Raw genomic sequence first — 288,358 nt, forward strand, 5'->3', positions numbered from 1 at the left:
TTGGAATGTAACGAAAAACACTATTTTAGGCGGTGGGCCAAGGCAGTTTATCTTGTATTTCCATTGGCACCTTTTTTCAGTGGCAATTTCTGCAGTGATTTAAACTGATTTTGGCATGGAGAATTCAAAACTGAAGAGTTGCCGGAGCTGCCATTCCCACTTCTATGAAAAATTTGATAAAAACTATACTTTAGGACTTATCTTCCCTGTGAATAAGATTTCTTCCATAAAAGCATCAGATTTGCAACTTTTTATCATAATTATTTTGCAGTGATTTAGGATGTCAGTGGTTAAGTCAAAATTTATTTTCTATTTATTTTTTAACATTCCATATCCTACGATCGTTGCACGTACATGTAAACTATATACATGTATATATACATGTATATATATATATATATATATATATATATATATATATATATAACTATATCTATATATATAACTATATATATATACATAACTATATATATATAACTATATATATATAACTATATATATATATAACTATATATATATATAACTATATATATACTGTATATAACTATATATATAACTATATATATATAACTATATATATATAACTATATATATATAACTATATATATATAACTATATATATATAACTATATATATATATATATACATGTGTATATAATTGTATGGTTTAATAGCTTAATTTTACAAAAAAAATTCAAAACACTAACTATGCTGTATAACCTGACACTGATGAATCATATAAACTAATAATTGGTGATTATTATTAGCATTATTATTAGTAGTAGTATTAGTAGCTAATATCAAGTCTTACAAAATGAGCTGGGATATTTCAATATATCACATATCCTAACTATTTGTTCAATATGTAGAGTTCTTAGTAATTGTCCTCACCATCGGCATCCTCTTCTACTCTTGCTTCAGTTTTGTCTTTGGGCACGCATGTGCAAAACTCTGTGTTAGGCAGCTTTGCACATGATACTGGCGCATCAGTTTCCTCGGCACCTTCATTTTTGACACTCCCATAAAACTGCTTGTAAAATATCAGGTGGGGTGATGATTCTGGTACGACACTTTACTGCATACTCATCGTTTTTCTTACCCAGTATCCACCCATGTCAAGATGGAAATGGTGCAGTGGCAAGTTGTGTTGTTGCGTCTTTCCATATGCATGTAAGTAGATGCTACATAATTGACACAATGCACATGTTTTTTCAGATTGAAGGGAGGGACTGACTAGCCTAGACCTAGACACAAAAAGCCTGCTCCTTAGTCAGTTGCCATTTTCCTGGGTGCTATCTTATAGTCTGCATGTGTAAGTCTTACAGAAATAATAAAGTTGCCCCGAAACTTAAATGATTCTCAGAGCTCTTTCGTGGCCTGTTGAAAGTTGACTTCTGTTCTGATGGGTTTCCTATGACTCTTTTTTCCTTAGCCTGCGAAGGATGAAACTGCATCACAGCTAGAGAAACCGTGCAAATCTATGAGATTTTCACATTGGAAGTTTATCTCCGAGCATAGTAGCCTTAGTAGCTATATTCTTGCAATATCCACAAAATCCACACAAGCAGCCTTGTACTTCTTAGCATGAGCCATAAGCACATCAAGAATGGTATCAGCAAGTTGACGGAACGTTGAAGGATGGCACTGGCAGGCAGGGCTTGGATAAGCCGCTCGGCATCCACAAGGATAGCCCCACATCCTCAATAGCTTGGAGTCACTGCATTTATGATAGTTTGATCATGTCTGCCATAGATATGAACTAGTCCTTTGAGAAGATTTCTAACTCAGTTGCCTTCTGGGAATCTGGGCTGTAATATCCACAAACTGCAGTTAGAAGCACAGCTCTCTGCTTGTCGTCTTACATAAAAAGTTCCAAGACACCATAGGTAAAGTAGTGAATCTTAATTGATTCTGTTGAGGCAAGAATGATCAGCAATTTCATCACTGACACAGTTGTGTATCGAGCATTACGCAGATATACTCGTCATAACACTTGTTATGAGAGGCCATCTCTAAAGCAACCACATCTTGATCAAAGTTCTACAAAGTACACGTTCTTCCTGTTTGATAGTAATAGCATTCTCCAATCCATCTGCATATGTAGATAGGTGCATCGCTCACAAAATTAGCAAGTTGTTCACTCGAAACCACGCTTGAAGATGTCAATAGGAGTTTAAATCTGTTGTGAGGGCCATAGTTGTTTGTAGGGCGATATGATGCCAATCATTGGTAACATACCATTACAAGTTGGTCTGCAAAACATTACAGGGCACTGCTTATCAATTACTTATCAATTACCTAATCATAGTCAAAAGCAACTGAAGAAATCGTATTTTAAGTTAATTTACAGGATAGATGGACATACCAACAGACACAGTTTTGGCCACATGAAGGACAGCTTTGCAAGTAGTTGATTTGTGGGAGTAGTACTGCACCTTCTTTTCACAAAGCATGCATGCATGTTTAAATGTAGGTTTTGATGTGTATAAGTGGACAGCAGAATTGAATCTTGTGATTTTCTTTGGTGGCTCATCTTCATCTTGACAAGTTGTATCATGAGTAGCAGGTTTCCGACTCTCTTCATGTGGCTAAATGAATGCCAGGACAACATTGACTGAAGAAAGCACCATCACTTAGTTAACTTAGACCAATAAACTAAAGTGAATACATGCATGATTTGTCCATTAGATAAACAAGGGCAAGACTAATGTTTAATGCCTGGCTGAATGAAAATTTAGTTATTTTTCAAACTGAATGCAAGCATCTTGATCAGTAGCCACCACTACTGGTTTGTACACATTACCGTGTCAGGATTTCTTTCATCTTAATAATAATTATTAATTATGCAATTAAATTACATAATAATTATTTTATAGAACAATCATAAGTCCCTTTATCTCAATTTAAATTTTTGAGCAGTAAAGTATATCAAGTCATAAAAATATTCACTCTCCTCACTGTGTTTCTCCTAGCAAGCTCAATTTTGCTGTTGTTAGTCAGACTTTGATAGCATGTTCTGTGAATCTGGGAGCCCTTGCAGACAACTGAAGGCATACATCATTAGAAACAGACCTTTTAGGCTTTTTAAAGTGTTTTTTTCCAGCTTTCTAGACAATGACTAAGTACTTGAACTGTGTGATTAGTCAATGTTGATCAAATTAATTTCTTGAGAGCCCTGTGTGTGGGCTTCACAAGTCATGTCAAAGCTCACACCATGAATGCACTTATCTTGTATCTTATTATTTTCTATAATTCATCAGTGTCAGGTTATGAAACATAATCGTAACGTTTTGAATTTTTTTTTGTAAAATAAAGCTATTAAGCCATACAATTATATACACATGTACATATATGTAGATACATGTATATAGTTTACATGTGCATGTAACAATCGTAGGATATGGAATTTTCACCACTGACATCCTAAATCACTGCAAAATAACTATGAAAGAAAGTTGCAAATCTGATGCTTCTATATGAAGAACTTATTTACAAGGGAGATAAATCCTAAAATATAATTTTTTTTAAATTTTTCATAGAAGTGGGAATGGCAGCTGCGTCAACTTTTCAGTTTTGAATTTTCTATACCAAAATTAGTCTAAATCACTGCAAAAACAAAATGGAAATGATGGTTCTGGAAGGACTGGAAGGGGAAGGAAGGGACTGGAAGGGGGTGCCAATGAAACATCATTTGTAGAGCTCTTTTGCCTGCTCGGCCCATAGCCTATTTTGTTGATGAATACTAATGCCACGATAACATTTATGAATTTAATGGTTACCGTCCTTAAAACTATTAGAGAAACCAGGATCGGCGTTAACTATCTGTAGTGTGCAGTTGTATGTAACAGCTGTAACACCTGCCTCATCTCGTGTAACATCTCTTGCCATGATAGATGTTTGTTTTTTATTGTACCGAATACTTCACCTACATGTATGACTTCCATCAAATTTCTTAAGTCTTGTGTCTTTCCCAGTGAAATAGCAAACATACCTCGCTTTTATCCTAGTTTAATGCAACATCAGTAGTAATATAAAAAATTTGAAAACATTAAACCAGTACGATCAACTTTGATGGTAAGAATACCACCCCAAATTTAATTGAAGAAAAAGCGTATTTAAAAAATCAAACACATGCAACAATCTTTTAAACCAAAACAACAATCATACCTAAAGTAACTATAATAAATTTCTGTTATATCTTAATATGGACCAGCTTAATATGGATCAACTTAATACGGATTCACTTAATACGGACTCACTTAATATGAACAAACTTAATATGAATGAACTTAATACGGACCAACTTAATACGGACCAACTTAATACAGACCAACTTAATACGGACCAACTGAATATGGACCAACTTAATAAGGATGAACTTAATACGGACCAACTCAATATGGACCAACTTAATACGGACCAACTTAATACAGACCAACTTAATACGGACCAACTTAATACGGACCAACTTAATGAGGATGAACTTAATACGGACCAACTCAATATGGATCAACTTAATACGGACCAACTCAATATGGACCAACTCAATATGGACCAACTTAATATGGACCAACTTAATACAAATGAACTTAATACGGACCAACTTAATGAGGATGAACTTAATACGGACCAACTCAATATGGACCAACTTAATACGGACCAACTTAATGATGAACTTAATACGGACCAACTCAATACGGACCAACTTAATATGGACCAACTTAAAGATGTAGTTGCGTCAAAAATGAAATTAGGACCCATAAAAGGCTAAAACATCAGCTACAATTTGATGCCATTTTTGTCTTTGTAGACCAACCCTGTCCAGAGATATATGCGTTTGAATGAGGCCCTCTTTTAAAAAGCTCACGTTCCAGCGAGTGCCTATTTCGTGACGTCACAAGCAAGGTATCTGAAACGAAACCACGAGCAATAAATATGAGGTCGATTCGTTAGCCAATCATGCGTGCGAAATTTTTATATAGGCCGTAATAAATGTTATCACTCGTAAAACGCGTTGTCTGTGATCTCGAAGATTCTCATCGTTAGAGAATTCATTCTCATCATTACTGATTCAACGCGTTTCAACAATTACTAAGTTATACATAGTTTTAAAATGGCTTCAAGTTCGAGCGACCGCTACTCAGAGTTATCTGAGCAACTTTTAGTAAAAGATTAGAGTAGACAGCCTATGGCCAAAGCTGACAGGCGTCAGCAGCGTTTTGCTGCAGAAGAAGACAGAATGGAGGTAAATTAACTTAGAGTCTTCTATACTTTAGTAAATGTAATATTTTTATAGTCATAAATACATATACTAATTAATAAAATGATAATTCTTTGCTATCTCCAATCATCATTTCATAGCTTATCTGCCGTTTTACCTAGCTATAATATTTTTTTCGAATTTTCTTTGGTAAATTAGAGTCATGATTACAAACTATTTTCACTCGTAGGAAGTGGGTAAAATCGATTGATCATTGCAAATTTTTAATTTCCAGAACCAAAGCTTCGAATCGTTGGCTTGGCGTACTTGTGCCTTTGTTAAATGTTTATTCGTTTTTAAAATTACACTCGCAATCTATTTAACTCCCAATTTGGAAGCTGTCAATAGATACGCTTTAGAATGACATATCTATGAATGACATATTTATTGCATCTACTTTGTTTACATTTACTTGTTTTACTGATTACAGAATGTTTATGTCGTCCCACCAGCCGAAGAAGCTTTGCCAGTGTGGAAACTGCTATAAAGGAGAAAGCAAGACTTGAATGCGTGCTGGATGATGTTTTGTTTGAGTTTGTTGCAGTAGATGAATTTGTCTTATTGTATCAGCTAATACTATGTGAGTGGCCACGACTTGATGAATATTTTTAATAAAAGCTTTATGCCGAGATGAAAATATTTTTGCTTGTAAAAATTATATAATAAAATAATATTGTTGAAGATAATGCAAAACATGATTTGCAGAATATTGTAGTGAATCGGATATGGTATATGGGTGTCCGCAGAACTGGAGAATGTGAGTTCAAATCCAGTTTGCAGCAGACTTCTCATCCTTAAAACTCTATCCCTGTCTATATTCTTTTCAAAGAGGTGGCTTGCTTATTTCAATTACTTAGCATTCGGTAAGAAACTAGTACGTAGGCAATAGGTAATAGGCGACATAATGTGGGCGGGGCTTATGGGAGGCTGTATATCGTTTATATGGGTAGCTGCAGAACTGTGCTGATACAAAGACCGCGTTCTACATAAAGTGACTAGACAGAATTACCGTAGACCGGTAGAATTGGTAGTCGGTACCCAAATGTTTACACAACATTTGGAGAAAGTGAGTAGAACAAACTTTCAATTTTCATTATTTGAGGCCTTTTAAACATTCATAATAATGCATCTGTAGCAGGATTTAAAATTTTATTCTAGCCAACACGAGCAAATACAAAATAAGATATATGCCAATAGAGCCGCGTAAGACTAGACTTTTATCGCAAATACCCGATGTGAATACGAGAGATAGAGACAGGTTGCCAAACGCGTGACATCATTTTGGGCAAGTCTGGGCACGTTTTGGTGGCCTGAGCCACCAAAACGGTTTTAATCTTCAAATATCTTGGCAATGCGATCGCGTAACACAACAAACAACATATCAACTGATAGAGAAAAAAAAAATGCTTTCTTTTAAGATCAACTTAAATTTGACGCAACTACATCTTTAATATGGACCAACTCAATATGGGCCAGCTTAATAATAACTAATTTTATATGGATTTTAGAAAAAAACTTATATGTAAATTCAATAAAATTTCAGAGTGTACTGTTAATAAAAACCATGGAAAGTGTCTTGTCTACATTTGCGTAAATCTCTTGCTAAACACCGAGTACCCTATTTCAGACAGCTCTTGTTAGGGTCACAGACTAAGAGAAGATAAAACAAAAATGGAATATGTAATACAGTGGCACCACCAGCAAATCCTATCTAATCCCACACTCTAATCTGTCTGAAAATAGTAATCCAGTCATAATCCAGAGCATCTCAAACAAATGTCAGCTTTTTAAAATTAAAATAAATTTGAGAAGCTGTAAAAGACCTGAAATATAGGTTGCAAAGGAAGCTATAAGACTAGCTTGAGGTGGCTGAAAATATTTTAAACATTGTATTACAAAATGCGATGATGTCTGATAAAATGATACATAATATCTGAACTCTTATTATACTCTATAGAGATGACATAAAACAATCTGTAGTTTGTTTTTATTTGATTTTGGTAATTGTGGGTAAAAATATTTCTTGGTAACCCCTTTTTTATCCGAACTTAAGATTACTATGAAGACTTAAAATTTCAGATTCACTCATTAAAGAGAGACACTCCATCATCCTTTCTAACTATTTGCAATTTTGGTAAAAATATAAATATGTAATTATTTGGATAAATTACAATCTTCACTAACTACTAATTTTTTAGAATAGGGAATGAATCACATGGCTGCTGAATAATAGAGAAGCTATTTGAGAAATCTAACATGGAGGTAATGACATTATACCTAGAGGAAGGTACATACATCAATATCAATGTAATTGGTTAATCTACTCACCCAGCACCTTCATATAGGGTGCTCTGTGAGGCCTGACTATTAGAGATGTCTACGGTGTGTGGTTTTGTGTGGTGGTGTATGGTGGTGTGTAGTGATGTATGGTGATGTGTAGCGATGTATGGTGGTGTATGGTGATGTATGGTGATGTATGGTGATGTATGGTGATGTATGGTGATGTATGGTGATGTATGGTGATGTATGGTGATGTATGGTGATGTGTAGCCATGGTTTCAGAGATGTATTTTATTATACGTATAATGTATAAATATTTTTCCCTGAAATGAGCACGCCTTTTAAAAATATGGTGGTAGATGAAGAATGGGCAATAGAGAGCTAGTTTATATTCGACAGTGCTTGGTAAGTTGGAATGCTGCTTTGGCTTTATGATTGCTCTCAACTCAGTTGAAAACAGCTGGCAGACCTTACATGGAAATCATATGATTTGGAGTCATTTTCTAACATAAGCTAGTAAAATCTTGATTTACAAAATAATTTCTCATAATTTTCTATTTTACAACAAAATGTATTCCAGGGATTTTTGCGTCAATGTTTTGCCTCCAGCAGGCTTCATATAGTGGACTCTACAAAGCCTGCGATAATGCCTCTAGAGTACTTTGAACGCGGTCTGTGTTAGGTTGGTCTCCTAACTACCCCTACTTATGTGCTAGAACACTTTCAAAAACAGGCTAGCATTCCTCACAAAGCCTGCTGCCTGATATGAGATTGCTGACAGTGCATTGCCAGCAAGGCAAAAGCAAAAACAGACTTTCAAACTCTCCTTGTATACATTGAAATTACATAAAGCGCATGTGATTATAAAATGCATATAATCATTGTTATTGATATGTTGAAAGTATTTGTGAGTTGATTGCAGAATACATCTTATAGGATGTACGTCTCCATCTTGTAGAGTTGAACAGAGTTTTGGCGTATGCATATAGATAATATGCTGTAATAATATACAATTATATCCACTATGCTTAAACTGATCTGACTGACAGGATATTCCAAGATATCGATAAATTTTGGTCATGGTTAAATCGCTCAAAAAAAATTGTGTGAAGTGATATTACTAATTATTGTCGCGTTAGTTAATATCGGCTATTGCGTTCAAATTGCTGTGTTATGCGTCTCTTTTCTGTCAATCTTTTTGCAACTATAGACCCCATAGTCTCCCTTTTGCTTGACGCTTTAACCACAATCAAGCTTTGTCAATTGTAATCTTAAAACATCCTGACAGTCAGATCACCTCAAACATAAAAAACAATCGCAAGTGATAGAAAAATACTGACAATTTCTGATGAAGTGTACTAAAGTTATGAGTTACTTATAGCAGACAATCAAGCGTGCTAATAAATCACAGAGATTAAGTATGTGCACAAATAATCCATTATTAGTGCAGGTGGTAGTGTGTTGGGCAGATAATCAAGATGGTGAGAGTTCAAATCTTGTAAAAGACAATTGTTTTTCCCAACCTACAAAGTAGCTCTGGCCAGACGGACGTGTTTCTTATTATAGTAAAGATTTGTTTTTAATCCATTCTAAACTAATTTCAGAAATCATATAAGTCGTTTTTGAAAAGCTCCAACCGTAGGTTTGGTTATGGCAATATTAGCGCAAAAGAATACCAGCTCTCGTGACATATATGTGTACTACATTATCATCATATATGATGATTAATGATCATATATATGGAATAAAGGAGAACTCGTGAAATCATTGCAAATTGGTTTAATATGGTGACAGATTTCACGAGTTACAGTAATACTTCAACTTACGAGTGCTCCAACGTATGAGAAACTTGAGATACGAGCCAGCTTTCAAGCAAGTTTTAGCACTAACATACGAGCCATGTTTGAGATACGAGCACTTGAGTCAGTTGCCAAGTATGCCGGAGGTGTTTTATGAGAACAGCATCACTCTGTATTTTCCAACTGCTCAGGTTATACTGTAGTCAGTGTTTTTTGTGCACGATTTTCTGTGCAGAATTATGTGAATTAAACGTACTGTGCGTAGACCGAAAGTTTGCCAGTAAAATGAAAGATAATACAAAGAAAAAGCAAATGATAACAATTGATATTAAACGGAAAAATATGCGAAATGTGTATGCGTGATTGAGCTAGCTCGGCAATATGACAGAAATACATTCATAATTATCAAACAGAAGGATTATATTCAGGGCATTTAGTTCGCAAAAGGACTAACCAGTTTCTAAGCGGTGCAGTGATCTTCACGACCGCTGGTGGCATTGGACAAACAATTGGCCGGTGACAGCGGGACTGAAACGATGCTATGTGAAAAGGCTGGCGCTATCTATCCAAACTGTTTAATAGACATTCGGACAAGCTGGCTGATGGTCATGCATTAACCATTTGTGACGACACCTGTGTTCGTCCTAATCGCAACATGTTGCAAGGGCGACAAAGGCAAACGCCCTTAGATAGGTTTATCTTAAAATGGCTGGCTAGTCGTGAAAGCGAAAAAAAGGAAAAATTTCTCGCTAACCAGCGAGAAACTTCAAACTATGAACGCCGAAGAAATTTTAATTACGTTTAGTTGAAAATGAAAGTTTGCTTTTAGGTTTGCTTCTAAGTTTGTCTTTTAACACTTTGATAAAATCCAAATTCATCAAAGTCAAATGTTGTAACGAAGGATAACTTATATCTCCCTCCCTGGCAAATGCGAGTGTTAACTGCTATTGTATGTATTTAATTTTACATTTTAATTTAACACATTTCCTTGCATTATTTTTTATTTGTTGCTTTTTGAAAGCAAGTGGTAAGTTAGGACAATAACCAACATGTTCTTTCCGTTACACTATCTTGTTTTGAGTGTTTTATTTGCATTTTACAGAGTATGGAAACCAATAAATATATATTTAATTGTTCTATATATAAATAAATTGCACCAACATGCGAGTAAATTGACATACGAGCTCAGTCTCGGAACGCATTAAGCTCGTAAGTTGAAGTACGACTGTACTTTGTTTGGGATTCCAATAAAAAGAATGTACAACTATTTTGATTTTGTGAAATTGTGATAAAACAAATATTTTTTTGACACCACAATTATATTTTTATATATTGCAACTGTAGGTAAAAATATAACATGTACAGTGAAGAATCTCTTGAAGCACTTTTCTATTCAGTATCTCAATTCAGAGATCATTGTTGCTACAAGAAAGAAGCAGCACCAATGTATCTGGTCGGAATAACTAGCTGTGCCAGTTTCAGCTCTATGTACAGTAAGTAAACTACTATTACTAACAATAAGATTGTAAATGTCATCACAGAGAGATAAGAAGTGCTGCTGGATGTGACCACAGAGTACCAGCAGCAGGTAATCAAGGTACTCCCTGGCTATAGTCAGTTTTGGTGCTGACTACCAGGGAGTACCATAATAGTTAACTTTGACATCTCATGTCAATTTAACGCATACCACAATCAATGCGCTAACGCATTCACTGTGAGAGCAAGTGACCTTTTTAAATCGTACCTTATGCTTGTTATTAGCGAATAGAGACGGATTTTATGAAAAGGTTACATTAAAACTACACAAACATAGATGAAAAACATAATTAATCCCACATTTGCAATCGTCCAATTCAGTTGACATGGCCTGCCCCGGTAAATGATTGAGGTCTATTAAGGTGACTAGAATAGCTGAGAAGGTCATGAGAAGGTTATGACCACTCGTACCCATATTGATTATCCCAGTCTTCAAAGTCCAAATCATCCCTTAGCTCATCCGAGTCAGATTCATCTTCATCCCAATAATCTATAAATTTAATTCAGTCAATAAGCTACTAGATGACAAAATTGAAAAGCTGTACAAACACAAGCCTAGTATAATATATCAGGCTTGCCATAATATTTGCTACATTATAGCAAACAAATGCTTCTATTGCTATTCATATATTCAATATGAATAACTGGAGACATGCTCAGTTGCAGAGGGAAATCTAAGGTAGGATGTCATTCCTTTTCTTGGCAACTGAAAAGGACCCATAGGTCCCTTTCAGTCCTTTTAAACCCTTTTATGTAGACCTATGGGTCCTTGCGTGACCCATAGGTCATGACTGCTCTTTCAAAAGGACGAATCAGATGAAAGCCAGTAAAATTCTTCTTACGCCGTCATTAGGTAAAACTACAGTATCACCGAGAAAAAAGCTGGAAAAGGCTTTAAAACAGTCGCGAACAAAACACTTCGATTGTGGCTCTAGAATAAAAAGGGTTGGAAAAAATATTTGTCAAATGTTAACAGTAAAAGACAACTCCTCTGCAAGAGAAGGTTAGTGAAAATCCTGAAGGAAGAGGTTAAAGCACTGGGTGTGACGGATAAAATGCCACAGACAGTATAATACAAAGGTCAAGCTTTTTTGACGTGATAACTCCAGCTTTTAGTAAAGACAGAGAGTCTTAGAGGATTGATTACAGATTTCTACTTCATGATCAAATTATATACTTTATAAATGTGACTGTAGGCTGAATTCTGAACTGAAATGAGTATTTGAATACGGGATTACTTTAACAAGCCCTATTTATCATAATAAAAAAGATGACTTGATGGCTAATCCTCTAACAACACTAAGCAAGATGTTTCTTTTGATATGCTATGGCTTGCTGAATAGTTTGACGTTTAAGTCACTTCTTTGGCCTTTAATATTTCTTAAATAAGAATGTATCAATTCTGTGCCACGCTTCACTAAGCACCAGATGCAGGCACTTTGCTGCGAATAACTAAACACTGCAAGTGTATTGCATGAAGACTTCTAAAACGCTACAAGAATTTTCCTTTACTTGGTTGAAAGATAGTTAGTCCGGCAGTGTTACTCTTGAAATCTCCTTGAATTCTTTATAAAAACAATAAACAATAGCAAATTATAATTTTCACCAAGGGATAAATACAAAGCTATTAATGATTGGTTGATTGTTTGTTGAGGCAGCCATAACATTGACAGCATTACCTTTTCCCAGAAAATAGCTATAAAAACATAAATAAGGTCCTTGTTTATAAAAATGTCAATTAGAAACAGTACTTAAAAGGTTTTGTCTGATCAATTTCGCAATGCCTGACAAGTGAACAAACCTGAGTAAGTTGATATGGAATGTAACTATGAGGAACTCCGATGTTTGAATTATCAGCAATGCATTTTCCTCAAAAGTGTAATGAGAAAGAATGAATTCTCTATCAAGACTAAAGACTCTTAAAGCTTTACAAGGTTGATACCACTAGTTAATGTAAACTTAATGAAGTTATTTGAATTGACCAATTGCATCCATGAGAAACAATGACACAAGCTTGATGACCTTGAATCGAATGAAAGGCTTTCACAACTGATAAGAAGGCTAATTCCTACCCCTATTAAAATGCTGAACCTCTTCACTAGTATACAAAGGCATGAGACACACAATGGATGAATTTACATAAAAAAGTGATATTAAACGAATCTTAGGGTAGTGATAAAACGCAGACTGAACTATAGACCAATGCTTTGCGGATAGGCACCTGGTGTCCGTACATAAACCCTCGTACTGTCTGTATATAGAACCTGGTACTGTATGTACGTGGAACCTGGTGCTGTTTGTACATGGAACCTGGTGCTGTTTATACATGGAACTTGGTGCTGTTTGTACATGGAACTTGGTGCTGTTTGTACATCGAACCTGCTGCTGCTTGTACATGGAACCTGGTACTGTATGTACATGGAACCTGGTACTGTATGTACGTGAAACCTAGTACTGTTTGTACATGGAACTTGGTGCTGTTTGTACATGGAACTTGGTGCTGTTTGTACATGGAACCTGCTGCTGCTTGTACATGGAACCTGGTACTGTATGTACATGGAACCTGGTACTGTATGTACATGAAACCTGGTACTGTCAGTACATGGAACCTGGCACTGCCTGTACATGGAACCTGGTACTGTTTACCTGGTGCTGTTTGTTTAACAAACCTGATGCTATTTGCATGTAAAACCTGGTGCTGAAGTCATCATCCATCGTCTGCAGAAACTTCTGGATGATGACATCACCACCAGATTTGAATGTATAGGTCTATTACCACAGGTTTGTAACCCTGGCTGTTGTAGATAGTTGAGTTAAGCTGAACAGTAGCCACAGTTGATTAATTGTTAAAATACTATAGGAGCTTTGGACTCGACCTTTGGTTGCTATGTGGCTTATATACCTTGATATACCTTGAAAAGACATAAAATACCAAACAAAGCAAACGTACAGTTTGATTTTTCATAAATTTTCATCAATTCAAACAAATACAGCCTATAGAACCGAGAGTCTCATATGCTAATCACCATAAAGATATACAACATATTCAAGCAAGGTAGAGCCATTAAACAAGCAAGAGAGTGCATCAAAAAATCTTGCTTTCAAAAAACAACTTTAGTTTTTAAAACATTAAACTTATAATTAAAATATTACGATTAAATTAAAATATTGTTTATGACCAACAGTCTTCCGCTACTTCTCTTTGGAACAGATACATTTGTAAACACTAAGAAAAACTGGCAGCTACTCCATATGTAGCTTTACTTGTATGCTGCCTTTAGCTGTTATTGCCCATCCACATTGTAACTCAAATATAAATTGACAGTGTAGGTAGCACCGTACCAACCAAAAGTGAATACAAATAGAGTGAACTACTAATAATACCCAATAAAAGTACACAAGACTGGAGTGAACTGCTAATAATACCCACTAAAAGTACACAGGACTGGAATGAACTACTAATAATACCCACTAAAAGTACACAAGACTGGAATGAACTACTAATAATACCCACTAATAGTACACAGAACTGGAGTGAACTACTAATAATACCCACTAAAAGTACACAAGACTGGAATGAACTACTAATAATACCCACTAATAGTACACAAGACTCGAGTGAACTACTAATAATACCTACTAAAAGTACACAAGACCGGAGTGAACTACAAATAATACCTACTAAAAGTACACAAGACTGGAGTGAACTACTAATAATACCCACTAAAAGTACACAAGACTCGAGTGAACTACTAATAATACCTACTAAAAGTACACAAGAATCAACTGAACTACTAATAATACCTACTAAAAGTACACAAGACTCGAGTGAACTAGTAATATTACCTACTAAAAGTACACAAGACTGAGTGAACTACTAATAATACCCACTAATAGTACACAGGACTGGAGTAAACTACTAATAATACCCACTAAAAGCACACAAGACCGGAGTGAACTACTAATAATACCTACTAAAAGTACACAAGACTCGAGTGAACTACTAATAATACCTACTAAAAGTACACAAGACTGGAGTGAACTACTAATAATACCTACTAAAAGTACACAAGACTCGAGTGAACTACTAATAATACCTACTAAAAGTACAAGACTGGAGTGAACTACTAATAATACCCACTAAAAGTACACAAGACTCGAGTGAACTACTAATAATACCTACTAAAAGTACACAAGACTCAACTGAACTACTAATAATACCTACTAAAAGTACACAAGACTCGAGTGAACTAGTAATATTACCTACTAAAAGTACACAAGACTGAGTGAACTACTAATAATACCCACTAAAAGTACACAAGACTCAAGTGAACTACTAATAATATCCACTAAAGGTACACGAGACTGGAGTGAACTACTAATAATATCCATTAAAGGTACACGAGACTGGAGTGAACTACTAATAATACCCACTAAAAGTACACAAGACCAGAGTGAACTACTAACCAAAATCAAGAGGCTGACGGAGAGTCCTTTGATAGGGCAGCTTGAGAGTCTCTCTGCTGTTGTCTGCACTGTCTATCACCACTCGAGCTTTTTGAGCCACTTCATCCAGGCAAGTCAGGCAACAGCCTAAAATGGAGAAATATTGAAGTGACTCATTATGAAAAATGCCAAGTTCCAAAAATGAGCATTTTAATGTAGAACTTATTCATCTGTAGAATAGAGAGGGTGCTTATAGCAACCCAGATTGTTATGCATATTTAACCTCGATTCATGTCAATACAGAGACCTTGAGTACAAGCAAACTGTCATGTAAAAAGTTGTCTTCCACAAAGCAGGTGTGACCTCCACAAAGTAGGTGTGGGCTACTCAACTGCTGACGACTCCGAGTTTCACTAAGCACACGCTAATCAGAGCATCCAAGTAAAACATTGGGTTGTTCGTACCTACACTTGGCGCATATCAAAATTGAAGATTTTGTAAAAAACTGTTATTATAACATTTAAACTGAGTGAATAAAGATTTAACAAATATTAGGCGCTTGATTTTAAATTATTAGAATAGCGATATAATATAGCTTTTATTGATACACAAAATACTTCAAGTCTCAGCTAAGGGTATCCAAATTATTATGTACGCTGAGAACACACCTATAATTACACATGTTTATGGTGAGACCTGTTTTAGTCATGAATATTATGCCACCTTTAAATGTTATTTGTGTTAAGCTCCGGACAACAAAGTACAATTTAATAATAATAATGCATCATTGGAGTAGTACAATCTCCATTAGTGAAATTGAGTGACAGTAGTACAACTATAATAATGATCAGACCGTGTTTGTCATTGGACTCTGATACTACTGAGTGTGTCAAATGATTATAAATTGCTTCATGAGAAAATAACTCTAAACTATTAAGACAAAATGCATAGGCTTTACTGTTGTCATGCTTGGTTCAACGCCAATTCAATACCATACACAGTTTTACCTCAGTTTAAAAAGTGAATAGTTTGAACTACGAAATTTTTTATTTACATTATTACAAATAATGTAAACAATTTTAATCCATTCCAAAATAACCTTGTTTCCACACATTTTAGTTTAAACTAAGAAATAGCTTATGAACCTTATTCTAATGGTAGATAGAAGTAAAATAACACATTATTACACAATGTAAAACACAAAATTATATTGGTCAGTGTATGTTGTAAACTGCAATGAACATATCAGTATGCAACAGTCAAATAACAACTGAGAGAGAGAAAAAAGAGCAAGAAAGAGAGAATGACAAAAAAGGCGAAGCAAGCGAGAGCATTAGGTCAATTGAGCTGCATTTTTAGGTGTCTGCGGGTGATCTCTGATAATCCAAATTTTTGTTTGACATCTAAAGAAAAACCTTGTTCAAATTTTTGCTCAAAAGCCAATTTGTTCAAGATATGAGACATTCCAGCTTGAACTGAATTTTAATTTTTCATCAAGCAAGCTAATTGAAAAAGCTATTTCATACAAATCATTAATGAAGGCTGCAAGCGCATAATAACTTTGCTAATCGAGGTGCAGAGCCAATAGAAAATCAAGATTGGTCTGTATACATAGTAAAATGCAGCGGTAAGATTTCATATCAGTAGAATTTAAAGCCATCGAAGTCTACTAACAACTGGTGCTATAAGCATTCATTTAGTCAGCCACTATTTGATTGGCCACTCAATCACTTGTGCTGTCGATTTCCCAACTCACCACCAACTACAAGGGTTAGAGGAGGTCGGTCACATGACTCTGAGAAGTTTCGTAGCAATGTTTCCTGAAGTTTAGTTGAGTCATCCAACTCTACTCCACTAACATCCAGGTATTTCAGTTGCTGCATGTCTTCAATCAAATATCCTAACGCTAAAATGGAACACGAAAGAGTTGTTACAAAACTTTATACATTTCAGAGAATAGAGAGATTCTATCTAAAACTATAATGCGAAAAAATTGTATTCACAAAGCAACTACTGTAAAACCTCTATTTGAATGCCACCTTTAATTAAACGTCATCTCTATTTGCCCGTCACTCTGATTTTCTTGGATTTTTGCGAACCCATAATAAAGTGATCAGTAGAAAAGTGTCCACAAAATGGTACTAATAATGACTGGTTACTCCAATAACAATGAATTCTTTCGTTGTTGCTGTAGTGGTTGCTATGGTTATAGTGACAGTGTACCTGAAAAAACGGACCATCACAATCATCAGAACTACACTCTATTCAAAGTCACTAAGGTCTAAATCCTATCCACTGTTTTTAGATTCCTCCATAATGTGGTTCACAATCCTAAGTGATGACTTTAAAGCGTTTAGATAAACGATGAAAATAGTCTTCAGCAACACCGTATGACATAATAGCAGCCATTGTTATGGTGTATTCTAACCGTAAATTTATAAAAACCTTTAAAACCTTGAAAACATTAGGTCGATATTCTAAACCCAAGCTTTATGGTTTGTTCCTTAAAACCTTGAAAGTGACACCATCGAAATAATTAATCACAGTATCCTTCTGATATTTTAAAATCAAAGTAGTTGGTTGTTTAACCCGGTCTGATACTTCGACGTATATTAAAAACAGTTTAGCAAAAATTCTGAGGCCAATGGTATTAATGTCACTCGATCCAAAAAAGAGTGCAAAATAAAGGCGACATTAGCATCGCTTCTGCCACGGTAAATAGGCAAAGCGATGCTAATTACTTCGCTTGTGGTATGTTTGGAAAAATAGCTAGAAAGGGTGTCTGTCTATCTATCTACCTTCTCCAGTGAAGAAGGGCTCAGAGCCACAGAGCGACAACTTCTCAAGGCTGGGAAGCTTTGTCAGCTGGTCAAGCCCTCCGTTATAAAACTAAAATTATTAAGTAGAGAGCGATGAAATAAACACATGTAACCCAGTAGAGTGCAGGGCATGAGAAGACAACTGCTTATGAGAGCTATAGCTTCAGGGCTGACACAAAAATAAAAGTCAGCCTCAGGCTTTCGTAAACTATTTATGTGGGTCTAAATTATAATTTAATTAGCATATAACGATTGTAAGCTAATTACATTTGCAGAACCAAACGATCCAAAGGAAGCAAACAACTAACAAACCAAACAAAAATTACAAACAATACCTTGGACAAGGCAATGTGAGAGCAAAAATTGTTTCATTTCTTATTTAGCATGTCGAGTGAAGTGTTTACTAACCTCAGGATGTCATAAACCACTAAGAAATAAATGAATTTATAACTTAAAATGCACGCTTTGAAACAAACAATAATTTTTTACTAATAAAAATAATTTTTTGTTGCGAAAGTAGAGTTCAACTGAAAGTGAGCTAGCAATAATCGCCCATTCTAACACTATAGTTCATTTTACAATTACATGCACCAGCAATGGCTGATGAATAAGCCACTCAGCCTCTATGGTAATATAATCGTCTTATTACGCTCAATTGAGGCTTTTTAGCAAGTTTTGTTGGAATAGGCATGCAATTATTATGGTTCCTTCAGATTTTGCTTAATTAATTGGTCTACTCATGCCTCTTAATCATCACCCCTTACCAACAAGCAGGCTGCCGCTGAGCCTCTGGACTACAGCTGCCTCTTCAAACCAATTGCCACAAAATTCAAATGAGGCTTTGTACAAGTGCGAGAAACCCCTGGTAGTCAGATATGACTATTATTCTAGTGACACACAGCTCAATGTCTTACAGCAACTGGTGTTAGGGTATTGTATGTCCGTATTCTTCGTTAGTAAAAACCCATTCAGATAAGTAACAGTAGTGTGCGCACACTGCCCTCCAATGAAAAGACTCCAGGCTATTTATATGTTTCAAAAGCAACCTAACTATCGATAAGGCTCTGGTATAAGTTTAACCTGGTGCAAGCATAGAGTTATCACCAAAGCCAACAAGCTAGAACATCTGATAAAGGCATAGAGTTATCACCAAAGCCAACAAACTAGAACATCTGATGTAGGCATAGAGTTATCACCAAAGTCAACAAGCTAGAAGATCTGATGCAGGCATAGAGTTATCACCAAAGTCAACAAGCTAGAAGATCTGATGCAGGCATAGAGTTATTACCAAAGCCAACAAGCTAGAACATCTGATGTAGGCATAGAGTTATCACCAAAGCCAACAAGCTAGAAGATCTGATGTAGGCATAGAGTTATCACCAAAATCAACGAGCTAAAAGAAATGTAAATGAGCTAGCATATAGGTGTAAACAAAATAAAAATAAGAGAAAAATGTGAACATATTTCATGGCTGTCTGTGAATATTCACTTTAGCACATCTATTGTCAGTTCAGTTATATAATACTTATATTGATTGACACTCGGAGGCTCAAAATTTTGTGACTCAAATAATGAGCAAAGAAAAGTAGGAGAGAAAGCAGAGTTGGCTGTAGATAACTTACCAAGTCGCTGTAGCTTAGATCAAGTTCTCTAAGTTCTGTCAAATGCTTCAGACGGTTCATGAAGAGACCGATTCCACTATCATCATATGGTTCAATGGCTCCATTCCTAGACAAATCAATTTTCCTAAAAAAGTTATAACATGCTATGTACAACAAACATCCGCTTAACGTATCATCTATTGAAGGAGTTTAGACATCTTCAGTACTTGTAGGAGGAGGTTTCACAGCCTGGCACGCACTTACTATGATCAACTACTCTGAATGAAAACAGGTAGGTCTTGTTACAGAACAAGTAAATGTTGTTTGAGAACAGGTATGTGTTGTCTGTGTACAAGTAAGTGTTGTCTACGAGCAGGTGGGTGTTACCATTGAAACTTATATAACAAAGCATGTTCACTATGGTAACTCTGGCACTTTAACAAGTTCATTACCTAAAGATTTTTTATTAGAGATAAATTTACTTAAAAGATAAATTTATATGATAGCATATAATTTTATTTAGCTTTCATGATATTTATAGGTGTTTCGGAATTTAAGCCTGCACTCTATAAACAATGAGAGCTGGCCTTCTATGGGTGCCCTAAATGAACTTCACCAAAGATCACATTCTATAAATATGCAGTTTTATTCCTGTCAATTTATTTTTTGCAACAAAATATTTCAATGATACTGTTCTTATACAATCCTATTAAGGATATAATTTACACAATTGTTTTAACTAACTGAAATGGTAATTTAAATGCAGTCATGAACAATGCTTTAGAATGAGCCACCCAACAGAGTACGATATTACAGACAGGCCACTCGATATAACCAAATCATCAACTTAGTACTGCATTTATAGATGACAACTCCATATAGTTTGCTGTCCAATGCAGTAGGGCCCTATTGACAGTAGGGCCCTACTAGTAATAGAGGGAAACTCTATTTAATAAGGTGCTCAAATACAGTTAGAATCCTATTCATTATAGGCAACTCCACATAATGAGATGCCCAATGCGGTGGAACCTATTCAGAGTAGACCATTCTGTGGGAAGAGCTCCCCAATGCAGTTAGGACCCTATCAATAGCAAACACCACCATATAATAAATCACCCAATGTAGTAATACTCTGCTTATATTCCACAACTTCGAATAATAATCATAATAACAACAAATTTATAAAATGATTACCAAAGGAAAGCAAACCCAAAATTAACAACCAAAGGTAGCAGACAACTATCTAATTTAGAAGCAATTTAAGACAAACACTGCATGTATCACTAGCAGTAGTCATATGCATGCCTATAGAGAGTAGCCTTAAAAGGAGAACCGAATGAATCTACAAAGATTGCCTAGAGTAGACAACTCCAGGTAACAAACAAACAATGTATACAGTAAACAAACCGGTAACAAGAAACAAATAACAAGCAGACACAAGGATATACAACTTTCATGTGAGAATATGAAAACTTCCCAAAGTGCCAGCTGCAGATACCAAAAGACTGAACATTGTGGAAGCTTTCAAGTCTTAGACGAGGTGATACAAACTCGTACCATTAACTTCCAATAGTAAGGAAATATTCTAATAAAAAATTCTACTGTCAGTTGCCCTGTTTATCAAATAAACAGGGCAACAGAACGACACTTAGATTATACCGTATATACTAACCTCAGCATCGGACAGTTGTTCAGCAAACTCTCAATATTCTGAGGCAAAATGATGAAACCTCCTGATGATACAGCTTTGAGGTGAGTCTGTAGACACCAATAATAACAATTACCAAAAGAGATCACTAAATTCAGCACAGAGATAGGCAACATCTAAAGATTCACAAGGTAACCGTGAGAAGGTAGAGTTTGATAGGCTTGTCTATCCATATCCACTTACAATCTAGGGAGAGTCTATGACCTAGTCTCATCTAGTCATTAAGGGACAGTCTAATCCATACCCATACTTTCTCATCATTAAAGGACAGTCTAATCTATACCCGTACTTTCTCATCATTAAGTGACAGTCTAATCCATACCCATACTTTCTCATCATTAAGTGACAGTCTAATCCATACCCATACTTTCTCATCATTAAGGGACAGTCTAATCCATACCCATACTTTCTCATCATTAAGGGACAGTCTAATCCATACCCATACTTTCTCATCATTAAGGGACAGTCTAATCCATACCCATACTTTCTCATCATTAAGGGACAGTCTAATCCATACCCATACTTTCTCATCATTAAGTGACAGTCTAATCCATACCCATACTTTCTCATCATTAAGGGACAGTCTAATCCATACCCATACTTTCTCATCATTAAGTGACAGTCTAATCCATACCCATACTTTCTCATCATTAAGGGACAGTCTAATCCATACCCATACTTTCTCATCATTAAGGGACAGTCTAATCCATACCCATACTTTCTCATCATTAAGGGACAGTCTAATCCATACCCATACTTTCTCATCATTAAGGGACAGTCTAATCCATACCCATACTTTCTCATCATTAAGGGACAGTCTAATCCATACCCATACTTTCTCATCATTAAGGGACAGTCTAATCCATACCCATACTTTCTCACACTTTGGTCAGAAACAGCCTAGGGGAGTATTCAGATTTATGCTTGAAAGTGTTGAACAATAAATAATTTTGTATGTACTATTATGACTATACACTTTGTATGTACTATTATGGCTATACACTTTGTGTGTACTATTATGACTATACACTTTGTATGTACTATTATGACTATACACTTTGTATGTACTATTATGACTATACACTTTGTATGCACTATTATGACTATACACTTTGTATGTACTATTATGACTATACACTTTGTATGCACTATTATGACTATACACTTTGTATGTAATATTATGACTATACACTTTGTATGTACTATTATGACTATACACTTTGTATGCACTATTATGACTATACACTTTGTATGTACTACTATTATGACTATACACTTTGTATGCACTATTATGACTATACACTTTGTATGTAATAATATGACTATACACTTTGTATGTACTATTATGACTATACACTTCGTATGTACTATTATGACTATACACTTTGTATGTACTATTATGACTATACACTTTGTATGTAATATTATGACTATACACTTTGTATGTACTATTGTGTGTACTATTATGACGACCTTTTTCACACAACTTGGCAGTAAAGGCACTCCAAACTTTTTCAACCATTCAAGCAATGAGATAATAGAAAAGTTGCATGCAATGGTTCCTGTACAAAGGGCTAGGATGACCAAAATGGAACTGAACGATTTCAAATATTCCAGATGTTTAAAACAGTGAATTGTTTGCAAGACAACAATAACCTTTTAACCCTTTTTCAACATTTAGAAGATTGTAAATTGAGACTAGACAACACCCCAAGGGTAAATAGCACTGATGAGAGCCTACCAAAAAGCCTGTTATACGAAAAATTTAAAACGAAAAATAAAACCATATCAAATCATAAAGTCGATGAGCAAACCTAAAAATAGCAAATCGCATATGACTGAGATCTATGTGAGTTTACTACGGTGATGTAATGCGTGGCTATACAGAAATAATAATACATGTTTACTTTCAACTCATGCTAGTTCTCTTTTAGTTAGTTAACCTTCAATCTATATTCTATCTATATATATTTCTCAAAGTCGGTATGCGTGTCATATAGCATAATCTATAAACATGACAATTTAAATGAATGTCAAAATTTACAGTAAAATGAGGAACAAGCAAGAGTCAGTAGGTTTGTTTTTAGCTAAGCCTGCCACAGTTATGATTACTATTTAGTATGATAATTCAGCAGCCTAAAGACTTATCTTTCTTCACAAAGCTTTAAGTGCAATCCAGCATTTCAAAAATTGAGGCAAATGCTGCAAAAATAGATTACAGCACAGACTTGATAACGGCGCTTTAAAAGAAAAGGCATTTTGTCCAATACATATGTTAGCTTGGGCTCAAAAACATTTCATTATACAGAAGGAATAGCTCATAACAACTGAGGTATAATAGGTAATTAAATGCAAATGTTGAAAAATTATTGGATAAATTTTTAAAAGCTAGAAATATGGTACAATGCCCGATAATTATCAGCAAACGTACAGTTTGACTTTTCATAAATTTTCATCAATTCAAACAAATGCACCCTATAGGATCGAGAGTGTTATACGCTGATTATCGCAGATCTCATTTTCTGAAGACTCGTCTGCCTACGGTAGCTCAAAAAGGATAACTTTAAATAACTCTAGGCAAAGATACAAAAGTGGTGCGAGCTACGATCTTCTTGTACGGTAAATGAGAGACCAGAGCCTTTTATCTTGACAAATTATGAGATTAAGAGTTACACGGAGCTGCTACACTCAAATCTAATTTAAACATGTACCCTCCACCATGCTGACTGATACATGGCTTCTTTTTGGAATAGTGACGAAATGATAATTAACTGCTTTATCAAAATATTAAACAGATAATTTTATTATCTACTATATCTTAATCTTAAAACTACCGCACTGCGGAACAAACATAAGTAATTATAGTAATTATAGTGCTTCATAAAAGGTTGCATCGTGAGAGTCTCAAACTCGGGACCTTCAGCTTGGTAGACGAGCATTTTAACACTGGGCCACACAACCGCATTTAAAAGTTAAAGATTACTCTTTGGTATCATTAGAGCGATGTTCCGTGATGTTAACAAATTCTCACGTAACTGAAGAATTATAGAATTATAGATTCAGACTCACTATGACTTATTTACTGTGTAAAATCAGGTCCACTTGAAGCGGTGTAACGCTGAATCAGCAATCTTGAAACTTATTTTCCGTATAAATGTGCCACGATATATCTGATATATTTGATTAGAAACTCAGGGTTTCATTGTTTTCATTCAAGAGTACTGTATGTCATCACGTGCATTAAGGATATATTCCCTCAATGAATGTGCTCGTGTTTTTGTCAACAGACATTTTGCAATGAAAAGGAAAAAATCCTGAATATGGCCAGATTTAATGAGAGCTTAATGTAAGTATATTATAAATGTTTCCTTGTGATATTAAGTGGAAACATAAATGAAAGCCTTCAAATAAAAACCCGAGCTAAAAACCATCAAACCAAAAAGTAGTCGGTTTTAGCTGACCAGATGCACCGGTGTATAATTGTCTGGTTTCACAATTCTAAACCGCTCATAATCTATTAACCAAATAGAACATTCTGGCATACGATATAAAAAATATATTTTTCTGCAGTGTTAACACATGAAAAACACCAGAAAGAGAAGAGATATTCATCTAGCTAAATAACATTGTGTATGTTAGCGGAGTAAGGAGACTGTATTTACAACACATAATGAGTTCAATGGGCCAGACTCGACTGCAGAAAAAAACCTCATGTAAACAACCATGCCATGCCAGCTTCATGACACCTTGCAATAAACTTACCAAATTTGTGGCTCCAGAGAAATCGATTTTCACACCAGTCGGCTGCATCCAGTGGACTAAAGTGGAAAAATCATTGTGAAAAATGAACGCTACTTGGGACAGGTATAGCGTGGTACAACACCCCGTGAAGGCCTTCTTAGGACAAGTATATCGTGGTGCAACACCCGGTGAAGGCCTTCTTAGGATAGGTATAGCATGGTACAACACCCTGTGAAGGCCTTCTTGGAAAGGTATAGCGTATAGCAACACCCTGTGAAGGCCTTCTTAGGATAGGTATAGCATGGTACAACACCTTGTGAAGGCCTTCTTGGGACAGGTAAAGCGTGGTGCAACACCCTGTGAAGCCCTTCTTGGGACAAGTATAGCATAGTACAACACCCAGTGAAGGCCTTCTTAGGATAGGTATAGCATGGTACAACACCCTGTGAAGGCCTTCTTGGGACAGGTATAGCGTGGTACAACACCCTGTAAAGGCCTTCTTGGGACAGGTATAGCGTGGTACAACACCCTGTGAAGCCCTTCTTGGGACAGGTATAGCGTGGTACAACACGCTGTTCTGCTTCACATGTTTGCACTTACGCTGCCATTAAAGACCACAGGCAGCATATGCATGTACATGTTTGCACTTACGCTGCCATTAAAGACCACAGGCAGCATATGTATGTACATGTTTGCACTTACGCTGCCATTAAAGACCACAGGCAGCATATGTATGTACATGTTTGCACTTACGCTGCCATTAAAGACCACAGGCAGCATATGTATGTACATCAATGTTTTTGTAAAATGAAAAAATTTGCAATGGTGTGTGAAATAAACTGAATCCCTGGATTTCGGAAATATATATAAATGAATCTAAAAATCTTAATTCATGTCATATACATGCATAAGACTTGAGATGAGCTGATAAAAATGTATGTGGTATGACTATATCTGTACAGAATGTTGTCTTCAACCATTAAAAAATGAAATGTACAAGATTTAACCTGCATAACCACTCAAAAACATAATATTACTGCTGTTTGGTTTACATATTTAAAATCAGGACAAAAAGAAGATTAATCTAATGTATAATTTATGGTTATTGACTAAATTCACAATGAGTATTAATGCTGTAAATGAGAATTTTAGTTTTCCAACAAAAGGGTCCAGTTTATTTCACAAACCCTTGTATATAAATGCTTTTTGGCAACGGCTGACACCATTTGACTAACAAGATTTCAAAGTAAACACAAGCCAATAATGAGTAACCATACAAGCGTATAGTAGACATACTTTCAATGCTGAGAAAGCTGATGTCGAGCTCGTGTAAATTGGGGCACATCTTTGTGAAGTTGATCTCAGTCAGATTCCGCAAAAAACATAAGTTGAGCTTTTCTATTGTGTCGCTCACCGAGTCGATGATTTCATTCAATACCGCTGATGTTATCTTAAATATACAACAGACTCCTCTATAATACTTTAGATGCAACACTGACATGATGATATCTACATTAAAAGATCAAAAACTAATACTCAAGAATGGTGATGGAAGGTAAGAAAGGATAATGGCTGACACTGGCCAAAGGTATGTATTGATAGAAAGAGAGACTATGTGATGACAGTCATAGAAGCTACCTGATGACAAGAGAAATGTAAACTGAAAGAAGAGAAAATACCTGCTGATAATGAAAATGGGTACTTGCTGACAGTAAGAGTACTCCTGCTGACAGTAGGAGTACTCCTGATGAAGAAGAGAGCACCTGCTGACAGCGAGAGGTAAATTACTGACAAAAATATTTTGCTGACAGTGAATGAGGGTACCTGCTGGCATAGGCAAAGGTATCTGCTAACAGAAGTACATCATACCTGCTGGCAGTGAGAGATATTTAGTTTCCTGAGATTCCGACAAGCAATGAGAGGCCGTCCAGTCCCTTGGTATGTCAGCCCTGATATATCAAGGTCCTCTAGACCTGGTTTAAAGTTCAACAAGGTCGTCAAACTAAAAAAAATGAGCAATATTACTATAAACAAATCATGAAATGTGCGTCGTTAAAATGATCAACGTAAGAAGTCGATTAGCGAAAATGTACCAGGACAAAGCTCCTCTTATTATAAATGTATTTTATTATAGACTTACTATTATCATAGACATAATCTTATCACAGATGTATTTCACTATAGACTTATTATTATCATAGACTTGAGCTTATCATAGATTTATAGAGCTTCATATTTAGCCATGGACATAGTGTTTGGCCTGTAGGCTTCTTTGGATCATTGCAAACTATATATCTAATTTTTAAATTATTAACTAGTTTGTTAAGTTAAGACCAGTTTTATTGTTGTGACTTCATGTATAAAGCGCTCAATTTAATAAGACCGCTAAAATAAATCAAGTTATAGAAAGACTCCTGCTTCGTATAGTTTACAATAAAATTAAAAGCCCAGTTTTAAATCAGAAAACTAGACTCAATCAGGTGCTAAAAAGTGCTCATCAGGTGGTTACCAAACCAAGAAAGTTTCAGCACCTGATCTGATGAGTGTGGTTTGCTCGGATTTAAAACTAGGCTTTTAATTTTATTGTAAACCATACAAAATGTTCAAGTGCAATAAATTTTAGTCACTCTATAACTTGGCTAAATATGAAGCTCATCAATCCACCTTACGACAGCTGCAATACTTTGACAGCTGTCATAAGGTATAAGCTGCATAAGAGCTCAGTGTCTTAACAATAAGCAAGCCAACTGAGCCAATCAAAATCATAGATGTAATCACACATTCGTGTGCTTTCATTGGTGAATCGCTTCTTTGTCATGGAACGACCACAAACATTTAGAATCATGCAATGTGATAAACACGTGGTTCACAGGTTACATCTACAGCCCATATGTAATGTGATAAACACGTGGTTCACAGGTTACATCTACAGCCCATATGTAATGTGATAAACACGTGGTTCACAGGTTACATCTACAGCCCATATGTAATGTGATAAACACGTGGTTCACAGGTTACATCTACAGCCCATATGTAATGTGATAAACACGTGGTTCACAGGTTACATCTACAGCCCATATGTAATGTGATAAACACGTGGTTCACAGGTTACATCTACAGCCCAAAACATAGCCTCCTTCGTTTGAAGCGAAATAAAAAAATATTCATCTGTACAAATGTATTAACACTCCACAATTTCATGGCAACTTGAATTTTCGCTCCTTTACCGCCACTCTGTGTCACTGAGAAAATACAATATACATATTAAATGATTCCTCAGAAAATTTTTTATCATTTGGAAACATCTATCTACGACAAAAACTATCAAAGCATTCTCTAGAGGCATGTACAACTTTACAAGTCTGATTATTAAAAGTTATTAGTAATTTAAACTCATACAGAATAACATCAAATAACCTAGCTAGGCAAATACTTCTTTGTTTAACACAATGGTATACATAACGTATCCAGTTATGAAAGTATTTCATGAGAACAATTTTGAGTTGTATAAACTCAGCATGCATTTGAAGTGCTTTCACATACAATTCTAGAAGAATGTGAGAGAGCTGTGAATGTACACCTTCCCACACAAGGTATGTTCTGTTCTGTCTGCTTAGCTATAGATTTGAAACCCATCTAATTGTTAGTAGGAATGATTTAGTAAGAAAATTGGAACATAATTTAAGATAAGTTCTGTACACAAGGATAGAAGCAAAAGTCTTGTTAAACGAGAGTAAGTGAATTTGATGAGACAGAAAGTTCATTTGATAAATGGAGAAAAGTCAGTGCATGTACATGTTTTGTACTCGCTAGTAGTCTAAATAAACATTTTTGAAACAAATACAGGGAGTTGAGCTATAATTTTGATCAAGCTAATTATGGATATGTATTACATGAATTAAACAACAAAAATAAACTGATAATAAGATATGATAGCTGTTCTACTGTAGAACGTGTATAAAAAAGTTGCAAACATGTTTATTTTTACCTTTTCTAGATAGGGGAAGCGACTCCTCTTAAACATCCTTGAAGGTTGAATTGCAATAAAATTCAGATTACAGTTATTTGGTATCATAAGATTCACCATGTCTTACTTTGCTGTGTTGCAGGTGCAAAATATGTGGAAATGTGATTACAAGCTCTTAAAAGCTAAAAAACGAACAGTTAATCGCAGCCATCCCGAAAACGCCATAGATTGGAATCCTTTTCCAAAACGGCTCGGAATCCCTTTCCAAAATGGCTCAAATGGGCCATAATTGAACACGATGGCTTCTGTTTACACTTTCATGCAACCTCAATTGTCGAAATATTGTCACAAATATACTTCACGCATTCAATAAAACCATGTCTATTGTCCTTGCGCTTCTAATTCATCATCATCATCACAATGCTGCCACTTTGAGCACTGATATCTCAAAACCTACTGCAAAAAGTCGTTTAATTTTTAACCTGAGCTCAGAAGTGCATATCATCCTCTGATAAACATGACAAGCCTGTTGGTCACCTGTGATAGTGTTTACTTGTTCGCATCATTTGGCAGGAAGTATGGGTCACATGATCAGATTACGACTAGATGGTTAGACCAAGCCGAAACAAAACAGTACAGTTGCGAGCATCTATATTTGATACGGGCTTTTAGGTAGAACCCGAAGTGTTTGTCATAAACTAGTGCTACGAGACGTTTTATATTGAGCCTTTTATTGGCCTTTCTATTCACGTGTCCAAACAATAATCAGTGTTTTAAAACGCCATCAAAATAAAGCGATTCCAATCTATGGCGTTTTCGTGATGACTGTGATTAACTGTTCGCTTTTAAGTTTTTAAGAGCTTGTAATCACATTTCCACATATTTTGCACCTACAACACAGCAGAGTAAGACATGGTGAACCTTTTGATACCGAATAACTGTAATGCGAATTTTGTTGCAAGTCAACCTTTAAGCTTCATGCCTAAGATGGGTGTGAATGACTTCCAGTGAAAATTGCCACATTTTCATTTTACATAGCGAGATGGTAGCATTTTGAGCCATTTTATTTTTGCTTATTTTATTAGTCGTATTGTTGTATATTAAGGGTACTATGTTTATGTGAATAAAACATTCATTTTTGTTGATTTTATGTAATTGTTATAATTGATGCTTTTGTTTAGGTGGTTGGAATAATAATCCTACTGTTACTCAGTTTAAGGCTACCTTTCGCAAACTTATCAGCAAATGTGGTGCAAAATCAGATGCTGGTAAGGCAGGTAATGTTACTGCTCAAAACGAGATTTTCATCACAGAGGCTACTCGAGAAGTTGATCAGTTTGTGGAACTTAATGATTTCAAATTTTTGTTACAGATAACAGTATAGTCTATATAGCTGGCTACATTGTGCAAAAGCTAACTAAAGTGCTGTCGTGACATTGGCCATCAGTCGCTGGTTACCACTAAGTCAACCATAGAAAATGGCACAGCAGAAATAATTTCCTCTTATAGTACAGTATTATAGCTATTTAAATGGTCCCTTTAAAAAAAAACAAATAAATTTAACTTATTTATAAATCTTTTTCCTTTCCCAAAACAATTCCACCAACCCCCTCATACGCATTTGCCCAACAACAACCCTTTAACCCAACCGCTAGCACATATCTCCCAGAGTGAACACAAGAATGAATTTCAAAGATTGTGTAAACGTTTTTACCTAAGAAACACTTGCCTATAAGCTAGGAATAGACAGTATTAGTCTAAAGTACTATAGACTAGACAGTATTAGTCTAAAGTACTATACACTAGACAGTATTAGTCTAAAGTACTATAGACTAGACAGTATTAGTCTAAAGTACTATACACTAGACAGTATTAGTCTAAAGTACTATACACTAGACAGTATTAGTCTAAAGTACTATACACTAGACAGTATTAGTCTAAAGTACTATACACTAGACAGTATTAGTCTAAAGTACTATACACTAAACAGTGAGTGCTAATGGATGAAATAAATTAAACAAGTCAACTAGGCTTGATAACAATCTACATTTTAATCAAAGTGTGATGATCACAGCTTCACAACTAATGTACAGAAAACATACCTTTTATCACTCACACCGGTACAGTTGGCAAGATTCAAAGCCTACAACATACAATGCATGCAATTAAAGCACCATATCGTGTTACTGCCAAGAACCTAAAATAATTTAAAACTAATAACTGATGCCCGAAAGCTTCTAAACAAGAGTTGTGTCGCCTTTGATGGTTCTACATTCATTAAAATGCATGAGATGTGCTGGACTCTCTAAAAAGTATTTAGTAAGAGATACTTTTTAAACAAAAAAAAGGAAAACCAATTTAGGAGGAATAACCCTAGTATTCAAAAGCTACAAACTTTTGGAGTTTTTTCATCTTAGTACTAAATAATATGACAAATCTACAATAAGCAGATTGTTGTTTAAAGCAAATTGGAGCCGGATACAAGTTTTAGCCAAGGAAATAGCAAACATTTACTATCTTTAGCCCTCTTATTTGTATAAAACCAACAATTCGAAGTCAGAGCTCATGGCAATAAGCTCTAATCTGCACAACCTTATTAGTAAAATTTACTAAATTGCTCTAATTAACCCCTTATGCAGCGGTAATAATATCTGAGGAATATAAAGACTAGCAAATGTGAGGACCTGCCTTGAGATGGGGAGCATGCTTTCCCAAGGTCTCTGCAACCATCGGGGTAAACACCTGGCTTGTGTCTGCTAGACTCAATGTGGAAAGCAGTGTCACACACTCACCTGAATGAGCGAAAGTTTGTTTACCTATACAGTAGTTGAGGTCAATAACATGTTATTTGGAATAACACAAGCTATTGAAGGGAGCTAATACTAAACAGCAAGGAGAAGAGAAGGAGATGTAAAAACAAAGGCAACATCCTTTAATAAATGTACATGTATGTAGCATTCAAACACAGACAGCAGGCAAAAATCTCTGTTAACAACCCTCGCCTCAATTAGGTTGAATTTGGGTCCATGAACCAAAAGGGTTAGTGTTCATATGAAAAATAGTAGTTCAACAAACGATCTGCTAAGACAATATCCTGCAATCTACCACCAACAATTAATATATATATATATATATATACCCGAGTTAGAGCAGAATTTACCACCCATACGGGGTATCCGGGGTGAGGAAACAATTTTTTTATGTATATATATTAATATATATATTAATATGTACATGTATATTAATTGTATAAAGAGCCGTAAACTTTAAAAACTATTTACTACTTAAAGTTTCATGGTTGTTACCATACATCAGGTGAAACTGAAAAAAATTATTTATATATAAAAAATTATATATATAAAATTATATATATAAAAGTATATATATATATAATTTATATATATACAGTCAAACATGGATAACTCGAACTTCACGGGACCGAGCAAAAGTGTTCGAATTATCAGAGCGTTCAAGTTATCAGAGCACTGTCACAAGTCCATGTATTTACTTATTTATTAGTAGATACATGTACATATACAAACTATAATATGAATCAAAAGCACAAAAGGCTTGTTTCAAATTAAATGCTTCTAATGTAAAGTTTAAAACGTTTTTATCAAAAAGTATAGAGATTTTTCTATCACTTGAGATTGGTTTGTTGTTTGAGGTGATGTTATTACCAGGACGTTTTTAGATTGACATTGGCAAAACTTGATCGTTGTTGAAATGCTCAAAAGAAAAGACATCAGTACATATACAAACTATAATATAAATCAAAAGCACAAATGGCTTGTTTCAAATTAAATGCTTCTAATGTGAAGTTTAAAACGTTTTTATCAAAAAGTATCAATTTTTCTATCACTTGAGATTGGTTCGTTGTTTGAGGTGATGCTATTGCCAGGACGTTTTTTAGATTGGCATTGGCAAAACTTGATCGTCGTTGAAATGCTCAAAAGAAAATACATCTTTTTCTTTTGAGCGTTTTACCCAAGATCAATTTTGCTGATTTTTCTGCAAAGATTACCTCACTTTACCTCACTTCGGAAGGGTGATCGTTAAGCGGATGTTTGGTATAAATCAAATTTCACCAAACCTTTAGAAAAGTCGTTGACAAAAATACTTTGCCAATGGTGGTAATAACGACGCTTATGAATTACAAAAAGTTGAGGTTTACCTCTATGGCTTGGAATAAAGTGATTTTCTAAAGCGATAACAACCGTTTCAGTAGCCGTTGGGCAAAAAACAGTTCGAGTTAACAGTGTTGAGTTCGAGTTATCTATAGCAATTTATCATTACGTGGGAACGGACCAAAGAAACCGTTCGAATTAACCATGTGTTCGAGCTATCCGTGGGTGAGTATCCATGTTTGGCTGTATATAGTTTTTTCAGTTTTTCCAGATTCTATATACATGTATATATATTAAAGGATCTATAAAAAGAAGCATGAAGAAAGGCTTACATATAACCATAGGGAGTTTATCATTCACACCCCGGCAGTTGCTAAGGTCAACAGTTGTCACCCTCTTTCCAGCTCGTTTCAAAACCTGTATAACGTTGTCGTTAGTAATATGAAAAAAGTTCTCCAACTTCGTCATGGCAGAAAAATCTAAAGACGTCACAGACCTCCAGGATGCTCGGCTCAAGTTCCTCCAGTATTTACAAACTACATACAGACAACAAAGGGCGGCGGTTAAAAGATATCTCATTAAACTTTTGAGGTTTTAAATTATATTTCTTTGAGCTCATATAATTATAAATTGCAGATTAACTAAAGCTCAGTTCCTCTTAAGTTTTTATTTCTATGTCTTTTAATAAATTATTATACTCCTCGAACACAGAATAATGAATAAATCATGCTGCATGCAAAAAATCTAACGAATGCCATGACAACAAACAGGACGCATGCTTTGAGATGATAGTTTTATTCCTTACCATATTACCATACCATACCATACCCTTACCATATTCCTTACCATATTTTCAGAATTAAAATAATCAAAGTAAGATGAAACTTCTAAATCAAGATAAATAAATTCCATAAACAGAAAAATAATGGAAATAAACTGCCTCCCAAGTGGCAAAATAGCTGAAAGGTAGAGCCTGCAGCTTCCGCAGTTGAAAATAGGTTTGGATTTTTATTTGTTTGAAAAAATTTTTTTTTTCAAAATAAGAATTCTCATCAAACAATGTTCTTTAAAGATGTGGTTGCGTCAAAAAGGTCCATTTAATGAAATTAAGACCAATAAAAGGCTAAAACATCAGCTCCAATTTGATGTCATTTTTGTCTTTGTAGACTAACCCTGTCTATAGATACATGCATTTGAATGAGGCTATCTTTTAAAAAGCTCAGATTCCAGCGAGTACTTCATTCGTGACATAACGAGTGATACATCTGAAAAGAGTGCACAAGCGATAAATATAAGATCGCTTCATTAGCCAATCATCAGAACGAAATTGTTATATAGGTCGTAATAAATGCTATCCTTCACAAAAACGCGCTGTCTGTGATCTCAAAGTTAGGGATTTTACTTTATTATAAGATCGCAATGACATCGATATTTACTAAATTAATTAACATCGTTACTTTAATGAATTACTCGATCAGCACGTTTTATTGACGACAACAGAATTTTAAAAATGCTTCCAGTTCCTGTGAAGGTGGCTTTGAGTTTTCTGAGCATCAGGTGATTAAAGTTTAGGACAGACAGGCATCAGCAGTGTTATGCTACATAGGAAGATAGGAGAATGGTGGTAAATCTATCTTTTACTTTGAGTCTCCTATTATAGATATATAACTTTTGTGTTTACATTCAGATTATATTTCCCTGTTTGAGGCTATAATGTAACTTCCTGTGCGCGTGTGTGAGATACGGATGCACAGTGAGTTATTGACAGCTTCTTTTTAATCCATAGCATCTAGCATTTACAATGGCTTAGATTGATGAATATACCAAAAGTAATAATTTTAGTACTCATGAATGCATTTACTAATTAATAGAATTATAACTTTTTGCTATCACCAATCATCGTTTTATAAATTTTTATCATTTCACCTAGCTATATTTGCTTCAAACTTTCTTTCGCAGTTTTAGCTAGTAAATTAGATTTATAATTAGACTTTAGATGTTCACTTCTCATTTGTATAAAATGAGGGAAATCGATTGATCAATGCACATCTTTAGCTTCCAGAACCAAAGCTTCGAATCGTTGGCTTTTTGTACTTACGCTTCTGCTAAACATTTATTTATTTTTAAAATTACACTCGCAATCTATCCAACTCCCAATTTGAAAGCTTTCATGAGATACGCGTTAAAATGACATATCTATGAATGACATATATTTATTGCACTTGTTTTATTTATTACAGGATGTTTATGTGATCCCACTAGCGAAGCAGCTTTGTCAGTTTGGAAACTGCCATAAATGGGAGAGAGAGACTTGAATGAGTGTTGCATAAACCATATTTTGTTTGAGTTTGCTGCAGTATATGAATTTGTCCTTTTGTATGGGTTGAAAGTATGTGAGTGGCCAGGGCTTGGATGGGTATTTTTAATAAAATCTTTATGCCGAGATGACAATTTTTTGCTTGTAATAATTATATAATAAAATAATATTGTTGAAGATGATGCAAAACATGATTTGCAGAACATTGAATACATCATTTCCCCGTTGACACTTGTACTGAAATCTTGTCTGATAGATGGATTTATGAAGTGTAATCATAGCTGTATCACAGGTACTTTTGCATAGCTCTACCATTTGTTTAGTACTTGAATCCACTAATTAAATATGACCAGTGAATTTTTTTCTGCAAATTGATACCAATAATGACTCGATAACTTTGACTTTACAATGTACATGACTTTTCGGGATCGAGTTGGTTTCGCCACATATTGTTTTCAAAGATGCAGCTTGCTTATTTTTATGGAGCCTTATAGTGCCCCGTGTTCCATGTTCTCAACTCGAGTTGTTGAACATGTTGAAGTTTTACAGTACATACATATTTTAATTTCTATTAGCTAACAGGTGCCTGTCAGTGTACCATTGTTAATATAACCAGATCTATGGTTATGCTACCGTAAAACCAGTATATTGCACCTTATATTTACAAACCGAGGATAAAGATTTTACCCAGTTTGCAGAAGCCAAGTTTTTCAAATTGGTGTATAACTCGTGCGTTGTAAACTTGAGTTCCTGGTAAAAGCAATGTTCGAGATTTACAGTACATACATAGTTTAATCTTTATTAGCTAACGGGTGCTTGTCGGTGTATCATTGTTAATATAATCAGATCTACGGTTATGCTACTGCAATATCAGTATATTGCACCTTATTTTTACAAACTCTAGTTTGTAAATATAACTCGGTTCATCAACTTGGTTTGCAAACTCAGGGCATTCTAATCCGCCATATATTTTACTTAGTAACTAGTTTCCGGTGTGATAGCGATGGAACTGTGCCGATACAAAGACCTTATTCTACTTAGTTTGACTGACATAACTACTGTAGACCGGTAGAATTGGTAGTCGGTACTAAGATGTTTACACAGCATTTAGAGGATGCTAATATGACAAGTTTTTAATTTCTCTTGTTTGAGGCGTTGGAGACATTTATAATGATGTATCTGTAACGGGATTAAAAATTTTATTCTAGCCAACATGAGCAAATACAAGATAAAATATATGCCCATAGATCTGCGTAGGACTAGACTTTTATTGCAATAGCCGATGTGAATACGAAAGATAGAGACAGGTTGTATTACACGTTACATCATTTTGGGCAAGTCTGGGCATGTTTTTTTTTAGCTTGAGTGTTTTTTACCGCGATCAATTTTTTTTCGATTTTAATCTTCAAATATCTTGACAATGAGATCGCCTAACACAACAAACAACATATCAACTAAGAGATAAAAAAATACTTTCTTTTAAAACCAACTCAAATTTGACGCAACCACATCTTTAAGATGCGTGGTGAGTTGTGAGCAATATTACAGATTAATAAGAGTCTGTCTAATACAGGAGAAATTTAACTTTGATCCAGGCAAGGTGTGCAGCAGATGCAATTAGTTGAAGAACTTAAAAATATTTTTTATCATTAGTCCCTCTTTTACCCGCTAATATTCTCAGTGTCGAGCAAAATTGTATGCCTTTGAAAGTTTCGATGAGAAGATATAAGCTAATCTCCGTTAACAAATTTCCCTTTGTCAGTGCAATTGTGTCAAACTTTTGGAAAGAATTTTGTCTAAGCTTCACACGCGTAAACTCCGTGCCTCCTGCAAGGTTCCCAATGATATTTGGTTTGACAACTCCATCTGGTTTATGAGAACCAGCCTCTTGAACACTCACCTGATCAGAAACTCAAGAATGCGGCTCCACATGCACTCAGGACAATTAACTAGAAACTTTCTGGCTTTGTCTATTTTTATACTCCATTACCAAGAATTTCAATCACTGTGTTATTAAAAGCCAATGTTGTATCAGCAGACATTTTTCAGTCAACAGAAAATACCGTCAGTATTTCGGCGGTATCTCAAGAACTAATTGTCTGACTTGAAACTTCAGAATTAAACTAAAATTGTATTACGAAGCGCCCAAAAATTAACAAGCAATAAAAATTTCCTTATTCTGCATAAACCGGAATGGTAAAAAAACAAAGTGCAATACTCAGCCGAGTTTACTGGGGCATATGATCGGGTAGGAAAACAATTCAGCAGTTATCTGACGCCCGGGCTTTAAACTGTTAACCAAAACCCAAAAAACTGAAAGCAAAACTCAGTTAAAATTAACTTCACTTTAATTTTCAGAGAGGTTAAAATTTAAAAACTTAGTTTAGTCAAATTACGCAGACAGAATTCAATAGTTAGCGAACACATGTAAACTTTGTAATTAGCATTGCAAGTCTAATACTAAGTTCATACCTCTTTCACAAGAGATCTTGGTCTTAGATGGTAAGTAGCTGAATATTCTCAAGAGACAATCAATATTGAGAGAGTTTATATTCCTTCCCTCGGAACTTCTACCTTCCTCTGAGTGTTCACTGAAGTCACTCTCTTTTCTGGATAAACCAATAGCAGTCTTACAGCCTTTAGCATGAGGACACGGTGCGTTGTATAGTTGCCTTTAGCATGAGGACACGGTGCGTTGTATAGTTGCCTTTAGCATGAGGACACGGTGCGTTGTATAGTTGCCTTTAGCATGAGGACACGGTGCGTTGTATAGTTGCCTTTAGCATGAGGACACAGTGCGATTTATAGTTGCCTTTAGCATGAGGACACGGTGAGTTGTATAGTTGCCTTTAGCATGAGGACACAGTGCGTTGTATAGTTGCCTTTAGCATGAGGACACGGTGCGCTGTATAGTTGCCTTTAGCATGAGGACACGGTGAGTTGTATAGTTGCCTTTAGCATGAGGACACGGTGCGTTGTATAGTTGCCTAAAGCAACTAAAGAAATATTGAGATTAAAGATGAATTTACACAAAACTTTAGTTGATTTTATCATAAAGTGTTGACATTTTTTTATCATTTGCGATTGCTGTTGATGTTTTAGGCGATCTTACTGCCTGTAGGTTTCAAGATTCACGTCAACAAAACCTGATCATGGTTAGAATGCTCAAATTATGCACAAATGTGAATATGAAGTCTGTAATTGTAATGAGACAGAATAAAGACGAGTAATGCGGCAACTTGAACGCAAATAGATATGGCAATTATAGCGACTAGTGATATCATTTTGCACATATTTTCCTTCCAAGTGTTTTAACCGTGATCAAGTTTTGTCGATTTAATCTTAAAACATCCAAGCAGTCAGATCAACTCAAATATAAAAAAACGATCGCAAATGATAGAAAAATACCAAAACTTTGTGATAAAATCTATTAAAATGTTGTGTAAACTCATCTTTAAAGACTGTAGATATACTGTACCAATAAATCAGGTTTGCATATTGAAAGACAGAGGTTTGCACATACTTCTGTTCCTGAAGGACTTTATTTATAAGAGAAACATTCTGCTTCGGCTCAGCAGGTCTCACTCTTAAGACTCGTGAGTAGAAGGTCAGCTGATCATCAGTGGCTTGCAGAGCCTTTTCAGCACCAGACGCCGTAGCAAATGTTACGAATCCAATTCTACAGTAATTTGCAACAAATCACATAGCAACCCATAACCTCTGAAGCAATGGCTTAAAAACGTTTCGCTATTTATAAGAACTTCTTTTCAAACCATTGTAACTAATTAATTAATCACCGTAATTAATTCATCGTGATCCTATTTGCAATTGTTTTAAAGCATATTAAAGACTTGAAACAAGAGCAGAAGCATGAACATCTTAAATTGGGCCATCAGCGAGTTCACCACTATATGATGTGCTTGATGAACATTATGACTCATTGTAAGTTTCACTTTCATGGGCCATTGCAACTTTCACTTTCATGGGCCATTGCAACTTTCACTTTCATGGGCCATTGCAACTTTCACTTTCATGGGCCATTGCAACTTTCACTTTCAAAAGGCCATTGCAACTTTCACTTTCATGGGCCATTGCAACTTTCACGGGCCATTGCAACTTTCACTTTCATGAGCCATTGCAACTTTCACTTTCATGGGTTATTGCAACTTTCACTTTCATGGGCCATTGCAAATTTCACTTTCATGGGCCATTGCAACTTTCACTTTCATGGGCCATTGCAACTTTCACTTTCATGGGCCATTGCAACTTTCACTTTCATGGCCTATAGTAACTTTTGCTTCATGGTTACTTGTAATTTTTACTTTCCCAGTTCATTGTAACTTTTACTTTCATGGTCTGTTGCAACTTTCACGACTTACAGTAAATTTTTCTTTTATGGCTCATTATAGTTTTTTCCCCATTATAACATTAATGTTGAAAAAGCTATGAATTTGCTGGAATTCTCGGGTCAACTCTCATCTAGAACTTTATTGCTTCAAAACTGAACGAACATTCATAGAATGTCAGGTGATGATCATAGAATGTTAATTGATGATCATAGAATGTTAATTGATGATCATAGAAACCATATATTCAACTTCACATTTTATATTAGTTTACCACTAAACGTCAGTCTTACGACTTCCTGATACTTTTCACAACACAGTAGAAACAGTAGGCCTAAAAATGTCTAAAAGGATTTTCATTTCAATAGCTATCATTTAAGAAAGAACAGGAAACATCTGATAATAAGAAAGACATTGTCTACGTACTTTTTAAACTGAGATGCCGCTCGGTCATATACGAGTTGAGCGCGTTCCACCTTTCCAAACTTTTTAAAAAACTTAGCAAGTTTGTGATGTCCAGGAATCTACAACCAAATACAATGAATAAAAATTTGATTATGCAATTCCATGAGCTACATGTCTCAAGTTCTAACCAGCAGCAAAATTAAACAGCACCATAAATCCTTCAAATGGGTTGACAATACAGATCTATCGGCAACTTTTATGTGATAGCCTTTATCCAATCAGCACACATTTTATTGCGTGAGACATATCTGACCACCCATCTATCTGACCACCCATCTAGACTTTGCCCAACTTTCTTTCCTGACAAATAATTTGTTAGTTTGCTGAAATAATTATCTGATAGTATACTGGCAGAACATGTATTTTTAATAACCTTTCTATAGAGCTAGTAACTCACATTCAAACTTTCTATAGAGCTAGTAACTCACATTCAACCTTGCAATAAAAACAGTAAGATAATACTATGCCTCAGTTTAAGCTTTTAGTCACTATTTCATCATATGAAAAACTTCTTTCTCTATTCTTTGAGACTAAAAACTATGCAAAGATGTTGTGACATTTCAATAAAAATTTTAATCTTTTTTTAGATCAGTGATTCTTCTCCTTGCTGTATGTGCTGAACCCCCTTGGTTTCGTATGCGCCTTCACCAAATACTTCTTTATTGAAAAATAAAATATATTTTTCACATTCAAGACAGTTACGAGTATATGTTTTATTGGTGCACAAAATGAGCTGTATATTAATACCGCTGTGTTCAAAGAACAAAACCTATACCAAACATGAACTCACAACAAACTACATATCTATTTTTATAAAGACATGGCCATTTAAATCATCCAATCATCAAGACTATCCAAATCAATCTGACTTCTGCTGTGGCCTTCGAGGGACCAGTCCAGAAATGCATGAATTAACTCAAATATATTTTTAAAACAAATTCTGTTCCTTTTCTTCATAATTTTGTCCAGCATCTCCAAAAAGGATTGCTCGCAAAGAGATACAACGGGTTGTAACAATTAAAATAAAATGTCAATGACTTTCTTAGCATTAACAGGATATTTTAATAATTGTTGCCAATCACTTATGCGTGTGGACCTGCGCCGACCAACTGTGACTGATTAGATTAACCCCTATGGTTCAATCAAACCACTGATTTAAAGACTTGAGTATTTAAAAATATTCAATGGAAAAAAATCCTTTCGCTTGCCATCCGTTTACCCTTGTAGCCTAAGACAAAAAGTGACTGACGGGATGTATACATGAAAAAGAATACATCTAGCAATTAGTGTATCAATTACAGGAAAATCTGGGAACGAATCCCAAATTTTTTTTAAACATTCACTGAACTTGCAACCTGTGCAACAAAAGGCCAATTACATCTACAAGTCTAAATTATTAATCAGAAACTTAAACACTAGTTCTAATGACACATCTAGCCGCAAGGCAACGTATCGTATACCGTTGCGCACCAGACTAGTCAGGAAAACACTGCAGTAATTCTTCTACAGTTATGAAGACTGTGCAAGTGGAATCTGAGCAAAAGACACATGCCCATAGACATACTCCAATCACATAGGAGATTAGAAACATGCTGAAACCTCAAGTAATATTTCTTGAAATTGTCTGGTTGAAGTTTAGGTTTTATTATGATTTTAATTGCAAACATAAAACGTGATATAAATTAAATTAACCACAAGTATAGTTGAATGTTTTCACTATTTCCTTGCTTAGTACCTAATAAGAAAACTCTATTGAAAAAAAATTCCTAGCAAAAATTTGACTAGCAACTTATAAAATGAGTCCAAAATCAAGTCATGATGTTGTAATTTGTTCTATGCTTTTTTTGGGCTTTAGATGGATCGGTAGATGCATCACTGGCTATCAAGGGTTAGCATAATATTGTCCACTACATACGGACTTAGAATTACAGAGAGCCTTCAGAGTTGAGTTGATGCATGGAATAAACTTGGCATTCATTTTACAGAACCTAGTAAGATGAGTTCGGCGAACATGTTAAATATGAAATAAATTTCTATATCAACACATTCATTTAATTATTGAAATACAAGATGTGAAAACTGGTACAGAATTACAGGTACCACTATGAACTGCTGATGTATAACAGAATAACGCATCCTTAAAAATGTTGAAGAATAAAACAAAAATTCTTAATCTATGACATTATTCTAAATCTATGACATACAGTCGAACCTAGACAGGTGAAGTTAACTCGCTCTGATATGTGTTTAGTGTAGAAACCATAGCGCATTGAAGCAAGTATTTTGAACAAAATACATTGTAGTGGCCTAATTTGTTCCCCAGCTCAAAATTTTAATGCCAAATACTTTGGATAATTATAATTAGCATTAAAACAAATGCATTATACCAAATTATAAAAATGAATGCAAAAAAATACATTGTATGCATAAATGATAAAGCAATAATCAGTAAAGAAAAGTTCTATCATATTGTGTTTACATTAAAGACAGGAAAATTTAGAAATAGCCTTATTGACAGATGAGAAAGCCAGTGTGTGTAGGTAGGAATAGTCATATAAATACAGAACTAGTCTAACTCAGACTATGGGAGCTCTAAATCAGCCAACCGTAGCTTTTTCTATGTATTATTTTACAGGTGACACTGTTTAAAACTTCATGCTTAACTATCCTAACTCGCATCTCAATTTTCAGACGTTTTAAGACTTGTTTTATTCAATTTTCTTATACTGTTTTATAACGATACTACTATTATACTGCATCAGAATATTATTAAATAATTGATCCAAATATGTTTTTTTAATGTCATCCTACTATTTGGGATTTCAATTATTCAATCGATAATTAATATAAATCATATAATTCCATTATGTTCTTTTTTCACCATTACTATCAGTTGTACTGGCTTTTAATAAATTCATTATTTTTAGATTTAAAAGTTAAGCAATAATCGAGTGCAGCACAACCAAACTATGTGAATGAAACCTGTCTACATAATGTACTTATGAACAATGTGTTGCAAAACTTCTGACATCGTACGCTGGAAATTATTTGTACATTGGAAAAAATGTTGACCCAAACTAAATGTTGCACGTCAAAAAAATTATATGTTGAGGTTGTAAATGGAGGCTTGACTGTAATGTGTTAAGATCAATATAATGATAGTTCAGAGTTCCATGATAGCATTTCGAACTTGCAAAGTCGAATTATTCAGCATTGTGCCGGTACAAACATGGATAAATGTAGTTACTGCTAACTAAAGATTAATGGCCTTAATACGTGACAAACGAAAATTCCCGTAGCTATGCGATGAAAAAGTGTAAAGCAAACACATTAGATCATTGATCACCCTAATCGGTAACATATAACTTCTCATTTGGCTCTTAGCAAAATTATTATAATTAGGATGCATTTATGTTTCCGAGTATATATTATACTATTAGACTATTATAGCCTACAGCTAGACTTTAATTTACAATCATCTCAACATACACACTCTTAACATAATTGACAAACATTTGTAAAAATTTGAACAAATGTTTGATTATACACCAAAGGTTTTTATTCTTTGGGAAGCCGATTGTCAAGTCCTTATTTGCGCTATAATGACAAACGAAACCAGTGAATGAAAGGAATATATATTCCTTTCATTCACTGGTTCAGCCTAATGCATATATGTGCATTAGATTAATGCGCTAGTAATTGAATTTAGGCATAACTCGACAACTTGAGTGGCAGAGGCAGACACCTACAACATAAAACTGTCAAAGCTTCTCAAAACATTGTAAAATCATAGTGACAATTAATAAAAGCTTTTCTATACATAATTTGATTTTATTTACAAAATTAAAATGCTGATAGGAAACCAAAAGTTCCACTAGCTGAGTAACAAGACCAGTGATATAAATCCCCTACATGAAGCACCGTTGCGATTTTATATTATTGACAAGACTAAGTACACTAAGTGGTATTACACCAACATAAAACAGGCCTACCACTTAATCTAAATAAGTAACATAGAATGAGCACATGTATGTTTTACACTGTTTCCTTTTATTGATTTTATGCCATGTAATAGGTTTTCAAGTTACAATAACAAATGTAACACTCGTAGCAAATGACTTATGTCGATATGTTAACTAATGTACGAGTGACACAGTGTTAAATTGACAACTTTGCTACATTCTTACTGTTGATATCAAAACAAATTCTAAACAAATGCAATTTGTAGGCATAAGACCTCTTGCCAAACTTTTATAAAAGACCATTAAAGACATAGGCCTATACAATTTTTATAACCAAATACCTTTTTTCTAGAAACCTCCAATAAATTTTGAAAGCCCTAAAAGCAAACGTATACCCCTAATACTTTATAAACAAATATGGTGTATTTAATTTGCATGTATATGTCCTACTACTATTTTTTTAAAGTTGAATACTTATATAAAACACTGCACGACCGGCGTTGCCGTCGTGTTAACTTACCGTGAGTGAGATATTTCCGACGAATATCTTTCTCTTTAACAGCTCGTTCGAATCAGAATTTTCACATTCTATTGATTTAGAAGGTGATTGTTGTGCCATAATATGTACTAACCACACAGTTTGGAGGTTTCCAAGAGTAGCAAGAACTAATTAACAACACATACAGTATTTATAAACGAATGTCAATGTACTAAGCATATGGGTTGAGTTGCAGCGATCCCAGTAGCAAGGTTTCCATTAATTCGAAAGCCCATTGGGATGTTTTATTCGCGCTTTATACAAGCCAATAAACGAAAAGAATAAGCTTTACGCAAAGCTAGTTCAAGGTTGTAAATTTGCAACTCTAGTTCAACTCGTAAATTTGCAAAGAAAAACAACTAACCTTACAAGCATTGAACTTAAAACCCCTGGAATGGAAATCACGTGGCTTTTACGTTGATAATAATACGTAACGTATGCGCCATATTGGAGAGCTAATCGAATGCTAGTTCCGTTTGTAAACAAACGGTGAAAAATGACAGAAATGTAAATGTTTAATAGTTATTTTCCGGCTGGGTGTTAATGAAAGCTACTCCTACACAAAGTTTAGAGTGCCCTGATAGAAGAAAACCTATTTATAGCATATGGAGTGGGATATATCAAATGATAAGTAGATGTATAATAGATTTTCGTGGACCATGTTACTCATACAAACTGTTGTATTACAAATGCATAAACCCAGCAAATGATATATTCAGGCAAATAACAACTATTCCATTATATTAAAATTTATATTACTTATGCATAAATGCATATGGAAAAACTTAGCACATGAAGTATTTCGATAAAAACAACACATATGCTGCCAAAACAGAAACTGTTTTCAAGATTTAAGTGATAATAGCTTATGAATGTATGATATGTATAATACAGTATCTGTAAAAGATGGAATGAACTACTGCAACAACTAAACGGAAATTTAATACAGTTGTAATAGAGGATAATCAAAACAATGCAAACAAGGAAATGCTGGAATTAGTGTAATCAAATGATTAAACTTATACATACACATTACAGAAACTGTGTAAAAGGAGATTTGTATAGAACTGGATATTGAGCCAAGGTGCATCAGAGTTCCTTAGAATTAAATCATATTAGGAATAACAGCACAACAACAGCTGCAGATGAATATTACAGTGATTACATTGTTACTGGCCTTTAAAAAGTACTACTTTAGTATTGTATGCCACAAAGATGCACCTTGCAGTTTGAGTGTAGGATTTTAGCATAATGATGCTGTCGGAGATCATAAAACGACTGAATAAGGTTTTTCATCAATGACGCAGTGGTTGGATATGCCATCTACCGTATCCGTAAGGTGTTTCCCAAAGCATAACACATCACTAGATCTTACACTACTGATAAAATACACCACACAATGGAGTGGATCTGGCTTTGTATGAGGGGTATGGGGTTTGTATGGTTTGTATGTGTCATGTATGGGGTTTTTAGTTCAATGCTTACAAGTTTGAGCGGCCCAATGTAAAAGTAGACGCGTGGGTTATATTATCATCGGTAAATTAATTTTGTAGATATAGGACCAATAAAATTCGTAAACGCAAATGTTCCATAGAATATATCGTGCAGGCATCAATAAAATGACAAAAATAAAAGTAAGAATTAAAATAAAAACAACCAATTTATACAATGACGAAATTACTCATACGAATATGTGAAATTTATCACAAACACATCACCAAGTTTAATATCTCAGATCGTTCCACGAAAGACACTGTTGTGGCATGCGTTACATTTAGTAGAGACATTGATAAGCAGGGCAGTTTGTTGGCTACGAGTAAAAAAATCGAGTTGTTCCAAAACTTTGTGTGAAGCTCCTGGAAATCAGGAATGTCAGTTGTCAATAATTTAGTATAACAATTATATACATTTGTATATATCCTTATATATACATATATAAGGTTATATATGTATATATAAGGATATATATCATATATATAAGGACCACCAGAAGGGTGCAATTGTTGGGGTTTGAACTCAGGACCTAAGGATCACTGTCCCAATACCTTACCAACTGCACTATCTGTCTTGTATATAATATATATATATACTTATATATATATTTCATAGTATATATATAAGTGTATATATATAAGTATGTATATATATATATATATATATATCGACAGGAAAAATGGCGAAAGGGGACTCAAAAGTGTGCAGCAGACAGTGAAAGAGGAGGAGCAAAGCATCGAAGCATATGCAGCCTCCATGGCCACTTCAGATAAGTTGCTAGCTGAATTTCAATCGGCTGCTCTTACAACGGACCTACGCCCTGATGATGAGGAAATTGACTGGCAAACGAAACCTCTTCATGGTGCTTACCACCAACAAATATCTAAGGTTGGCGATCTTCACCAGACATATATGTGGCTGAACAAAGGAAACCTAACGGTCAATACAGAGTCGCTAATCATGGCAGCCCAGGAGCAAGTGCTTCCAACAAGGCAACTCCAAACAAAAATCTATCACACTAGAGACGATCCTAGATGCAGACTGTGCAAAGATGCACCTGAGACCATCCAACACATCATCAGTGGATGCAAGCAGCTCGCAGGAAACGCATACACTGAGCAGCATAATCATGTCGCAGGTGTTGTGTATAGAAGTATATGTGATGAGTATGGCCTTAATAAACCACAACACTGGTAGGAAGCTCCTGGTAAGGTCAATGAAAATGACTGCGCTAAGATCCTCTGGGATTTCTACATCCGGACTGACAAGCATGTCATAGCAAACCAACCAGATATAGTGGTGGTGGACAAGGAGAGCAAGAAGGCTACTATAATAGATATAGCAGTACCCAATGACTACAATATAACCAGCAAAGAAAAAGAAAAGAAGAGAGAAGAGATTGAAAAATGCTGGGATATAAGAACAACGGTAATCCCAGTAGTCATTGGGGCACTGGGCGCAATAACACCGGCGCATAAAATGTGGCTTGCCTAAATACTGACAGCAATCAACTCAGGTGAGTTGCAGAAAAGTGCGCTATTGGGAACAGCTAAGATCTTGAGGCGAGTGCTCAAACTCCCAGGTCTCTGGTAGGAGACCCGAGTTACAGCAGAAACTACCACCCATACGGGTTAACCGGGGTGACGAAACATTTATATATATATATATATATATATATAAATATATATATATATGTATGTACTGTATATATGTATAAATATATATATATATATATGTGTGTATTACACAACATCTTGCCATTTTACTTCTAATATTGTATTTCTCCTATTGCAGGGAGAGATATAAACATATCATCTTTTCCTTTCATTATTGGTGTTTGTTGTAGCCTACATAGTATCACCCAGTGCATTACAGCTACCATTGCAGCTACCATTGCAGCTACCATTGCAGTTCACCTATTGCACTGCACTTTGACTGCTAATATTGCATTTCTCAACCAGCAGTACCCTTTCTTTTGCCATTATCACTTTGGTCGTGGGCTGTATGACAGTGGAATTTCTAGTAATCTTTCTACGTTTACAATTTTGGGCTTTTAAACTATCCTCTCACGACCAAACGAGTGGAGCGAAGTTTGAGAGTTTTTATGATAAATGCATGTGCACACAACTTACGAAAATTATTCATCAACAACGCCGCAAACCCTTGTTTCGAAATCTCATCAACAAATTTAACCATCATTTTGTAGAATTGTTAAAGGATAATAACGATACAAAACACATATAAGCCTATTTAAATGTATTACCAAGTCTTTGTAAATTGTCGAAATTATCTTAAAACTTACCCATCTGAACGGGTTATACACAAATAGACAGATTAATTTGGCCGAAAATCGCCACAAAATGCTTGAAAAGCTTGGTTTAATAAAAGCTAAGACCGGCCTACAATACGCCAATAAAGCCCTGCGACAGATAGTAGAACTATTTAGCAATGCGCATTTTTGAGAAAACCATGCTCATTTCACCAGTCTATGGCATTGTTTACTTGTAATCGAATTTATCCGAAGGTTTCTGTAATAAACGTAGACTGTTTGAGGCGTAGACCGATTTACAGGTACAAAATTGTGTAACACAGTTTATCAGCCTATGTTTTTTTGTCCAATCACCGAAGGTTTCATTAAATTATTTAAAACGTTAGCCAAAATTCTTTACAACTTATGTACAAGCTAGGGCCGAAGTACAATGCCCCTTTATGACGAGAACATTTTTTTATTTTGCTGCAGTTTGCAGAAAACTTCCAGACGCGTGAACGCTCATACTTGCTTTCTGTTAAAGATCGCTATCAAAACCATTCTACATTCAACACAACCAACTTTCAAACTGTGTATAGTACACAGTAGCTTGCCATTTTACTTCTAATTTTGCATTTCAGAGTTATAATAAACATATTTCCTTTTTTGTTGTTGTTAAATTACATACATTACAGTAGGTTAGGCATACAGCTTTAATTAATATTTATTTTATTGTTGTAAAACATAGGTTTGAGATAGTAGTAGATTAGGTGAGATTTTTTGTGTGATTAGGTGTGATTTATTGTTGTAAAACATAGTTTTGAGATAGAAGTAGATTAGGTGTGATTTTTTTACAACCTTTTGTTTTGCATAATTGACTTTTTGAATTTAATTTCAAAACAACTTGACAACTACCATGGACATACAGCATCCCAGAACACCACGTCACAGCCGACGCAGTGGCCGTCAACATGTCTCTCAATTATTACAGCGCAATAGGAGGATAAATAGGATAAATAGGAGGATAAATAGGTCCTCACAGCAACCATCTACATCAAATGCTAATGTTCAACAACACAGCTACTCAAATTAATAATAACAACTCATCTGATTCAGATAACTCTTTAGTAGATATTGTAGGCGATGTAAATGACATGGACTTGGCAGCCCCTTTGTTTCTAGATGATGATCACGATTTTATGGGCATCATAGACCATGAAAATATTACACAAAACAATATTGTTCCTTCCAATGCTGCCCCCCTCCATCACATTCCTCATTTTCAATCTTTAGATTGTCCTGATTTTCAAGAACTGCGTAACAACTTTCTAGGCAGGCTTGACAACAACATATCACAGCTCACATGTACTGGATGTAATGAGAAACATTTCATTACATACAACACTCAAATACAACTATGTCATACACGCCAACAAGTTAGACCTGACACTGTTAATAAATTCAGTGAAGCCAACAATATGGACCCAGATCAATCTGTTGAATTGTTATCTTCTCTTACACTTATAGAACAGTTACTCATTGCTCATTGCTGAGCTTATCTAACTTTTCTATATTTGTTGAAATTGCTATTTGCACCTTTTTGAAGTCGTGCTCCCTCAAATTAATTTTATGTCATCTCGAACAACTTTCATTTACACTATACTCTGCCAATTCCTGCTGACAACTACTTTTTCAACAACAAGCACTGCCATTTCTTTTTTCCGTTATCACTTATTCCATTATCAGGTCGTGGGCTGTATGACAGGGGAATTTCTAGTAGTATTATCTGCAGCCAAATTGTTTAGTAGGTTTGGACACATTCCTCTACCCATTCAGTGCAGTATTGTGTCATTTTATACACTTTTAAAACTTTTTGACCAGAGTTTAGAGAAGTACTTTGAATCAGTTGGTGCAGTAGTCTGCAAGTAGCTGTTAACGAACATCAGAATTTTTGCACTGTACCTAGTCTGAGAACGTTCCGCTAGCAAACTCATCTGTTGACTACCAATAACAATATTACGACTACTTTATGGAAGGTGCCACCACTGGATAGATGATATGGCGGATGTTCATCAAGGTGAGTCACCTGGCTCTGTAGTACATAAAAATAATTACCGGTATGTAATTAATGTTGAAGGAAGGACAGATCATCCATCAGTAATATTGAAGTTGTTCCCTTAATTTTTATTAACCCTTGAGTATATTTTTCCTTTTATTTGAGGATATATTAGATGTATGTGTGTTTTAAGGGCTATTATCTTTCTACTGGTTTCCTCCCTCTTTGCAATACTGCTGTAGGCAACAACCATTCTCATTGGCCAGTCATAAGCTGAGTTGAGCCACCAAGAGTGTGTCTTCATTCAGTGAGGCAGCGCAGGAGATCATTATGATAATAAGTTGTAAAACTTTACAGAGGCATTATAAGGGATTGAAATCAAGCTTCAACAGAGACATGATGTAGAAAATTTTCCAAAGAAAAACTTCTCACAACCGGAACAAAAATTAACCCCAACTGAAGAATAATATCCGCTAAAATGCCATAGGCCCTCTGCGTATCTTGCGACAGAGAATCTCTGCCTCTGACTTATACAATAAAACTAATAAATATTGATTATGGCATCACTAATCATGCCATAGTCAATATTTATCGCCATAGCCAATAGCCTTAGGAATGTAAATGGGGTAAACAATATATGGAGCCATCTCTCTTAGCAGCCCGATTGTTGTAAGATTTGAAATGGTTCACTCTTGTTTTAATGATATAACACAATATTTTTCAAGCAGTGTATCAGAGGTTGCCAACTTTTGATCAAGAAATTAGGAGAAATGTATTGCCAATTCATACCTGCTATAAGAATTTTGCAAATATCTAGTATTTTGGATTTATATCTAATGGTTTAATTTTTCCATGGCAACTGTAGCAGTTTCATCTTCAGTATAATATCTACTTCTTATAGCATACAGTTCTTATACAATTGAATACTACGTAAAAGAAGTAGATAATATACTGCAATTGAGCAGTACTATAAGAATTGAGTATTCTTATTATAGTACCGCTCAATTCTACTAGTGTCAGTTCTTTTAATACAACGCTCATTGGCATTGTTCAAATAATAAAGCTGGGTTTCTTTTTTGAAATGGAGGAAATGATAACAATTTAGTTTAGACAAAATGACCTGCTCCTGACTTGCTGTAATCTCTGCTCCACTAAAAGAAGATAACCAATAATATCAACGGGTTAGCAATAGATAACATCAGATCTATAGAATGCACTCGGCAGCAAAACACTGTATTTCCTTTCCAAACAACTGTATGGCTGTCCGGCATTGTGCATACCAAGTCTTTGTATTTGCACTAAGAGACAGAGGGCACCGATGAGAGCATGTGTCTTGGTGAAAATAGATGTGTTCTGGTTTGAGATCATGGTTGGCAGCTGTATTTGTTCGTCAGGTGTGATACCATTGGAACTCGGGCTCTGTAGAGTGATGTGTTAATATTAGGCTATGCTTCTCATATAGTTTACTGTATGTTCATCTATCATTATTCTATCTGATGCATTGCTATCATGACTCAGCATAATTCTCAGACACTGGACTATAACTGGTGTTTCTTTTTGTTAGTATATCACCATTGACGAAGTATAGTCGTTTGTGTCTCTCTAGTTGGCGTTTTATTTCTGTATATGCAGCCTGTTTTCTATGTACCAATGTTGAGGCCTCGAGTATTAGCTGATTTAATGGTGTTATATCATGTGCAGTTTCTTTAAAATTAGGGAATGTTATCCTGTTAGTTAAATCGAGTATTAGTCAATGGTGAGATTTGGGATCACCTGCTGTGTAGCATACCGTGAGGTAGTTGAGATATGGTCTAGCCTTGCTTGCTGGTGTAATCAAAAGCTGTAAAATTATGAATACTTGCGCCTTAGCAGTCTAGTGTACCATGAGAGGTTTTCATGTGTGTTAATAAAGTACAGAGTAAGAATTTGTAAAACTATTCTGATATGCTGCAAGGCAGACAATTAGTGTAAGTCTAAGGTTGTCATGAGTTCAATCCCTGTATGATGCGATATTTTTTCTCAACCTCCAACCAACGATGACAGACGGATGCAGTTTTTACTATAGCAAAGCTAGCAATCAACCAACTCCATATAGATTCTACTATTGCCAAAAAATCTGATACTTCTATTGTTGTCAGCTCATTTTCATTCCTTGTGTGTTGCTGTTTAACGGCTGCATGTCTCTAATGTATAGTCATGTCACGCCGAATGTTCAAACTATTAAAAACGTTTTCGTTCTCATAAAAAATGGTTGTAGCTCTCTCATACATCCATTGGGGTATTCAGGTTGTCTTTCTGGCTTTTGCTAGAAACATTTGCTCTTTTCAGATTGTTTCTTAGCTCAGTTTGAACTTGCTCTGCAGAGTATTGATTGTATTACTCGTTATTCAACGATTGCTTGTTTGCATGACTATGCCTATTTATAAGTTGTCTTTACATTCAATGCCTCGCTGTTATGGCTACTAATACATTCCAATGTCAGATTCGAGTTGTAGCAGCTTTGTTATTCAATTTACTTTCTATGTCTATTTCTAAAACGTGCCAGTTTACCTTATGCAATTGCTTCTGACTTTTGTCTTTCTACTGACTTCTGACCATCTCGTTAGGTTTTACAATTATCGGTTGTAGCTTATGTCAAGCAAGTTTTATGTCTGGGCTAATTATCTAGGTCTATATATGAGCCGGTTTAAGCTTTTATGTCTTGGCTAATTATCTAAGTCTATATATGAGCCGGTTTAAGCTTTTATGTCTGGGCTAATTATCTAAGTCTATATATGAGCCGGTTTAAGCTTTTATGTCTAAGCTAATTATCTAAGTCTATATATGAGCCGGTTTAAGCTTTTATGTCTGGGCTAATTATCTAAGTCTATATATGAGCCGGTTTAAGCTTTTATGTCTGGGCTAATTATCCAAGTCTATATATGAGCCGGTTTAAGCTTTTATGTCTGGGCTAATTATGTAAGTCTATATATGAGCCGGTTTAAGCTTTTATGTCTGGGCTAATTATCTAAGTCTATATATGAGCCGGTTTAAGCTTTTATGTCTAGGCTAATTATCTAAGTCTATATATGAGCCGGTTTAAGCTTTTATGTCTGGGCTAATTATCTAGGTCTATATATGAGCCGGTTTGAGCTTTTATGTAGTTTTTTCATCTAATTTAACTTCCTTTAAAAATTACCAATTTGATCCTCTAATATTTCCTCCTCTCTATTTTGGTAGTTCTCTATGGCTAAGATTCTGATAGTTTTTTCTTTGTAGCTACGTACCTTTCTAGGTTTTCCTTCTATCTTGTTCATGACTTTTGGTGGGTCGATTGTGGCTTACAGTCTTCACTATTCTTGTCCTATTTTTGTCTTGAGTCATGATTATTGATGTTTTGTTTGGTCCTAGACAGGTATTTAGTGTTCTCAAGGTATGCCAACGGAACCATCTTTTACAATTTTGACAAGTGTACACAAATCCTAATTACAATTTCATTAATGAAACAGTGCTATGTTTTAGCATCTTTGGCAAAACTAGCATGAAAAATTCATTATAAAATACTTCTATTTTAGCACAAATTATATATTAACCTACCAATTGATATATTAAAACTGACTACAACAAAATTATTAAAAACTATTACACAGTGAGCAAGCATATTTGGGCAGGAATATTTGGAATTGTATATTCAGGAAATGTTTAGCACAGATTTTGGTAAGGCATGGAAAAGCTCAGCACACCTTCAATATTTCCACAACTGTTTGAAGAATTTATCCTAAAAAGTTGACAAAATTAATACCAGAAGATTTGAGTTTTCATAGTATTCAGCTTTCTATATGCACATTAAGCTGACCTATGGTTCAAAACTGATTTACTTTAATAAAAATTTAAAATTGAGGAAAATTTACACGTAAGTATACCTGTATATGCTGTAAAAACCCTTATAGTAAAAAGAACAATAAAGTTGGGTCGATTTTGATGTATGCATTTAGCTTTTGCTCATTCTAGATCAGTATGCTATATCAGTACGCTATATCAGTACGCTATATCAGTACGCTATATCAGTACGCTATATCAGTACACTATATCAGTACGCTATATCCGTATGCTAATGTATATACGTATGCTGTATCCGTATGCTATATCTGTATGCTATATCAGTATGCTATATCCGTATGCTATATACGTATGCTATATCAGTATGCTGTATCAGTATGTTATATCCATATGCTATACCCGTATGCTATATCAGTATGCTATATCAGGATGCTATATCAGTATGCTATATCAGTATGCTATATCAGTATTCTAGATCAGTATGCTATACCAAAGCAAAAAGCAGTGGTCATCTAAAATGGACGGCTCGCGCAAATTAAAAGAGGCCCTCGTAGCCACTTCTTAGAACTGCAAAAATTTTTTTGTCTCTGATCTATTACCATCATATCTAAAAAGATTGCTCACAGCCTGTACCAGTTGCTATCTCCTAAACCTCCCACCCTTACTTTACCCGTAAACACTCTCTAGATCGTACCACTTCATCTACTTCAGCATCTGGACATCGTCAGTCTTCATACCAAGCTGCCTGCTGACATCTGGAATCACAACCACTGATCCATTTAGAACAGTCTTGAAGCGCTGCCTGCTGTCAAGGCGGGAGGAGGGTGAGTCATGTTAGGTGATTTTTACTGTCTTTGTTCAAACTGTTGTGATTTTTCATTCATGTGAGCCACACTTAGCTCATTGCCTGCCAACTTGGCTCTGAATTTCAATTGCACTATATTGCATTAAGCCTATATTGCACTATATTGCATTAAGCCTATATTGCACTATATTGCATTAAGCCTATATTGCACTATATTGCACTATATTGCACTATATTGCACTATATTGCATCAATTGATGATGTTTAACGGTATGTTTATTAGTAATTGTCTTACTTGATGAGATTTTAAAACTCAACTAAAAAAATATTTTGTCATACCATTTTTATTCATGTTTTTGACCAAATCTGAATTATATGAGGGCCCATTTTACGCGAATTGATTTACTCCAGTACTTACCCCCATACTTACCCTAGTACTTACCCCAGTATTTTAACTACGCTGTCTGTGAGGAAAGCGAGCTGCATTGTACTCAGCATTAAACAAATTTAAACATCCCCAAGAGATTTTTGGAAGCCATCAAATGCATGCAATAGTATTCTTGCAGACTAGCTCAAGGCCTTAGCTTGTTCTGTTCTATTTAATGATTGCAAGGTCATTAAACTCCAGAAATCTGTCCTCTGTCATCATAGATGTGTTTGTCTGTTGATTGTTAGAAGTAGGTAAACCCTATCTTGGGTAAAACCTATTGCTTAGACCAGTATAAAAAAATTTGCTGCAATATATTAATTAAAATGCACCCTCATGGCCAAAAGTATTTGGTTATTTCTTCATGAATGGTGATTTTAGCGTGAGGATTTTCAGGTGCTGAGTTCGGCAATTGTTAGTCAAATAAAAGATATGATTCTTTGGTAAAACCATTTTGAAAAACATAACTGAATAGAGAAATACTGTACCAATTTTTGCTGTTTACTGTACTAAATGCATACAAACATTAATTACCTGGCCTACCTCTCACAGTTATATGAAATTCAAGTCAAGATAAGTATTAACTCTCATGACTAATCAAAAGCGGAATGGTTCCTAAAATAAAAACATTAGTTAAGTCATAATAAGAATAAGTTCAAAGGTCAATCAATAGTATTGAAATGAGTTGATATAAATTACAGTTGCTAATTGCAAAGAGAAGTAACGAAATAGGGTAAAACTAACAAATCATGATTACAAAATATATTCACCAACCTTTGTATTAGAAGTACATAGTACAATTCAATGAAATGAATAAATAAAAACATTTTTATTCTTAGTTGTGTGTGTTTTTTTTTAAAAACTGCAAGTAAAATATATATATAAATATATATATAAAAATATATATAACAGATGCAGTATTTGCAGTCTCTATATTGAGCATTATTATTGAGCTGCAAGAAGAATATATATAAATATATCAATAAACATATATATATATATTTTTTAATATTATATGTTTTGTTATATATTTATGGTTATAAATATATATTTTATACATATATATTTACATAAATATAGATATAGATATCTATATATTTATATACATAAATATATATATAATAATATATATATATAAATATATATGAGTATATATATTATAACTATATTAATCATATATTAATATATAATATATATTAATATATAATATATTAAGTAGCATATTACGCACAATTATTTTACAAGTCCAATTGAATTATTTCTTTTGCTCTCAATCGCCAAAGGCTAAAATATGAAGCTAAACTCAAAGACCAAATAGAACAGTTTGAGACAACACTTCATTTTTATCTATCTCATTTCATTACTGATGCTATTTTTCCGAAAAACACATCCATCACAAAATGATGTACCCTTGAGTTAAGAAGTCAGCTCAGAAACAAGGAAAACATATGTCTGACGATGGTAAACAAGACAGGATGTTGTGTTAGTAGAACTTGCCAACCAAATGTCCACAATCAGCCATTTAGCTGATTAGAATAACAGCCATTATCATCCTACGTAGCTTCTCTTGCCAACTAAATCTATCAGACCCACCCAGTGGCTGTTCGCCTAGCAATCAATGTATGAACTACCTTTACATACATGTAAAGTTATACTATACCACTTGTAATTTACCACTTGTACTGTACCACTTATACTGTACCACTTATACTGTACCACTTTTACTGTACCACTTGTACTGTACCACTTATACTGTACCACTTGTACTGTACCACTTGTACTGTACCACTTATACTATACCACTTATACTGTGTCAGGGCACACAGCCAACTGACACTTGAACTCGTTCTTGCACACAGCAACAAGTTCACTACTTAGTTATACTAAGTAACAAGTTTATCTTGCGTAGATGCGAATAAGTATATTTGAGTACGTATATACAAGCATTAGTGAAGGTTGTATACAACAGACTGCTGCATATAAAAAGTGTATTGCCTTTTATAGGTTTGGCAATACCAAAAGTATTTAGGCATCAGATAAAATAACATCTGTCAGGATGTTGTAAGTATAATATGAATTTGTTATGAATACAAGAGCAGGTTGCGAGAGACACATACATAATTAATTTGCTGTATGAATTTAGTTACAGACACAAGAACAGACAATATCAGTAGAAATCCAGTTGCAAAACAAAGCACTAAACAGGTTATCAGTTGAGTGGAATACCAAGAGATAACAGGTGTCAAACAAACTATAAAATGTTATTATTAAATATTCCAATGTGGGGAGATAAGCGGATGGGTGGTCTGACAGGTGAATTGGTGATTAGTAATAGCTGTTGATTGCGATGTTTCTCGTTGAACAGAATAAAGGTCATTGTTGGTCGTTTTGAGTTAGTTGTATTGTTCGTGAGGTATAGCTTGTAGCTATACCTTACACCTTCCCTCTTTGGAGATGCTGGTTATACTTCTTTTAAGGTAGATTGGTGTTGGTTATTGCGTTGTCGTTCTTCTTGATGTTTGATGAGGAGTGGCGGGTTCGTTAAGGTTATGTTGTCAATTGTCAGCCTTTCAGTTTGTCTCTGGAACACTGACTGTCTTGCGTCTGCAATTCGCGAATGAGCCCAATTCATTTCGTAATGTCCAAAATTGTGTCTCTGGCAAGTTGCTGATGTATTCTCTCTGACATCCAACATCATGGAGTTTCGTGTTTCTATATAGCTGAATAAAAGGAAGTAGAATATTCTCATTAGATCATATTCAACTGACTGCATAAGAAAACTTAGAAAACAAATTTTTTTTTTTAAATGAATAGAACTGTGGCATCCTAACTAGGTGAATCCCTACCTACTATTCAGGATTCGACTAAAGCCACTTACAATAAAGCAAAAGAACGTGTAGATTTCACAAGTTACATGCCAATAAATGTGATTAAAATATCCATATATTGTTATATCTATCATGTTCCCCTCCCCCTTTTAACTGGAGAGGGAACTAGCTACTCTCAAATGAAAATTCCCAAAAAAAAAAAAAAAAAAAAATTGCTAGTATAGCAGCATTGAAAACTTATCTTGGCTAGTAAGTCCATAATAAGGTAGCTATGGCGACAGCGTCATCAGATGTCAGCAGAGTACGAGAGCCGACCAGTCTTTTCAGCCAAGCATAGCATGGGTCTAAACTGATGACTGGCCTTCACAACAGCTGTAGAAAGCAGCAGTTGCCGCAGTTCCAAAGAGCTAGCCTCAGTGCATACCGAAAATAAAGGTGATCATTAGTCAAGCTGTTCACCAATTCAGCGAACATTAGGTAAGTCTATTAATTTAGCTAACAAGATCATTACCATTTTAGATAAGGTCTATTTTAACATACCTGTAAAGCTAATCAGTCTAGTGTCTCGATCTCAAGTTATAAGAATGGCTAGGTTTGTTACTGTCTGCGTCAGTAGAGTCAGTAGTATGCGTAGTCTTAGAGTCATCGTTCAAAGTGCCTGGGTTGGTACCGCGCTTCACAGATACATATGTAGGTGTTTGAAAGTCATTAGTCACTGGAGGTTTACTTTTCTTTAGTCTTTGCAAATGTGTAACAAACTCTACACCCACAGGCATTCCTGAGTTGCCTAAAGCTCTAATGTAGGCATTCAGGCCTCTCAATTTTGTCACAACATACGGCCCATGAAATTGTTTTGAGAATTTCTTAACTTGGCCTTCCGCCACTCTAGGTACCAAGATGTAGACAATATCTCCTATCTCATAGTATGGTCCTTTAACACGCAAGTCATGATAGTACTTGTATTCACGCTGGGCACTTTCTATGTGGTCACGTGTCACTGCCCATGCGTGTGCCAATGATTCTTTCATGCTTTGTATGAAGTCCTTATTGTCACTGTATGATTTAGGCATTGTGGTAGGTACACACAAGTCGAAAGGTATGTCTAAGTCACGTCCATAGAGTAAGTAGCTAGGTGAAAATCCGGTGCTTGAATGTTCAGTATTGTTGTAGCTATGTAGTACAAATTTTGTCAACACATCCCAGTCCGTTTGAGTACGGTTCACTATGGTGGACATCAAATTACTGAATGTATTGAACCACCGTTCAATCTCACCATTTGTCTGAGCACAGAAAGGGCTAATGGTCCGCTTGTCAATTTTTAGAATTTCAGCCAATTTTACCATTACATCAGCCACAAACTCTTGGCCATTGTCACTCAAAATAACATTTGGTGTACCATGTGGTAGCACCACAAATTCAATGAATTGTTCTGCAACAGTTACAGCAGTTTTATCTGGAATTGGTCTCGCGATTATTAATTTTGTGAAACTGCATTGAAAACCAACTAAGTACTTGTTTCCACTAGCTGTAACTGGAAGAGGTCCCAAAATGTCCATGCAGACTCTTGAAAATGGATGTTCACATTCTAAAGGTTTCAATGGATACACAGGATTTACCGGTGCTCTTTTTCTCTGATTGCAGGGTATACAACCAGCTACAAACTCTGCGACACTGTGTGACATTCCAAGCCAATGGTATCTCAAACTCAAGCGCTTATATGTTCTAGTACGGCCCATATGGCATCCAAATAATGAAGCATGGTACGTTGTAATCAAGTCAAATTGAAGTGTTTCTGGTACACACAAAAGTGGTCGAACCGAGTCAGGTGGGCAGTAATACAAAACATCTTCTTGTAGAAAGTAGTTGTCTTTTTGGTTCTGCCAATGTCGCCATTGTGTCGGAGTCATATGTAATGGTTTCTTACCTGCAACTATGTAGTCGACTATTTGTATTAGGAAGTTGTCTCCTCGCTGTGCTTTGGCAAAGGAGAGCAGATCAGTTTTTGTAGATGCCAAGTGTGCTTCGGTGACACCCACCAGATTGTTGTCATAAACCTTGACTCTAGATAAAGCATCTGCTACAACATTTGTCTTACCTGGCTTGTATATGACTTGTAAATCATATTCCTGGAGTTTAAGGGAGAATTTAGCTAAACGAGAACTTTTGTGATCACATGTCATCAACCATTTCAACGGGGCATGATCAGTCACCACTATTACTTTAAGTCCTAGTAAAAGATGTCTGAATTTAGAAACTGAATCAGTGATTGCCAAACCCTCTCGCTCATACGTGCAGTATCTAGTTTCTGTAGGAGTTAAAACTTTACTGTGAAAACCCACAGGGTGCAATTCACCCTTTTCAAATTCTTGTAGGAGTTGTGCACCCAAAGCAAAACCACTGCTGTCAGTGTACAAGAAGAATGTTTTAGAGAAATCAGGATACCTTATGACAGGAAATTCAGCCAGCTTTGATTTTAGAAGTTGAAAAGCAGATTCACATTGTGCAGACCATTTAAATTCTTTTTCTTTCTTAAGTAATTCTAGTAAAGGTTTAGCAATAGTAGAAAAGTGGGGGATGTATGATCTGTAATAATTCACTAAACCTAATGCTCGACGTAGACTAGATAAGTCAGTTGGTGATTGAAAACGTTTGATTTTATCTACTAGCTCCCTGGTAGGGCGACTCCCATTTTTGTCATAAACATGACCTAGATACTGAGCTTCTGATCGTGCCCATGTGGACTTCGCTGGATTAATTTTTATTCCCCTCTCAATAAATCGATCTAAAACTGCGCCTACTCTTGCTATATGCAAATCTATGTCTACAGGACTAAAAATTAGTATGTCATCTAAAAATGCCTGGCATGTAGACCATGTTAGCTTGTTGAGTATCTTACTAATTGCTCTCTGAAATTGGATGGGCGAATTTTTCCAACCAAATGGAATTACCTTATATCTGTACGTGCCAGAATGCGTGACAAAAACAGACCTTTCTTGGTCTTCTTCATAGTCTAGTTTAATTTGCCAATAAGCTTTGACCAAATCAAGTGTCGTAAATAGCGCTTGACCCGATAGCATTTCTTTCACACTATCTTGGTGTGGTAATGGATATGTAAGAGTTTTTGTCACTGCATTTACTTTTCTAAAGTCTGTGCATAGCCTTAGTTTTGATGAATTTTTCTTCTTTACCATAAGAATAGGCGATGCCCATGCACTATGATTATCAGGTTCAATTACCCCGGCTTTAAGCATTTTTAAAATTTCCTCATCAACAGGTTCTTTAAGAGATACGGGTAATCGATATGGGGCTTTACGTATTGGGGCTGCACTCCCTGTGTCACAAAGTCTACCAGAAACACCACTAACTTTACCAAGATCATAGTCATGAGTCGCAAAAACTTTACTTTTTGTTTTGAGAAATTCTAAAAACTTACGTTGGTCAGATTTTGAAAGCGCTGATTTTGACATGTCAATATTAGATATTGGATCAATGTTTTGCTCATGTTTTCCATCTATATCTGCCATCATCTCATGTACGTTAACGTCGGCCAATCTTGTTTTTGGAAGTTCACTGGCAATTCCTAAAGGCGTACCTTTGTATATCTGTACATATTGATTATCAGTGTTAATCACTCTGCAATATATATGTCCATATGGATCGTTAAGAGTTGATGCAAATAGTAACACAGGACTAACAAATGATGGTTCAAACAAAGCTTGAATGTCAAATTTTGGGCTGGGTACACAGAAAATGCTGTCAGACATAGGTGGCAAAATTATATCTCGATCAGTGAAAACATTACAATATCTATCCTCCCCCTCATCAGAAGTACATATGCTAGCATTCACAGATGGGGGATGTTTCCCCTTTCTTACTGCTTTAGAAACTGGAAGTGGAAGCATGTGTAACTTGCCAGTCGAGTAATCCATGCAAAGCCTGCCCATATGTCTTAAGTTGTCAACACCTAATATTAACGGATAGTGACATGTAGCAATAACTAAAAGCCTAGCCTCAACAGGCTCATTATCTATGCAGCGGATAGGCGCATAAACTTCACCTATGCCCTTAACTATGTCACCACTCACAGACCGAATTGATCTTACAGTTTCTCTCATTTTTGCGGTTAACCCTAACTTATCACAAAGTGCTTTTGAAATGGTCGAAATCTGTGCTCCAGTATCAATCAATGCATTGAACTCTGAATTGCCAATTGTTGCTTTAACTAGAGATTCATGTACAAGCTGCGTGAAAGTACACAAAATGTCACTCAATGTCGGCGGCTTAGACCGTGTAGCATGTTCATGCCTGTGCCTCCTGCTACCTGCAGTTTTTGTAGTAGGCGACTTAGAAATTCTAACTGCCCTGGTGGTGTAAGTATCAAATGTCGCAGCTCGTGATGAGATGGTACTAACACATTGTGGTCTTTCATAGGTTACTACTGGTAATAGTTTTGATGTACTCGCAGCTACAGTAGCTGGTTTAACTACAACAGGTTCCTCCAACCTAGGCTGTACTACTTGAGATTCAATCATGTCAATGTTTGTATCTTCTAACGGACTATCTGAGCTATCTTCATTTTTGGATGTAGTGTTCTGGTTCAACGAGATTTTAATGTTTGTGTTTTTACTATCCTTGGTATTTTTACTAGCATTAGCCCCCATGAAATATTCTCTAATGGTTTGTTGTGGATTGGCTTTAAAGTTTTTAGCACCAGTGCACAAAAGCAGACAACTCCACAATACTTTGACTGTAACTACTAAGCAACATAAGAAAATCCATAGCTGTTTGACGCTCAATTCATTTACGTTTGACAAAAACGAAAACATACCCGTGTTTACTACATTGTTTGCAAAGATACCAGCTTGTTTTTCTGGATCTTGATGAAAACCAGAAGTTGTCCCGAGGTGTGTGAAAATGTTAGTTTGGTGTGACACAGAACCGGTCCAATCATTTAGACTGAATTTGTCTTTGAAAACATCCCAATCATAGAGTAGCAACTCATGGATCACAATTTTATCTGGAGCAATGGCAAAACCTGAATAATTCAAAAATACTAGATTGATAGAATCCAAGTTTGTAATTTTAGTTAAATCTCCAGTGTTGTGATGGTAATAGTACAACTGGCCTTCCAATGACACAGGAATTTCTTGATCTAAAGAACAGTCGCTCAGCTCCCGAGTGTGGTATGCAATATTAGTGTGGGTGTCAAGCCAAATTGATTGATTATTTCCAGCCAAATTAGCATTTAAAGGTATGCGACTAGAGCAGGTCTCTGTAGTTAGCACCGAATATTCATTAATTCGTTCACATGGATACACTGATAGTAAATCATGTGTCAGCTTAGCATGTATGTACGTATGATTCAACAAGTGTCGTGTTGCTAGGGTAGGATTGCGTTCCAGTGCAGAAATAACTAGCTGCGCCAATGATTGCATACTTTGACAATTTGCCAAGAAAGAGGTTCTGAACAAATGGTTGTAATTCTCATTAATTCGCAACTCAAGAGCTTGTAGTTTAGAATTTACTTCACTGTCAGTTACTGCGCCATCAAGTTTATTAATTTGTCTTTTTGACCGAGAAGAATTTAAAGGTCTATTGCACGCAATTCCTTGATCACTTAACTGTACCTCACCACCACACTCCGAAGCTTGATTGACAATTCTATTTTTATTGAAACTAAGAGCTAGCTCACCACTATCGGCCATCCAGAAATGATCTTGGAATTTCCCATGAAACTGCTGATGTGGTAAGTATTGGCACTGTTCCTTCCTGTCCGGCTCCCAAAGCAGTGCAGATCCATCTCTGAGATTGCAGAACCCAGAAAGGTAGGTGCAATGACTTGTCACACCAGCAGGACTCTCTACTTCTTCTTTTTCTCCATGTCTTTTGAACACCGTAGTTTCATATAAATAGGCATTGTAAACAGTAAGTTCATAGTCCTTACAGCAATAGAAACCGGAATGGTAAGCTGGTTCAGCTATATTATCAGTTTGATATAAAGTGCCAATTTGGACTAAATCACCATGCGGTGACGTATGCCACTTAAACATGGAATAACAAGTGTCTCTTGACACTTGTTGGTCGTAATAGTCATCTGTTCTAGTTTGCCCATTCGCAAAAAATCCAGAGTGAGTTACAATTTCAGTTTTCACGATGCGACAATGGAATGCCTTACTTTTGTACTGCACCAAATTAGGTTTGTACAGTGTGAATGTCAAGTCATAGGGTTCATGAGAAGATTTCGTATCAGGTAAAATGCAGGGTGGCAATCGAGGAATTTTGAACTTGGCAATAGTATGCCCTGTCCTACATATCATTGGTGATTGACACGCACAAGGCGTAACCACAGTGAATAAGCACAATACACTCAGTAATAGGTGACTGATTCTGCCCGCATTGACCTGCCTGCGGTCAGGGGGTCTAGTACATGACTTTCGTGACTCACCCTTTCGCATTGACTGTTGATCACACAGTACCTCCTCTATTATCCAAAGGCACTGTCTGTATGGTTGATTGATGGGGAGCTCGCTCGGGTGCTCCCTCAGGAATTGTTATTGTTTGCGTAGGAGCTGGAATTTCCAACTCCGTCTCCTTTATTGACCTGTCCTTTTTGTCTTCTTGTGGCATCTCCTCCTTGCTTGTCGCTATCATAGCTGTACCTAAACTAACATCTAACAATTTGTTCTCTGCAAAAGTAGAAACAGTGTTAGTATATGTTTGTAGGTCAGTGTCATCGAATATAGCAACGCTGCATTCTAAATCTGGCTCAACAACATCTACAATGGGCTCAGGCTCCACTACCACCACCTTCTCCTCAACAGTCTCAATGACTTCAAAAGCAGAAGAGGCAAAGATGGTACAATTGTCTACTGGCTCAGGTTTCTCACTCGTAATAACAAGTTGCTTTTCCTGCGACCCAGTCGACGCAAAAGATGCCCCTGGTGCCTGAGGAGGGTATGGAAATTGTTGACCATACCAAGCCATCCAAGGTGGAGGTTGCATCCATGGATGTGACTGCATTGGATGCACCTGCTGATTCTGCTGAACTATTTTACCATTAGTCGAGTTTAAATTGCGTTTAGTGTCGCCCTGAGCCTCATTGTATGTGTGGTTGTTGGTGCGTTGCTGGTAGCCACCACGACTACTGTCACCGCGCCCATGACCACTAAGTCTACTATTGTTAGCGCTGTTAGTACTGCTACCATCACAGTGGTAGGACAAATGCTTATCCGAACCACATCGATAGCACAACCTTTTTTGTTTAGTGTCTCTCGTTCTATTAAACCTAGTGTTTTGAGGTGGAAAGTGACCTCTGTCCGAGCTGTAATTGGCAGCCACAGAAGAAGGTTCCTCGGCCGTTGTAGCCAAGCCCGCCTCCACACCTGTAGCAGCCTGCAACAACTCAGGCAGAGTCTTGCCTGCCAACGCCATTACACTTTTCTTAATCTTAGGTCTCAGTCCTTGCCGGAAATGTAGTAAAACAAAAGGGCTGAGTTCAGAGTCTTCACCCTGACTAACTAGTTTTCTAAATCGCTCATAGTATTTTCTAACGGTTTCGTTAGCACCTTGTTTAATGGTAGACAGCTCTAAAGCTACTTGTTCTGCGCCATGTGAAGCAGTTAGGCGCTTCTTCATGCGTACTTTCACTACACTATATGGTGCCACAGTGCCCACCTCTTTAATTATTTCTCTCAAATATGTCGCAGCTAAGTCTTTAACATAAACACCCAAAAGCATTGTATAACTTTCCTTAGGTACGTCGTTCAAATTACAGCATGTCTCAAAACGTAAGCAAAATGAGTCAAAATCTTCCTCTGCGGTTTTTCCAGAGTACACAAGACCGAATTTGACCCAGTCTTTCTTTGAACTATAATTAACTGACTTACCGTCAAATGAGATCTCACTCTCCTCCTTTTCTGGTCTGGTTGTCTCCTGCGTTCCCAGACGCCTTTCTAGTCTGCCAATTGCACGCAGCACTTGGTCCAATCTTTCCTCTACGCCATCAATCCTGTTGTTGGTGGCGTCTAAATGGTCGGCCACATCCGCAAATCTTGCCGTCATCTGACCTCTCAGCCTTTGCAAGCCTTCAGCCTGAGCCTCATCGTCTCCCACCTCAGCGGGGTTCTCCACAACTTCTTCCTCTACCGCAGCAGAAACCTGGGCATCAACCGCAGCTTGCCCAGTAGGCTCCTCGTCAGTCATGTCTTAGTTGTAGATACTTCTCAACTTCTGACACCAAAAATGTCAGGGCACACAGCCAACTGACACTTGAACTCGTTCTTGCACACAGCAACAAGTTCACTACTTAGTTATACTAAGTAACAAGTTTATCTTGCGTAGATGCGAATAAGTATATTTGAGTACGTATATACAAGCATTAGTGAAGGTTGTATACAACAGACTGCTGCATATAAAAAGTGTATTGCCTTTTATAGGTTTGGCAATACCAAAAGTATTTAGGCATCAGATAAAATAACATCTGTCAGGATGTTGTAAGTATAATATGAATTTGTTATGAATACAAGAGCAGGTTGCGAGAGACACATACATAATTAATTTGCTGTATGAATTTAGTTACAGACACAAGAACAGACAATATCAGTAGAAATCCAGTTGCAAAACAAAGCACTAAACAGGTTATCAGTTGAGTGGAATACCAAGAGATAACAGGTGTCAAACAAACTATAAAATGTTATTATTAAATATTCCAATGTGGGGAGATAAGCGGATGGGTGGTCTGACAGGTGAATTGGTGATTAGTAATAGCTGTTGATTGCGATGTTTCTCGTTGAACAGAATAAAGGTCATTGTTGGTCGTTTTGAGTTAGTTGTATTGTTCGTGAGGTATAGCTTGTAGCTATACCTTACAACTGTACCACTTGTACTGTACCACTTGTACTGTACTACTTGTACTGTACCACTTGTACTGTACCAATTGTGCTGTACCACTTGTACTGTACCACTTGTACTATACCAATTATACTATACCACTTATACTGTACCACTTGTACTGTACCACTTATACTGTACCTCTCGTACTATACCACTCATACTGCACCACTCGTACTGTACCACTCGTACTGTACCACTCGTACTGTACCACTCGTACTGCACCACTCGTACTGCACCACTCGTACTGTACCACTCGTACTGTACCACTCGTACTGTACCACTCGTACTGTACCACTCGTACTGTACCACTCGTACTGTACCACTTATACTGTACCACTCGTACTGTACCACTCTTACTGTACCACTCGTACTGTGTCACTCGTACTGTACCACTCTTACTGTACCACTCGAACTGTACCACTCGTACTGTACCACTCGTACTGTACCACTCGTACTGTACCACTCGTAATGTACCACTCATACTGTACCACTCGTACTGTACTACTTGTACTGTACCGCTTGTACTGTACCACTTGTGCTGTACCACTTGTACTGTACCACTTGTACTATACCAATTATACTATACCACTTATACTGTACCACTCATACTATACCACTCGTACTGCACCACTCGTACTGTACCACTCGTACTGTACCACTCGTACTGTACCACTCGTACTGTACCACTCGTACTGTACCACTCGTACTGTATCACTCGTACTGTACCACTCGTACTGCACCATGCGTACTGTACCACTCGTACTGTACCACTCGTACTGTACGACTCGTACTGTACCACTCGTACTGTACCACTCGTACTGTACCACTCATACTGTACCACTCGTACTGTACCACTCGTACTGTAACACTCGTACTGTACCACTCGTACTGTACCACTCGTACTGTACCACTTATACTGTACCATTCGTACTGTACCACTCGTACTGCACCACTCGTACTGTACCACTCGTACTGTACCACTCGTACTGCACCACTCGTACTGTACCACTCGTACTGCACCACTCGTACTGTACCACTCATACTGCACCACTCCTACTGTACCACTCGTACTGTACCACTCGTACTGTACCACTTTAATTAAACTCATGTGGGTTTGCTTTGAGTTTTCTTTCATCTCGTTTTTTAATAACCATATTTTATGGTGTTGATAAAACACATGACTGCAACAGGGCTTCTTGTTGCAGCCCTGGCTAGGTTTACTAAGATCATTGTATTAACTAGTTTGACTGAAGATAGTTAAACAATGAAACCAGGAATTGAAGATAAACTTGAAAAACGTTTTTGTGGATTTGATCAGAAAGTTTCAGTATTTTTCTATCATTTGCGACTGTTTTTGTTGTTTGAAGTGGTCAGACTGCCAGGATGTTTAAAGTTTAACATCAACAAAACTTGATCACACATGAAACTCTAAAGAAATAACAGTACTAGTCATTATCATTGCTCAGTTGATATCAGTTTTTGTGCTCCATTTGCAATATAAATATAACTGCTATCAAGTTTTTTGTCTATTTTAATCCTGGCATACAGACCACCTCAAACATAAAAAACAATTACGAATAATAAAAATATCGATACTTTCTGATAAACTCTACTAAAACTCTGTGTAAGTTCATCTTCAATGATGCTAGCTATAGGGTACAGCTATACAGCTATAGCTATAGGGTACAGCTATATAGCTATAGCTATAGGGTGCAGCTATACAGCTATAGCTATAGGGTGCAGCTATACAGCTATAGCTATAGGGTACAGCTATATAGCTATAGCTATAGGGTACAGCTATACAGCTATAACTATAGGCTACAGCTACACAGCTATAGCTATAGGGTACAGCTATATAGCTATAGCTATAGAGTGCAGCTATACAGCTATAGCTATAGGGTACAGCTATACAGCTATAGCTATAGGGTACAGCTATACAGCTATAGCTATAGGGTACAGCTATACAGCTATAGCTATAGGGTGCAGCTATACAGCTATAGCTATAGGGTACAGCTATACAGCTATAGCTATAGGGTGCAGCTATACAGCTATACAGCTATAGCTGAGGGTAAATTATTACCTTTGCATAACAAGTGAATATTTTGGTTTATTTTTATTTGAAAGCCCATTTCCACAAATAGTATGCTCATATACAAATCTACATGTATGATAACAAGCTAGCCACAGAAAGCTCTAGTACATCCTTTACTAGGCTTACATAGAGCGAGAACTTAGCGGCACACCCCCATATGAAACGGCACACCCCCATATGAAACGGCACACCCCCATATGAAACTGCGATGCTATCTTGCAAACAGCCGTGTCGCTCTCATTCTGTCATGATTCAGTGTCGTTATTTGGAAGTGAAGCAGCTGTGTGATGCGCCATCTTTGTGCCATAGATACAGCCTTGGAGACAAACAGTGTTACACTTGTTTGCGTATAGGTGTTGCTTCATGTGCAGAAAGTTTTGTTGTTGCGTCACTTAGCCATCGTTCCAGAGTAGCGCACTATGGAAACAAGAGCCTCTTATTGGCCCAGCATAGAACTTCTGCACTATTGCACCCGGGTGTGTCTGCGCTATCACTGTATGAAAACTTGGTAATAGTATAAGATAATCTATACTAATAATAACTGTAATATGTATTCTTAGCTGTTAAGATATTTTTGGGTTAATTGTTTCTTCTCATTTAGAACACACAACGCAAGCAAGCTCTGCTCCACTATGGTAAGGTGGGCAGTGAACAGAATCCCGACAGCTCGCTTTAACAAAGTACATGATGGCGCCATTACGATTAGTTTGTGGGCAATCCAGGGTCTCCATGTCTTTGTCAACACAGACATAGTCATAGGCTCTCTTGTGGTAGTAGAGCCCTGACATTAGGTATCCGTCATACTCCTACAAGTTTGTAAACAGTTAAATGAGAAAGGTCTTCAAAAAAACTTCTACTAGGCCAAGTTTTTAACTTGTTTACAATTTTACCGACAGTTTACAAGGAGTAAGATAATTGGCTGCTCAGTAGGTTTTGTTCATACTCTGTTCACTTCTAGCCTCTAGACTTTTCATAAAGATAGCGGAGAACATAAAGGTAGCTCTACTCTAATTGGTCCAGTAAAGTGATAAGAAATGAAAAAAAAAAAAAACTTCATGCCATATTTGAGCTTGGCCCTTTCACCTCTGGCGGCACTGATCTTACCCATTAGACTACACATCCTACTGAGCTTACAGATAAGTAATAGTGAAGATATTTATTACATCATTTAAAATATGTACAGCGACACTGCGTCACATGTAACTGTTACTAGCTGGCCTTATAGCCTTACTAGAAAAATGCCTGGCATTGCACGAGTCATCAAAACAGCTTATAAACAGTTGCAGATAATTTAGTGAAAAGGCACTGTAATGTTTATAAGCTGTTTTTATTCCGAAAGCAACACAGGATATTCAGCTAGTTTTTACTATAATAAAGTCTGTGTTCGTCTGTATAAAGATATTTCACAGCGCAATAGACTACCAGAGTTCTAATGATAATAAAATGTGTAATTAATTAGCTACCAAAAGCATTTTGCAGCAAATGTAAATGAAAGAATTTGCATTTAAATTTTTTGATAAAATTTTTAAAATTTGAGGCATAATAGGCGATTCCTGGATTGAAAGCTAAACAAAGTTTGCTAAAATAATTATAAGATTATTTCCAATTAATGGTTAAAGGAAGAGCACACAGAATACAATTTCTTTTACTTTAATCCCATTTGTGGTTTTTCAACAATAAAAATTTGAAAAATATTTAAATTCCAAATAGAAGTAGACAGGTAAACATATGATGTTAATAAAAGTAGACAAGCAAACATATGATGTTTATAGAAGTAGACAGGTAAACATATGATATTAATAGAAGTAGACAGGTAAACATATGATGTTAATAGAAGTAGACAGGTAAACATATGATGTTAATAGAAATAGACAGGTAAACATATGATGTTAATAGAAGTAGACAGGTAAACATATGATGTTAATAGAAGTAGACAGGTAAACATATGATGTTAATAGAAGTAGACAGGTAAACATATGATGTTAATAGAAATAGACAGGTAAACATATGATGTTAATAGAAGTAGACAGGTAAACATATGATGTTAATAGAAGTAGACAGGTAAACATATGATGTTGATAGAAGTAGACAGGTAAACATATGATGTTAATAGAAGTAGACAGGTAAACATATGATGTTAATAGAAGTAGACAGGTAAACATATGATGTTGATAGAAGTAGACAGGTAAACATATGATGTTAATAGAAGTAGACAGGTAAACATATGATGTTAATAGAAGTAGACAGGTAAACATATGATGTTAATAGAAATAGACAGGTAAACATATGATGTTAATAGAAGTAGACAGGTAAACATATGATGTTAATAGAAGTAGACAGGTAAACATATGATGTTAATAGAAGTAGACAGGTAAACATATGATGTTAATAGAAGTAGACAGGTAAACATATGATGTTGATAGAAGTAGACAGGTAAACATATGATGTTGATAGAAGTAGACAGGTAAACATATGATGTTGATAGAAGTAGACAGGTAAACATATGATGTTAATAGAAGTAGACAGGTAAACATATGATGTTGATAGAAGTAGACAGGTAAACATATGATGTTAATAGAAGTAGACAGGTAAACATATGATGTTAATAGAAGTAGACAGGTAAACATATGATGTTGATAGAAGTAGACAGGTAAACATATGATGTTAATAGAAGTAGACAGGTAAACATATGATGTTAATAGAAGTAGACAGGTAAACATATGATGTTAATGAAACAATGTAGAAACTAATAGATCAAGCAAACTGGTTACTACTAGTCACTGAATTTAGAAAATATTTTTGTCATTTATTCAGAATTAAAAATTTTTTTTTTAAAACAAGCATGTTTTTAATTATTTTTTTATTGATAGCTAGCTTACTACTATGTCACTTTATGGACGTTTTTGTAGCTGTAATCTATTTAAATAAAATAATTTATGGAATATTTTCATCAGAAATCTCTCTATAGTATTATTTTTTGATTAGATAATAGACACAAACAAAAGTAAAAGCGGTAGCTAATGGGTAGTAGACAGACTTCTTGCACTTGCATATGTGCATAAGTTACTGGTCTGTGGCAAGGCAGAGTTGTAATCTATTCTGGTTACCCAATGTGATCAGTCAGAGAGCTGATAAAGAATAACAAACTGTTAGATGTGCTGAACACTATGAAAACCTGTCAATTATCTGAGTACTAAACTGAACTGAATCGAAAAATCTATCAATAAACAATTAATCAGTTGGTTTTTTACAAATCCTTTAAAACTTTCAAAATTTTCCAATGCAAAAAAAAATTGGTCTATTTTAGCAACTTATCTCATTTTATCTAAAAACGCTGAAAGTTTCAACAGGAGATGCATCTTTGAAAACGATTACATGTTTAACTAAAAAGCACATACATGTTGCTCCAAAATAATTATACCTTAGTCCAAGATGGTGGACAGGTTAGTGTAGCAGGAATCATAATAGTGGTTGATCTTGTTGGAACATAACATCTGGCGCAGGGCACATTGCGATCCCTTTGCTTATAGAATGTATCATAATTTGTGTCAAATATCCAGTTACTAAGATGTGAATTCAACATGTTGGACTGGTACTCTGGTTTAGATGGCAGGCATGTGTAGACAGATGAGCCACCAGTGTGTGTGTAACTCTGGCCTGCAACCCATCCTGAAACGTACATGTAGGTGTGGGCTTAATCATCTGGAATATTACAATTGACAGGCGTACAGCTATATATATATATATATATATATATATATATATATATATATATATATATATATATATATAAATATATATATAAATCTCAAAGTTTGTGTGTGTATTTCGGTTTGTTCAGATATATAGCTATTAAAATATCGGGATGAGGAATCTGTACCACAGAAGATTTGATCTCAGAACACCTCGCTCGCCAGGTACATACCTCACCAATTATAAGTTACGCGACATTGATAGATTCATTGGACGATTTATGTCGCTATGGGAGTGAAAATACGCTATCGCTTTCGGTATGGCGCAAAATAAATTTATGTTTGCTCTCATGGCTCTTATTGGTAATCTATCTCAAATTAGCCATTGGCAATGTGCCTGGCTAATGGTGAGTGGCAGGCAACTACAGAACATCTCACTGTTTATAAGCTGATTTTTAATACCCGTGCAATGCCGGGCATTCCGCTAGTCTTATCTATAGGCCTATATATATAAATCTCAAAGTTTGTGTTTATGTGTGTGTTTCGATTTGGCCAGCTATAGCTATTAAAATTTAGGAATAAAATATCTGTTTCATGCTGGATTTTATTTTGGAATCTCCCATTCGCCAGGCAAATATTTTACCAATTAAGCCACACGAGATGCTTCTGAGGCAAATTGAAATCTAAGGCGATATGAGCTGTTATGTCAGTTAAAATAGGCATAACATTCTGTGTTGCGCAACTCAACGTGACTAAAGCTTGCTCTCACGGCACATATTGGTTAGTTTAGCAATGCAGATACTAGCTTGCTCAAATTGACCATTAGCAATGTGCAATTCTAATGGTCAGTGGCAGGCAATACATTACCTGCCACTGTTTTATAAGCTGTTTTTAATACCCATGCAACCTCGGGTATTTCGCCAGTACAGTATATGCATGCCACACAAAATGTTCAATTTTCAAATTTCAATAAAATGCGCAGAGGCCTTTATGTTAATCACTTTGTTTCCATGCTTTGAAAGAGTTTGAAGTTGTTCCACTCCGAATCACGGATATGGTAAAATCTGAAAGCAGTCGATCCAATTTTGCTTCGCTAAATTAGTATGAAAGCATTTGCTGTGAGAGTATTTCAACATAATAGAGATGCTCACTGCTGATGGATTTGAATCGAATTGCTCTCCTCAGTAGAGGCAAAAACATTTCATCACACGGCTACATGGATCTCTGCTACAAAGAAATTCTACTATTGCTCACTACTGTTTCTGTTTGACTTTTTGTTTTTACATTAAAGGTTTACTTGCAACAAAACTCACATTATGGTTATTTGGTATCAAAAGATTCACCATGTCTTACTCTGCTGTGTTGTAGGTGCAAAATATGTGGAAATGTGATTACAAGCTCTTAAAAGCTAAAAAACGAACAGTTAATCGCCGCCATCACGAAAATGCCGTAGATCGGAATCAGTTTATTTCTCTGACGTAGTCAATCCATTTGGTTATTGTTTTGACACATGATGTTCTCACTTGAATTGAAAGGCCAATAAAAGGCTCACTATAAAACTTCTCGTAGCACTAGTTTATAACAAAAAACTTAGAGTTCTACCGAAGGGCCCTTACCAAATATAAATGCTCGTTACTGTACAGTTTTGTTTCGGCTTGGTGTAATCATCTAGCCGTAATCTGATCATGTGACCAATACTTCCTGGTAAACAGCGCAAAAAATTTCTGTAGCATCTTTTGACTATCACAGGTGCCCAACAGGCTCGTCATGTTATCAGATGATGAAATGCACTTCTTCGAGCTAAGGTTAAAAGATTAAATGAATTTTCACGGTAGGTTATAAGAGTGACAAGTGGCAACATTACAATGATGATGAAATAGACGCGTAAGGACAATAGACATGGTTTTATTGAATGCGTGAAGTATATTTGTAAAAATATTTTTACGAATGAAGTTGCCTGAAAGTGTAAACACAAGCCATCTTGCTCAAGTACATCCCATTTGAGCCGTTTTGGAAAGATATTCTAATCTACGGCAGTTTCGTGATGGCGACGATTAACAGTTCGTTTCTGAGCTTTTAAGATTTTGTAATCACGTTTCCACATATGTTGCACCTACCCCACAGCGGAGTAAGACATGGTGAATCGTTTGATACCAAATAACTGTAATGCGATTTTTGTTGCAAGTAAACCTTTAATATTTGCCAAGCATGAGTTGCTTGTACAATGATGATGAAGTAACTACTTTTCAGTGCAACTAGTTGGCTGCGCTTGAAATGAAACGTTACAGTGACTCAAAAGTGAGTCTTTTTAGCAAGTTTTGTTTTGAAGGATACATCAATAATACATCAGATAATCATGTCATAATCAAGTCCATCATGAATTTGTTAGAAGCGGGCAACTCCAAACCCATTCGAAGTATGGAAGTACCTCGAATATCGAGTATAATGCATTTAGGCTGCTGATCAGAACACTGACAAGCTTCCTCCTTTATGGTACCACCATGCATCAATCTATATTGTAATTCTAATTGGTTGTTGCTTACACTCCCGTACAGGCAGCTCAACAGTGGTAGTAGAAACGCACAGGCTGCAGACTGTGTTCAAATTACAGAAAGAGAACATACATGTCCCTAACCTAGATCAGACATATAAGCAGATATTACCAAACATTAATACTTGTCTTTTAGCTTAAAGCATGCAATTGGTGGTGAGATATGGCAATTACACACAATCAGACTTCTTAGCTTAATCATTTTGAAATATAAGTTATCATATTTTTAGTTTTTAGTATTATTGCACTCTGCCTATGAAATCATATAAACAATTATGGTATGTAAAACTATGAGTGGGTTTCATTTACATTAGAGTCAAGCCATATCTGCTGCAAAACCAAGCAACTTCAGTGATTGCTGAAAAAAGTGTTCAAAATACAATTTAATGATGCTATCATATTTAGAGGCGTAAAACTCAAAAATAATAACGCTACACATATTACTGGTTATATAATTATACGATATACCTAAACTAAAGCTATATTTTACGTAGTGAAAAATTTCATTGCCAGAATGATAAAATTATTTGTAATTACTACTAAAAAAATTGTCAGGCTGGTATAACATGGCCGTTGCTAGTACTATAGAGAAACTCGTTAGTTTCTGGTCTGAAATATTGCTAGATACATTATTTACTGAAAGCACTCTAACTAGCATGACACTGTTGCAAAAGTCTGGTACTATGATGTTATACCATTAGTTCTAGAAAAAGATTTGATGTTATGATGGTATACCATTAGTTCTAGAAAAAGATTTGATGTTATGATGGTATACCATTGATTGTGCAGAAAGATCTAATGTTATTATGTTAAGCCATTTGCTGTACCAAAAGGTTTGATTTTATGATGTTGTGCCATTAGTTGTACAGAACCTAAAAAGTCTTAGAATGGAAACAGTTAAGCAAGTGTACCAACCTGTAAATATTTCTTCTGTAGAATTGTTGCAAGATTGTTTCCCCCATCTGATATATGAGCTTCCAGCTCCTACAAGCTGGTGCTCTAAAAATGACATTAATATCTAATCACCTTCTGCATATACATGTAAATGTTTAATCATGATAAGATCTTTTTGCTGAACTCAAGTTGTAGCTAGTAGTGTGACTTAATTTTAAAATTGCAGTTCGCAGTTCGAACAGATTATCTCTTTACAATGCTTAATGCATATTATAAGGAGAGGGATGGTTTGGGAGAAGAATGACCAACCATCAGGTAAGGAGGTAGGCATTGTTTCATTCTTTTGCAAGACTTCTTCCAATTCTTGTAACTTCTTGCTGTTATATTGTAAAATGCTAAGGAGTCCATGAGCAATAGTCACGTTCATCTGTTGCAGTAGTGTATCTAAATAACAATTAACAGCAGTGCACACTTGAATAGCAATAATTATAAATAGCATCAGTACGTTTTTACATTTGGTGGTAACTTTTGTAGCTTGACTAAAGTTAACAAAGTGTTCAATTCACACCTCCTTCAGACTGTTTACACAGCCTCTAGACTGTTTACACAGCCTTTAGACTGTTTACACAGCCTCCAGATTGTTTACACAGCCTTTAGACTGTTTACACAGCCTTTAGACTGTTAATACAGCCAGCCTCCAAACTGTTTACACAGCCTCCAGACTGTTTACATAGCTTTCAGACTGTTTACACAGCCTTTAGGCTGTTTACACAGCCTCCAGACTGTTTACATAGCCTTCAGACTGTTTACACAGCCTTTAGACTGTTTACACAGCCTCCAGACTGTTTACACAGCCTTTACACTGTTTACACAGCCTCCAGACTGTGTACACAGCCTCCAGACTGTTTACACAGCCATCAGACTGTTCACACAACCTCCAGACTGCTTACACAGCCTCCAGACTGTTCACACAGCCTCCAGACTGTTTACACAGCCTCCAGACTGTTTACACAGCCATCAGACTGTTCACAAAACCTTCAGACTGTTTACACAGCCGCCAGACTGTTTACACAGCCTCCAGACTGGTTACATAGCCTTCAGACTGGTTACACAGCCTTCAGTCTGTTTACACAGCCATCAGACTGGTTACACAGCCTTTAGACTGTTTACACAGCCTTTAGATTGTTTACACAGCTTTCAGACTGTTTATGCAGCTTCTGACTGTTTACACACTAACTCTTTAAATAAAAACGTCTGGTATAGTTAAAAAAGAATGATTTTTGAAGCTTCCAACCAGTAAGAAGCAGAGACAATAAGTTTTGCAATGCCTAGACCTTCTTGAAATGATGCAAGACAATTAATTGTTTATGTATGTAGCTGTGCACATTGCATATGTTAAATGATGCAAGACAATTGTTTACGTATGTAGCTGTGTGCGTTGCATTGGTTAAATTTGCCAAAGAAAAGAATACAATTTAAAAACTTATGAACACACAAAATATTAATATGAAACATAATAAAAAATAAATAAGTTAAATTGGAACTATTGCTACATAGCCTCACCTAATAATGGCTACATAGCCTCACCTAAATATTGCTATACAGCCTCATCTAACTTTTGCTACATTGCTTTACCTAATTATTGCTACATAGTTTCACCTCATAATTGCTACACAGCTTCACCTAATTAATGTTATATAGTCTCACCTAAAAAGAGCTGACTCTCGTTACTGGGAAGATTGATGCCGACTGATCGTTTCTTTATGTCATGTCCGATTGGGAAAAAGGAAACAGGCAGCATCTAACAATAGTATATGTTAGAGTAATCTTAGGCCAGTCATGGTGGCAAATGAGATGAGCTAATGTATGCATTTTTGTGGCATAAGAACAGTGTAATGCGTATTCACAGTATAATGCATAATCATAATGTAATGCATATTCACAGTGTAATGCATTTTCACAACAAAATGCTTATTCACCATGTAATGCATATTCACAATGTAATGCATTTACACAATGTAATGCATATTCACAATGTAATATGTGTTCACAATGTAATGCATATTTACAATGTAATGCATATTCACAGTGTAATGCATTTACACAGTGTAATGGATATTTACTATGTAATTTATTCTCACAATGCAATGCATATTCACAATATATTTATTCGCACAGCAATGTATACTCTCATATTCACAACTTGTATATTAAAATTTTTTTTAAAGTTTTTTGTAGGTATGACATGTTTTATCATTTTAGATATGAATAAAAATTCTACAGCTTGAGTAAAATATTTTGGTCATGTGATTGTTTTCTTTCAGAATATAATTATTTAATGCATAACAAGATCACATAAGTTAGTAGATTATGCCAATAAATTTAAACTGGTCATCAAAAAATAATTACCTTTGATCAAAAATTCTATTTTTATTAAATCTTCAATTAAAATGTTTAATTTTATATTGAAATTTACTAAAAATTATTAAAATGGCTTTACTTAAAATTTCAGTGAATTTCAACAAAACTGGTTAATCTTTGTTTTACTTCCCTAAAGTGTTTAAATATATTGAGTAAAGATTCTCAACAAGAGTGCTTTTATTAAAGGCCAGATGTTTTATGTTTAATGGAACAATAAAGTACAACAAGAAAAAGGAATATATTTGTGGCATTATTTTAATTCAAGCAGTATTAGATAGTGGAGTAAGAAAGAACAAAAACTATACTTGCAAGTTTCCAACTTTAACTTGTATAGCATGCGTACATGAAAATAAAAATGAGTATCAAATTTTAACTTAATTTACATATATACATGTACTAGCCAAATGCCTGACATGACGCGAGCAATAAAATAGTAATCTAATGAATTTGAGTAGCTTACCTCCTAAGCTACGTAGTAGACTAGATTTTTACTAAAAACAATAGCTGTGTTTTAGGCCAGTTTAATAATCACTACATTATGCATAACCAGCAACTGTTCTAGTTAATAACCCAAAGCGATTTTTGAGTATTTTAACTAGTGTAATTAACCAAACATGTACAAACATTCATTGCTATGGTCAATTAAACGGTCGGTAGGTAAGCGGCAGCCACTACTTTCCAAGAGCTGCCTGCCAAGTGAAACGGTTAGTTCGAGTGGCCTACAGTAACAGCCGACCGTCAGTGGCCTACAGCCGACACGACGCATGTCTGCATGTCTGTAGGCATGGCGGCCTACAGCCGACATGCCTCTAGAGCTGTTTTACAGCTCTGTAAGCCATGCCGGCTTACAGTGGCATCTACTCGCCCTGCCAACAGCCACGCTGGCAAAGACTGTTCAGGCAAGAACCGAGTTCCTCCAGGTTGGGCCAGAGAGCCGTTTGTCAGTGGATGTTAAGACTGTGAAAAAGGCAATTGAAGAACAGACTGCAGTGGTCAAGGCCAAACTGTCAGCGAGCTGCCCTAGCTAGTGCAGCAACAAAACATGTCTAGCAATTGCAGGAAAAGAATGGCCGCCTTCTGGAGCCCGAAAGGAAATCATTCCAATGCTGGGGGTGTGGAAGCTAGGTGCATGTCCACTGAGACTGTCCCAGTAAAAAGCTACAGAACTGAGAAAACCACTTAGGGTCATGAACATAGGGCCAACTACTGCTTGCACCAAGGCCATGAACCATTTTTCCGGCAAAAGAACATACGTCAGCCTGACATGCTGCTGGTCAGGAATGCCTCGCCAAAAGGAAGTTTAGTCTGGGAGAGCTGGGAAAGTAATAGAGAGCTGAGACGAAAAAAGTCTGATATTGTGGCACTGACCAAAATGGTGGTGAAGGAGATTTCAGCCATAGCTTTGTGAAATTACTGTGACACTCTGAAGGAACAGAAAACTGAGTCCTTTGAGAACATCACGGAAATGGTGGCATGTTCTGAACCAGATTGAGCCTACAAGGCTGCGTTGCCAGGAGCACACGCAGAGATTGGCTTCAAGGACCATGGCTGGGGCAACGTCGGAAGCCTGTTTTAACAGTTGGCCCAACGTGCTTTAGGCCTCCTTCCAGTTTGATCTGACACTCCAAGAGCTTACTTCAGAAGTGTGGACTCTCGAGGCAAACCCCAAAACCGAGCCTGAGGATAACCAGCCTTGCCGCACACCCATCTGTCTGACTCAGTCAATACTTCAGAGGACTGCTTTGGCATATTCAGGAGCGTTCAGGCCTCAGGAACTTGCCTCATAAAGCAGCTGTAGTGCAGAACTAATCAAAGCGTAAGTCCTGGACCAGCCTGTCTCTCTCTTCCAGTTACTTCCTCCCCGGGAAGATAAAGGTTTTACCTGTTCAGTTTCTGATCAACAAGCTGGTGAACTACAAACTTGCTGAGCTTTAGTCAGTGTTTAAAGATTCTCCCAGGGCGTGAGAAACTTGTTGGAGAAGAGTGGCAGCTATAGTCTCGTGGCCAATGGGACCCGGTTACAATTTTATGGGGTCATACGCCTGCCTATACGAGTCCAGAAGGTAAAAACTGAAGAGGTCTTTATGGTGAGCCCAATCAATGAGGAGGCTATTCTTGAGATGCATTTTTAGTGACTCGCCAATGGGCTATGAAGTTTAAGAAGCTTGTGATCTATACATATTACATATAAACATTACATATTGACAATTAGCCACGTAAGGTATTTGCTTACATGCAGTAAAATGGCCTCAAAATTAATAACTTATGCATCGCCTGACAAAACAAAGAGAATTTTGTTTTATTAATAATATCTTATATAGAGCATTAATTCTGTATATATTTTGTATGCTAAAGGCTATTACAAAAGTATCAACATTTTTATTAAATATTTATACCTTATATTTATACCAAGATCTTGGAAGGTTTACACTTTGAATTTTTTTAAAGAAATCCATGTTAATTAATCTCACCTTGTAATTATGTGTGCGCGAGTGTGCATGAGTGCATATATGCGTGAGCGTGCATGTGTGTCAATGCAATGGGTTTCTACATTTTTAGCCAATTTTATCCAAACTTACCTATGCAAATCATCTATGCCTTACGCCAGGCTGCTAAAAAATCTTTGGTTTTTAAACTTCATCCGGTTTCGAAGAATGAGGCTCTTAAATATCCAGCTATTGATTAAAGCAAGAAATTTAGAGCATCACTAGGCTTACTGTTTGTAACAATATATTATGTTGTTGAAACTTTAAATAAATTTTTAATTAACTCTAAACCGAAAATATAATTCCTTAAAAAATTGAAGTAAATTTTGTGTTTATACCAACATCTTACTTGGTTCACAGTAACCTCCAGCTGATCAACTCTGCTCTTCAAAGTCTCTACTTCCTTCTGTAGCATCTGGTTACTTATCTGAGAGTAGACTGATACAATCAGAGCTGAGACTGCTATAACAGCACTCAACATCTGGATAACTTCATGTTGCCTGTATCGTATAGCTGAGCTGCTTTTCTCCATTTCTGTTGCTGCAATCCAAAAATTAAAACAAGTGATTATATATATTATAGATTATATATGTTGGAGTTATTTATATTTTGGTATCATCTTTAAATTGTTTTTAAATGAATTAATCAATAAAAATTTGTTAAACCGTAGACTTATTATTTTGGTATTATAAAAAAATTATCCTTTGTTACTTGCTTTATTTTTATTTAAAAGATAACCCAAATTTAAATGTATTTTATAATGATACAACGACTAATGCACATAACATCATTTATTTCTGTGCTAAACCAGCGCGAATATTATTGCCCTAATCGGTTGCTATTACAATATTCTTTTTTTGTACAAAACTTTGTTTACCAGAAATTCAAGTTCTGGGATGAAATATTTGCTGGAATCACATTGCAAAATGCAATCAACAGATTTATTGTATTTGAACAACAGAACAATCGTATTTGTTGTGATGCTTCTATAGATGCTTTCATTCTATTTGATAACCATGGCTATTGGCTATAATATTATAGACTGACATATGTGGCGCTGATATGCGGTTCAACACGGCTAGTTTTTATCATCAACTCTGAGAACTGAAACAAAAAATGTTGCCATGCATACTCATGATATATTCATTCTTTATCTGTTCTATATGTATTTTAGATGAAAGAACATTTAATGTATTAAAATCTTCATGATTATACAGAACTCTAACAAACCTTAGGATCCTCATACATTGAAACAAAGGCGATTGGTTTTATCTGAAAAGCAAATAGATGAAATTTTATCCATTGATACTTTACTAGATCTGTGTAGAAACCCATTAGAGCCTTTCTATTCATTGTAAAAGCACTAAAAGACCCCTCTATCTCACATTGAAAACCTTTGCTGAACATATTCCGTTTAATATTCTATTACACCTGTTCAGTACTCGATAAATCTATGTAATTATATCAATCACAGTGTCTGTGTGTCTGTTATTCTGTGATTCTGTGAACCGGTGTGTCTATAACTATTAAAATCTTGAAATGACAAGCTCGATTCGTGCTGGTTTTGAACTCACGACGAATGCAAACACAAGTCTCTAATAAGGCATTTAACCACTGAGCTACACGGTCCTTAGAACACCAAAAACCCTTTTTCCGATTCAACTCACTAAATGACGTATTAATTGATATATTATGATATGATATGATGCCTCTGCTATAAAATATTATTTCGCCCCAACTCTCTAAAACATGATGGTTTCCGGCGTCACCATATTAAGGTGAATTTGTTTTCTGCCATACAATATCAACAATAATTTCTCTTGAAATTAAAATTTGGCGATTCTATCTCAGCTCAGCGCCATCCGTTATAGTAACAATGGGTTTGCAAACAGATAAGTGATAAAATTTTAGTTAAAGTTTGAAGTTTACTAAAATACATAATAACACTTTCCTCAAGTATGTGTTTATTAAGCAAAATTAATTTAAATTAAATTCAGCATTTATGTTACACGTCTGTCTCGAAGGTAAAAACCTGTTATGTTACATTTTCTTGCAGATCATAACCACAAAATGCACTAAAGTCATTGTCGGTAATTATAGTTACTAAGGTTAACATATTGTTCTGTTACTAATTTTAATGATGAAAATTTTGACAATTTTTACCAGGAGGTGATTGAGCTATACAATTACTATGGGTTTCTATATCCCTCCAACTGTCTAAACAATATTTTCGCCTTATGACGCTATCACTGAAACGACCTAAAATCGTATAATTGTATACCAAACAATTTTTCATCGTATTCGTAGCACAACAGACTATATTTAGCCATTACTCGCTAATGATGTTTACATTAGATTTATGTTTAAACACCTTTCCAGTTTTATTTTGTCTCCTAATTTATTTAATCAAAAACTTTTTTATGATATGAAATTTAAAAGTTACAGTCGTTTGAAAAAGTTTGAAAACCTTCACAGTTGTTTTGATTTTTCTTCTAATTCATTTGAACTGTACAAAAACACTTTTCTCATGATATGAAGTTTAAAAGTTAGAATGGCAAATGTTGTACTTGTTAAATACAAATAAATTTTCTGTCCAAAGAGTCTTTTATTACCGGGCAACTAGTAGGTTCAGCTAGTAGTTGTATATTTAAGTGGTTGTTATAGGCAAGTGATACTTACCTTAGTTATAGGCAAGTGATACTTACCAAGTTCTAAAACTGCTCGTCGAATCAGATCTCTTCAGTCAAAAGTCTTATCTGCAAAGAGCTGCTGATTTTGATACCTCAAGTTTACCTCGCTTACATGTAGATATAGCAGCTGTCACATAGCAATCAGCCAATCGGATGTAGTATCTTAAACTGGTGCGTCAGCTGCTTCTTAATTTGACCAATAGCATTGTCTAATGCTCTTGGCACTGCTCATGTTTTAATACCGCGCCCAAAATGTTATTGACAATGCTCTATGTATGTATGAACTTTGTGCCAACAGATCTGTTATGATCCTTAGAAGCTGACAGATAAATTATGAGGTCAAGTTGTAAGAGTTAGCGATTTTTGAATAAAAAAATACAATAAAGTGACCTTTGAGTATTCCTGTGATGTGCTTCCTGAAGCCAGCCACAAACTTCTGCAACTGATGCTAAGCAGGAACATAAGTAAAAAGTTTTTGGCTTATTCCATGACAAATTGTAATGATATGACATCTATAACAAAGCATAATGCAAAACAGCTCAACCTAATTTAAAATAACATAATTTCATGTAGCAAAACACATGATATAACATGATATAACAAGGCAAGGCATATATATATATATATATACATATATATATATATATATATATATATATATATATATATATATATATATATATATATATATATATATATTTATATATGTATTTATATATATAATATATATATATTTATTTATATATATATTTATATATATATATATTTATATATATATATATTTATATATATATATAGGTTATGCTGGCAAACCTATATATAGGTTATATATGACACGCCACCACTCAACATCTCGAACATCTCTTAGCATGAATATACTAAGCTGGCTATCCTAGTGGTAGCAATAGGGAAACACGCTATTGTTGACATTGGTAAGAAAGTTCTACAAACACAGCATCACATCTTGCTTGTTTAACATTGAAAGAAAACCAAAGTGTTTTCCTTGTTTAATCAGCATGTGTTTCCTGGCATTATGTAAGACTAAATATATTTACTAAGGAAATAGTTGTAACAGTCAGGTGAGACAAAAGTTATGCTATTTGATGTATAGAGTGTTCACTCTCTTGTGCAAGAACATAACTACCACTATACTCCGTTTGTAAGGTACTAGTTTATTCACATTCGCACAACTGTTCATCAATTTCAGCAACGGGTATTGTAATTATTGGGCTACTTAAAATAACTAGAAATTCCACTGTCATACAGCCCATGACCAAAGTGCTATTGGAAAAAAAAGAAAGGGCACTACTGATGGTTGAGAAATTCAATATTAGCAGTCAAATGGCACTGCAGTGCAATAGGATAACTGCAATGGTAGCTGTAATGTACTGGGTGTGGGTGTTATTATATACAACAAATAGCAATAATGAAAGGAAAAGATTATATGTTTATATCTCTCCCCTGCAATAGGAGAAATGCAATATTGGCCAATATTAGAAGTAAAATGCATTAATATTATTAGAATAACCAATATTATTAACATAGTAATAATATAAAACCAATGCACAATTTTGTTTACATTTAAAAACGTCATAGCTAACAATATCATGAAATTGTGATATTTATATAGATTTTTAGAAATCCTGTACTATGTAGTCATTGTTCTGTAGTCATCCAAACTTATAATTAGTTATTGTAATAATCTCATAAGAACTGTTAGAAAACATCATCGTCATTTTCTTTACTTACACTGCGTTGGGCATCAGTTAGAATACCAAAGTGCTCCAAATTGTCTAAAATGTCAGTTACTTTTAAATCGGCAAAAATGAAATGATTTCAGTACTCCTAACTTAATTACAGAAACCTTCGGCATTTCGACTATGCTATAGACTGGTGAAACGTGCACGTTATTTTTTTCGTGAAACGCACACGACTTAATCGTTCTATTCTCTGTCGCTCGGCGTTTTAATTTCTGGTCTTAACTTTGATAAAAGTGAGGCTTAGCAAGTTTTAATAACGATTTTCGGCCAAATAAATCTGTCTATTTATGTATAATCCGATCAGATGGGTTAGTTTTAGGAATTTGCGGTAACATTTCAAAGGCTTGGTTTTAAATAGGTTTATATGCGTTTTGTATCATTATTATACTTAAACGACTTTACTGAAAAATAGTTAAATTTGTTGATAGGATTTCGTTACAAGGGTTTGGTGACGGCTGTCAACGGATAATTTTTCGGGAGTTGTGTGCACATGCGCATTTATCATAAATCTCCCAAACCAATCGCTTCGCTCGTGTTTGGTCGTGGGAATATATTATTTGTTATCTGTTAAGTATTTATGAATTGAATTATGATATATATATATATATATATATATATACAATCAGAATTGTATCCTGTTGCCCATAAAAGTGCTTGATGTTTCCTGAGCTGATCTATAAAATAAATAATAAAAGTGCAGTGTAAAATTTAATAAAAACTGTATAACTTAGAGTTTCATGCTAAAAAGTTGTTAAAATATTTAGCACTCATCAGACACTAATGGTAATTTGTGTCTTGTGGATCTTATAAAGGAATACAGTACAATCAAATAAAAGCTAAAAGATTAAAACATTAAAACTTAGGATGGTTTGAATTTAGAAAGCATAAAATTACCTAAATGGCGGCATGAGGAAACGAGACCTCATTTGTTGTTTAAGCTCGCCCATTCAGGTTTACATAAAATATAGTATTTTTCAACAATACAAAGATTACACATATGTTTGTCGTTGTAAGTGACTGCGGCTCTCGTAATAATAAGCCAATCGATGTTGTAACTTGGTTTAACATGATTACCAAGTTACTACATCATTACAATAAGGTAATCATGGTATTCATGGTAATCTTACTTACGTTAAGTAGCATAATATAACATATATATATATACAAAAAAATGTATATATATATATATAAAACTCGAAGTTTGTCATAAAGCTCGTTGTTTAGAACATCTGTAACTGTTTATTGATGTGCGTATCATACGATTATCATAATTCAATTCATAAATACTTAACAAATAATGAACTTATAACAAATAATATATTTATTTTAGCTAGCCCAATAATTACAATACCCGTTGCTGAAATTGATGAACAGTTGTGCGAATGTGAATAAACTAGTACCTTACAAACAGAGTATAGTGGTAGTTATGTTCTTGCACAATAGAGTGAACACTCTATACATCAAATAGCATAACTTTTGTCTCACCTGACTGTTACTATTATTTCTTTAGTAAATATATTTAGTCTTACATAATGCCAGGAAACACATGCTGATTAAACAAGGAAAACACTTTGGTTTTCTCTCAATGTTAAACAAACAAGATGTGATGCTATGTTTGTAGAACTTTCTTACCAATGTCAACAATAGCGTGTTTCCTATTGCTACCATTATGGTAGCCAGCTTGGTATATTCATGCTAAGGGGTGCTTGGGATGTTGAGTGGTGGCGTGTCATAAAATATAAAATTAAGCTGAGCTTCATTTGAGTTTTTCAATGCTACTCGAAATGTGGAACAAAGATTTAGCTTTGTAAGTATGTCAATTTGTAAGTCTGTAAAATCATTTGATTTAAAACAAGTTTGCCCGCAATCGGGCTGGATTATTAATAGAGGGTTACTTACTGTAAATACACCAGCATATTTTTTGTGTCATCAAGAACAAAGCTAATGGCTTTCATATCATTACACACGCCTTCCTACAATCCTAGTGTTATTAAGAGCACTGCTCTGTTTATCCGCTGTCGATTAACCAGTGACATAAAAAAGGCCACTGATTGACTTTTTGTTACTATAGCACTAATATAATGCTTAGCATTTTAAAGATGAGCTTACAAAAATTTAGTACATATGTAAATAGAATTTGTAGCATGTACTATGTACTACATTTTAGTACATAATTATGTAAATAGAATTTGTAGCACGTACTATGTACTACATTTTAGTACATATGTAAATAGAATTTGTAGCACGTACTATGTACTACATTTTAGTACATGGTATATTAGTCATCCTAATAATGATAACAGAAAGTATTGGTATTCTTCTCATTTGCCATAGTTTTTGATGTTTGATCTGATTTGAGTGCCAGGATTTCGAGATTAAAATCAACAAAAGGTTGATCATGATTAAACAATATAAAGAAATTACTTGCAAAATGACATCACTAGTTGTTATAATTGCTATAGTTAATATCGGCTATTGCATTCAAGTTGCAGCATTACTCATCTCTATTTCTGTCTCCTTGTAACTATAGACATCATAGACACACTCTCATTTGATCTGAGCATTTAAGCAGTGATCAAGTTTTAGCTATTTTAACCTTGAAACCTGCTAATTTTTGATAAGATATTTTAAAGTTTTGTGCAAACCCAATTTTAATTTGGTGATTGGCAGCCTACGGGATATGGGTCACAATACTACGGGATATGATTTTACATGTATATGGGTCACAATACTACGGGATATGATTTTACATGTATATGGGTCACAATACTACGGGATATGATTTTACATGTATATGGGTCACAATACTACGGGATATGATTTTACATGTATATGGGTCACAATACTACGGGATATGATTTTACATGTATATGGGTCACAATACTACGGGATATGATTTTACATGTATATGGGTCACAATACTACGGGATATGATTTTACATGTATATGGGTCACAATACTACGGGATATGATTTTACATGTATATGGGTCACAATACTACGGGATATGATTTTACATGTATATGGGTCACAATACTACGGGATATGATTTTACATGTATATGGGTCACAATACTACGGGATATGATTTTACATGTATATGGGTCACAATACTACGGGATATGATTTTACATGTATATGGGTCACAATACTACGGGATATGATTTTACATGTATATGGGTCACAATACTACGGGATATGATTTAACATGTATATGGGTCACAATACTACGGGATATGATTTTACATGTATATGGGTCACAATACTACGGGATATGATTTTACATGTATATGGGTCACAATACTACGGGATATGATTTTACATGTATATGGGTCACAATACTACGGGATATGATTTTACATGTATATGGGTCACAATACTACGGGATATGATTTTACATGTATATGGGTCACAATACTACGGGATATGATTTTACATGTATATGGGTCACAATACTACGGGATATGATTTTACATGTATATGGGTCACAATACTACGGGATATGATTTTACATGTATATGGGTCACAATACTACGGGATATGATTTTACATGTATATGGGTCACAATACTACGGGATATGATTTTACATGTATATGGGTCACAATACTACGGGATATGATTTTACATGTATATGGGTCACAATACTACGGGATATGATTTTACATGTATATGGGTCACAATACTACGGGATATGATATTTCATTTATATGGGACACAATACTACAGGATATGATTTTACATGTATATGGATCACAATACTGGAAGCAGCAGAAAAATCACACCAATTTAAAATCTTATGCTTTATGGCCAATAATTTCAAGTGCTGACCTCAAATTAATTACAGGTTGTTTGCCTGTTCTACCTCAAACCAACGATACTAAAAATAGACCACATACCAGTGATATATCTATTTTGGAGACATTTTTTGAGGACTACTACTGAATGCTGAATGTTGGCCATTAGAAATTTATTTGCAAACAATTAAATAGAAACCAATTAACATTTCGTGCTAATATAAAACTTACATAAATGATTGGCTGTTAGATCTTGGCTTTTTAGATAGTGATGAACATATGGTGACTCGGTGTTTGTGAGTTAGCTACAACGCATAACACTGACTCAATAAAGGTATATTCATTTTACTTTTTGCTACAGTAAGTTAGCAATAGCAATAGCAGGATGTGTCTCAGCCTAGCCCATATTCCTTCATTGCTAATTCATTCTGCAGGCTCCTTGAAAGTGTGAACACAACTGCCCATCTTTAGATTTCTATTAAAATAATTTTGCTATATCAAATAAGTTGTTGAATACAGTTAGGCTTCCTACAAGGCTTGCTACAAAATTATAAATTTTGCTAAAACTACACAGTATGCATTACAATCAGGTGTGATTAGACACTATTATATTATTCAATTAAAATTATATGTACTTTAATTTAAATTTTATATACAAAATGAGTAGACTGAACTTTGACAATCTGAGTTCAACGCAAACAATAAATTTTAAAATGGTTATTTTGCATGATGTTTGCATAATATTTAGCTATAAAATGCACAGTTCAGTTTATTCCTTTGAGGTTAGTGTTTCGGTAAAAATTTTTTTCCTGCATTCAAATTTTTTCCCTTTTACCTCTTTTTTGAACCATTTGACTCGTAGTTAAACTGAAAAGTATGTCAATTCCATGAACTTCCAGAGTTTTCTGCTCACTCATAGGAACATTTTAAAAAGTGGCTGCACATTTGTGCCTGCAGCTTTTATGAAAACTGATAATTATTGTAAAATCTTGTAAGCAATAAATCTAGTCTCCCAGTTTTACTGATGGACTAGATTTATTTTACTGTTTTATTAGCTAAATCAAGCAAAAGTACAATTGCGATGTTCATAGTTGCACTTTGGCAAAAAGACTGACAGAAAAGAGGCGGGTAACTCTGAAAGTTGGATTCAATGGCTGATATCAATAAGGAGAGAGGCAGACAGCCGCTCAACTAGTGATGAAATTTCAGCACATATCTTTCTTTTAAGCATTTCAACTGTAATCAGGTCTTGTCTGTTTTATTCTTGAAATATCTTGGCAGTCAGATCACCTCAAACATGAAAAACAGTTGCAAACGATATAAAAATGCTGCTAATTTCTGATAAAATCTACTAGAATTTAGTGTAAGTTCATCATTAACATACTTACTTCTGGTCTACTTACTTCTGGTCTACTAATGATATACAGCCCCCATGTGGGGGTGGGGGGGGTTGTATATCACACACGCTCATAGGCATTAAGTTTTCAACTTGTACCTAATTAGTGCTAGATTACCTCTACACGGTACATCTTAACTTCTTTGCAAAAAAACTTTTTATCATCTATTAAACAACAACTGATACAATATACTATAATACAGAATAATATAATATGCTGCCATATAATATAATATTTCATATTAATATATATTATAATATACAATGAAAAGATAAATACTGTAAAATAATTTGATATAATAAGATATAATATGTAATAAAATAACATGGTATTACGTAACATAGTATAATAATAATGTAATATATTATTATACTTGGTGTTAAATATTTAACAAATGTTGGTTTCCAATAATTGAAAAAAATTGATAAGATAATTATGTCAACGCAGCTTTGACTGTTTTATTAATTCCATAATACGATACTAAATACTCTGTTTATAGAATAGGTGTACTACATTCACCAAAGTTGCCTTTGTATTTATAAAGGTTTCACTGTGTGTTGTTAATATCAACCCGTGTAAAGTTGAGTTAAGTAATTATTTTGATAGACATGCTTAAAAGAGTCTTTAAATCTGTTTTTTTTGGAGCTTTTTCTAATTTTGAAACATTGTAGTAACAGACACATTTCTGGTTAACCTGTTTAGAAAAATCTTATTAAATTTATACTTTTATCTGTTTGACCCTTACTACTGAAAGGGCTTGCTTTGGCAAATATTAACTTAAGACCTGATTGTGGTCTCTGCATGTGTCTGAGATTACACGCATTATCACCAAAATAATTCAACTTCACTAATAATAATAAATTTTTAATACTAACATTCCAGGTAATGAGTTGTCTTACTATCACTTCAAGTGAAGATAACTGCCTTCTCCGAAGCAATCGAGCCTATCGATTATTATTGTAGCACACGTGTAGCCTAAATATTTAGAAAAACCATAACCAGTGTCGTTGATGCTTCACTACCATAGAAAGGCTGCCTTGCTATTGCTGTGAGTGTAAATATCTGCTGGTCTTCTACTTATAGAAGCTTGATCTCATTGGCTAACAGTATAGAAAAAATAGTAGCTTCATCAACATTGTAAAATGTGACGCAAAACACTTGTTACAGAGTGCTTTGTTTACCTTGGGAAGTGAACCTGATGCCAAGAATTTCAGCCGCTGCCTATCGGTAAACATGAAACACAATGATGGGTAATAGCACGAGCTCTGCTGTTGTAATATGAACAACAGACTAACATAGGAGAGCTGATGTCACCTCAATTTAACTGATATTTTAATCAAAGAACTTTAATCATTGATTATTGAACTGCTCATTTATTCATTTGAACTGGTAAGCTCAAGGATAACAAGTAAGGGCACATGTTATTGAAAAGTTACTTGTTGCATTGACAAAAGCTGATTGTTTATTGGTTGTTTTGGTTAAGTGACACATATATGTCATGTGTTCTGATTACGCCATATACTGACATAACATATTACGACATGCGTGTCAACTTAAGTTATGGAAAGCCAAGAAATAGTGACTATAAGACTGTCAGTACTACCCAAAAATTTTTTTTTCACAAATTCTCTCTCACATCTAAATCTTGCAGATCATGATTTGATTAACTACTCCCAAGTTTTTGTCTTTTTGTGAGTTGTCTACTCGGTTTTAGTTTAGAGGAGAAATAAGCATGATAATTGGATTTAAACCAATTTATAATAAAATAAATTTCTGCAAGTATGCTATTCAAAGATATATTTTATACTAGAAATTCCCCTGTCATACAGCCCACAACCAAAGTAATATTAGAAAAAAGAAAGGGTACTGATGGTTGAGAAATGCAGTATTAGCAGTCAAATGGCACTGCAGTGCAATAGGATAACTGCAATGGTAGCTGTAATGTACTGGGTGTGGGTGTTATTATGTACAACAAACAGCAATAATGAAAGGAAAAGATTATATGTTTATATCTCTCCCCCTGCAATAGGAGAAATGCAATATTAGAAGTAAAATGACAAGCTGCTGTGTAATATACACATGCTGGGGGGCTGTATATCATTGGTCATAGCAACCAATATATCAAGAAGTTGTGATATTTATTCAAACAGATTTTAGCTGGTTGTCATAGTAATAGATGTGTATCTATAAAAAAATGTAGGCCTATTACTTAATTTTGCAAATATTAAAAACGGCTTGGCAGTACCGCGATATTGGACGCAGCCGCAGTATCATCAACAAAATCTTTGGCAAAATAATAACAGTAACATGTTGCACACCATCGGTCACTATATACTTCGATCTTGTAACTTCAAATGGTTATTCTTATATCTAAATCTCATAATAATCTTATATAATCAAATAATTAGTCTTACAATTAAATGTTCTCGTCATAAAGGGGCATTGCACTTCGGCCCTAGCTTGTACATAAGCTGTAAAGAATTTTGGCTAACGTTTTAAATAATTTAATGAAACATTCGGTGATTAGACAAAAAAACATAGGCTGATAAACTGTGTACCACAATTTCGCACCTTTAAATCGGTCTACGCCTCAAACGGTCTACGAGGATTACAGAAACCTTCGGATAAATTCGATTACAAGTAAACAATGCCATAGACTGGTAAAATGAGCACGGTTTTCTCGTGAAATACGCACTGCTAAATAGTTCTACTATCTGTCGCACGGCTTTATTGGCGTATCGTAGGCTGGTCCTAACTTTTATTAAATCAAGCTTTTCAAGCGTCTTGTGGCGATTTTCGGCCAAATTAATCTGTCTATTTGTGTATAATCCGATCAGATGGGTAAGCTTTAAGATACTGTCAACAATTTACAAAGACTTGGTAACATATTTAAATAGGCTTATATGTGTTTTGTATCGTTATTATACTTTAACGACTCTACAAAACGATGGTTAAATTTGTTGATGCGATTTCGGTACAAGGGTTTGCGACGTTGTTGATAAATAATTTTCGTAAGTTGTGTGCATATGCATTTATCATAAAAACTCTCAAACTTCGCTCCACTCGTTTAGTCGTGGGATTACTTTATTGGCAACAATTTGATTTCAAACATTAATCTTTTCCAAATGATGCCAGGCAACAATCATAAAAAAAGGAACAGTTAGCCATTTAAATTAAATAAATCATTTGACATATAGTATTGAAATACTTCTCTGTTAAGGGAACGAATATCGAGTAAAAGATTGTTAAAGGGCTAGCAATGATATTTAAAAAATAATTGTTAGATGTCATATGCGACTTGTTCATATTACATTACATAAGTTAAGATGAGGGTAAAACCCATAGCTGACATGTAAAAAACGACAACAAAAATCTCTTAAAAGTTCTGTTAATGATCAGAAAAATCCAAAAATTTGCTTGATACTAAAATACATTACAAATTTGGTTGCGCCTCTGGAAAAAATATACGCAGACTACTTCCTACAAGGAAAGGACACTAATGCTGCCTGCTGATTAAACATCATACCTTTGTCAATTCGGATAAACAGGGAACTAAACTTTTGATTGTTAACCATAGTTTGAAGGTAACTAAAATGAAAATATAGTGCGCTGAATGTTTCAATGCTGAATTCTCCAGGATAACTGTACTGGTTGTTGGAAGAGGGTTGGCGGTGTCTAAAGGGTTGGCATGTACAACTTCACCGCGTCTGCCCGCATAACTCCCTAGCCACGCATCATGGTGTGACACTGACCTTGCCGAAATAAGCTGGATTTTAGCATTGAAACCACCAATAAAAACTAATTTACTTTTTTGAAAAGGAAAACTTTTGATCTTGGTTATGGTTGCCAAAGCTCCATGATTTATCTACAGCTTATACAATGTGAATAGCAGGATAACTCCAACAATGCTAGACTCAATTTGCAATCTTGGAACTTTGATTTTCGACATACAAGTCCCACCATGTATCAGGTTAGGATAGAAAAAATGTACTTTTGTAATCAATAAAGACAACTGTTCTCAATGAACATGTACATGAATTGTTTGTGAAAGCAGTGTAGCCGTTAGCTTTGAAAATGTATACACGTACTGTATACACATACTGTATACACATATTATATACATTGTACTGTATACATGTACATGTATACAGTATGTGTATACACATGCTATATACACATACTGTATACACATAATATATACACATACTGTATACATGTACATGTATACAGTATGTGAATACACATGTTATATACACATACTGTATACACGTACATGTATACACATACTATATACACATGTTATATACATATACTGTATACAAATACTGTATACACATACTAAATACACATGTTATATACACATGTTATATACACATACTGTATACACATACTGTATACACATACTGTATACACATACTGTATACACATACTGTATACACATACTGTATACACATACTGTATACACATACTGTATATACATACTGTATACACATGTTATATACACATACTGTATACAAATGTTATATACGCATACTGTATACACATACTGTATATGCATACTGCATACACATGTTATATACACATACTGTATACATGTACTTTATAAGCATACACACGTACTGTATACACACATACTGTATACACATACTGTATACACATATTATATACATTGTACTGTATACATGTACATGTATACGCGTACTGTATACACGTACGCACATATGCGAGCTACTCTAATGAAAATAAAAGAATTCTCAAGCGATGCTGCGCTTAGTTGCTAGTAGCCAATAAAGTATAAAAACAAATTTTATTACGATTAGTAAAATTCATGCAAGCCCGCAAAAATAACGTACCCATTTGCAATTAATATACAAATGTAAACAATAATTATACTATTAACGACTATTTTTTAGGATTTGAAAGCTGTCAAAGTCAAGAATAAGAATTTTCTGCTTTTGTTATTCTCCTCACCTTCCTCAGCTCAAATTTATTTTAGAACTGATTTTGATCAGACAGTTTGTAACAAGTCGATACAAGAATGTTTTATGACATTGACTTAAACAATTTTTTTAAACGGGTGCAAAGCAAATATCAACACAATAAGTGATAGTTTGATTATTGAATCCTTTCTTTGCAAATATCAACACAATAAGTGATAGTTTGATTATTGAATCCTTTCTTTGCAAATATCAACACAATAAGTGATAGTTTGATTATTGAATCCTTTCTTTGCAAATATCAACACAATAAGTGATAGTTTGATTATTGAATCCTTTCTTTGCAAATATCAACACAATAAGTGATAGTTTGATTATTGAATCCTTTCTTTGCAAATATCAACACAATAAGTGATAGTTTGATTATTGAATCCTTTCTTTGCAAATATCAACACAATAAGTGATAGTTTGATTATTGAATCCTTTCTTTGCAAATATCAACACAATAAGTGATAGTTTGATTATTGAATCCTTTCTTTGCAAATACCAACACAATAAGTGATAGTTTGATTATTGATTATTGAATTTCTTTGCAAATTTTTCAAATTCATTAAATTAATTAAAGTTCTGTTTTATTCAGTTTGATGAAATAATGATTTTTTTTATTAGTTTGTCGAACTTTCTGATCATTGCGAGTAGCATAGTTTTTTGCTATTTGAGCTGCCACAATTACTTCTCTTTGTTGGGCTTCTCAATCAACTCATCTATGTCTTTGACTTTTGTTTAAAACCTCCTTGTCTTTTCTAGCAAACCAATTTCGCAAACATCTTACTGAACCTAAAGTGACAACATCAGGCAGCTGCCTTCTTTTATCCATAGATGGGTGTTCCTGGCTACCTATAATAGCCAAGCCATTTTCATTATAGTCGTCACCTCAATTTTATTGACCATGAGATTTTGGTGAACTTCTTGGATAAAAAGAAGAAAACCGGATGAATGTTTAAAATTTTGCTCCTTCGACGTGTTAGAATTTTTGTTGTTCAAAGACGTGCTATTTACCCCAATGAAATGTTTCCTGAGCATATAAATTTTTATATCAAATCTTTTATAAGTAGAGGTGTGCCTTTAAACCTATCATGTGCTGAGGCTCACGCAGTTTAATACACAGTATGGCTAGATAACTCCTACTTTAGATAGACCAGTTCCTGCATATACATCTATCTATATCTATCTATATTTATTTATCGATCTATTTATTAGTTTTCTATATCTATCTATATATCTATTTCATACAACGATGATGTGACTAATGTCAACTGTATTTCATGTATAAACATCTTATAGGCACCTATAAATCAGTTTTTACCTACTACTTAACTATGACATGTGTTGAAGCACTGTTATATTGCATTACAACACTTTTACGCATTCCTGTTTTATACCTAAAACCACAAAACATGTAGCAGAAAGTCTTACGCTCACGTCGGTTTAAGCTATATATGATTAAATCATAATGAGATTTGTTAAGAAGAAACACTTGAGCACTCTGATGCATCATTCTGTGTATTAAATTCTATGAAGTTAGTAAGAAGGATCTACATGTTTGCCAACTTCGTATCAAAGCTTTATCTGATGCCTTGCATCCCATTCTGTTATTTATGATTTGTTTATAACATGCAGATTGGAAGTATTCTCAGGGAGTGTTCCATCATGTTCTGTTGATATGACCATGAAAGGTTGTGTTAGGGTCATAATTACTCAGCATTTTAATACGCCCACCTTGAGCAGACATTATCACCCTTTTGAATAAACTGAGATAAGAAAACATTTTTTTATACATGAAGAAATGGTATATTTGTGTGTATACTTTTTACATATATAAACGAAATTGTTTCCTCACTCCAGTTTAGCTGAGAAGTTGGTAGTCTGCTCCAGTTCAGGTCTCTTATTTAAGATATAGGATATCCATATTGAAACAGTAGCTCATTAGTCTATGATCTGGTCTAGGTATAGCTACAGTGCAGGCAGCATTGACAGCTTTTGACAGGGCAACATCTAAGTCAGCATGGAATTAGCTTTTGCACTTATCATAGAGGTCACTATATATGCAGCGGTCTTGTCAGGAATCAAACGTGGAACACGCTCATTGTGCAGACACCCTAATAACTGCGCTACGTGTCTTATATACAGTATATTTTATATAACATATATATTATATATGTCACATATAATGGTAGCTATTTATGTACATAAACAAAAAATGTATAAAAATGATAATTCATTTTTTCGTGGTTTTATTGAGATTTCACCGATAGGAGAACTTTAATTTACCTAAGACCTGGTTGCTTAAAGAGCGCATAAAACAAAATTATTGAATCTCACACTGAGATTGATTAGAAATTAGTTTGTTGGTTGAGGTGACAACTCCTAACTCAGTGTATCATGGGCATTGTAGAGCTCTCTACTATTTAGTGAGTAAACACCACCTGCTGAGAATTTACTGTGAAGTGAGAAAGCTGACTCATAAAAACATCATCAAAACAAACAAGCATCTGGTTTGTCACTCAAATCTTAGAGATTTTATGAAGATTGCACACATAGTCAAATACTAGTAAATTAAAAATAAGTTTTTTAAAATCAATAGTTTTATTGTAACCTCCTCTATTTGAAAACTAGCTAAACGAGGAAGAAAATGGTTTTTCTATCAGCTAGTAAATTAGTTGCACAAGTATTCAAGAGTCTCTTCTGTATTATTCATTACTTGGTACAGATGAACATCTTTCACACAAAAGATCAACGTTCTAATTTATTGAAATGACTTCCTTCAGCTATTAGCCACATCTGAAATATAAATAAGCAGGGATCATTGAAACAGAGATCATTGAACATTTTCTGTCTGTCAATACATAATGGACAAAGATATCTCACTCAATGGAAAATAAGGACTAACGGTGAGAGTGGAACAATGAGAGTTAACAACTCCAAACTTATAACAAGAACTCGTAAAACAAATTAAGGGCTAGCTGTAAAATCCTTAAAATTGTAGCTTAAAAGTACTTATAATTCTATCTTTTTTAGATCTACAATAATAAAACTAAGGGGTGACATTCAAGCTTCACTTGATTTCCTTTTATTGTTGCATTTCATGATATCAATAATAACTTTGACACAGCATTGAGTATCACCTATACAAAAAGGTTAATTAAAATTACATTTAATTACTTCCTTGACTCACTAAAACTGTAATTATTGGAAAGTATTATATAAAATTTATGTTTTCTTCAAGTAAAAGGACTAACTTAGACTAAATCAATATAAATACAAAGTGTGTGAATCCTGTATATACATTATAATGTGCATGTACCTCGTATGTATAATGTGGACATATTAAAATGCTGAGTAATTATGACCCTAGCACATCTTTTCATGGTCGTATATAAATGAACATGATGGAACACTCCCTGAGAATACTTTCAATCTGCATATTATAAACAAATGATAAATAACAGAATGTGTTGCAGGGCATCAGATAAAACTTCATAAGGAAGTTGGCAAGCATGTAGATCCTTCCTACCAACCATATAGTGTGCAATACATATAGAGGGATGCATCATAGTGCTCAAGTGTCTCTCCCTAACAAATCTAAATATGATTTAACCCTGGTAGGCATTTTGTGGATTCAGGTATAAAATAGAAATGTACAAACAGCTTTTCAATGCATGTCATAGTAAAGTGGCGGGAAAGTGGAACAAAACAACAGAAGTGGAAGCGATCGCTGTAGATACCACAGCAACAAACACTCAACTAAATTATTTGTGTACGAAGCGCATTACAAATTTGCAAGTTAAAAACCATGAACAAATGCCCAAGTAATTTTTACTATACATATCACGTGTAATTTAGTGATATTCACTGATTTGCCATTATTATCGATTTTTATGTTATTTTATTTAGATTAATGTTCCTAGACTTTTGCAGACGAGAGCTGTTGTAGAAAGTTTGAATGATGATCGCGTATCATATCAATATTAACATTATTTGTTGTTGTTTACTATCGAGCTTATTACCTGTTATCGAAATTATCATCATTTTTTGCTATTTATTAATGATGACTCATACTGCAATTGAAATAATAATATAATTCCCTCGTTAATCTGTCAAGCGCGGGCTACGCTTGATGTCCAACTTTTATGCCAGTTGATGCCTGATGCCTGGTATCTTCAAACAGCCCACCTTTAAGATCAACTGGCTAAGCGGAAAGAAATTATGGCTCCTAATAATTTCTCGATTGAGTACCAAAAAATGAAATAGCAATAACGTTGACGGGTTTAGCCGACAAGTATGCAAGAACTGCCACTAAAGTGCTCTCATGGCTTGCACAGATTCTCATCAAAAAGACACCAATCATTTCGAAGCTTCTCCCAAAAAACTAGACTACATGCTGTCGCAGATACGCCACATGAACTTGTATCCTGAGCATCGCAGAGTCCATTTAGAAACTATGACCTCGGGAAAGCATGATGCAAAAGACCAAAACCCCTTGGTTCCAAGTTTGACAGTGTTTTCCTGTGCCCGCCCCTTTTGTCAAATCCTGGCAACATGACCAACATTTATGGATAGATCTAGCTTTCTCTGGAAAGCTTGTACCTACAAATAGTCTGCTTGGCAGCGCCCTGAGGGTAATGCAAAAAAAAAAGTGCAAATTCCAAACATTGCACCAGATTGTAGAACTTAGAATGAAGTGGTTTGCTCACAAATACCTCAACATGAGAAGAAACCCCTTTGCCAAATATCAGTGCTCAGGAGGTCAAACCTTGGCCAGAGACAACTCAAAAACCCTAATTTGAGAGTGATAATACAGGCCATATAGATACAACAGGAACTAGACACCAAAGTCACAAGTCAAGAAATGGCCTCTGAAACTCTGGCGACTGAGAATACTTTGAGCCTCAACACTCTCGAGAAACTGCAGATGACATGAGCTGACAGAAAAAGGAGGACAGTCTGTCCTTGTAATCAGTAGAAGTCTTTGATAGTTTATTTATCAGGAGGTGCATTTCAGTGCCAACAAGGTTACAATTCGGTGAAACCATTATTCGATAAGACTGGTTCTGGCCAAGAAGGACGAACTTGACTAAGCTACCAATTTGAAAAGGCAAAAGTTGACAGCGTGCCAAGGAAGCCAGTCAGATGCATAGCAAAGAGGACAACCATTTTTACACAGGTCATTCCTGGCAAGATATCACCATTGATCTGTGAGGACTACTGCCTATCACTGAGAGTGGAAAAAACTTTAAATCTGGCACTCACTGACTATTTCACTTGGTTGAGTGATGCCATCTCAATACTTGACATAAAGGTCATGACAACTGCCCAAGTAATGAACAAACGATTCTTTGCATATTTTGATATATCTGAGGCCCTACACTCCAACCAGGATGCACAAGTATTATCGAACTATTACAACCGTGCTGTAAACTCTGACAGTGTGATGAGACACAGATTTTTCTCTATCAACTCCAGAAAAGCTTGATTGTAGATAGACTAGGCAGGACTACGGAGGATTCACTGTGAGCATTACTGGGGAGCCAAAAGATGAGTATGTGGGGCCGACAACTCCCGCAAATCATGACTGTCTGGTCAACCTCACATTGAATGACAGGAGAGTGGGCCAATTTCCTAATGTTAGGAAAAAAACTCGACTACTTCCGGATGTGTTACCCCATTGACCGCCTTGAGTTCAAGGACAATGATTACATCATAGATCTACAATAGCGAATGTAGGGGCAAGAAAATTACTACGCAAGACTTAAAAACTGAGGCAAGGAATGAGGCAGGGGTTGTACCACTGTTTGAAGTTGGACCCCAAGTTTAGTTAAAATCATTCTTTAAAGGGTAAAGAAAAGGTGCAAAGCAAAAACCTAAATTTATTGGCCATATCGGACCACGAAGACCTTACTATATCGGATCACGAAGACCTTACTATATCGGACCACGAAGACCTTACTATATCAGACCACGAAGACCTTACTATATCGGATCACGAAGACCTTACTATATCGGATCACGAAGACCTTACTATATCAGACCACGAAGACCTTACTATATCGGATCACGAAGACCTTACTATATCGGATCACGAAGACCTTACTATATCAGACCACGAAGACCTTACTATATCGGATCACGAAGACCTTACTATATCGGACCACGAAGACCTTACTATATCGGATCACGAAGACCTTACTATATCGGATCACGAAGACCTTACTATATCAGACCACGAAGACCTTACTATATCGGATCACGAAGACCTTACTATATCGGACCACGAAGACCTTACTATATCAGACCACGAAGACCTTACTATATCGGATCACAAAGACCTTACTATATCGGATCACGAAGACCTTACTATATCGGGCCCATAAAATGAAGAAAGAAGGAAAGAAAACAATTTAATATAGAGGCCACATTAATCTTTACGCTACGAAAGATAAGCCTGTGTGAAAAATTAATCCATGACTTTAGACCGAGAGGACCCCATTACTCTGATTGGCACTATCACGATGGATGAAATCTTCCGACTACCCCGCGACAATGACGTAACCTTAGAGGATCTCGTTCTCTCAGACATACCAGATGACACACTCTTTGGCTCAGATATTGCCACGCGAAAAGGTTGAGTCTGCATTAGACCAAGACAGCTTTCACTCACCTAGTGAAAATGAGGAAGAGACGACTTCGACATTACCTTTTTATTTATGCCGCTCAGACAGAAATAGAAGTACACTGGAAAGATGGAAGATTACGTCATCCATACCATTAGATATCTACTCGAGCTCTGAGAATGGAGTTATGATTTAGAAGGAAGAGTGATGAACAACTACAGAATGGGAGTGAAGGCAACCGCTGTGGCGACCTCAGCAACAAACACTCAAATAATTTTTTTTGTACAGGCCGCATCAAAAATGTACAAATTAAAAACACACGAACAAAAGCCCAAGTAACTTTAATTATACACATTGCGTGTTATTTACCATTATTCAAAGACTAGCAATCAATATCAATGTTTGCGTTATTTTATCTGAATAAATATTCCTAAACTTATGCAGGCGAGAGCTGTTGTAGAAAGTTTTAATGATGATAGCGTATGATATCCATATTAACATTATTTTTTGCTGTTTACTATTGTGTTTACCACTTGTTATCAAAATTATCATCTTTTGCTATTTGTAAGTGATGTCTCATACTGCCATTGAAATAATAATATAATTCCCTCATTAATCTGTTAATCGCTGGCTACGCTTGATTGCTAATTTTCTGTGCCAGTTGCTAATAATGTCTGTGACCTAACGTGTTTTTTTCAGGAGGTAAAAAACTATTTTATAGGTGCTTGCTTATAAAATGTTTATCTCTTAACTGTAGTTAACATTAGTCACATCATATATGTATGAAGCAATTCACCGACAGTAAATTATATATTAGTTATGCATACTTAGACAGTGTCATACATAAGAAGGTTTTAAAGTATTGAGTATGCTCTCAGTTTGTTACAGTTTAGGTTTCATTGGCTAGCAGTGATTTATTGACCGTACAAGAGAAAAGATCATTGGCTCAAATGGTTTTGTTATACCTCATCAAGCAGCCAATAATAATCAAAAGAATCGTGTTTACTACAGTTGATGCAGTGATGTTCTTTTACCTCTAATCATCAGGAGAATACTGAGAGCATTTAGCAGCTTGTTCAAAGAGATAAAGGTCACTTCTATTGGAAGCTCCGCTGTCTAAATAAGTAAGTTTATTTCTGTAACATGATTTCAAGCTTGATATAATAATACTAGATGAATTCTCGGTGTTGCTCAGGCAATAAAGGTTTTTAATATAAGAGAACACAGGAAACTTATTTTTATATAACAGCAGTTACCATTCTACCTTTTAAACTTCATATCATGAGAAAAATGTTTTGTGAAGTTTTAGATAAATTAACAGAAAGAATAAAACAACTGTAAAGGTTTTCAAACTTTATCAAACAGCTGTAACTTTCAAACTTCATATCATGGGAAAATGTTTTGTGCAGTTTTAGATAAATTAACAAAAAGAATAAAACAACTGTAAAGGTTTTCAAACTTTATCAAACAGCTGTAACTTTCCAACTTCATATCATGAGAAAATATTTTGTGCAGGTCAAACAAATAAGGAAACAAAATAAGACAACTATTAAAGTGTTTAAATGTAAATGTGAAATAATTAGCAAGTAGTAGCTAAATTATGTCTGTTTTGCTACAATTACAATAAAAATAATTTGGTAATGATACAAGTAGTATGAACTAAAAAAACCAAAATAAAAATTCTGAATAGGTTGAATTAATAATAACAGTTCGTTGCATAGAAGAGTGTGTATATAAAACAGGTTAATGTTCTAGCAGAAGATATCTATCAAAAATTTGAATACAACGCTTGTACCTTTCGATAATGGTACAAATGTTACAATGAGATATCGAACTGTCTTTGTCTGACTGAACGGAGAGAGAATGTAGAGGTTGTTCCAACTTGAGATAATACAATTGTCTACATGAAAGGTATTGGCCTTCACCGATTTTCAATTGAACCGGAAATAGAAGTTCACGAAAGCTGAAAAAGCAAAGTGTTTCATAGAGTTGATAGAGTTTAGATTATTACGTCATTTAGCGCTTGAAATTGAGAAAAAGGTGTATAAACTACATAATAAAAGCTACCAATTGGTACATGTAAGTACATCTGTGGTCTGGTGAGTCGATATTTGAATAATAAGCCTGGGAATGTATTCTTTGTGAGTTGCAAAAAATGCAAAAATTTTAAATTCCAAGAATTTAATAGCTATAGCTGGACAAACCCACATGTATTCAAACAGATGGACAGACTTTTATAAATATATACATGTGTAGATAGATTTATTATAGACCTATACATAATATTAAAATACACAGAAACATTTTACTGGCCAATTTAACTTTTCTATGTAAAATCCAATGCACTTCAGATATGTAGCCGTTGGTAGGCAGATGGTAATGGCAGTTGGCAAAGAAAGTTGTTTTAGTTTGAAGATTTCCTATTAAAGGTTTACTTGCAACAAAATTCACATTACAGGTATTTGGTATCAAAAGATTCACCATGCTTTACTTGGCTGTGTTGTAAGTGCAAAGTATGTGGAAATGTGATTACAAGCTCTTAAAAGCTCAAAAACGAACAGTTAATCGCAGCCATCACAAAAACGCCGTATGTTGGAATCCCTTAATTTCGATGACGTACTCAACTCGATGTGGTTATTGTTTTGACACATGATGTTCTCATGTGAAGTGAAAGGCAAATAAAAGGCTCAATATAAAACAACTCGTAGCACTAGTTTATGACAAACACTTCGGGCTCTGCCGGAAAGCCCTTTTCAAATATAGATGCTCTCTACTTTACAGTTTCGTTTCAGCTTGTCTAATCATCTAGTCATAATCTGATCATGTGACCCATACTTCTTACCAAATGACGCGAACATTTTTTGCAGCTTTTTTTGGTTATCGCAGGTGATCGACAGGCTCTTAACGTTTATCAGAGGATGATATGCACTCCTTCGAGCTAAGGTTAAAATTTAAATGAATTTTTATGGTAGGTTTTGAGATATCAGTGCTGTGTCTATATCAGTGCTGTGGGCTATCTATATGTTCAGACTCATTAAAATTATTTTTTTTAATTGCAGCTTTTAAAACACTTCAACAAAAAATTAAAAAAACTTTTATTGATGAAAGTATGAAAGTGTTTGAAACACAAATATTGAGCTGGTATTCCCACTTCAACTATAATCATTGCATGGTATCACACAAGCTAAAATAAACTTAAAAATGATAAAAATGCCATAGGAACGGAATTGTATTATTTTGCATGCTGGAAAGGCAAATCAGTAGCATTTACCAATTGGAAAGAGCAGAATTCCTTTCCAGTTTATTAGTGATTATAATTAGTGCCAAAGTTATCAAAGTATCTGTCATAGATTTGATGGGTTTCATCTTACTTGAAAAATTCAACATCTGTACTGGTAGAATGCACATACAATTCAACATCTGTACTGGTAGAATGTACATACAATTCAACATCTGTACTGGTAGAATGTACATACAATTCAACATCTGTACTGGTAGAATGTACATACAATTCAACATCTGTACTGGTAGAACGCACATACAATTCAACATCTGTACTGGTAGAATGTACATACAATTTCACAGCATATATATATTTATACTTGTAAAATGTGCATACAATTATACAACGCACATAACATGTATAATATATGTACATATATGTATATATGTATAATATTGTATATTATATTATAATATAGTTTCAAATACATGAATATACTCGAAATATATGCATGCACTCATAGAATGTAGTCACTTTTATGCTTAGGTAGCGCCTGACAAGAATGGAGAAAAGCCACTCAGTTGCTCGATACAAGCAACATGAAGTTGTCCAGATACTGAGTGCTGTTATAGCAGTCTCTGCTCTGATTGTATCAGTCTACTCTCATATAAGTAACCAGGTGCTACAGAAGGAAGTAGAAACTTTGAAGAGCAGAGTTGATCAGCTGGAGGTTATAGTGAACCAAGTGAGATGTTGATATTATATTACATGCATTAGTTAGATAGCTGATGAACTTTCATTTAGTTTAGTTTGTTTTTGTTTTCTTGCAACTTATTCAAAGAATAAACTTTTAACTCATCTAAATATTACAAAGCCAACTACTGCCAGTAGTTTATTAATGATTTTTAGATAGTATTTAATACAAATAAATGTGCCAGATTATTTTTAATTCTTTCTTTCACCATCAACTCAAAAATATATAATAGTTGATTTTTTCTAATTAACCAACATTAATTTTGTTTAAAATCGTTTACTGAGCTAAAGGTTTACGCAGTCAGTTAATTGAGTTTATAATTCTGTCAGTTAAAATTGTCAAAATTGTGTGAAGGTAGAAAGCTGTATCTTTTTTAGTCCTTTGTAGATCATACATTTATAAGATTTCCGAAAAACTGAGTTATAGATTTGTTTTTTACTCCGTCCATAACTCAATTTGCTTTATTAAAAATTGATTGATTTGTTCCAATTTCGTGAACGTGTGCATACTTTATCAAATGATATTTTAGGTGCTGCCAATGACCCCTATCACCATCAAACATGCTTTAAAGAAAAGGTCAGCTGAAGATTCAGATGCTCAAGATATGGACGTAAGTCAGCTCTCTTCAGGTATGTCTATATAAGGATAATTTTAATAAAGTGTAGGTCAGTACAAGCCAATATCATAGTCAAAGTTATTAACAGTCTCTTATCCTAGTCAATATTTAGTTAAAGTTTGGATCATCTCATATCATACATTTATTTATATCAAGTGAAATATCAACATACATATAAATATACATATAAATATTGATGAGGTTTATAAAAGGTTTGTCCTTGTTTTGAATTAAAACTTAATCTAAAACTGAAATAAGTTTTGTTATAAACATGAGAGCACTCAGAAAACGCCTTTTTACATATTGAAATTAAAAGAAAAATTGCAATATTTCTGTTCCATTTTTAGACAAGGATAATGCTGAGTTTTAAAGTTGTTCAACAAACAGCAGCTGATTAAGTATTAAAATATATGGTACTCTACATTGAAGACATCCTTTTAAATTATGACGTAATTAGAATATCTTAAAGTCGTAATGTTCTTTAATGAGAATTATTGGGTTCACACATATTCAATGCTCAACAATTGGCACGCTAAAAATAAACTTGATATCTAAAAAGGTTTGTCAATTCAGCTTTTGTGTCATACAACAAATAAAAATTTACTACTAGGTGACCTTTCATCCCTACGGGGACCTCCTGGCAGAGATGGACCACCTGGCAGAGATGGACGAGATGGTAGAGATGGACGAGACTGTGAAGATACCTAATTGAATGAGTTAGGAATGATTATTAGGATACTGATGAACCAGACCAAACCTGTGACACCGATTGCACCAGCACCATCTGCACTAAACTTTAATCATGGTAGATTGATAAGCCAATTGTCTACACAATGTCTTCTTTACTGTCATAGAAAAGCTGTCCCTTTGCAGTAATTGGTTGAATAGTCAGCAGCACCACCTTATAATAGTCAGCATTTGATACTTGCTCCTTAATGATGTGAACTTTATGTAATTTATACTTACTGTTGTCTCCCGGCCAAAACTGTTAATTTCTAAACCTTGTGAGTTTTGGTTACTTAGCTCATAATCGCTGCTGCACTATTATGTGTACTCCTCGTTGAAAACATTTCTAACATAGAATCTCAGTCTACCTGACGACATCATATGAATTTGTTTTGTCAAAACTCAGAGTATTTTATTAGAAGTTGTGTTTAGAACATTGTCTCTGTTCTTCTTTCTGAAGAAACTTTTAAAGATGTACTTGGGCCAGAACTCTATGTTTTGTGAAGGATGTACTTGGGCCAGAACTCTATGTGTTGTGTCACCTCTGTTACCAGAACTTTATGTGTTGTGTCGCCTCTGTTACCAGAACTCTATGTTTTGTGTCACCTCTGTTACCAGAACTCTATGTTTTGTGTCACCTCTGTTACCAGAACTCTATGTTTTGTGTCACCTCTGTTACCAGAACTCTATGTTTTGTGTCATCTCTGTTACCAGAACTCTATGTTTTGTGTCACCTCTGTTACCAGAACTCTATGTGTTGTGTTACCTCTGTTACCAGAACTCTATGTGTTGTGTCACCTCTGTTACCAGAACTCTCTGTTTTGTGTCACCTCTGTTACCGGAACTCTATGTTTTGTGTCACCTCTTTTACCAGAACTCTGTTTTGTGTCACCTCTGTTACGAGAACTCTATGTTTTGTGTCACCTCTGTTACCAGAACTCTATGTTTTGTGTCACCTCTGTTACCAGAACTCTATGTTTTGTGTCACCTCTGTTACCAGAACTCTATGTTTTGTGTCACCTCTGTTACCAGAACTCTATGTTTTGTGTCGCCTCTGTTACCAGAACTCCATGTTTTGTGTCGCCTCTGTTACATTGAGTGTTTAGAACATCTTTTATCATCTTTAGTAAAACTCACAAAACTTGAAATAGAAAATTTTGATTTTAGTTTTTAGCTACCATTCCTTTGCTACAATAAAGACTTAGAAAGCAATATATATAGTTACATGTACATGTATTTGTTCCAAGATCATCGGAAATTTCTTGAAATTAGTTTTAAAGTGAAACTGGTTATTCACTCAGCAGAACTTCAACACAGATATATCACTTGTATTGCCAGTCCAATTCAAGTCAGTGCTACTTTTTAGAAACTTTGTTGCAAGAGATGAATGAGACAATTGCTTATGGACTGTTGAGTCTTCTACAAAATAACAACAGGAAGCTGAGAGAAATCGAGGATGAGATGCAAAGGAATAAACCGACACCCACTTCCCTTCCTAATAGTTTGTTGCTTTTTTTAAAGGTTGGTGTCCGTGAGTTCTGTTCCATAAATACCTGTTTGCTGTGTAATAAAATTTGTAAATTTTAAACTTTGGTAATAATTCGTCTGCTCTTAGCGACTAATTTCCCCTTGACATACCTGGGTGTATAATATATAAAAAAGTTAGGGTGTGACAATGTTTTTAGAAGGACAGTCAACACCTGTAGGAGGTGGAAGTTCATATATCAGATGGGGAAGGAAGTCTTGTGGCAATTCTACAGAACAACTGTATACAGGTAAGATGTCTATAGTTGCATGGTAACGGTTTACGCTTTATGGTTCAACGCTAAAAACACTGACCATGAAGCACAAGTTCAGATCAAAAACTTTACTACTAAAAGTTTTTTTTATCTGCATCTCCTTCTAGTCAAGTTGCTTTTTTACTTTTTCATACCACAACTGGAAGATTCAACCGTTAATTTTAGTTTGGTTACTTTTAATTAGTTATTGGCAAGTAGTTAGCAGGTGTTCTTAGAAAAGGCAGTTGATCAAGTTTATTAGAATCTGCATCTTACCAGCTCCTAACCAAGCTAAAGGGTAGCTGTACAACAAAGAACAGCTTCCTAAACAAACTGGGTAAAGATTCTAGAGAAAGCAACCTAGAGCTGTCTCCCATTTTTAAAGTTAACACACAAAAGCAAGATTAACTTCTACATAAAATAATGTTGGCTTTACTTTTGATTGCATCAAGTGCTCAGAAGTTTAGTTTGCTAGTTTCAGAGCTAGAACCATTGTCAATCTGAACAAGAGTTGCTTTTCCTCAATGATGGAGCACTGCTTTTAAAGAATAATTATACTTTATAACATAGGCGACCAAGAATTAATGAAGGTGAATGTAGGAAAAACTAGGTCAATAAGTGGTGCAACTGGTCATTCTTCAGGAAACTAGGTCAATAAGTGGTGCAACTGGTCATTTTTCAGGAAACTAGGTCAATAAGTGTTGCAACCGATCATTCTTCAGGAAACTAGGTCAATAAGTGGTGCAACCGGTCATTCTTCAGGAAACTAGATCAATAAGTGGTGCAACCGGTCATTCTTCAGGAAACTAGGTCAATAAGTGGTGCAACCAGTCATTCTTCAGGAAACTAGGTCAATAAGTAGTGCAACCGGTCATTCTTCAGGAAACACACTTTAGTCAGTCAACTCATTTAACTTTCTGTAATTCTAATGGTTAAGAAGACTTTATTTGTATTATATTTATTAATTGCAATTTTTTTTGATTAGAATATTGCTAGTTTTAATGTGTTTATTAGTTTTAATATATTTATTAGTTTTACTGTTTACTGAAAATTCTTGAAGGTTTAGTCGGAGGTAATAGTAGGAGCTAAGTCTTTTGCATTAAAACTCTGTGTACATTATTTGCAGATGAAGACCACTAAAGTTTGTTGCTTTAATAATGAACATTTTGATGTTACTTTATACCTAAAAGCAGCTACTGTAAGTATAGCAGTGCATGCATTAAGACATTTGTGTGTGCTACAAATAAAACTTGGAAGTTAACTCATGATTTTTATATGTGTTTCCAGGATTAGTGGCTGGTCAGTATTTTGATCACACTGGAGGTTCATCTGTCTACGCATGTCTGCCATCAACACCAGAATACAACTCATATACACCTGGTACCAGCAGCTACAACTGGATTAGAGGAACTGAGTATGAAACTAATTCTGATATATTTTCTAACACAATGCAAAATCACAATGTGCCCTGCGCCAGATGTTACGTTCCAACAAGATCAGCCACTATCATGATTCCTGCTAAGCGAACCTGTCCACCATCTTGGAATAAGGTAAAAATGTTCCTGGCCATTATTAGCTGATTGAGTTTTTTATGTACATGTATACTGTATACATAACTTGGACTTTTATTTCCCTCTAAGATTGAATGAGTTGGTCGTTTTTAAATTGTTATTAACTATACCAGGTACTCATCTGTACATAAAAGACCAAATACTGCTGAATCTGTATATATAGCTAATTTCAAGACCAAAAGGTTCAACACAGAACTCAACTAAAATAAAAAGTTTAAATTGCATACATGTAAAATGATTTAGTCACTTGCTGGATTAACTTAAAAATTCAGTTGTGTTCCTCGGATTAACAATCCTACTAACTGCTGTATCTAAACACAAATATACAAAAGCTGTATTCAGCAATTATCAGGTTGTTGTCATAGTTACCCATTCCTGTTTATAACGAGACAAATAAAAAACAAGCAATGCACCAATTTGTTTTTGCAGAAAGCTGTCAGAAACATTCTCCACAGAGAGCTGTATCAAATATAGAGTTTGAAAAGCTACATTCTTATTTAAAAAATATTCTAATGCTTTTTTGCTAATTAAAAATAGAAAACTTGATGTTGATAAGTGAAATATATTTTAATTTATTCACATGCTCAAAACTACCATTTGCATGGATTAGTTGGGTTGAAAATCGTGAGACATAAACATATTTTCTCTTTTTATCTCGAATCTGCATTGCAAGTTGTGAACAAAAAATTATTTTTTTAGGTTATTACAACTGCAAATGCTCATTTCTATAATTAGAACTCTTTTATTTAAAGTTTAAATAACAAGAACATGGTAAAAAAACTTGTAAAAAACAATGGTTTCTATATTTTAGTACTTTAATACAGTTTTAATAAGCTATGCCGAGTAATTATTTGAATTTCAATTACCTCAATAAAATCTTTTTATGCCAATATTCGTCATTTAAAATATTGCAAACTTTGAATTTTTCAATTGGGAGCTGTTTTGTAGATTTTCATGTGCAACCTAGATAACAAATTTTCAATTACATATTCTAGTTTGTTTTAGTATCATTATAAAATTAGTGAGAAACAAACGGTGTGCATATGATATCTACTGTAAGTTTTTCTATATTCATAGCAGCAAATATTGTAAAAGCAGAAGGTAGTGACCGGGGCCATAATAATAATAAACTTCGCAGCCACCACTGTCGCAGAACTGAGGTTGCGAGGCACCGAAACAGGCTCAGCGAATTGGAAGAGCCCAGGCTGCTAAGAGTAAACTGATAGAGGAGACTTATGAACCGGGAGGACGCCTGTGTAGGAAAACAAAAGAAAAGATGCCAAGCCCATGCTATGATAAAAGATGTAAAAAGGCAGAAGAAATTGTTTAAAAGTTAGAGTCATAGCTCACACGCTCTCTGCATGCATGCATGCTCCATGCTTGTCATGCATACATATATATACATGTATATTTACTTATTAGATATGTATTTCATTGCCACTTAGCACACGATGTTGCTATTTGACATTCTTTTGGAAGGTAAAGGGAACCGGCAGTTTCCTTTACAATATTAAATTTTCAAGGAGCATGAAGGATGCCTAATGTCAAGACATCACGATTACAACAGAACCAACATCTATATTGATGTAGTAGATGAAAGTTATAAGGTCTGATGCTGTTAAAACATCTCTCAGAGTTATAAAACTGCTGTTGATTTTCCACATTTTTATGATCATAACTGTTTATTTGCTCATCTTCAGGAGTACGAAGGATACCTGATGTCTGGCAAATATGACCAAAAGAGAGCCTATAACTATGTGTGTGTGGATAAAGATCCTGAGGCTATGGCTGGCCTTGGAGAGAGTTACAATGGCGCTCTGATGTATTTTGTTCAAGGTGACTGCCCTGCACTTGGTCGCTGCCCCCCGTACATAAATGGAGCAGAACTAACTTGTGTTGTATGTTCCAAATGGCATCTATTAGGTAATCATAACACAGGTAAGAAAGACCTTTTTTCAAAAGTCATTTTTGTGACATTTTAAATTTGGATCAAAGTCTAAAGATATCATGTTATTATTTTACACAAAACTTCCATAATTACGGATGACATTTAAAGTTTAAGGTAAATAAACTTTAGTTTAGAAAACCAATAGTTCAATAGTTAAATCACTTAGTTTCTACTACGTAATTGTATGTCATGTTTATCTTACTCATTCAGGCAAGATAGCGGTAAAATATGAAAAGATAAAAAAAACAGGTTTGAACAGTTTAATTATTTTAGATTTAATCATGTCTTGGTAGTCAACAATGCAATTAAATCTTGTGAACAGATATTAACACTTCTTTGTTTGAACTGTTCTGTTTTGATTTTAACAAGACATCTCAATTTCAATGGCACATTATGAAACTCTTAACAGAACATTATGTTCACTCTGTAGCAGCAAACTGGTAAAGATGCCTAAATTTATCTCAATATTTTTTCAAGATTGCTATTTTTTATCTTACCAATTGATGACATATCAACAAATATTTAAAGTGAAATGATTCTGAGCACTGAGTACAGTGACCCTGCGTTGATTAACTGCATACTTTGACAAATCATGTCATATGAACAGATCAATCTCAGACATCCACTCTGTATGTCGATGAGTAATGGAAACTCATGTTATAAATAAACCTACATGTATATCTAATCTGTTGAGCCAAACATTCATAATCTTATTATCTTTTGTTTTTATACAGAGCCTAATTTAGTAGCCACCTATCGGCTCTCAGAGTGTTATGGTAAATAAGCAAATAAGTAAATAAGCAAGCTATTTAGAGCAATAGGATGAACCAATAAAAAACAAGCAAGCTAGCTAGAGCAATATGATGAACCAATCATAAACAAGCAAGCTAGGTAGAGCAATATGATGAAAAAATGATAAACCAAGTACTTTAATTATACACTACATTTGATGTCGCTAAACAGGCTCAATAAACTTCGTTTTTTCTAATAATACATGTATAAAAATAACAATTTCTTGTAAGTTTGTAGCTTTCACTTTTTAAATTCAGTGCTTGTCTTCATTTACTGCAATTATTAGTAGGTCATGGTATTGACATGCTGCCCAAAGTTCAGCGAAAGAATGAACACATTTTTGTCTCACCTCGTAAAAGATTTGCTGTAAGGCAGACAGCTGGGGTAGCAGTTGGAACAGAATGGCATTTCTATTAGTTCTTTCGTTATTTCCTCAATAGAACAGGCATATATATATATATATATATATATATATAAATTGTTTCCTCACCCCGGATACCCCGTATGGGTGGTAAATTCTGCTCTAACTCGGGTCTCCTACCAGAGACCTGGGAGTTTGAGCACTCGCCTCAAGATCTTAGCTGTTCCCAATAGCGCACTTTTCTGCAAGTCACCTGAGTTGATTGTTGTTGGTATTTGGGCAAGCCACATTTTATGCGCCGGTGTTATTGCGTCCAGTGCCCCAATGACTACTGGGATTACAGTTGTTCTTGCATTCCAGCAATTTTCAATTTCTTCTCCAAGAGGGAGATATTTCTCTACCTTTTCTTTTTCTTTGCTGGCTATATTGTAGTCATTGGGTACTGCTATATCTATTATAGTAGCCTTCTTGTTCTCCTTGTCTACCACCACTATATCTGGTTGGTTTGCTAAGACATGCTTGTCAGTTTGGATGTAGAAGTCCCAGAGGATCTTAGTGTGGTCATTTTCATTGACCTTACCAGGAGCTTCCCACCAGTGTTGTGATTTATTAAGGCCATACTCATCACATAGACTTCTATACACAACACCTGCGACATGATTATGTCGCTCAGTGTATGCGTTCCCTGCTAGCTGCTTGCATCCACTGATGATGTGTTGGATGGTCTCAGGGGTATCTTTGCACAGTCTGCATCTAGGATCGTTTCTAGATGTGATATATATATACAGTATATATATATATATATTACTAGCTGTACAACCCGGCGTTGCCCGGGTAATATAGTCTTTGGACAGAAAATTGATTTGTGTTTAACATATAACAACATTTGTCTTTCTAACTTTTAAACTTCCTATCATAAAGAAAATGTTTTGTGCAGATCAAATAAATTAAAAAAAAATAAAATGTCTATAAAAAGGATTAGACGTAAATGTGAAATAATTAGCAAGTAATAGCTAAATTAGGTCGGTTTGGCTACGATTACAATATAAGATCATTCGGTAATTTAATGATACGCCTAATACAAACGGAGAAAACAAGATCAAAAATCTTGAATATGTAGAATTAACAATGACAATTATCGCATAGAAGTGTGTATCTATAAAAAAGGTTACTGTTCTCCCAGAAACTATCCATCAAAACTCTGAATACGATGATACTGGTACCTCTCGATACTGTTACAAATGTAAAAGTGAGATACCATACTGTCTTCGCCTGACCAAAAGGAGAGAAGGTCCCATATTGTCTCCATATTGTCGAAGCTCTCAATATGGAGACAGAATAATTGTCTGTGTAAGAAGAATTGGCCTTGACTTCATATATAGTAATTGAACCTTATGAAAAACAATTTCCTAACGGGGCGTTGTAACACATAGCTGCATTCGTAACATAATCAGCGTGGGTTTTTTAGCTATTGCCAGAGCCACACACAAACATACTTTGAGAAATATATATCTATATATAGATACAGTCAAACATGGATAACTCGAACTTCAAGGGACCGAGCAAAAGTGTTCGAATTATCAGAGCGTTCAAGTTATCAGAGCACTGTCACAAGTCCATATATTTACTTATTTATTAGTAGATACATGTACATATACAAACTATAATATAAATCAAAAGCACAAATGGCTTGTTTCAAATTAAATGCTTCTAATGTAAAGTTTAAAACGTTTTCATGAAAAAGTATAGAGATTTTTCTATCACTTGAGATTGGTTTGTTGTTTGAGGTGATGTTATTGCCAGGACGTTTTCCAGATTGACATTGGCAAAACTTGATCGTTGTTGAAATGCTCAAAAGAAAAGACATTTTTTTCTTTTGGGGTTTTACCCACGATCAATTTTGCCGTTTCTTCTTGAAGTTTATGCAGATTACCTTACTTTACCTGGGATTCATTAAGAGCAACACTCCGAGACAGTTCAATTAGAAGTTTTACGAGGTTTTTTGGTACATTGTATATCACTCACGCTTTTTTAATAGATACTTATTGAATGTACACACGTATTCTGTGTTTAGGTCAAACGATGAATGGTTTTTTGTAGCTCAGACAACCTATACGTTTAATTACACCAATTTTAAGACGTTTTAAACATTCAACATTCCGACGTTGATTCAACACAGAATCAACGTCGGAAAACTATTCATCACGGGCTAGCCGAGTCACGCACTCAAGGATTTTCGCCACGCACATACAAAACAACATGCGATTTTTGTTTTGTATGCGCCTGGCGAAAATCCTTGCGCGCGTGACCCGGCTAGCCCGTGCTATTCATTGTATCGCAGTATAAATCAATTTTCACCAAATTTTTAGAAAAGTCGTTGACAAAAATATTTTGCCGATGGTGGTAATAACGACGCTTATGAATTACGAAAAGATGAAGTTTACCTCTATGGCTTTGAATAAAGGGATTTTCTAAAGCGATAACAACCGTTTCGGTAGCCGTTGGGCAAAAAAACAGTTCGAATTAACAGTGTTGAGTTCGAGTTATCTATAGCAATTTATCATTACGTGGGAACGGACCAAAGGAAATGTTCGAATTAACCATGTGTTTGAGCTATCCGTGGACGAGTTATCCATGTTTGACTGTATATATATATACTGTATATTTAAAAATATATGTATTTATTGAGGTCATTTATATGTATATATATGACCTCAACAAATCACAACTCTGAAACAAAGCTCCAGAGTTGATCAAAAAGATCATGGGAGTATTCAGCCTGATTGCTAACATGACAATTCCTGTGCTAGGCTCCAATGGAACTTCTAAAGTGACAAGCACGCCTTTGCAAACGAGCCTGATATTGTAGTGATGGACAAGGAGCCCAAGATGGTTACTATGAATAATGTGACCACACCCAATAACTACAACATGGCCAGCAATAGCTAGCGAAGAAGAGAAAACAGTGGTAAAACATCTCTCAGTCAGAGAGACAATTAAAAACTGCTTGTGTGTAGGAGCAACTGTGATTCTGGTAGTAATTAGAGCAATTAGGTCAATAATACTTATATATTTAATGTGGCTTGGATCAATACCGGCACATATAAACACAAGTGAGTTGCAAAACATCACATTATTGTTAGCGGCTAAGATCGTGAAATGAGCAAAATAAGCAAAAGTACATACTATACAAAAACTCATGTGGAGAACAATCTCAATACAATGTTAACACTTTTCATAATTTAAAAAGAGAACATAGGTTCCGATTAAAATGAATGCAAGTTGACAAGTAAAGAAAGAATTGTAGGTAAAGATAATAGATGGAGGTCACAAAAGAGCCAATAGTATCTTAAGGGCCGTAACAATTGACTGGTACTGAATTACAAGTTTGTACCAAGTCTAATCTTAACTCTTCTAAAAAGATATGAAATGATGCCCCAGATCCTGTCAGGGCATCGGCTCCCTGGTAATTGGAGCAATAGCCAATAGCATAGCTAATGCTACGATTTCCTGACGAGAGATCACTACACAAGCCACTGACTGTAACAGAAACAGATATCTACACTTAGTGCAGCAGTATATATTGTTATACCTATAGCAGCAACATATATTATTATACTTACAGTAGCTATATATGTTATTATACTTATAGCAGCAATATATATTATTATACTTACAGTAGCAATATATATTATTATACTTACAGTAGCAATATATATTATTATACTTAGAGCAGCAATATATATGATTATACTTATAGCAGCAATATATGTTATTATACTTACAGCAGCAGTATATATTATTATACTTACAACAGCAATATATATTACTATACTTACTTAAGCAATATATATATGATCGAACTTAAAGCAGCAATGTATATTATTATACTTACAGTAGCAATATATCTATTATTATATTTACAATAGCAATATATCTATTATTATACTTACAGCAGCAATATATAGTATTGTATTCACAATAGGAATGTATATTATTATATTTACAACAGCATTATATACTATTATATAGCCTGCTGCTCATGAGGGCTCTACAGAAAGCAAACTGAAAATACAAAGAAAGATGGTTCTTAGATTTGTTTTCTCTTGTTATAACATATAGACCTATATTAGCAATAACTCATACTAGAGTGTTTTCCGCTTTTATGTATTTATTAAGTATTTACTTTTGTTTTTGACACTTACAAAAATTTTATTTATATTAATGAAGTTGAAGTATGCAGGACTGGTTTGCTGGTAGTATTTATGCATAGATATGCCAGGTCTTCACATAACTATTCATGTTTTAATATTTGCAAAGAGAAGCAATTAGTTGTATTCTAAAAATTGTTTTTTTAACATAGATAGTTTTTTTTGTTTTTCTCTATTAGATCGAAGATAGTGTTAAATCAGTTATGAGCATGTAAACTTCTATTGCGGTCCAAAAGTTGAAAGCATGCATAGATGAAGGTTACCATGAAGGTTACCATGCATATGCTAGGTTACCCACTTAACATTGTCTTAGTGACTAAAAAGTCTCATACAGAAATTGAGATATTTTTTAAATGCTAGTATAATAATGAAAAAGAGGTCAAAGTTCACCTTGGTTTTGCATATTGTAAAATATATTGGTAAAGTTTAGCCTACCAACTCAAAATCCCTTTTATTTCTACCAAATAAGTGTTTATTGGTAGCTCCTTGCGGCTACAAGAAACACATGATTCATTTCTGATTTCAACCTTGACTTTCCCCACTCTTTCTATCAGCATCTTTTGTTTTATCAGTTGTCTAGCATTTGTTTTGTTTCTTGAGTTTCAAATCACAACAATCACTGTGTACTTTTATACAGAATAATATAATTAAAAAACCTGCTCTGTTCTACTTTTCACAGCTGAAGTTTTGCTACTAAATAGCTTCTTGAAACTTCAATGTTGGAATTAATATTTTCACAAAATAAGAATTTTCACCTTCATTTTGGTTGAAGAGCAGTTAAACATACATGTAGATATTTCTGAACAGAGTTTAAAACCTAATAATCTGCTGACAAATGTATCCTTTGAAGCAATCAAGCACTCAAAGGCTTCCACAAATACCTTTCATCTAAACAAGCCTTTTCAAATTTTAAGTGACTTACATTATTAAATTTTTTTTAAATTATTTGAAACTTGAAAAGTAAGAAAGCAAGAATTGAAAGGTTTTGGGAAACAGCTATACTGAGATTAAAATCAATGTTTTCTCCTTAGAAAAGTTGCTCAGTTCAAGGTTACCTCATTAATGACTACTCTAGTATGCTAGATGCTTGCTTGTTTTGAATTAAGTCTTACATCTTTGTTAACACTGCTAACATTGTTAACGCCTTTGTTACAGATTTTATTTCCCTTGTTAACAAAAATTATTTAACTAGCATCTAGCAAACAACAAGAATAGATCCTATAAACTTACCTTGCATTGGTTGATACGAACGAGATGCTTGAGAAAAGTAACTGACACCCTCTATAGCTCCAGGATTTCCACAGTTTGCATTGTCAATCATGAAGTACCTGCAATTGTTTGTCAACTGTAATACGGAGAAGTACAATTGTTTATTGTACAAGAAATACAAGAAAAAGGATAACATCGAGATGAACCTTCTGTTCAAAATTAGTAACTACGTAATTAAGCTGAGACCGTATAAACTTAATAATTTACAAAACTTTAATTTTCATATTTATTATTTACACTTAAATATAAAATACCTCAGCTAGCCCCATCACTTTCAAATGCTTCTAAGTTTCTTTTAACGCATTGTTTTTGTTTGTGCTCATAATAGCTACTATGTTGCTTTATGTATCTTGCACTAGCTGAAGGGCCCGTGTTGCATGGGTAATAAGAAAGTTTTTGCACAAAAAATTTATTTCGTGTGAACATATACAACACTTGCCATGGTAACTTATAAAAAAAAGCTTATTTATTCCTGTGTACTGTGTTTATTTCTGTGTACTGTGTTTATTGTTGTGTAAACCATACTGTACCGGCTGCAATGCCTACTACCCTGCAGCCGGTACAGTACTACAGCTCAATACTGATTGCAATAGTTTAGCAATAGTTTAAACATTTCTCTTCAGATATGGGCGCATATTTTCTTCAGGTACAGCTTCATGCATAAAGCTAGTTTAGTAACAGTTTGAAGCTATACCAGAATAGTTTCGCTAAACTATTCTAGTATGGTTTCATGCATAATGCTAGTTTAGCAACAGTTTGAAGCCATACCAGAATAGTTTAGCTCAAACTATTCTAGTATGGCTTTATGCATAATGCTGGTGAAGTGCTAAGTGTGAAGCCATAAAAATTTGGCAGAATGTGACAATTTATTCTGTACTATAGGTAGTCGGACAGTGCAGTTATTGGATAAATGCTTGTCTGCAGAGCTAGAAGTTCCGAGTTCAAATCAAATACGCAATGGAGTTTTCATTCCAGAAGTGATATCGCTACAACTGGACTATCGGACAGACATGTTGACATTGATATTTATATATAGGCGTATAAATAATAGTTATGGTTCAGAGATGTTTGTGGCTCTTTTTTATAATCATTTGCTTCAACTCTAACAAAATCCCCATCTTCGTCCTTTTCACAATGGCAACCATTCACAGAAGTTTAATTAAGATCCATGATTTTAAAATAAAAAATGAAGGTATAAGGCACTTTTTATTCCATAATATAGCCATACATTACACATTTACACTCTCATATACTCCTGCTCTCATATGTTCACACTCTCATATCCTCCTGCTCTCATACATTCACACTCTCACATACTCTTGCTCTCATACATTCACACTTTCATATACTCCTGTTCTCATACATTCACACTCTCACATCCTCTTGCTCTCATACATTCACACTCTCATATCCTCCTGCTCGCATACATTCACACTCTCATATCCTCTGGGTCTCATACATTCCCACACTCATATCCTCCTGCTCTTATACATTCACACTCTCATATCCATCTGCTCTCATACATTCACACTCTCATATCCTTCTGCTTTCATACATTCACACTCTCATATCCTCCTGCTCGCATACATTCACACTCTCATATCCTCCTGTTCTCATACATTCACACACTCATATACTCTTGCTCTCATACATTCACACTCTCATATCCTCCTGCTCTCATACATTCACACTCTCATATCCTCCTGCTCTCACACATACACACTCTCATATACTCCTGCTTTCATACATTCACACTCTCATATCCTCCGGGTCTCATACATTCACACACTCCTATACTCCTGCTCTCATACATTCACCCTCTCATATCCTCCTGCTCTCATGCATTCACACTCTCATATCCTCTGGGTCTCATACATTCACACACTCATATCCTCCTGCTCTCATACATTCACACTGTCATATCCTTCTGCTTTCATACATTCACACTCTCATATCCTCCTGCTCTCATATATTCACCCTCTCATATCCTCCTGTTCTCATACATTCACACCCTCATATCCTCCTGCTCTCATATATTCATCCTCTCATATCCTCCTGTTCTCATACATTCACACCTTCATATCCTCCTGTTCTCATACATTCACACTCTCATATCCTCCTGTTCTCATACATTCACACACTCATATACTCCTGCTCTCATACATTCACACTCTCATATCCTCCTGTTCTCATACATTCACACTCTCATATCCTTTTACTCTCATACATTCACACTCTCATATCCTCCTGTTCTCATACATTCACACACTCATATACTCTTGCTCTCATACATTCACACTCTCATATCCTCCTGCTCTCATACATTCACACTCTCATATCCTCCTGCTCTCATACATTCACACTCTCATATCCTCCTGTTCTCATACATTCACACACTCATATCCTCCTGCTCTCATACATTCACACTATCATATCCTTCTGCTTTCATACATTCACACTCTCATATCCTCCTGCTCTCATATATTCACCCTCTCATATCCTCCTGCTCTCATACATTCACACTCTCATATCCTCCTGCTCTCATACATTCACCCTCTCATATCCTCCTGTTCTCATACATTCACACTCTCATATCCTCCTGTTCTCATACATTTACACACTCATATACTCTTGCTCTCATACATTCACACTCTCATATCCTCCTGCTCTCATACATTCACACTATCATATCCTCCTGCTCTCATACATTCACACTCTCATATCCTCCTGTTCTCATACATTCACACACTCATATCCTCCTGCTCTCACACATTCACACTATCATATCCTTCTGCTTTCATACATTCACATTCTCATATCCTCCTGCTCTCATATATTCACCCTCTCATATCCTCCTGTTCTCATACATTCACACTCTCATATCCTCCTGCTCTCATACATTCACCCTCTCATATCCTCCTGTTCTCATACATTCACACTCTCATATCCTCTTGCTCTCATACATTCACACACTCATATACTCTTGCTCTCATACATTCACACTCTCATATCCTCCTGCTATCATATATTCACACTCTCATATCCTCCTGCTCTCATGCATTCACACTCTCATATCCTTTGGGTCTCATACATTCACACACTCATATCCTCCTGCTCTCATTCATTCACACTATCATATCCTTCTGCTTTCATACATTCACACTCTCATATCTTCCTGATCTCATATATTCACCCTCTCATATCCTCCTGTTCTCATACATTCACACTCTCATATCCTCCTGTTCTCATACATTCACACACTCATATACTCTTGCTCTCATACATTCACACTCTCATATCCTCCTGCTCTCATACATTCACACTCTCATATCCTTTTGCTCTCATACATTCACACTCTCATATCCTCCTGTTCTCATACATTCACACTCTCATATCCTCCTGTTCTCATACATTCACACACTCATATACTCCTGCTCTCATACATTCACACTCTCATATCCTCCTGCTCTCATATATTCACACTCTCATATCCTTTTGCTCTCATACATTCACACTCTCATATCCTCCTGTTCTCATACATTCACACACTCACATACTCTTGCTCTCATACATTCACACTCTCATATCCTCCTGTTCTCATACATTCACACACTCATATCCTCCTGCTCTCATACATTCACACTATCATATCCTTCTGCTTTCATACATTCACACTCTCATATCCTCCTGCTCTCATATATTCACCCTCTCATATCCTCCTGTTCTCATACATTCACACTCTCATATCCTCCTGCTCTCATACATTCACCTTCTCATATCCTCCTGTTCTCATACATTCACACTCTCATATCCTCCTGTTCTCATACATTCACACACTCATATACTCTTGCTCTCATACATTCACACTCTCATATCCTCCTGCTCTCATACATTCACACTCTCATATCCTTTTGCTCTCATACATTCACACTCTCAAATCCTCCTGTTCTCATACATTCACACACTCATATACTCTTGCTCTCATACATTCACACTCCATATCCTCCTGTTCTCATACATTTACACACTCATATACTCTTGCTCTCATACATTCACACTCTCATATCCTCCTGCTCTCATACATTCACACTCTCATATCCTCCTGCTCTCATACATTCACACTCTCATATCCTCCTGCTCTCATACATTCACACTCTCATATTCTCCTGTTGTCATACATTCACAATCTGACATCCTTCTGCTCTCATGTGTTCATGTGTTCTTTAGGCACCCATTCAAACTCTAATAAAATGTCAACCATCCTATAACTTCATGACACATTCCATACTCAAATGTACAAGTTTTCAGATGAATACTAAAACTGAATATATTAATATTCAACTACCATTTAGCACACTTAGCTGCAATATCCGTCGAGTGTGTCCCACTAGCTGTCAATTTCAATGCTGTATCTTCATACTGTTTTAGGTAGGTGACAGTCAAGATAATACCATTGTCTGTATCATCATCTAGGTTATAGTAGTGATATCTAGTAAGGTATCCAGTCAGACTTCTGAATACGGAGTGATTCTTAGTATACACTGCAAGATACAAAAACAATTTTGGATATGTAAGAATTTGAAATATATTTTCACTTTCGAACAATGATCAACAACATTTATTGGCTGTCAGTTCAGTGATGCCTATGATTTTTTTAACTTTCAATCAGACAGCATGAAAGTAGGCTTTTCTTAGGCTTGTTTTACAGGAAAAGTAGCGCATTTTGAAGCGTAATATTTTTATTGACCTGACAGAATGGCCTAAGCAGCGGATTGTGAAGTTTAGATTAAACAAGCCAAAAATGTTGAAAGGCATTGTGTTTAATCAAACTAACAGACAGACACACACAATGACAAAGTGAGAGTTACTAATATATCTGCGGATTTCCATATTTAACAATGCAATAATGATAATAATGCAAAAAATTATGGGCACACCAAATGCCTTGTAGAGCTAGTTTATATCAGGGATTGTATAGTTACACTGTCTCAAAATAGCTATATTTTTACAATTTAATAAAAGTCTTTAATGAATATAAATATGATTAGCCACACAACGTACCCTCATAAACAAGAACCTCTAGTGATACAAGAAATCTCTCTTATTTCTGCAAAATTAGACAATCAGCACAAAATAATTCAATAAAATTTCAAGTGACTGCAGTTTTTTTGGCAGACTTCAAATTGAATATTAACATGTTTGAAGTCATTTTGAACAAAAAACAGTATTTAATACTTCTACAGTGATATATATATATATATAGTAATATATATATATATATATTACTATATATATATTACTATATATATATATTTACTATTTTAGAATAGTAAATATGTAAAATCGTGAAAATGTGAGATTTACAAAAATGGGAAACTAGATTCAATGGGAAAGTTGTGGGAATTAAAAAGAGTGAGGAGGAAGGACAGAAAAAAAAATGAAGGGGAAGGAGGAAAGAAGGACAAAGGAGAGAGAGGGAGGACAGAAGGACAAAAGAGGGAGGAGGGAGGAAGGAAAGACAAAGGAGGGGGAGGGAGAAAAGAAGGACAATGGAGAGAGAGAGGTAGGAGAGAAGGACAAAGGAAAGGGAAAAGAGAAAACAAGGACAATGGAGGGGGAGGATATAAAGAAGGATAAAGAAGGGGGAGGGAGAAAAGAAGGACAATGGAGGGAGAGGCAGGAAAAAAGGATAGAAAGACAAAGGAGAGGAGAGAGGAAAAAAAGACAGAGGAGGGAAGAAAGAAGGCCAAAGGCGGGAATATGAAGGAAAGAAGAAGAGGGTGAAGGAGAGACTTAGCAGTGAAACTATTGTTACTATTACTACTACTGATACTACTGCTACCACTACTACTGCTGAAAAGCCTGTTTTGATTCAGGTTCTGTTTTGAACAGCTAGTAAACATTTTTGAAGCTGTTATGAATTAAAATCCAAAATTTTCCTTAAAGAACATGTAAATAATGTCACTACCTATAAGTATGTTACACATGGTTCATACCTCCATCAATCTTTTTCTCTTTTCTTACTTCCTCTATATGAAGTCGTGAAGGACAACTGTGAGAGTTAACTACAAAGTTAGTTGGTTCAGTCTTATTCCAGTAGCATTTTCCCATGTAGATCTCAATGCTGTGCTGCCCAGATTCTAACTCATTGTCACATATTCCCTCAACTGGAAATAAAACCTGGACATGACATATATTAGAGCAAGATAGTGATCTACTTTTATGCACCTTGACTAAGACAAAATTTCAACACAATTTTGAAATTTTTAATTTTTCACCGTTGAAATGACTGTTAGTTAAATTTAGAGTGTTAAAGAGGATTCTTACATGAACTAATGAGCATATTAGCCTGATATGAACATATAGAGGAACTAATGAGTATATAAGCCTGATATGAACATATAGAGGAACTAATGAGTATATAAGCCTGATATGAACATATAGAGGAGCCAATGAGTATATAAGCCTGATATGAACATATAGAGGGACCAATGAGTATATAAGCCTGATATGAACATATAGAGGAACCAATGAGTATATACATTAAGCCTGATATGAACATATAGAGGAACTATAAAAAACTTAAGTATTGAATCACACCAGCATGTGAAAATAATGGGTTCAAAGGAACATAAATGCTGAAATTTGCAAATATGCTATTTCAAATGAGAAACCCCCATAAAAATAAAATTTTTAAATTCAGAAATAAGATTGTAAAAAGTAATGAAAAGACTGTTTTTAGTAATTAGTATTAACTTCAATAAGTAGCAAAATGATTTACAATTTTTTAATCAAATTTCCCAATATGTGCTATATAGTGTTGCTAGGTGAATACCGGGTGTTGCACAGGTAATAAAAAATGCTTTTGCATAAAATTCTTATTTTCAATCAACATATAACCCATTTTAAATGAAGGCGCTTGTTTATTATTGTGCATGTCAAACCAATGCATAATTCAAATATTCAAAAGCTTGAGGCATTGCTAGAACAGATTGCTGAAAAACATTTCTTACTTCTTATGCTACACATTCGTTTAAGATTTAAAACAGCATACATTTAAAACATTCGGGTTTAAAACAATTTCTCTCTAGGCTGGTACCTGTCTTCCTGACTGACTTTTTTACCACTTCCTATTGTAGTCAGCGGACTGTAGTCAGGGTGAGGAGTGCATGGTTTCAAGGGGATTCCTCGGGGCCACTCTTTCACCTTTAAAAAGGTTGATTGCTTAGCCTCATCTACATGGTAAGTAGCATCTCCGTATTCACCACCCCTGTGAGCCCTCCGGTGCGACATGATTTAGTCATGCAATGCATGCTGCCACCGACAAAAACATTTGAAGATGACAAAGTGTTGTCTGCTGTTGTGTGCTGAAGAAGAGGCTGTCTACATCTCCTACCTCTTGTAGTAAAGCAACATAGTTTGTGGGTGCCTGGTCGGTCCTGTAAGGCCACCTTGATATCATCTCAAGTTTTCTGTGTTATGAAGAGCTCTGTCTTCATGATGGATTTTCTTGTGAGCTATTCAAGCACTTGTTTTAGCTCCGGCGCAAGAGCCTTGGAGGCAGGCAAGAAGGTGGTCAGAGTCGGCTCCTCTGCTGACTCAGACTTCATTATAGGAGAGGCTCGAGCTGTCTTGGCTACTTTGGCCTTTATGACTTTGTCCAGTCAGTTGAGGTTTTTATGAATCTTGAGTGATACATATTTATACAAACCGGACTAGCTAGTGGCTTTCATAGATTCTGTCATAGGGCACAACATCAGCTAGTCTAGTGTGGCTCACAGTAGGGATTTGAGTGCTGATCAGGTATGGCTCCATGCAGGTCTCTCTGCCACTAGAAGCAAGGTTGCTCATAGACGCAACCTAGCCAAGACGCGCCCTATCTCCTTTCTCTTCCTCAGAATAGGAAGAGAAGGGATGAGACGCACGGCCACAGGCTTTTCATCTGAGTTTAGGAGGCTTTCTAAATGTTTTTTCTTTCCCTGTCTCAAAGGGCCTCAGCTGGTCCAACATCTCCTTCAAAGACTCGTTAGGCATACTTTGCTGAGATGCCATGGTGACAGGTTTTGTAGGATTGTAGATAGCTCAATAAAATGATATTAATAAAGCTTCTTTTGCGCAGCAGTTGTTCACCGGCGTTCGAAAGTGGAAATAGCCTTTCCACAGCTATGTTTTGAACTCGGCGCCTTTTCTTTGTTTTGATATCACTCCGCTAGAATTGTATGAGGTTGGCTTTTCGTATGTAGCTGATCCGGCTTTCTAGTCATTCGAACCAGTTGAGGATAGTGCCTAATGATCTCTGAGGCTGGTTCTCTTGGACTCTGAAGCTGGGCTGGCTGTCCTGATTTGCCGATAATTTTGTTATTTATTCTATTCTTTTAAAGTTCCCCAAAGAAAGCTTCGGCTTCAAAGCTCAGCTCTCAAGTTTTCAAAGCATCTTGTTTTAGTAAGATAATTCCATCTCGACCTCTGGCCAGAGTTCTTGCTCCTTTTTTCTCATAACCTTGCCCTTTGCATGTTAGGCCCTCTACAAGGCTTTTTGTAGCCAGAGTTTGTCCCAACTATTATGGGCATGCATAAAAATGGTTTCAACCCGCCTTTGCTTTGGATCGATAATTATCCTGCTAGGCATTTGTGATTGTACCATCTCTTTATGACTTGGTATTGCTCTACGAATCCAACCTGCATATTGGAGTTATCTCCTCTCCTTTACCACTTTTTTACCATCTGTACCCAGTCTTCAGATATTTTGGTTGTGACTCCTCCCTCTCTTTCTCTCTGATTTCCATCCGCCTTTGTCTGAGGGTGCTGTGTACCTCTTCCAGTTTTTGGAGTAGCTCTACCATGTACTCATGTGTTGGTTGAGTCTCTGAAGTAGGGTGGTACTCCAACTGGTCTGAGAAGCACAGTTCTTGTCAGAGCATCAGTATATTTGCTGTTTTTCCCTTGGCTGATTGTGGTATACCAGGTATGCTATCATCAGCTGGGGGAGCCCCACCAAATCTACAGTGACTTTCTGCCAAGGGCATCCTGGGTACAGTTTTTGTTCTCTTGGTGGTCTTTGTCCCATTGTCTTTTGCAGCTTGGCACATCTCCCAGCTTTTGACCGCTCTACTGATGGTCGCTGTCAGCCTTGGCCAGTACCAAGTCTGGGTAAGGTGACTGATTGTTCTGCCCACCTTAGAGTGAGCCTAGGCATGTGTTCGCCACACGGTGGTATCCTTAACTGCCGGTACACAGACTTCACGCTACCTGAGCTGGTTGTGGTGTGATGTTTAGACTTCCAACACTTCATCTAACCATATTAGGAGAAATAGCAGGATTTTGTGCAGCTTCCAGAGTTTCTGACCCTTAGCTTCAGTTGCTCTCTGGTTGCTCCTTTCTAATTGAGAGTGCTTGGTACATGATGGTCATAGATCTTTAGCTTGTGACCTGCTTCCGTACCTGCTCCTTACCAACATCACCTTGAGTTTTAACCCATAACACACAGTCCTTGGGTGGCTTTGGCCAGCCTTGAGCCAGCTTCAACTTTAACCCCTCTTTCTCCGCTGGCTGCTACATTAAAGACAGTGGTTTGGCCCATACAGCTGGCTGTCTCATGCGCAGTCTTGGCTACCTGACACCGCCATAAGGTTTCCCTGAAGTTCACTAGACAAGAACTGGTCGTTCATGATGAGCTCTCTCTGAATGAATTGGCCATTCCTTAGCTCGATGGGCTCACACTACCGGCAATATTTGCAGATCTTTCAGCTCGGCCCATCAGCATTACCATGGCGTAATCTGGCCAAGTGTTTAGTGTAGATTAAAACACCCTTGCCAGTGAAGTGAGGCATGTTCGGTCCAGAGCAGGACTTGCTGGCCATCCAAGTATAGTCAAAAATAGTTTACTGCCTTGACTGCAGCCAACAGCTTTTTTCATGTGACGCGGTAATTCCTCTCAGCAGCTGCTAGGGTTTTACTAAAGTAGGCAATTACCCTCTCTACTTCTTTTAGGACCTGAGACAGTACCCTCAATACTTACAATACTTATTATACAATACTATTAATACTAATACTAACAAAACTTATAATACAATTCTTATAATACAATACTAATACCGTCTCTGTGCCTATCCTTATGAGAGAGACTCCTTGGATCTTTGGTGGTAAGCTACCACTTTCAAGGCAGCTATTCCTCTCCCAAGTCCAGAAGGTATCTTGCCTTGGGGCACTAGTTCTTCCTGCTCTGGTAGCCTGCCACTAAGGTAGCCTGGTTATTTCATGTCTTTTGTGAAGTCAAAAATCTAAGATCCCACTGCTGCCACAAGCAAAAAGAATTTACCATGAGCCTTCACTTTTCCACAAGCAACCAAACCACTAGAGTAAAATAGGCAAGGATATATATTTCAAATATTTAAGTAGTAAAGTTCAGAGTTTGTAGAATTAACAGCATGGCACGAGACTTTCAGGTGTTCTGCTTTATTGGGCTCTCTGCTCCTTATATAAGTACCATCTTGATAGGCATTGCCTTTCGACCACAAAAGCCGGACTTGGTTACAGGTCAGACCTCTGTGACTGACTTGGTAGCCAACCTAGTAGCCCTACCGAGAGCCGTGCTTTTGGCCAAATGCCAGTTTGATCTTTTCTGTGGCCTGTGTCTCTTCCATCTCAGAGGGGTCAGGCTGGTCTCCTAACTTTAGATCGATAGTCTTGTCATGCTGGCATTTTTAGTTCCAGGCCTGTCTGCCTCCTGCCGCCACAACTTACCATTCAAACTATGCTTACATGCTATTTACATGTAGCTTCATTTATCAGTCGAATGTCTACTAGATGCCATGCAGATGTCATGCACGTACCCTTTAGATGTCATTCAGATGTTATTCATATACCTTTTATATTTCATTCATATGTCATTTGCACATCCTTCAGTTGTCAATCAGATGCCATTCTTCCACCCTTTAGTTGTCAGTAAAATATTATTCTCACCCTTTAGATGCCATTCGAATGTCATTCTTATACTCTAGATGTTATTCAAATGTCATTCACACTTCCTTTAGATGTCATTTAGGTGTTATTCACACACCCCTTAGATGCCATTAAGATATCATTCACACACTCTTTACATGTCATTCAGATGTAATTTAAACAACTTTTAGGTGCCATTAAGATGTGACTCAAACAACCATTAGGTGTTATTCACATGTCATTCACACACCCCTTAGGTGTCTTTCAAATGTCATGCAAACATCCTATAGATTTCATTCAGATACAGATCCAGGTACCCTCTAGATCCCAGTTATGCGCTATCAACATGGCTGCACCTATAGTTCACATAATTAAACACAATCTACTGGCATATAAAACTACAGAATAGTTTTAAGCTAAAAGCGATGCATTAAACAACAAAAACAATATAGTTATAAAATAATCTACTTTTAAAAGTGTCATTTTTATTTATTTTTCTGTGATAAACTCAACGATGTCCAAAGCAAAATTTAGCACTTTTGTCCAAATCTAAGTATATTTTACTAAAACTGACTGTCAGGAATAAACACCAGTTTTTAATCCAGTTTATTTGTAAGTACTTCTTTATGAAGAGTATAAGTTTAAGCCTCTAGTTAAACAGCTCCAACCTTTAAAAGCATATTAGGAGTTCACTGCAAATATTGAACAGAGAGTTTATATTGCATATAGAAAACAGCTATAACAAGACTTGCAAACAATGGCAAAATAGATTAAAACCATAGAATTTTGCTAAAAAACCAGAAAAATAGCCTTATACTCACGACTGTAAACTCGAACATGATGTTCCCAGTAAGTCTTAGCATTGCTTGCGTCATGGCTGATAATGATGTCAGCTTTTGGAGTGCATTCAGTTCCATTTATAGCAATATACCTAAATAGATAAGTATATCTACATGTAGATGATTAAAGTTGACTGCTTTAAGCTGAGCATTTTATCATCACCTACATGTATATACTACAAAAGTGCTTGTGAATTATTTCTATGGCCTCTGAGATAAGCATGTCCAATGTTGGTGAAAGTGATTGTCATTTTTAGAGGCCTTTTAGATAAAGGAAGTACAGTAAGAGTTGTAAAGGAAGGTATATTAAATTATTAGAATCAACCAATATTTCACATTGTTTGAGAATAACACAATATATACAATGTAAGTATTTCTTTATCAAAACTTATCTGGTTCTTAACCTTATCAAAGTCTTTTCTGAGAAATACTCAATATATAAATAAAAGAACTAAACTCTTTCTCATCTTTTTCAAAACTTTTTCCTATTTTCTGAAGAAGTTCTCTGAGTGGTAACCATTCAGCATTTTTTAATATTGTCGGTCTACCTAGGTGAATGTAACGAGTTGGATTCTCACTAAACAGAATTTTTTATATTAACATTTAACCCTGGCTTTGGATGGGTGGGCAGACACACTAATCTCATTATAGTAAATATGTGCATGTATCTCTCTTATGCCCTATTTTAAATAGGCCTCAAATTTTCTCTTTTGCAGTGCAGACCTTGCTGAAAAAAAAATTAATTAAAATTAATATTGATTGCATGCACTCCCGCACGCTGTAACGTAAAGTTACCGTTATCGGGAGCCAGAACAAAATGAAGGCGGTAAGAAAAAAGAGTAAAGTTGTTGATACAAACTAATAATACAACAGCTACTGTACAGTCATCAAATTAAAAAATTGAGCTTACTTTTTTTAAAGGGGCAAGTAGTAAGTTTGAAGAAATCGTAGAATGGATTAGGCTATTAGGCTATGCTGAATAGTACCATAAACGCTTTTAAACGAATTCTTTTGTAAGGGGGTATCTACTTTTTATTGAAACTAGAGCTGTTATTTGTTTTTTGTTCTTGCCAAAGAAATTCTCTAAGCATTACAGAGTACCTAAGCATAAGTTATAGCGACTTCTTGTCTGTAGTAAAATAATTACAATTAAAATGAATGATTAAAATGTTTAAACATCGTTTAACTTTATCTAAAATTTTAGATTCGTAATCAATTTTTTTCTGAACAAAGTCGATGACATTAATAAGAGACATTTTTCTAATATAGTATACAGCTCACTATGCTACTCAGTAATGCTGGTCGAAATTGATTCATGAATTTTAAGATCAACTCAGGTTACTTGTGTTTACAGGAGCAAGTGTTCTGATGTTGATAGAGCAGTTAACTAAATACAAACAACCAGTCCCTCGCTTCAGCAGTTGTATTATGTTGTATTATATGATCTTAAATGATAACATATTGAATAAAATTTAGTTAAATTATATCTTATTGTAGTAGATTATATTAAATTATATCACAACAAAATATATCATATTATTTGGTATTATATAATAATATACTCTATCAAACATTTTTACATTATATCACACTGTACTGTGCTCTGCTATATTATAATGTATGATACTACTGTTTATTACATAATATTATATTTAAAGTCATGACAATATTACATGACATATTATGTCATGGTATATTGCAATATATGATATCATGTTGAAATACAACACATTTTTTGTGTGTAATATATTATACTAAATTTTGTTAGATTATAGTATATTATACTATTATATGTTAAATTAACTTGTAATATTAAATTCTACTATATTGTATCATAATATATTTAATTACATTCAACTACTATATTAGATGGTATTTTGTCATTGTATATTATGTTAAGCTACAATTATTTGTTCTACTCTATTATAATATACTAGTTGAATGTCTGGTGCTGCACGAGTATAAAAACAGCAGATCAAAAGTGGCTGTTAATATAGTAGCCATTGACTAATTTGAGTGATCTAGTATACGTGCTGCTAAACTTACTAATAAGAACCGTAAGAGCAAGCTTTAGTGACGTGACGCGTAACACTGAGTTTCTATGCGTATTTTAACCCAGATAATGACAATCTGCCCAATGAATTTATTGTATTCCACAGCTTAATGGGTTAGCTCATTGCCTTGTGAATGGGACGTCCCAAGATCAAGTTCTCTGTGATACAGACTTTTCATTGCTACATTTTCATTGCTATAACTGGACATAGAGTGTACAAAAAACAAACCTTAAGATTCACATGTATATATACAGAAGATACTAAATTGCTGGATGTGTATGTCTTGCCCATGGCTCAATGGTATTAGCTCCTAATAACAAACTAATAGTGACAAGAATAGACATGGGCTTCTCAGTGTAACCACTGTATTACTGACCTACCATCTTCCACAGTATCTTTGATTGGTGAGTGTGACCTTTACACCAAGTAGTGCACTATACTTGATCCTGAGGCTCGTATCAGAGGCTAATTTTTCATACATCACTGCCTGCAACAATATTAGACAGAAAACTGCCTTGCTCCATGCTTACAACGTAAAGCAAGCAGTCTTGACAATGCAAGCCTTACCAAAATGAATTCCATACTAAAAGTTATAATACACTTTTCATATCATACAACTAGAATATTTATAAAATGTATCATCCAGGATTGAAAATCTTCCAATCTTAGTTTTTCCTAAATTACTAGTTGTGCAACATGAAAGCTTATATTATACTGATTAATGTCATTCGATATTTATCTTTGTCAGTTTTAATAACTCTCATTTGATAACGAGCTCAAACAAGTTCCAAAAAGCAGAGTACCTTTTTTATTCTTGCTATCGCTCATTTTATAACAAGTTCAAAGAAACTCTAAGAGGCAACATACTTTGACGAGCTGTGACTCATCCACAGTGTTAAATGTTGTGTCGAGTGCCTCATTCCAAGAATGGTATTGGTAGTTGAACACTGCTGAACTAGGGCACTCCTTGCTAGCTGAATTAACAGCTACTCCTGTATTGGTATATATGCATCTACATGGAAACTTCAACAATGAGCTTGTCATGTTAATATATATTACAGCAGAATTTTTGTCTATCGTTTGTATATGAGTAAACATATTTGTCATACAATAAACTGCAGTCTGTAAGTTGCTGCTTCAACATTTGCCTATTTAGTAGTCAGTTTGAAAATTGTAGATTGTTTAATAAAAATAATAGTACTTTTAATGAAACTTAAAAAAAGATCAAAGACTCCACAGCCCCAACAGGCAGTAGTTCAAAGTGGTGACTTTACATAGAATGGCTATGTCTCAACTTATACTAACAGCCGCCCGTGTTTATCCATGCACATCAACGGTCTTCCATCGACGGAAACTACAGATTGTAGAAATTCTACAGCACACTTGTAAGTTACCAAAAATTACATTATGAAGAGGTCATCTTCGCTTATGTGACTCACTCAAAAAATCTCTTCAGTCTTCACTTCCTAGATTCTTATTGGCAGCCGCATGACTTCATAAAATAGCAGCCGGGTCTGGTCTGTCATGAGACCGTGACTGTCACTCTCTTTGAGCAAGTCCCTCATGCCCTGAGAGAGCATGTCATGCTTCTTCAACAAGTTTGTAGTACATCAGGAGCTGGCCCAAAACTTGATGAATTGCCTTTCTAGCTTTTCAGAGAAAAAGTAGCTTGTAGAATGGAGCCAATCCAGAGCATGTGCCTAATTGGTTTGGTACCACCCTTGCCTCGGGAGGCCAGATCCTTGGCAGCGGATCCTCCTGAATTGACTGGGGCAGACTTCTGGTCGCTCGGTTAACCCTTGAAAGGGGCGATGTATAGATTGGCTCTGTCACTTTGAAGGAAGGCTTCTGACTGCTTGCAGGCTGATTTACTTTGAACTCGATTCCTCGTACATTCCAAAGATATCGCAAATTTTTTCGAACAACCATTTTTTCAAATACAACAAGACAGAGTGTTAGACGCCAGGACATCATCCCATGACTAGCCTCGATAATATGCAGTCTGCCCGGTGGCTGTTCAAGAGAACACTATGTGGCAAATGCACTCCGTAACCCACTATGAGATGAGAAAGATGACCAGTCACTTCCATGTGACTTTGTGCTGGCCAGAGCTGTTGGTGACAGCACACAGACTGGTCAAGAGCTTTGATATATACCAAACTGCAAAACATGGTGGGACAAAGGCAGCGGGTTGTAGGCAGAGACTGTATGCCTGATACTTCTGGCAGAAAGTAGCAGTAGACTTGGTAGGGCCACTGCCAATGACACCAAAGGGTAACAAATGGATATCAGTATTGGCCAACCACCTCACCTGATAAAATAATGATTTGGGCCTTCTAGAAGCTACCGTGCCGGTGGTGGCAAGCGCCCTGAATAAAAGAGTCTTCTGCTAGATGGGATTGCTAGATCCAGGTCCACAAGGACCAAGGAGTACAGTTTGCAAACCAATTAATGACTGAGCTGTGCAAGCTCTAGCATGTGAAAGGTTGCACTCCACCCCATATTACTCTCAGCCCAATAAAGTTGTAAAATGAAACAACTGGCAACTGGGTGATTCACTCAGGGTGTTACTGTTAACCAGATGCCTAAAGGAATTAAATGTTTTGCTTTTCCAGCTAATGAAGCCATACCAGGGTATACCAAAATTGAATACAAGAAAAACAGCAAATCTGCTAAAGCTCAGACAAGAACTTCATCCGCCGAACCAGATAAAGTACCACCTTCCACTCACGGAATTCCAGTCGACACACGAGTATGATGTCCGAAAAAAACTAGAGGAAGTCCACGCCTCCCTCAGAGAGGTGCAGATGAAAATAAGAAACAAGGATAAGAAAGAGCCACCCCTCTACACTCCTGGAGACTGAGTGTAAATGATGAACAAGTAAAAGGAGAAGGGAGATAACTCCAAATTGCAAGCAGATTTGTAGGCCCATACCAAATCATAAGAGTCCAACTATACATATGTGGTAAAGAAACAGGGGCAATCCTCTATCTAAAGTGAGAGTCGGCTGAAGCCCTATGATCCTTGCCCAGAAAAGTTTGAATGAGCACCAGCCATGAGAGAAACTTGCAGAGGGCCCAATGCAAAAAGAGCCCGAGACAGAAAGAATGAGACAGAAACTCGACTAGAGACAAGTCTTGAGCTACCCTGTCAAAGACAAGAGGCCACAAGTCATCCAAAGCTAAACCGAAAAGCTGAAGCCTTATTAGAATAGCTCCAAAGAAACAACATAAGTAAAAAACGTCTTGGCATTCCGAAACAATCAGCTGGTCCTGAAGTTCTGGAAACTTAGCCTTGGAGGCCATTCGAGATAACTCTCAGCTGGCTTGGATTATTTAAAAACCAGACTAATATGGAGAATGGTTGTGCTTATATTTTAAGGCAGCCAACTGTGTACAATTTCAGTGGAGAAATATCGAAAAGAAAAAGGCACCGAGTTCAAACAACCACTGCGAAGAGGTCATTTGCACTCCGACATATCAAAGAGCAAATATTGCTGGCTGCCTTGACAATATTTTGCAGTCAAGCTTTTTAAAACATTTCAAATGAAGCTGTTGCCATGCAGTTCTAGCCAGGAAGGGAGAAGAGGCAGAACAGGAGGAATGCCTGGAAGAAGAGGAATGCCTGGAGGAGACTCGGACGAGTAGCCTCTTTCCATTTGTCAGAGCACAGACTCGGCAGACTCAGACAAAGTTGTAGGGTCTTTCACTAAAAAAGTAGAAGTAGAGCATCTTGCCCAGGAATCCTCTGCAAGCTACTCTGCTTCTAGTGGCAGGGAGACTTCTGTTGAGATACATTGTGTTGGTGCTGTGGTTTCTACAAATAACAGACCAAAATCAGCCATGATTGTCTCCTTTGAGGGCATAGCAGGAGTAATCAGCCAGCCAAGGGAACATAGTTCTGTGCCACTCTAAACACACAAGAACCTCAACTGGCTGGAAGAGGTAGAGAAGGCCGAGCTTGCTGAGATGGCTCGAGTATATTGAGTAACGGAGAGCTGACTTCTGCTTTTACCTTTGCTACCACCAAAACCTCTATAGTGGAGTTAGAATGAATTCCTCAACAGCCAACCAAAAAGGCCATAGTAAGAACCAAGCATTTCATCTGTCAAGCTACTTGGGATAGTGTTGCAGAGGCCCTGCAAAGTAAGCCGAAAACATGACTTGCGTGACTTTACCACAAGTGCACGACGAAGTCGGCAGCATGTCTTACAGCACTTTGTTATCTTCGTGTGTCCTTTTCAATAGCAGCATGTTTCAGGAGCTCAAGTCACATAACACTGAGGAACACACAGAGGTGGCAAGTGTGGAAGTGCTACATATCATGTAGATGAGGCCAAGTGCACAACTTTTCTTGAGATGAGAAGATGGCCCAAGGGATTGCCACGAAGTCGTGTACCCCTACCCTGACCACAACGCCGGCTCTGAAGAGAGTTGACAGTCAAGGCAGTCCAGGGGGACAGGCACAATCTGAGAAAGATAGAGAAAAAGCAACCGACTGAGTCGCCTGAGCCAAAGTTGACTAGATGATCTAGGGTAACCTGCCCCTTCTGCACACTATGATGAAACCACTGAGCAACTTGAGCGCCGAGCAAATAGTCCGGCTATTAAGCCAGTGATGAGGACCTCTTCTATGTCTTGACCAGAGTCATGCTGGGACCGCCTAACTAGGATACTAGGATGTATTCTGCTAACCAGCTCCAACAGAAGGTAGCAGTAGACTTGGTAGGGCCACTGCCAATGACACCAAAGGGTAACAAGTGGATATTAGTTTTAACCAATCACCTTACCCGATAGCAGGATGATTTGGGCCTCCTAGAAACTACCATGCCGGCGGTGGCAAGTGCCCTGGATAAAAGAGTCTTCTGCTAGATGGGATTGCTAGATCCAGGATTACCAGGACCGAGGAGCACAGTTTGCAAGCCACATAATAACTGCGCTGTGATCTGGCATGTGAAAAGTTGCACACCACTCCATATTACTTTCAGCCCAATGAAGCTGTAAAATGAAACAACCGACAACTGGGTGATTCATTCAGGGTGTTACTATTAACCAGAGGCCAAGAGGAATTGAATGTTTTGCTCCTCCAGCTGATGAGGGCACGCCAGGGTATACCACACTTGAACACAGGAAAAACGGCAAACTTGCCCAAGCTCGGGCAAGAACTGCATCTGACAGACCAGCTGGAGTAGCAGCCTCTACTCACGGAGTCCCAGTCGACACATGAGTATGCAGTACTGAAATGACTAGAGGGAGTCCATCTCACCCTCAGATAGGTGCAGATGAAAATAAGAAAAGAGGTTAAGGAAGAGCCACCCCTTTACACTCCTGGAGAGTAAGTGTCAATGATGAACAGGTGGAGAGAAAAAGAGATAACCAAAAGTGCAAGTAATATTTGTAGGGCCATACCGAGTCATAAGGGCCCAAATGTTATACATATCTGGTAGACAAACAAGGACAATGCTCTATCAAAAGTGACAGTTGGCTGAAGCCCTATGATGCCTGCCCAGAAGAGTTCTGATAAGCACCAGCCATTAGAGAACTACATAAAGGACCCCATGCGATAGGGGCCTGAGCAAGAAAGATGGAGACAGAAACCTGACTAGAGACAAGTCTTGAGCTACCCTATCAAAGACAAGGAGCCACAAAAAATCTAAAGCCAAGCCAAAAAGTTGAAGCCTTATTAGAATAGCTCAAACAAAAACAAGATAAGTAATGTCTTGGCATTCTGGAACAACCAGTTGGTCATGAAGTTCTGAAGAGTCTGCCTTGGAGGCCATTCGACATTACCCTCAGCTGGCTTGGACTATTTGAAAACCAGACCGATATGGAAAATGGTTGTGATTATATCTTAAGGCAGCCAATCGCGTACAATTTCAGTGGAGGAATATCAAAAAGAAAAAGGCTCACAGGTCAAAGAATAACTGTGGAAAGGTCATTTGCATTCTGAAATGTCGAAGAGCAAATATTGCTTGCTGCTTTGACAATATTTTGCCGTCAAGCTTTTTAAAACATTTTAAATAAACCTGTTGCCATGCAGCTCTAGCCAGGAGAGGAGTTGAGGCAGAAGAAGAGGAATGCCTGGAGGAGACTTGGATGAGAAGTCTCTGCCCATGTGTCAGAGCACAAACTTAGCAGACTCAGACAAAAAAGTAGGGTCCTTAACTAAAAAAGTAGAAGAAGAACATCTTGCCCAGGCTGCCTCCGCAAGCTACCCTGCTTCTAGTGGCAGGGAGACTTTTGTCATGATACATTGTGTTGGTGCTGAGGCTTCTACAAACAACCGACCAAAATCAGCTATGATAGTCCCCTATGAGGGCATAGCAAGAGCCATCAGCGAGTCTAGCAAAAGTAAATCTGTGTCATTTTAGATACACAAGAGCCTCGATTGGCGGGTAAAGGTAGAAAAGGCCTAGCTTGCTGAGATAGTTCGAGTATCTTGACTAACGGAGGCCGAGTTAGCAAGAGAGTGAATCTCTGCTTTTACCTTGGCTATCACCAAAACCTCTATAGTAAAATTAAAGTGAGCGCCTCAACAGCCAACCAAAAAGGCCATAGTAAGAACCAAGCATTTATTGGTCAAGCTACCCGGAATAGAGTCACAGAAGCCCTGCAAAGTAAGCCGAAAACATGCAAATTGCATGGCTTACCACAAGTGTACGATGAAGTCGGCAGCATCTCTTACAGCACTTTGTTATCTTCATGTGTTCTTGTCAATGGCAACATTTTTCAAGAGCTCAAGTTACATCACACTGAGGGACCCACATAGGGGGCGAGTGTGGAAATGCTATATATCATGTAGATGAGGTCAAGTGTACAACTTTTCTCAATAGGAAAGAATGGCCCAAGGGATTGCCATGAAGTCGTGTACCCCTACCCAGACCACAACTCGCCGGCTCCAAAAAAAGTTGAAAGTCAGGCCAGTCAGAGGGACAGCCACAATCCGAGAAATATAGAGAGAAAGGCTGAGTCAACTGAGCCAAAGTTCACTCGACGATCCAGAGTCACCTGCTCCTTCTGCACACCATGATGGAGCCACTGAGCAACTTGAGCGCCTAGAAAATAGCCAGGCTACTAAGCTAGTGATTAGGACCTCTTTTATGTCTCGGCCGGAGTCACACTGGGATCGCCTGACTAGGATGGCCCTGCTAGCTAGCCCTGGTTAGCCCTGCTAACCCGCACCAACACAGCCACCAAAAAGGAAAAGAGAAGCCTTCGTGGACAGCCGCCGCTGGTATTAGCTGGCGATTGGTACCACTGAAATAATCCGGTCCAGGGGGCCGAGAAGACCAATTGAGCTTTTTGCGGAGCTGGAAGCTTGCTGCCTTGATTACAGAGCCCTATTGCATTGGCTATGAGCCAAGCTGATCTCCCCTTAAATGGTGAGTGGGCGGCCCTCAGAGACGTTACTGGGGGAATAGTGTGGCGGCAAATTGCTGGGATCAGGGTCAAAGAAAAGATGAATTGTTAGAAAAAAGAATAGTGGCCCCCAAGATAGAGACAGGGTCAAACCTCGAATCAGTCGAGGTAATTCCATTCTGTAGAACCACCAAGTCATTTATTTTGACCACTACCGAATCGGCCCATAGATCGAAAGGCTAGGCTTACTGCCCAGCAATAGCTATATAAAGAGCAGCAAGAGTGAAGAAGAGCAGCTATCCTTGACAGTCCTCTTGCATGCAGGTCAGTGTACGAGCACATTGAATTGTCTTGTATTAGTCTAAATAAATTATTTATATATATTTATCACTTATATATTTTTGCCTTGTAATCAAATGGTTTGGTTCTTTCACCTTAGGTTAATAACCAAAGTATTTAAACATCTTTTTAGCTGGTATTGTAAAAAGTTTTTTCTGAAAAATGTGTAGAGCCTTTTCCAACAAAATGATAAGTAGTTTTCACCGACAATGTGTATTATCGTAAGAGCATTAAGATACAACAACAGCGCATACAGAGGGCAAAAATATTCATATAATACTATTTGGGAATCTTTACTGCACTTTTAACAGTAAAGCATAGAGTGAAATTATGTACCAGGAGTTTTTTGTGGTATCACCTCCATAATGACCATGGTCCGAGGAGAATTCCATCCTGTATAGCCATTTCCTGAGCTGGACCCATCACACTTTTGAATCACCAGCTCAATTAACTTGTTTCCTTTGGCTAGTCCATAACAAGTTCCATCAACTAAACCAGAACAAATTTCCTTATTAAATTCCCTTATTGAATTTGGTTTTTATGTCATTATTATTATTATTATTATTATTATGGTTGTAAAAGTTTTTCTTCACAGTCGTGTGGTGGTAGGTGACTGGTTGTAGTCCATGTTGAATCCGGGTCTTAACAAAAGGCCAAAGGATTCAAACATCTTCCTCAACTCCACTAAGAGAGGACCTTCCTCAAAATGTGAGCTGTTCCTAAGATGGCCGTCTTCTGTATAGTCTCAAAAGACATGTTCACTCCCACCTCCGCCAAGTATGCTACATGCCTCATTGATATTGTTCTAAGTGCACCAATTACTATTGGTATCACTATTGGTATTATTATTATTATTATTATTGTTATTGTTATTATTATTGTTAAACATGGTCACTTCTTTATATTTTACATTTCTCAAAACTTTTATACTTTTAGCAAAGCGGCCTTGTGAGCAAAGCAAAGGTTTAATATAATGATCATCAAATAGAACGACTTCAGAAAAAAATTCAAGGATAACTTGTAAAACAGAAAGTTCACAAAAATGATCTCGAAGCAAGTAGATGGGGAAAAATGAACTCTAAATAACAACTATGTAAGGAAATGTCCTAAAACAATGTCTGCTAAGCAACCTTTCCAAAAATGAACTTCTTACAAAACTAAATGCTTCCAAAACATGATGGTCACAAGATGGTAACTAACAGTAAGTCTTCAGAATGGTAAACAGTTTTTGTTTAATTAGGAAAAGTTCTAAGTTGTAGTTGTTTAGTTCTAATTCAAGTTATTCTACAATTTCTACAAAGTGTTTTAGATACGAAAGAGTTTTGCACAACAGTATAAAAGCAAAAGTGCTTAAAGTTATATCATTGGTCAATTTTAAAATGCATGCAAAATCCAATAAGAGCTTCTTTATTAAAATCACTCCAAAAAATTTCATTTATTTGCTTTTTAAAATAGTTTCATTCTTTAGTGAAACATGCCTACCAAAAAAAAAAAAGCTCTGGAGGACCAGAATTACGTCAACTCGTGAGCTTAAGTCGGCAGGGAAGGATCGATTTACAACTTGACAAAATGAAAGATTTGTATGTAGCCTTAAAATCATAAGATACAATGAAAGAGACGGCTGCATAGCAAAAGAACTAAAGCTTCTGAAGTGCACAGACTCAACTAACATAACAAAGGTTTGCCAAGTTCAACCAGGCTATGACCAAACTTGACCACAAGAAATTAATATTGTTTAAGCTATTGTGTTATTGTCATACAAATATTATCTACCTTTTTGAATTAAGAACAACGCTATAATTTTAAAGTAAGATATGGCGATGCCTAAACACTGACAACAATTTATTTAAAAAAATGTGAGGTCAGCTGCACCTGCCCCACTTAAATTGAGCCAAAACAACAGCGTTTGGCTGCAGTCTGTTAGACTTAACTTATTCTCTTAGCCAAAGCTCCTTTTAATAAAAACTTTGATATGTTTGTGAGATGATCAGTACTATATACATTATTAGCCATGACTAGCCAAACTGCATTTGTAGGAAACAGATTTGAAATTAATTTCATACATTGTATTTCTAATGCCCTGCTAGCATTGAAGTTAGCAAGTCCTTATATGTTTTGATTGTAAGTTCAGTAATAAAAATTGCTTGCTCAAAATCTACTGAAAGTCAACTTACGATCCATGGCTCTGTGATAATCTCCAGTTTTAGCACTGTAATCAAGCTGCTCGATACTGTTTGGATTGGCGCACTTGGAACCATCAAATGTGAGATACCAGTTGTTGCAGCCAGTTGGCGTGTTGATATGGGCTCTAATTGTCATATAGAGCATTACTCGAAGCCCGCTAGATGCCCTCTGTTTAGGGTATGTAACTTTCTGGAAATGTGTATTGTAGAACTATAATATGACGGAGTAAACTGAGATATGCATTAACTTACCATGATGGTAGCAAAAATGAAATACAAACCATGAGTGGTGAAGTTTCGGCAGTAAATTAAAAAGTATATATGGTATATATATATCCAGCAAGATAACTATAGCCAGACATACCGAAAGACTTACACACACAAACTTTGAGAATCTATGCATATTTCAAATACTTGTTCAGCTATAGGTATTAAAATCTTAGATTAATATTTTTCGTGTGCTGAGGGATTCGAACTCATGGAGACTGCTACCACATGATTATAATCCAGATGTTCTACTACTGAACCATAGAAGACAATGATTTAAGACGTTATCATATACCCTGATAATGTATGCACACGCTAATTATTTTAGCAACGCACCCACACGTTTTGATGCCCCTGTTAAAAAATAGCTTTTGTAAGGCTCAATTACTATATCTGGGGTCAAGGCCAATTCTCCTCACGCGAAAAATTATATTATCTCCGTAGGAAGAGCTTTCACATTCTCTCTCCATTTGGTCAGACAATGACAGTATAATATCTAATTTTTACATTTGTACCAGTATCAAGAGGTGCCAGTATTGTCGTATTCAAAGTTTTGATGGATGGTTTCTGGTGGGACAGTAACTTTTTTTAAACACACACTTCTATGAAAAAGTTCTTATTATTAGTTCTACATATTCAGGGTTTTTATTTTGTTTTTTCGGTTCATATTAATTGCATCATTACCGAATTATCTCTCGTTATGATCGTAGAAAAACCGACTTAACTTAGCTATTACTTACTAATTATTTCACATTTACATTTAAACCCTTTTGTAGTTGTTTTATTTTGTTTCCTAATACATTTGACCTGCACAAAATATTTTCTTCATCATAGGAAGTTTGAAAGTTACAGCTGTTTGACAAAGTTTTAAAACCTTTACAGGTGTTTTATTTTTTCTCTTAATTTATTTAAACTAACCAAAATACTTTTTTCATGATGTGAAGTTTGAAAGTTGAAATGGTAACTTTTGTTATATGTTAAATCAAAATATATTTTTTGGGCAAAGAGTTTTATTACTCGGGCAACGCCAGGCATTCAAAAAGTGTGTGTATATATATGTGTAGCAATTTGCATTTGCTCCCTTCAGTTCAGTTGAGCAGTGTGAGAGGCGCGACACTGGTAGCTTTCGTACAAAGTTCATCACATTTGTTAATTGAACAATTTGGTGTCAGCACATTGACTTTCTTAAAGCCCGTGAGGCAACTTAGTTGTTTCATGGCAAGAAGTCAACTCTCATTGGTAATGGGATTTGTCTCCGTTGCCTGCTCTGAGGTTCACTGATGAGGCTATATATAAGGCTAATTATTTATATAAAATATTTATATATAAAAGCTAATTATCTATGTATATATATATAAATATATATATATATATATAAATATATATATATATATATATATATATATATATATATAAAGGGAGTCCAAAAAGGGAAGCCACAATAGAAGCTCTAGAATCTGCCAAACAGCAGCTAGTAGCACTCTCGGCACGACTGAAGCGGTACACCAAAGAGCGGGATAACAAGAGAATGAACAAACTGTTCATCAATAATCCATCTAGAGTGTATTCCCACTTCAAAGGTGAACTGCAGAAGCCAATGTCTGAGCCTCCCCGATCTAGCACTTCAAAGTTCTGGAAGGACATCTGGGAGAAAGAGACTACTCATAACACCACTGCAAATTGGCTGAAGAGGCTTAAAGAGAGCCATCAACACACTGTGGCTCAGCAAGGACTCACCATCAGCAAAGAGGATATCAAGTGCAGAGTGCAGCGTATGAACAACTGGGCAGCACCTGGCCATGACATGATTCAAGCCTTCTGGTTAAAGAAATTGACATCACTTCACACTAGAATGGCTAAGCAGATGGAATGCCTAATACATAAAGGTGACCATCCAGAATGGCTGACCAAAGGGAGACCCGAGTTAGAGCAGAATTTACCACCTATACGGAATATCCAGGGTGAGGAAACAATTTTTTGTTTTATTTATATATATATAAATTGTTTCCTCACCCCGGATACCCCGTATGGGTGGTAAATTCTGCTCTAACTAGGGTCTCCTACCAGAGACCTGGGAGTTTGAGCACTCGTCTCAAGATCTTAGCTGTTTCCATTAGCGCACTTTTCTGCAACTCATCTGAGTTGATTGTTGTTGGTATTTGGGCAAGCCACATGTTATGCGCCGGTGTTATTGCGCCCAGTGCCCCAATGACTACTGGGATTACAGTTGTTCTTACATTCCAGCATTTTTCAATTTCTTCTCCAAGAGGGAGATATTTCTCTACCTTTTCTTTTTCTTTGCTGGCTATATTGTAGTCATTGGGTACTGCTATATCTATTATAGTAGCCCTTTTGTTCTTCTTGTCTACCACCACTATATCTGGTTGGTTTGCTAGGACATGCTTGTCAGTTTGGATGTAGAAGTCCCAGAGGATCTTAGCGCGGTCATTTTCGTTCACCTTACCAGGAGCTTCTCACCAGTGGTGTGGTTTATTAAGGCCATACTCATCACATAGACTTCTATACACAATACCTGCGACATGATTATGCCGCTCAGTGTATGCGTTCCCTGCTAGCTGGCTGCATCCACTGATGATGTGTTGGATGGTCTCAGGTGCATCTTTGCACAGTCTGCATCTAGGATCGTCTCTAGTGTGATAGATTTTCGTTTGGAGTTGCCTTGTTGGGAGCACTTGCTCCTGGGCTGCCATGATTAGCGACTCTGTATTGGCGGTTAGGTTTCCTTTGTTCAGCCACATATATGTCTGGTGAAGATTGCCAACCTTAAATATCTGTTGGTGGTAAGCACCATGAAGAGGTTTCGTGTGCCAGTCAATTTTCTCATCATCAGGGCGTAGGTCCGTTGTAAGAGCAGCCAATTGAAATTCAGCTAGCAACTTATCTGAGATGGCCATTGAGGCTGCAAATGCTTTGATGCTTTGCTCCTCCTCTTTCACTGTCTGCTGTACACTTTTGAATCCCCTACCGCCATCTTTCCTATCGAGATACAATCTAGTAGTATCAGATTTGGGGTGGAGTGCTCCATGCATGGTCAGCAGTTTACGATTTGCTATATCTGTTTCTTTGGTGGCTTCCTCAGTCCACTTTATTATGCCTGCTGGATATCTTATTACTGGCAGTGCGTAGGTATTTATTGCCATGATTTGGTTCTTGGCATTGAGCTTGCTCCGTAAGACCTGCCGAAGGCGTTTCTTGTATTCGGTAATGGCTTTGTGACGTACCTCAGCTTCGTGGTTGATGTTGCTTTGCATAATCCCCAAATACTTGTGCCCTTCTTCTATATCTTTGATGGTACCATTTGGCATTGTTAGGCCATCTGTGAGCATAGAATGGCCTTTCTTAAGAAATAGCCTTCCACATTTCTCAATACCGAAGGTCATTCCGATGTCCTTGCTGTATACCTGAGTGAGGTGTATTAGCGAATCAATGTCCCTTTCTTTGTTAGCATACAGCTTGATGTCATCAATGTAGAAGAGGTGGTTTATCTTGGTGCCACTCTTAAACTGGTACCCATATTGAGTCTCCTCCAGCATATTGCTTAGAGGGTTTAGGCATATGCAGAAGAGCAGCGGTGATAAGGAGTCACCTTGATAGATGCCTCGCTTAATTTGTACACTCGCCAGCTGTTTGCCATTAGCCTCCAGCTCCGTCTTTCATTTGGTCATTGACATCTTGATGAATGCCACAAGAGCAGGGTGAACATTGTACATACTGAGGCACTCAAGTATCCAACTATGGGGAATTGAGTCATAGGCCTTTTTGTAGTCAATCCAAGCCATGGCAAGATGGGTTTGCCTTCTCCTGCTGTCTTGACAGACCGTCCGATCTACCAGTAACTGATGTTTGGCTCCTCGGGTGTTGCTCGCTGTGTCCTTTCTGAGCACTGGTCATATAGTGACTCATGTGCTCTTCCAGTTTGTCTGCAACTATTCCTGAGAGCAGTTTCCAGGTGGTGGGCAAGCACGTTATCGGTCGACAGTTTTTAGGAATCGGGCCCTGCTTTGGATCTTTTTATCAGAAGTACAGTTCGTCCTTTGGTCAGCCATTTTGGATGGTCATTTTGTTCTATTAGGCATTCCATCTGCTTAGCCATTCTAGTGTGAAGTGACGTCAATTTCTTTAACCAGAAGACTTGAATCATGTCATGGCCAGGTGCTGCCCAGTTCTTCATACGCTGCACTCTGCACTTGATGTCTTCTTTGCTGATGGTGAGTCCTTGCTGAGCCACAGTGTGTTGATGGCTCTCTTTAAGCCTCTTCAGCCAATTTGCAGTGGTGTTATGAGTAGTCTCTTTTTCCTAGATGTCTTTCCAGAACTTTGAAGTGTTAGATCGGGGAGGCTCAGACATTGGCCTCTGCAGTTCACCTTTGAACTGGGAATACACTCTAGATGGATTATTGATGAACAGTTTGTTCATTCTCTTGTTATCCCGCTCTTTGGTGTACCGCTTCAGTCATGCCGAGAGTGCTACTAGCTGCTGTTTGGCAGATTCTAGAGCTTCTATTGTGGCTTCCCTTTTTGGTTGCTCCAAACTGTGGTTAGATCTCTCACTGAGCCTACTGACTTTCTTGCACAAGTCCTTGATCTTATTTTGTAGCCTCAGCTGCCAGGATGGAATGGCTTGAAGCCTTGTTGGCATTGGCTTAATATCCATCTCCTCCAAGATGACGGTTGCTGTACTGTAGATTAAGGCATTATTCTCACTGATTGATCCAGTTGAGAACGACTCCAGTGCCATGTTAATGTTTTCTAACAGCTTCTTAGGTATGGCCTTGCTAACTCTTCGTAGTGGTACCCTGCTTCCATAATCATTAGCAACTGACATCTTGTTGATGATATTTTCCGCAAGCTCTCTCACCCTTGGGTCAAGGTCCAAGTGCATGTCTTCTTCAACCCGTAAGTCAACACATGATCGTGTATGTGTGAGAGTGTGTGTTGATATGCACTCCTTGTTGGTTGAGGTTACTTGGGTGAACTGTTCCCTAATTTCATCTACCTCAAGTTCCGATATGAGGTGCCGCTTGATTATGTTACTCCTCTGAGCTACAAGTTGCTTAGTGGTTAGTGGCAATTCAGGGCGCATGTTTATCCACAGTTGCCGCATCCTTTCCATATAGCCCCACTTTTGAGGTTCACTCATAAAGTAGCACTGCATGAGGTCCGTGTTATCAGTCCGAGTCCATTTCATCCGTTTTGAACCAGTAGCCCATTTTTCACTGCCTTGTCCTGGTTCAGCTACAGGCAGCGTGGACCTTGTTTGACGGGGCGACGTCTGAGCCAGCATGGCTTTGGTTATTGCACTCATCATAGAGGCTGTAGACGTTATACAAGCAAGGGTCTTGTCCAAGGACCACCAGAAAAGTGCAGTTGTTGGGGTTTGAACTGAGGACCTAATGATCACGGTTCTGATACCATATATATATATATATATATATATATATATATATATATATATACATATATATATATATATATATTATACTTATTATACTACTATTATACTATTATACTTACTATACTATTATACACCCAAACTTTGAGATTTATGTATAAATAGATGTATTCATATGTAGGTGTATTCATATATGGTTGTATATATATATATAAATATATATATATATATATATATATATATATATATATATATATATATATATATATATATATATATATATACAACCATATATGAATACACCTACATATGAATACATCTATTTATACATAAATCTCAAAGTTTGGGTGTCTACTTTGGTTTGTCCAGCTATGACTATTAAAACATTGGAATGAAGGATCAGTATTGCAGAAGAATTGATCTTGGAAACACTCGTTCACCAGGCAAATAACTGACCAATTAGGCTACGCAAGATTGTATGTCTCGCGGTATATGTCACTATGTGGGTGAAAATATGCTAGCGCTCTTCGTTTTGGCTCAATGTCTTTCTATATATTATTAAGAGCCGTAGGTAACTAGCTTACTTAAATTAGCTGTTGGCAATGTGCCAGGCTAATGGCAAGTGACATCGTTTATAGGCTGAGTTTGTAAGTCTGGCATCGTGTAGCATTAACCCGAGGAGGCACCGTGAAATAAAAAGCACACATTTGGCGTGTGCAATCGCGAAAAAGGATATACAGTGTATGATAGGAGTGAAGGAAATTATACGAGTGGGTTAGCCTTGTTGGTTAGGCATGATTGTTTGCAGACTTGTCATTTGAATATCACAAGTTCAAACCCACTACGAAGGCAATTTTCCTTTGCTAAAACTTTATTGCTATATACCTGGACAAACGAAGAAAAGACAGACAGACAAACTTTGAGATATGTATTAGTATAAAAATGGAGCTTGAAAATAAGATCATGAGCTTGCGCAAGAGCGTTAATCGACTCACTAAAAATACAACTGTAGTTTGTGGTGTTCTAGTAGCGAAGCCACAAATACAACTCTAGAATCTGCCAAAATGAAGTTAATTTCGCAGCACATATAAATAGTACACCAAAGACCATCACAACAAGAGTGAACAAACTGTTCAGTTTTATCTATCATACTTGTATTCCCAGTTCAAGAGTGAACTGCAGAAGCCAATGCCATATCCTCGCCATATCCTTTCAAATCCAGTACCTCAAAAGTTCTGCATAATTATTTATTTCTGCAAAATTCATCGTCTAGTACTGGCAGTACCTACTACAACTTCATACTAATTACAATAGTCTGGTTGGCCATGTGAGTTTAAGTTTTTTTTTCATGTATGGTCAAGTATCTTTCTTCTGGAATGGTTAACGTTTCAGCTAGTGTTAAGGATAAAGCCATGAAATGTTGGCAGGTGTAGCGGGTATGATGTGCACAAGTATTTAATTGTATTGCTGGTCAGATGCATAATGTAATAGATAGCACTTTTGTCTGCAGAACCAGAGGTTCTGAATTCAATTCCAGTCCAAAGTAGACTTTTTGTTTTTATAACTTTGTCGCTATAATTGGACACACGAACAACATACCGCAGACAGACGACAGACAAACACTGATATTTATGTATATAGATTAAAGTGATTGTATGAGCAACTAACAATTGCAAAAAATTATTAGGCTTTATTATAATTTGCAATTCTCCGCTCATCACACTCCTTTTATAGACAGAAAAGATATTGCATTTGTACGAAGACAGTTCGTTATAATCTATCTTAGGTTTAAATGTGTTACGTCTAAGCTATTTGAAGTTTGTAGAGATTTTGTAATTGTTATGGGTTTTTCTTTGTTTTGCAAGCTTTAATTTTCACATCATGTCATATTTATTTGTAAATATTATTTTTTAATAAAAAATTGATTACATACTATGGCACGCCTACATCGCACACTAATAAGATCGCTAAAATTTGAACGAGCCAAAGACAACAGAGATTCAACTAATCCTATCAACTAAAGATATTTAACGAGGCAGATTTTTAGTGTCTAGTAAAATATGCTTGTCTGCCTATCAGCTTCATTATTTTCACTTAATAGTTAATAGCCTTGAGTACTGGTTGGTCCAATTTGTATTCCCTTCAAGGACAACAACTGTAGACACTAAGACGTAAAATTGTTAGAACCCTGAGTATCGGCTCTCTCTAACTGAGACTGTTGTGCCTGCAGCACAAAAACCTTTTGCACATAAAATCAAAAGTTAAAATTACAAATTTGATTAAGTGTTGTATTTATATTTAAAAAAATTGCTGGTGCAAAGTTTGTTTTTATTTATATCCTGACACTGAAAATATTATGGATTGACACATGTAACCGCATTGACCTGTTACAGAACCTGTTACCACTGCTAAATGCTCATAGACACTACAAACTGTTAACTTCATGACATCACATTACACTAGCTTGTTGGGTAATGCGCTGACAGAGTTATCAACATCCGCAACCATATCATGTTCCTTTCAATAGTGACAGTGCCGTGGGATATTATACTTTGCACCCCATAATACACCAGCCTGTCTAAAGATTACGAGAAAATGCATGATTACCTGAAAGTACTGGCTGAGCGCTATGCCAAACTGAGGGGCTAACATATTATCGCGCCGAGCTTTCCAGGTCATCCCATGAAAAATTCATAACAAAACTTCGAAAGAAACTGTGATACACAGCACATGGAGTATTGAGGAGGGAAACCTACTGTTTAAGAATGTGCTAGAAGAAAATGTTGCAGAAGGCATACCATCAGCAAACATATGAACAAAAAAAGAACAATTGTTAGAAAAATGTGGAATAAAAGAAAGCCAACCTTATCAGTTGTTAAGAAAGATTAGGTTCCATTTTGGCCAAGCACAAAAAACTAAAAAATATTTATTTAGAATTTGCGATATTGCGGCATCAAATGCTTTTTTAACTGACTACAGTAAATCATTAATTTGCTCAGACTTGAACACATTCATAAAGAAAGTTGTAATTAAGCCGTAGTTTACCATTACTGTTCCTGTGTTTTGGTTGTCGCCGATCGTTGAAGACCAGTAGTGGCGTGCATTGGCATACTCCTGGGCTAAATAACATGTTTCTCTCTCATCAGCTACAAATCACAAAATCATAAATATATGCAAATTACTAGAATAATGATTTTATTTATTTCATGGAAAAAGGTCAAGGAAACAAGTGGGTGGCACTGCAAATAGCTGATCATGACAATTTAAACAGATAACACTTCTAAAAGCTTTCTGCTGGTTTTTGCTGGTTGGTAATTTAAGCCCATAATTTTTTATAACAGTGTACGGTGCAAATTAAATTCATTATTGGGAATGACATGCCTCTTTTTAAACAAAATTTTTTTTACTAAGTAAGTATTTAGTCCTAGATGTAATACTCAGCTATTATTTTAAAAACAGCAGTTGGAAAATCCAGTGATTGGAAATCACAGAAAAAGTTGAAACATGTTTTTATTTGGAAGGTACATACAGGCAAACAATATACTGTGTCTTTACAAATATAAAACAATATTATTGTGCGTTCGTTCAATTTTTAATATTTTTATAACTTCAAATACATGTAGTTTTTAAAATACATTAAATAATAGTAGCTTATAGTGTTATCTGCGTAATCAGTTCTGAAATATTTAGCAATGATGAAATAGATATAAATTGGTACAAACCAAAGCAGAATGGGTCACTCAGAGTCAAATTTCCACAGCCCTTGAAGCAGGAAGTTTCTTTAGAACAGTTATAAATACCACAGTTTTCTGTCTGCAAGAGTAACAGAAATAGGACTTATAACAAATATGTTAGTTAGTGATGTGCTCTTATATTAATTCTGCTATGGCTGCTAGTAAGTTATATAAACACTTGGGGCTGGTATTTCATCTGATAATATTATTACATATTTGTTTATTGGGTGAATTAATGGAATTTAAAATATAGGTTAGTCATAAAATTAATATTGGATCACCACCATAAAATATTTTTCAACTAGAACTAAACCTTTTATTAACATAAGCAAAATAGTTTAATAGAAAAAGTGAGGTCCCCCATTGTGCTCGTCACAGAATATTCGAGCTTCTTTGGCTGCCCATAAATGTATTAAAGGTTGACTTGCAATAAAATTCACATTACAGTGATTTGGTATCAAAAGATTCACCATGTCTTACTCTGTTGTGTTGTAGGAGCCAAATACGTAGAAATGTGATTACAAGCTCTTAAAAGCTCAAAAACGAAAAGCCGCCATAGACTGGAATCTCTTTATTTATTTGACGTATTCATTACAGTTTGGTTATCGTCTTGTCACGTGATGTCCTCACGTGAATTGAAAGGCCAATAAAAAGCTCAATATAAAACTTATCGTAGCACTAGTTTATGACAAACACTTCGGGTTTTACCGAAGACCCGTATCAAATATAGATGCTCGCTACTTTACAGTTTTGTTTCGGCTTGGACTAATCGACAAGTCGTAATCTGATCATGTGACCCAATACTTCGAAAATAAGTTTTGCAGCACTTTTCGATTATCACAGGTAACCAACAGGCTCATCATGATTATCAGACCATGACATGTACTCATTCGAGCTAAGGTTGAAAAGTTTAACGATTTTTTACGGTAAGTTATAAGATATCAGCGCTAAAAGTGACAGCATTACAATGACGATAAAACAGACGTGTAAGAACAATAGACATGATTTCATTGCATGCGTGAAGTATACTTGTGAAAATATTTTGACGAATGAGATTGCATGAAAGTGTAAACCGAAACCATCCTGTAACAAGTACGTCCCATTTGAGCTGTTTTGGAAAGTGAATCCAAACTACAGCGGTATCGTGTGGCTGCGATTAACTGTTCGTTTTTAGCTTTTAAGAGCTTGTAATCACATTCCCACATATTTTGCACCTACAATACAACAGAGTAATACATGGTGAATCTTTTCATATTAAATAACTGTAATGTGAATTTTATTACAAGTCAACCTTTAAAGATAATTTAAGATTATGCAGCTTTTATAACAGCATTCTATATGACTACATAACAAACAAAATATTCAGGTAAATAGTAAACACATTAAATCAATGAGCATAGGTAACAGCAATGCATGTGGGTATTATGAAACAAAAACACGTATTATTTGGATTCTAGGAGTTGATTTAATAAACTCCTATTTTGAAAGCATAATTAGTAAATAATAAAACATTTAAAACTGTCAAATGACGGATCAGTGATTCAATCCTCACTATGGAATGTCTGCAAGTGCATTCATTCTCAAATTACTGTCTGGTTTCTATTTTAAAATAAAACTAATGTGTCTTCTTTGAGTCATAAATTGCGAATTACAAAGGTTGATGCCATGCTGCCTTATTTGCTAGATATAATATACTATTTAATAAAAATTAATACTTTTATGCAAAGCTTAAATTGATTTTGAGTAGAAATGCTATGATTCCTGCACATGTCGCTATACCTTATATTTTACGAGCTATTTATATTACTTTTAATGCTTTGGAAAAAACCTAATTTGTATATCCAACACCTCACTAAAATCAATGATTTATAAATGAAAGCAATTTTTGCCAAAGTTTGTGATTGCAATGATTTCATACATTTCGTACCTTGCCAGTATTAATAAATGTCATTTGACTTCCTGTGAGGTAATCAGTGCCTTTCTTTACTTCACCTGTTTTAGAGCTTGACAACTCATAGCAGGTACCTAAAATATGAGCAAATCTAGGATTATTTCAAATAATTATGAACTAATACCAAAGTATCCATAATCACTATCAACAGTTTGACCTATATTTTCCTTTGATATGTTAACAATTATCAGACCACAGTGTCACGTGATAAACATTCCTTTCTAGTCGTATGTACATCCACAAACATTAATTTGTCTTCTCACAAAATTTCAACATGGTAACTGTTTTACCGATGACCCGCAAATGACTTCAATAGAAATCGAACACATTTGTTGTAAAGCAAGTGCTCAGTTATCGTGGCCTACAAACATTAAATTATTTATAATGATGATATATTCCCACAAATGCGATTACCCATGGTCAAAGGACCCTCCCTGACTTGCCTATCACATACCACTTACTACAACTGACAAGTGACGCATGAACATTACAACTTTGTAAGCTTGGAGTACTGAGTACAATATCAGTTAAAAATAGTTCATCAATATCAAGATATCATTTACTTTTTAGTGTATTCCAGAACCTTCATTAAAGAATTAAAAAAATGTTTGAGCAATACTTTAAGTAGAGTTGTGTGCTCATGATAAAAATGAAATCAAATAGGTTCACTGTTACACAATAGCACTCGACTGAAGCCTGTTATCCAGTTTCAGTAAAGCTAATATTTTCAAATGGAAGGCTACCAGTTGATCCAATGAAAATAAACAGAAACTGCTCCATAGAGATATTGATCGGTACTAAAATATCTGAATGGTTTGCTATAAAGCCTAACAAGCTTTGGGATGACAGGATTTCACAGAAACTGAAGTTATATATTTCACTGTCAGAAGAACCTATTAGATCTCATACATGCTAACACACTGCAGTAAAATATGAGTATCAGTAAATGATGACATCATCACTTTAGTTAAGCGATACACATATTAGTACATGTAGTTTACTGTAACAACTTGACTACAAGTTAATCAGCTAGAGGATTGAAGGCTGCCACACCTGGATAATAAATCAGTAGTAAATGTGTTGTAAGGAGTGAGTGGTTTATTAATAATAAGTTTCATTATACTAAGATAAAGATTACTTGTAGATTCTCTCAGTGTAGATGTATAATAGAGTATAAATATGATAACAGTCTTTGCAGAGGTCAAAGGCCATGATGTTATGTAATAGTTTAGTTATCATAGGAGACAATTATATATCTATATATATAATTGAAAACTAACTGACAGCTTGTATCAACGGTGTACCACTGAGAACAGGATCTGAGATTTTGATCACATGTTATTGTTTGTAGTCTCTCATAACTTCCTAAGCTCGTAAACCTAGGTTTTACTGAATGTCAATTTAATTGCAAGACTTCTTCTAATCAATAGAGTAAATGCTGAGTCAATAGCTTTATATTGAAAGTGGGCATGACAACTCCAAGTTTATAGGTTAATGTAGAGCTCAATAAATGCTCACCACTTTTTTACAGCCAACTACAGATGATTTTCCAATCTACCCTGTAAAAAATAACTGCAAGAAATAGCAGTAGAAAATACAGAATGACCCTAGATAAGTATTTATGTAACCTGAAAGCCACATGTCTGGTAAAATCTGCCTTTCGTGAGATGCAATAAATTTTAGGGCATCTGGAAACTTTGATAATTTGGTATTGGTTGCATAGTTTGGTGCAACAAAAACTATTCGACATCATTTTGCTATGACCGCTACTTGCTGTGGTAAAGATCCCACAATGAATGCTAAAACCAATAGAAACCGTATTCTTTGAGCTCATATGCTATGAACTATATTCAGCTTGCATGTAATAATGCTTGTAAAATATTCTACCGCTTCTATATCCATAATCTTTTCATTATGAAACAAATAATTTAACTTTATTGTAAACTTGCTGCATACCAGGAGTTGCTCGAGTGATAAAAAGTTTTTTGCAAATATAATTAATTTTTAACCATATAACAGCAGTTACTATTCTAACTTTAAAACTTCGTATCAGGAAAAAATTGTTTTGTGCAGTTCAAATAAATTAAGAGAAAAAACAAAACAACTGTAATTTTTCACTATTTAAAAAGCTGTAAATTTTAAACCTCGGGTCATGAAAAAAGTGTTTTACATGGTTAAAATAAATTAAGAGAAAAATAAAACAACTGTAAAGGTGTTTAAATGTAAATGTGAAACAATTAGCAAGTACTTGAAGAAGACTGTACTGAGAATTATGTTATCATCATTAATCATCATTATCATCATTATCATGTTGAATTAATAGTAACAACTAGTACCTACAGTAACTTTAGTGCATTCAGTAGTTATCATCTGCAATAAATTACAACATCACAATGTACTACGTGCACCCTAGGGAAATCTTACCTGAAGTTTTAGTATGCATTTTACTAAACTTAAGTTCAACTCTGTCATAGGCTAGAAAAACTACAATAGGTCAGCAATTAATAAAATTGAACTCACCAATTTATTAGAACAGGATACATTTTACATTTTTGTAGGGCAATCAACTAAAAATTAAAAAGCTTTGATTGTCTATGACCTTTTTCTCACTGCATGGAGATTGTTTTTATTTCGGAAAGCTAGATAGGTTTCTGTCTTTAAAAGTAACGATTTTTTCAAAGGAAATGATTTGAGCAGGAAAACTCAATAATAATGCTTATTAACCTCTAGCCAGTTATCATATCAGTTTTATTGTTTTTGAGCGAAGCATTAAAATTTCTAGCTAATAATATATTTTAATGGATACCCATTCAGACTAATGACCAAGAAATGATGAGTAGATGAGGAACTCTTTGGTTAGTTACGTGGACCTCTCTGTGCCTTGTAAAGCCTTGTTAGGCCCTTACATTTGCTAAATCAGGTCCTTTACATCAGATTTAAATAACTATAACAAGCGTAACTCAATAATAATGAACAACAACTAATTATTTAATTATCTTAGTTTTTAATTAAATTTTCATACAAGATAATATAAAAAATCTTTTTTTTACAGAACTAGCATGTTGCTGTTCGAATTAATAATAACCACCATTGAAAGCAGATGGTGGGCCTTTCAATACTACAATAATTTTAGTACCAAAAACTAACAACACTCTTTAATAACTTTGAATTAAATGCATGCTTTTACTTAATATTTTAGTAGTAATGATTGGTCAATGTATCAGATAAGTCAACTCTGCAAACTAAGACATCTACCAGTTAAAAGTTACTATTTCTACTATATTTAAAGCTTACCTCTTGCATCTCTGAAAGTAGAGTAACAGCCAGTAGACCTCCTACAGCTCATCAGACACTCAATATCTGACCTGGCAAACCATGTCTTAGTTATTGCTGAACTTGAGGCAGAAATGCATGCTTTGTCATCAACAAAGGTTCTTCCACAATCCTCCTTCACGTCTGAAAAAGTAATTTACATACAAATTTACTTCTTTGGTTGACTCTACTCTGACCTCTAATCAAAATGAGTGAGCGCATTGATGAGTGGTGTCATCACTTTTGTGCAGTTTGTAAAAACTGTAAAATGAGATGGAAATTCCAATGCGCTACACTCAGATTGCACCTTTAACAGATGTAACAGATTTATCAGTAAGTCTACCCTACGTTTGATCAATATTTACCGTTATAAAACTAGCTTGATTATTTATAAGCGGGCTACTTGAGCTTTCTAAGCCTTCTTTTCAACTTGATAATTTTAACTTTGAAATAATAATTTGATTTATAATGCAGGAAAAGGCACCTTCTATTTTTACTTTTTCTGGCTCCTATCGGTCAACAAGTCTACCATTTTAAGCCAGAGTACCAGGATAGTAGGCAAGTCTTTGTTATCAAGCTTTATAGTAACAAGATATTATGGCTATTACAGTTTACAAAACCACAACCTCTATTTAATTTTTAACAACTCTTGTTTTGCAACACTTACAGTGCAATGCCCCAAAGCAGTAAGATAGCTCTGCAGAAAAATGGATATTTCCTGTTCAAGGGTGTACTCAGGAATAATTTAGACTTCATCAATAAATAATCAGAGAATACTAGTGGGTACATTATAACTCAGTCTCTGGGAACACTCAGACTCTGTAGTGAAATACCACAAATATGAAGAGAGCAACCAGCCTTATCTTCTAGCATAAAACCTCACTACCGTTAAGTGAAGTATGGTATTCCAAAGACTTCTACTATCTGACAAAATGCAACCACTTACTAAAATCTTGATCTTGCATTCTTTAGTATTTGTGAATCTTAGATGCCTGCATGATAACAAGTATATAAGCCTCATCGAATCTTAGATGCCTGCGTGATAACAAGTATATAAGCCTCATCGAATCTTAGATGCCTGCGTGATAACAAGTATATAAGCCTCATCGAATCTTAGATGCCTGCGTGATAACAAGTATATAAGCCTCATCTAGTTTATTAGCAATTAATTTTGACATTCATCGCTTTCTTATAAAACACTATTACTTTAAATTTGTTTCAAGAATAAATTTTCAGAGACCAGCTTGAACTCAAAGCTGAATTTAGTGTTCAGCAAATTCGATGAATGAAATATATATTTATATGAATAAATACCCCTTTGTCATTGTACATGTGTGTGTGTGCGCGTGCGCGTGTGCGCGTGTGTGTACATGTGTGTGTGTGTGCGTGCGTGCGTGCGTGTGTGTGTGTGTGCACGTGTGTGTGTGCGTGTGCACGTGTGTGTGTGTGCGTGTGCATGTGTGTGTGTGCACGTGTGTGTGTGTGCGCGCGCGTGTGCGCGTGTGTGTGTGCACGTGTGTGTGCCTGTGCACGTGTGCGTGCACGTGTGTGTGTGTGTGTATGTATGTATGCACATACGTATGCACACAGGTTTATGCACCCCTTTCCATATATGCTATGCACTGTTTTGTAGAACTCAATCAAACTTCACACACATATGATCCATGGTTTCCACCAGAGTGCTAAAATAATTTGGTTTCAGAACACTGTCTGGTTTTTAAGAATGCACATCTAAAACAGCTACTTGTAGGCTGTCTGATTAATAATGAACCCCAAAAATCACCAGGTCTAATGCTAGTAAATAATAAAACTTAATATTAATATAACTTACTATGTGTATAAGCTAGAAAATATGTATTTTTACGAACCCAGCACACTTGAAGTGATTGCAGATATTCTCAGCCACAGGTAGACAGAAACAAATTTGTAAATTTTCATTGTTAGTCTGGGTTTATTAACATCTTAGCATGAAACCACCAAGTTACCTACTTCACCTTGTAAACTATAGTAATATTTCTATCAATGATCTCATTTCCTTAACCAAATACAAAAGCTGTGTAGACGTATACCAGCTGCTTTTATTGTGTCAATATATTGCAGTCGATTTAAATTATATGCAAACATTTGCCAGCAGCAACTTTCAAAGACTTTCTAAAGTGATTAAACACTGCATTGTGGTTGATAACAAGTTTTAATCAACTCTCAGTAACCCGGCGGAAATGAACCTTCGTCCATGAGCTCTAGTATGTGACCTCTTCTGTCAGAATAATGAATCATAAAGATGAGTATGGTGGAGGTCACGCAGAGTTACTGTTGTAAATATTATGTATGCACTTTCCGATAAAGCTCTCTTTTCTATGTTCATCCAAGTTCTCTCCTTGTTTATACCTTTTATTGGTTATTTCAAAGTCAACAAATGACTCAAAGTATATTTGTAAAGAACACATTTAAAATACAGACTAGTTTAGCTAGTCACTAAAATGAATGCAGTTTATGCTCTTATCTGTGTGGAGAACATAAAAGCTTTCTTTTGCAGGTGTACCGTCTTACTTCCTGTAGTGTTGAATAAAGTAAGTCTAATTTAGAGTTGCCCTCCCATATGTATATAAGCATATGTTGGAGGTATCCAATCTATATGGTCATGTAACCTAGTTTGATTTACCTCAGACCAAAGAGAAAAGATATTTGTTTTGGTCTTGAAGTGAGAATAATAAATAAAATCATTTCTTAAAAAACTAAATTTTAGAGCTGTATGCTGGATATGAATCTTATATCCGACGACTACCAGAACTGTGCATAATAATTCAAGCTTTTAATTATTTCTGTATTAGAAAAAAATCCTATCTTTAAGGATTTGAGTTTGTCTTCATTTAATTAGGGTAGATGCAAAAATAAGTGAGACTTGATTTGGGAAAGGAATGAAGTGATTTGTGATTGGGTCTTTCAGATAAACTATAATATCAAAAAATTTGATCCTACACTATGTGCCAGTGATCCTAGACTATGTGCCAGTGATCATGGATTGCTTCTAATTAATGTAATTGAAATAAAACTTCTTTATTACCAAAGTAAAATTTGAGCTGAAGCGGTAAACTCGCTATAAAATGGCAAAACATGACACAATAAGGAGCAATATGTTCTACCATTGGAATTATCATATCATTTTTTTAATATTATCATATGATATTTTTAGATAGGAGATTCTCCATTGACGAAATTGTTAGCAATAACAATTGCCAACAATAACAGTAGTTAGCAAATGCTATTGCAATCTTGAAATGCATTAAAATTATTGGAAAATCATTGAAAAAAAGGAGAATCTGGTGATAGCCTAGCGTATCTTGTAAAACGTCTGTTTGCTTTTTTAACATTGCATTATTTTTCAGTTTGTTAAATACTTTCAACATTTTTTAAATTATATTTTCAAAATTTTTATTTTTTAATATTTTAGAATATCAAAATATTATTCAGCAACTTAATTATTGATTTGTGTGCAAGAAGCAAACGTTTGATATCTTAGATATTGAATGCACAATATATTTGTTTTTAGTTAAATAAGCTTTGTATATATATAAAGCTTATTTAACTATATAAATATAAATATATTATATATATGTATGTATATATATATAATATAAATTTATTATATATATGTATATATAAATATATATATATATATATATATATGTATATATTTATATATATTTATATACATAAATATATATATATGTATATAGAACAGATAGCGCATATATATATATATATATATATACATATATATAAATATTTATATATATATATATATATGTATATATATATTTATATATATATATATTTAAATATATGTATTTATTGAGGTCATTTATATGTATATATATGACCTCAATAAATCCCAACTTTGGTGCAAAGCTCCAGAGTTGATCAGAAAGATCATGGGAGTAACCAGCCTGATTGTTAACATGACAATTCCTGTGTTAGGCTCCATTGGGTCTTCCACATCTAAACTGACAGGCATGTCTTTGCAAACAGGCCAGATATTGCAGTAGTGGACAAAGAGCACAATATGGCTACTATAAATAATGTGACCATACCCAATAACTACAACATGGCCAGTGATACCCAGCGAAGAAGAGACAACAGTGGTGAAGTAACTCCCAGTCGAAGAGGCAATTGAAAACTGCTTGTGTGTGAGGGCAACTGTGATTCTGGTAGTCATTAGAGCTGATAAATATCATGGGATTAATAAAACTTATACATTTAATGTGGTTTGTACAAACACTGGCACAAATGAACACAAGGAAGTTGCACAACATCACATTGTTGTTAATGGCTAAGATCTCAAGATGAGTGCTCCAACTTACAGTTTTATGGTAACAGACCTGAGCGTTGGTAAAAATTATCTCCACTTGGGTAAACCAGAGTTAGAAAAATACTTTTACACTGAATACAAAATAAAAGGGAAAGTGGGTGTTCATTTAAAACCAAAGTGAGCAAAATTACATACAAAAACTCATGTGAAGAACAATCTCAATACAATGTTAACACTTTTTATGATTTAAAAAGAGAACACAGGTTCTGATTGAAATGAATGCAAATAAACAGGTAAAGAAAGAATTGTAGTTAAAAATAAGAAAAGGAGGTCACAAGAGAGCCAATATTATCTTAAGGGCCGTAGCAATTGACAGGCACAGAGTCACAAGTTTGTACCAAATCTAATCTTAACTCTTCTAAGAAAATGTGAAATGATGCTCCAGATCCTGTCATGGCATCGGCTCCCTGGTGACTGGAGCAATAGCCAACAGCATAGCTAATGCTACGATTTCCTGATGAGAGACCACTACACAAGCCACTAACTGTAACAGCAACAAATATCTACACTTAGTGCAACAATATATATTATTATACTTACAGCAGCAATATATATTATTATACTTACAGCAGCAATATATATATTTATACTTACAATAGCAATATAATGTATATTAGGATACTTACAATAGCCGTATATATTATTATACTTATAGCAGATATATATTTATCATTATACCTACAGCAGTAATATATATTATTGTTTTTGTGGCAGCAAAATATATATTTATATATGCTTCTGAGGGCTCTATAGAAAGCAAACTGAAAGTACAAAGAAAGATGGTTCTTAGATTTGTTTTCTCTTGATATAGCATATAGACCTATATTAGCCATACCTCATACTATCTAGAGTACTTTTCTTTGTACGTATTTACTTAATACATACTTTTGTTTTCTACACTTACAAAATTTTATCCACTTGAGGTATGTAGGACTAGTTTGCTGGTAGCGTCTATGCATACATATGCTAGGTCTTCTTAAAATTATTCATGTTTTATTTTTGTAAAAAGGAGGCAATTAGTTGTATTTTAAAAGTTGTTTTTCTAATATAGACAGTTAATTTTCCTTTCATAAATCTCTATTAGATCGAAGATAATGTTAAATCAGTTATGAGCGTGTAAACTTCTATAGCAATCCAAACATTGGAAGCATGCATAAGATGAAGGTCTATATGCTAGGGTACCCACTTAACATTGTCTTAGTGACTAAAAAGTCTCATACAGAAATTGAGATATTTCTTAAATGCTAGCATAATAATGAAAAAAAGGTCAAAGTCCACCTTGGTTTTGCATTTCGTAAAAATATATTGCTAAAGTTTAGCCTACCAACTCAAAATCACTTTTATTTTTTGTTTAATCAGTTGTCTAGCATTTGTTTTTTTCTTGAGTTTCAAATCACAATCACTGTGTACTTTTATACAGAATAATATAATTAAAAAACCTGCTCTGTTCTACTTTTCACAGCTGAAGTTTTGCTACTGAATAGCTTCTTGAAGCATGCTCACAGCTTTAACCAAAGTTGAAATTAATATTTTCACAAAATCAGACTGCTTCTTGATCAATAATTTTTTGGTTGAAGAACAGTGAAACGTACATGTAGATATTCCTGATCAGAGTTTAAAACCTAATAATCTGCTGACACATGTATCCTCTGAAGCAATCAAGCAGTCAAAGACTTCTACAAATACCTTTCATCTTAACAAACTTTTTCAAATTTTCAGGGACTTACATTATTAATTTTTCTTTTTAATTATTCGAAATTTAAAAATTTAGAAAGCAGAAATTAAAAGGTTTTGTGAAATAGCTATATTGACATTAAAATCAATGTTTTCTCCTTAGAAAAGTTGCTCAGTTCAAGGTTACCTCATTAATGACTACTCTAGTACGCTAGATGCTTATTTGTTTTGAGTTAAGTCTTACATCTTTGTTTAACACTGCTAACATTGTTAACGCTTTTGTTACAGATTTTATTTCCCTGGTTAACAAAAAGTATTTAACTAACATCTAGCAAGCAACACGAATAGATCCTATAAAGTTACCTTGCATTGGTTGATACGAACGTGATGCCACAGAAAAATAACTGACACCTTGTATAGCTCCAGGATTTTCACAGTTTGCATTGTCAATCATAAAGTACCTGCAATTGGTTTCAAGATACAATGTGTATGAGGTGCATGTAATTGTCATGTGACATTTTCATGAACATACAATCATGTGTTCTTACACTCATGTGATCATACACACATGCGATCATACACTCATGTGATCATACACTCATGTGATCATACACTCATGTGATCATACACTCATGTGATCATACACTCATGTGATCATACACTCATGCGATCATACACTCATGCGATCATACACTCATGTGATCATACACTCATGTGATCATACACTCATGTGATCACACACTCATGTGATCATACACTCATGTGATCATACACTCATGTGATCATACACTCATGCGATCATACACTCATGCGATCATACACTCATGCGATCATACACTCATGCGATCATACACTCATGCGATCATACACTCATGCGATCATACACTCATGCGATCATACACTCATGCGATCATACACTCATGCGATCATACACTCATGCGATCATACACTCATGCGATCATACACTCATGCGATCATACACTCATGCGATCATACACTCATGCGATCATACTCATGCGATCATACACTCATGCGATCATACACTCATGCGATCATACACTCATGCGATCATACACTCATGCGATCATACACTCATGCGATCATACACTCATGCGATCATACACTCATGCGACCATACACTCATGTGACCATACACTCATGTGGTCATACCCTCATGTGATCATACACTCATGTGATCATACACTCATGTGATCATACACTCATGTGATTATACACTCATGTGATTATACACTCATGTGATCATACACTCATGTGATCATACACTCATGTGATCATACACTCATGTGATCATACACTCATGTGATCATACACTCATGTGATCATACACTCATGCGATCATACACTCATGCGATCATACACTCATGCGATCATACACTCATGCGATCATACACTCATGCGATCATACACTCATGCGATCATACACTCATGCGATCATACACTCATGCGATCATACACTCATGCGATCATACACTCATGCGATCATACACTCATGCGATCATACACTCATGCGATCATACACTCATGCGATCATACACTCATGCGATCATACACTCATGCGATCATACACTCATGCGATCATACACTCATGTGATCATACATTCAGTACTTCTTATGATCAATATGTATTTAGCTATTAGGTTAATAAAATAATAATCAATAAAAATATGTTTTAATAGTAAGTTGCCTGCTAACCAAACACAGAAAAATACAGGTGCCACCTTAGGGATACAAGAAAAGGGATAATATCGAGGTGAACCTTCTGTTTAAAATTAGAAACTAGTTAAGCTGAGACCATATAAACTTAATCATCTACAAAACTTTTATTTTCATATTTAGCCCCATCACTTTCAAATGCTTCTGAGTTTCTTTCAATGCATTGTTTTTGTTTGTCCTCATAATAGCTACAATGTGGCTTTATGTATCTTACACTAGATGAATGGCTGGTGTTGCACGGGTAATAAGAAATTTTTTGCACAAGACATTTATTTCGAGTCAACATATACAACGCTTGCCATTGTAACTTTCAAACGAAAATGCTTATTTATTTCTGTGTACTCTGTATATTTCTGTATTGTGTTTATCTCTGTGTATTGTGTTTATTGTTGTGTAAACTATACTGTATACTATACTGGCTGCAATGCCTACTACCCTGCAGCCAGTACAGTACTACAGCTCAATACTGACTGCAATAGTTTAGCAATAGTTTAAACATTTTTCTTTACATATAGGCACATATTTCTTTTTGGTATAGTTTTATTTTTCTTCAGATATGGTCACATATTTTTCTGGTATGATTTTATGCATAAAGCTTGGTGAAGTGCTGAGTGCGAAGCCATGAAAATTTGGCAGAATGTGACAATTTATTCCATACTATAGCCAGTCGGACAGCGCAGTTATTGGATAAACCTTTGTCTGCAGAACTTGAAGTTTCGAGTTCAAATAAGCAACGGAGTTTTCATTCCAGAAGTGTTATCGCTACAACTGGACTATCGGACAGACAAATTGACACTGATATTTATATATAGGCCTACAGATAATATGGTTCAGAGATGTTTGTGGCTCTTTTTGATAATCATTTGCTTCAACTCTAACAAAATACCGTCTTTCTCCTTTTCACAATTGCTTATTATTAGCATTATTACTAAAACTGTTTAAAATCAAAATGGGTAGATTTGGACTGTGTACACACACAAACATGAAGTTTGTACGTTAATATCTCATTCAATTTCACATTCAATTTCATTTACGTCCAATGTTAAAAATGTGTACATTAAGATAAACTTGTGTTAAGAATGGACTGTATATATGTAGCTCTCATGTATTTATATCATTCTGCTCTCATGCTTTCATATCCTTCTGCTCTCACACATTCACACTCTCATATCTTTCCGCTCGCATGTGTTTATGTGTTCTTTACGCATCCATTCAAACTCTAATCAAATGTCAACCATCCTATAACTTCATGACACATTTCATACTAAAATGTACAAGTTTTCAGTTGAGGACTAAGACTGAATATATTATTATTCAACTACCATTTAGCACACTTAGCTGCAATATCTGTTGAGTGTGTACCACTAGCTGTCAATCTCAATGCTGTATCTTCATACTGTTTTAGGTAGGTGACAGTCAAGATAATACCATTGTCTGTATCATCATCTAGGTTGTAGTAGTGATATCTAGTAAGGTATCCAGTCAGACTTCTGAATACGGAGCGATTCTGGGTGTACACTACAAGGTACAAAAATAATTTTGACTACGTAAGAATTTGAAATATATTTTCACTCTCGGGCATTCATCAACAACATTTATTGGCTGTCAGTTCAGTGATGCCTATGATTTCTTTAACTTTCAATCAGACAGCATGCAGGTAGGTCTTTATTAGGCTCGTTTTACAAGAACAGTAGCGCATTTTGAAGTCAAACATTTTTATTGACCTGACAGAATGGCCTAAGCAGCGGATTGTGAAGTTTAGATTAAACAAGCCAAAAATGTTGAAAGGCATTGTGTTTAATTAGACTAACAGACAGACACACACAATGACAAAGTGAGAGTTGCTAATATATCTGCGGATTTCCATATTTAACAATGCAATAATGATAATAATGCAAAAAACTATGGGCACACCAAATGCATTGTGGAGCTAGTTTATATTAGGGATTGTATAGTTACATGTATACTGTCTCAAAATAGCTATATTTTTACAATTTAATAAAAGTCTTTAATGAATATAAATATGATTAGCCACACAACGTACCCTCATAAACAAGAACCTCTAGTGATACAAGAAATCTCTCTTATTTCTGCAAAATTAGACAATCAGCACAAAATAATTCAATAAAATTTCAAGTGACTGCAGTTTTTTTGGCAGACTTCAAATTGAATATTAACATGTTTGAAGTCATTTTGAACAAAAAACAGTATTTAATACTTCTACAGTGATATATATAGTAATATATATATATATATATAGTAATATATATATATATATATATATATATATTTACTATTTCAGAATAGTAAATATGTAAAAGCGTGAAAACGTGAGATTTACAAAAATGGGAAACTAGATTCAATGGGAAAGTTGTGGGAATTAAAAGGAGTGAGGAGGAAGGACAGAAGAAAAAATGAAGGGGAAGGAGGAAAGAAGGACAAAGGAGAGGGAGGACAGAAGGACAAAAGAGGGAAGAAGGAAAGACAAAGGAGGGGGTGGGAGAAAAAAAGGACAATGGAGAGAGAGAGGTAGGAAAGAAGGACAAAGGAAAGGGAAAGGAGAAAACAAGGACAATGGAGGGGGAGGAATTAAAGAAAGATAAATAAGGGGGAGGGAGAAAAGAGGGACAATGGAGGGAGAGGCAGGAAAGAAGGATAGAAAGACAAAGGAGAGGAGGGAGGAAAAAAGACAGAGGAGGGAGGAAAAAAGACAGAGGAGGGAGGAAAGAAGGCCAAAGGAGGGGGAGGGCGGAGAAAAGGACAAATGAAGGGGAGAAAGGAAAGAAGGACAATGAAGGGGAGAGGGAGGGAAGAAAGGGGAGAGAGGAAAGAAGGACAAAGGCGGGAGTAGGAAGGAAAGAAGAAGAGGGTGAAGGAGAGACTTAGCTGTGAAACTATTATTACTATTACTACTACTGATACTACTGCTACTACCACCACTAGTGCTGAAAAGCCTGTTTTGATTCAGGTTCTGTTTTGAACAGCTAGTAAACATTTTTGAAGCTGTTATGAATTAAAATCCAAAATTTTCCTTAAAGAACATGTAAATAATGTCACTACCTATAAGTATGTTACACATGGTTCATACCTGCATCAATCTTTTTCTCTTTTCTTACTTCCTCTATATGAAGTCGTGAAGGACAACTGTGAGAGTTAACTACAAAGTTAGTTGGTTCAGTCTTATTCCAGTAGCATTTTCCCATGTAGATCTCAATGCTGTGCTGCCCAGATTCTAACTCATTGTCACATATTCCCTCAACTGTAAATAAAACCTGAACATGACATATATTAGAGCAAGATAGTGATCTACTTTTATGCACCTTGACTAAGACAAAACAACTCCTTATCAAATTTCAACACAATTTTGAAATTTTTAATTTTTCACCGTTGAAATGATTGTTAGTTAAATTTAGAGTGTTAAAGAGGATTCTTACATGATCCAATGAGTATATAAGCTTGTTAAGAACATATAGAGGAACTATAAAAAAACTTAAGTATTGAATCACACCAGCATGTGAAAAATATGGGTTCAAAGGAACATAGATGCTGAAATTTGCAAATGTGCTATTTCAAATGAGAAACTCCAATAAAATGAAAATTTTTAAATTCAGAAATAAAATTTTAAAAAGCAATGAAAAGACTGTTTTTAGTATTAGTAATAACTTCAACAAGTAGCAAAATGCTTTGCAACTTTTTAACCAAATTCTCCAATATGTGCTATATAGTGTTGATAGATGAATACCCGGTGTTGCACAGGTTTAATAAAAATGCTTTTGCATAAAATTCTTATTTTCAATCAACATATAACACATTTTAAATGAAGGCGCTTGTTTATTATTGTGCATGTCAAATCAATACATAATTCAAATATTCAAAAGCTTGAGGCATTGCTAGAACAGATTGCTGAAAAATATTCTTTACTTTTTAGGCTACACATCCGTTTAAGATTTAAAACAGCATACATTTAAAACATTCGGGTTTAAAACAATTTCTCTCTTGGCTGGTACCTGTCTTCCTGACTGAGTTTTTTACCACTTCCTATTGGAGTCAGCAAACTGTAGTCAAGGTGGAGGTGCATGGTTTCAAGGGGATTCCTCGGGGCCACTCTTTCACCTTCAAAAAGGTTGATTGCTTAGCCTCATCTACATGGTAAGTAGCATTTCCGCATTTGCCACCCCCTATGAGCCCTCCGGTGCAACATGAATTAGTCATGCAATGCATGCTGCCACCGACAAAAACATTTGAAGATGACAAAGTGTTGTCTGCTGTTGTGTGCTGAAGAAGGGACTGTCTACATCTCCTAACTCTCGTAGTAAAGCCACATAGTTTGCAGGTGCCTGGTCAGTCCTATAAGGCCTCCTTAATCTTATCTCAAGTTTTCTGTGTTGTGAAGAGCTCCGTCTTCACGATGGACTTTCTTGTCAGCTAATTGATCACTTGTTTTAGCTCCAGCACAGGAGTCTTGGAGGCAGACGAGAAGGTGACCAGAGTCGGCTCCTCTGCTGACTCAAGCTTCATTATATGAGAGACTCGTGCTGTCTTGGCAACTTTGGCCTTTTTCACTTTTTATAGCCAATTGAGGGTTTTATGAATCTTGAGTGATTCATACATGTATTTATACAAACCCGACTAGCTAGTGGCTTTTCCTAGATCCTTGCCATCATAGGGCACAGTATCAGCTGGTCTAGTGTGACTCGCAGTAGAGATTTTAGTGCTGATCAGGTATGACTCAATGCAGGTCTCCCTGCCACTAGAAGCAAGGTTGCTCATAGAAGCAGCCTAATCAAAACTTCTCTTCCTTTTCTAAGGAAGAGAAGGGATGAGACACATGGCCACAGGCTTTCGTCTGAGTTTAGGAGGCTTTCTAAATGTTTTTTTCCGGCCTCAAAAGGCCTTAGCTGATCCAACATCTCCTTCAAAGACTCGTTAGGCATACCTTGCTGAGATGCCATGGTGACAGGTTTTGTAGGGTTATAGATAGCTCGATAGAGTGATATTCATAAAAGCTTCTTTTACGCAGCAGTTGTTCACCAGCGTTCGAAAGTGGAAATAGCCTTTCCACAGTTATATTTTGAACTCGGGCCTTTTCTTTGTCTTGATATCACTCCAACAGAACCGTATAAGGTTGGCTTTCCGTATGTGGTTGATCCGGCTTTCTAGTCATTCGAACCAGTTGAGGATTGTGCCTAATGATATCTGAGGCTGGTTCTCCTGGACTCTGATGCTGGGCTGGCTGTCCTGATTTGCCGATATTTTTGTTATTTATTTTTATTCTTTTAAAGTTCCTCAAAAAGAGCTTCGGCTTGTAACTCAGTTTTTAAGTTTTCAAGGTATCTGGTTTTAGTAGGATAACTCCATCTTGACCTTTGGCCAGAGTTCTTGCCCCTTTTTTCTCATAACCTTACCGTTTGCATGTTGGGCCCTCTACAAGGCTTTATTGTAGCCAAAGTTTGTCCTAATACTTCTGGGCATGCGTAGTAAGGTTTCAACCAGCCTTTGCTTTGGATCGAGAATTATCTTTGCTGCTCTGCTAGGTATCTGTGATTGTATCATCTCCTTATGACTTGGTATTTCCCTACAAATCCAGCCTTCACATTGGGGTTATCTCCTCTCCTATATCACTTTTTTAACATCTGTACCCAGTCTTCAGATTCTTTGGTTATGATTCCTTCCTGTCGTTCTTTCTGATTTTCATCTGCCTCTGTCTGAGGGTGTTGTGTACCTCTTCCCGCTTTTGGAGTATCACTACCATGTACTCATGTGTTGGTTGAGTTTCTGGAGTGGTACTCCAAATGGTCTAGCAGGCACAGTTCTTGTCTGAGCATCAGTATGTTTGCTGTCTTCTCCATAGCTGATTGTGGTGTACCCAGGTATGCCCTCATCAGCCGGGGGAGCCCTAGCAAATTTACTGTAACTTTCTGCCAAGGGCGTCCTGTGTACAGTTTTTGTTCTCCTTCCGGCGGTCTTTGTCCCATTGTGCTTTACAGCTTGGCACATCTTGCAGCTTTTGACCGCTCTACTTATGGTCGCTGTCAGCCTTGGCCAGTACCAAGTCTTGGTAAGGCGACTGGTCATTTTGCCCACCCTAGAGTGAGCCTAGGCATGTGGTCGCCACATGGTGGTGTTCTTAACTGCCGGTACACACACTGCACACCACCTGAGCTGGTTGTGGTATTATGTTTAAACTTCCAACACTTCATTTAGCCATATTAGGAGAAATAACAGGATTTTGTTCAGCTGCCAGAGTTTCTGACCCTCAGCTCTAGTTGCTCTCTGGTTGCTCCTCTCTAATTGAGAGTGCTTGGTACTTGATGGCCTCAGATCTTCAGATTGTGACCCGCTTCTATTCCAGCTTCTTACCGGCGTCACCTTGAGTTTTATCTCACAGCAGCAAGTCTCAACTTTAACCCCTCTTTCTTCCTAGCTGCTACATTAAAGGCAGTGGGTTGGCCCATACAGCTGGCTGTCTCATGCACAATCCTGGCGACCCCTGACACCGCCATAAGGTTTCCCTGAAGTTCACTAGACAAGAACTGGTTGTTCATGGCGAGCTCCTTCTGAGTGAATTTGCCATCCATTAGCTCGATGAGCTTACACTGCCGGCAATCCTTACAGGTCTTTTAGCTCGAGCCATTTGCATTACCATAGCGTAATCTGGCCAAGTGTTTAGTTTAGATTGAAATTCCTTGCCAGTGAAGTGAGGCATGGTTGGTCCAGAGCAGGAATTGCTGGCCATACAGGTATAGTCAGAAATAGTTTACTGCCTTGACTACAGCCAACAGCTCTTTCCATGTGGCGCGGTAATAACTCTAAGCGGCTGTTAGGGTTCTACTGAAGTAGGCAGTTACCCTTTTTACTCTCTCTAGGACCTGAGACAACACCACCAATACTTACAATACAAATAATACAATACTAATAATACTAATACTAACAATACTTATAATACAATACTAATAATACTAATACTAACAAAACTTATAACACCATAATTATAGTACAATACTAATACCATCTCTGTGCCTATCCTTATGAAAGAGACTCCTTGGGTCTTTGGTGATAAGCTGCCACTTTTAAGGCAGCTAACCTCTCTCCAGTCTAGAAGGTATCTTGCCTTGGGGCAGTCGTTTTTTTCTGGGCTTCTTTCCTTACTACTACTAAGGTAGCCTTGGTTATTTCATTAAAGAGTCAGCTGGTTTTTTTTGGGGAGTCAAGGATCTAAGATCCCACTGCTGCCATCAAGCAAAAGTGATTCACCATGAGCCTTCACCTTTTCACAAGCAACCAAACCACGAAAGTACAATAGGCAAATATATATATATTTCAAATATGTAAAAGTAGTAAAGTTCAGAGTGCACACAATCAACTACATGATATGAGACTTTTAAGTGCTCAGCTCTATCGGGCTCCCTGCTCCTTATATAAGTACCATCTTGATGAGCATTGCCTTTTGACCGCAAAAACCGGACTTGGTTACAGGTCAGACCTCTGTGACTGACTTCGTAGCCAACCTGGTAGCCCTAACGAGGGCCATGCGTTTGGCCGAATGACAGTTTGGTCTTTTCTGCGGTCTGTGTCTCTTCCATTTTAGAAGGGTCAGGCTGGTCTCCTAGCTTTGGCTCGATGTTCTTGTCTTGCTGGCGTTTTTTAGTTCCAGGCCTGTCTGCCTCCTGCTGCCACAACTTACCATTCAAACTATGCTTACATGCCATTTACATGTTACTTCATTTATTAGTCAATTCTCAACTAGATGCCATGCAGATGTCATGCACATACCCTTTAGATGTCATTTAGATGTCACTCATATACTCTTTAGATTTCATTCATATGTCATTCACACATCCTTTAGTTGTCAATTAGCTGCCATTCTTACACCCTTTAATTGTTGGTAAAGTGTCATTCACACCCTTTAGATGTCATTCGAATGTCATTTGTATACGTTAGATGCTTTTCAGATGTTATTCACACTCCTTTTAGATTTCATTTGGATGTCATTCACACACCCTTTGGCATCATTAAGATATCATTCATACACTCTTTAGATGTCACACAGACGTCCTTCACACACCCTGTAGATGTCATTCAGATGTAATTAAAACAACCTTTAGGAGCGATTCAGATGTCACTCAAACAACCTTTAGGTGTCATTCACATGTTATTCACACACCTCTTAGGTGTCACCCATATGTCATTCACACACCGGTTAGATGTCATTTAGATTTCATTTACATACCATTTATATTTCATTCAGATGTCATGCACACACCCCATAGATTTCATTCAGATGTAATCTAGATATCCTTTAGATCCCAGTTATGTGCTATCGAAATGGCTGTAGGTACATTTCACATAATCAAACAATCTACAAACTACAGAATATTTCAAGCTAAAAGTGATGCATTAAACAACTGTGATGGACGCTGGCCATGACATTGTAATTCGTGTAGATATTTTTATATGTTATATCTTGCATGCTGTATTGTTCTTTTTATTATATCGTTATTAATTTTCCCATATATAATACTTCTATTATGTCTTCGTTTATCGCTGTATTTTAACCATGCCAACGGATTAGCGATTCTGTTAATTACTAATGTTATACGGTTTTGGCTTGGTTCCATTAGCTGGAACGGGCGAGTTTATTGTAGATAAAAAAGCGTGCTCATTCAGTTGGGCAAAGCAGATAGCCATACACTTGTCGGTTAGTGGGACTTCCTTCTATAATAAAAACTGGAACGAAATCATATGCATTTTATTTTTATGACATAATCTAGATTGCGCCAAGTAAAGGCCAGCAAAATCCTTTACACTGGTGGTAATAGTAGAATTGTGCCAAACCTGACAGGCACCATCTAGAAATTTGAAAATCAAACTCTGGCAGACCTCCTGCCCTGCTTGCAAAAGCAGCCTCAGTAGAGGAAAACCGGAGTAATACGACGAACACCGGGGGTTATGAATCTGGCCAAGATAGCTGTACGGCTATCCATCACATTCGTAGAGAAACCTGGTGTTTTAGAATAAGCAAGTTATCCAGCACTCCAGTAAAGGGTTGATGGCTGGCACTACGCCAACCATCCCCCCTCTGTAAGGCGATCGGTACTGCCGAAAAAGGTTTAAGCACTCCAAGTCAGGCCACGATCGTCTATAACAGTTTCCCCACTTGGAGAGAAGCTCAAGTCATGTCTCAAAAGAGGGCAAGGAGTGTAGACCTGGACGCGGACCGATTAGCTGACACCATTGAACAACTTGTCAGGTTAAGTCAGAACCCAGAACCGGCCTCCCAGTTCAAAACAATGGCGTCAGAGACAGAATACTTCATTACCAGATTTGGAGAAATTGCAGCTGCAAATAGGTGGGCCGAGGAGGCTAGCACACTACACCTCAGAGAGGCTTTAAAGGGCGAGGCAGAGTCCGATGGAAGGGCAGTGGGGGTGGCAGCCATCTGCGAAGCCAATCGAGCCTAATTTGGACTAGCTCCCCAACAAGCCAGAGCAGAGTTGAGCAGTTTGAAAAAAGAAACCCAAACCTCCTTGCAGGAACACACAACGGATAATGAATGGCTAGTCCAAATAGCCTACGCTGAGCTGCCCAAACCATTCAGAAGTAACATGGCAAATGAGTACTTCTCAAACTCCCTAAACCATCCCACCCTACAGCGGCACCTCCTAGCGGTACCCACGGTTACTTTCGTGGATGCAGTACAGGCTGGAGAAAAATTTCTCCAGGTCAAATCTAGAGAATCGACTCTGGGCAGAGCCATCCGGGCTGTAGAAAACGTGAAAGCCAATGCAGGATATTATGCGGTACGCAGTGTCAAACAAGACACCTTGCATGTACTGCTATCCACAGTAGAGCAGCTGGCGGAACAGGTCAAGCAGCTGCAAAACAAGCCAACCAACAGAGCCTCCAGAAAGTAAGCCTGTCATTTGTTGGGCATGTGGAGGCACGGGACATCTCTGAGAGGAGTGCCCAGTCAAAAGAAAAAGGATTCAAGAATTGGAAGAAGGCCGCAGCAGTAGCACACACTACTAACTGCAATAAGGCCCTTGCGGAAACCAGGAAAAAATGAAGTACCGAGTCAGCCAAGGCCTCACCCCGATGGACCTATCCGAAAAAGTCAAGCCAACCCAGAACTCCATCTCAAGCCACCCCACAGCTACCCAGAACACGTTCCAAACACTACACCTAGAAGAGTCAGGCATGAGTCCTCCCAAAGTAAGCACTATGCCTTTCTCTCAGGTACCTTGGCGCCCTGTCTCGCAGAGGACAGCCTCCCGCCATCCAGAGACTCGCCCAGGAACATTTTCTACCTGCACGAATGGAGCAGCCTCAAGCAGCTCTCTTTGAGCATGGGGAATCTGTGTAAGCACCCCTGCTAGGGTGCCCACACTCTACCAGTTACTTCCTCCCCGGTAAAATCAGAGATCGAGCAGTACACCTCCTGTTGGATACCGGATGCACCACTAACTTGCTGGGAAAACAGGTCTTCGACCGACTTCCTCGGGGTATAACAGAACGATTATAGGATAGTGACACCCATGGCCTGCTTGCTGATAGAATCAGGCTACCCTTTTACGGTGTAATCCGGCTCCCAGTAAGGCTCTGCAAAGTTAAGACTAAAGAAATCTTCATAGTCAGTCAGATTAGTGAAGACGCAATTCTTGGCATGCCATTCTTTATGGCACACCAATGCTTGACAGAGTTTGCACGACCCATGGTGAAGGTGGATGAGAAGTCATTGGCTTGTACCGACTGAATGGGGAAGCTCCTCCAGAACAAAATCCAGGTAACTAGGGACTTGATTATGCCAGCTAGAACAGAGGGTGCGGTCAGGTGTAGGTTGATCACACAAAATTTCTGTCCACTCGGGATAATTGAAGGGTACCCTGAAGGCCCACCTTTAGCTACAAGCCTGAACGAGCTCAGAGCAGATGGAAAGGTCTTTCCTCACCGTGACAGGCGAGGCGGCTAACTTCATGATGTTTGGCAAGGAGTTGCGTCTGCCTGACCAGTTAGAATGTTACCCCCTCCCACAGAGATGCAATCTGTCAGCGACTATGTGCTACAGAGGCAGCAGAGGCTAGAAGAAGCACATGAGGCCCTCTGGGAGGCACAGATAGAGACTAGGCAGGCAGACCAAGAAGAGCCACTGCTCTTTGCACCTGGGGATTGCGTGTGGTTGGTAAATAGGCGGCGACAAAGAGGGGCAAATGCTAAGCTACAAGCTAAGTTCGTGGGCTCTTACCAAGTCATAACTACCTGGCGCAACCACACCTATGTAGAAGAAAGACAGGGCCAAACCTCGAATCAACACGAATCCAGGTTGAAACCCTATCATGCCTCCCCAGAGAACTCTGGCCATGCTCCGGCAACGCTTGAGCCTCGAAGAGGACTAAATAAGAAAAAAAGCCAAGATTGCTCGGCCTTTACAAAAAAGCTGCCTGCAACCTGATGAAGAATTAAGGAAGTTCTCTTCCCAAATGAATCTAGCGAATAAGCTCGACAAAATGAGAAAGGCAACTCTACAGACAAATGCCGAAAAAGAAAACTTGCACGAGGGTTCGAACTCCGGACCTCATGCAGCACTTCCCCAAAGCGAAGTTGGAGAGAAAATAAACCCTTCTCCTCTAGAAAGCCCCGGTGAGTTGGCTACGAACCTGGACTCCGGACACCTAGCGATGTTCTTCCAGGCCGTGGGAAACCCCAACACCGCTACAGAAGATCTAAATCATCGTTCATCTGGTAGTAAAAAACAGCTGGAACGATACAGTGATTGGGTCTATCAGACAACAAGAGGAAACGATGACCTAGCCACAGACCAGATAACCCAGGAGCCTAGTCCAGACCGCCAGACCACTCTATTAAAACAGCCTGCAGCTGGTTGCCCGTATTCAGGTCATGCCGCGATAACTTCCGGAAGAAAAGAAACAGTTCCAAAAGACAGCCCCAGTGCCAGAAAGAGGATACGCCAGCTACTGATGACAAACATTTGATTGATCAAGAAATTAGCCACCTTGAACACTATGTTAAGCAGCTTAAGACGTGGGCCCGGCTAGTTGCTCCACCCTTTTTGTATTAGTTAGACACGGTTTTTCATGGAGAGGAGCGTGTGGTGGCCATCGGGCCATGACATTGCAATTCATATAAATATTTTTATATGTTATATCTTGCATGCTGTGTTGTTCTTTTTATTATATCGTTATTAATTTGTCCATATATTATATCGCTGTTATGATTTTGTTTATCGCTATATTATAACCATGGCAACGGATTAGCGGTTCTGTTTATTACTAATGTTATATGGTTTTCGCTCAGTTCCGTTAGCCGGAATGGTCAAGTTTATTTTATATTAAGGAGCGCTCTCACTCAGTTGGGAAGATCAGATAGCTGTACGCTCTTTGGCTAGTGAGACGTCCTTCTATAATAAAAACTGGAACAAAATCACACGCATTTTATTTCTTTATGAAATAGTCTAGATTGTGCAAAGTAAAGGCCAGCAAATGCCCTTACACAACAAAAAACATTATAGTTATATAAGAATCTACTTTTTAGAGTGTTATTTTTATTTATTTTTTGTGTGATAAACTAAATGATGACTGAAGCAAAATTTAGCAATTTTGTCCAAATCTAAGCATTTTTTACTAAAAATGTCTGTCGGTGACAAACACCAAAGTTTTTAGTTTAGTTTATTTGTGAATATTTTTATGAGGAGTTTAAATTTAAACCTGTATTTAAACAGCCCCAACATTTACAAGCATGTTAGTAGTTCACTGCAAACATTGAACAGACAGTTTATATTGCTTGTAAAAACAACTGTAATAAGACTTTTGCAAACAGCTTAAAATTGTTTCTAGTAATAAATTTTTGATTGGAAATCAGAGAAATAGCCTTAAACTCACGGCTGTAAACTCGAACATGATGTTTCCAGTAAGTCTTAGCATTGTTTGCGTCATGGCTGATAATAATGTCAGCTTTTGGAGTGCATTCAGTTCCATTTATAGCAATATACCTAAAAAAAAAATTATAACTACATGTAGATGATTAAAGTTGACTGCTTCTTTAAGCCGAACCTTCTATCATCATCTATATACAATAAGAAGTGCTTGGGACTTATTTCTATGCCATCTGAGATAAGCATGCCCAGTGTTGGTGAAAGGGATTGTCATTTTTAGAGCCCTTTTTGATAAAGGAAGTACAGTAAGAGCTGTAAAGGAAGGTATTAAATTATCAGAATCAACCAATATTTCGCATTTTTTGAGAATCATACAATATATAAGTATAAGTCTTTATCAAAACATATCTGGTTCGCGTATCACAGACTTATTTGAGAAATAATTGGTATATAAATAAAAGAACTAAAATCTTTCCCATATTTTTCAAAACAGTTTCTTGTCTTCTGAATATGATCTTTGAGTGTTAGCTATTCAGCATTCTCTGATAATGTCGGTCAACCTAGGTGAATGTCGGAAGTAGGAGTCTCACTAAACGGAATTTTTTATATTAACATTTAACCCTGGCTTTGGATGAATGGGCAGACAGACACTAATCACATTATAGTAAAGATATGCATGTATCTTTCTTATGATTTATTTTAAATAGGCCTTAAATGTTTTTTTTTACAGTGTAGACCGTGCTGAACATTAAAAAAAATTGTTTAAAGTAATATTGATTGCATGCACTCCCGCACGCTGTAATGTAAAATTACCGCTATCGGAAGCCTGAACAAAGTGGTGGTAAGAAAAAAGAGAAAAGTTGTTGGTACAAACCAATAATACAACAGGTACTGTCTAGTCATCAAATTAAAAAGTTGAGCTTGGTTTTTTAAAGGGCCAAGGAGTGAGTTTGAAGAAATCGTAAAACGGATTAGGCTATTTATATGTATTTTATGCTGGGTAGTACCATAAACGCTTTTAAAATGAATTCTTCTGTAAGGGGGGCGTCTACTTTCTATTGAAACTAGAGCTGTTATTTTTTTCTTGTTTCTAGCAGAGAAATTCTCTAAGCATTATAGAATACCTAAGCATAAGTTATAGCGACTTCTTTTCTATAGTAAAATAATCCCACGACCAAACGAGCGGAGCGACGTTTGAGAGTTTTTACGATAAGTGCATGTGCACACAACTTACGAAAATTATTTATCAACAATGAGACGAACCCTTGTCTCGAAATTTCATCAACAAATTTAACCATCATTTTGTAGAGCTGTTAAAGTATTATAACGGTACAAAACACATATAAGCCTATTTAAATATGTTACCAAGTCTTTGTAAACCGTCGTTATTATCTTAAAATTTACCCATCTGATCGGATTATACACAAACAAACAGAATTATTTGGACGAAAATCATTATTAAAACTTGCTAAACCTCACTTTAAAAAAAGTTAAAACCGGAAATTGAAACGCCGAGCGACAGAGAATAAAACGACTAAGTCGTGCGCATTTCACAAAATAATAACGTGCACTTTTGACCAGTCTATAGCATTGTCGAATTGCCGAAGGTTCCTGTAATTAACGTAGGAGTACTGAAATCGTTTCATTTTTACCGATTTCAAAGTAACTCACATTTTAGACACATTTGAGTACTTTGGTATTTTAACTGATGTCCAACACAGTGTAAGTAAAGGAAATGGCGATGATATTTTTTTAACGATTCTTATGAGATTATTTAATTATAAGTTTGGATATTCTTCTTGATACTTCTTGATATTGTTAGCTATGACGTTTTGAAATGTAAACAACATTATGCATTGGTTTTCTATTACTGTTTTACTTCTAATATTGCATTTTTCCTATTGCAGGGGGAGAGATATAAACATAATATTTTCTTTTCATTATTGCTGTTTCTTGTATATAATAACACCCACACCCAGTACATTACAGCTACCATTGCAGTTATCCTATTGCACTGCAGTGCCATTTGACTGCTAATATTGCATTTCTCAACCATCAGTACCCTTTCTTTTTCCAATATCACTTTGGTCGTGGGCTGTATAACAGTGGAATTTCTCGTTACAATTAAAATGTCTGATTAAAATGTTTAAACATTGTTTAACTTTATCTAAAATTTTCGATTCGTAGCCAATTGTTTTCTGAACAAAGTCGATGGCATTAATAAGAGACATTTTTCCGATTTAGTATACAGCTCACTATGCTACCCAGTTTTGCCGGTTCAAATTAATTCATGAAGTCTAAGATCAACTCAGGTTACTTGTGTTTACAGGAGCAAATGTTCTGATGTTGGGGCTACAGTGGTTAACTAATTACAAACAACCAGTCCCTCACTTCAGCAGTTGTATTATGTTGTATTATATGATCTTAAATGATAACATATTGAATAAAATTAGGCTAAATAAAATCTTATTGTAGTAGATTATATTAAATTATATTGCTACATTAACTTGTAATGTAATATTAAATTCTACTATATTCTATCATGATATATTTAATTTCATTAAACTATAATATATTGTATTATGTCATAGTATATTATGTTATGCTACAATTATTTGTTCTATTATAATATACTAGTTGAATGTCTGGCGCTGCACAAGTATAAAAAACAGCAGATCAACAGTGGCTGTTAATGCAGTTGCCATTGGCTAATTTGAGTAAGCTAGTATGTGCATTGCTAAACTTACTAATAAGAGCCGTAAGGGCAAGCCTTAGTGACGTGACTAGTAACACAGAGTTGCTATGCGTATTTTAACCCCGATAATGACAATCTACCCAATGAATTTATTGTATTCTGCAGCTTAATGGTTTAGTTCATAGCCTTGTGAATGGGAGGTCCCAAGATCAAGTTCTCTGCAATACAGATTTTTCATTGCTACATTTTCATCACTAAAACTGGACATAAGGGTTACAAAAACAAACCCTAATATTTTCACGTATATATATACAGAAGATACTAAATCGCTGGACATGTATTTTTTGCCCGCGGCTCATTGGTAGTAGCTTTCAATAACAAACTAGTAGTGACAAGAATAGACATGTGATTTTCAGTCTAGTTGCTGTGTTACTGACTTACCATCTTCCACAGTATCTTTGGCTAGTGTCTGTGACCTTCACACCAAGTAGTGCACTATACTTGATTCTGAGGCTTGTATCAGATGCTGATTTTTCATACATCACTGCCTACAACAATATCACGTAGCAAACTGCCTTGCTCCATGCTAACAATGTAAAGCAAGCAGCCTTGACAATGCAAGCCTTGCCAAAAGGAGTTTCATACGAAAAGATATAATACACTTTTCATATCATATAACTAGGATATTTCTATAATGTATCATCCAAGATCAAAAGTCTTCAAATCCTAATTTTTTCTTAATTCTTAGTTGTGCAACATGAGAGCTTATATTATAATGACTAATGTCATTCAATTCATCTCTTTATCATTTTTAATATCACTCATTTGATAACGAGCTCAAACAAGCTCCAAATAGTATCTTTTTCTATTTTTGCTATCGCTCATTTTATAACAAGTTCAATGAAATTCTAAATGGCAACATACTTTGACGAGCTGTGACTCATCCGCGGTGTTAAATGTTGTGTCAAGTTCCTCATTCCAAGAATGGTATTGATAGTTGAACACTGCTGAACTAGGGCACTCCTTGCTGGCTGAATTAACAGCTACTCCTGTATTAAAGGAGGTAAACATGCATTTACATGGAAACTTCAACTATGAGCTTCCTATGTTAGCATATATTACAGCAGAATTCTTGTTTATCATTTGTACATGTTTAGACAGATTTGTCATAAGATAAGTTGCTGCTTCAACATTCAACTACTTGGTAATGTTTGAAAACTGTAGATTTTTTTAATAAAAAATAATGGCACTTTTACCAAAGCTTGAAAAACTTTACAATTTGCGATATCTTTGGAGTGTACGAGAAATCGAGTCCGAAGTAAATCTGTGAGCAGTCAGAAGCCAGCCTTCAAAACCACAGAGCCAGCCTATACCTCCCCTCTTTCCGATCTGAGCCGACACACTAAAAGTCTGTTCTCATCAATTCAGAAAGGTTCAGCGCCAAGGATCTGGCCTCCCAAAGCAAAAGTGGTACTCAACCAATTAGGTCACAGGCTCTGGATCAGCCCCGTTCCACAAGCTACTTTTTCTCTAAAAAGCTAGAGAGGCAACCCATCCAGTTCCTGGTCGACTACGGATGTACCACATAACTTGCTGCAGAAGCATGTGTTCGACAAGCCCTCTCAGAGCATGAAGAACTTGCTCAAAAAAAGTGACAGGTATGGTCTCATAGCAGGCAAAACCTGGCTGTCATTCTATGGGGTCGTAGCTCACTAGTGTGCTGTGGAGTTTCAACAGCTTTTGGTTTCCATCGATGGGTGACCATTGACTTGTATGGATAACCATGGGCAGCTCTTACTTAGCAAAGTAAGGGTGGTGAGAGACATGGTGTAGTGGATCCAGACTGAAACATGGTTATTCCATATGGAGTCACCACTCTGAACTACTGCCTGTTGAGGTTGTGGAGCCTTTGGTCTGTTGAAACAAAAGTCCTGCTATTTGAACTCTATTTTGTGCCAGCCAGCGAATGCTACTCTTCTACCTTTGTGACATCATAGTCATTGCACCAGATTTCAAGACGCAGAGGGGTTTTGAAACAAGGGGGTTCTAGTAACTAAATGAAGCCAGGCTTTAGTTCAAGTCAGCTAAGTGTGAACTTCTCCAGTCACAAGTGCGCTATTTGGGCCAGGTGGTAAGCGCTAAAGGGATAGCCGCTGACCCTGAAATTATTAAGGCGGTCTGGAAATAGCCCATCCTTAGGGGTCTCAGGAAATTGCAAAACTTCCTGAGCTCAGTAAGCTACTACCAGCAGTACCAAACTTTTTTGCCGCAGCATGATCCTTGCCCATGTTGACAAAAGAAGGTGAGAAGTGGACATGGAGAGACGAGAAGCAGGCTGCCTTTGAGACTCTGAAGGAATGCATCACCTTTGTGCTTGTCTTAGATACCTTAATCCAAATTAGCTCTACATATCAGATACGGATGACAGCAGATGTGGGGTAAGGGTAGTACTTTCCGAGGTCGAAGGCGGAGCAAAAAGGTGATCGCTTATTTCAGCAAGGTCCTGGCACTTGCCGAGAGAAACTACTGCATTACACAGAGGCAGCTGTAGGTTGTAGTCAAGGCCATGAAACGCTTCTGACCGTATCTTTGCAGGTGGCAGCTCCTACTTTACACGACCATGCCTCACTTTGCTGGCTGTGCTGAAAGAAGGAACCGTTTAACCAGAACCAAGTGGCAAAATGGTTGGATATTTTGGCGGGGTTTTAGTACACACTGAAGAGCTGAGCTGGGATGTACCACGGAAATGTTGATGGGCTGATCTGAAAGACATGTGAAGACTGCCAGGAGTGTGAGTTCATCGAGATGAGAGATGGCAGATCTATCCACAAGGAGCTCACCAAGGAGAGCCAGGCCTTGTTGAGCAGACTGAAGGGAAGCCCGACAGCAGTGTCAGGAGTTGCCAGAAACAGGTGAATGACAGCCAGGTGTATGGGTTAATGCACTATTACTACAGCAGCTGGGATAGACTCGCAGCTGAAGCTGGAATCAGGAACTCTGGCAACCACACAAAATTTTGCCGTTTTTCTAAATACGGCAGGAAGGAGTGCTAGAAGCCTGGACATCACCCCATGACCAGCCCCAATTGTATGCAGTCTACCCCCTGGCTGTACAAAAGACTACTATGTGGCAAATGTACTCATTGGCCTACTTTGAGATGAGAAGTACGACCAGTAACCTCCGTGTGACCTTGCAATGGCCAGGACTTATGGTGACAAAGAGCAGATTTGTCATGAGCTGTAAGATATACCAAGCTGCGAAACATCATGAGACAAAGGCAGCTGGTCGTAGGCAGAGACTGTACAACGGACACTCTTGACAGAAGGTAGCAGTAGACTTAGAAAGCCACTGACAATGACGTCAAAGAGTAACCAGTGAATATTAGTAATAACCAACCACTTCACTCGATGGCAGAATGATTTGGGCCTCTTAGAGACCACGGTGTCAGTGGTGGCAAGCGCCCTGGATGAAACAGTTTTTTTGCTATATGGGAGTGCTGAAACAGATCCACAAAAACTAAGCGGCACAGTTTGCAAACCAATTAATGATTGGACTGTGTCAGCTCTGGCACCATATCACTCTCAAGCCAATGAAGTTGTAGAATGAAACAACCGACAGTTGGGTGATTCACTCGGGGGGTTACTGCAAGCCAGAGGCCAGGAGGAATAAGATGTTTTGCTCTTCCAGCTGATGAGGGCATACCAACATACGCTACACTTGACAACAGAGGAAACGGCAGACCTGCTCAAGCTCGAACAATAACTGCACCTGCCAAACCAGCTAGAGTACTGCCTTCCACTCATGGAGTCTCAGCCAACACACAAGTATGCAGCAGAGCTACTGAATAAACTAGAAGAGGTCCACACCACCCTCAGAGAAGTTCAGATAAAAATAAAACAGGAGGACAAGGAGAACGAGGAAGAGCCACTCTTCTGAACTCCTGGAGACTAAGTGTGGATGATGAACAAGCAAAGGGAGAAGGAAAATAATTTCAAGTTACAACCCACATTTGTAGGGCCATACCATACCATAAAGGCTCAACTATAAATATCTGGTAGAGCAACAAGGGCAATCCTCTATCCAAAGTGAGTGTTGGCGAAAGCCCTATGATGCCTGCCAAGAAAAACTTGGATGAGCACCAGCTACTATAGAACCACATAGTGGGCCCCCTGCAAAAGGGGCCCAAGCAAAGAAGAAGGAAACAGAAACCTGACTAGAGACAAGGCTAAAGTTATCCTGCCAAAGACTAGAGGCCACAAAAAATTTGGAGCTTAGTCGGAAGCTGAGGCCCTATTAGAACAGCTCTAAAGAAACAAAATAAGTAAAGAATGCCTTGGCATTTTGGGACAACCAGCTCGGCCCTGAAGTCTTAAAGAGTCTGCCTTGGAGGTCATTCGACATAATCCTCAGCTGGCTTGGACTAATTAAAATATGGAAAATGGTTGTGCTTATACCTCAAGGCAGCCGGTCTCGTACAATTTCAGTGGAGGAATATCGAAGAAAAAAAGGCGCCGAGCTCAAAAACAACAACAACAACAACTGTGAAGAGGTCATTTGCACTCTGAAATGTCAAAGAGCAAATAACGCCAACTGCCTTGACAATACTTTGCGGTCAAGATTTTTAAAGCATTTCAAATGAACCTGTTGTCATGCAGTTATAGCCAGGTAACCTTGATACTTCTCTTGAAAATGTGCTGAGCTATTTGGAGCCTTTGGAGGCAGAAAAGGAGGAATACCTGGAAGGCCTCTTAGACTCAAACGAAGAGTCTCTAGCTGTGTGTCAGAGCACAGACATGGCAGACTCAAACAAGAAAATGGAGTCCCTCACCGAAGAAGTAGAGAAAGAGCTTCTTGGTCAAGCTGCCTCTGCAAGCTACCCTGCATCTAGTGGCAGGAAGACTTTTGTCGAAACACATTGCATGGTGCTCATGCTTCTACAAATAACTGACCAAAATCAGTCATGATCATCCCCTATGAGAACATAGCAGAAGCCATCAGTCAGTCAAGCAAAAGTAAATCTGTACCATTTTAGATACACAAGAACCTCGACTGGCTGGAAGAAGTGAAAAAGGCTGAGCTTGCTGAGATGGCTCGAGTATCTTGACTAACGGAGGCCGAGTTGGCAAGGAACCTGACCTCTGTTTTTACCTTGGCTATCACCAAAGCCTCTATAATGTAGTTAGAGAGAGTGTTTTAACAGCTAACAAAAAAGCTATAGTAAGAACTAAGTATTTCATCAGTCAAGCTACCTGGGATAGAGGGGCAGAGGCCCTGCAAAGTAAACCGAAAAAATTCAAATTGCGTGGCTTTACCACAAGCATATGATAAATTCGGCAGCCATCTCTTACAGAACTTTGTTATTTTTGTGTGTCCTTGTAGATGGCAGCATGTTTTAAGAAATCAAGTCGCATTACACTGAAGGGTACACAGAGGTGGCGAGTGCGGAAATGCTATATATCATCTAGATGAGGCCAAGTGTGCAATTTTTCTCCAGATAGGAGGATGGCCCAAGGGCTCGTGGCCCAATGACTCGCCATGAGGTCATGTACTCCTACCCTGCCCACAACTCACTGGCTCCGAAAAAAGTTGAAAGTCAAGCCAGTCAGGGTGAATAGGCACAAGCTAGAAAAAATAGAGAAAAACAGCTGACTGAGTTACCTGAGATGAGGTTGAATCGCCGATCTAGGGTCACCTGCCTTCCTGCACACTATGATGGAGCCACCTAGCAGCTTGAGCGCCGAGCCAACTGCTTGGCTATTAGGCTAGTGATTAGGACCTCTTCTATGTTTTGGCTAGAGTCATGCTAGGACCGCCTGACTAGGAGACTGGGATGTACCCTACTGACCAGCTCCTGTACAGCTGCCAAGAAGAGAAAGAAGCATCTCTTTAAAAACAGCCACTGCTGGCAAGAGTTGGCTATGCGCACCACCAAAGTAATTTGGGCCAGGAGGCAGGGGTAACCCAACCGAGCCTTTGCAGAATTGGAGGTCTGCTGCCTTGAGTACAGGGCTTTATAGCATTGGCTCTGGGCTATGCTGATCTCTCCTCCAATGGTGAGTGGATGCCCCTCAGAGCCTCCACTGGGGGAAGAGTAGGGCAGCAGATCACTAGGACCAGGACTGGGAGAGAGAGGACTCGCGAGAAAGTGAAAGTGGACTTCCGAGATAGAGACAGGGTCGAGCCTTGACTTGGTGAAAGTAATGGCCTTTAGAAGGACCATCAAGTCAGTTATCATGACCATTGCCGAGTCAACCCATATGATCGAGAGACTAGGCTTGCTGCCCCGTGATAGCTATATAAAGAGCAGTGAGAAAAGCAACAACCCTTGGCAGTCTCTTGCATGCAAGTCAGTGTACAAGCACATTGAAATGTTTTGTATTATTCTAAATTAATTGTTATATATATTTATCACTTATATATTTTTGCCTTGTGCTCAAGTGGTTTGGTTCTTTTACCTTATGTTAATAACCAAAGTATTTAAACATCTTTTTAGCTGGTATTGTAAAAAGTTTTTTCTGAAAAATGTGGAGAGCCCTTTCCAACAAAACGATAAGTAGTTTTCACTGACAATGTGCATTATAGCAATTGTACTTAAGATGAAACAACAGCGCATACAAAGGGCAAAAATATTCAGATAACACTATTTGGCAATCTTTCCTACACTTTCAACAGTAAAGTATAAAGTGAAGTAATGTACCAAGATTTCTTTGTGGAATCACTTCCATAATGACCATGGTTTTAGGAGAATTCCATCCTGTATGGCCATGTCCTGAGCTGGACCCTTCACACACTTGAATCACTAGCTCGATTAACCTGTTTCCTTCCACTAGTCCGTAACAAGTTCCATCAACTAAACAAGAAAAAATTCCCTTATTAAATTCCCTTATTAAATTCTCTTATTCCCATCCCTGATTATTACTATTAGTACTATTATACATGGTCACTTCTCTATATTTTATGTTCTTACAAAAACTTTTGTCTTTTAGCAAAGAGATTTTGGAAACAAAGCAAAGGTTTAACACAATGATCATCAAATAGAATGACTTCAGACAAAATTCAAGCATTATTTGTAAAACAAGAAGTTCACAAGAATGATCTCGAAGCAGGTAGATGGGAAAAAAACAAACTTTAAATGACTAGGTAAAGAAATGCCTCAAAAAATTATGTGCAAAAAATATTCTTCAAAATAAACTGCTCACCAAACAAAATGGTCACAAAGAAAATGGTCCTAAAACTAAATGCTTCCAAAACAAGATAGTCACAAAATGGTAACTAGCAGTAAGTCTTCAGAATATTTAACAGTTTTTGTCTAATTAGGAAAGGTTCTAAATTGTAGTTGTTTAATTTTAATTCAAGTTAATTTACAGTTTTGAAAGTTGGTTTGAAAGTAAATTGAATTTACCGTTGAAAACCTACATGTCGAGCAATACACTTTTATAGCAGTTTGCTGATTGCTCTTGAGGAAGATTGTGATGAAACTAACCAAAGTGTTTTTGATACAAAAGAGCTATAGGAGTTTTGCACAACAATATAAAGGCAAAAGTACATTAAGTTACATAATTGGAATCATTGATCAGTTTTTAAATGCGCGGAAATTTTAATGAGAGCCAAATTTCTTTTATAAAATCTCGCAGAAGTATTGTATGAATTTCCTATTTAAAACAGTTTCATTCTTTAGTGAAACATGTTTACCGAAAGCCAAAAAGTTCTGGATGACCAGCATTATGTGAACAGATGGGCTTAAGTTGGCAGAGAATGGTTGATTTAAAACTTGACAGAATGAATCACGAAATGCAATGAAGGAGACGGTTGCACAGCAAAAGAACTAAAGCTTCTGAAGTGCACAGACTCAACTAAAATAACAAAGGTTTGCCAAGTTCAACCAGGCAAAGACCAAACTTGACCACAAGAAATTAACATTGTTTAAGCTATTGTGTTATTGTCATACAAATATTATCTAAATTTTTGAATTAAGAACAACGCTATAATTTTAAAGTAAGATATGGCAATGCCTAAACACTGACAATAATTTATTTAAGAAAATATGAGGTCAGCTGCACCTGCCCCAATTAAATTGAGCCCAAACAACAGCGTTTGGCTGCAGTCTGATAGACTTAACTTATTCTCTTAGCCAAAGCTCCTTTTAATAAAAACTTTGATATGTTTGTGAGATGATCAGTACTATATACATTATTAGCCACGACTAGCCATACTGCATTTGTAGGAAACATGTGAAGATTTGAAATTAATTTCATACATTGTATTTCTAATGCCCCACTGACACTGAAGTTAGCAAACTCTTAAATGTTTTGAGAGTAAGTTCAGTGATAAAATTGTTTGCTCAAAAGCTATTGAAAGCCAACTTACGGTCCATGGCTCTGTGGAAATCTCCAGTTTTAGCACTGTAATCAAGCTGTTCAATACTGTTTGGATTGGTGCACTTGGAACCATCAAATGTGAGATACCATTTATTGCAGCCAGTTGGCGTGTTGCTATGGGCTCTAATCGTCATATAGAGCATTACTCGAAGCCCGCTAGATGCCCTCTGTTTAGGGTATGTAACTTTCTGAAAGTGCGTATTGTAGTCCAATAATATAAAGAAGTAAACTGAAATACGCATTAACTTACCATGATAGTAGTGAAAATGAAATACAAACCGTGAGTGGTGAAGTTTCAGCAGTAAATTAGAATATCTATATATATATATATATATATATTATATATATTTCAAAATCGTATTTCAAAATCGTAAATCGTAAAATATATATTATAATATCGTTATATATATATATATATATATATATATATATATATATATATATATGTATATATATATATTTCTCAAAGTTTGTGTGTCTGTATGCGTGTATGTCCAGCTACAGCTATTAAAATCTTGAAAATAAAATTCCCCATTTTGATGGATTTGAACTCTCGGAGATTGCAACCACAAATTTAAAATTCATGCACTCTACCACTGAGCTATACAATGCATATTGAACAAAAACACTATCGTATACCATATGCACACGCTAAATGACATATTATTTGAGCATTGCGCCCATGTGTTACGATGCCCGGGTCACAAATTATTTCGTTATGGTTTTGTAATCAAAATAATTTTTAATTTTTTAAACTTATAAAAAGTATTGCAAAACAAATAGAAGACCATGAAAAAAGTTGCAACTGCAGACAAAAGAACAATTTCCATTTGGAAGGAAAATGCCAACCTAAGAATGTAACATACTAGGCAACGGTAAATACCCAAACAGACAGACAGACAGACAAACAGACCACATAGAAACCTACACTAGACTTGGATCAACAAAATTTAAAACCACATATAGCCATAAAACCTCGTTTAGCCACAAAAACCAACAGCACCACACAGAACTGAGCAAGCACATTTGGAAATTGAAAGACAGCAACTCAGCATACAATATAACATGGAAAGTATTAGCTCGAGCCCAACCATAATTATACAAACAAACAAAATGATGCAAACTATGTATGTTTACTAGAAAAATACTTCGTTATATGCAAACCACACTTGAGCACATTAAATAAAAGGAATTAGTTGTCTTCTAATTGCAGACATGCTAGGAGTTATCTTTTCAGTTACACTTAACACTACATCACATGATTAAAACGTTGAGCTTATTTTTAGCATTTTGGTAGAGCTTTTCATTTTAGTCAATCCGCCTGAGACTCGAGTGCATCGCACAAAACAGAATTGTAGCGCTTTTTGCTGAAAATATACTTTCTTCCTAATATTTGTTCTATTATATAATGATATATACATATATATATATATATATATATATATATATATATATATATATTGGCTGAAGAGGCTTAAAGAGAGCCGCCAACACACTGTGGCTCAGCAAGGACTCACCATCAGCGAATTGGACATCAAGTGCAAAGTGCAGCGTATGAAGAACTGGGCAGCACCTGGCCATGACATGATTCAAGCCTTCTGGTTGAAGAAATTGACATCACTTCACACTAAAGTGGCTAAGCAGATGGAATGCCTAATAGAAGAAGACGACCATCCGGAATGGCTGACCAAAGGACGAACTGTACTTCTGATAAAAGATCCAAAGCAGGGGCTGATTCCCAAGAACTATCGACCAATAACGTGCTTGCCCACCAACTGAAAACTGTTCTCAGGAATAGTTGCAGACAAACTGGAAGAGCACATGAGTCACTCTAATACCAGTGCTCAGAAATGAATTGGGCGCAACACTCGAGAAGCCAAACATCAGTTACTGGTGGATCGGATGGTCTGTCAAGACAGCAGGAGAAGGCATACCAATCTTTCCATGGCTTGGATCAACTACAAAAAGGCCTATGACTCCATTCTTCATAGTTGGATACTTGAGTGCCTCAGTATGTACAATGTTCACCCTGCTCTTGTGGCATTTATCAAGATGTTAATGACCAAATGGAAAACGGAACTGGAGGCTAATGGCAAAAAGCTGGCGAGTGTAAAAATTAAGCGAGGCATCTATCAAGGTGACTCCTTATCACCACTGCTCTTCCGCATATGCCTAAACCCTCTAAGCAATATGCTGGAAAAGACTCAATATGGATATTAGTTTAAGAGTGGCACCGAGATAAACCATCTCTTCTACATACATGACATCAAGCTGTACGCTAACAAAGAAAGGGACATTGATTCGCTAATACACCTCACTCAGGTATACAGCAAGGACATCGGAATGACCTTCGGTACTGAGAAATGTGGAAGGCTAATTTTTAAGAAAGACCGTTCTATGCTTACAGATGGCCTAAGAATGCCAAATGGTACCATCAAAGATATAGAAGAAGGGTACAAGTGCTTGGGAATTATGCAAAGCAACATCAACCACGAAGCCGAGGTACGTCACAAAGCCATTACCAAATACAAGAAAAGCGTTCGGCAGGTCCTGCGGAGCCAGCTCAATGTCAGGAATCAAGTCATGGCAATAAATACCTACGCACTACCAGTATCAAGATATCCATCAGGCCTAATAAAGTAGACTGAGGAAGCCACCAAGGAAACAGATATAGCAACTCATAAACTGCTGACCGTGCACGGAGCACTCCACCCCAAATCTGATACTACTAGATTGTATCTCGATATTAAAGATGGCGGTAGGGGACTCAAAAGTGTACAGCAGACAGTGAAAAAGGAAGAACAAAGCATCAAAGCATATGCAGCCTCCATGGCCACTTCAGATAAGTTGCTAGCTGAATTTCAATCGGCTGCTCTGACAATGGAGCTTCGCCATGATGATGAGGAAATTGACTGGCATATGAAACATCTTCATGGTGCTTACCACCGACAAATATTTAAGGTTGGTAATCTTCACCAGACATATATGTGGCTGAACAAAGAAAACCTGACGGCCAATATGGAGTCACTACTCATGGCAGCCTAGGAGCAGGTGCTTTCAACAAGGCAACTCCAAACAAAATCTATCACACTAGAGACGATCCTAGATGCAGACTGTGCAAAGATGCACCTGAGACCATCCGACACATCATCAGTGGATGCAAGCAGCTAGCAGGAAACGCATACACTGAGCAGCATAATCATGTCGCAGGTATTGTGTATAGAAGTTTATGCGATGAGTATGGCCTTAATAAACCCCAACACTGGTGAGAAGCTTCTGGTAAGGTCAATAAAAATGATCGCGCTAAGATCCTCTAGGTCTTCTACATCCGACTGACAAGCATGTCTTAGCAAACCAACCAGATATAGTAGTGGTGGACAAGGAGAACAAGAGGGCTACTATAATAGATGTAGCAGTACCCAATGACTACAATATAGCCAGCAAAGAAAAAGAAAAGGTAGAGAAATATTTCCCTTTTGGAGAAGAGATTGGAAAATGCTGGGATGTAAGAACAACTGTAATTCCAGTAGTCATTGGTGCACTGAGTGCAATAACACCGGCGCATAAAATGTGGCTTGCCCAGATACCGACAGCAATCAACTCAGGTGAGTTGCAGTAAAGTGCGCTATTGGGAACAGCTAAGATCTTGAGGCAAGTGCTCAAACTCCCAGGTCTGTGGTAGGAGACCCGAGTTAGAGCAGAAATTATCACCTATACGGGTTAACTGGGGGGAGGAAACAATTTTTTGTATATATATAAAAAAAAACTTTTGGCACACAGAATTAAAAGCTACAGTTACAAGTTCAATTAAGCGTTGTTTAATGTTGTATTTATATTTAAAAGAACTGCTTTTTCGAATATCGTTTTTACTTGTATCCTAATATTGAAAATATTATGGATTGATATATGTAACCACATTGACCTGTACCACTGCTGAAAGCTCATGGACACTACAAGCTGTTAACTTCATGACATCACATTACACTAGCTTGTTGGACAAAAAGCTGATAGAGTTATTAATATCCGTAACCATAGCATGTTCCTTTCACTGGTGACAGCGCCGTGGGATATTATACCTTTCTTCTGATAATACACCAGCCTGTCTGAAGAAAACGAGAAAATACTTGATTACATGAAACTACCCGCAAAGCGCTACGCCAAATCGAGGGGCTAACATATTATCGCGCCGAACTTTCAAATTCATCCCATAATAATTCATAAAAACTTGAAAGAAACTGTGATACACAGCACGTAGAGTATTGAGGAGGGAAACCTACTGTTCAAGAATGTGCTCGAAGGAAATGTTGCAAAAGGCATACCATCAGCAAACATATGAACAAAAAAAGAACAATTGTTAGAAAAAAATATGGAATAAAAGAAAGCCAACCTTATCAGTTGTTAAGAAAGATTAGGTTCCATTTTTGCCAAGCACAAAAAAACTATATGATATTTTTTTGGTAATTGTGATATCGCAGCATCAAATGCTGTTTTTAACAGTCTTCATTAAATCATTAATTTGCCCAAACTTTAAAACATTCATAAAGAAGGTTGTAATTAGGCCGTAGTTTACCATTACTGTTCCTGTATTTCGGTCGTCGCTGATCGTTGAAGACCAGTAGTGGCGTGCATTCGCATACTCCTGGGCTAAATAACATGTTTCTCTCTCATCAGCTACAAATCAAAGAATAACAACGATCTGAAAGTTACTAAAATAAGGATTTTATTTATTCCATGAAAAATGTCAAGGATACAAGTGGGTGGAACTGCAAAAAGCTGATCATGACAATTTAAACAAATAACACTTTTAGAAGGTTTCTGCTGGTTTTTGCCGGTTGGCAGTTTAAGCCCATAAACCTTTTATAACAATATACAGTGCAAATTAAAGTCATTATTGGGTATGACATTCTTTTTTTGGACAAAAAAAGGTTTTTTTACTGAGTAAGTATTTAGTCCTAGATGTAATACTCAGCTATTATTTTAAAAACAGCAGTTGGAAACTCCAGTGATTGGCAATCACATAAAAAGTTGAAACATGTTTTTATTTGGAAGATACATACAGGCAAACACTATACTGCCTCTACACAAATGTAAAACAATATTATTGTACTTTTGGTCAATTTATAATGTTTCTATAACTTCAAATACATGTAGTTTATAAAATACATTAATAATAGTAGCTTATAGTGTTATCTGCATAATCAGTTCTGAAATTTTTAGCAATGATGAAATAGGTATATATTGGTACGAACCAAAGCAGAATGGGTCAATCAGAGTCAAATTTCCACAGCCCTTAAAGCAGGAAGTCTCTTTAGAGCAGCTATAAATACCACAGTTTCCTGTCTGTAAGAGTATCAGAAATAGGACTTATAGCAAATATGTTAGTGATGTGCTCTTATATTAATTCTGCTATGGCTGCTAGTAAGTTATATAAACACTTGGGGCTGGTATTTAATCTGATAATATTATAACATAATTGTTTATTGGGTGAATTAATGGAATTTAAAATATTGGCTAGTCATAAAATTAATATTGGATCACCATCATAAAATATTTTTAAACTAGAACAAAACCTTTTATTAACATAAGCAAAATAATAAATGATTTAATAAACTCCTATTTTGAAAGACAAATAAATGAATAATAAAACATTCAAAACTTTCAAATGACAGATCAGTGATTCAATTTTCATTATAGAATGTCTGCAAGTGCATTCATTCTCAAATTACTGTATGGTTTTAATTTTAAAATAAAATTAATGTATCTTCTTTGAGTCATAAAATGCGAATTAAAAAGGTTGATGCCATGCTGCCTTATTTGCTAGATATAATATATTATTTACTAAAAATTAACACTTTTGTGCAAAGCTTAAATTAATTTTGATTAGAAATGCTATGATTCCTTCACATGTCGCTATACGCTTTATTACAAGAGTTATTTCAATTACTCTTGATGCTTGATCTTACGCTTTGCAAAGAGAAACATAAATTGTATATAGAACACTAAAATCAATGATTTATGAATAAAAGCAAGCTTTTGTAAACATTTGTAATTGCAATGATTTTATACGTTCCGTACCTTGCCAGTCTGAATAAATGTCATTTGACTTCCTGTAAGAAGGTCAGTGCCTTTCTTTACCTCATCTATTTTAGAACTTGACAACTCATAGCAGGTACCTAAAATATGAACAAATTTATCAGGTAGTAAAACATAGAAGTGACACATCAACATTACGACTTTGTAAGCTTGGAGTACTGAGTACAATATTAGTTAAAAATAGTTCATCAATATCAAGATATCATTTACCTCTTAATGTATTCCAGAATCTTCTTTAAAGAAGTAACAAAGGTTTGAGCAATACCTTAAACGGAGTTGTGTGCTCGAGATAAAAATAAAATCAAATAGGTTCACTGTTACACAATAGCACTCGACTGAAGCCTGTTATCCAGTTTCACTAAAGCTAATATTTTCAAATGAAAGGTTAACAATTGATCCAATGAAAATAAACAGAAACTGCTCCATAGAGATATTGATCGGTACTAAAATATCTGAATGGTTTGCTATAAGGTCTAACAAACTTTAGGATGAAAGGATTGCACAGAAACTGAAGTTATATATTTCACTGTCAGAAGAACCTATTAGATCTCATACATGCTAACACACTGCAGTAAAATATGAGTATCAGTGAATGATGATATCATCACTTTAGTTAAGTGATACACATGTTAGTAGTTTACTGTCACAGCTTGTCTACAAATTAATCAGCTAGAGGATTGAAGGCTGCCACACCTAGATAATAAATCAGTAGTAAATGTGTTGTAAAGAGTGGTTTATTAATAATAAGTCTCATTATCCTGAGAGAAAGATTGCTATCAGATTCTTTCAGTGTAGATGTTTAAAAAAGTATAAATATAACTATAAATTCTCCTGTCATACAGCCCACGACCAAAGTGATAATGGAAAAAGAAAGGGTACTGCCAGTTGAGAAATGCAATATTAGCAGTCAAATGGCACTGCAGTGCAATAGGAAAACTGCAATAGTAGCTGCAAAGGCAGCTGTAATGTACTGGGTGTTATTGTATACAACAAACAGCAATAATGTAAGGAAAAGATTACATGTTTATATCGCTTCCCTGCAATAGGAGAAATGCAATATTAGAAGTAAAATGGCAAGCTGCTGCGTAATATATAGATATATATATATATATATATATATATAATTTTAGAAATTTTATCGGAAGAGTGTGATACTGATTGTACCACATGAAACTATTAGTAATAAAATGTTTAACTTATAGAGTGAAGTTCCACTTATAAATATTTTATAATTTAGCTCTGATTTATCATCGAGCACTCTGTAACGAACTGTGCAGCATCCACTTTGTCTATATATATATATATATATATATATATATATATATATATATATATATATACATATACATATATATATACATAATATATATATATATTACGTATATACATATATATTATATATATATAAAAAAAAATTTTTCCTCACCCCGGATACCCCGTATGGGTGGTAAATTCTGCTCTAACTCGGGTCTCCTACCAGAGACCTGGGAGTTTGAGCACTCGCCTCAAGATCTTAGCTGTTCCCAATAGCGCACTTTTCTGCAACTCACCTGAGTTGATTGTTGTTGGTATTTGGGCAAGCCACATTTTATGCGCCGGTGTTATTGCGCCCAGTGCCCCAATGACTACTAGAATTACAGTTGTTCTTACATTCCAGAATTTTCAATCTCTTCCCCAAGAGGGAGATAGTTCTCTACCTTTTCTTTTTCTTTGCTGGCTATATTGTAGTCATTTGGTTCTGCTATATCTATTATAGTAGCCTTCTTGTTCTCCTTGTCTACCACCACTATATCTGGTTGGTTTGCTAGGACATGCTTGTCAGTTCGGATGTAGAAGTCCCAGAGGATCTTAGCGTGGTCATTTTCATTGACCTTTCCAGGAGCTTCCCACCGGTGTTGTGGTTTATTAAGGCCATACTCATCACATAGACTTCTATACACAACACCTGCGACATGATTATGCCGCTCAGTGTATGCGTTTCCTGCTAGGCGCTGGCATCCACTGATGATGTGTTGGATGGTCTCAGGTGCATCTTTGCACAGTCTGCATCTAGGATCGTCTCTAGTGTGATAGATTTTCGTTTGGAGTTGCCTTGTTGGGATCACTTGCTCCTGGGCTGCCATGATTAGCGACTCCATATTGGCCGTTAGGTTTCCTTTGTTCAGTCACATATATATCTGGTGAAGATTGCCAACCTTAGATATTTGTTGGTGGTAAGCACCATGAAGAGGTTTCGTGTGCCAGTCAATTTCCTCATCATCAGGGCGTAGGTCTGTTGTAAGAGCAGCCGATTGAAATTCAGCTAGCAACTTATCTGAAGTGGCCATGGAGGCTGCATATGCTTTGATGCTTTGCTCTTCCTCTTTCACTGTCTGCTGTACACTTTTGAGTCTCCTACCACCATCTTTCCTATCGAGATACAATCTAGTAGTATCAGATTTGGGGTGGAGTGCTCCATGCATGGTCAGCAGTTTGCGAGTTGCTATATTTGTTTCTTTGATGGCTTCTTCAGTCCACTTTATTATGTCTGCTGGATACCTTATTACTGGCAGTGCGTAGGTATTTATTGCCATGACTTGGTTCTTGGCATTGAGCTGGCTCCGAAAGACCTGCCGAAGGCGTTTCTTGTATTCGGTAATGGCTTTGTGACGTACCTCGGCTTCGTGGTTGATGTTGCTTATATATAGATATATATATCTACATATATATATGTATATATGTATATATATATACGTATATACATATATATTATATATATAAGCCTATTATATATATATATATATATATATATATATAGCTGAGGGGGCTGTATATCATTGGTCATAGCAACCAATATCAACAAGTTGTGATATTTATCTAGATTTATTTATTTATATCTAAAAATTATGCTGAATTTCAAAATCTAAACAGATTTTAGCTGATTGTCATAGAAATAGATGTATATCTATAAGAAAATGTAGGCCTATTACTTAATTTTGCAGATATTAAAAATGGCTTGGCAGTACCACGATATTGGGCACAGCCACAGTATCATCAACAAAATCTTTAGAAAAATAATAACAGTAGGATATTGCACACCATCGGTCACTATATACTTCGATCTTGTAAATTTGAATGATTATTCTTACAACTAAATCTTATAATAATCGTATAAAATCAAACAATTATTCTTCTAATTAAATATTGTAATAATCTTACAAGAATTGTTAAAAAAATTTCATCGTCATTTCCTTTATTTTCACTGCTTTGGACATCAGTTGAAATACCAAAGTACTCATTATAGGTGTCCAAAATTTCAGAGTCCGGTAGAATCGACAAAAACGAAACGATTACTTTTAAGTACTTCTTTGTTAATTACAGAAACCGTCGGCAATTGGACAATGCCATAGACTGGTGAAATATGCATGTCTTTCTTGTGAAATGCGCACGACTTAATGGTTCTACTCTCTGTTGCACGGCCTTATCGGTGTTTCCATGGCCGGTCCCAATTTTGATTTAAAAAGCCTTGTCAAGTTTTATGGCAGTTTTAAGCCAAATTAATCTGTCTATTTATCTATAATCCGATCAGATGGATTAGTTTTAGGATATTGCGTCAACTTTTCAAAGACTTGTTAACATATTTATATATGCTTACATGTGTTTTGTATCGTTATTGTACTTGAACGACTACACAAAAATGGTTAAATTTTTTGATTGGATTTCGGTACAAGGGTTTGGTAACGGCCGTTGACGGATAATTTTTTGGGAGCTGTGTACATGCACATATGCATTTATCATAAAGCTCCCAAACAATCGCTTTGCTCGTGTGAATACCACTTTTCTGGTAAAATCTGCTTTTAGTGAAAGATGGAATAAATTTTAGGGCATTTGGAAACTCTAATAATCTTATATTGGTTGCATACTTTGGTGCAACAAAAACTAATTGACATCATTTCACTATGACCTCTACTTGCTGAGGCAAAGATCCTACAATGAATGTTAAAACCAATAGAAACCGTATTCTTTGAGCTCATATGCTATGAACTATATTCCGCTTGCATGTAATAATGTTGTAAAATATTCTACTGCTTCCATATCCATAATCTTTTCATTATGAAACAAATAGTTTAACTTTATTGTAAACTTGCTGCATACCAGGAGTTGCCCGAGTGATAAAAAGTCTTTGCAAAGATAATTAATCTTTTGGACATTCTAACTTTTGGCCATTCTAACTTTCAAACTTCGTATCAGGAGAAAAGTTTTTTGTGCAGTTCAAATAAATTCAAAGGAAAAAGAAAACAACTATTAAAGTTTTTACCTCTTAAAAACTGTAACTTTAAACATTGGGGCATGGAAAAAGATTTTTCCATAGTTAGGGTATAAAATAAATTGAGAGAAAAATAAAACAACTGTAAAGGTGTTAAAATGTAAATATGAAACAATTACTGTAGCAAGTACTGGCTAAATAAAGTCTGTTTTGCTATGATTACAATAATAAATGATCAGGTAATGATACAAATAATACATGTGAAAAATAATATGAAAATAGTGAGAAATTTTTTTCACTTTCACATAATAAAGTGAAAAATAAAATAAAAATCTTGATCATGTTGAATTAATAATAACAACTAGTACCTATTGAAACTTTAGTGCATTCAGTGGTTATGATCTGCAATAAAATAATTATAACATCACAATGTACTACGTGCAGTAGATGCCCTAGGGAGCCCTTACCTGAAGTTCTAGTTAGTTTTAGTGTGAATTTTACCAAACTTAAGTTCTACTCTGTCATAGGCTAGAAAAACTACAATAAGTCAGCAACCAATAAAATTGAACTCACTTAAAATTAAGCTAACTTGGTTAGTTAGGGTGACTTTTCCGTGCCTCGTAAGGCCTCATAAGACCCTTACATTTACTTAATGAGGACCCTTACATCACATTTAAATGTTCATAACAAGTTTAACTCAGTAATATTGAACCAATTATAATATACATAGTATATAGTAATACTGACAATTATTTAATTATATTAGTTTTTACTTAAATTTGGATACAAGATAATATAAGAACTCTCTATTTTACAAAACTAGCATTTTGCTGCTCAAATTAATAATAGCCACCATTGAAAGCAGATGGTGGGCCTTTCAATACTACAATAGTTTTAGTACCAAAAACTAACAACACTCTTCAATTACTCGGAGTTAAGTGCATACCTTTACTTAATATTTTAGTAGTAATGATTGGTCAATGTATTAGATAAGTCAACCCTGTAAATTGACTCATTTACCAGTTGAATGTTATTATTCTTACCATATTTAAGGCTTACCTCTGGCATCTCTGAAAGTAGAGTAACAGCCAGTAGATCTCCTACAGCTCATCAGACACTCAATATCTGATCTGGCAAACCATGTCTTAGTTATTGCTGAACTTGAGGGAGAAATGCATGCTTTGTCATCAACAAAGGTTCTTCCACAGTCCTCTGTCACGTCTGAAAAATAATTTACATACAAAGTTACTTCTTTGGTTGACTCTACTCTGACCTCTGATCAAAATAAGTGAGCACATTGATAAGTGATGTCATCACTTTTGTGCCGTTTGTGAAAAATATTTAAATAAAAGTGTGAATGCTAATGCGCTACAAATAGACTGCACCTTTAACAGATGTAACAGATTTATTAGTAAATCTACCCTACATTTGATCAATATTTTATGTTATAGAATTAGCTTGCTCATTCATAAGCAAGCTAAATGAGCATCATAGAATAATCAGCGTGTAAACTTCTCTTAACCAAGTTACATATTAGCTAACATAACAATGGTCATACAATGACACTAATTACATCTGATAAACAGCAGACAACTAATCACTCTCTGTCATTGGTCAACAAATCTACCATTTTAAGCCAGAGTACCAGGATAGTAGGCAAGTCTTTGTTATCAAGCTTTATAGTAACAAGATATTATGGCTATTACAGTTTACAAAACCACAACCTGTATTTAATTTTTAACAACTCTTGTTTTGCAACACTTACAGTGCAATGCCCCAAAGCAGTAAGATAGCTCTGCAGAAAAATGGATATTTCCTGTTCAAGGGTGTACTCAGGAATAATTTAGACTTCATCAATAAATAATCAGAGAATACTAGTGGGTACATTATAACTCAGTCTCTGGGAACACTCAGACTCTGTAGTGAAATACCACAAATATGAAGAGAGCAACAAGCCTTATCTTCTAGCGTAAAACCTCACTACCGTTAAGTGAAGTATGGTATTTTAATGACTTCTACTATCTGACAAAATGCAACCACTTACTAAAATCTTGATCTTGCATTCTTTAGTATTTGTGAATCTTAGATGCCTGCGTGATAACAAGTATATAAGCCTCATCTAGTTTAGTAGCAATTAATTTTGACATTCATCGCTTTCTTTTAAAACACTATTACTTTAAACTTGTTCCAAGAATAAATTTTCAGAGACCAGCTTGAACTCAAAGCTGAAGTTAGTGTTCAGCAAATTCGATGAATGAAATATATATCTATATGAATAAATACCCCTTTGTCATTGTACATGTGTGTGCGTGCGTGCGTGTGTGTGTGTGCGTGTGCACATGTGTGCGTGTGCGTGTGCACGTGTGTGTGTGTGTGTGTGTGTGCGTGTGCACGTGTGTGTGTGCGTGTGCACGTGTGTGTGTGTGTGTGTGCGTGTGCATGTGTGTGTGTGCGTGTGCACGTGTGTGTGCGTGTGCACGTGTGTGTGCCTGTGCACATGTGTGTGTGCGTGTGCACGTGTGTGTGCGCGTGCGTGCGTGTGTGTGTGTATGTATACAGGTTTATGCATCCCTTTCCATATATGCTATGCACTGTTTTGTAGAACTCAATCAAACTTCACACACATATGATCCATGGTTTCCACCAGAGTGCTAAAATAATTTGGTTTCAGAACACTGTCTGGTTTTTAAGAATGCGCATCTAAAACAGCTACTTGTAGGCTGTCTGGTTAATAATGAACCCCAAACATCACCAGGTCTAATGCTAGTAAATAATAAAACTTAATATTAATATAACTTACTATAAGTGTATAAGCTAGAAAATATGTATTTTTACGAACCCAGCACACTTGAAGTGATTGCAGATATTCTCAGCCACAGGTAGACAGAAACAAATTTGTAAATTTTCATTGTTAGTCTGGGTTTATTAACATCTTAGCATGAAACCGCCAAGTTACCTACTTCACCTTGTAAACTATAGTAATATTTCTATCAATGATCTCATTTCCTTAACCAAATACAAAAGCTGCGTAGACGTATACCAGCTGCATTTATTGTGTCAATATATTGCAGTCGATTTAAATTATATGCAAACATTTGCCAGCAGCAACTTTCAAAGACTTTCTAAAGTGATAAAACACGGCTTTGTGGTTGATGACAATTTGTAATCAACTCACAGTAACACGTCGGAAATGAATCTTCGACCATGAGACCTAGTATGTGACCTCTTCTGTCAGAATAATGAATCATAAAGATGAGTATGGTGGAGGTCACGCAGAGTTACTGTTGTAGATATTCTGTATGCACTTTCCGATAAAGCTCTCTTTTCTATGTTCATCCAAGTTTTCTCATGTTTATACCTTTTATTGGTTATTTCAAAGTCAACAAATGACTCAAAGTATATTTGTAAAAAACACATTTAAAATACAGACTATTTTAGCTAGTCACTAAAATGAATGCAGTTTATGCTCTTATCTGTGTGGAGAACATAAAAGCTTTCTTTTGCAGATGTACCGTCTTACTTCCTGTAGTGTTGAATAAAGCAAGTCTAATTTAGAGTTGCCCTCCCATATGTATATAAGCATATGTTGGAGGTATCCACTCTATATGGTCATGTAACCTAGTTTGATTTACCTCAAACCAAAGAGAAAAGATATTTGTTTTGGTATTGAAGTGAGAATAATGAATAAAATCATTTCTTAAAAAACTAAATTTTAGAGCTGTATGCTGGATATAAATCTTATATCCGACGACTACCAGAACTGTGCATAATAATTCAAGCTTTTAATTATTTTTGTATTTGAAAAAATCCTATCTTTAAAGATTTGAGTTTGTCTTCATTTAATTAGGGTAGATGCAAAAAAGTGAGACTTGATTTGGAAAATGAATGAAGTGATTTGTGATTGGGTCTTTCAAACAAACTATAATATTAAAAAATGTGATCCTACACTATGTGCTAGTGATCCTACACTATGTGCCAGTGATTATGAATTGCTTCTAATTTACGTAATTGAAATAAAACTTCTTTACTACCAAAGTAAAATTTGAGCTGGAGCAGTAAGCTCGCTATAAAATGGCAAAACATGTCACAATATGGAGCAATATGTTCTACCATTGGAATGATCCTATAATATTTTTAATATTGTAATATGATATTTTTAGATAGGAGATTCTTTACTGACAAAATTGTTAGCAATAACAATTGCCAACAATAACAGTTGTTAGCAAATGCTATTGCAATCTTGAATTGCAATAACATTATTGAAAAATCATTGAAAAAAAGAGAATCTGGTGATACCCTAGCGTATCTTGTAAAACGTCTGTTTGCTTTTTTAACATTGGATTATTTTTTAGTTTGTTAAATATTTTCAACATTTTTAAAATTATATTTTTCAAATTTTTATTTTTCAATATTTTAAAACTTCAAAATATTATTCAGCAACTTAATTATTGATTTGTGTGCAAGAAGCAAACGTTTGATGTCTTAGGGACTGAATGCACAAGATATATGTTTGTAGTTAAATAAGCTATATATATATATATATATACATATATATATATATATGTATATATATATATATATAAATATATATATATATGTATATATATATAAATATATATATAAATATATATATATATATATATATATGTATATATATAAATATATATATATATAAATATATATATATATATAAATATATATATATATATATATCTATATATATACATATACTAGCTGCATTACCCGCCTACAGTAACAGATTCACGGGCAGCATAAGGTTTATTGAGAGTTGGCTTTCATACTGTAAAACAACTCCAAATATGCAGTTACATCTCCCTCTCTCCATCTCTCCTTCTCTCCCTCTTTCCCCTCTCTCCGTCTCTCCCCTCTCTCTCTCCCCTCTCCCTCTCCTCTCTCCCCTCTCTCTCTCTCCCTCTCCCCCTCTCTCTCCCTCTTTCTCTCCCTCTTTCTCTCCCTCTTTCTCTCCCTCTCTCTCTCCCCCCTCTCCTCCTCGCTCTCCCTCTCTCTCCCCTTCTCTCCCTCCCTCTCTCTCTCTCCCTCTCCCTCTCTCTCTCTCCCTCTCTCCCCCCTCTCCCTCTCTCTCCCTTTCTCTCCCTCTCTCTCCCCCCTCTCCTCCTCGCTCTCTCCCTCTCTCTCCCCTTCTCTCCCTCCCTCTCTTTCTCTCCCTCTCCTTCTCTCTCTCTCTCTCCCCCCTCTCCCTTTCTCTCCCTCTCTCTCCCCCCTCTCCTCCTCGCTCTCTCCCTCTCTCTCCCCTTCTCTCCCTCCCTCTCTCTCCCTCTCCCTCTCTCCCCCTCTCCCTCTCTCTCCCTTTCTCCCCTCTCTCCCTCTCTCTCCCTTTCTCTCCCTCTTTCTCCCTTTCTCTCCCTCTCTCTCTCCCTTAGTTCAACGCAACACTTGCGGATAGACAACATTTTTGGTTTTTCTGTCGGGCGTATGAAAAAACAGTTTTCGGCGTGTGCCTACTTTTGAGCAGGCGACGTATAGCTGGTCATGGCTGATGCAGGGTGACAGTAAGTCGATAGCAGCTGCTCTCTTTCTTTTCACAATAGCGTATCGCAACCCTCGGAGTACTCGTGAAAGTTCTGTAATAGTAAGTTACAATAGGCCTACTCGTAGCTGGAAAAAAATTAGTAACTCGGCTGCTGAAGGAAATGAATATGACCCACTATCACGAACAGCGGCAAATCCAACGTTATTAAGTAGTGGAGATGTGGCAATTCATATACAATACAACATCGTATAAGAAACACTTACCTTTTTTGATGTGGAAATTTAGTAGGTGAGAAATGTGTTTTTCCAGTGGCTCCAAGAAACAAACGTTTACGTGACCTTCTCGGTACACGTTGGCAGTAAATATTAATTGCATGTAAATAACTACTCGTTAATTTATTTTATTTAATAAATAGTACATTTGTATAGCTGTATAGACACCTTTGTATAGGCCGCAGAACTCAGGAAGGCGCTTTTTAACACGGCAGAAAATTTGCTGTTTAAAAAGCGTGCTAACCGGGGATTTCGGTTAATGCGCCCGAGCGGTGAAAGAAAAACAACAGAATCGCCACACCTTTATATAAGCCGCTTGGCTCAAATCGTCAGAGAAAAGTAGCGGCTAATAGTCCATATTACGAAATTACAATATTTAGTATTCATATTAGTTCGGTTGGCTTCGTTTGACCGAATGGAAAAAGAAAGACCGCTCTATAATTTATTTACTGTTACTACACATATTAATTCAGTTCGCTTCGTACGACCGAAATTCTTACGACGATAAAAGGAAAGACCGCTCTATAAGGCGGACACTCAATCAAACAGACAGACAACGATTGCCGTTTATATAGTAGATAGAAAACAGCGTTTTTCTAGTGGTTGCAAGAAACAAATGTTCACATGACCTTCCCGGCACACGTTGGCAGTAAATATTAATTAGATGTAATTTACTACTCATTAATTTATTTAAAGAGTAGTAAATTTTATTTAATTCACTACTAATATTTACTACTAATTTAATTTTACTACTTACTCATATTAATTAAGTTTGCTTCGTACGATCGAATCGAAAAGAAAGACCGCCATATAATCTATTTATACTACTCATATTTGGGAGTTATCGGTGACTCAATATATCGAGAAGACAACTCATACTATTAGCATATCAGTATTTATCGTCCATCCCTACGATGAATAGCAGGTTACGTATTATAATAGAGGCGTGTACTAACCGGAGATTCCCATTAATGCGCCCTAGCGGTGAAAAAACCACAGAATAGACACGCCCTTATATAAAAGTAGCGGCTAATAGTCCGAAAAGGACGGTACTCTATAAAGCGGACAGACAGATACACAGATAGACAACGATTGCCGTTTATATAGTAGATATATATATAAAAAAATTGTTTCCTCACCCCGGATACCCAGTATGGGTGGTAAATTCTGCTCTAACTCGGGTCTCCTACCAGAGACCTGGGGGTTTGAGCACTCGCCTCAAGATCTTAGCTGTTCCCAATAGCGCACTTTTCTGCAACTCACCTGAGTTGATTGTGGTGGGTATTTGGGCAAGGCACATTTTATGCGCCGGTGTTATTGCGCCCAGTGCCCCAATGACTACTGGGATTACAGTTGTTCTTACATTCTAGCATTTTTCAACTTCTTCTCCAAGAGGGAGATATTTCTCTACCTTTTCTTTTTCTTTGCTGGCTATATTGTAGTCATTGGGTACTGCTATATCTATTATAGTAGCCCTCTTGTTCTCCTTGTCTACCACCACTATATCTGGTTGGTTTGCTAGGACATGCTTGTCAGTTTGGATGTAGAAGTCCCAGAGGATCTTAGCGCGGTCATTTTCATTCACCTTACCAGGAGCTTCCCACCAGTGTTGTGGTTTATTAAGGCCATACTCATCACATAGACTTCTATACACAACACCTGCGACATGATTATGCCGCTCAGTGTATGCGTTCCCTGCTAGCTGCCTGCATCCACTGATGATGTGTTGGATGGTCTCAGGTGCATCTTTGCACAGTCTGCATCTAGGATCATCTCTAGGGTGATAGATTTTCGTTTGGAGTTGCCTGGTTGGGAGCACTTGCTCCTGGGCTGCCATGATTAGCGACTCTGTATTGGCCGTTAGGTTTCCTTTGTTCAGCCACACCAATATATATATATATATATATATATATATAAAAACTCAGGTGCAACTCAGGTGAGTGGCAGAAAAGCGCGCTATTCGGAACAGCTAAGATCTTGAGGCGAGTGCTCAAACTCTCAGGTCTCTGGTAGGAGACCCGAGTTAGAGCAGAATTAACCACCCACACGGGGTATCCGGGGTGAGGAAACAATTTATATATATATATATATTTATATATATAATAATATATATATAATATATATATATATATATAATAATATATATATATATATATATATACTAGCTGTGCCACCCGCCGTTGCCCGTGTAATAGAAAAGTCTTTGGACAGAAAATTGATTTGTATTTAACATATAACAACATTTGCCATTCTAACTTTTAAACTACATGTCATGAGAGAAGTGTGTCGTGTAGTTGAAAGAAATTAAGAAAGAAATAAAAACAACTGTAAAGGTTTTAAAACCATATCAAACAACTGTACCTATCAAGCTAGTAGCCTGGCATATTGCCAATGGAAAACTCCATTAAACTAGTTAATAAGGTTAGGCTTCCAATGACAGTAATAATTCCATGAGTTTCCATGAAATTCCATGAATTTGAGTCTTTATTGTTGTCAAGCTCAGCTGTTCTAATAATAGCTATAGCTGGATTTCCAACAGACAGACGGAATTCCAACACACGGACTTTGAGAAATATATATATAGATATATATAAATTGTTTTCTCACCCCGGATACCCCGAATGGGTGGTAAATTCTGCTCTAACTCGGGTCTCCTACCAGAGACCTGGGAGTTTGAGCACTCGCCTCAAGATCTTAGCTGTTCCCAATAGCGCACTTTTCTGCAACTCACCTGAGTTGATTGCTGTTGGTATTTGGGCAAGCCACATTTTATGCGCCGGTGTTATTGCGCCCAGTGCCCCAATGACTACTGGGATTACAGTTGTTCTTACATTCCAGCATTTTTCAATCTCTTCTCCAAGAGGAAGATATTTCTCTACCTTTTCTTTTTCTTTGCTGGCTATATTGTAGTCATTGGGTACTGCTATATCTATTATAGTAGCCCTCTTGTTCTCTTTGTCTACCACCACTATATCTGGTTGGTTTGCTTGGACATGCTTGTCAGTTTGGATGTAGAAGTCCCAGAGGATCTTAGCGCGGTCATTTTCATTGACCTTACCAGGAGCTTCCCGCTAGTGTTGTGGTTTATTAAGGCCATACTCATCACATAGACTTCTATACACAATACCTGCGACATGATTATGCCACTCAGTGTATGTGTTTCCTGCTAGCTGCTTGTATTCACTGATGATGTGTTGGATGGTCTCAGGTGCATCTTTGCACAGTCTGCATCTAGGATCGTCTCTAGTGTGATAGATTTTTGTTTGGAGTTGCCTTGTTGGGAGCCCTTGCTCCTGGGCTGCCATGATTAGCGACTCTGTATTGGTCGTTAGGTTTTCTATGTTCAGCCACATATATGTCTGGTGAAGATTGCCAACCTTAGATATTTGTTGGTGGTAAGCACCATGAAGAGGTTTCGTGTGCCAATCAATTTCTTCATCATCAGGGCGTAGGTCCGTTGTAAGAGCAGCCGATTGAAATTCAGCTAGCAACTTATCTGAAGTGGCCATGAAGGCTGCATATCTTTGATGCTTTGCTCCTCCTCTTTCACTGTCTGCTGTACACTTTTGAGTCTCCTACCGTCATCTTTCCTATCGAGATACAATCTAGTATTATCAGAGTTTGGGTGGAGTGCTCCATGCATGGTCAGCAGTTTACGAGTTGCTATATCTGTTTCTTTGATGGCTTTCTCAGTCCACTTTATTATGCCTGCAGGATATCTTGATACTGGCAGTGCGTAGGTATTTATTGCCATAACTTGGTTCTTGGCATTGAGCTGGCTCTGAAAGACCTACCTAAGGTGTTTCTTGTATTCGGTTATGGCTTTGTGACATACCTCGGCTTCGTGGTTGATGTTGCTTTGCATAATCTTCAAGTACTTGTACATTTATTCTATATCTTTGATGGTACCATTTGGCATTCTTAGGCCATCTGTGAGCATAGAATGGCCTTTCTTAAGAATTAGCCTTCCACATTTCTCAATACCGAAGGTCATTCCGATGCCTTTACTGTATACCTGAGTGAGGTGTATTAGCGAATCAATGTTCCTTTTTTTGTTAGCATACAGCTTGATGTCATCCATGTAGAAGAGGTGGTTTATCTTGGTGCCACTCTTAAATTGGTACCCATATTGAGTCTCCTCCAGCATATTGCTTAGAGGGTTTAGGCATATGCAGAAGAGCAGCGGTGATAAGGAGTCACCTTGATAGATGCCTCGCTTAATTTTTACCCTCGCCAGCTTTTTGCCATTAGCCTCCGGTTTCGTCTTCCATTTGGTCATTGACATCTTGATGAATGCCACAAGAGCAGGGTGAACATTGTACATGCTGAGGCACTCAAGTGTCCAACTATGGGGAATTGAGTCATAGGCCTTTTTGTAGTCAATCCAAGCCATGGCAAGATTGGTTTGCCTTCTCCTGCTGTCTTGACAGACCGTTCGATCTACCAGTAACTGATGTTTGGCTCCTCGGGTGTTGCGCCCAATTCCTTTCTGAGCACTGGTCATATAGTGACTCATGTGCTCTTCCCGTTTGTCTGCAACTATTCCTGAGAGCAGTTTCCAGGTGGTGGGCAAGCACGTTATTGGTCGATAGTTTTTGGGAATCGGCCTCTGCTTTGGATCTTTTATCAGAAGTACAGTTCGTCCTTTGCTCAGCCATTCTGGATGGTCACCTTGTTCTATTACGCATTCCATCTGCTTAGCCATTCTAGTGTGAAGTGATGTCAATTTCTTTAACCAGAAGGCTTGAATCATGTCATGGCCAGGTGCTGCCCAGTTCTTCATGCGCTGCACTCTGCACTTGATGCCCTCTTTGCTGATGGTGAGTCCTTGTTGAGCCACAGTGTGTTGATGGCTCTCTTTAAGCCTCTTCAGCTAATTTGCAGTGGTGTTATGAGTAGTCTCTTTGTCCCAAATGTCCTTCCAGAACTTTGAAGTGCTAGATCGAAGAGGCTCAGACATTGGTTTCTGCAGTTCACCTTTGAACTGGGAATACACTCTAGATGGATTATTGATGAACAGTTTGTTCATTCTCTTGTTATCCCGCTCTTTGGTGTACCGCTTCAGTCATGCCAAGAGTGCTACTAGCTGCTGTTTGGCAGATTCTAGAGCTTCTGTTGTGGGTTCCTTTTTTGGATGCTCCAAACTGTGGTTAGATCTCTCACTGAGCCTACTAGCTTTCTTGCGCAAGTCCTTGATCTTATTTTGTAGCCTCAGCTGCCAGATTGGAATGGCTTGAAGCCTTGTTGGCTGTAGCTTAATACCCATCTCCTCCAAGATGACGGTTGCTGTACTGTAGATTAGGGCATTAGTCTCACTGATTGATCCAGTTGAAATTGACTCCAGTGCCAAATTGTCTTCTAACAGCTTCTTAGGTATAGCCTTGCTAACTGTTCGTAGTAGTTCCCTGCTTCCATAATCATTAGCAGCTGGCATCTTGTTAATGATATTTTCTGCAAGCTCTTTCACCCTTGGGTCAAGGTCCAAGTGCATGTCTTCTTCAACCCGTGAGTCAACACATGATCGTGTATGTGTGACAGTGTGTGTTGATATGCACTCCTCGTTGGTAGAGGTTACCTGGGTGAACGGTTCCCTAATTTCATCTACCTCAAGTTCCGATATGAGGTGCCGCTAGATTATGTTACTCCTCTGAGCTACAAGTTGCTTAGCGGTTAGTGGCAATTCAGGGCGCATGTTTATCCACAGTTGACGCATCCTTTCGATGTAGCCCTACTTTTGAGGTTCACTCATAAAGTAGCACTGCATAAGGGCCGTGTTATCATTCCGACTCCATTTCATCCGTTTTGAACCAGTAGCCCATTTTTCACTGCCTTGTCCTGGTTCAGCTACAGGCAGCGCGGACCTTGTTTGACCGGGCGACGTCCGAGCCGGCATGGCTTTGATTATTGTACTCATCATAGTGGTTGTAGACGTTATACAAGCAAGGGTCTTGTCTAAGGACCACCGGAAAAGTGCAGTTGTTGGGGTTTGAATCGAGGACCTAATGATCATGGTCCCGATACCTTACCAACTGCACTATCTGTCCTGTACTATATATGTCCTGTCCTGTATATATTAAAAATTATATATTTTACATTAGACCTTAATATATATGTATATATAGGGCAAATAGCGCAGATATATACATACATATATATATATATCCATGTATATCTGTATATATATATCTGTGCTAGCTGTTCAATACACACACACACGCACGCACACACACACACACACATATATATATATATATATATATATATATATATATATATATATATATAGATATATATATATAAATATAGATATATATATATAAATATAGATATATATAAAGAAAGCTTATTTAACTAAAAACATATATATTGTGCATTCAATCCCTAAAATATCGAACGTTTGCTTCTTGCACACAGATCAATAATTAAGTTGCTGAATAATATTTTGAAGTTTTAAAATATTGAAAATTAAAAATTTTGAAAATATAATTTTAAAAATGTGGAAAATATTTAACAAACTGAAAAATAATGCAATGTTAAAAAGGTAAACAGACGTTTTACAAAATACGATAGGGTATCACCAGATTTTCCTTTTTTCAATGTATATATTTATACATATATTTAAATATATGTAGTTATTGAGGTCATTTAATATATGACCTCAATAAATCACAACTCTGGAACAAAGCTCTAGAGTTGATCAGAAAGACCATGGGAGTGATCAGCATGATTGTTAGCATGATAATTCTTGTGCTAGGCTCCATTAGGACTTCTACATCTAAACTGACAAGCATGTTTTGGCAAACCAGTCAGATATTGTAGTAGTGGACAAAGAGCACAAAATGGCTACTATAAATAATGTGACCACACCCAATAACTACAACATGGCCAGTAATAGCCAGCGAAGAAGAGACAACAGTGGTTAAGTATCTCCCAGTCGAAGAAGCAATTGAAAACTGCTTGTGTGTAGGAGCAACTGTGATTCCAGTAGTCATTAGGGCATTGGGGTAAATAACACTTATACATTTGATATGGTTTGTACATATGCTGGCACAAATGAACACAGGAAAGTTGCAAAACATCACATTATTGTTAATGGCTAAGATCACGAGATGACTGCTCCAACTTTCAGTTCTATGGTAAGAAACCCGAGCGTTGATAGACCTTACCTCCACTTGGGTAAACCAAGGCTAGGAAAATATTTTTACATTGAAAACAAAATAAGAGGGAAAGTGGGTGTTCATTTAAAACCAAAGTGAGCAAAATTACATACAAAAACTCATGTGAAGAACAATCTCAATACAATGTTAACACTTTTTATGATTTAAAAAGAGAACACAGGTTCTGATTGAAATGAATGCAAATAAACAGGTAAAGAAAGAATTGTAGTTAAAAATAAGAAAAGGAGGTCACAAGAGAGCCAATATTATCTTAAGGGCCGTAGCAATTGACAGGCACAGAGTCACAAGTTTGTACCAAGTCTAATCTTAACTCTTCTAAGAAAATGTGAAATGATGCTCCAGATCCTGTCATGGCATCGGCTCCCTGGTGACTGGGGCAATAGCCAACAGCATAGCTAATGCTCCGATTTCCTGATGAGAGACCACTACACAAGCCACTGACTGTAACAGCAACAAATATCTATACTGCAACAGCATATATTATTATACTTACAGCAGTAATATATATATTTATACTTACAATAGCAATATATATTATTATACTTACAGCAGTAATATATATATTTATACTTACAATAGCAATATATATTATTATACTTGCAGCAGTAATAAATAAAATTATACTGTACTTGCAGCATCAGTATGCATGTATATTATTATATTTACAGCAGCAGTATGCTTATTAAACATTCATAGACCCTATAAACTTACCCTGCATTGGCTGGTATGAACGTGACGCCGCTGAAAAATAACTGACACCCTCTATAGCTCCAGGGTTTACACAGTCTGTGTTGTCGATCATAAAGTACCTGCAATTAGTTGTCAAGATAAAATGTCTATAAAGTGGTGTAATTGTCACGTGACATGATTGTCATTGGCATACACTCATGTGATCATACACTCATGTGATCATACACTCGTGTGATCATACACTCATTAATTGTAAGTTCTGAGATAAACTAAATAAAAAATAGAGGTGTCACCTTAGTAATACAAGAAAAGGGATAATATGGAGGTAAACCTGTTTAAAGTTAAAAACTACATGTAGTTAAAGTGAGACCGTGTGAACTTGATAATTTACAAAATCCTTATTTTTATACATGTATTTATTATTTACACTTAAATATGAAAACATCTCAATTAGCCTCATCCCTTTTAATGCTTCTGACTTTCTTTTAATACGTTGTTTTTGTTTGTTCTCATGATAGCTACTATGTGGCTATATGTATTTTAAACTAGCTGAATGGCCCGTGTTGCATGGGTAATAAGAAGGTTTTGCACAAGTTTTTTATTTTAAATCAACATATACAACGTTTGCCTTTGTAACTTTCAAATATAACTACTTATTTATTACTGTGTACTGTGTTTATTTTTGTGTAGTTCATACTGTACCGGCTGCAATGCCTACTACACTGCAGCCAGTACAGTACTACAGCTCTATACTGATTGCAATAGTTTAGCAATAGTTTAAGCATTTTCCTTCAAATATAGGCACAAATTTTTTTTGGTATAGCTTCATGCATACTGCTAGTTTAGCAACAGTTTGAAGCCATACCAGAATAGTTTAGCTCAAACTATTCCGGTATAGCTTCATGCATAATGCTTGGTTAAAATGCTGAGCGCGAAACCATGAAAGTTTGGCAGAACGTAACAATGTATTCCATAGTATAGCCAGTTGGACAGCACAGTTATTGGATAAATCTTTGTCTACAGAACTGGAAGTTCCGAGTTCAATTCCAGTATGCAGTGATATTTTCATTCCAGAAGTGATATCGCTACAACCGGACTATCAGACAGACAAATTGACACTAATATTTATATATAGGTCTATAGATAATATGGTTCAGAGATGTTTGTTGCTCTTTTTTATAATCTATTGCTTCAACTCTAAAAAAGTCCTGTTTTTGTCCTTTTCACAATTGCTACCATTTACAGAGGGTTAATTAAAATTTATGATCTTAAAATAAAAAATGAAGATTGAAATACCTATTATTAGCATTATTACTAAAACTGTTTAAAATCAAAATGGGTAGATTTGGACTGTGTACACATACAAACATGGAGTTTGTACGTTAATATCTCATTAAATTTCACATTCAAGTTCATTTACGTCCTATGTTAAAAGATTTGTACACTAAGATAATCTTGTGTTAAGAATGGACTGTATATATGTAGCTCTCATGTATTTATATCATTCTGCTTTCATGCTTTCATATCCTCATATGCTCTCAACATTCACACTCTCATATCCTTCTGCTCTCCCACATTCACACTCTGATATCCTTCTGCTCTCATGTGTTCATGTGTTCTTTAGGCATCCATTCACACTCTAATCAAATGTCAACCATCCTATAACTTCATGGCACATTTCATACTCAAATGTTCAAGTTTTCAGATGAGTACTAAAACTGAATATATTATTATTCAACTACCATTTAGCACACTTAGCTGCAATATCCGTTGAGTGTGTCCCACTAGCTGTCAATCTCAATGCTGTATCTTCATACTGTTTTAGGTAGGGGACGGTCAAGATAATACCATTGTCTGTATCATCATCTAGGTTGTAGTAGTGATATCTAGTAATGTACCCGGTGAGACTTCTGAATACGGAGCGATTCTGGGTATACACTACAAGATACAAAAGCAATTTTGACTATTTAAAAATTTGAATTATATTTTCATTTTCAAACATGTATCAACAACATTTATTGGCAGTTAGTCCAGTGATGCCTATGGCTTCTTTCATTTTTAATGAGACAGCATGCAGGTGGGCCCAGATTACATAGCGCGCAAGTAGGCCCTGATTACACAGCTTGCAAGTGGGCCTTTATTAGACAGCATGTAGGTGGACCTTTATTAGACAGCATGCAAGTGGGCCTTGATTAGACTGCATGCAGGTGGGCCTTTATCAGGGTGGTTTTAGAGAAACAATACAGTATTTTGAAACCAAATACTATTAGTGACCTGACAGAATGGCGTGAGCAGAGGAGTGTGAAGTTTAGACTAGTTTAGGCCAAAAATGTAGAACTGCATCGAGTTTAATCAGACTAATAGACAGACACACGCAATGACAAAGTGAGAGTTATTAATATACACGTGGATTACCATATTTCATAATAATGCAAAAATTATTGGTGCACCAGATGCATTGTGGTGCTGGTTTCTGTCATGGATCGTATAGTTGCACTGTGTCAGAATAGCTAAATTTTTTCAAATTTGGACATTTTAATAAAATATTTTATTGGAAATGAATGTGATTAGTCGTATAGTGTATCATCATAAGCAGAAACCTTTAGTGATACACACAATCTCTCTTACTTCTGCAAAATTAGACAAACAGCACAAATTGATTCAATAAAATTTCAAGTGGCTGCAGTTTTTTTGGCAGGCTTTAAATTAAATCGTAAAACATTTGAAGTCATTTTAAACAAAAAAACATTATTTAATACTGATATGGTAATATATATATTCAAAATAGTAAATATGGAAAAGCGTGAAACCGTGAGATTTATAAAAAGGTGAACTTATAAGTTGTCACAATACCTGGAATTCTTATTATAGACAGTACTGACACTTTTAATGGTGGTGAGTAAATTGTTACAGAGGAAAAACAACACAACCGTTAGATTACAAAAATGCTTACCAGCTAGCCGATCACTGGCCATAGAAACACTGCCTCGCATAAACTTAGTGAATATCATTGTAGAGTAACTTACTCATTATCATTAAAGCTGTGATTGCGTCAAATTTTAGTTGGTTTGTTGTCAAGATCTCATTGTAAAGATATTTGAAGATTAAAATCAACAAAAATTGATCACAGTAAAAAGGATCAGACAAAAAAGACGTCCCCAAACTTGCCAAAAATAGTTTATATAGTCAAACCGTCGGTCTCTATATCTCGTATTCACATTGGCTATCCGATAAAGTCTAGTCATACGTGGCTCTATTGGCATATATTTTATTTTGTATTTACTCATGATTGAAAAGATAAAATCTTAAATCCAGCTACAGAAACTATTAAATTATTGAAACTACAGAAACATTATTATGAATATCTCAAACGCCTTAAACAAAGGAAATTTAAAATTTGTCATATTAGTTTCCTCTAAAGGCTGTGTAAACATTTGAGTACTGACTGCGATTCTGCCAGTCTACAGTAATTAGGTCCCCGAGTTGACTCATTTTATTGCGGTTTTTGTATCACCAAAGTTTTCAGTTGCTACATACACCGAAAACTAGTTACTAAATGAAATAAATAAGCCATACTTTTGAAAAAAAATGTTTGAATGCATGATGAAACCAACTACACCCCTAAAAAGTAATGTATAGTCAACGTCATCTAGTCATTATTAGCATCAATTTTTAGGAAACAATTTACTAGTCACATTTGGTTAGTTGATTCCAGCACATGGTCCTGGTTTTATGAGTTGACTGAAATAGTTAAAGCGAAACAACATCAATTTTTTTGAAATCAATTAACCCACAAATTCTGGCAAAGGGTTAATAAAGCCATTCTTGCACCTGGTTGGCGGTTCGTGGAATCACCTGTTTTTACTTAGTAGAGTAGAGCATAAAATTTTTTGAACTCTATATATTTTATCCGTTTGAATTGAATCAAGCTATGCAAAAGTATCTGTCAATACAGCTATGATTACACTTCATAAATCTTTCTATCAGACAAGATTTCAGCGCAGGTGGCAACAGGGCTATGATGTATTCAATATGTTCCGCAAATCACGTTTTGTATAGCAGACTACTGAATGAAGAGCCTGTTAAGTACATAGTTTTATTTGTAGTACACATCTTTTACAGAATGTTGTTTAAGATGACACTATTCAATTTTATGTGGCTTAACAGCAGCAAGACTTTTATGTAGACATTCATAGATTAGAAGTGTGTTAGTACTACTACTACTTCATCTAGTAATAGTACTAGCACTAGTAATAATAGTAGTACTAATAGTAGGAGTAGTAGTACTAGTATTATTAGTAGCATTACTACTACTAATACTACTACTATTATTATTACTACTACTACCACTACTACTACTACTACTACTACTACTATTACTACTGCTGGTACTACTGCTACCACGAATACTATGGAAATGCCTGTTTTGATTCAGGTTCTGTTTTGAACAGCTAGTAAACATTTTGAAGCTGCTATGAATTAAAATCCAACATTTTTCACAAAGAAAATGTAAATAATGCCACTACCTATAAGTATGTTACACATGATTCATACCTCCGTCAATCTTCTGCTCTTTTCTCACTTCTTCAATATGAAGTCGTGAAGGACAGTTGTGAGAGTTAACTACAAAGTTGGTTGGTTCAGTCTTGTTCCAGTAGCATTTTCCCATGTAGATCTCAATACTGTGTTGCCCAGCTTTTAACTCATTGTCACATATCCCCTCAACTGTAAATAAAACTTGGACATGACATTTATTAGAACAAGATAGTTATCTGGTTTTATGCACGTTGACTAAGGCAAAACATTTTAGTTAGATTTAGAGTGTTTACAAGGATTCTTACATAAACCAATAGAAATACAAGCTTGATATAAACATATAGAGGAACTGTATAAAAGTGTAAGTATTGAATTTCACCAGCATGTAAAAATATGGGTTCAAAGGAGCTTATATACAGAAAATTGAAAGTATGCTAATTCAAATAGGAAATTCTCATAAAATGAGAGATGCTAAATTTAAAAATGGGAGTTTAAAAGGTAACAAAAGAACTGTGTCTTTTGTATTAATAATAACTTCAACAAGTAGCAAAATGCTTTACAGTTTTTTAACCGAATTGCTTAATATGCGCTATATATTGTTACTAGTTGAATGTCTGGTGTTGCACAGGTAATAAAAATGGTTTTGCATAAAAATTTTAATTTTATTCAACATATACAACATTTGCTATCCCAACTTTTAAGTGAAAGAATTTGTTTATTACTATGTGTGTCAAATCAATGCATAATTCAAATATTCAAAAGCTCGAGGCATTGCTAGAACAGATTGCTGAAAAACATTTCTTACTTCTCAAGCTACACATTTGTTCAAGATTTAAAACAGTTTAGATTAAAACATTCGGGTTTAAAACAATTTCTCTTTTGGTTTGTACCTATCGTCCTGACTGATTTTTCTGCCACTATCTTTTGGTGAGCTCTAGTCAGGATGGTGGTGCATGGCTTTATGGAAAGTTCTGGGGCCACTCTCTCACCTTCAGGAAGGTTTACTGTTTAGCCTCATCTACATGATAGGCAAAATCTTCGCATTTGCCACCCCTTATGAGCCTTTGGTGCGACATGATCTGTTCACGCAACACATGCTGCCGCCGGCAAAGACACACGAAAACGACAAAGTGTTGTCAGCTGTCTGTTGCTTGTTGCCTGCTTTTGTCTGATGAAGAATGAGTTGTCTGCATTTCTTAACTCTCGTAGTAAAGCCATATAGTCCGCAGGTGCTTGGTTGGTCCTGTAAGGCCTCCTTGATCTTGTCTCAAGTTTCCTGTGTTATAAAGAGCTCCGTCTTCAACTGGTTTTTGTTCTAGCTTCAGGGCAGGAGTCTTGGTGGCAGCCGAGAAATTGGTCAGGGTCGGCTCCTCTGCTGACTCAGGCTTTGTTATTACAGAGACTCGAGCTGTCTTGGCGACTTCGGTATTTTCCACTTATTTCAGCCAGTTGAGGTTTTTGTGAAGTTTGAGTGATACAGATTTAGAAAATCCTGACTTGTTGGTGGCTCTTTCTCGATTCTTGCTCTTGTAGGGCACAATAGCAGCTGGTCTGGGTTGACTTACAGTAGAGATTCGAGCACCGAACAGGTGTGACTCAACGCAAGTTTCCCTACTACTAAAGGCAAGGTTGCTCATAGAGAGAGCTTGGCCAAAACACTCTCTATCTCTCTTTTATTCCTCAGTATAGAACCCCCTGCCTTGTCCGAGTCTGCTGTGTCCGTACTTTGACCTATGCCGACAGGCTTTTCTTCCGAGTTTAAGAGGCTCTCTTAACATTTTTCCTGCTTCCATGAGCCTCTGCTAGCCTAACATCTCCTTCAAAAATCGTTAAGCTTACCTTGCTGAGACACCATGGTGACAGGTTTAGAAGATTGTATTTACACAGTTCGATAGATCCAAATAAAATCTTCTTTTACGCAGCAGTTGCTTGTCAGCTTTTTAAAGTCGAAATGATTTTTCTACAGTTAAACTTTGAACTCGACGCTTTCTTTCTATCTTGATATCGCTGGAATGGTATTTTTACCCGCTGATTCATTATACCAATCTGGCTTTCTAGTCATCTGAGCTGGGCTGGGTGTTCTTATTTACCAATATTTTTCTATATATTTTATTTTTTCAAGGTTCCTTGAAGAGAGCTTTGGCTTCGTGGTGGCTACATGGTGGCTATGGGTCCCTAGATAGTAGCCTGCATCTGTGCTAGCTCCTTTCCAACATCACCTCTAGTCTTCTCTTATGTCACATAGTTTTTGGGTAGACTCGGCCAGCCCTGGGCTATCCCAAACTCTAAATCCCCTTCCCCTGGCTGCTACATTAGAGGTAGTGGGTTGGCCCATATAGCTACCTGTTTTATGAGCAATCTTGGTGACCCCTAACACTGCCGTCTGGCTTCCCTTGGGTTTACTCGACAAACACTGGCTCTTCAGGGTGAGCTCCTTTTGGATGGGTCCGCCATCCCTTTGCTCAATAAGCTCACACTGCCAGCAGTATTCACAGGTCTGTTGGCTCAGCCCATTAACATAACCATGGTATAACCTGGCTGAGTGTTTAGCGTATATTGGAACTACCCCAAAGTCTCTAATTCCCTTGTCACCTAGTGGGACGGCTCCATTCTCCAGATTAGCCAGCGGTGTGAGGCATGGGTGGTCCAGAACAGGAATTGCCAGTCGCACAAGTATAATCTGAAGAAGCTAACAGCCTTGACTACAGCCAGCAAATCTCTCTCCATGTGAAGCAGTAATTTCTCTCAGCGGCTGCTAAGGTCGTAATGAAGTAGTCAATTACTCTTTCCACTCCATCTAGGACCTGAGGCAGCACAGCATGCCAATACTTTGCACCTGCTTGCATCCGTGTTTAGAATGCATGGCTGATTTAGATTGGGGTATCCTAAGATGGGAAACAAGGATATGGGACTTTTCAGGGTTTAAAAGAAAGCTTGTTCTTACTCTCTCCACATCCATTTTTTACGTTTTTCTGTCAGTTTGTGCAGACGCCATGCCGTAGCAGCAAAGCTTGTGTTGTACTGACGATATTATCCTACTAAGCCCTGCAGTTCCTCTAGCCTTTAAGGGTTGGCTCTTGATAAGGGTTGATTTTTGACGGCAGAGGCCGGACTTGGTTACAGGTAGGTTCTCTGTGGCTGACTTGGTGGCTGACCAGATAGCCCTACCGAGGGCCATGCTTTTGGTCGAACGCAAGCTTGGTTTTTTCTGCAGTCAATGTCTCTTTCATCTCAGAGGGGTCAGGCTAGTCTCCTAATTTTGGGTCGATGGTTTTGTCATGCTGGCCCATTTTAGTTCAAGGCTAGTCTGCCTCCTGCCACCACAATTCACCATTCAAACTATGCTTACATGCCATTTCTATGTAACTTCAATCATTAGTCGGTCAATTGTCAACTAGATGCCATGCAGATGTCATGCACATAGCTTTTAGATGTTATTCAGATGTCATTCATTAAACCTTTACATGTCATCCATATGCCATTCACATACTTTAGATGCTATTCAGATGTCATTCACCCATCCTTTAGTTGTCATTCAGATGCCATTCTTACACCCTTTGGTTGTCAGTAAAATGTAATTTACAAACCTTTTAGATGTCATTAAGATGTCATTTACAAGCCCCTCAAATGTCATTAAGATGTCATTTACAAACCCTTTAGATGTCAATAAGATGTCATTTACAAACCCTTTAGATGTCATTAAGATGTCATTTACAAACTTTGTAGATGTCATTTACAAACCCTTTAGATGTCATTAAAATGTCATTTACAAACCCTTTAGATGTCATCAATATGCCATTTACAAATTCTTTAGATTTCAGTTATGTGTTATCTAAATTGAGGTGTCATTTACAATAAATAACACATCTAAATAACATACAACTTATGTTATTTAGATGTCATTCAGACAACATTTAGGTGTCATTCACACACCCCTTAGATTTCATTCAGATGTCATTCACACATCATTAAGATTTTATTCAGGCTTTATCCAGGTACCCTCTAGATCCCAGTTATGCGCTATCAACATGGCTGCACCTATAGTTCATATAATTAAACACAATCTACTGGCATATAAAACTACAGAATAGTTTTAAGCTAAAAGCGATGCATTAAACAACAAAAACAATATAGTTATAAAATAATCTACTTTTAAGACTGTCATTTTTATTTATTTTTCTGTGATAAACTCAACGATGTCCAAAACAAAATTTAGCACTTTTGTCCAAATCTAAGTATATTTTACTAAAACTGACTGTCAGGAGTAAACACCAATTTTTAATCCAGTTTATTTGTAAGTACTTCTTTATGAAGAGTACAAGTTTAAGCCTCTAGTTAAACTGCTCCAACCTTTAAAACATATTAGGAGTTCACTGCAAATATTGAACAGACAGTTAAGATTGCATATAGAAAACAGCTATAACAAGACTTGCAAACAACGGCAAAATAGATTAAAACCATAGAATTTTGTTAAGAAACCAGAAAAATAGCCTTATACTCACGACTGTAAACTTGAACATGATGTTCCCAGTAAGTCTTAGCATTGCTTGCGTCATGGCAGATAATGATGTCAGCTTTTGGAGTGCATTCAGTTCCATTTATAGCAATATACCTACATAAATATGTATATCTACATGTAGATGATTAAAGTTGACTGCTTTAAGCCGAGCATTTTATCATCACCTACATGTATAATATACTGCAAAAGTGCTTGTGAATTATTTCTATGGCCTCTGAGATAAGCATGCCCAATGTTGATAATAGTTATTGTCATTTTTAGAGGCCTTTTTGATAAAGAAAGTACAGTAAGAGTTGTGAAGGAAGGTATATTAAATTATTAGAATCAACCAATATTTTACATTATTTGAGAATCACACAATAGATAAGTATAAGCCTTTATCAAAACTTATCTGGTTCTTAACCTTATCAAAGTCTTTTCTGAGAAATACTCAATATATAATTAAAAGAACTAAACTCTTTCTCATCTTTTTCAAAACTTTTTCTTATTTTCTGAAGAAGTTCTCTGAGTGGTAACCATTCAGCATTCTCTAATATTGTCGGTCTACCTAGGTGAATATCATGAGTTGGAGTCTCACTAAGCAGAATTGTTTATATTAACATTAAACCTTGACATTGGATGGATGAGCAGACAGACACCAACATAATTATAGTAAAGATATGCATGTATATTTCTCATGATTTATTTTAAATAGACAGCAAATGTTTTTTTACAGTGTAGACCTTTCTGAACAAAAAAAGAAAAGATTAATTTAAATTAATATTGATTTCATGCACTCCGGCGCGCTGTTATGTAAAGTTACTATTATCGGGACCCTAAACAAAGTGAAGATGGTAATAAAGAGGGAAAAGTTGTTGGTACTAATATACAATCGGTATCAATATACAGTCGGTATCAATAATACAACAGTTACTGTCTGGTCATCAAATTAAAAAGTTAAGCTTAGTTTTTCTTTTGAAAGAGCCAAAGAGTGAGTTTGAAAAAACCGTAGAACGGATTAGGCTATTTATATATATTTTATGCTCGGTATTACAATAAACGCTTTTAAAACGAATTATTCTGTAAAGGGGCATCTACTGTAAAAGTACAAGTCTCTATTGATGCTCGAGCTGTTATTTGTTTTTTGTTCCTACCAGAGAAGTTCTCTGAGCATTACAGAGTACCAAAGCATAAGTTATAGCTACATTTTTTCTTTACTTTATTTAAATTTTTAGATTTGTAGCAAATTATTATCTGAACAAAGTCAATGGTATTAACAAAAGACATTTTTTGCAATATTGTTTACAGCTAACTATACTAGTTTTGTCGGTTCAAATTGATTCATGAACTCTAAGATCGACTCGAGTTCTTGCGTTTTGAAGATCAAGTGTACTGATATTGGAGCTACAGCAGCTAATTAAATACAAACAACCAGTCTCTCACGTCAGCAGTTATATTATGTTGTATTATATTACCTTAAATGGTAACATATTGAATAAAGTTAGGTATATTAAATTAGGTTATATTATAATATATTGTAGTAAATTATATTAAATTATATCACAACAAAGTATATCATTTTATTTTGTTTTATGTTACGTAATGATACACTCTATCAAGCATTTTTACATTAAATCACACTGTACTGTGCTTTGCTATATTTTAATTAGGCCTCAATTTTTTTCTTTTGCAGTGCAGACCTTGTTGAAAAAAAATTAATTAAAATTAATATTGATTGCATGCACTCCCGCACGCTGTAACGTAAAGTTACCGTTATCGGGAGCCTGAACAAAATGAAGGTGGTAAGAAAAAAAAGTAAAGTTGTTGATACAAACCAATAATACAACAGTTACTGTACAGCCATTAAATTAAAAAATTGAGCTTAGTTTTTTAAAGGGCCAAGGAGTGAGTTTGAAGAAATCGTAGAACGGATTAAGCTATTTATATGTATTTTATGCTGGGTAGTACTGTATCTGTTTTTTGTTCTTGCCAAAAGAACTCTCTAAGCATTACAGAGTACCTAAGCATAAGCTATAGCGGCTTCTTGTCTGTAGTAAAATAATTACAATTAAAATTAATGATTAAAATGTTTAAACATCGTTTAACTTTATCTAAAATTTTGGATTCGTAATCAATTGTTTTCTGAACAAAGTCGATGGCATTAATAAGAGCCATTTTTTCCAATATAATATACAGCTCACTATGCTACCCAGTAATGCTGGTCGAAATTGATTCATGAATTTTAAGATCAACTCAGGTTACTTGTGTTTACAGGAGCAAGTGTTCTGATGTTGATAGAGCAGTTAACTAAATACAAACAACCAGTCCCTCACTTCAGCAGTTGTATTATGTTGTATTATATGATCTTAAATGATAACATATTGAATAAAATTAGGTTGAACTATATTCTATTGTAGTAGATTATATTAAATTATATTGCTACATTAACTAGTAATATTAAATTTTACTATATTGTATCATAATATATTTAATTTCATTAAACTTTATTATATTGTATTATGTCATGGTATATTATGTTAAGCTACATTTATTTGTTTTACTCTATTGTAATATACTAGTTGAATGTCTGGTGCTGCACAATTATGAAAAACAGCATTTAATGTAGCTGCTATTGGCTAATTTGAGTAAGCAAGTATCCGTATTGCTAAACTTACTAATAAGAGCCGTAAGAGCAAGCTTTAGTGACTGGGTGCGTAACACTGACTTTCTATGCGTATTTTAACCCAGATATTGACAATCTGCTCATTGAATCTATCCTATCCCACAGCTTGTTGGGTTCGCTTATCGCCTTGAGAATGAAGGGTCTCAAGAACAAATTCTGTGTGATAAGGACTTTTCACTGCTAGACTTTCATCACTATAACTGGAACTAAAGGCGTCCAAAAACTAACCGTAAAATTAACATGTATATATGGGAAGATACTAACTTGCTGGACCTGTATGTCTTGTCCATGGCTCAATGGTATTAGTTTGTAATAACAAACTTATAGTGACAAGAATAGACCTGTGATTCTTAGTCTAGTTACTGTAATACTAACTTACCATCTTCCACAGTATTTTTGGTTAGTGACTGTGACCTTCACCCCAAGTAGTGCACTATACTTGATTCTAAGGCTCGTATCAGAAGCTAATTTGTCATACATCACTGCCTGCAACAATTTCACATGAAAAACTGCCTTGCTCCATGCTTGAAAATTTCTTGACAATACAGTCTTGACAATGCAGTCTTGACAATGCAGTCTTTACAATGCAGTCTTGACAATGCAGTCTTGACAATGCAGTCTTGACAATGCAGTCTTGACAATGCAGTCTTGACAATGCAGTCTTGACAATGCAGTCTTGACAATGCAGTCTTGACAATGCAGTCTTGACAATGCAGTCTTGACAATGCAGTCTTGACAATGCAGTCTTGACAATGCAGTCTTGACAATGCAGTCTTGACAATGCAGTCTTGACAATGCAGTCTTGACAATGCAGTCTTGACAATGCAGTCTTGACAATGCAGTCTTGACAATGCAGTCTTGACAATGCAGTCTTGACAATGCAGTCTTGACAATGCAGTCTTGACAATGCAGTCTTGACAATGCAGTCTTGACAATGCAGTCTTGACAATGCAGTCTTGACAATGCAGTCTTGACAATGCAGTCTTGACAATGCAGTCTTGACAATGCAGTCTTGACAATGCAAGCCTTTCATGAGTTTCAATGAGTTTCATACAAAAATATATAACACACTTTTCATATCATACAACTAAGATATTTCTAAAATGTGTCATCATCCAGGATTGAAAATCATCAAACCTTAATTTTTTCTAAATTACTAGTTGTGCAACATGAGAGCTTATATTATAATGACTAATGTCGTTCGATATGTTTCATTTTCATTTTTAATATCATTCATTTAATAACGAGCTCAAACAAGTTCCAAATAGCAGAGTACCTTGACGAGCTGTGACTCATCTGTAGTGTTGAATGTTGTGTCAAGTGCCTCATTCCAAGAATGGTATTGGTAATTGAACACTGCTGAACTAGGGCACAGATTGCTTGCTGAATTGCCAGCCACTCCTGTATTGGTAAATATGCATCTACATAGAAACTTCTACTATTAGCTTGCCATTTTAGTATATATTACAGCAGAATTAGTGTCTATCATTTGTACATGAGTGAACAAATTTTTCATTCAGTATGTTGCTGTCGATAAGTTGCTGCTTCAACATTCAACTATTTAGTAGTCAGTTTAATAATAATAGATATTTTAATCAAAAATAATAGTACTATTAGTGAAAATTGAAAAATTTTACAATTTGTAATATATCTGGAAAGTACGAGGAATTGAGTCCAAAGTAAATCAACCTGTGAGCAGTCAGAAGACTGCTTTCGACGCGGCGGAGCCACCTATACATCACCTTTTTTTGGGCTGAGCCGACACACCAAAAGTCTACCCCATCGAATAACACAGACACCGGCATAGGCACCGGCTCTGGATTGGTCCCATTCTACAAACTACTTTTTTTCTGAAAAGCTAGAAAGGCAATCCATCTGGTTCTGGGTCAGCTCCAGATACACCACAAATTTGTTGAGAAAGCACAACATGCTCCCTCGGGGCGTGAGGGACTTGCTCAAAGTGAATGACAATCACAGTGTTACGGCAGACCAGACTCAGATGCCATTCTATAGCCCATCTCCATGTGGTTCAAGAGGCTGCAAGACTTCCTGAGCTCAGTAGGCTACTACCAGCAGTACATTCCAAGCTTTTCTGCCGCCGCATGATCCTTGCGTAAGTTGGCGGAAGAAGGTTAAAAGTAGACATGTAGATAAGAGCAGCAGGCTGCCTTTGAGGCTCTGAAAAAGTGCATCCCCTTTGTGCCTGTTTTGGAATACCTCAATCCAATTCAGCTGTACAAATTCGATATTGATGTCAGCAAATGCGGGGTAAGGGCAGTACTGTCCCAGGTTGAAGGCGAAGCAAACAGATGATTGCTTACCTAAGCAAAGCCCTGCCATTTGCGAGGAGGAACTACTGCATTATACCAAATAAACTGTTGGCTGTAGTCAAGGCTCTGAAACACTTCCGACTGTATCTTTGCGGGTGGCAGCTCTTACTCTAAGTAGCTTAACTCTGCTGGCTGTGCAGGAGAAAGGAACCATCCAACTAGAACCAAGTGGCAAAATTATTGGAAATCTTGGCGGTGTGTTAGTACACTCTAGAACACTGGGCTGGCATGCGCCACAAAAATGCTGATAGGCTAAGCTGACAGACTTGTGAAGACTGTCAGTTGCGTGAGCTCATCGAGAAGAAAGAAGAAGTCTGATGGTTGATCTATCTGGAAGGAACTCACCAAGGAGAGCCAGGCCTTGTTGAACAGGATAAAGGAAAACCAGACAGGAGTGTCAGGAGTTTCCAGGAACAGATGCGTGATGGCCAGGTGTATGGGCTGACCCGCTGTTGCTACAGTAGCAGATTAAGATTGGCAACTGGCGCTGGTGGTCAAAAAATTTGACAACCACACAAATTCTAGCCATTTTTCCGAATGCAACAAGTTAGACGTTAGAGTTAGAAGTTAGAGTGTTAGACGCTTGATGGTATGCAATCTGCTCGGTGGCTGTCCAAGAGACCGCTATGTGGCAAACGCACTCGTTAACCCACTCTGAGATGAGAAGGATGACCATTCACCTCCATGTGACCTTGTACTGGCTAGGGTTGACGGTGACAGCAAGCAGACTGGTCAAGAGCTGGGATATATACCAAACTGCAAAACAAGTGAGACAAAGGCAGTGGGTTTTAGGCAGAAACTGTATGCTGGATACTTCTGGCAGAAAGTAGCAGTAGACTTGGTAGGACCACTGCCAATGACACCAAAGGGTAACAAGTGGATATTTGTATTAACCACCTCACCCGATGGCAGAATGATTTGGCCTCCTAGAAGCTACCATGCTGGTGGTAGCAAGCGCCCCGGATGAAAGAGTTTTCTGCTAGATAGGGTTGCTAAATCCAGGTTTACCAGGACTAAGAAACACAGTTTGCAAACCACATAATGACTGCGCTGTGATCTGGCATGTGAAAAGTTGCATACCACCCCCATATTACTCTCAGGCCGATGAAGTTGTAAAATGAAACAACCGACAACTGGGTGATTCATTCAGGGTGTTACTATTAACCAGAGGCCAAAATGAATTGAATGTTTTGCTCCTCCAGCTGATGAGGGCATACCAGGGTGTACTTCACTTGGACACAAGGAAAACCGCAAACCTGCTCAAGCTCGGACAATAACTGCATCTGCCAGACCAGCTGGAGTGTCACCCTTTGCTCACGGAGTCCCAGTCAACACACGAGTATGCAGTACTGAAATGACTAGAGGAGATCCTTTCTACCCTCAGATAGGTGCAGATAAAAATAAGGAATGAGGATAAGGAATAGCCACCCCTTTACACTCCTGGAGACTGAGTTTCAATGATGAACAGGTGAAGGGAAAAGGGAGATAACCCAAGGGGCAAGCGAGATTTGTAGGGCCATACCGAGTCATAAGGCCCAACTATTATACATATCTGGTAGACAAACAGGGACAATCCTCTATCTAAAGTGACTGTTGGCTGAAGCCCTATGATGCAGAAGAGTTCTTATACGCACCAGCCACAAGAGAACTACATAAAGGGTCCCATGCAAAAGGGGTCTGAGCAAGGAAGAAAGGAACAGAAACTTGACTAGAGACAAGTCTTGAGCTACCCTGCCAAAGACAAAGAGCCACAAAAAACCCAAAGCCAAACCAAAAAGCTGAAGCCCCAGTAGAATAGCTCTAAAAACAAGATAAGTAAGGAAGGTTTTGGCATTCTAGGACAACAAGTTGATCCTGAAGTTCTGAAGAGTCTGCCTTGGAGGTCATTCGACATAACCCTCGGCTGGCTTAGACAATTTAAACACCGAACCATTATGGAGTATGGTTGTGTTTATATTTTTAGGCAGCCAACCGCGTACAACTTCAGTGGAGGAATATCAAAAGAAAAAGGCTAAGAGGTCAAAGAATAACTGTGAAAAGGTTATTTGCATTCTGAAATGTTGAAGAGCGAATATTGCTCGCTGCCTTGATGATATTTTGCAGTCAAGCTTTTTAAAACATTTCAAATGAACCTGTTGCCATGCAGTTCTAGCCAGGAGAGGAAATGAGGCAGAAGAAGAGGAATGCCCGAAGGAGACTCATACGAGGAGCCTCTGCCCATGTGTCAGAGCATAGACTTGGCAGACTTAGACAAAGAAGTGAGGTCTTTCACTAAAAAAGTAGAAGAAGAGCATCTTGCCCAGGCTGCCTCCGCAACCTTCCCTACTTCTAGTGGCAGCAAGACTTTCATCGTGATGCATTGTGTTGGTGCTGAGACTTCTACAAATAACCGACCAAAATCAGCCATGATTGTTCCCTATGAGGACATAGCAGAAGCCATCAGCGAGACAAACAAAAGTAAATCTGGGTCACTCTAGATACACAAAAACATTGATGGGCTGGTAAAGGTAGAAAGAGCCGAGCTTGCTAAGATGGCTCAAGTATCTTGACTAACGGAGGCCGAGTCGGAAAGAGAGCCGATCTCTGCTTTTACCTTGGCTATCACCAAAACCTCTATAGTTAAATTCCAGTGAGTGTCTCAACAGCCAACCATAAAGGCCATAGTAAGAACAAAGCATTTCATCGGTCAAGCCGCCTGGGATAGAGTTACAGAGGTCCTGCAAAGTAAGCCGAAAACATGTGAATAGCATGGCTTTACCACAAGTGTATGATGAAGTCGGCAGCATGTGTTACAGCACTTTATTATCTTCATGCATCCTTGTCAATGGCAGCATTTTTCAAGAGCTCAAGTCACATCCCATTGAGGGACACCCAGAGGTGGCGAGTGTGGAAATGCTATATATCATGTAGATGAAGCCAAGTGTACACCTTTGCTCGATAGGAAAGGATGGGCCAAGGATTTGCCATGAAGTCGTGTATCTTTACCCTGACCACAACTCGCCGGCTCCAAAGAAAGTTGAAAGTCAAGACAGTCAGGGGACAGGCCCAAGCTGAGAAAAATAGAGAAAAAGCGACCGGCTGAGTCGACTGAGCCAAAGTTCACTCGACAACCCAGAGTCACTTGCTCTTTCTGCACACCATGATGGAGCCACCGAGTAATTAGGTACTAAGCTAGTGACTAGGACCTTTTCTGTGTCTCGGCCGAAATCAGGCTTGGATCTACTGATTAGGATACTAGGATGTCCCTGCTAGCCAGCTCTAACACAGCCGCCAAAAAAGAAAAAAAGAAGCAACTTTTTGTGGACAGCCGCCACTGGTATTAGCTGGCAATGCGTACCGCTGAAATAGTCCAGTCCAGGGGGTCGAGGAGGCCAACTGAGCTTTTTGCATAACTGAAAGTCTGCTGCTTTGAGTATGGGGCCTTATTGCATTGGCTCTGCGCCAAGCTGGTCTCACCTCCGATGATGAGTGGGCAGCCTTCAGATCAAGGGATTAATCGAGGGGGAATAGTGTGGCAGCAGATCGTTGCGGCAAGAGTCGTAGAAAAGGAAAATGGTGAGAAGAAAAAAAGTGGACCGTCAAGATAGAGACAGGGCCAAACCTTGACTGTAACAGTCGAAGTAATGATCTGTGGTTATAACCGATAATTCATTTGTTACGATCACTATCGTGTCGGCCCATACGATCAAAAGGTTAGGCTTACTGCCGGCAATAGCTACATGTATATAAAGAGCAACGAGAGTGAGGAAGAGCCACAATCCTTGACAGTCTCTTGCATGCAGGTCAGTGTACAAGCACATTGCATTGTCTTGTACTAGTCTAAATAAATTATTTTTATATATTTATCAATTATTTGTTTGTATTTTGTACTCAAGTGGTTTGGTTATTTTACCTTACTAACCAAAGTAATTCACAATATTTTTGGAAAAAAATGTGAAGAGCCCTTTCCAACAAAATGATAAATAGTTTTCACTGACAAGGTGTATTATAGCAATTGTACTTATGATACAACAACAGCGCATAAAGAGGGCAGAAACATTCATATAATACTATTTGGGAATCCTTTCTACACTTTTAACAGTAAAGAATAGAGCGTTAGCAAGTTATGTACCAGGAGTTTTTTGTGGTATCACTTCCATAATGACCATGGTCCGAGGAGAAACCCATCCTGTATAGCCATCTCCCGCGCTGGACCCTTCACACACTTGAATCACCAGCTCAATTAACCTGTTTCCTTCAGCTAGTCCATAACAAGTTCCATCAACTATATCAGAAAATTTTTTTATTAAATTTTCTAATGAATGTTCCATAATATTCCCTTCATCCTTTGTCCTTCATTTTTATTATTGTTATACTTGTTATTCTTATTATTATTATACGTGGTCACTTTTTTATATTTCATATTCTTACGAAAATTTTTATACTTTTAGCAAAGCAATCTTGCGAACAAAGCAAAAGTTTAACATAATGATCATCAAATAGAATGACTTCAGAAAAAAAATTCAAGGATTATTTGTAAAACAGGAAGTTCACAAAAATGATCTTGAAACGAGTAGACGGGAAAAATGAACTCTAAATAACTACGTGGAGAAATGTTTTAAAACAAAGTCTGCTAAGCAACTTTTCCAAAATAAACTTTTCACCAAACTAAATGACCACGAAGCAAAGTCTTAAAACTAAATGCTCAAAAAACAAGACGGTCAAATTGGTCACAAAATGGTAATCAGCAATAAGTCTTCAGAATGTGATGAAACTAACCAAAGTGTTTTAAATATTAAAGAGCTATAGGAGTTTTGCAAAACAATATAAAGGCAAAAGTACATAAAGTTAAATAAATGGAATCATTGGTCAGTCTTAAAATACATTTAAAATCCAATGTGAGCTTCTTTATTAAAATCGCTCAAAAAATAAATTGCATTTATTTGCTATTTAAAACAGTGTTATTTCTTTGTGAAACATTTTTACTGCAAGAAAAAAAGTTCTGGAGGACCAAAATTGCGTCAACACATGAGCTTAATTCGGCAGAGAATGGTCGATTTGCAGCTTGATTGAATAAAAGATTTGTGTGTAGCCTTAAAATCATAAGATACAATGGAGACGGTTGCCCAGCAACAGAACTAAAGCTTCTGAAGTGCACAGACTCAACTAAAATAACAAAGATTTGCCAAGTTCAACCAGGCAAAGACCAAACTTGACCATAAGAAATTAACATTGTTTAAGCTATTGTGTTATTGTCATACAAATATTTTCTAAATTTTTGAATTAAGAAAAATGCTGTAATTTTAAAGTAAGATATGGCGATGCCTAAACACTGACAATAACTTATTTAAGAAAATGTGAGGTCAGCTGCACCTGCCCCAATTAAATTGAGCCCAAACAACAGCGTTTGGCTGCAATCTTTTAGGCTAAGATTGTTTTAACTTATTCTCTTAGCCAAAGCTCCTTTCAATGAAAACTTTGATACGTTTGTGAGATGATCAGTATTATATTCAAAGCCACAGCTAGCCATACTGCATTTCTAGGAAACATGTGAAAATTTGAAATTAATTTCATACATTGTATTTCTAATGCGCTGCCGGCATTGAAGTTAGCAAGTCCTTATATGTTTTGAGAGTAGGTTCAGTAATAAAAACTGTTTGCTTGCAAGAGATATTTTCAAAACTACTGAGAAGTCAACTTACGATCCATGGCTCTGTGGAAATCTCCAGATTTAGCACTGTAATCAAGCTGTTCAATACTGTTTGGATTGGTGCACTTGGAACCATCAAATGTGAGATACCAGTTGTTGCAGCCAGTTGGCGTGTTTTTATGGGCTCTAATCGTCATATAGAGCATTACACGAAGCCCGCTAGATGCCCTCTGTTTAGGGTATGTAACTTTCTGAAATTGCGTATTGTAGTCTAATAATAATATAAAGTAATAAACTGAGATATTAATTAACAAAATAACAATGCTTATCATGATGGTAGTGATAATTAAATAGTACGAGCCATAAGTAGTGAGGTTTTTGCAGTAAATGATATGTATATATATTTACATCTATATATATATATATATATATTTACTAGTTGAATGCCTGGCATTGCTCGGGTAATAAAATTCTTTGACAGAAATTTTATTTTTATTTACTATATAACAACAGTGACCATTCTAACTTTATACTTCATATTATGAAAAAAGTGTTTTGTGTAGTTTAAATAATCTGAAAGAAAAAATAAAACAACTGTAAAGGTTTTCAAACTGTCAAACAGCTGTAACTTTCAAACTTAATATCATGATTAAAAGTTTTTGCTCAGGACAACTAAATTAAAAAAAATAAAACAACTATAAAAGTGTTTTTACGTAAGTTTGAAATAATTAGCCAGTAATAACTAAATCAAGTCTGATGTACTTCGATTACAATAAAAGATGATTTAATAATGATACAATTAATACGAACTAAGAAAACAAAATAAAATTTTGAATATGTCGAATCATTATTAATAATTCGTGCATAGACGTGTATGTGTATAAAAAGTTACTGTTCCAGCGGAAGCTATCCATCAAAACGATACTGGTACCTTCCGATACTAGTAAAAGTGTAAAAATGAGATATCGGACTGTCTTTGTCTGGTATTTTGTTATAATAACTATATTGTTATTATTACAATAATACTATTTTTATAAAGGTGATAATAAATAATACATGTGTGAACCTCACCATACAACTTAACTTTGTTTCAAGGTTGGCATCGTGAGGTGAAAATGTCGTATAGAGGTAGATACGACATTTTCGCCTATAGTAATTATCTCATGCAAACACCCCCTGGAAGAATCATCAAAACTTTATATGCCTACTGTACATATTTAAATACTATTTTAACCTTAGTAACTATAGCTACCTACAATAACTTCAGTGTATTAAGCGGCTATGATCTGCAATAAAATGTAGCATTACCATGTACTATGTGTGATATGTACAATAGGGAGTTCTTATCTTCGAAACAAATGTATAACAGAAACGTTGATTTTAACTTAAATGAATTCAGCTTACTAAACACATATATAAAGTCAAGTTTTAGTATGTACTTTACTAAACACCAACTTTGTCATTGGATAAAGTTTTATCACTTATCTGTTTCCGGTTTAGTTTTCACTATAACTAATAACGAATAACACTGAGATGAGAGAAAGAGAAATAGAGAAAGAGAAAGAGGGAGCATCGTATTTCTTTGACACGTTGCGGGAAGGATTTTGGAAAACAGCATGTCAACATTTTTGTTATTCTGACATATTCAGCACTCCGACTGGCAAATTATAGTTTTACGATAATTTTTTGCTAATATGTTGTATAGTGAGGATCAAAAAACATCGCGCTCCACATCGCAAGGCAACAAAAGTCTTATAACAAGGTCATCATAACCCAAAGGGCACACGGTGTAAAAAAATGCACATTGGACATGTGCAATTGTGAAAAGGATATGCGGTATATGGTAAAATCGCTGAAATTATAAGATTGGCTTGGTCTTGTGGTTACACGCACTTGTTTGTAGACTTGTTATTTGAATATCACAAGTTCAAATCCACTACAGAGGTGATTCTGCATTGCTAAAACTTTCTCCTGAAAACTGGGCAGACGAATGTAAAACATTTAGACTATCTTTCAGATATATATATATAAAATATATTACGAAATGAAAACTTTTAAAACTGTTTACTACTTAAAGTTTCATGGTTATTACCATTCATCAGGTTTTACCTGATGAATGGTAACAACCATGAATATATATATATATATATATATATATATATATATATATATATATATATATATATATATATATATATATAAATACTCATATATTCATTGGTCTTTCATATATATATCTGAAAGACCAATGAAAAATTCACAATCAAAAATTATTTGGTATACAATTATATGTTTTCAGTTTGTTTCAGAGTTGGCATGCAAAAATTAACATGTAAGTTAATATCGTAGGCTATAGACGTACATAAAGTGGTATAGAGACCCATAGTCATTATCTAATGCAATCACCTCCTGATAAAAATCATCATCATTGAAAATAGTACCAAAATACTATGTTAACCTTAGTAACTATATGTACTTACAACGACTTTAGTGCATTTTGTGGTTATGATTGGCGAGATAGAACATTACAACGTGCTGCACGAAGAGTTCTTACCTTTGAGACAGAATTTACTAGACACATATTTGAAGGAAGTTTTAGTATGTATTTTAGTGAACTTCTAACTTTTAAAAGAAATTTTTTATCGTTTACGCTAGCAAATTGTGTTTATATAATGGATGCCGAATATGCCCTATAACGAATACGGATAACTCGCCATGACGAGTTCAGTGGCGCGTACTTATCAATATTATATATATTCGATACAATAGTAACCAAATTCAAGTTCCAGATAAAGTATTGTTTATTTCGTGGGCCGAGCAAGTTTGCCCTAATGAATAAAATACGAAAAAGCATCGTGTTCCATATATTAACGTCTCACAATATTTCTGAACAGGGGGACCGTAATGCGTGGGCGCCAAGCTAAAATAATTAGCATGCGTATGGGGTATATGGTATATGAAATTGTAGCTGGTCACCATTCCGTTATAGCTCAGTGGTAGAGTGTCCGTATAAGTAACCTGTAGATGCATTGGTTGTTAGTTGTAGATACATTGGTTAGTTCACCGAGTGAAAGAAAAAACTGTAGTTTGTAGAGTAATTTGTTAAAAAAATGTGGAATAAAAAAAGGCCAACTATCAGTTGTTAAAGAAGATTAGGTTCCTTATTGGCCAAGCACAAAACAAACTAAATACGTATTTTTAGAAACTATGGTGTTGCAGCATCAAATGCTGTCTTCCATTGGCAACAGTAAATCATTAATTTGCCCAGACTTGAACACATTCATAAAGAAAGTTGTAATTAAGCTGTAGTATACCATTACTGTTCCTGTGTCTCGGTTGTCATGGATATTTGAAGACCAGTAGTGGCGTGCATTAGTGTACTCCTGGGCTAAATAACATGTTTCTCTCTCGTCAGCTACAAATCACAAAATAATAAATATATGCAAATTACTATAATAATGATTTTATTTATTCTATGAAAAATGTCAAGGATACAAGTGGGTGGCACTGCAAATAGCTGATTATGACAATTTAAATAAATAACACTTTTAGAAGGTTTCTGATGGTTTTTGCTGGTTGGTAATTTAAGCCCATAAACTTTTTATAGCAATATACGGTGCAAATTAAATTCATTATTGGTATGACATGCTTCTTTAAAACAAAAATATTTTTTACTAATAAAAATATTTTTATCTAATCCTAGATGTAATACTCAACTATTATTATAAAAACAGCAGTTGGAAACTCCAGTAATTGGAAATCACATAAAAAGTTGAAACATGTTTTTATTTGGAGGGTACATACAAGCAAACACTATACTGTCTGTACACAAATATAAAACAATATTATTGTACTTTTGTTCAATTTATAATCTATATATATATTTCTCAAAGTTTCTGTGTATGTATGCGTGTTTCTCCAGCTATAGCTTTTGCGCACGCGGATTATTTTACCAATGCGACCACAGGTTACGATGCCCCTATTAAGAATTATTTTTGGTAAGGTTCAATTACTATTGTCTGCAGTCGTGGCCAATATTTCTCACGCAGACAATTATATCACCTCCATATGATCGTATTCAAAATTTCGATGGATAGCTTCTGGGGAACCAGTAACCTTGTTTATACACACACACGCACGCACGCACGCAGGCACACACACTTCTATGCAAGAATTGTTATTATTAATTCTACATATTCAGGTTATTTATTTTGTTTTCTCAGTTCGTATTAATTGTATCATTACCGAATCATCTTTTATAGTAATCGTAGCAAAATTGACTTAATTTAGCTATTATTTGCTAATTATTTTGCATTTACATCTAAACCTTTTTATAGTCGTTTTATTTTTTTAAAATTTATTTGACCTGCACAAAACATTTTCTTTATGATATGAAAAAATATGAATTTAAAAATTGTTTGACAAAGTTTGAAACACTTTGCAGTTGTTTTATGTTCTCTCCCTAATTATTTCAATTACACAAGACACTTTTCTCATAATATGTAGTTTGAAAGTTAGAATGACAAATGTTGTTGTATGTTAAATACAAATCAATTTTCTGTCCAAAGAAGTTTTTATTACCCTGGCAATGCCGGGTAGCACAGCTAGTATGTAGCACTGTAAAAACATGTAGTTTTTAAAATACATTAAATAATAGTAGCTTATAGTGTTATCTGCATAATCAGTTCTGAAATATTTAGCAATGATGAAATAGATATATATTGGTACGAACCAAAGCAGAATGGGTCAATCAGAGTCAAATTTCCACAGCCCTTAAAGCAGGAAGTCTCTTTAGAGCAACTATAAATACCACAGTTTTCTGTCTGTAAGAGTAACAGAAATATGACTTATAACAAATATGTTAGTTAGTGATGTGCTCTTATATTAATTCTGTTATGGCTGCTAGTAAGTTATATAAACACTTGGGGCTGGTATTTAATCTGATAATATTATAACATAATTGTTTATTGGGTGAATTAACAGAATTTAAAATATTGGTTAGACATAAAACTAATATTGGATCACAACCATAAAAATATTTTTTAACTAGAATAAAACCTTTTATTAACCTAAGAAAAATAGCTTAGTAGAAAAGTGAGGTCACCCATTGCACTCATCACAGAATATTTGAGCTTCTTTGGCTACCCATAAATGTATTAAAGATAATTTAAGATTATGCTGCTTTTATAACAGCATTCTGTATGACTACATAACAAACAAAATATTTAATAGGTAAATAATAAACACATGGAATCAAGAAGCATAGGTAACAGCAATGCGTGAAGGTATTGTGAAACAAAAATACGCATTATTTGGATTCTAGGAGTTGATTTAATAAACTCCTATTTTGAAAGAATAATAAATGAATAATAAATCATTTAGAACTGTCAAATGACAGATCAGTGATTCAATCATCAATATAGAATGTCTGCAGGGGTATCCTGTCAAAAATTTCTGTCTAGTTTCCATCTTCAGATGAAACTAATGTGTCTTCTTTGAGTCATAATATGTGATTTGAAAGGATTGACTTACTTACTCGTTAGATATAATATATCTATATATCTTATATCTATATATATACTTCTCAAAGTTTGTGTATTTGTGTGTTTGTGTATTTATGTATCTGTGTATCTGTGTATTTGTATGTGGATGTGATTGTCTAGCTATAGCTATTATTTTAGCATTGCGTCCACGTGTTACGATGCCTCTGTTAAAAAAAATTTTTGGACCAAGTAAATGCAGCACAATGCTTCTTCGTCTTCTTTTTTCGTTAGGGCAAAGTTAGGGCAATGTTAGGGCAATGTTAGGGCAATGATAGGGCAATGATAGGGCAATGATAGGGCAATATTTTTGACCAATTTGTTTATATTGTTAGTAAACCACCATTTATAAATAAATAACAAATATTGACCACACTTTATGCACAACTTATTGCTTGTGGTGTCAGGACTGATTAGATTAGATGCACAGCCAGGAGTGCTATTGCCACTACACATTAATTGTGGCAGCAAGAAAGTCATCGAAACGTGAAAGTTTTTCTTTGGGGTTAAAGAGAGCAATTATAGAGCTCTGGCTTTTTACTGCAATACTAGAAATCAGCTACCACTGTTCCTCACAAAAAAAATTATCGTAACAGTAGAAAGTTGTAGTTGGATTTCCATTTTGTTGTATTCAATTGTGATGAGGTGTAGTTTGTTTTGGCGTTTTTAGTTTGGAGTAGGTTTTTTTCATTTCAAAGTAGTGGTTTTCTAACATTTGGTTTCATTAAAATGCAGTCTTCATTTTTGTCACTGCAAAAAATAACATCATTCTTTAGTCAATAGTAATGCAAATATTGTATCTAATATCGATATCGTAAATATTTATTGCATATCGTATCGGAATGCAAAAAATCCATATGGCACAGCTATATAAAATACATACTAAAACTTCCTTCAAGTACAGTGCCGGACAAAATAGTTGAGACGCAATTGTTGAATCGCCAAATTTTTACTTAATTTGTTCTCTCAAAGCTTTGGTAGTTTAAACCATAACTGCCACGAATAACTTTTATCATATTTACTAGGTAAATCAGACATGCTGATTCCGATTTTGCAATCAAAATAAAGATTAGGCCACTAACTTTCAGAGTAATGAAGAACTTTTTATAGCGTTTTAATATCGGCCTCGAAAACAACACGATCGGCATAACAAGCTCCGCTCATAAATACTTGACGTAACCTAGCTTTTTAGGAACAGAAGTTACGTAGGGATGTTTAGACCGATTTAGGATAATAGAGATGGGTGTTTTAAAATCCATTAATATCTAAATTTAGGCTTTAAAATAATATCAGTCTTTTCTGAAAGGTAGATAAGCTATTTAGCATTGCATATTTAAAAAGCGCAATAACAACGCTAGCTCGTGATAAAACCGCGCTTTTTGAGCTCATTTTTCTTGGCGTCCAGCCCATTTAAACGTCATGTAACATGCTGCAAGCAATTTTAAATAGTTTATATCCCTTTCATAAAAAACTGAAACGATTTTACAGGCTGGATTTAGATAATAATGAGTTTTAAGACACCCATCTCTATTATTCTAAATCGGACTAAACATTCCCAACTTCCGTTTCTGAAAAAGCTAGGTTTCGTCACATATTTATGGGCGGAGCTTGTAATGCCGATTGTGTTGTTTTTGAAACGGATATTGAAACGCTTTAAAAAAGCCTAAATGACTTTGAAGGTTAGTGGACTAATCTTTATTTTGAGTACAAAATCGGAATCAGCATGCCTGATTTACCTAGAAAATACGATAAAAGTTGTTCGTGACAGTTATGGTTTAACATCTAGTAACTATGTATATTTATATATCAATGGAATTCTTACACTCTAAGGAACCCAACTAATCTTGTTTCAAAAGAATATTTTCATCCTCTCTTTATTTAGCAAACAATTTTCATTGTGAATCAAATTTTAAGAAGTTTACTCAAACTCACTCATTGGAGGATTAGTTCATCTCTCAGACTCACTTTGAAGTTCTAAATGAAATTCAAAAGATGTTTGGTATTTTCTCAAGGCATGTTGTCTGTGATTGTTGTATAACTTGAATAGTCAAGTTGGCCAGTTTTGTATAAATTGGCTGTAAGCTGTTGAGAGAATGTCATTCATTCACAATGTTTACGCTTCAAGATAAGAAGTTCGCCGTAGTGCATCTTTACATGGAGGAGAACATCACAATACGAGAAATTTTAGCAAAATTAAGCATTCTAAAGTCTACTGTGTACAACACAATCAAAAAGTGGAAAAAAAGCTCAACAATGAAGGTTCTGAGAGCAGGACAAAGTGGCATAAGGCGTGTGTGTCTAACAAACGGCAAGACAGGATGCTTTGCAAATTGGGCAATCCAATCATCATTAATCTTTGTCTGAGTTAGCAGTGAAGCAGGAGAGTTCTTCAGGAGTAAAAGCAAGTATAGAAAAACTGTGGCAAGAAGAATGTGCGAAAGTGGCCTTCACAGGAGACTTGCTCGGAAGAAACCACTAATGACAGGAGCTCACAAAAGGAAGCAATTGGAATGGGCCAAGTCTCACCAGAATTGGTCTGTAGAAGATTGGCATAAAGTGATATTCAGCGATGAGGGTTCCATCAACATAGAGTGCCATCGAGGTATAAAGTGGGTCACCAGAAGATCTGGTGAAGAATTTCATGAACAATGCCTTCACCAAACAACCAAACATCCAGCAAGTATTATGGTGTGGGGGTGCATGTCGGCCAAAAGTGTTGGCAGAATAGAGTTTCCTGAGGGCACAGTCAACAGCGCAAAATACATGAAGATATTGGAAGAAAAGCTGCTGCCAAACGGCTCAAAAAGTGTATGAAAGCAGAAGCTGGGTGTTTCAAGATGATAACGCGCCATGTCACCGCGCCAAGGTGGTTAACAAATGGATTGAAGACCATGGCATCACAAGAATGGTATGGCCAGCCCAATCACTGGACTTGAATCCAATTGAAAATTTATGGATGAGACTGAAAAACATTTCAAGTAAGGAAGGAAGAGCTTCTAGCAAACTGAAATTGAAAGAAAGAATTGTTAGAGCATAGCATGCAGCAGAAGAGCTGCTGAAACTGGTTGACAGCATGCAGAGACGCTGCCAGCTTTACATTTCCAGTAAAGGAGGTTCCACCAAAATCATGAAGAGTTGTTCAAAACAGGAAAAAGATCAAATTTTATGCATTTTTTAGGATAAATTTTTTTCATTGAAAATGAGATACTTGTAGATAATTGTAACTATGATGCTTCAAATAGTGTGTAACTTGATCAAAGATTTAAAAGTATATGCTCATTAGATTCCTGATAACATAAGGAATCTAAATATACAGTCAAACATGGATAACTCGAACTTCAAGGGACCGAGCAAAAGTGTTCGAATTATCAGATCGTTCAAGTTATCAGAGCACTGTCGCAAGTCCATATATTTACTTATTTATTAGTAGATACATATACATATACAAACTATAATATAAATCAAAAGCACAAATGGCTTGTTTCAAATTAAATGCTTCTAATGTAAAGTTTAAAACGTTTTCATGAAAAAGTATAGAGATTTTTCTATCACTTGAGATTGGTTTGTTGTTTGAGGTGATGTTATTGCCAGGACGTTTTTCAGATTGACACTGGCAAAACTTGATCGTTGTTGAAATGCTCAAAAGAAAAGACATTTTTTTCTTTTGGGGTTTTACCCACGATCAATTTTGCCGTTTTTTCTTGAAGTTTATGCAGATTACCTTACTTTACCTGAGATTCGTTAAGAGCAACACTCCGAGGCAGTTCAATTAGAAGTTTTACGAGGTTTTGCGGTACATTCTATATCACTCACGCTTTTTTAATAGATACTTATTGAATGTACACACGTATTCTGTGTTTAGGTCAAACGATGAATAGTTTTTTGTAGCTCAGACAACGTATACGTTTAATTACAACATTTTTTAAGACGTTTTAAACATTCAACATTCCGACGTTGATTCAACACGGAATCAACGTCGGAAAACTATTCATCACGGGCTAGCCGGGTCACGCACTCAAGGATTTTCGCCACGCACATACAAAACAAAAACAACATGCGATTTTTGTTTTGTATGTGCGTGGCGAAAATCCTTGCGCGTGTGACCCGGCTAGCCCGTGCTATTCATCGTATCGCAGTATAAATCAAATTTCACCAAACTTTTAGAAAAGTCGTTGACAAAAATATTTTGCCGATGGTGGTAATAACGACGCTTATGAATTACGAAAGGATGAAGTTTACTTCTATGGCTTTGAATAAAGTGATTTTTTAAAGCGATAACAACCGTTTCGGTAGCCGTTGGGCAAAAAAAACAGTTCGAATTAACAGTGTTGAGTCCGAGTTATCTATAGCAATTTATCATTACGTGGGAACGGACCAAAGGAAATGTTCGAATTAACGATGTGTTCGAGCTATCCGTGGACGAGTTATCCATGTTTGACTGTATATAATTTTAGGGGCCATGTACTTTGTCTTACTTAGGTGCCATGTATTTACTAAACACATGTATGTGTTTAGTAAACTAAATTCGTTAGAGTTAGATTCAGCATTTATGTTACACGTCTGTCTCAAAGGTAAGAACTCTCAACATAGTACATTGTAATGTTTGTAGGTACTTATTGTTACTAAAGTTAACATATTATTTTATTACTATTTTTTGATGATGGTGATTTTTACTTGTTTAAAAGTTGTTTGCAAAAGTTTGAAAACCTTCACAGTTGTTTCGGTTTTCTCTCTCAATTTATTTTAACTGCATAAAAACATGATATGATTTTTTCAAAACAACAAAACAGGATATGATTATGGTGATATGATATGTAGTTTGAAAGTTAGAATAGCAAATTTTGTTATATGTTAAATATAAATGAATTTTATGTCCAATGACTTTTTATTACCCAGGCAACGCCGGGTAGTACCACTAAATATTTACTAAAAATTAACACTTTTATGCATGACTTAAATTAATTTTAAGTAGAAATACTATGATTCTTGCACATGTCGCTATACCTTTTATTACAAGAGTTATTTCAATTACTCTTGATGCTTTGCAAAAAAATACATAAATTGTATATCTAATACCTCACTAAAACCAATGACTTGTAAATAAAGGCAAGTTTTTGCAAAAGTTTGTAATTTCAAACATTTCATACATCACGTACTTCACCAGCCTTAATAAATGTCATTTGTCTTCCTGTAAGAATATCAGTGCCTTTCTTTGTCTCATCTATTTCAGAACTTGACAACTCATAGCAGGTACCTATATAAATATCAACAAATTTATCAGGTACTACGACTCACGAGTGACACCTAAACATTACGACTTTGTAAGCTTGGAGTACTGACTACAATATTAGTGCAAAATAGTCCATCAATATCAAGATATCATTTACGTCTTAGTGTATTCCAGAATCTTCTTTAAAGAAGTAACAAAGGTGTGAGCAATACCTTAAACGAAGTTGTGTGCTCATGATAAAAATTAAATCCAATAGGTTCACTGTTACACCATAGCACTTGACTGAAACCTGTTATCCAGTTTCACTAAAGCTAATATTTGCAAATTCTAAGCTAATAACTGAATCCTTTGAAGTAAATAGAAGAGATATCTTTTGGAATTGAGATATTGATCAGAGGTAAGATACCTGAATGGCTTGCTATAAAGTCTATTAAAGTCTATTATTTCACAGAAACTGAAGTTATATATTTCACTGTCAGAAGAACCTATTAGATCTCATACATGCTAACACACTGCAGTAAAATAAGAGTATCAGTGAATAATGACATCATCACTTTAGTTAAGTGATACACATGTTAGTAGTTTACTGTCACAGCTTGTCTACAAGTTAATCAGCTAGAGGAGTGAAGGCTGCCACACCTAGATAATAAATCAGCAGTAAATGTGTTGTAAAGAGTGAGTGGTTTATTAATAATAAGTCTCATTATCCTAAAATAAAGATTACTTGTAGATTCTCTCAGTGTAGATGTATAATAGAGTATAAATATGATAACAGTCTTTGCAGAGGTCAAAGGCCATGATGTTATGTAATAGTTTAGTTATCATAGGAGACAATTATATATCTATATATATAATTGAAAACAGGAGATAATATTTTGATCAAATGATAGTCGTGGTAGTCTCTCAAAACATTGTCAATTTAATTGCAAATCTTCCTCTAATCAATAGACTAAATGCCGTGTCAATACTTTATATTGAAAGTGGGCATAGAAAGGACAACTCCGAGTTTATAATTAGCTTTAGGTTTCAATACATGCTCATCACTTTCTTACAGCCAACTACAGATAATTTTTCAATCTACCCCATTGAAAACAGCTGCAATAAATAACAGTAAAAAACATAGGAACCAAAAAGAATATTTCTGTAACCTGAAAACCACTGAACTAGTAAAATGAGTTTTTAGCTAGATAAAATAAATTTAGGACATTTGTAAACTTTTAAAATTTAATATTTGTTGCATATTTTGGTGCAAAAAAAATTATTTGACCTCTCTACTATGAACTCTACTTGCTGAGTAAAATATCTCACAATGAATGCGGAAACCACAAGAAATCAACTTTTTTAGGTTTAATTTTCACTATAACATATAACAGATGATGCTGAACTAAGAGATAAAGTGAGCATTGTATCTCTTTCAGGTATGGTGTGAGGACTTTTAGCAAACAGCATATCAATGTTTTTGATAATGTTGTGTAACCGGCACACTGACTGTTCAATATTATTATCAAAAAAAATCTTTGTTGATACCGTATGGCAGAGAAACACCAAAAAACCCATCCTCATGTGACAAGGACGGAAAAACATTGTGTTCCACTTCTTACGGCAAAAAAAATGTATAACAGGAGCATAGTAATGAGAGAGCGCATTTTATTAATTAATAACAAAAAAGCACATTTAGCGTGCAATCGTGAAAAGGATATTCAGAATGAGGTAAGAGCATTAGATGCGATAAGAACGGCTTAGCCTTTTGTTAACTAGCACTTGATAGTAGACTTGTGTTAACTAGCGCTTGATAGAAGACTTGTGTTAACTAGCGCTTGATAGACTTGTGTTAACTAGCGCTTGATAGACTTGTGTTAACTAGCGCTTGATAGTAGACTTGTGTTAACTAGCACTTGATAGTAGACTTGTGTTAACTAGCGCTTGATAGATGACTTGTGTTAACTAGCGCTTGATAGTAGACTTGTGTTAACTAGCGCTTGATAGTAGACTTGTGTTAACTAGCGCTTGATAGAAGACTTGTGTTAACTAGCGCTTGATAGTAGACTTGTGTTAACTAGCACTTGATAGTAGACTTGTGTTAACTAGCGCTTGATAGTAGACTTGTGTTAACTAGCACTTGATAGTAGACTTGTGTTAACTAGCGCTTGATAGAAGACTTGTGTTAACTAGCGCTTGATAGTAGACTTGTGTTAACTAGCACTTGATAGTAGACTTGTGTTAACTAGCGCTTGATAGAAGACTTGTGTTAACTAGCGCTTGATAGTAGACTTGTGTTAACTAGCACTTGATAGTAGACTTGTGTTAACTAGCGCTTGATAGAAGACTTGTGTTAACTAGCACTTGATAGTAGACTTGTGTTAACTAGCGCTTGATAGTAGACTTGTGTTAACTAGCACTTGATAGTAGACTTGTGTTAACTAGCGCTTGATAGAAGACTTGTGTTAACTAGCGCTTGATAGTAGACTTGTGTTAACTAGCACTTGATAGTAGACTTGTGTTAACTAGCGCTTGATAGAAGACTTGTGTTAACTAGCGCTTGATAGTAGACTTGTCTTAACTAGCGCTTGATAGACTTGTGTTAACTAGTGCTTGATAGTAGACTTGCAATTTGAATGTCTCGAGGTCATGAGGTCAAGTTAAGTACGAAGGTGATTTTTCGTAGTGAACAAAACTTTATAGCTGTAGCTGTATAGACGAACGACTGACGACAGACAAACACTGAGGTTTATATATACATGTATATACTATAAAACCTCTAATTGAACACCATGGCGCTCTATTTTTCAACCCTTCCTCTATATTGGCAGTCAATTGGAGGCGAGGTTTAAATATAGGCTGGTGGTGCATTTTCAAATGACTCGTCAGAATTTTGGGAAAATAAATTTAGCCCCATTACGGGTGAAGCGAAAGTGGCCTATAACTTGCTCTCTTTTTTTTCGATGGATCAATATTAATCCTTTTGGATGCAATAAATCTGCTAACTTACCTCCAACTTGTCAAATTTCTCGTAATAAATATGCATTGAAAAACAGAGAATATCTCTACGAGATGATATCTATTGCTTGCAACTGACCTGTGATGATATTGTAGCCTGGGTCCTTCTTTGCAATTTGTTGGCACTTTTAATTTTTAATTCGTTCTAAATTTGAAGATATATTTTTATTTAGTATCTATATTTACCAAGGTTGCCTAAAAACTCATTGCACACATTTATGTGTTTTTACAGTTTGCACCCGAAACTAGCTTTTTATGTGCAGTAGCAGAGGAGTTACGAGTGTCAATCAATTGTATGGCAAGATAACTGCAATAATGCTATCAAATAATATACTATGAATTCGTAAATTCATAAGTTATATAATGATAATCTACCAAATGCTGCAAACATATATTCATGAAGCAATGACATAAACGAATCATACTTAAATTACATGCAGAAACAAAAATTAACGATTTTAAAACAAAAGTATTTTCTTCATTTGCTCAGATAGCTGCGTTCTGATTATTGCCTTTGGTGTAACGGACATCTTTTGGTTATCAAATACCTTCTACAATGTTTTCTGACCTCAACTTTTTTTCTGCACTGCTGGACTAGCCAAAAATTGCTCATCCAAGCAATTTATGGCTGAGCAAAACTTTAAAGCGCTGCATTTAGCACAAATGCAACCCGCAAAAGTTTTGCTCAATAAATGTAACTTCCGGCTCAAAACTTGCAAACAGTTTTTTAAATATGTTTGTACATCAAAGTAGAATGACTGCCTTAAACAAGGAACTACTATTAGCTTGAGACAGTTAGTGATTATTTCTGTGGAGTTGCTTTAAAAGTTCATCTACCATTGTAAATTTGAACTGCTTTTTATATATATATACATATATATATATATATATATATATATATATAAATATATATATATATATATATATATTGAAGTATCGAGACCGCGCTAAACAAGGATCTACTATTAGCCTGACACAGCTATTGATTATTTCTATGGTGTTGCTGTCAAAGTTTAACAGTAGAAGTCAAAAACTTTGGAGTTGGATGACAAGAGAATTGATTTTTATTAATGTAAACAATTAATTATTAATACGATTTTGTGTTGCTTTCAAAGTTTAATAAAAAAGGGAAAAGCTTTGGAGGTGGATGGCAAGAGAATTGATTGTTATTAAGATAAACAATTAATTATTAATACGATTTTGAAGACACTTTTCTACTGATCACTTAATATTATGAGTGCATACAAACCAAAGATAGTTAATGTAGCGTTTAAATAGAGGTGGCGTTCAAATAGAGGTGGCGTTCAAATAGAGGGTAGCGCTCTATTTTTCAACCCTTTTCTCATAGTGGCAATCAAATAGAAGTGACATTCAAATAAAGGAGGCGTTCAATTAGAGGTTTTACAGTAGATAGAAGGTAGGTTATAATCAAAACGTCGCAAGATGGTCACTGCTAAACAACTTAGTATGAGCAACTTCCCAAAAAAATAACAAACATCTCAAACCACGAGTAAGAGAAACTACAATAGGTAGGCAACCAATAAAATTGAAGAGCCTAGTGGTAAAAGTACTCAAGTCCCAATTTTGGCCAACTGCAGTTTTAAATGTAGAACGTTAGAGCATACACACTCAAGTCCAACATCACCAAAAACAAACATGAAAGTTATTAAAGTGTGTTAATCCTTTGAAAAACCCAAGTCATTGTACTATAAGTACTCAAGTCCATAAAAACATCTCAGCTTTTTGCAATCCAATAATACAAAAGATCTAAGGAACTTACAGTATAAATTTAGTGAAAGTTATGAGTCAGATGATGTAGGTAAAGGGTGCCTAGTGACCTTTCTCTGATTGCACGTCAAGTTTTTAACTTTAACCTTGCTTTTCTGCAGCAGGCCATTTTGTGATTTAAGAACTTTGAGCACTGGGCTCTTTAATTAAACTTGCCAATGTATTAGACCAAGATACGCCGATTTTTGAAGGTCATTTAGCTAAAATTTAAAAAGCTCTGATGGCCTATGACCTTTAGTGACTGTATAAAAACTGTCTCCTAAGGTTTTATCTCTAAAAGTGAGATAGGTTTTCCTGATTAAACTCTAGCCAGTTATCATGTCAGCTTTATTGTTGTTAAGCGGAGCGTTAAAATTACTAGCTAGTAATATATTTTTATGGATACCCACTCAGACTCTTGACCAAGAAATAATGAGTAGATGAGCAACTCTTTGACTAGTTATGGGGCCTCTCCGTGTTTCGTAAGGCCCTTACATTTACTAAATGAGGACTCATACACCAGATTTAAAATTACGTAGCAAGTGTAACTCAGTAATAATAAGCCACTAATAAATATGTAATTATCTTAGTTTTTACTTAAATTGTGATGCAAGATAATGTAAGAAATAGTTTTTTACAAAACAAATTATTAATAAGCACCATTGAAAGCAGATGGTGAGCCTCTCAATACCACAGTAGTTTTAATACCAAAAACTATCAACACTTTTCAATAACTTTGAATTAAGTGCATACCTCTACTTAAACTTTTAGTAGTAATGATTGGTCAATGTATCAGATAATTCAACCCTGTAAACTAACAAATCTACCAGTTAAAAGTTACTATTCCTACTATATTTAAAACTTACCTCTGGCATCTCTGAAAGTAGAGTAACAGCCAGTAGACCTCCTACAGCTCATCAGACACTCAATATCTGATCTGGCAAACCATGTCTTAGTTATTGCTGAACTTGAGGGAGAAATGCATGCTTTGTCGTCAACAAAGGTTCTTCCACAGTCCTCAGTCACGTCTGAAAAATAATTTGCCTACAAAGTTACTTTTTTGGTTGACTCTACTCTGACCTCTTATCAAAATAAATGAGCACATTGATGAGTGATGTCATCACTTTTGGGCAGTTTGTAAAAACTGTGTAAATAAAGGTGTGAATTTCAATGCAATACAATCAGATTGCACCTTTAACAGATGTAACAGATTTATCAGTAAATCTACCCTACATTTGATTAATATTTACCGTTATAAAACTAGCTTGATTATTTATAAGCGGGCTACTTGAGCTTTCTAAGCCTTCTTTTCAACTTGATAATTTTAACTTTGAAATAATAATTTGATTTATAATGCAAGAAAAGGCAACTTCTATTTTTACTTTTTTTATTATTTGTTTAGTAGTGTTGCATAGTTGATAGATTCATTTGATTCATTCATTTCATTTGATTTCATATATATGATGCAATTAAGTTTATATTCAGCATGCAAATATTTTTTAATAAAATTATATATAAGCTCACATGACAATGGTCATACAATGACACCAATTACAGCTGATAAACAGCAGAAAACTAATCACTGGCTCCTATTGGTCAACAAATCTACCATTTTAAGCCAGATTACCATGATAGTTGGCAAGTCCTTTTTATCGGGCTTTTAGTAACAGGATATTGTGGCTATTGAAGTTCACAAAACCCTGATCTCTATTTAGCTTTTAACAACTCTTGTTATGCAGTGATGACATTCTGCTGACTCCAGACAGCTGTAGAAATTCTCAAAATAAGACAAATTCCAAAACATGAATTTTAAGTAAAACTTTTCTTTTTGGATAACACCAAAGCAGTAAGATAGCTCTGTTCAACTATGCAGAAAAATGGATATTTCCTGTTTAAGGGTGTACACAGGAATATTTTAGACTTCATCAATAAATAATCAGAGAATACTAGTGGGTACATTATAAATCAATCTCTGTAAACACTCAGACTATGTAATGAAATACCACAAATGTGAAGAGAGCAACAAGCCTTATCTTTTAGCTTAAAACCTCACTACCGTTAAGTGAAGTATGGTATTCCAATGACTTCTACTATCTGACAAAAGTGCAATAATTTACTAAAACCTTGATCTTGCATTCTTTGGTATTTGTGAATCGTAGATGCCTGTGTGATAATAGGTAGATCAGCTTCATTTAGATTAGCAGCAAGTTGCTGTAAAAACAGATTGAAAATTTTATTTTGACATTCATCGCTTTCTTTTAAAACACTGTTACTTCAAATTTGTTCCAGGTATAGATTTTCCAAAACCAGCTTGAACTCAAAGCTTTAGCTAGCGTTCAGCAGACTCGATGAATAAAATATATGTCAATATGAATAAATAATACTTTCTCATTGTACATGTGCGTGTGTGCATGTGTGTGCGTGTGCGCGTGTGCCTGTGCGTGTGTGTATGTATGCACATATGTATGCACATATGTATGCACATATGTATGCACATATGTATGCACATACGTATGCACACAGGTTTATGCACCCTTTCCATAAATGCTATGCACTGTTTCATAGAACTCCTTCAAGCTTCACACACATATATGATCCATGGTTTCCACCAAAGGCCTAAAAAATTTGGCTTCAAAACACTGTCTAGTTTTTAAGAACATGATTCTTAAACACCCACTTGTAAGCTATCTGGTTAATAATGAACACCAAACATCACCAGGCTTAATGCTAATAATTAATAAAATTAAATAGTAACTTAATTAACTATTGGTATATAAGCTAGAAAATATATTTTTACAAACCCAGCACACTTGAAGTGATTGCAGATACTCTCAGCCACAGATAGACAGAAACAAAGTTGTAAATTTTCATTGTTACTTTTGGTATATTCACATCTTAGCGTGAAGCCACCGAGTTACCTACTTCCACTTGTAAACTATAATAATATTTATATCATTGATTTCATTTCCCTAACTAAATACAAAAGTGTTGATGTGTTTATGTACACCAACTGCTTTTATTGTGTCAATATATTGCAGTCGATTTAAATTATATGCAAACATTTACCAGTATCAACTTTCATAGAATTTCTAAAGTGATAAAACACTGCATTGCGGTTGATAAGAATTTTTAATCAACTTGTGGTCATGTGTCAGAAATGAATCTTCATCAACCTTGAATCTCAATATGTATCCTCTTCTGTCTCTATAATGATTTATAAAGATGAGTATGGTAGATGTCACACAGAGTTACTGTTGTAAATATTATGTATGTACTTTCTGATAAAGCTCTCTTTTCTATGTTCATCCAAGTTTTCTCCTGTTTATACCTTTTATTGGTTATTTAAAAGTGAACTAATGACTCAACGTATATTTGTATAGAATACATTTAAAATACAGACTAGTTTAGCTAGCCATTAAAATGAATGCAGTTTATGCTCTTATCTGTGTGGATGTTATAAAAAAGGTTTCTTCTGCAGATGTACGGTTTTACTACTGTTACAGCCGTGTTGAGCAAATCTAATTTAGAGTTGCCCTCCCTTACAGGTACATATATATGCGAATGTATAATCTCTATATTTCCATGCAATCTAGTTTAGTTTGTCTCAGACAAAAAAGATTTCTTCTTTGTTTTGGGTTTGATGTGAAGATTGTGAAGAGTTTCAGTTCTCAAACAATTCAAGTTTTACAAATACATGCTGATTAGGAATCTTATATTCAACAATTATCAGAACTGTACATAATAGTTCCAGTATGTACATAACTGTGAATTTGAAAAACCCTGGTTACAGCAATGAGAGTTAGTCCTCATTTGATTAAGGTAAATACAGTAACAAAATGAAATTTTATTTGAAAAAGGTGTGAAGTTATTTACGATTTGTGTCGGACAAACAAATTATAATTATTAAGTAATGCATTTCTATGTACCAGTGGTTAAGGGCCACTTCTATGTAATGCAATTAAAGTACAAATTATTCGCTGTAAAATTAGGATACCGTCTGAAATGCGTAGAAAACCTGCTGCAAAACAATAAAACCCAGCATAGTAAAAAGTAATTTGCTCTACCAATTAAGTTTTCAGATAGTAAAGGCATAACTGAGAAAGGTAAATAGAGATATGTTGTTATGATATTGTGAGATAAGTATATATCTCAATGACAATCGATGCTTAAACCTTTTCTACTATACAATTGCATCAGCATACCAGCATCTTTTCATTTCCATGTCAAATCTAGATAACAGTTTTTTCAACATACATTAACCCTAGTTCGCTTTATGTTTTCTACTAACGAGTATGTAAATTTGGAAGTGACATGTAGTAACATTATGTAGTAGCATTGGGACATAGAATGATAATATTTTGAAATTCAAAGTCTGGCAGCAATGTACAATAGACATATATATATAAATTGTTTCCTCACCCCGGATACTCCGTATGGGTGGTAAATTCTGCTCTAACTCGGGTCTCCTACCAGAGACCTGAGAGTTTGAGCACTCGCCTCAAGATCTTAGCTGTTCCCAATAGCGCACTTTTTTGCAAGTCACATATATATATATATGTCAATATATATATATATATATATATATATGTCAATATATATATATATATATATGTCAATATATATATATATATATATATATGTCAATATATATATATATATATATATATATATATATTCATATATATATATATATTCAAATATATATATATATATATTTATATATATATATATATATATATATATATTCATATATATACACATTCATTTCCTGCCATGAAACAACTAAGTCACAACTAAAGCAACAGACTGTAAGAAAGTCAATGTGCTGGCACTAGAGTGCTCAAATAATAAATGTGATGAGCTTTGCACAAAGGCTAATAGTGTCGCACCTTTTACAGAGTTCTCAACCAAACCGAAGTAAGGGAGCAAATATGTACTAAATATGTATAATATAAATACATATATAAATGTATGTGCACATTTAAATACATACATTGATACATATTGTACATATATGTACAATATGTACATATATGTACATATTGTACATATATGTACATATATGTACAATATGTACATATATGTACATATTGATACATATATGTATGTCCAAAATATATATTTATATAAATATTGTATATTATTTTTTATATATTATATATACTCTGTAAAAACATTATTTGAACTTCATGGCTCTATTTTTCATCCCTTCTTTTATGATGACGTTTAATTAAAGGTGAAGCTCAATAAAAGGGTGGCGCTCTATTTTTTCAAATAGCTTCTCAGAATATTAGGAAGTTAAATTTCATTTAGTGAATTGCGAACGATGACATAAAATCCAAGATAAAGTTATAATATAAGATAATGAAACAAACAAAGAATGATAACATACCATGAAATTTAACATAAAAATTAACACAAAATAGTTCAACCAATTACCAACAATAAAATAACAACCAACATAAAATTATAAGACAATAAATATAATACAAAACTACATGGTGATCATTGGCCAGTAATAAAATGCTTACGGTTGAACATTTGTCGTAATTCTCTATAATTTGTTATCAGCGTCAAACAGTTGAATTTCATTTTTATTGGTAATGCCAGCATTGGCCCGCACTTGCTGGAGACATTTAAATTCAGTCTTAATCGGCCCGTTTGACCTGAAGCAATGAATCTTGTTATCCTCAGAGGTCTACATGACATAGCACCTATGCTATGTTGTACTGGGCATAAAGTAGTAAACTTTGAATTACCCAAGATACCGCCACATATACTGCCTGACATCAATGCTGCACATGAATCGGATGACTTGACTTTGGCCCTTTATAACCCAAACTTGATACAATACAAAGGCTCAGTGTTTCATTGTAGTATTGTACAAGCGCAAGCTAGTTATAAGAATTATCATGTCTCACATGTAAAAGGAAATGACTATGCTGTTAGCGCCTGCACATACATGTATTCTTGTACATAGAATCTGAAAAACAAACAATTTTCCAAGTCAATTTTATAGGCCATACGTGATCATCAAATTGCTAAGTTTAAATGCACACATCTGAGCTATCGGCACTTTTGGGACGCCAGTAAGAATTGAGTTTGTCACTTGCCTGTAGTACCTTGAAAAGTGCAAACGCCCTATGCCTAGTAATAGTACTGCTACTGCACAATATGTATCAGTCAAACGCACCACTGACTCTAAAAAAAGGAAACCCTATAAATAATATTAAAACTCTAAATCAAACTTCAACAGATCTCAAACAAATCACACATTAAAAGATGTTTTAATTAGGGTGGTAGCTTACCATTACTGTCCCTGCATGTATATTTGTTCTCATCAATAACTGGTAGCTTACCATTACTGTCCCTGCATGTATATCTGTTCTCATCAATAACTGGTAGCTTACCATTACTTTCCCTGCATGTATATCTGTTCTCATCAATAACTGGTAGCTTACCATTACTGTCCCTGCATGTATATCTGTTCTCATCAATAACTGGTAGCTTACCATTACTGTCCCTGCATGTATATCTGTTCTCATCAATAACTGGTAGCTTACCATTACTGTCCCTGCATGTATATCTGTTCTCATCAATAACTGGTAGCTTACCATTACTGTCCCTGCATGTATATCTGTTCTCATCAATAACTGGTAGCTTACCATTACTGTCCCTGCATGTATATCTGTTCTCATCAATAACTGGTAGCTTACCATTACTGTCCCTGCATGTATATCTGTTCTCATCAATAACTGGTAGCTTACCATTACTGTCCCTGCATGTATATCTGTTCTCATCAATAACTGGTAGCTTACCATTACTGTCCCTGCATGTATATCTGTTCTCATCAATAACTGGTAGCTTACCATTACTGTCCCTGCATGTATATCTGTTCTCATCAATAACTGGTAGCTTACCATTACTGTCCCTGCATGTATATCTGTTCTCATCAATAACTGGTAGCTTACCATTACTTTCCCTGCATGTATATCTGTTCTCATCAATAACTGGTAGCTTACCATTACTGTCCCTGCATGTATATCTGTTCTCATCAATAACTGGTAGCTTACCATTACTTTCCCTGCATGTATATCTGTTCTCATCAATAACTGGTAGCTTACCATTACTTTCCCTGCATGTATATCTGTTCTCATCAATAACTGGTAGCTTACCATTACTGTCCCTGCATGTATATCTGTTCTCATCAATAACTGGTAGCTTACCATTACTGTCCCTGCATGTATATCTGTTCTCATCAATAACTGGTAGCTTACCATTACTGTCCCTGCATGTATATCTGTTCTCATCAATAACTGGTAGCTTACCATTACTGTCCCTGCATGTATATCTGTTCTCATCAATAACTGGTAGCTTACCATTACTGTCCCTGCATGTATACCTGTTCTCATCAATAACTGGTAGCTTACCATTACTGTCCCTGCATGTATATCTGTTCTCATCAATAACTGGTAGCTTACCATTACTGTCCCTGCATGTATATCTGTTCTCATCAATAACTGGAGTCCGGTAGTGGCGTGGGTTAGCGTACTTCTGGGTTAAATCACATGTTTTCTTCTTGTCTGCTACGAATCACAAACAAAATATGAAAAATCTGCCAATTAATAGAAAAATGGTTTTATTTAGTCAGATGAAAAATGTTGACGGTAAAATCGACACTGCGGGAGAATAGTTAAGTAAGTCGACTTGAATAAAATACACTTTTAGAATGACTGGTTGCGATTATTACTGATTAGCCTGCAGGTTAGAAAATGTAAGTCTATAAACATTTTATAACGATCTACATTGCAGATCAAAACCATTATTGGGTATGAAGGGCTTCTTTTAGATGATAAAATTATTTTTAATAATTAAGTTTGCAGTTCTAGATATAATATTCAACTATTATATTAAAACAGTAGTTTGAAATCCAATGATTGCAAATCAAATAAAAGTTGAAACAAGTTTTTTATTTAGAGTGTACATATATGCATATATTGTATTGCCTCAAAACTAATCTAAAATAATATAATGGTATTTTTTGTTCAATTTATAATGCTTTTTGTAACTTCAAAAATGTGGATTTTTTAGAATACATTAAACAGTGGCTTACTGTGCTATTCGCTTAATCAGGCCCAAATTTAGGTGTAATGATGAAATGTTTTTATGATTCAATAAATTGGTACGAACCAAAGCAGAATAGGTCACGCAAAGTCAAATTTCCACAGCCCTTGAAGCAGGAAGTCTCTTTAGAGCAGCTATAAATACCACAGTTTCCTGCCTGTAAGAGTAACAGAAATAGGGCTTATAGCAAATATGTTAGTTAATGACATGCTCTTATATTAATTCTGTTATGGCTGCTAGTAAGTTATATAAACACTTGGGGCTAGTATTTAATCAGACAATATTATAACATAGTTGTTATTTGTGTGAACTAATTCACATTAAAATATTGATTAGTAGCCAAATTAAAATTAGAGCAATACTATAGATAAGTATTTTAATTTGAACAGTCATTTATTAACACACAAAAAATGATTTAGTGAAAAATGAGACTACCCGTTGTGCTTATAGCGAGTTGATTGAGCCTTTTTTGCTGTTCATAAAATGTTTTGAAGATAACTTGAGATAATACAGCTTATGTAACAGCATTCTGTATGAGTACATAACCAACAAATTATTAAGATTAATAATAAACACATGGAATCAAGAAGCATGTATAACAACAGTTGGTGTTATTATGATAAAAAGTTAATACAAAAGCAATTTATCAGACTGTGATAGGTAAACAAGCAGTCCTGGCGTAGTGGTCAGCGTTTCAATCCTCACTTCAGGATGATAAAAAGAGCGGTTAGTTTACATTACTCTTGCGCACTCGTACTCTTGTACTTGTATGAGAGTTCAATCTTAAAATAAACACAGCATACCTCCTTAAAACATACCATGTTGTGCAAGGCGATCAAGTCTGGCTGGAAGCGCATCTGGCTGTGAAATCTTTGCTAAATCTCATGAGCAAAGTAAATCCTGGCAACCCTCAACAAAGAAAACTAAAAGCAAAATACGAAATAATAAATAGAATGAACCTAGCACCAAAGAATTATTAAAATAATAGAAGCTCATGGAGGTTTTCGTTCTGTAAAATAAACCTAAAACACAAACTGTGTAATGGAACAAAAGAACAACATACAAGTTTCGAATGCTTAAATAGGAAAGTATCCAGTAGAGTTGCTGTCCGACCAACTCAGTTGTCTAGCAAAACCAGCTGTCCGTAGAGTGGCTGCCAGGTGGAGGGACATTCTGGTAAAGCAGCTGTCTGGTAGAGTAACTGTTCAGCAGATCTGTTGTCCAACAGAAAAGCAGTCTGCTAGAGAAGCGGTCCAGTAGAGCATCTGCTAGGTAGCGCAGTTGTCGGGTAGAGCAATTGTCTATTAAAATAGACTATTTGCTTGAATATTAAAAATATATCTATTTAAAACCATATTTGTTATTTTTTCTTCAAAATAGTTACTCAAACTCATTTTAATTTAGATTAGTTGTCTCTGGATATTCTGAGCTTGTGTTTACAAGCTCAGAGTAGAGCTCAGCTATACAAGCTAAGCTATACAATCTTGTGTATACAAGCTCAGATAAACTTTGTGGAGAGATGAATACTGCTACTACTGATCTCTTAACACATGTAACTAATTATTCTAGAAAAGCTTTAGTACTGACTCATGACTGTTTGATTCAATGAAACTTTTTCGACTGAAAAGATTGCAAAAATGGTTAAATTATCAAAACTTGCCTGCTAGTCACAAAATCTGCTGATACTACAATCAGCTGAATAGTCAAAAGGTTCGAAAATGTTAACACTTTAATTCATAACCTAGTTTAATTCAGAGTATAAATGCTATGGTTTCTGTATATACCCCGCTATATTTTTATTGCAAGAGTTATTTTCATTACTTTGCCAAAAGCAAAATATAATTTGAATATCTGACCCACCACAAAAATCAATGATTTCTAAATAAAGAAAGGGAAAACTTTTTGGAAAGATTTGTTCAAGTAATTTCAAACATTTCATACATTCCGCATCTTACCCGCCTTAATGAATGTCATTTGACTTCCTGTAAGAATATCAGTGCCTTTCTCACTTTTATCTAATTAAGAATGAGGCAATTCATAACAGGTACCTAAAATATGATCAAATTCAGCAGGTACTCCAACTTTCAACTGGCATGTGAACATTACGAGTTCCCAGGCCATGAGAGCTGAGTAAAATGTCCGATAACATTAGTTCATCAATACAAAAAGATTATTTATCTCTCAGTGTATTCTAAAAATATTTAAAAATAAGTAAAACAAAACATTAAAGCTATTAATCCGACTTCACTGGAGTTGTGTGCTCATAAACAAATGAGGTCAAATAGGTTCTTTCTTATACGATAGCACTTGAATGAAACCTGGTCTACAGCTTCGCAAAAAAAATTCACACAATCACAATTGATTCCTTCTAAATAAATAAGAAATAATCTATAGAGATAAATAAATAAATAAATATAACAAATGTTGGCATGGGGATGATAACTCCAAGTTTATAAGTAAATATAGGTCTCAATAAATGCTGATCATTTTCTTCCAGTCAACTAACTACAGATACATAAGTTTTAAATTGACCCTATTGGAAATAGCTGCGAGAAATTTATGTAGCTGTAGAAAACATAAAAAAATGCAAAATAGTATTTATGTAATGTATAAAATAAAAATACGACTTCAAATTTTGATTGAAATTACAATTGAAAGCTCCAACAAAGTGCAAAGCAGGCCACAGGCTATACAATATCATCGCAGGTTAATTGCAAGCAATGAATATCAACTGGTAGAGATATTTCTCGGTTTCTTGATGCATATTTATTAAGAGATATTTGAAAAGTTGAAGGTAAGTTAGTAGATTTTTTTCATCTAAAAGGGTTAATATCGTTCTCCTGGAAAAAAGAGTGCATGCATATTAAAGGCGGCATACGTTTTGCCAATGAAAGGGCCAAATTAATCTTCCCAAAATTCTGACGAGCCATTTGAAAAATACAACGCCAAGCGTAATTTGATCACCACTATTATAATACAGAAAGGTTTGAAAAATAGAGCGCCATGCCGTTCAATTAGAGGTATTACGGTAACTTTCCTTTAATGTAAATTATAATCAAAACTTCAGAAGCTGGTCACTGCTAAAACTGTTAGTATAATTAACTTCTCAACAATACCAACTAACATTATAAACTAATAACGAGAAATAATACAATAAGTCACTAACCAACAAAAAATAGACTCGCTAACTCCTTTGACAAAAAACCTTTTTTGATTTCTGTATTACTATCAACTAGAATTTGAAAAGCTTTGAGTGTCGTTGTTAGAGTGCAGTTAATTGTTTGATTGTCTCTGTTAGAGAGCTGTTAATTGTTTGATTGTCTCTGTTAGAGTGCTGTTAATTGTTTGATTGTCTCTGTTAGAGAGCTGTTAACTGTTTGAGTGTCGTTGTTAGAGTGAAGTTAATTGTTTGATTGTCTCTGTTAGAGAGCTGTTAACTGTTTGATTGTCTTTGATTATCAGGCAGTTAGAAAAATCTGTGCGTTTTTTTAACTGCATGACAACTGCCTTTAAAACTATTTTGAAAAAATTAATGACTTCTTCAAAGGAAATGATTCAATCAAAAAAGCTTAGTATTATGGCTGATACACCTCTACCCAATCAGTGGTTAGTTTTATTGTTGTTGAGTCTAGAATAATGATACAAATATGTTAACATAAACCTAACCATCTTAATCCTGAACCTTAAATTAAGCCCAAATTATAGACAAACACAATTATAAGCAGATGGTGGGCCTTTCAATACTACAATAGTTTTAGTACAAAAAACTATCAACACTCTTCAATTACTCGGAGTTAAGTGCCAACCTTTACTTCATCTTTTGCTAGTGATGATTGGTCAATTTATCAGATAAGTCAACCTGTAAACTAACACATCTACCAGTTAAAAGTTACTATTTCTACTATATTTAAAGCTTACCTCTGGCATCTCTGAAAGTAGAGTAACAGCCAGTAGATCTCCTACAGCTCATCAGACACTCAATATCTGATCTGGCAAACCATGTCTTAGTTATTGCTGAACTTGAGGCAGAAATGCATGCTTTGTCATCAACAAAGGTTCTTCCACAGTCTTCCTTCACGTCTGAAAAAATAATTTACATACAAAGTTGCTTCTCTGGTTGACTCTACTCTGATCATTGACCACAATGGTTGAACATATCGATAAGTGATGTCATCACTTTTGTGTAATTGGTGAAAACAATGCAAACAGAGATGTGAATTATAATGCACTAAACTTCTGTACCACTTGTGACAAGTTAACAAAAACAATAACTCAAAGCTGAAGCTAGCTTTCAGTATATTTAAGCAAAAAATAAATAAAATATATATTAATAAATCCTACTTTGTAATTTTGTGTGTCCATGTGAGTGTGCGCGCGTTTGTGTGGGTGTGTGCATGTGTGTGCGTGTATGTGTGTGTGTGGGTGCATGTGTGTGTATGTGCGTGATTGTGTGTGCACTCATGTGCGCACATGTGTTTGCGTGTGCGCGGGTGTGTGCGTGTGTGTGCACGCGCGTGTGTGCGTGCGCGCGTGCGTGTGTGTATGCATGTGTGTGCATTTGTCTGTTAGTTTGAATAAGGGCTATGTATTTATAAATTTTTTGCATAGCTAGTTTAAAGGTCATAAGCATATCTTTCGTGCTTTTTGTCAAGGCGCTAAAATATTTGGTTTCAAAACACTCTCCACCCCCCCCCCCCCCCGGTTCTTTAGAAAGCGCTTCTTAAACACGCATCTGTGAATTCTCTAGTTAATAATGAAGCATACCCTTAACATCATTAGGTCTAATGCTAGTAAATATCAAAATAAAATAGTAATATAGTTAACTATAAGTTAAAAATTATATTTTTATGAACCCAGCACATATGAGGTGATGGCAGATATTCTCAGCCAGAGATGGACTGAAACAAATTTGTAAATTTTCATTGTTAGGCTGGGTGTATTTCTATCTTAGTATGAAACCACCGAGTTACCTACTTCACCTTGTAAACTATAATAATATTTCTACCAATGATCACATTTTTCTAACTTAATAGAAAAGCTGTGTATATGTACACCAGCTGCGTTTATTGGATCAATATATTGCAGTCGATTTAAATTATATGCAAACGTTTGCTAGCAGCAACTTCCAAAGACTTTCTAAAGTGATAAAACACTTCATTTTAGTTTATGACTATTTTTAATCAACTCTCAGTAACACCTCGGAAATGAACCTTCAGCAACCATGAGACCTAATATGTGGCCTCTTCCGTCAGAATGTGTACAGATGAGTATGGGGAGGTCACAGAGAGTTACTGTTGTAAATATTCTGTATACACTTTCTGATAAAGCTTTCTTTTTTATGTTCATCATGGTTCTTTCCTTGCTCATACCTTTTATTGGTTATTTGATAGTCAAATATTTACTAGTCAACAGATGATTCAACAGATATTTGTATAAAATACATTTAGAATACAGACTAGTATAGCTAGCTCTTAAAATAAATGCAGGTTATGTTTTTATCTGTGTAGAGATTCCAATTTCAGTGGAAAAAGCTTTCTTCCGCAGATGTAAGGTCTTACTTCATGTAGTGTTGAGTGGAGCAAGCCTAATTTAAAGTTGTCCTTCCAAATGTATATAAGCATATGATGGAGGTATTCACTATATATGGTCATGTGACTTAGTTAGGTTTACCTCACACCAAAAAGAGTTGCTATTTGTTTTTGACTTGAAGTGAGAATTATAAATAAGATCATTTCTTGAACAAACTAAATTTTAGAGCTGTATGCTGGATATGAATCTTATATCCGACGACTACCAGAACTGTGCATAATAGCTCAAGCTTCTAATTACTTCTGTATTTGAAAAAATCTTATGTTTAAGGATTTGAGTTTTTCTTCATTTAATTAGGGTAGATGCAAAAATAAGTGAGACTTGATTTGGAGTGATTTGTGATTAGGTCTGTCAAACAAAGTATAATATTAAAAAAATGTGTTCCTATGTGCCAGTGATTATGGACTGCTTCTAAATTTAAATAATAATTTGTTTATTACAAAATTGAGATTTGAGCTGGAACAGTAAACTAGCTATAAAATAGCAGAACATGTCACAATAAGGAGCAATATGTTCTACCATGGGAATTATTATATAATATTTATATTATCATAATATGCTATTTTTAGATAGGAGATTCTTCACTGATGAAATTAGGAGCAATTGTTCGGAAATCAGGAAATCAGGAAATTGTTAGCAATAACAATTGCCAACAATAACAGTTGTTAGCAAATGCTATTGCAATCTTGAATTGCAATAACATTATTGGAAAATCATTGAAAAATAGGAGAAGATGGTGATACCCTAGCGTATCTTGTGAAACGTCTGTTTGCTTTTTCAACATTGCTTTATTTTTCAGTTTGTTAAATGTTTTTAACAATTTTAAAATTATATTTAAAAAAAATTTATATTTCAATGTTTTAGAATTTCAAAATATTATTCAGCAACTTAATTATTGATTTGTGTGCCAGAAGCAAACGTTTGATATCTTAGGTATTGAGTGCACTAGATATTTTTTTCCAGTCAAATACGCTTTTAGCTAAACTTATTTCAAATAAAAATGAGCTAGGTTCAACTCTCATGAGTGTAAATATTGTTCAAAAGGACGTCATAATGATAGTTGAGAGGAGCTATTAGATTTTTGAAGAAAGAAACTGTGTTAAAACAGTATAACAAGTAGAGAACAATTTAATGTTGAACCAGTAAAAAGAATTCATAGTTTTATAAGGAGACTTCTGATACACCGATTGGAGTTGTCTTTTCACTTTTATAATAATTAACCAAAGCGACACAATTTCTGTGTATACCCTGTATCCATCAAGGTTGATAAAGCATAAAAATCATAAAATAAGTTCAGAATAATTAAAAATTAACGTGTCATAAATAGAAGAAAAAACTCTTTGATATACTGACATATACATATATATATATATATATATATATATATATATATATATATATATATATATAAATATATATATATATATATATACATATATATATATATTAATATATATATATATATATATATATATATATATATATAGTGCTCATTGTGCAAAGCTCATCACTTTTGTATATATATATATATATATTTGAAAAATCATTGCGAAAAAAGTAAACTTTTAGTATTTGCGTTACAAATTTGTTTCGTGCGAAGCACTCCTCAGACGCAATTGTACTAAAATGGTAAAGCTTTTCATTTTAGTACAATTGCGTCTGAGGAGTGCTTCGCACGAAACAAATTTGTAACGCAAATACTAAAAGTTTACTTTTTTCGCAATGATTTTTCAAATATTTCATACTCCACTAATAATCTTTTAGGTTTTTAGTGTAGAGTTCTCTTTTTATATGCTTTTGCACTTGCTTTTAGTTATATATATATATATATCACATTTCATATAGATGTATGACCTCAATAAATCACATCTCTGGTGCAAAGCTCTAGAGTTGATCAGAAAGATCCTGGGAGTGATCAGCATGATCGCTAGCATGAGAATGACCGCGCTAGGCTCCATTGGGTCTTCTACATCCAAACTGACAAGCATGCCCTTGCAAACCGGCCAGATATTGTAGTGGTGGACAAAGAGCGCTAAATGGCTACTATAAGTAATGTGATCATACCCAATAACTACAACTTGGCCAGCAATAGCCAGCGTAGAAGAGACAACAGTGGTGAAGTATCTCCCAGTCAAAGAGGCAATTGAAAACTGCTGGCGCGTGAGAACATTGAGCAGGAACAAGAGCATCCGGGTCAATAACACTTATACATTTAATTTGGTTTGTACATATGCTGGCACAAATAAACACAAGGAAGTTGCAAAACATCACATTATTGTTAATGACTAAGATCATGAGATGAGTGCTCCAACTTTCAGTTCTATGGTAAGAAACCCGAGCGTTGGTAGACGTTACCTCCACTTGGGTAAACCAAGGTGAGCAAAAATATTTTACCCTCCAAACAAAATAAAAGGAGAAAATGCAGGTTTATTCAAAACCAAAATAAGCAAAATTACATACAAAAGCTCATGTGAAGAACAATCTCAATACAATCTTAACACTTCTTTATAATTTAAAAAGAGAACATAGGTTCCGAATAAAATGAATGCAAATTGACAAGTAAAGAAAGAATTGTAGGTAAAGATAATAGATGGAGGTCACAAAAGAGCCAATAGTATCTTAAGGGCCGTAACAATTGACTGGTACTGAATTACAAGTTTGTACCAAGTCTAATCTTAACTCTTCTAAAAATATATGAAATGATGCTCCAGATCCTGTCAGGGCATCGGCTCCCTGGTGACTAGGGCAGGAGCCAACAGCATAGCTGATGCTATGATTTCCTGATGAGAGACCACTACACAAGCCACTAACTGTAACAGCAACATATATGTACATATATTTACAGGGGCAATATATATTGTTAGACTTACACCAGCAATATATATTATTGTACTTACAGCGGTGATAAATAAAATTATACTTACAACATCGGTTTATATTATTATATTTACAGCAGCAGTATGCTAACTAAACAAGCATAGATCTTATAAACCTACCCTGCATTGGCTGGTATGAGCGTGACGCCACAGAAAAATAACTGACACCTTGTATAGCTCCAGGATTTACACAGTCTGTGTTGTCGATCAGAAAGTACCTGCAATTGGTTGCGAAAATAGAATGTTTATGAAGTGGTTTAATTGTCATGTGACATTGTCATTGGCATACAATGATGTGTTCATACACTCATGTGATCATACAATCTTGTGTTCATACACTCATGTGATCATACACTCATGTGTTCATACACTCATGTGATCATACAATCATGTGATCATACACTCATGTGATCATACACTCATGTGTTCATACAGTCATATGATCATAAACTCGTGATCATACACTCATGTGTTTATAAACTCATGTGATCATACACTCATGTGATCATACACTCATGTGATCATACACTCATGTGATCATACACTCATGTGCTCATACACTCATGTGATCATGCACTCATGCGATCATACACTCATGTGATTATACACTCATGTGATTATACACTCATGTGATCATACACTCATGTGGTCATACACTCATGTGATCATACACTCATGGGATCATACACTCATGTGCTCATACACTCATGTGATCATGCACTCATGTGATCATACACTCATGCGATTATACACTCATGTGATTATACACTCATGTGATCATACACTCATGTGATCATACACTCATGTGATCATACACTCATGTGATCATACACTCATGTGATCATACAATCTTGTGTTCATACAATCATGTGATCATACACTCATGTGTTCATGCACTCATGCAATCATACACTCATGTGATCATACACTCATGTGATCATACACTCATGTGATCATACAATCTTGTGTTCATACAATCATGTGATCATACACTCATGTGTTCATGCACTCATGCAATCATACACTCATGTGATCATACACTCATGTGATCGTACACTCATGTGATCGTACACTCATGCGATCATACACTCATGTGATCATACACTTATGTGATCTTACACTCATGTGTTCATACATTCATGTGATCATACACTCATTAATTGTAAGTTCTGAGGTAAGCAAAATAAAAATAGAGGGGTCACCTTGGTGGCACAAGAAAAGGGACAATATCGAGGTAAACCTTTTGTTTAAAATTAGAAGCTACATGTAGTTAAAGTGAGACCGTGTCAACTTCATAATTTACAAAGCCTATATTTTTATATTTATTACCTGCATTTAAACATGAAAAATCCCAGCAAGCCTCATCCCTTTTAAATGCTTCTGGCTTTCATTTAATAGATTGTTTTTGTTTGTTTCCATAATAGCTACTGTGTGGTTATATGTATTTTAAACTAGCTGAATGGCCCGTGTTGCATGGGTAATAAGAAGGTTTTTGCACAATTTTTTTTATTTTGAATCAACGTATACAGCATTTGCCATTGTAACTTTCAAATATAACTACTTATTTATTACTGTGTACTGTGTTTATTTCCGTGGACTGTGTTTATATCTGTGTAAATCATACTGTACCGACTGCAGTATTTACTACACTGCAGCCGGTACACTACTGCAGCTCTATACTGAATGCAATAGTTTAACAATAGTTTAAGCAATTTTCTTCAGATATGGGCACATATGGTTTCATACATAATGCTAGTTTAGCAACAGTTTGAAGCCATACCAGAATATTTTAGCTCAAATTATTCTGGTATGGCTTCATGCATAATGCTAGTTTAGCAACAGTTTGAAGCCATACCAGAATAATTTAGCTCAAACTATTCTGGTATGACTTCATGCATAATGCTTGGTGAAGTGCCAAGTGTGAAGCCATGAAAATTTGGCAGAATGTAACAATGTATTCCATAGTATAGCCAGTCAAACAGTGCAGTTATTGGAGAGATGCTTGTCTGCAGAACTGCAAGTTTCAAGTTCAATTCCAGTATGCAGTGGAGTTTTCATTCCCGAAGTGATATCGCTACAACCGGACTATCGGACAGACAAATTGACACTTATTTTTATATTTAGGCCTATAAATAATATGGTTGAGAGATGTTTGTAGCTCTTTTTTATAATCAATTGCTTCAACTCTAACAAAATCCCGTCTTCGTCGCTTTCACAGTGGCAACCATTCACAGAAGTTTAATTAAGATCCATGATTTTAAAATTAAAAATGAAGGTTTAAAGCACTTTTTATTATTATTATTGAAAATGTTAAAAATAACATTGTGTAAATTTAGACTGTACATATATAAGCCTGGAGTTTATACGTTCAAAACCAATGAATTTCAGATTCAATTTCATTTACGTCCATTATTAAAAATGTGCACATGAGGCTAATCTTGTGTTAAGAATTAACGGTATGTATGTAGCTCTCATGTATTTATATCATACTGCCTTCATATCTTTTTGCTCTGATACATTCACACTCCCATATACTCTGGCTCTCATACATTCACACTCTCATATACTCTTGCTCTCATACATTCACATTTCATATCCTTCTGCTCACATACATTTACACTCTCATATCTTTCTGCTCACATACATTCACGCTCTCATATCCTTCTGTTCTCATACATTCACACTCTCATATCTTTCTGCTCACATACATTCACACTCTCATATACTCTTGCTCTCATACATTCACATTTCATATCCTTCTGCTCACATACATTTACACTCTCATATCTTTCTGCTCACATACATTCACACTCTCATATACTCCTGCTCTCATACATTCACACTCTCATATCTTTCTGCTCACATACATTCACACTCTCATATACTCCTGCTCTCATACATTCACATCTCATATCCTTCTGCTCACATACATTCACACTCTCATATACTCCTGTTCTCATACAGTTACATCTCATATCCTTCTGCTCACATACATTCACACTCTCATATCCTTCTGCTCACATACATTCACACTCTCATATGCTCCTGCTCTCATACATTCACACTCTCATATCCTTCTGCTCACATACATATACACTCTCATATCCTCCTGCTCTCATACATTCACACTCTCATATCCTTCTGCTCTCATACATTCACACTCTCATATACTCCCGCTCTCATACATTCACATCTCATATCCTTCTGCTCACATACATTAACACTTTCATATATTCTTGCTCTCATACATTCACATCTCATATCCTTCTGCTCACATACATTCACACTCTCATATCCTTCTGCTCACATACATTCACACTCTCATATACTCCTGCTCTCATACATTCACATCTCATATCTTTCTGCTCACATACATTCACACTCTCATATACTCCTGTTCTCATACATTCACACTCTCATATCCTTCTGCTCTCATACATTCACACTCTCATATACTCCTGCTCTCATACATTCACACTCTCATATATTCCTGCTCTCATACATTCACATCTCATATACTCCTGCTCTCATACATTCACACTCTCATATTCTCCTCTCTCATACATTCACACTCTCATATCCTTCTGCTCACATACAATTACACTCTCATATCCTTCTGCTCACATACATTCACACTCTCATATACTCCTGCTCTCATACATTCACATCTCATATCCTTCTGCTCTCATACATTCACACTCTCATATACTCCTGCTCTCATACATTCACATCTCATATCCTTCTGCTCTCATACATTCACACTCTCATATTCTCCTGCTCTCATACATTCACACTCTCATATCCTCTTGCTCTCATACATTCACACTCTCATATCCTCCTGCTCTCATACATTCACATCTCATATCCTTCTGCTCTCATACATTCACACTCTCATATACTCCTGTTCTCATACATTCACATCTCATATCCTTCTGCTCTCATACATTCACACTCTCATATACTCCTGCTCTCATACATTCACACTCTCATATTCTCCTGTTCTCATACATTCACACTCTGATATCCTTCCACTCTCATGTATTTATGTGTTCTTTACGCATCCATTCACACTCTAATCAAATGTCAACCATCCTATAACTTCATGACACAATTCATACTCAAATGTACAAGTTTTCAGATGAGTACTAAAACTGAATATATTAATATTCAACTACCATTTAGCACACTTAGCTGCAATATCCATTGAGTGTGTCCCACTAGCTGTCAATCTCAATGCTGTATCTTCATACTGTTTTAGGTAGGTGACAGTCAAGATAATACCATTGTCTGTATCATCATCTAGGTTGTAGTAGTGATATCTAGTAAGGTATCCAATAAGACTTCTGAATACGGAGCGATTTTCGGTGTACACTACAAGATATAAAAACAATTTCGACTATTTAATAATTTGAAATATATTTTCATTTTTGCACATTTATCAACAACAGTTATTGGCAGCAGTTCAGTGATGCCTTTCAATCAGACCGCATGCAGATGGGTCTTTGTTAGGCTGGTTTTACAGGAACAATAGCGCATTTTGAAACCAAATATTATTAGTGAATATTATTATTGACCTGACGGAATGGTCTGCCAGAGTAAGTTTAGACTAAAATGGCCAAAAAATGTGGAAATGCATCAAGTTTAATCAGACTAACAGACAGACACACACAATGATAAAGTGAGAGCTGTTAATATTCATGTAGATTACCACATTTCATAACAATGCATAAATGATGGGCGCACTAGATGGATTGTTTCACCGGTTTCTGTCATTGATGGTATAGTTGTTCCGTGTCACAATAGCTAAATGTCTTCAAAATTTGACATTTTAATAAATTTTTTATTGTATATGAATGTGATTAGTTATATATTGTACCATTATAAACAGAAACCTTTAGTGATACACACAATCTCTCTTGTTTCTGCAAAATAAAATTAGACAAACAGCACAAATTGATTCAATAAAATTTCAAGTGGCTGCAGTTTTTTTCGCAGGCTTTAAATTGAATCGTAAAACATTTGAAGCCATTTTATACAGAAGAAAATTGTTTAATACTGATATGGTAATATATATATTCAAAATAGAAAATATGGAAAAGCGTGAAAACATGAGATTTATAAACAGGTAAAATTAAAAGTTGTCGCAATTCCTGGACACCTCATTATAAACAGTGCTGACACTTTTAATGGTGGTGATCAAATCCTTACAGAGGAGCAACAACACAATCATTAGATTAAAAAAATTGCTTAACTGCCAGCCAATCACTGGCCATAAAACACTGCATCGCATAGACTTTGTGAATATCTTTCGTAGAGTAAATTACTTATTATCATTAAAGATGTGATTGCATCAAATTTTAGTTGGTTTATGGTCAATATGTCATTGTCAAGATATTTGAAGATTAAAATCGACAAAAATTGATTGCTGTAAAGATGCTCAGACAAAAGAGATGTACCCAGACTTGCCCAAAATGATGTATATGATGAAACAATCGGTCTCTATCTCTCGTATTCACATCGGCTATTGCAATGAAGTCTAGTCCTACACGGCTCTATTGGCATATATTTTATTTTGTATTTGCTCATAATTGCAAAAATAAAATTTTAAATCTAGCTACAGATACATTATTATAAATGTCTCAAATGCCTTAGATAAGGGAAATTAAAACTTTGTCATATTGGTTTCCTCTCAATGCTTTGTAAACATTTGAGTATCGATTACGATTCTGCCAGTCTACAAGAATTAGGTCGTTGAGTTAACTTATTTCATCGTGGTCTTTGTATCAGCGAAATTCTCAGTTGCTACCCGCACCGGAAACTAGTTACTACATATAATAAACAAGCCACGTCTTTGAAAATAATATGTTCAAATATATTGCGAAACCAAATACATACATTCTTAAAAAGTCATGTATAGTCAACGTTGTCTAGTCATTATTAGCATCAATTTGTAGAAAAAAAGTTACTGTTCACATTTGATTAGTCGATTCTAGTACAAAACAAATGGCTTTATGAGTTGACCAAAATAGTGAAAGCAAAACCACATCAATTTCTTTGAACTCAATTAATCAAACGATTTTTGCACCTGGTTGGCGGTTTGTGGACTCACCTGTTTTTACTAAGTAGCATGAAGCATAAAATTTTTTGAGCTTTTAATACTTGGTCCGTTGGAGTTGAGTCGGGCTATGCAAAAGTACATGTCAATACAGCTCTGATTGCGCTTGATAAGTCTATCTATCAAACAAGATTTCAGCACAGGTTGCAACGGGGTTATGGTGTATTCAATATGTTCTGTAAATCATGTTTTGTATTATCTTTAACAATATCACTTCATTATATAATCTTTACAAGCCGAAGAATTTTCATCTCGGCACAAAGTTTTTATTAAAAACATCTATTTAAGCTACTCACATAGTTTCAGCTCATATAATACGACAAATTAATCTACTGCAGCAAACTCAAACAAAACATATCATGGTTTGTGCAGCACACATACACGTGTCTCTCTTTCCCATTTATGGCAGTTTTTAAGCTGACTCAACTGCTCCACTGGTGGCACCACATAAACATCCTGTAATCAATAAAACAAATGTAATAAATATATTTTATTCATAGATATGTCATTCTAATGCGTATCTACTGAAAGCTTTCAATTTGGGAGTTAGATAGATTGTGAGTGTAATTTTTAAATGACTAAATGTTTAATAAAAGCATAAGTACGCCAAGACGACAATTCGAAACTTTGCTTTTGGGAGTTGAAGAAGAGCATAGATCAATCAGTTTTCTCCACCTTCTACAAATAGAAAATGAACATACATTCTAATCATAAATCTAATTTACTAGCTAAAACTGCCAAAGAAAATTTGAAGCAAATATTATAGCTAAGTAAAATGATAAAAAAGTTATGAAACAATGATTCGCGATAGCAAAAAGTTATAATTTTATTAATCAGTAAATGTATTCATGAGTGCGAAAATTATTACCTTTACTATATATAGGAGACTCAAAGTTAAAAATAAATTTACCTCCATTATCCTATTTTCCTCTGCAGCATAACTCTGCTGGCGCCTGTCAGCTCTAACCATAAGCTGTCTGCTGATCTTCGAGATCACAAACAGCACATTTTACGAGCGTTAACATTTATTATTACCTATATCAAAATTTTGTGCTGATGATTGGCTGATGAAGAGATTTTATATTTATTGCTTATGGACTCTTTTCACCTGTAACACTCTATACGTCCCGAATAACACATCCCGAATAAAGCATCACCCGAATCTGAGCGTTTCAAAAGATGTTTTAGCCTTTTATTGGTCTTAGTTTCATTTGATCAACATTTTTGCCGCAATCACATCTTTAAGAGATTATTATTTGTTTAAAATTATACTATCAAAGTTATATCAGTAATAATATAAAACTATATTATATTTCCTTTTTATGTTTATTATTTCAGACATTACAAGGTAAAAAGTAAATTAAACTGATTTTTGTGGTGATGTGGCTTGTTTATTGTTCAAACACCAAATAGTTCTATTTTACCCACAAACGACTATTATTATTATCATCATCGTCAACATCTTTATTATAATCATTATCAACATCATTATCATTATTTTTATCATTATCATTATTATTATATACTTCCTTTATTACTATCAGCGAAGTACAATTTGCTAAAAAATATTTTCAAATGAAAGGGAGGAAAGATAAAAAAGGCAAAGCAGAAATTTAGTAGTGAAACTTAAAAAGATTGTGAAAGGAGAAAGAAGAAAATGAAGTGAAAATATTGTAAATGGAAAACTGCACAGATGTGATTCATATCACTCTGTGCAAATTTTGCTCACTCATGCTATCCACAGAGAAGTGCACATTTGCTAATAGTTTGCTTATGTGATAGGCAGAACCCACATAATTCTTCTGTTTCTACTGTAATATTTAATGGTTTACATTAAATAATTACTTTTACACGCAGTAATTTATTTTTTATGTTGTTCAAGAGATATATATTTTAATCACGCTTGGTGCTTGCTACTACCAGCACTCAGCAAGAGGATATGGGGGAGACTCAAAAGGTGACCATCTGAATAATCTTCTTTGACGTAAAACACAGTGATAGACCAACACTAGCTAGCAGCAGTCTACTGAATGAAGAGCCTGTTAAGTATGTAGTTTTATTTTCAAGACAAATCTTTTACAGAATGTTGTTTAAGATGAGACTATTCAACTTTATACGACTTAACAGCGCCAACACTCTTATGTAAACCTTCCTAGATTAGAAGTGTGCTACTACTACTACTACTACTACTACTACTACTACTACTACTACTACTACTACTACTACTACTACTACTATTACTACTACTACTACTACTACTACTACTACTACTACTACTACTACTACTACTACTACTATTGCTACTACTACTACTACTACTACTACTACTACTACTACTACTACTACTACTACTACTACTACTACTACTACTACTACTACTACTACTACTATTGCTACTACTACTGTACTACTACTACTACTGCTGCTGCTACTACTACTACTACTACTACTACTACTACTACTACTACTACTACTACTACTACTACTACTACTATTACTACTACTACTACTACTACTACTACTACTACTACTACTACTACTACTACTACTACTACTACTACTACTACTACTACTACTACTACTACTACTACTACTACTACTACTACTACTATTACTACTACTATTACTACTACTACTACTATTACTACTACTACTACTACTATTACTACTACTACTACTATTGCTACTACTACTACTACTGTACTACTACTACTACTACTGCTGCTGCTGCTACTACTACTACTACTACTATTGCTACTACTAATACTATTGTTACTACTACTACTACTACTAATTCTATTAATGATAATACTAGCAATAGTAATTGTCGTTGGCCTAGTACTAATAATAGGACGTGTTAATACTACTGCTACAATTACTATTACTACTTATACTAGTAATAGTACTAGCACTAGTAATAATAGTAGTACTAATAGTAGGAGTAGTAGTACTAGTGTTAGTAGTAATATTACTACTACTACTACCACTGCTATTACTACAATTACTATTACTACTACTGATAGTACGGCTACCACTACTACTACTGAAATGTTTTGCTTCCGGTTATGTTTTTAAAAGCGAGTAAACGTTTTTGAAGCTGCTAAGAATTAAAGTCTGACAGTTCTTACAAATAACATGTAGATAGTTTCACTACCTATAAGTATGGTACACATGGTTCATACCTCCATCAATCTTTTTCTCTTTTCTCACTTCTTCTATATGAAGCCGTGAAGGACAATTGTGAGAGTTAACTACAAAGTTAGTTGGTTCAGTTTTATTCCAGTAGCATTTTCCCATGTAGATCTCAATACTGTGTTGCCCAGCTTCTAACTCATTGTCACATATCCCCTCAACTGTAAATAAAACATGGACGTGAAATTTATTAGAACAAGATAGTTATCTGGTTTTATGCACATTGACTAAGGCAAACCAAGTTTCGTTAAATTTAAAGTGTTTAAGAGGATCTTTACATGAACCAATGAGTATGTAAGCCCGTAATAACGTTTAGAGGAACTATAAAAAAACTAAGTATTGAATCACACCAATGTGTAAAAATATGGGTTCAAAGAAACATACACTGTATATGCAAAAATTTGAAAGTATGCTAATTCAAATAGGAAATTTTCATAAAATGAGAGATGCTAAATTTAAAAATGAGAGTTTAAAAGGCATTGAAAGGACTCAGTATTTTGTGTTAGTAATAACTTCAACAAGTAGCAAAATGCTTTACAGTTTTTTAACTGAATTGCTTAATATGTGCTATATAGTGTTACTAGGTGAATGCCCGATGTTGCACAGGTAATAAAAATGGTTTTGCATAAAAATTTGCTTTTTATTCAACATATAAAAAAACATTTGATATTCTAACATTTAAATGAAGGTATTTCTTTATTTCTTTGAGTGTCAAACCAATGCATAATTCAAATATTCAAAAGCTTGAGGCATAGCTAGAACAGATTGCTGAAAAACATTCTTTACTTCTTATGCTACACATTTGTTTAAGATTTAAAACAGTCAGGACTGAAAACAATTTCTCTCTTGGCTCGTGCCTATTTTCCTGACTGATTTTTTGCTGTTTACTTTTGGTGATCTGTAGTCAGGGTGGTGGTGCACAGCTTCATGGAGAGTCCTGGGAGCCACTCTTTCATTTTCAGGAAGGTTGACTGCTTAGCCTCATCTACATGATATGCAACATCTCTGCATTTGCCACCCCCTATGAGTCTTTGGTGTGACATGATCTGGTCAAGTGACACATTCTGCCACCTGCAAAGACGCTCAAAAATGACGAAGCGTTGTCTGTTGTCTGTTGTTTGTTGTCTTCTTTGTTTGATGAAGAATGGGCTGTCTGCATCTCTTAACTCATAGTTAAGAGATGCAGACAGCCCATTAGACAGACTAGTTAACTCATAGTTAACTCATCTTAAGCCACATAGTCCGCAAGTGCCTGGTTGGTCCTGTAAGGCCTCCTAGATCTGATCCCAAGTGGCCTGTGTTATGAAGAGCTCCGTCTTCACATGGTCTTCTTTGTCAGTTAGTCAAGCACTCCCCTCCAGCTCCAGCACAGATGTTTTGGTGGCAGCCAAGAGAGTGGTCAGGGTCGGCTCCTCTGCTAACTCAGGCTTGATTATCTGAGAGACTCGAGCCATTTTGGCAACTTCAGTCTTTTCCACTTTTCCAGCCAGTTGAAGTTTTTTGTGAATTTTGAGTTATACAGATTTATCCAAACCTGACTGGTTAGTGGCTCTTTTTAGATTCTTTCTTTTGTAGGGCAAAATAGCAGCTGGTCTAAGTTGACTTGCAGTAGATATTTGAGCACCGAACATGTGTGTCTCAACACTAGTCTCCCTGCAACTAGAAAACTAGAAGCAAGGTCACTCATGGAGACAGCCTGGCCAAAAGGCTCCCCATCTCTTTTTTTTCTTCCATAGAGAATCCTACTGCCTTGTCCGATTCTGCCGTGTCTGTGCTTTGTCCCACGCTGACAGGCTTTTCATCTGAGTTTAGGAGACTCTAAGCATTCTTCTTGCATCCAAGGGCTTCAGCTGGCTCAACATCTCATTCAAAGAATTGTTAAGTTTACCTTGCTGAGATGCCATGGTGACAGATTTGGAAGATTGTACATAGATCGATAGAGTGATATTAATAAAAAGTTTCTTTACACAGCAATTGCTCGCCAGCTTTTTGCTGAGGTGCGAATGGCTTTTCTATAGTTAAACTTTGAACTCAGTGCTTTCCTTTTGTTTTGATATCACTTCGCTGCAATGGTATTTTTACACGCCCATTCACCATACCAATTTGACTTTCTAATCGTTTGAGCCAGTTAAGGATTGTGCCTGATGATCTTTGAGGCTGGTTCTCATGAACTGTGAGGCTCGCGTAGCTGTTCTAATTTGCCAATATTTTTGTTATCTATTTTATTTTTTCAAAGTTCCTTGAGGAGAGCTTCGGCTTTGTGGCTTGGCTCTCAAGTCTTCAAAATTTTGGGTAAGGTAATTACATTTTGGCTTCTGGCCAGAGTTCTGGCTCTCTTTTTTTCCTATTTTAGCCCTTTGATTGTTGGGACTTCTACAAGGCTCTATTGAAGCTGGAACTCGTCCCAACTCTTTTGGGTATGCATAGTAAGACTTCAACAGGTCTTCACTTTGGATCAAGGATTATCTCTGCCGTTCTACTAGGTATGTGTAATTGGAATATCCCTTTAAAACTTGATATGGCCCTAAAAACCTATCCTGCAGCTTTGAGTTGTCTTCTTTATTCCACCACTTGTTTTACCATCTATACCCAGTCTCCAGGAGTTTTGGGGTGGCTCCTTCCTGTATTTCTGTCTGATTTGCATCTGGGCTTGTCTAAGGATGTTGTAGACCTTTTCCAGTTTTTGTAGTAGTTTTGCCATGTACTCATGTGTTGGTTGATTGTCTGGGCTTGTACTCCAACTGGTCTGGCAGATACAGTTTTTGTCCGAGCATCAGCATGTTTGCAGTCTTTTCCATTACTGATTATGGAGCACCCAGGTATGCCCACATCATCTGAGAAAGCCCTACTAAATTTATTGCTACTTTTTGCAAGGGGCATCCTGTGTACATTCACTCTCTGCTTCTGCCTATCTTTGTCCCATTGTGCTTTGCAGCTTAGCACAACTCGTAGCTCTTGATCAGCCTCCTCATGGTCACTGTCAACCTTGGTCAGTACCAGGTCTGGCTAAGGCGACTGGTTGTTCTGCCCACCCTAGAATGAGCCTAGGCATGTGTTGACTACATGGTGGTGTCTCTAACAATTGATGGATAGACTGCACACCACCTAAGCGGGTTGTGAAGTTTTATCAGGACTTTCAACACTCCATCTAGCCATATTAGGGAAAAAGTTAGATTTTGTGCGGCTGCCGGAGTTCCTGGCTCCCAGCTCTAGCTGCTTTCTGGTCAGCTCTTCTTTACTTGAAAGTGATTGGTACATAGTGGCCGTGGGTTCACGGATCATAGCCTGCATCCGTGCTAGCTCCTTTCCAACTTCACCTCGAGTCTTCAGTTATGTCAAATATTCCTTGGGTGGTCTCGGCCAGCTCTGGGCTAACCCCAACTTCAAATCCCTATCTTCCGGCTGCTACATTAGAGGCAATGGGTTGGCCTATAGGGCTGCCTGTTTTATGAGCAATCCTGGTGACCACTAACATCCCCGTCTAGCTTTCCTCGAGTTTACTCAACAAGCACTGGCCCTTTATGGTGAGCTCCTTCTGGATGGATCTGCCATCCCTTACCGCAATGAGCTCACGCTGCTGGCAGTATTCACAGGTCTGTCGGCTCAGCCCATCAACATTACCATAGCACAACCTTGCCAAGTGTTTAGTGTATATTAGAACTCCCCGAAAATCTTCAAGCAATTTGTCACCTAATTGGACTGCTCCGTTCTCCAGCATAGTCAGCAAAGTGAGGCATGGTAAATCCAGAGCAGAAATTGCTGGCTGTACAGGTATAGTCAGAAGTCGTTAACGGTCTCGACTACAGCTAGCAGCTCTTTCTCCTTGTGAAGCAGTAATTCCTAGTGGCTGATAGGGTCCTAATGAAGTAGTCAATTACTCTTTCCACTCCATCTAGGACTTGAGGCAGCACAGCTTGTCAATACTTTGTACCCGTTTGCATCCATGTTTAGGATGTATGGCTGATTTAGATTGAGCTATCCTAAGATGGGCACCAAAGAGACGGGGTCTTGTAAGGCCTAAAAGAAAGCTTGTTCTTCCTCTCTCGACATCCATTTTTTACATCTTCTTGTCAGCTTGTGCAGACGCCATGCCATGGCAGCAAATCTCATGATGTACTGACATTAGTATCCCACAAAGCTCTGCAGCTCCTCAAGCCTTTAGGGGTTGGCCATTGCCAGGCTGCTCTAGTTTTTCAGGGTCAGTGTCAACCAATTTTCACTGAGCTTATGGCCCATTTAACGCACTTGCGATTGGAAAAGCTCAAACTCGGCTGGCTTGAGCATGAGCTCCCTTCAATTGCTGGGATAGCTTGTCTAATTGATGCGGGTGGGTGGAGAGGTCCGATGCAATGACTATAATGCTGTTTAGCTAAAGCAACAGCGTTCACCAATGCAAGCTGTGCAACACTTACTTCTCTAGCCTTTAAAAGGTGGCTGATGAAGCAGGAAGTGCTGAAGTGAGTCCGAATGGCAGAACTTTCCACTTTCACAAACTGGAGCAACTTGCATTTAGCCCGCGATAGTCAATGCTGAATAACCATTTCCCATTCTTCCTCCACGCCAACACCACCGGAGACCTTTAGGCACTTCCTGCTGGCTCAATAACCCTTTTGTTGAGGAGCTCCTGCACTTGGCATCTTACCTCAACTTCTTTCTTTGGTCTGAGCCATTAAAAAGTTGACGTATAGGTCAAGTTTCTTCTTTTAGTGGAGTAGGGTGCTCCACTTCAGAAGTCTGATTCAAGTATCCCTCGCACATACTAAATGCAATCTAGTGGCTCATTAGGAACCCTGCTGCCCATTCAGTTTGTCCCGGGTTAGTGCAATTTTTTTCTGCTGCTCAGAACAGACCCTCCAGGTGGGTTGGCACACCTGCCTCTCATGATTTTTGCACCCTAGGTTGCAAGACCTGAGCCAAAAAGAAGTGATTCTTCATTTAGCTGGTGATCCTTTGCCCTGTGTACATGCTGACCATGGTGCCAGCTCGAAGCTTTAGAAGTTGATATTTGATATTCAGGCACCACGTGAAAACGCTTCTCTTTGGCTCAGGCTGGTTTAAGCTTGTAGCCAGCAGGGGACACTTGGGCAGCACTCTATCAGGTCCAATAGGCAGTAGTTTTGGGTGATAACCTGACACGGAATGGCTTTCTCAATCTGGGTGAGCATTACCATGCCTCTCACTACCTGCACCTTTCAGAATAACCCGCCGACAAAAACCACGAGCTGCTAGAACGGCATAGTACACTGGTGGGCCACAAAGAACAGCATTTTCAAAATGGCATATTTGTTGATGTGGCTTAACTCTCTGAAAGGTAAAGCGACATTATTGTCATCGGCGATCATGTTTTTCGCAAGGAGAAACGACCAAAATGTCGTATTCAGTAGTGTCTTTTTAAATCGGAACTTCTGTCGCACCAAGTGTTAGTGAGAAATAATATTTTTTAATTCCATATCGAAACATATCCGCGCTTGTTGATAGCTTAGTTTCATTTTATTATACCACTAACAAAGTCAAAAATTGCGATTGCAACCTACGTACGTATTGAGAGAATTTTTCAGACTTAATTGCATATGGCGACCTCCAGTAGAAATGAAAGTAATGAAACTACATTGAATGATACTACACGAAAACGTACAACAATAATTGTAAGACACACTGAAGAGGTTGTAAGTTCATTGTTGGATGATTCAGAGGATGAAAGAGATTTTGGAGAGGATGATTGTAGCAAAGTTGTTAAGGGCCTCATCGCTGGATACCAAGAGCCGAGAAAGGAAGTTGGTCATCTGAGCCTCGGTCCTGTCGAAGCTAGACAAACTGAAAGACATTTTATAGAGCAAATACCTGATAATAAACATAAAAAGTGCCAAGTCTATGCACAAAGCCGTGACCAAGGCTTCAAAGGAACACGCATCAGGACGCGTTGCAAAGACTGTGGTGTCGGTTTATGCAAAGGCACCTGTTTCAAAGCCTACCACCAGTAAATTCTGTGAATTATGTCACTCAAATTTTTTGTTAGCTCTTATCTATAAGCTGTATACATATATTACAAATAGAATGTTAAAGAATGTAATAATATGTTTGTATTTACTTATTTTACAGCATATTGCGTGTAAAACGAATTTTCACATTTTTTAGCAAAATAATTCACCAGTCGCACTCCACAAATCCACCTGCGAAAGGGTTACTCCACTTTCTCAGTCTTTACACTCCGGAGATGTATCAGCAATCGTACGACTCGGTAGAATTGCAACAACGCTCCATTGGTCATGAGACCGTGTCTGTCACTCTCCTCAAACATGGTACTTGCACTCTGAGAGAGCCTACCTAACACTTGCTTACTCAGCAAGGTACAGCAGGCTAGCTGCTTCAATCCATTTTGTAGCCTCGACTACCTTTTGGGAGTAGCTGAAGAAGTACTCTATGCCTCCTGAGGTGGAGTACCGAGGTGACTTAAACTGGTGAGCCAGGGCCCAGGGCACCGTCATCATTTTCTTGGTACTCCTGTCCATGCTAACAGCATGTCTTGTGGCCATCTCTGCGCGTGCCCTTACGAGAGAGACCCCTTGAATCTTTAGTAGTAGGCTGCCACTTTTAAGGCGGCTAACCTCTCCTCAGTCCAGAAAGTATCTTGCCTTTAACTACTCGTTCTCCATGGGTTTCTTCCTTACTACTGCTAACGTAGCTAACTGGTTATTTTATCCAAGGGTCAGCTGGTTTTTGTGGAGTTGAGGATCTAAGATTCCACTGCTGCCACCAGCAAAAAGGTTTCGCCGTGAGCCTTTATTTTTCTACAAGCAACCAAGCCACTAGAGTCCAATAGGCAAATATATTCATTTCTCAAATATATTTGCCTATTAGGCTCTAGTGGTTTGGTTGCTCCTCAGCCCATATTGAGCTGCGAGGTATTCCTTCTCAGTTTGTGCACATTTTCTCTGAGTTTCCTTAAGGGAGCAACTGGCATATTCTATTGGTTGGCCTGCATGCATTATTACGGCTCCCATGCCAAACTGACTGGCATCAACTGATAGAGTAGCTAGCAACTCAGGATCAAACATTTTTAGCGTTGGGCTAGTTGCTACAAGGAATTTTAGTTTCTCAAATGCCTGCTCAGCTGCTCCTCTCCAGGACCATTCTTCACTCTTTTTTGTTAGCTCGGGCAGTGGGGTGGCACTCTAAACTTTACTACTTATATATATATTTCTCAAATATATATACCCTAGGACACTTATATTTTGCTAGTATTTAGTTTCGTGAGTAGCATACAGAGAAAAATTTCGCTGCAATTTAATTTCGCAGCTTTGATGAATGCGAAAATATAGTGATGTGAAAATAAATGCAGTGGAACAAACATAATTAGATTCCTCAGGTTCGGTTCACCTGTAAGAAAAAAGTTTTCAATTTGGGACTAGTTTGTACTTGTGAACCGCAGGTAGAATTGTGTGGGTGAGATCGATAATGCAATTTGATCACTTGCTGCCATTTGTTTCTTGGACTATCAATAAACAAAGCTATTTAATTCCGCATTTTCGCTCGTTCGTTATGATAGTTTAGTTTCGCTCATGAAATTTTCGCGAAAGGTTGACTATGCAAAAATGCAAAAGTTAAATGAGGCGAATACATAAGTGTCCTAGGGTAAGTAGTAAAGTTTAGAGTCTGCAGAATCAACAGCATGGTATGAGAGACTTTAGGCGCTCTGCTCTATTGGGCTCCCTGCTCCTTATTTAAGTATCTTCTTGATAGTCGATGCCTTTCGACCGCAGAGGTCGGACTTGGTTACAGGTCACTCCTCTGTGACTGAACTGGTGGCTGACCTGGTAGCCCTACTAAAAGCCGTGCTTCTGGCCAAATGCCAGGTTGGTCTTTTTTGTGGTTGGTGCCTCTTTCGTCTCAGAGGGGTCAGGCTGGCCTCTTAGTTTTAACTCAATGGTCTTGTCATGCTGGCCTTTTTTAGCTCTAAGCCCGTCTGCCTCCTGCGGCCACAACTTGCCATTCAAACTGTGCTTACATGCCACTTACATGTAGCTTCATTTATCAGTGGAATGGCATCTAGATGCCATGCAGATGTCATGCACATACCCTTTAGATGTCATTCAGATGTCATTCATATACCCTTTAGATGTCATTCGTATGTCAGTCACACATCCTTTAGTTGTCATTCAGATGCCATTCTTACAGCCTTTGGTTGTCAGTAAAATGTAATTTTAAAACCCTTCAAATTTCATTCAGATGTCATGCATACATTCTTTAAATTTCATTCAGACATCATCCTGATACCCTTTAAATCCCAGTTACGAGCTATCGAAATGGCTGTACTCATACTTCACATAATCAAACAATCTACCGGCGTATAAAAACTACAGAATAGTTTTAAGCTAAAAGTGATGCATTAAACAACAAAAATTATAGTTATATAAAGATCTACTTTTAAGAGTGTCATTTTTATTTATTGCTAATGTGATAAGCTCAACAACATCTGAGACAAAGATTAGCAATTTTGTTTAAACCTAAAAGTTTTTACAAAGAATGACTGTCGGTGACAAACACCAGAGTTTTTAGTCTAGTTTATTTGTGAGTACTTCTTTATGAAGAGTATAAGTTTAAACGTGTTTTAAACTGTCTCAATCTTTACAAGTATGTTAGTGGTTGGCTGCAATCATTAAACAGACAGTTGATATTGCATGTAAAAACTACTGTAATAAGACTTCTGCAAACAGCTACAAAATTGTTTCAAGGCATAAACTTTTGTTAAGAAACCAGAAAAATAGCCTTATACTCACGACTGTAAACTCGAACATGATGTTCCCAGTAAGTCTTAGCATTGCTTGCGTCATGGCTGATAATGATGTCAGCTTTTGGAGTGCATTCAGTTCCATTTATAGCAATATACCTACATAGATAAGTATAACTACATGTAGATGATTAAAGTTGACTGCTTTAAGCCAAACATTTTATCATCACCTACATGTATATACTACAAAAGTGCTTGTGAATTATTTCTATGGCCTCTGAGATAAGCATGCCCAGTGTTGATGATAGTTATTGTCATTTTTAGAGGCCTTTTTGATAAAGAAAGTACAGTAAGAGTTGTAAAGGAAGGGTTATTAAATTATTAGAATCAACCAATATTTTACATTATTTGAGAATCACACAATATATAAGTATAGGTCTTTATCAAAACTTATCTGGTTTTTATCCTTATCAAAGAATTTTTTGAGAAATACTCAATATATAAATAAAAGAACTAATTTAACTCTTTCTCATCTTTTTCAAAACTTTTTCCTATTTTCTGAAGAAGTTCTCTGAGTGTTAACCATTCAGCATTCTTTAATACTGTCGGTCTACCTAGGTGAATGTAACGAGTTGGATTCTTACTAAACATAATTTTTTATATTAACATTTAACCCTGGCTTTGGATGGGTGGGCAGACACACTAATCTCATTATAGTAAATATGTGCATGTATCTCTCTGATGCCCTATTTTAAATAGGCCTCAAATTTTTTCTTTTTGCTGTGCAGACTTTGCTGAAAAAAAAATTAATTAAAATTAATATTGATTGCATGCACTCCCGCGAGCTGTAACGTAAAGTTACTATTGTCGGGAGCCTGAGTAAAATGAAGGTGGTAAAAAAGAGCAAAGTTGTTGATACAAACCAATAACACAACAGTTACTGTACAGTCATTAAATTAAAAAATTGAGCTTAGTTTTTTTAAAGGGCCAAGAAGTGAGTTTGAAGAAATTGTAGAACGGATTAGGTTATTTATATGTATTTTATGCTGAGTAGTACCATAAACATTTTTAAAACGAATTCTTTTGTAAGGGGGTATCTACTTTTTATTGAAACTAGAGCTGTTATCTGTTTTTTGTTCTTGCCAAAGAAATTCTCTAAGCATTACAGAGTACCTAAGCATAAGTTATAGCGACTACTTGTCTGTAGTAAAATAATTACAATTAAAATGAATGATTAAAATGTTTAAACATCGTTTAACTTTATCTAAAACTTTAGATTCGTAATCAATTGTTTTCTGAACAAAGTCGATGGCATTAATAAGAGACATTTTTTCCAATATAGTATACAGCTCACTATGCCACCCAGTAGTCCTGGTCCAAATTGATTCATGAAGTTTAAGATCAACTCAGGTTACTTGTGTTTACAGGAGCAAGTGTTCTGATGTTGATAGAGCAGTTAACTAAATACAAACAACCAGTCCCTCACTTCAGCAGTTGTATTATGTTGTATTATATTATCTTAAATTTACTGATAACATATTGAATAGAATTAGATTATGTTATATTCTATTGTAGTAGATTATATTAAATTATATTACAACAAAATATATCATATTATTTTGTATTATACTATAAAATGATACACTCTATCAAGCACTTTTACATTATATCACACTGTACTGTGTTCAGCTATACTATAATGTATAATACTATTGTATATTACATAACATCATATTTAAAGTCGTGACAATATTACACAATATATTATGTCATGGTATATTGCAATGTATGATAATATGTTGAAATACAACACATTATATTTGTGTATTATATTATACTGCATTCTGTTAGATTATAGTATATTATACTATTTTATGTTACATTAACTTGTAATGTAATATTAAATTTTACTATATTATATTATAATGTATTTAATTACATGAAACTATATTAGATGGTATTATGTCATGGTATATTATGTTAAGCTACAATTATTTGTTCTATTCTATTATATTATACTAGTTGAATGTCTAGCTCTGCACGAGTATTAAAAACAGCATACCAACAGTGGCTGTTAATATAGTAGCCATTGACTAATTTGAGTGATCTAGTATACGTGCTGCTAAACTTACTAATAAGATCCGTAAGAGCAAGCTTTAGTGATGTAACGCGTAACACTGAGTTTCTATGCGTATTTTAACCCAGATAATGACAATCTGCCCAATGAATTTATTGTATTCCACAGCTTAATGGGTTAGCTCATTGCCTTGTGAATGGGACGTCCCAAGATCAAGTTCTCTGTGATACAGATTTTTCATTGCTACATTTTCATTGCTATAACTGGACATAAAGTGTACAAAAAACAAACCCTAAGATTTACATGTATATATACAGAAGATACTAAATTGCTGGACATGTATTTTTTGTCCATAGCTCATTGGCTCTTAATAACAAACTAATAGTGACAAGAATAGACATGTGATTCTTAGTCTAGTTACTGTATTACTGACTTACCATCTTCCACAGTATCTTTGGTTAGTGTCGGCGACCTTCACCCCAAGTAGTGCACTATACTTGATCCTGAGGCTCGTATCAGAAGCTAATTTTTCATACATCATTGCCTACAACAAGATCAGACAGAAAACTGCCTTGCTCCATGCTTACAACGTAATGCATGCAGTCTTGACAATGCAAGCCTTGCCAAAATAAGTTTCATACAAAAATATATAATACACTTTTCATATCATATAACTAGGATATTTCTATAATGTATCTTCCAGGATCAAAAGTCTTCAAATCCTAATTTTTTCTAAATTCTTAGTTGTGCAACATGAGAGCTTATATTATAATGACTAATGTCATTCTATAAGTCTCCCTTTCCTTTTTAATATCGCTCATTTAATAACAAGTTCAAAGAAACTCTAAGTGGCAACATACTTTGACGAGCTGTGACTCATCCACGGTGTTAAATGTTGTGTCAAGTGCCTCATTCCAAGAATGGTATTGGTAGTTGAACACTGCTGAACTAGGGCACTCCTTGCTAGCTGAATTAACAGCTACTCCTGTATTGGTAAATATGCATCTACATAGAAACTTCAACTATGAGCTTGCTATGTTAGTATATATTACAGCAGAATTCTTTTCTATCATTTGAACATGAGTAGGCAGATTTGTCATAAGATAAGTTGCTGCTTCAACATTCAACTATTTGGTGATCAGCTTAAAAATTGTAATTTTTTTAATAACAAATAAAAGCATTTTTACCAAAACTTTAAAAATTTTACAGTTTGCGATGTCTTTGGAGCGTACGAGGAATCGAGTCCAAAGTAAATCTGCTTGTGAGCAGACAGAAGCCAGCCTTCAAAGCCACAGAGCCGGCCTACACCTCCCTCTTTCTGGGCTGAGCTGACACATTGGAAGTCTGCCCTCATCAATTCAGGAAGGTCCAGCGCCAAGGATCTGGCCTCCTAAAGCAAGAGTGGTACCCAACCAATTAGGACACAGGCTCTGGATCAGCCCCATTCCACAAGCTATTTATTTTCTAAAAAGCTAGAGAGGCAATCCATCCAGTTCCTGGTCGACTACGAATGTACCACATAACTTGCTGCGGAAGCATGTGTTCGACAAGCCCTCTCAGAGCATGAAGAACTTGCTCGAAAAAAGTGACAGGTATGGTCTCATAGCAGGCAAAACCTGGCTGTCATTCTATGGGGTCGTAGCTCACCAGTGTGCTGTGGAGTTTCAACAGCCTTTGGTTTCCATCGATGGGTGACCATTGACTTGTATGGATAACCATGGGCAGCTCTTACTTAGCAAAGTAAGGGTGGTGAGAGACATGGTGTAGTGGATCCAGACTGAAACATGTTTATTCCATGTAGAGTCACCACTCTGAACTACTGCCTGTTGAGGTTGTGGAGTTTTTGGTCTGTGGAAGCAAAAGTCCTGCTGTTTGAACTTGCTTTCGTGCCAGCCACCTTTTAGTTAGTTATGGAGCAAGTATTGCATGGCTTGCATTGGCGAATGCTACTCTTCTACCTTTGTGACATCATAGTCATTGCATCAGATTTCAAGACGAAGATTTCAAGATTTCAAGGGGCTTTGAAACAAGGGGGTTCTAGCAACTTAATGGAACCAGGCTTTAGTTCAAGTCAGCTAAGTGTGAACTTCTTCAGTCACAAGTACGCTATTTGGGCCATGTGGTAAGCGCTAAAGGGATGGCCGCTGACCCTGAAACGATTAAGGCGGTCTGGAAATAGCCCATCCCCAGGGGACTCAGGAAATTGCAAAA

General features: G+C 36.0%; 5 protein-coding genes across 6 annotated transcripts; 1 reads left to right on the forward strand and 4 right to left on the reverse strand.

The window, feature by feature from the left end:
- Nucleotides 1-10,677: 10,677 nt before the first annotated feature.
- Nucleotides 10,678-44,993, reverse strand: LOC137391466 (F-box/LRR-repeat protein 2-like). Its single transcript, XM_068077951.1, has 16 exons — nucleotides 44,895-44,993; nucleotides 40,374-40,471; nucleotides 39,125-39,280; nucleotides 38,074-38,210; nucleotides 33,617-33,820; nucleotides 31,846-31,949; nucleotides 31,260-31,300; nucleotides 27,060-27,192; nucleotides 26,487-26,640; nucleotides 25,212-25,267; nucleotides 21,414-21,499; nucleotides 19,763-19,886; nucleotides 18,120-18,210; nucleotides 17,078-17,227; nucleotides 15,343-15,468; nucleotides 10,678-11,365 (listed from the first exon to the last, which is right to left on the reverse strand). Exons 1-16 carry the CDS (start codon nucleotides 44,991-44,993, stop codon nucleotides 11,271-11,273), a joined length of 1,854 nt encoding a protein of 617 aa, XP_067934052.1. The 3' UTR covers nucleotides 10,678-11,270.
- A 24,570-nt stretch (nucleotides 44,994-69,563) lies between these two features.
- Nucleotides 69,564-84,394, reverse strand: LOC137390238 (uncharacterized). Its single transcript, XM_068076556.1, has 7 exons — nucleotides 84,323-84,394; nucleotides 81,967-82,157; nucleotides 78,418-78,511; nucleotides 77,020-77,154; nucleotides 76,732-76,815; nucleotides 72,995-73,242; nucleotides 69,564-70,379 (listed from the first exon to the last, which is right to left on the reverse strand). Exons 2-7 carry the CDS (start codon nucleotides 82,147-82,149, stop codon nucleotides 70,167-70,169), a joined length of 957 nt encoding a protein of 318 aa, XP_067932657.1. The 5' UTR covers nucleotides 82,150-82,157; nucleotides 84,323-84,394; the 3' UTR covers nucleotides 69,564-70,166.
- Nucleotides 84,395-109,666: 25,272 nt separating this feature from the next.
- LOC137391521 (uncharacterized) lies at nucleotides 109,667-114,033 on the forward strand (the record flags this gene model as incomplete). Its single annotated transcript, XM_068078023.1, has 4 exons — nucleotides 109,667-109,685; nucleotides 109,870-109,959; nucleotides 111,250-111,512; nucleotides 113,234-114,033. Coding segments are annotated over 4 exons (654 nt in total), but the record flags the coding sequence as incomplete, so codon positions are not given.
- Nucleotides 114,034-124,455: 10,422 nt separating this feature from the next.
- On the reverse strand, nucleotides 124,456-227,977 carry LOC137390616 (uncharacterized). Its single transcript, XM_068076942.1, has 6 exons — nucleotides 227,937-227,977; nucleotides 227,230-227,374; nucleotides 226,333-226,439; nucleotides 131,877-131,986; nucleotides 126,111-126,281; nucleotides 124,456-124,655 (listed from the first exon to the last, which is right to left on the reverse strand). Exons 1-6 carry the CDS (start codon nucleotides 227,975-227,977, stop codon nucleotides 124,456-124,458), a joined length of 774 nt encoding a protein of 257 aa, XP_067933043.1.
- LOC137391784 (uncharacterized) lies at nucleotides 213,778-218,955 on the reverse strand. Of its 2 annotated transcripts, none has more exons than XM_068078318.1 (4): nucleotides 218,791-218,955; nucleotides 215,991-216,174; nucleotides 214,258-214,355; nucleotides 213,778-213,987 (listed from the first exon to the last, which is right to left on the reverse strand). In XM_068078318.1, exons 1-4 carry the CDS (start codon nucleotides 218,903-218,905, stop codon nucleotides 213,797-213,799), a joined length of 588 nt encoding a protein of 195 aa, XP_067934419.1. In that variant the 5' UTR covers nucleotides 218,906-218,955; the 3' UTR covers nucleotides 213,778-213,796. The 2 variants fall into 2 exon arrangements, with proteins under 2 accessions (XP_067934419.1, XP_067934418.1); XM_068078317.1 differs by having other exon boundaries at nucleotides 215,979-216,174.
- Nucleotides 227,978-288,358: the final 60,381 nt, after the last annotated feature.

This window comes from Watersipora subatra, chromosome 3 (assembly GCF_963576615.1).
Source record: "Watersipora subatra chromosome 3, tzWatSuba1.1, whole genome shotgun sequence".
NCBI classification, from domain to species: Eukaryota; Metazoa; Bryozoa; class Gymnolaemata; order Cheilostomatida; family Watersiporidae; genus Watersipora; species Watersipora subatra.

Excerpts from the sequence above, each read along its gene's own strand:
- LOC137391466 (XM_068077951.1), bottom strand. The coding sequence starts at position 44,993 with ATGGCACAACAATCACCTTCTAAATCAATAGAATGTGAAAATTCTGAT. Across the intron at positions 26,641-27,059 it reads ATATCTCTCACTGCCAGCAG|ATAACATCAGCGGTATTGAA; the intron begins GTATGATGTACT and ends TGTATATTTAAG. Across the intron at positions 15,469-17,077 it reads TCTAACCCTTGTAGTTGGTG|GCTGTTGCCTGACTTGCCTG; the intron begins GTGAGTTGGGAA and ends TCTCCATTTTAG.
- LOC137390238 (XM_068076556.1), bottom strand. The coding sequence starts at position 82,149 with ATGGAGAAAAGCAGCTCAGCTATACGATACAGGCAACATGAAGTTATC. Across the intron at positions 77,155-78,417 it reads CGAGAGTCAGCTCTTTTTAG|ATACACTACTGCAACAGATG; the intron begins GTGAGACTATAT and ends ATTGTTATTTAG. Across the intron at positions 73,243-76,731 it reads TACAGAAGAAATATTTACAG|GATGGGTTGCAGGCCAGAGT; the intron begins GTTGGTACACTT and ends TGTACGTTTCAG.
- LOC137391784 (XM_068078317.1), bottom strand. The coding sequence starts at position 218,905 with ATGGGAAAATGCTACTGGAACAAGACTGAACCAACCAACTTTGTAGTT. Across the intron at positions 216,175-218,790 it reads AGAGCAGAAGATTGACGGAG|TGTATACCCAGAATCGCTCC; the intron begins GTATGAATCATG and ends TGTATCTTGTAG. Across the intron at positions 213,988-214,257 it reads TTCATACCAGCCAATGCAGG|TCAGTGGCTTGTGTAGTGGT; the intron begins GTAAGTTTATAG and ends TTGCTGTTACAG.
- LOC137390616 (XM_068076942.1), bottom strand. The coding sequence starts at position 227,977 with ATGGAGATGGGCTATAGAATGGCATCTGAGTCTGGTCTGCC. Across the intron at positions 126,282-131,876 it reads TCATGTTCGAGTTTACAGTC|TTGAGGGAATATGTGACAAT; the intron begins GTGAGTATAAGG and ends TTTTATTTCCAG. Across the intron at positions 124,656-126,110 it reads AGAGAAAAAGATTGATGGAG|TGTATACTAAGAATCACTCC; the intron begins GTATGAACCATG and ends TGTATCTTGCAG.